At 40.5% G+C, this 272938-nt stretch overlaps 10 protein-coding genes and 1 long non-coding RNA gene across 13 annotated transcripts; 7 read left to right on the forward strand and 4 right to left on the reverse strand.

The window, feature by feature from the left end:
* The first annotated feature begins 917 nt into the window (after positions 1 to 917).
* ssna1 (Sjogren syndrome nuclear autoantigen 1) lies at positions 918 to 4589 on the forward strand. The gene is made up of 3 exons (XM_026174432.1): positions 918 to 1212; positions 3275 to 3474; positions 4356 to 4589. The coding sequence occupies exons 1-3, from the start codon at positions 1161 to 1163 to the stop codon at positions 4446 to 4448; spliced, it is 345 nt and encodes a 114-aa protein (XP_026030217.1). The 5' UTR covers positions 918 to 1160; the 3' UTR covers positions 4449 to 4589.
* A 4915-nt stretch (positions 4590 to 9504) lies between these two features.
* tprn (taperin) lies at positions 9505 to 38748 on the reverse strand. Of its 2 annotated transcripts, none has more exons than XM_026174421.1 (4): positions 36457 to 38748; positions 12982 to 13183; positions 10917 to 11074; positions 9505 to 9857 (listed from the first exon to the last, which is right to left on the reverse strand). In XM_026174421.1, exons 1-4 carry the CDS (start codon positions 38545 to 38547, stop codon positions 9795 to 9797), a joined length of 2514 nt encoding a protein of 837 aa, XP_026030206.1. In that variant the 5' UTR covers positions 38548 to 38748; the 3' UTR covers positions 9505 to 9794. The 2 variants fall into 2 exon arrangements, with proteins under 2 accessions (XP_026030206.1, XP_026030207.1); XM_026174422.1 differs by having other exon boundaries at positions 10950 to 11074; positions 36457 to 38747.
* Positions 38749 to 40947: 2199 nt separating this feature from the next.
* On the reverse strand, positions 40948 to 44993 carry tmem203 (transmembrane protein 203). Its single transcript, XM_026174431.1, has 2 exons — positions 44827 to 44993; positions 40948 to 43112 (listed from the first exon to the last, which is right to left on the reverse strand). The coding sequence occupies exon 2, from the start codon at positions 42936 to 42938 to the stop codon at positions 42525 to 42527; it is 414 nt and encodes a 137-aa protein (XP_026030216.1). The 5' UTR covers positions 42939 to 43112; positions 44827 to 44993; the 3' UTR covers positions 40948 to 42524.
* Positions 44994 to 45178: 185 nt separating this feature from the next.
* alad (aminolevulinate dehydratase) lies at positions 45179 to 54741 on the forward strand. Its single transcript, XM_026174425.1, has 12 exons — positions 45179 to 45267; positions 46355 to 46473; positions 46568 to 46618; positions 49371 to 49467; positions 49732 to 49867; positions 49954 to 50037; positions 50245 to 50333; positions 52181 to 52236; positions 52334 to 52421; positions 52512 to 52598; positions 52727 to 52856; positions 54276 to 54741. The coding sequence occupies exons 2-12, from the start codon at positions 46355 to 46357 to the stop codon at positions 54332 to 54334; spliced, it is 996 nt and encodes a 331-aa protein (XP_026030210.1). The 5' UTR covers positions 45179 to 45267; the 3' UTR covers positions 54335 to 54741.
* Positions 54742 to 58361: 3620 nt separating this feature from the next.
* On the forward strand, positions 58362 to 152925 carry npr2 (natriuretic peptide receptor 2). The gene is made up of 22 exons (XM_026174420.1): positions 58362 to 59379; positions 72446 to 72621; positions 81897 to 82010; positions 82225 to 82360; positions 83736 to 83830; positions 93528 to 93663; positions 95854 to 95938; positions 106334 to 106454; positions 109285 to 109359; positions 110258 to 110335; positions 113814 to 113918; positions 118595 to 118666; positions 119403 to 119562; positions 119657 to 119812; positions 126366 to 126534; positions 137803 to 137949; positions 138635 to 138758; positions 143272 to 143340; positions 143583 to 143757; positions 147156 to 147254; positions 150291 to 150382; positions 152393 to 152925. Exons 1-22 carry the CDS (start codon positions 58683 to 58685, stop codon positions 152453 to 152455), a joined length of 3144 nt encoding a protein of 1047 aa, XP_026030205.1. The 5' UTR covers positions 58362 to 58682; the 3' UTR covers positions 152456 to 152925.
* A 1689-nt stretch (positions 152926 to 154614) lies between these two features.
* spag8 (sperm associated antigen 8) lies at positions 154615 to 167598 on the reverse strand. 2 transcript variants are annotated; one of them, XM_026174428.1, is made up of 6 exons: positions 167385 to 167598; positions 166229 to 166388; positions 165962 to 166007; positions 163911 to 164025; positions 163594 to 163656; positions 154615 to 155136 (listed from the first exon to the last, which is right to left on the reverse strand). In XM_026174428.1, exons 1-6 carry the CDS (start codon positions 167451 to 167453, stop codon positions 155128 to 155130), a joined length of 462 nt encoding a protein of 153 aa, XP_026030213.1. In that variant the 5' UTR covers positions 167454 to 167598; the 3' UTR covers positions 154615 to 155127. The 2 variants fall into 2 exon arrangements, with proteins under 2 accessions (XP_026030213.1, XP_026030212.1); XM_026174427.1 differs by lacking the exon at positions 154615 to 155136 and adding an exon at positions 161165 to 161720.
* Positions 167599 to 180316: 12718 nt separating this feature from the next.
* On the forward strand, positions 180317 to 180865 carry LOC113026038 (uncharacterized). Its single transcript, XR_003272864.1, has 2 exons — positions 180317 to 180649; positions 180732 to 180865. It is a non-coding gene; the product is annotated as an uncharacterized LOC113026038 (long non-coding RNA).
* A 4234-nt stretch (positions 180866 to 185099) lies between these two features.
* Positions 185100 to 185780, forward strand: pmchl (pro-melanin-concentrating hormone, like). The gene has a single exon (XM_026174429.1). It carries the CDS (start codon positions 185111 to 185113, stop codon positions 185666 to 185668), a length of 558 nt encoding a protein of 185 aa, XP_026030214.1. The 5' UTR covers positions 185100 to 185110; the 3' UTR covers positions 185669 to 185780.
* A 38281-nt stretch (positions 185781 to 224061) lies between these two features.
* ccnb1 (cyclin B1) lies at positions 224062 to 228099 on the reverse strand. The gene is made up of 8 exons (XM_026174424.1): positions 228014 to 228099; positions 227611 to 227739; positions 226352 to 226648; positions 226108 to 226266; positions 225767 to 226003; positions 225537 to 225677; positions 224774 to 224884; positions 224062 to 224699 (listed from the first exon to the last, which is right to left on the reverse strand). Exons 1-8 carry the CDS (start codon positions 228032 to 228034, stop codon positions 224595 to 224597), a joined length of 1200 nt encoding a protein of 399 aa, XP_026030209.1. The 5' UTR covers positions 228035 to 228099; the 3' UTR covers positions 224062 to 224594.
* A 3195-nt stretch (positions 228100 to 231294) lies between these two features.
* Positions 231295 to 243065, forward strand: LOC113026031 (AN1-type zinc finger protein 5-like). Its single transcript, XM_026174426.1, has 6 exons — positions 231295 to 231552; positions 237032 to 237218; positions 237321 to 237465; positions 238680 to 238783; positions 239181 to 239309; positions 241912 to 243065. The coding sequence occupies exons 2-6, from the start codon at positions 237062 to 237064 to the stop codon at positions 242058 to 242060; spliced, it is 684 nt and encodes a 227-aa protein (XP_026030211.1). The 5' UTR covers positions 231295 to 231552; positions 237032 to 237061; the 3' UTR covers positions 242061 to 243065.
* An 8294-nt stretch (positions 243066 to 251359) lies between these two features.
* On the forward strand, positions 251360 to 269395 carry tmc2a (transmembrane channel-like 2a). Its single transcript, XM_026174433.1, has 20 exons — positions 251360 to 251428; positions 253550 to 253588; positions 253691 to 254150; positions 254271 to 254426; positions 254549 to 254639; positions 254728 to 254809; positions 254905 to 255011; positions 255755 to 255853; positions 261442 to 261584; positions 261847 to 261994; positions 262529 to 262717; positions 262826 to 263005; positions 265735 to 265893; positions 266038 to 266166; positions 267462 to 267529; positions 267736 to 267975; positions 268071 to 268196; positions 268321 to 268399; positions 268745 to 268862; positions 268958 to 269395. The coding sequence occupies exons 1-20, from the start codon at positions 251392 to 251394 to the stop codon at positions 269170 to 269172; spliced, it is 2865 nt and encodes a 954-aa protein (XP_026030218.1). The 5' UTR covers positions 251360 to 251391; the 3' UTR covers positions 269173 to 269395.
* The last annotated feature ends 3543 nt before the right edge of the window (positions 269396 to 272938 follow it).

The raw sequence follows: 272938 nt of genomic DNA on the forward strand, positions 1-272938 counted from the left end.
TCATTTTCTGACTTTATCAGTCTCGCACATGGCTATGGAGGAATTTTTTTTTCTTTTCCTGTACTGCACCAATCAGACAGAGTACTGAACACCCTCACATACTGCTTCTTGTCTGTCATGTGCTCAGTAATATAGCTTCTCTCTCAGCAGCAGCCGCTGAGGAATCTCCCAAACAACGTGAATCCGATAACTTGAGAACTAGATGACATAGCAGCTGCAAATTGATACCAAAGATCTACTCAAGGTCAAGTTTTATGAAAATCTTGTAAGTGTGATCACTTCAGGTGATGCAGTATTTTGAAATTGATACCATAGGTATATCTACTTGGAGGCTGTGGGTAGCACTGACAGCAGCCAATATGTTTACTTTCTCCAGATGTGTACTCTGGATTGTTCTAGTACTGAATGTCTCTCTAGTAAAACTAATATGAGGCACAGCTAACCGTCTTTAGGCATTAGTCCAGTTGAACTGCATCTAATATATGCATGGGAAACTGAGGATACCTGTGGTTAAATGGTAAACAGTAACTCTCAACAGCAACTTAATTTAACAGTAGGTTTTGTTGTCCGCCAGAGGGCGCAAGCCGGACATTATCGGTGTTAAACACAGTGGAGAAGAAGGTCAGATATCTCTTAATATAAGAACTCTCGCTCTATCGACTTCTGGTTTGATAGGGGGCGCTCATGAGATGGTTCTGGTAACGAGTCGATATTATATAATTTCGAATTCATTATTATTGCCTTGGAGAACAAAAGTAAAATAACATTTTGGCTGTTTATGTAGAAGCATTTGCAAACGATTGCTTTAGCCGTTTCGTTATAATTACTCCTATTATCTGAGGTCTTGGTCGTGTGCGCCATCTGCTGGCAACCTTCTAAACTCCAGTTCATTTCTACACAATGTTTTTAACAGGAAGTAGACTCTCTTCCAAGTTATCGCCTCTGGTTGGGTGTCCGGTAGTTCCTCCTGGGTTTGAGTTGTCTGGGAAACCCGCCATGTACGGGCTCTGCTTTTCAAGGAGGTTTGCTGAATAAACAGTGCTGAATATTTGGTCCACCCCGGCTTGTTTAGTTCCTAGGGATAGATGACGAGCTAGCCGACCGAGTACCTCGCGTTTAAAGTCAGATATAATCCGGTGAAGGTTGACCTAAAATCCGACATGACCCAACAAGCTGCGGCTCTGCAGACCTACAACAACGAGCTGGTCAAATGTGAGTGAGCCTATTTACTGTCAATAACACATTGGACTGATTAGCATAACAGTGTTAGCGGCTTAAATTTAAATTGTAGTATACTTACTGGTTAATATATAAATTAAGCATATTTGCCTAGTAAATGACTATTGCGCTTTAATTTCGCAAGAGAATATGTAGACCAAGCATATTGTAGCCTGCACTGTCACCAGAGAACAATACTCGGGTTTACTTATTGTGTTAAATTCTATTGTGTTCTCCTTATGTGTGTTTTGTAGCATTTTTATTCAGATGGCTTGTCTTGTCATATTGGGTTTATTTTAATGAGCTATTCTGCGGCCGGAGTGGATTCTTTGGGAAGCCAGTGTTCTGGTCCCAGCTTGCAATGTTAACACCCTTGTGTTAAAGAAAGTTTGCTGCCTGTAATTTTGTCTAAAACCGATAAAAGTCCTTTTTTTTTGAGAGGTTAACCTGTGATTCTGCACCTCGCCTAATAATCTGATTAACCTCCTCAGATCACCTTTAACCCTTTGCGCTCCACACTGGCGCAAATGGCGTTAACAGGTATCAGCTCTGAGTGCTTGCAGCAGTCAATTTGACACTTTTTCTTCTTCTCTCAAAAGTTTTAGAAGATAAAAGACCAGTGAAGCTGAAGCTTGTCACATGTCAGGTGTTGGTTAATCTGTTTCTGGTCTGCTGGAATTAGGGAAGCACTAATCCTACTTTTTTAGTCCAAGTGGCTAAACCATTTCACTCACTCAAATGAAAATTAAGACCAGTAAATTCATATCGCGATATAATTTGAAGCATGTGCGGTAACGATATATATCACGATATATTCTTTTCTTCCATATAACGTATTTTCCATACTATAAGGCACACTTAAAATCCTTTAATTTTCTCAAAAATTGAGTGTACCTTATGTATGAATTCTGGTTGTGCTTACTGACCTTGAACCGATTTTGGCGTGCAGAAATCTGTTAAAAAATGTTTTAGTACAACTTTGGTAAGCTGCACTGCTTGATGGATTGTCAGAGCATTACAGCTGCAGTCGTGAGGAGCTTCGCGGAGTAATCTGGGTCCAAAACTCCATCTCCTTCAGGTCCCAAAGTCAAACAAACACTAAGAGTTAAAAACGGTCTAAATCCTTTCATCTTTAATTAAATCATCAGCGTTTCTGCTTTATCGGGTGTAACAATTAAGTTTTACATCCATGAAAACAGAATTTATTAAATTTAACGGAGTTAGAAGTTAACAGGAAGTTAGCTCGCAAGTTTCCACCTAAACATGACATACCATGTTCTGACTGAGAGATTTTTGAAACTAATTCAAACGTACAGCTCTGCTACCACTTCCAACATAAATGAAGACAGAAAACTAAACAGCAGTGGCGTTTGCAGGGGTACTGAAGTTGGACTACCTGGTATATAATGTTGTGCTACGTGACTGCTAGCGACACAGCTATGTTAGCATAACATTAGCACAGTGAAGCTGGAGGATGAACGCCAACTTTTTTCCACTCGATAAAAGTTAACGTGAGGGATTCTGGTGGTCAGGGACAAATGCAATCACATAGCAGGATGCTATACACGGGCCAAACTTCAGTCAGGAGAATAACTGAGATTATTCATCCACAATACGAGGTTTGTCATTAATATACTGCAACAACATGGGGATAGAGCAGCTGCGAGAGAATGCAACATTAATGAATCACTGTTACGGAAGTGGAGGAAGCGCAGTTTTTGGCTTTCCCCATATTTCAAAAGTGCTTCATCTCTTTGCTATGACTGTGGCCCGCCATAATTTGCAGATGATAATGGTTTTAGCTGCTGCGATGCTTTCGACCAAAACAGGCGCAGCTTGATGACATCATCAACGAGCGATAGAGCGGTATAGTCAAAATCTCTATCATTGGCCAAATTTATACAGTTTCTATTGTATATCGTTTATATCGCCCACCCCTAGTTTACTGTATCCATGTCTGTGTTTGGGCTGCGTAATTATGGCAGAAATCATCTGTCTGAGTCCCGAGGAGATCTACTGAGGCTCTAGTTTAATCCCACCTTTCCCTCTCGATCAGGTATTGAGGAGCTTTGCTCGAAGCGGGATGAGCTGAACCGACAGATCAAGCAGGAGGAAGAGGAAAAGGAGCGGCTGCAGCACGACATCCGTGTCCTCTCGGAGAAGCTGAGCCGAGTCAACGAGAGCCTGACGCAGAGACTCGCCGCACGCGCCACCTTCGACCGCACCATCGCCGAGACGGAGGCTGCATACACCAAGGTGTGTCAATGACCGAGCCTGCAGTGGTTTTCATATGCTGAGTTTTTGTTTACACAGGTATTTATAAAGGCAAAATTTAAAAAAATTTAAATTCATGTGGCTCTTCTGCAAAGTTAATCAATATCACATAACAGGTGCATGGCGAATGGAGAACAAACGGAGCTCTGCATAACAGCAAACCCAGCAAGAATTTCCATGTTGATTGATGTTCTGTATTATATATTATTCTGCATTATACGGAGGTTTCTTCCTGTTAAAAGGGAGTTTTTCCTTCCCACTGTTGCCAAGTGCTTGCTGATAGGTCATCTGATTGTAGGGTCTTTGTAATATAAAGGATCTTATGTAGTCACACCATGGCTGCTTCTACCTTGTGACAGAAATGTTATTTCTAACTCAAAATAGCAAGTAATTTTTGGCACAACAGCCTCATACCACAACTGCTTCTCACCCAAGTTTGCTGGGTAATACCAGCTGCAGACGTTCGGAGGAAGGAGAGGCGGGGGTGGGATACCTTTATTAGTGCATGAGTAATGGATCAGTGGTTATAAGGTGTTAAAACAATAGCTGTTTGTTGGACTGTCTGCATCAACCAGAAAAGCTCTGTCTCAAGCGTTGATTCAAGAACTAATTAAAAGTTGGGTATGGCCACAGAAGCTTTTGGCTGCTGTACTGGATGTCAGTAAGATCCCACCTGCTGATGCTGAACTCCCTTTGTGCTCTCACTTAATCACTGTAAACAAACACTCCTGAGCTGCTCTGATTAAAAAGCAACAAATTGGCCAAGCCTGGACCCCTTCTTTAATTGCTTCTAAAGTGCACCCCACACTTCCTCTGAGTTTCTGCACAAGTTAGTTCATGTTGTTTTGTTTTTACTCCTGCAGATATTGGAGAGCTCCCAGTCTCTCCTGAGCGTCCTAAAGCAGGAGGCAGGAAACCTCAGTAAAGCCACGGAGCCTCGGAGGACGGAGCACTGAAGGCGAGGAGCAAAACTGTGCACCTGACCTCACCTGACTGTGGCTTCTGAGGCAGTTTATTCCCCACTTTGGACTAATTTTTAATATATTTAAACCTTTGTTGTAAGTTTCTGGATTCAATAAATGTATTTCCTAACATTTTCTTTGTGTTAAAACTCCAATTTGTTTGTTTTGCTTGTTGAGTGAGAGGCATAGGCATAGTTCTCATTCAGCTTAATTGGCATTCTCCAGAGACCACCAGCAGAGTCTGGAGATGCTGTGGCAGACTTCACACCGTATGACACGTGATGGGTTTGGCAGTGGGTCAATTGGTATTTTGGGAAAGCATATTGTTGGTGAATGCCAGTGTCAAGTAGAGTGGTGACTCCTGGGATCTCTTCAACACTCTGCCATGACCAGTTGGGGTGAGGGGAGGAAGACTACCTGTGCAAGTTGAGGAGAGCGCGATGGTTTCTACTCAGTTCACCAAACAATTCCTCTTCTTTTGGGGGACGCTGTCGCCTCTTTAGTGCACCTTTTGTCACCTTTATTCTGTTTGCATGGCTCCAAAAGGGCTGCTTCTACCCACTGAGGTTTTTTTTTCCTATTTGTGTTCTAGATTAATGTCCTTGTTTTGTTGTGTATAAAAATGTTTGTTCCCATGTGGTTCATCCACCACTTTAGACTTATTAGAACTGAGATTTCTAACAGGTTTTGTTTTTTAAGGGATTTAAGCTTATTTTTTCCCCATCAGACATTCCCAAATAATAAAGTAACCCATATGCGTAGAAGTCATACTTGGCGCATAGTTTAATTCATAGACAAGAAAGGCTAGAGCACTCGCATTTCTTCAAGTCTTCTATTTATTGAGCTTTCATTTGTACAAGTATGACATCACTTTTTTTTTTTCACTTGCCCAAATCATTGACAATAACTTTACAGTAAGCACATCTGCTGCGATGTAGATTTACAGACGAGAGGAGGGTGGAAAGTAAAAGATGAGCAAGCTTTCTACCACAGTGTTGCTACAGAGTGACCAACACAAACTGCTCATTTTGCATCGGGCATAGACAAAGACGGGGTTGGGACACTGCGGCAAGAGTCGGTGTGTACACTTCAGAAGCGCTAAAGTTGAGTGTTGCGTCTCTGGCCATCAGAAAAGTTCTTGCTGGTGCCATTTAAGACGAGATCAGTGAAGTTTGCCCACAGTTTGGTCCTTCAGTTCACAGAGAGAGCAAAAAGAGTACCGCAGAGTGGGTTTTGGTCAACAGAGGCAGCAGTTACCACAGGTTGATGGATCCACAGGTGTGTCATGTGACCATTAGCCACAATTCCAAAGGAGGTCCAAGCAGGGCTCAGTTAAAGGGGACCCGCAATGCTTTTATGGTCATAAACTCTGAGAGACAAAAGTTTGTTTAAAACATTCAGTTTCTAGCAGTTTTTTCTACTCTTGGTTCTATTTGATATCAGAAAGCATGGATATCACTAGTATGGTCATCTCAAGCACAGAGGCCCCTCCCACCTGTGGTTGCTTGTGAGGGGCAGCCAATCAGAAGTAAGCTGCAGTTAAATCAGCTCATTTCAGACTAAGAATTACTTTAACCTCTCTATCATGCACAGCTATTCTGGTAGGGTCCACAAATAAGAATATGGAAATGAGCATTATGGGTCTCCTTTAATCAGTGTGTTTGGAGGATTTATATCCATGCCTACAAATCAAGCATACTTAACATTTTTTTGGTGTTTTCGTTTACATACCCAAGATTTTTGTGTTTCAAGCAGTTTTCATTCATTTCCTCTCATATGATAGAGCACTCTGTAAACACCACAGTGAACAACAAGTTTCAATCAGTGGTCCTCGCTTTTTCTGAGGTGATCCTTGATTATCTGTTGTCTTTGATCATGAGACGCACCGTAGTCGAGTTTCTGCAGATTGTGTTTGCACAGCTACAAGTGACAGGGAATTGTCGAGTGTATTGGAGGATATTGGAGAGATTATTGGGTTAGCAAGGTATAATCCAGCGTAGTTTTTAGTGTTTTCAGAGGTGGCTTTCTTTTAGTAACAAAAGCCAGACACATAACCCAATCCAGAGCAGCCAACCTCACAAGTTTTGATTTCAGAATTTACTGATTCACTTTTAGGCTTTATTTCCCTGGCATGGAGGTTCAATGGGCTAAATTTGGCTTTTTGCTCTTGAACTAGGCTTAAACTATATCTGGTAAACTAAATTTAAAGGTGATCTGTATTCCAAGTTCATATATTTTATACCTTCAATCTTGTGAGTGCCATATTACCACTACCACTGAATGAAGCTCTGCTTTCAAGTTACAGCAGCACAAACTGTGCATTTTCTTCTAGCAGGAATTTGCACAGATTTGGTTGGTGATGGAAAAAACTGATTTCCTCTTCTATTACTTCATCAGGCCGAGTACCCTTTAATGTTTAAATGATTTTCTGCAGAAAGGCTCTCTTGACTAAGCAGCACCAGGGAAGACTTCTGGGTCTTTTTGTAAGTTTTCTCTCTTTTCATATCTAAAATATTAGCAGGATATGCTCAATTGATTGATTTTGTGCAGAATGAAAGCCAAAGTGTGTCCAATGCCTCCTTGTACGTGAGTGCGCACACAGGCTGAAGCAGAAAGCTTGGACTAATAAAGGAAGCTGATAACTGCTGTTGTGAAAGCTTTTATCGCTTGATTGGGAATTGAGGCTTTGTCAAGCCACATAACACAAAGAAAGTCCAGCTATTTTGAACCAGACCAAGTAAAATGTATACTGCAATAGATGGAAATGTGTTCATTATTACTAACTTTTTGCCAGTTTGAGACCTTTTCAGAGAAATGTATTGAAGGTCAAATCCAGCCATGCTAAAGTTTGGAGAAACAATAACAGGGCTCACTGTTCAATGTGATGTTTTCTGGTAAGCTGATAATCATACCACAGGAAATTTATTGAAAAAAAAAATTACATTCAGTCTTCTGAAACAGAAGCAGTGCTGAGCAGTCACATTGAGCGCATGAAGTAAACATCCAAAGTTCGTGGTTCTTTCAAATCGGTGTACACCAGCAGGGGGTTGGAGAGATTTTGTAGGCGGACAAAGATGAAGTCCCTGTGGACCTGTGTGGCGAAACTGCACTTCGGGCTGCTGTTTTTGGTCACAGTGACAAGGCCAAACAATCGTAAGACTAGAGTGGCAAAAGAAAACAAAGTGGTCATGGCATTCATCGCGATGCATTCAATTGTGTGTGGCTGAAGAGTTTCATTTCAAATTTTAATTCATTCATGCCGACTGAGACATGGGATTGAAATTAGAAATGCACAGATTATCCCCACCTTTTTTCTTTCAGAATATCTAAATATCAATCAGTGCAATCTAAACTGATATATCAGTCCACCCCAATCAAAACCCTGACTTAGACTTAAGTCAGGCTTATCTTTGAAATGTAACTCTTCAACCAAATTTAGGTTGGTGACAAATTAAAGGAAAAGCCTGAACCCTTTAACCCCATATATGCCCTCAGGGGGCAATTTTGCTGGCATGGTTGATGGAAGTGGTCTCTTACAGGATGATAATGCCCTTCCCCGATCTTGAAAGGAAACAGGTGGGATGTCACTGAATGGATTAATGAGGATGACATCATTAAGAATCAAGTGCTACAGTCTCCAACGTGTTAGATGACATCATCGTGTTTTGGAGGCACGTCATTGAGACGCTTTTAACCTTCTCCTCTAATTTGTCACCAGTCTGTAGGCTTCTCATTCTTTTAAGTGCACATTTCCTCTACAGCCCACTCTTACTTCCTCATGAGGTGCAAAACAAAGCTAAAAGCATGACAGTGCAAAGACATCTATCAACCAAGACTCCCGGACGAAACATATAAGTTGTAAATCCATCAGAGAGAAAGACAAAGCTCCTGACGGCAAAGAAACAAATTGCATCTGATTGGAGAAATAAAATGTAAAAAAATACATGAAATAATAAGCAGAAGAGATGAATCCCAGTGGAGACAGTACAACAATACTGGCCGAAGAGTGGATGCGAGGCCTTTACAGGAACTCTTTAATCAGTTGGCATTATGAGCATATAAAAATATGAATAATAAAAAAAAAAAAAAAAGACAGACACAGACAGACACACTTTCATTCTTTCTCACAAAACGCCTTTTTTTTTTTTTCTTTTAATGATCAATCACAATCACTGTTGCCTTCAAAGTGGACCGCCTTCTTTCCCTGTGGAATGTGAAAGTAGATGAGGTCCGACTGGTCTGGCGGGGATCTTTCGGAGCCCTCACCAGCAAACATCTGTACAAAAAACCAAAAACAAACAAAACGACCCCCCCCCTCAAAAAAAAGCAGATTTCAGACATGCAAACTTCAACGTTAAGCAGGAATAAATACACAAAGAGCTGAGGAAAGGCATCGGGAGGTCTACCAGCTTTCCAGAGCAGATATACGGACACGTGATTTCAGCAATACGGACATACAGACATTGTTGGCCAAGGTCACTTTATCAAGCATTTAATAAGGAATGAGAGGTGCTACTGATCCCGGGGCGTGGGGTGCATATGTTTCCTCCCTCGTCACATGAAGAAGTGAAGCGTGTTGAAGTTTGCTTGCCAAAAAAAAAATAAAAAAAAAAAAATCCAGCAGCTTCAATCAGTACATAGTCTGCCAGAAAATATACAAAACCTAACAAAAAAAAAAAAAAAAGGCATAGAGAAGCTTTACAGTAAGACAGAACCAACAGAAGTGCTGGACTCAAATCAAAACATGCGGATAAAAAAAGAAAAAAAAAAAGAGAACAAAGAAATGCATTTGTGGCACCCTTTCACCATTTTTATGTGTATCTGCCGCCAATCTGCTGTAATGACACGCTTCCACGATAACACTGAACTCTGTCGGCTCCTTCCCTCGTCGACATCCTCCAAAAAGAATAAAATAAAATAAAACCTGAAGCTAAATTTGAACCTCGAAAGCAGCAAAAACTTCTACAGCGTGGCAAGGAGGAAGATTCTGGACGCTGACAGATCAACTGTCTGTTAGAGGATCACGGGTTGGGAAAGACAGCCCAGCTGCTTTTTTTTTTTTTTTCCTTCTTCTTTTCTTTTTAAGATTTGTTGCTTCAGCTTCAGAAAGAAGGTGGGCATTGAACGCCAGCCACCCGGCAGCTCCAATGCGCAGCTGGTAACGTGGCGTGTGGCGGTGCCGTGGCAGGAAATCAGCCAGAAAAACAAAAATAAAACACCCATGTTTCCTGTCTGGTCAGGAAGATGTGCTTATAGTCGGCTGGAGTGTCGAGGTGGAGGCAGTCTGGTCCCACGGGTGAGATGCTGCGATGCTACTGTACAGCTGATTGGTCAGGCAGATCAGAAGTAAAGAGCGGGCTCACTGCTGTAGTCTGTGAGGGAGGAGCTGTCCGCCGGCGTGAGCTGAGAGAAAAGAGAAAGAAATACTTTGAATTAGATAAAGTTATGTAATCTAAGATACCCTACAATAAAGAAAGAATAGAAAGAATCAAACTACTATATGAGTTTTGGTGCAGCCCCTCAGTTCACCTTCTGTCCTCTACTTTTAAGTCACCTTTCTTCTGATTGGCTGCCCCTTTACAGACATAAGGCTGGAACAGCAGGTGGGCGGGGCCTCAGTGCCTAAAATGACTATATTAGGCACTAGAGATGAGTTTGGTTGCAAGATGAGCAGATCTATTCCCCAACTGGTTGACATGTGGTCGCTGGAGGTTGCTGCAATCACTAGAATGAAGTTGGTCACACTGAAATCTTGCATGCGATTGCTTTGTTTGCTAGCAGGTTGCTGTGATTACCAGTAGTTTGCTTCTTATCTTCAAATGTTTGCAGACAAATTGAAAAAGTGTAACTGAGACCATTCACCTTCTGGAATGTGCTGGCTGTAGTTTCATAGAGTAAAGGACGAGTGTCTGAAGATAAGAGAGCAACTTCAATGCAAACTACAGGCGGTTAAGGCAATCTGCAAGTGACCAAAATAATCACACAGAGGTTTACAGTGCAGCATCCGCTCTTAAACCAATTTCACCCAGCAACTGCCAGCATCCAATTGCCAACCAGTCTCTATGCCTCTGAATGAAGATTCATGGGTAATAGGAAAAGAAAAACACTGTCTGAAACTGTTTGTTCAATGCATTCTGAAGCCTGAACCTTTCCTAATCATCACATTAAATGTATCACCTACAACTCTATAAAATGATGCCGTGTATAACAGTCTGAATTGCTGAAGTATCACAAGTTTCAGTTTAGGACCCAGTACCTTAATGTGCCATCTATAATCAATAATCCATCTATAATTTTAACCAAAATTCATTAAATCATAAGATGGCAACATACCAACTTTCATGGATGTAAAATATGCTGCTTTTCTCTGTTTCATATATTTGTAAATCAAATACTTTGAGTTGATCGATGGAGGTGAAAAACAGGGGGTCACATCTCCTCCTGTGGAGTCTGAAACCCAACTTTAAGTATGGCAGCTGAAGGCGTTTCCCTCACCATGACCTCCTCAGTTCTCTGTGTCTGCTGGGAGGCGGCATCCTCCTGGTTAATGCCGTCATCATGTTTGTGCTCCTGCCAGGCGCTGAAGTCCACCGAGTGCTTGGGAATGTAGCTGGACAGATCTGCAGACAAAAATAAATAAATAAGACTAAAACACATTAGATATTAACTGTGTAACTTCCCCCCTGCATTTTTATTTTTATCCAAGTCATTCCGACATTTAGGTTTTCAAGTGTGTTTTTGGTATAAAGAATGTGAGCTGCTTTTAATGACTGTGCTTTATGAGATACAGTATGTGAATACACTGTTGTTAAATCATTACAGTGGCCACTGTTTCTTGGAGGATGAAGTTGTTTCACACAATAGGTTGCTTCAGCCCTGCTGCACCACAGTGGAGACTGTGACAGCAGAGTTCTTAGAAACATTGGTTTTATTTTAATTACTAAGCAACGCCAAAGACTTTTGCACAGCCTCAGTAGAGGTTGAAGAGGGGCGTAACATAATCTGGTGATTTAGAGCTACAATTATGAGCTTCCTTATTGATTTCCCAGTGGCAAAGCACAATATAGTTCATTATGTAACCCAGAGGAGACACGATAGTCATCACGTTTAACAAACATACAAAAATCACCGGTTCAATTTTTTTTCTTTTTTACCTAAAAAGGCCAAAAATGCTGCTATTACAGGATCCACTTGTTAGCTGAAGGGCTTATTATATCTGAGTGAGTCAGCTGCTCTCAGATGTAGTAAACAGGGCAGCCAGTAGGGGGCTCTGCCATCACACCTATTGTGGCTTACATACTCACTTTACCTCCATACAAATGAGGAGGAGGATGATGGCAAAACAAAGCAGTAATGACCTGATTGGACTAGCTTTGCACTTTACACAGCATCTTCCCTTCCTTCTGCACATCGGCAGCTCTCTTTAATCTCTGGAAGCGCTCGCAAATTCTTCAGTTTTGAAATCTGCTGTTTTATTAATATGAACTTGCAGAATGCTAAAAGCTTGATAAAACTGGATATATGCATGTAGGTAAGTAGTCAGATTAGCAGTCTGATCTTTCAGTGCCATTTTGCCCAGATATATAAATACCCCCAAAAAACCCCAAACAAACTAAACCAGCCCCCTTTAAAAAAAAAAAAAAAAAAGATAAAAAGACCACTAGCCTATCCTCAGTTCATTTAGGATGCGAATGCACTTCACCATTTTAATCTCTGCTCCACATGCAGTGTTTTTTAGTGCTAAACCTTTAATTCTGTTAACATCTGCTTTATCTAATTTGCATCAGAATGTGGCACGTGCTCTGTCTGGTAGGTGTTTTTGCCTAAATTAATTTTGAATAAACCTAAAAGCATAGCTATGTTGGCAACAATTAACATGATTTTTAACTCATTCTAAAATTATTATGAGGCTACACATATGGCAAATATGCTCGCACTGAAAGCCTAAAGCCTTAAAGATGAAAACTGACCAAACATGCTCATGCAGACAGGCTAGCCTGATGTTTTTAAGTGATATAACTTGTCATGATAAGCAAACTGCTGTAAAGGTTTTAAGTTAATCTGGGGGCAGCTCACAATAAAAGTTCAGTAAATGCAGCTCAAGAGTGAAGACAAAGTAGGGGTGTGTTTTTTAAAGGTAGTTAATTTCTCCCACTACTAAAAATACTGGATCAATCATGAAAGGTGATTCGCTTTGATAAGTTTGATTTACATGGCTGGTCGCTTGCAAACTCTCCAGGCACTGGTTGCCTAGGTAACCCTCTAACGTCTGAAGTGAGAATTTAAAACTAAAACTAAAACTGAAAAAGTTCGTCCTTGCAAACAAAAAACTTGCAAGATAAGTGCGACTGCAAATGCACTTATCTTGCAAGCTGTGCCATTAAGTACAATCTGAGCCAGTGGATTTTAGGGTACATTGTGTTGATGATAAATAAAATAATAATAATCCTCATCGTCATCCTCTGAGGAACATGAGTATATGAAGGAGATTTGACAGCCAGCTCTTCTTTGTCTCACAAAATCTCACCGTTGCTGTTGGTGGTGTGGGAGGGCGAGCCGGTCAAACTGGCTCGAGGGATGTGGATCCGTCCTACCATGCTTGGCTGTTCGTCTGCCAACTTCTCATCTTGTTTGTCCTCCTCTTCCTCCTCCCCGCTGTCCCACACGCTGCTTTCTGATGGATACTCGTAGGTGCTCTGGAGGCTGGACTCATTGAAGGAGATCTTCAGCTGAAAGATGTGCAGAAAAATGGGTGTGATCACCTGCTGTTCTTTTTAAACATCTGTACTTACGAATATTTAAACTCTTAAAATATAAAGTCCTTTGCTGTAAATCCACATGGTCATACATGTATGTTTCATGTTGAGTGAAACATACATGTATGACCATTATCAAAGAGCTCAGTTCCTGTCTCCTAACTTGATGTTTTTGCGAAGATATGATGTGAAATGTCCAATTATGCCCCACAATATCCTGCAATAAATATAAAGAATCTTTCCAAAAGTTCCCGGATTTGGATCAGGAGCATCTACACAAATTAATCTCTTCTAAATTGGAGTAACTTCCTATCTTTAGTAAAAAAAAGAAAAAGAATACCAATCCCTTGGTTATCTGCTTGGAAATAATCCTAATGCTAACAAACACACCAATAACACCTCATCACCAGATTCAGCATCTCACTCAAGCGTTTTTGTTTGAAATCAACATTGAGCTTCTTGTAATCACTTTCTACAACTGAAATACCTCAAATTCTACCAACATGCATTTATTTACTTCCTGGCAGAATAATTTGATGCAACGCCGCCTTGACTTATAAACCTGATTTGTTTACAGGCCAAACTTCTCCTTTCCCAGCACAGATTTGAACTTGACACTCGCAGCAGGCTCCTTCAAGAAGGCTTCGTTTTACGAGCCCAGTTAAACTGAACAGGTTATTACTTCCTTATTGCTGCGTAATTATACTGTCGATACTGAGCATCGCGTGTCTCAGTCATTTGATGACACTGCAGTCATGGCAGTTTAACTCGATGCAAACCCACTTCTTCATAACTTATTCAGCAAAGCTTTTAATTAGGATTCCTGCAGAGCCAGCTGCAGTTTGTTCACTCATCTGAGGCTACGTGTGCTGTACTTTGTGTGCCCTCTAAGTGGGACAGGTGGCAGCCTTGCAGGAGCTCGAGGGCCTGTGATTGATTGTCTCAGAGTATGCGGCGAGACGCGCCTGTCTGGCAATGCTTCAGAGGCTTGCAAACACAGATCTGCGGGGTGAGACGAGCCCTCGCACTTTGCTGGGCTGTGTAATGAATGCAACAGAGGTTTAAGCTGTCAGGGAGCATTTATTCTAAAGGGAGACATCTCACCACCTGTCTCCTGTCGCCTGTACAGAAATCTACAGGTGGTGTGATCAACATGTATGTGCATCAGCTGTGCTGCAATCAGATCTGCCTATCTTGCCGACAGATCCAGGTATCTCTGTATGTGTTTGCCCATTTTTCACAGCTCTCAAAAACCATTCCCTTGTAGACTGGACGTAAAAGACGTTCGTAGTCACCGTATCATCACACCCTGAACAAGCTACCCTGCTGGCTATTCAAAGAAATGCAAGTTCAGGAAACATCCATTCTGGCTTTTCTTCTACTGTGTGTGGGCCTCACCTGTGTCAGTACTCCTGTCAATATATCCTCAGATTTTGCGATTGTGTTTCTCCTGTTCTGCACTTTGTGTCATTCAGCGACTGTTTTGGATTGAAGGTGACTTGACTATTTGATTATTTATCAATATTAGCTCGGCTCCTCTGGCTCACTGAATGCATTTTATGTTTATTAGTAGCAACACGTACACACTTACACACACTACTGCCTGCATGTCAGATGTTGTGGCTACAGAAAAAAAGCTTAGTTCACTAGTTCATACAAATTAAAGCTAAAATACATCTTCCATTTCTGAAAGCTAACAGGAATTAAAAAGCACAAACATATGCAAAGACACCATCTTGCCATCAGTACACGCCTACTGCACATGATTTTTCTGGAGTCAAGTGTGCAGCTCTCTTCCTGAGGGCTTTATTTTGAAGTTGGCAGAAAGTCTATAAATGGTTTATAATAAGTTCCTATTTCTGTCTTCTGGTCGGATGTAGGCGTTGCAAACTCAAAAAGCTTGTATTTTTTCCCCCTGAGTTGCCATGGCATTCAAAACTGACACACACACACACACACACACACACACACACACACACACACACACACACACACACCTGCTGTTTGTCTGTGTCTTCTCTGAGGCGATCAGCTGACTGTTCTTAACCTGCTGTACCTGGCTCCATCAACTCTGCAGGCCGTGATCTAAATCTGCTCTAATCTCCATCACAAGGCCGCCCTCCACCACTCAGAGCTCGCAGTTAACCTATATTATAAAACTTCTTTCCCCCGGATCCTTTATGTCCTCTCTGTAATTGATAGTCGGAACAGGAGCGTTTCCAGGTGTGGCACAGAGGATAAAGAAATCTTGCCGAACTATAATACTAAACCACTTGTAAACTGATTGAAAGTTAAAATGGTTTTAAGTGTGGACAGACCTCCTGCCTCCATAAATATGTATTAAAAGATGTGTAACAATATAATGACTGCAATTAAACACAAGGTTCAAAATTCAGCCTGTCTGTGACCATAAAAAGAGGATGCAATAAATAAGGTGAGCTGTGCATTATATATACACATGTTGTATTAGGTTCACCTTCATAAAGTAAGAGTTCAGTTTGTTTATTTTCAGCATTATACACTGAAATATATCCACCCATCCAGTAGATCAGTAATCCTACAGTGTTTCTATAACCTCTTACACTACCCAAAAAATACAAGCAGGTATATCTATCCATACAGACATACACAGTAAAGAAAAACAAGAATCTTGATTCTTCTAGTGTACACTATGAAGACAATTACTCTCTCTTGTGCACTTTGGCTAAGGTAACAAAGAAGCTGATGCCAAAAAGAGAGCAAAAGGAAGAAGCAGGTGGAGGATGATTAAAAAACCCATCCATAAATGGGTTATAGCCAAAGGCGACATTGTAAGTGATGGCATCCAACAAAAATCTAAGTCTTTAATGAATTTTGTTGTATTTACTAAGCACTGAAAACCAAAGTATGATCACACCTCAGCGAAAGAGCTGCCTATTGGAATAGGTCTATAAAAATGTTTTGTTTAAAGCTGTACATTTAATTCCTTATTATTCTGTACATTGGCTTGGAAAACTGGTAATTATGGTAGTTAAGGTTAGAAAATAAAAAATAAAAAATATAGGGCAGCACAGTGGCACGGTGGTTAGCACTGTTGCCTCACAGCAAGAAGGTCCTGAGTTCAATTCCACCATCAGGCCGGGGTCTTTCTGTGTGGAGTTTGCATGTTCTCCCCGTGTTTGCGTGGGTTCCCTCCGGGTACTCCGGCTTCCTCCCACCGTCCAAAGACATGCAGCTTGTGGGGATAGGTTAATTGGATAATTGAAATTGCCACTAGGTGTGAATGTGAGTGTGAATGGTTGTCTGTCTCTGTGTGTTGGCCCTGCGACAGACTGGCGACCTGTCCAGGATGTACCCCGCCTTTCGCCCTATGACAGCTGGGATAGGCTCCAGCGCCCCCCGCGACCCTGAAAAGGATAAGCGGAAGCGAATGGATGGATGGATGGATGGATGGAAGGTTAGAAAATATTGATAAATGCTGAAATTTGAGAATGAGGCCAAAAATCTTGGCCCGACCACTGTCAAGTGTTTACGTGTGAGAACATCCAGACAAGTATCTATGAGATTTCGAACTTTAGAAATCAGTTTTAACTGCTGAAGTTTAGTGACAAACCACACCTGCCGTACGTCCGTTATCATATCCTGATGATATGACAGTTACCAATATCTGATTAAGGTTAACAGAAAGCTCATAAAAAAATAAATAACAACATATATTAAGATAATAATATCAGTAGGATTTGTGCATATTTTACAAATCTTATTATCTTATTGGTATTAATGTCACGTAAAGCACATTACTGAACAGCTGATGAGTGTAATGCTTTTAAAGTTTTTGTCTTGTCTGTTTTTCAAGGCAAAATATTATTAAGAAATAAATTAATATGGCACAAAAATCCATGTTAAGTCCAAAACAAATGAGGGGTGGGGGTTAATAGGTAAGTAACAGTAACTTCAGCATTTAAATAAAAGGACTTATTTCTTCCTCTCAACACTCAATTTTACAGTACAAGCTAAATCCATAAACATCATTTATGCCTTTAGACTTTTGTTTTTAATGATCATGGTATTAGATGGAAACTTGGGGTTCAGTATCTTGCTCTGCACTTTGAGAGCAGACTGGAGGAGCTGGTGACCTAACCAGCGACCCCCTGTTAGCAGGCGACCTAGTCTACTTCCTTAGCTAAAGCCACAGTTGGTGTGGAAATGACAAGCCAAGGGTGGGTCTGACTGAGGACCTGAGAGGCACTGCATGCTTATAGGCATCACCATGTGGTAAAGCATGCCCCATTTTACCCTCCATTTTTACTCTTAGTGGGCCGTAATGTACAAAATTAACATTATCCTGAATTCATTAAGACTTGGAGCTAACGAATGAGAAGCAAAACTAATCGGGAGAGTGCATACTAGATGGGTCTCCCCCTGCTGTTCGTTAAGAGATAATGCCAGCGTAATTCACTTTAAACCTGGAAGCTACGCCCATCTTTTATATACAGCCTATGGTTCAAACCTCAGTCTGTGACTTTTAAACTAATCATGAGTACTGTTTTCCCAAATATGCCTCCTGACAGCCATGACGAAACATCAGTATTCAGCAGTAGTAACAGCAGAAACCACAATGTCATTTAAATCCTGTGTACACACACTCTTGACACAGTGTGTTAGCATCTCTGAAAAGGGCCCTCACTCCCAGAAATCTCTTATTTTTTAGCCCCAAACCTCGTTTTTTTAAGTTCCTCTGTTAAATCCTACCCCACATAAAAAAGGTTTTCCTTGCTAAACTGGCATCCTGACTTAGAGGAAGTCTCTGGATGCCAACAGCACGTCCCATCAATAAATCAGGCTTGCTGCTGGGCTCGCTTCCCCTTTCACAGTCTTTCACTTTTTCTTTTTGTCTTTCTTCTTCTCACATGAGACTCGACGGTTAGACAAGACTCCTCTGCAGCGCCTTACTCCGTATCCTCTCTCTCTGACTTGCTGCTTTAGCTGTCCTTTCTTTTCTCCGTAACATGAGAAAAGAAAGGGGAACGAAATTCTGTGCAATTTAATAAAGACCACAACTTAACGGGGATGTTTGTTTAGGGGCCGCTCCCTTCCTGCTGCAGTTAGTTGTGTGGCTCTTTTTTCTATGATAAAAGGCTGCATCATGCAGACAGAAGCGATTCGTCTTCTGTCCTCAGGCTATGGGACAGGCCATACTCACGCCTGCTGTCCTCCTTGCTCACCACAGGGTGCCAAACAGACGCCATTAAACAGGACACTGATTTAGATTCATTTCCACTTTGCCTTGAGAAAGACGCTTTTCATTTTTCATTGTTTCAGCAGGGTTATTTTTTTGATATACAGTCTACTTTTATATTATTTATTGATAAAGTTTAACGTTAGAAAAACAGTCATCTTCAGGCACTTTTTTGAGCCAGCACACAAACACCCACAGCGATGACACTCCCCAACAGCAGTGGCCTCCTGAGAGAAATACGTCTCAAAAAGGCTACAAACGCGTACGCTATATAAACTAAGATTTACAAACGTTTGCAGCAATTTCGATGTAACTTTTGGAGCACATGCTTCAATCCACACACAAATACAAAGCAATTTGAACTTTGTAAACTATAATTTATCTAGAATTGATCAATTTCAGCTTCACGAGTTGGATAATTCTCTCTTTCAAAAAGCCCCCTTTGCATACAAATTCCTAAAAATGCACTTGACAGCCCTCTTGCTCACTTACAAAAAATTAAATATGAGTGCACGAATCACCTGAAACACACATTTACACTTCATTTTTTCATATAAAGTGGGTATTTCTATGCTGTGTTTTTATTCACTTTGCGATGCACATATTGACAGCTGCACACACAACGTGCAAGTAAGGCAGGGTCCAACTTAGGTCACAGTCACACAGGCCTAGAAAGCACTCAGCAACCCGATGGCAACTTCCGGTCATTGGGCAGGACCGGTATCTGCTCCATTGTGTAAGGAGGTACAGATCGAGCACTGCCAGAGTCCTGAAAAATTACCTCCAACAGGCTGCACACACCCATGTGTCAAAAAAAGACTGCGAGAGTAGTTTAAGTTACCACCATCCTTTAGTGGAACCTGTGGCAGCCTACATCAACACTGTGCAGCTGGTTACTGGTGCCCCATTTTCTTCGGGTTCATGTCAATGCAACGTGTAGTGACATTTCTAGAGAGGCCACATATGCGGAAATATAAATCTCACTAAAGTCTCATAAAGGGGGATTACCGAGGGGATATTTGCTGGCTAACAACTTGTGACTGACAACTTGTGACTGACAACTTGTGACTGACAACTTGTGACTGACAAGTGCCGTTTCAGTGAGATTTCTGCCAGGGTTCAAAACACAAAGATGGAGATGGCAAAAACACTTGAGGCTTCGTAACAGGACTTCACAAACTGAAGTTAGGGCTCTGACAAATACTTACACTACATTAGACAGGTGGTTTTAATGCTGTTGCCAAGCAGCGTGCACAGCATGTAGACCAAATGTAAAGAATCGTCTGTGTGATAAGATTAATTGTTTTTGAACCAGTAGTTAAGCTTAATTATGATGAAGACTTCCTGGAAGGCTGATGTACTTTCACTTCGTGGATCAAAAGTCAGATGATGATGTGCATTTTATAAGCAAAGTTACTGATTGATCTGAACTGAAAAAGCACTCAAATATGGGACAGTGTGTGAGACTGCAATAGACAACCTTGTGTCAGGTTTGTCAAGAAACATCTTGATGATCTTCGAGACTTTTGGGAAAACATTCTGTGGGCTGACAGGACTTTTTGGAAGGTTTAAGTCTTGTTACATCTGGCATAAAACCGACACAGCATTGAATAAAAAGAAAATCACACCAACAGTCAAACATGGTGGTGGCAGTGTGATGGTCTGGAACTGCTTTGCTATTTTAGGACAGCTTTCTGTAACTGATGGAACTGTGAATTCTGAAAATCCACCCAAAAAATGCCAAAAAATCCTGAAGGAGAATGTCCGACCATCAGTTCATGCCTTGAAGCTCAAGCTCATTTGGGTTATGCAGCAGGATAATACAAACGCTTTTGGGTTTTGGGTCAAAGTCTGGACTTAAATCCAATTGAGATTCTTTGGCATGACTATGGCTGTGCTGGCAAACTCTTCAATGTGGCCAAATTAAAACAATTCTGCAAAGACGAGAGGGCCAAAATTCCTCCACAGAGACGTGAAACACTCACTGACAGTTACTGCAAGCACTTGATTACCATTGTTGCTCCCAACGGTAGCACAACCAGTTATTAGGTTTAGGGGCAAACTACTTTTTCACACAGGTCCAGGTAGGATTGGTTTGTTTTTTTTCCCCTTTAATTAATGAAATCATCAATTAAAAAGCATATTTTGTATTTAACCAGGTTCTCTTTGTCTAATATTAACATTTGTTTGATAATCTGAAAGATATAGGTGAAGTCATATCATTTCAGCAGTGTGGTTGATGCTTTTCTTGCACTGAAGAAAAAAAATATTCATTTAGAGCTCAATAAATCAGATTTCTTCCACAAGTTGTTTCCACCCTAAGTTTCATCAGCTGTGTTTTTTGCTCTTCATGCTTTACGAAGCACAAACAGACGCAAGAGAAAGACAAACAAAAGAAGTAAGGGAGAAAAGGAAGAGGCAAGCCAGCTGATGAGATTATGTCTTTATGATTGTGCTTCGGCCAATAAGCGAGATGGGAGCAGTGCCACACATTTTTTCCAGGCCACCCAGCATGGCGTGTCCTCGTTTGGTGAAAAGTGGCTCTTGCTGAATGGACACACCGAACTGGAAGGCTGCAGACTTACAGCAGAGCTTCAGCACAATAGTTCAGCCCTATTGAGTTTGTTGCAGCATGGGTGCGTTTGTATTTACACGGTGTGCCAGTCTTATGTCGGTATTTCCAGGTGGTGAAGGGTGCGGCGTGTACAGTCATGTTGGTATTAACCATGCAGCTGTTCATTTATAATATGTGTAGAAGAGTGTTTGATACCTATTGTCCATTCAATAACACATAAAATCAAGTCATCAGGATCTAATGTTGGCACACTGATGCCCACCACAAGGACTACACGCATGCAAGGCTGCTGGAAGAAGACTGACCTGGTGCCTGATTAGAGCTAATCTCCAGCCAGGTAGATAATATTAGAACAGCACCACAATGACCCGACTGAAGAGTCTGGCTGCAGAGGCATTAGCACCAACAAGAGAGATAACAAAACGTAACGTAGTTATGATAACTAGTGCCAAAAAACACAAAGTAGTAAGTGCATGATTATCAAAAAGAGGATAATCACATTTTCACGTTCCTATCCGGTTGTTCAGTCTGACGTCACTAGCCGTGTCTGGGTCTAAACTCCGCTGCAGGTCCATATATCAAATGATCACTATGGAATTACTGAGAGTTGAAAAACTGTCTAAAGTCTTTCATCTTTAATAAAATGATCAGCGTTCTGCTCTACCAGGTGTAACAATTGAGTTTAACATCCAGGCATCCATGAAAACGGAATTTATGACATTTAACGGAGTTAGAAGTTAGCAGGGAGTTAGCTCGCTAGCTTCTATCTAAATACAATATAGCATGTCCTGACTGCTGGGTTTTGGAAAAAAATTAAAACGTACAGCTCTGTTATCACTTCCAGCATAAATGAAGACAGAAAACTAAACTGCAGTGATGTTTGTAGGGTTACTGAAGTTGGGCTAGCTGGTATATAATGATGTGCTACGTGACTGCTAGCGACACAGCTATGTTAGCATAATATAAACAAGCTAACTTTTTTTTCCACTCGATAAAAGTTACCGTGAGTGTTCTCGGTGGTCAGGAACAAATGTAATCGCATGGCAGGATGCTGTAAAAGGACCAAACTTCAGCCAGGAGAACAACTGAGATAATCCATCCACAATACGAGGTTAGTCATTCATATACTGCTGCATGGGCTGGGCTGTAGTTACATCCTAAGGTTTTAAAAACTGAGCTTAAATAAATGATTAGTGGTAATAAAAGCTGAGGGAGGTCAACAGTGATCACTGACTGTTTTAGGAGCTTTTTGAGATCAAATAGAAGAAAATACATAACATTAAACATGTTAACAACACAAAAGCCATATTAAACGCAGACTACTTTAGACCCGGAAGTAGGATTCGTCGCGTCATCACTGAACAACCGGATTGGAACTCTTCTATTTTACTAGCTCTGACACTTTCACTCCAAACTTGCTAATAATACCTGCTTTATACAGTCAACAGGAGATTTGTTGATTTATTTTTAAAACCTTAACTAAGAAAAATTAACACCATAACATCACCAACTGATGGAGTCATCACTGGTGACAACCTTAACCCTAACTATCAGAATCATCTTTTCCCCTATACTGCAAAACTCATGAGCCACCCCTCATTTCCCTAGATCTTGCTAGAAAAATGGGAAATAGCTGCAGTAATGTACTGAAACAAGAAAATAAACAACTATAACAAGCTTCAGAGACAATATTTGCAAGATCACCTTTATTTTTAAACACAGGCTGAACTCTCTTAGGAAAGCTTTTTTGTAATTTCTTTAGGTAATCTCCAGGAATAGTTCTCCAGGCTTCCTGAAGGACATTCAAACTTCTTATTTACATGTTGGCTGCTGTTCTCTGCTGTTGTCAAGATTATCCCACACTGCTTCAGTAATGTTGAAGTCAAAGCTCTGGGGAGCTTTTCAGACAGTATTACATGTTTGATCAAAATCTGAATGCACTTTTCAGCATTCATAATTTCATCTGTTTCGACAAGATCCCCGCAGCCCCAAACCCTGGCAGAGCCTCCACCATGTTTTACAGACAGCTGTAGACGCTCACCTGTCTCCTGTTTTCCTCCATACAAATTTGGATTCCTGTTACAACTGATATTCAGTCCAGTTCTTGTGTAATCTGCCATACATGAGCTTTTTCTCCCCGTTTACCCTCCATAAGTAGTAATTCCAGACAACCACCCTTCCACTGAGACCACTGAGACTTCAGTGAACAGCAGATAAATGAACTGGACCAGATGCAACTCTCAGGTCCTGCATCAGGTCTTTGCTGTTTCCCATTTCCTGAGGACGTGACTTTCAGACACTGTTCATCTACTATAGTTTTAGACACTTCTTCTCTTGTCATCCACTTGTCCAATTTCCTCAAATTTTGAGGACACATTAAAACATTATTTCTTCTCTGTCATACTGGCTTATAATACAACTGAGAATTGGTTCTTTACTAAGCAGTCTGCTATTTGAAGACACAACACTGGTCCATCTCTTTTTCTGCTTGAACAATTCATAGGACAGTGTAATGCGGCTTAACAAACAACAAACGACTAACAATCTTCTGAAAATGGTCAGGTAAAAGGACTGGACCGAAGATGAGTGTAAAAGTAGCCATTGTCCAAAGAAAAGAGCGCCAGTAAGCCCGGAGAACTCTTGAATGTTACCCCGAATGTTAATTTCTGACAATCAACTGGTGAAAACACAAAAAGTGCCCTTTGAAATCACTCTACAAGCGTTTCATTTAACGCATGAAAAATGAAACACGCTGTCTTTTTTTCTTAATCATTAGCTAATGTTGGTGCAGTACCCAAACCTCTATGCAGTAATTATGAGTCAGATTTGCTGAATGCCAGCACCACCCAGCAGCAAATTACATTCAATCATTTTACAACAGGGACAGCAGATAAATTAACTTGTTGGATTCAACGCCCAGTTCTGGACCAAATATCCAACCTTTGGGATACCAGTGTCCTAAAGTATTTTGGTTAGAAAGAAAACAAAAATAAATATGTGCAGGTTCTTATAAAGCTGTGTAGATTTCGCATCACGTGTGAGTTGGAAACGGTCCGGCATTTGGAAGCGCTTCAAGTGATCATCAGTGATGACAACACTGATATAAATGTGGAAACTCGCGTGTAGGTGGCTGACACTCGAGGCTGGGGTTGGCAGCGTGGGCAGCAAACAGAGCCAAATGTGAAAATCAGTATTTACACTCAAGACTGAGTGAGTCACAGTTGTAATAGTATGCCCTTTGTAGCCTTGTGCGTGTATGTTTTGTGTATTTAATCCTCCCTGTGCTATCAGTGCTCACAGATTATCTCACAGATAAGAAATGAGATGCAACAGGGAAGACATTGCTTCTATTTCCTTGCATCGACAACTGTTATTGATCAGCCTGAGATCATTTTAATAACCCTTTTGCTCCGTCTAAGGACGCTTTCACTCACGTAGTGACGTGGCACGCTCTAATGTAATTGCGCCAACTTTATATGAAAGGTGACACCAGCAGGGTGGAGATCGAAACCTTTCAGCGCACAAAAACACGGTCATTGTGGGAGCAGTCAGGCCATTTAAAGCTCTCTGCTGGACTCTCATGTGAAAGTACTGATGGTCGGGTGTGTCCGGAAAGCCACAATCAAGACAAGGCACATGACACGATGACGAATATTTGTCAGGTGAAGAAATCTGCTGGATCACAATCGTGTTTGCCCCCCTTGTTTTTAAAAAGCTTTCACTATCCAGCTTCTAGAATCTTAAATGATGAAGGGGGCTGCAAACTCGCCTCATGAGGCTCTTTTGCCCAACTCCGGTGGCTCCCCGTGGATTTGATGAGCATTTATTAGCAGGTGATTAAATAAATCTTTTTACAGGAACACATCCGGCACTGTTTACGGTTTGGACGGGCAGTTGGAGCCACTGTATTAACCTCCTAGGACCTGGCATCCACATATGTGGACATCACATTTTGGGTTATTTAGACCAAAACACTCAATTGTGCTCTACAGGGGCCTGATATCCACTTACGAGGACATTATACAGCTACTGTTCTATCGAAATTTCAAATGCATATCCTCATATGTGGCTGTCATTTTTCTTAGAAACAAAAATCAGGTAAAAAAAAAAAATTAATAAATAAAAATCTGGTAATTCTTTGTTTTTACAATCACCGGGTCCCAATCAGCCCAAATATCAAAGAGAAATTAAAAATGCATGCCGTGGAAGAGTTCGGGTCTTAGGAGGTTAATGAACTTTGGGATCTGAGATGAGTCAGCGACTGACCCATTTACAAGGCGGCATATGAGAAAGATATCACGTAGTCAAAAAAGGTGAACACCATGTACATCCAAGGTGGGTCAAAGTTCAGCATCATTAAACACAAACTGTTGATTATATGCAAGTGTAATAGCTAGGTTTGCCCCCCCCCCACACACACACTCTAACTCTTTTCCCCATTTAAACTTTTAAACACTTCAGCTAATAAAAATAAAGAGCAATTATTGTAAAAAATAATCTCTAGATTAAGTTACGTGCTCAGTGCAAGTAAAGTGAAAAGTCTAGCTTAAGGCATAAAACACCTCGTACGTGCCATTTCACACTTCCTGTTACAGGAAATATAACTTAACGTCAATGATCTTTCATCAGTGTAACAATCAGTGTGCCCAGTATCATCAGTACTGCCAGTTATCTCATATTCCTGTCCTTACTGCTTGCATTTCCCTTCTGTTGCCAGCTTCTCTGCGCCGTTAGGAACCAAACAACTAATGACTAATAGGCACAGTGAGGTGTGTTTGTTAGGAAATGTTCCAAACTTAACACCCCTCACAACTAAATTTGATGTTTTTAAAGGATCAGTGGAAACAAACAGAGCTGATTACAGATGATGAGTTTTTAGCTACATTTATGTTTTTGTAAAATGCCCAGTTTATGAACTACACTAAGATATCGGTGCAATTTAACGATGCACCTCTTACAAATACATAGACGGCCACTTAACACGAATATCTAATCACACAGCAGCAACTCATGCATATAGGAATAAAAAGTTTCTGACAAAATTTGGGCATTTTTAAGAGTATTTAGGAAAACTGTGCACTTGCATCTCCTCCTTGTCTAGGATGAAGTTAATACTGATACAGAACAGCTCACAGTCCAGAACAGAACAGGGTTTAATCTGGGCGAGGGATGGCAGGGTGCAAAGAAGAAGGTCGTAGATTTTGGATTTTTATCTGTATTTTTGTCTGTTTTACAAGCAAATTGAATATTGATGGCCTACCATACACCACAATATGTAAGTAATAGATAATTTAGGTGTTTTTTATTGTTAAAGTTGCATCAAGTGACAAAAGTTTATGGGGTTTTTTTTCTTCATTTTCCATTATTTAAAGAATGAAAATCAACAAAACTGATATTTTCTGTGAATTTCTGTTGTCCAATAAAAGGACACAAATCTAAGTGATGCGCTGCCAGTACTTGTTCGATAATTTTACACATTTCACTTAAAATCAAAGCCAACTGAACTGTTCTTATGATATTCTCAGATTTACTACATCAGCATTTCTTTATAACCTAAAAAAGCTGAGGTGTATTATTAAAATTCTTTCTCTTCTTCCTGTTCTTAAGGAATCTCAGATTGAGATTGAGTGTTTAGTTACACTTCTTTACAGTGAAGTAAAGAGGAACAATGATTTAAGATCTTAAAATGTGAATTTGGGTTGGGTGTTTATGCATGAGAATCTTTTACTTCTCTTATTATATTTTTTTAAGTCACGCAGCAGAAGAACTAACCTCTGCTTTGCACAGCCTCTCTTAAACATCAGAGTGCTGAGCTGTTTGCATCTCCACCCACAAAAAAAAAAAAAAAAAAAACCACAGATTCCGCTTTGCTGATTACAGAACTGGCTCGCCTTTGACGCCCAACATCTTTATTAGGCTGCGTTTTACTTTTACGTCAGTCGCGTCGAAGCGCTGCTCCACCTACCTACAAATTACACGATCTGCAACATCAATGCTGACGTCAAAATGTGTATGTGTGTGTGACGAAGCGAGAGAGAGAGAGAGTCGGAGAGACAGTCTGTGTCCTTATCCAGGAATCCTAATGATGGGATTGAATGGCCGCGGCTCTCGTTGCCCTGGTGACAGGCGCCATGAATATGTGTGACCGAGGGGAAGGAGAGAGCAGAGACGCAGAGAAGCACACAGGATTTTGATCGTGTAAAGAGGAAAGCAAATTATTAAGAGCAGCTACTGAAATACAATTTACATACAGGACACCCGGTCCGTGGCCTTGATGTTATCAACCGTGGGAACACTGAGGCGGATTGCACACAGGTTTCATGGAGAGAGCATTTGAATAAAATTTACATCCAGCACCAAATTCACGTATTCCCAGAATTTGTGTTTTGCATTTGTTATCAAGGAAGCAGAGGCCGAAGTGTTCAGTTATCGTGACAGCGTGGTGGGTTTCACAGATGATTTTACCTGCTTAATTAGAAATGCAAGCAAACAAATAAATCCAGGAATCAACAAAGGCTTTGACCTCCTCTTTAAAGGAGACCACCCTGAACTGTAACACAGTTTTGTATTTATGAAACACATTTGTTTAACAAATTACCAAGAATTGCAATAAAAGGCACGCATTTTCTGTAAATAACACCCTTACTGCCTTCATTTTATGCAGCACCCCACAAAAGGTCCATACTGAGCCAGTTAAAACCCCGAGAAACGATGAATCTCAAACAGATAGCGGGGGAAACGGTGCAGCTGATAAAAGTGAGCATCTTCTACCTGCTCCTTACACTCGCCCCGCTCTGGTTTCTTTTTATAAACTTCCAAAAAAGCCCGGTCTGTTAGCGTCCTGTGCTTCTAGTATTTTCAGCTTCATGTACTCTAAAGACACACAAACACAATGAATTAAACATGACTATGATAGTGGGGCTTTGCTGGCTGAATTCTAATTACACTGACTTTGCAGGGGTGCACATGTGTGTCTGAGGGCTGTGTGGGAAACTCATGAGTCTACATCTCTCTATATCTACATGTTGTAATGCCTGTACAGAAATTAGACTTGTTAGTGTGTTCTCGGTGAGTTTGTGTGCGCCTGTCCACATCCTGCAGCCACGCAGAGAAACCACATTTTCACCACCTTTGACATGAATTATAAAAACAGCAGTAGCACTTCTCTTATGTGACAGACGTTAAGATACAAAATCTTTCTTTAGAAGCAACTGCTGCTTAAAGTCTATTGCAAATTATAGACCGCCACCGATTTTACGTACACAGTTGCGTTTTACTTTCTGACGTAGGAGTTTGTCCAGCAATGAAGAAGAAAAAAGGAAGCCCACAAGTACAGGAAAAAACTACAAATGGAAGATGGCAACTGATTAAAGATGTAAGGCAGAATCGGCTTAAAGTCGAATTAAAGATAAGTCATTTGGAAAAAAGATACTATGCAAACAATATTATCGTGTTTTTTGGACCAAGAGAGGAAATCATTCCAGATCTGTTTGAAGAATCCTGAAATGCAAAACGCTCTGGTTGTGAAATCATCGTTCCAAAGGCTTCATTTGCAAAGCCTAACATAAAATCCTTATGTTAATGTAATGCAACTGTTACATTAGTAGACTAGTCTGCAACCATCCTCACATTTTAGTTTGTGTCTTGTCTACAAAATATGTCGTTAGCATATTAATTCAATGACCTGCCATCACATCAGTGTTTTAAAACAGCTTTTTAATAAAGGAGTTATTGTTGAAGTATGTGAGGTCATCTTTGTGCTTTGGTATCAAACTAAGAATTGAACAGTTCTACTGGTGCTGGCTACTAAATTTCTGGCATCCTTCTTCTGAAATAATCCTCCTGTCTGACTCTTAAAGGCAATAACGTACAAAATTAAATTTTTATCAATAGGATCTGATTCTGGGATTTACTACAACAGCATTTATTAATATTGTACAGGTTAATAGTCTAAATGTACACAAGTTAGAGGAAGTGGAGCTACGAGGCCGCATATTTCACCTTCTTTAAAACTACTCCAGTCATAGCAATTAACTTTATAAAGTGGCGACCAGAATCAGCTTCTTTGTATGAGGTATAGTATGGTGCTTATGCATATAATCAACTAAATTAATATTAGCCTGTTTAAATAAAAGGAGCACTCATGCAGTACAGAGGTTGGGCCTTTTTTTAAATGCAAGGAGGTTGGGTGGTAAATCTTCAGGAAGTGTAAGGGAGGAGAGGTGGGAAATGTCTGCTGAGTGGTAAATAATTAAACACAATGGACTTTCACACCTGTAGTCCAGGAGCACAATGTAAATGTAGGAGTGTGCCCTTTCACTGGCCTTCCTGTGTTACAGGGAGCCTTTAACTATTTAACTTTGGGTATTTTTAAGCTTTCTGCTTCCATGACATTTAACCGCACACAAAAAATATAACAGCAGTGGTTTGTCTAACCCCACATGCAGGAAACATACTTCAATTTAATGCAACGTGCTCCCTGCTGCAGAAGCATGACTTTGAAGTTCCTTAAGGACTTGTAAAACATGCTGGCATGTTTTTAATTTTGTTTGCTTTTAGTGTTAGTAAAATAAACCGTGATGACTTTTAGTCACAGTTTGATTCTTGCATTCAAGCCAAGAGGTTGAAAACAAAGTTATATGGCCTGACGGGAAGCACCTTTATCAGTTTTGTTGGTGCCAGTCTTCATTATCGCAGATAATCAGAAGCCAGTATTTGTCTTCACTTTTTAAAAAAATGCTTATCAAATGTTACCTTAGTCTCTTTCTATCTCTTTTATCATAATAATTACAAGCAGTAACATTGCATGTTATCATTCAAGACAACAAACTGGCTCACTTCCTGATTACTTACAGTACACAAACTGTATTTGTACTTCATGACATCCGTACTACTAAACCTCGATATCTAATTTGATTCGTTTAAACTTTCACACAAAATATTTGTTCAAGAAGAGAAAAATTAAAGAAAAATTCATTTTATTTTTACTTCATGAAATCTGCATTTTGACAGGCACATTATTGCACACTGATCTACACTTAACTCCAAACTATTAATTACAAATCAATCAAATCAAATCACTTTTATTGTCACATCACATGTGCAGGTACATTGGTACAGCACATGTGAGTGAAATTCTTGTGTGCGAGCTTCACAAGCAACAGAGTTGTGCAAAATACAATAATGTAAACAAGCAAAATAATTACCCTAATTATGTTAACCCTACAATTTATGAATTTTTGTATTTTCTGGATGTCTTGTTGACAGATTAAAATGTCCTCATGAACTTCACTATGAATTTACAAAGAGGATTCTGCAATTTTACAGTAAATCGCTGTTTCTTCTGCAGCTGTAAATGTTGCTATTCTTGTGGATTACAAATTCACATTTTTTTAAGATTTGATCTGCTCACTGCCGCCATCGTGGGTTGGGACTTACAGGAAGCTTTGGGAACTTTGTAAGGGGTTCCACGTCCTAAAAAAATAAATGTTTTCATCCAGCACGGAGGGAATTTAGCTACTCCTGCAGTGTTCTCTCTCTCTCCTCCACCAAAACCTCATCAAAACCAGCAACAGGTATTTAGCAGCAGTTTAGACTGAATTATTTTACATTTTTACAATTTTCACTTTTCTTTGAATTTTGAGTTTTGAAACGGGACATTCCCTTTTTTGCATTCTTTTCAAATGTAAACGTAAAACCTGGGTATGAGTATAAACATTTACTTTTGTAAGGTTGTTATAGGTCATTCTGGCCTAAAATTAACAGATCCCTGGAGCTTTCCAAGATTTTCCAAGCCACTAAGGTCAATCTCAGCAAGTGCCATAGATCATTAGGAGAGAGCCACCGTTAGTGAATGTGGCTGCGCCTTACTCAGGGTTGCTAATGGGGTGAAACATCTAGCAGACTGCAGGGTAGGCTTTCAGACGGAGGTAGTGAGTGCTGGGTGAATCCCCCCCAATCATAGGTTTAAATCAGTTTCTGTTAACCTACTGTGGTAATACCCCTAGACTCGGACTCTTTGAACAGAGAGCCGGTCCAGACTTCTATACAGAGGTAACTGTTAGCATTGTTTAAACACAAAATGTGACCACTCGTTTTTTCCTTCCCATCCAAGTAGGTTTTGTTCCTACACTTAACCAAACAGTGACCGAAAATGAAATTAAAGTGTAGCTAAATGCTAAATTTAAAAATGAGTCAAAATAAGTCAGATCCGTTTCAGCGCCCTCCGCACCAACTTCCTCCTAACTCTGCCTTTGCTGCACTAGTACTGCTATGTGTCACTGCAGGGACAAATGATCAGTATGACTATTGAGATGGAAGATTTGATGATGAATATGCTACACATACGTAGAAACTTAGTAACACCGGAAGAAACTGGAGACCATCGCGGCTCTTAGAACTGATTTTAGGGTCTTTTCCCCCTCCCACTACACAGTAGGTGCTTTCCTAACATATAAGGAAGCAAGAGTGGTGTAGGTGTATGAATATATGATGCAGCACCACTAAATTACAAAGAATCATTAACACTGATAAATAGATAGAACAAATTCCAGAGAGGTTAACTGCAAGTGAAGCCCAGGCTTTATTAATCATCAGAAGGAACTCTAAAAATCTTCATGAGAAATTCCCCTCAACTACCTGTCATCCACCACACAGCTGAGGACATCTACAGAGAAACTGAAGAGACTGAAAGAGAAAAAAAAAAAAGACCACAAGAAGAGGTGACGCTGCACTAACAACCACTGAAAGCTAACTGGGTGCAGAACTATGGTCTGAAAGCAGCTCAGTTCCCAGCCAGTTCTCATGATCAGCTAGCCTTTCTAATAATACTTGAAACGACACGTATCTGCTATAAGATTTAAAACCAAAATTCATACAGCTTTAAACCACAGGTCGTCCTAAACTGAGCTCAGCTGAGAGCTTTTACACCAGCGTAAACTCACTGAACCAAACAAGCCCAAAGCTCCAACCATTCAATTATCCAATCACAGGTTAATATAGACTGACTTAAAAGAAAAAACAAAAACATAACTAATCTGCTTTCCATGATAATAACACTCATTCATCTGAATAATCATCCCTTTCGGTCACAAATGCATTAGCGTCTTCACTAAAACCTAATCGAGTTTAATTGACAGAATGATCATATTTACATAGAAATATGCAGCAACAGTTTAAATATTAGCAGCGTTACCGTTTCCTCTGTGAATACCAAGCAGAAACACCCAGGATATGAAGCAAACACAAAAGTGCAAAAACTGCAGTTCCTGGCTCTAGAACTGCAATTTTTGCAGATTTACCACAGTTAATCATCATGTTATCACAAACAGGACTAAGAATCATAAAGTTAATCCCACTGTCAATGGAATTGCTCCATCTTATTGCTGTTTATGACTGTCCAGATGCATCAAAATCGCTTTGAGCATGGCAACTGACAAGTAGTCGCAGTTCTTGGTTATTATCTTCGAAGTAATCATTTCAAAGGCAATGAAACTGCAAGTTAATGGGACATGGTCACGGTAATTTTGTTTGTCCTAATTAAGGTTAGAGTGCAAACATGTGTATTTCTTGACCTGACCTCTGCACAGCCATTTAAAGCTTCATGGTGGCTCTGTCCATCTTTTACATACAGTCTGTGGCAAATACACAGAAATGCCTCTCTCTCCATTTCTCTCTTTGGATGTTATGCTGACAAACGCTTTGGCTGCTCTCGTTTTTCCCATAATAACAGTCATAAGGAGCAGCAACTTAAAAAAAGAAACAAATCACTCCACCTCCTCCTGTGTCCCGCTGCCAACTGCATCTCTGCTTCACAAAGAGCTGCAGCGTATAACAAAAAATATTCTCCAAAAAAAAAAAAAAAAAAAAAAAAGTCAACCAAGAGAGCCAATCCAATCAAACTGCAGCTGGAAAGTGAGTCGAAAACCCTGAGTCGCTTTTATGCAAATACAGAAGTGATAGTGCTACAAGAAGCTGCACTTGACCTACTTACTCTAGCTCTTCCACAATTCCTTCCCCAACAGAGAGGAGATCAGAGGAAGCTAGGAGCGAGGGGACAGGCCTTATTAACCACCACCACACAGGAATAAAGCGTCACTGGTTAGAGAGAGATGGGGGAGACAAAGCAGAGTGGAAGAAGGCTAACAGGAGAGTCTTTGCTGGATGTGCTCCAAAAAGTCTTGGGAGAAAACCAGTAAAAAGATTCTTGGAAAATCTAGCGGAAGAGTTGATGATCTGTTCCTGACGTACATGTGGATCATTCAGTGTCAGCCAAGCTCCTCATAAAAAAAAAAAATTAAAAAACAATTTAAATGGTTTGGGTTTGTTGGAAAAAGAGAGCTCAAATAAAACCAAACCCCAATCCCAGCCCATAATTCAAAGCTGAGGCCGTTCTCCGAAAGGCTGCTCTCACACAGAAGCGGCCCTGAACAAAAATTCCACACAAATTATACAGGCTAGGCCTTGATGCTTTTGTAATTGCTTGTGCAGCCCTGCCCAGAAAATAAAAGAAGCAGAAGAAGAAGAAGAAGAGGACAAACAAAAAAAACAAAACAAAAAAAATCCGGGCCTTGATGATGACCAAGAGGAGCGGGCAGAAAAACAAAAGAATAAAGTGTTTTTGTTGGACACAAAAGGACAGGATGTGATCATGTGTCGCTGCCATGGTCTACATGTGCACACAATAAAAAACACAGACACACACACACGTCACAACCAGGCTGCACGGAAGTGTCTGCAGCCTCCTTATCTCTTTTATGACATTAAATAGGAGCAAAACTCAGGTAATTTTATTCTAGTCAGTTTCCACTGAAACTAAAAATACAAGTTACAGGAACATATGGAAAAATTCCTGCTAAGGAGCTTTAAATTCATGTTTAAAACAACACTGCTACAAACTTCCGTTTCACTTAGACTCAACATGGCAAAAATAACTGACAATACTGCTGTCAGCTTATTTATTTCGGTACAGTAACTTAACAGGTACTTATTTTGCTCATTTCCACCTCCATGTTTTTTATTCTTAGACTCTACTCGAGTTGCTTTGCGTGATTCACAGCTTTAAACAGCCACATAGTTCAGGATAAGCTCCACTTTTCTCTTCTGACTGGCTGCCCCTCCAAAACAACAGCAGGTGCACCGAGCTTCTGTTCCTAACATGGACAAATGAGGGATAACTTCTTTCTATGACATCATTTAGATGCCTGAGAAACAACATCAACAAGTAATGTCATATAAGTAATGACATATAAACATGTCTACTGATCCCAAACTGGGAGCTAGTCCCACAGGAGAAGGGTCTGACAACTGAAGGCTCTGCCTCACATTCAGCATGGAGGGAATGAAGTGCTTTGTTAGGATAATATGATAGTTTGAGGTCTTTAGGACCAGACTCTTCAACTCTGGATTTAACAGGGAGCCAATATTCTCTTTTACATGACTGCAAATACTTATGATGGCTATGAACATAATTAACCAAGCATGCAGCGATTATGCTAAAAAACACACGGTAGAGTTGTGAGCTTCAGGTTTCTTGGCCTGCTTGTACAGGTAGCTGGATTTACTCGCAGAGATTACAGTTCACCGGGTCGAGGAAGCACACCTGCAGGCTGACGTCTGAGATGCTGTAACACTGGCCTACATCGAGGACATGCCAAATGGCTAAAAATATTCAGGGGCTGAAACAAAAACAATCCCCCCCCCAAGCAGAACAGTGAAAAGTAACATCCTGCTGAGGTTCTATACCACACCCCCTCCTCAGCATCTGAACCACCAAGACGTCAATAAAATATTCAAATTCAAGCCACAGGCTCTCTTCCCTTCTCCCTTTATTGCAGATACCCGAGCAACATAAACACCAACACGCTTAACATTACACAGACTCTGGATGCAGCCTGCAGCACCTTGCAAAATTAAATAGAAACACTGCCACAAATTTAATTAAACCCCTAAAACTGTTAAAAACAAGGCAGGACGTTCACCAGATACATTAATGTGACATGAACATGCCTCCAACATGCTCTGTGCTATGATTTAATTATGATTCATGAGCAGGATTGGGAATATCTCAGCTCTTCTTGCAAAAGAAGCAATATATTTGTACCTACAGTGGACAAAAAACTGAGAACAGCTGTTCAGTCAATAAGCTTGGAGGGCCATTTAACCTAATGCCGCACTAACATGCTGTTGTTGGACAGAAGTCCACAGCGTGTTGTTCCAAGTGACTGCATAAACACACGCTTTTAATCCACTTAAGCTGGCAGCGGGTCAAGTGATGGGCCATTTAAAGGAGCCCAACATGACAAAAACGGTCAGGATAAGGTGAAAAAAATCCTCCAAAATAAAACTCAGGTGACCACAGTTTGGTAAGGATGCAAAAGAAACGCACACAGAAAAAAAGAGAAGAAAAAATAAACCCCACACACAGCGGCCCCTGCATTTGTGACGCTCAGCTGCTAAATTTAGATCACATGAAACTTGCGCAAGTCTCCTGGGAAGGCTGCAAGGCATGAGATTGCAAGGTAACAATAATATTAGTACTTTGTGTGTTTGATTGATCTATGAAGAGTTCAAACCCCAGAGATTTTCAGCAAACAAGCACACACAGGCAAAATACAACCCGACGTCCTAGAAGGAAAACTAAATAACACCCAAAACATAGATAAAAACCAGCATTGTGTTAATGAATCTCGAGGCTACTGACTGCAAGTCTGCAATGTTATTCCAAAAGAAGATACCCCGCTCATACAGACAGTATTCCCTCTGTACAACATCACAGTACACTTAAAAAGCAAATGCACACTTTCAGTTTTGATTCGAGGAGTTTAGCACAAATGCATTGCATTAACCATTTGGGAATTACAGCCATTTTTTGCACAGTCCCCCACTTAATTTGGACAGACACCTTAATGGCCAGATGAGGCCTGCTCCCTCTTAAATTCAATAGAAAATTATGCACATAAAAGATCTGGAGATGTGCTGAACTTGTATTCAGTAGCTGTTCACTGGACCTCTAAATGTGAGGTCCACAGAGATGTGGATGCAAGTGATACAGGCTGAAAAAGCAAAATAAACCAAAAATCCACCACAATGCTGCATAATTACACCATGCAAATATTTGTGCACTTAACTGTATGCTCATATACACTTTTGGCAGGTTGCAGCTGATTAAACATCTGTCTTGCATGTGTCAGCAACAGAGGCCATGATTTGATGGTCTCGCAGAGAGGTTACTGTCTCAGTTGTTTGCACAGTGTCAAGCACGGCATCATTGTAATGAAGTAAAGCATTCATGTGTAAGGCCATGTGCTCATAAATAGCCCATATTTGCTTGCTTTTTGCATGCATGTACCCAGGCCTGTTGTAATGCATCGTGTAGTGTTAAAGTGCTATAAATCACCAAATATTCACATTTAACAAGCCACAAAAATAATTAAATATATTGTTTCATCTCACCTTTTTGCCCGTGGAGCCAGTCTTGGAGAGGCAGGACTTCGCAAGGGAGAGGTACCCGCCGATGACTTCAATCTCCTCCACAGCAGGGTAGCGCTTCTTCAACAGGGAACCCAGCTGGGCGTAGGGGGCCTGGGGAGGGGTTGACCCCGGAGGGGCTTCACTCGGGGCTTCACTCGGGGCTTCCTGCTGGGGCTCAGGTGGGCTCAGCTGGGCGTCAGACTCCACCCGACGTTTAGGCACCACAGTGAATGTGTTCCCCTTTTTCCTCTGCACCAAGGGGCTCGGAACAGGGACACGCTGGGGTGGGGGCTCCACCTCGATGTCGTCAATGTTTGTTACTGGCAGCTGATCCACTGGAGGTTGCACTGGAGAAGAGACTGACTGGGTGGGAGAGAAGGGAGGTGAAGATGGGATAGCTGGAGAAGAGGGGGGTGAAGAGAGGACAGGCGGAGAAGTGGGAGCAGGGGATGGAGATAAAGGTTCAGAGAGAGAAGGAGCAGGACTTGTGGCAACAGTGAGAGGAGATGGTTCAGGTTTGGATGGCCTCTCCACCTCCTTCTCCTCCTCCTCTTTCCTCTTTAACAGGGTGGGGGAGGTTGGCACTCCAGGTTTGGACACCTCTGCTGCTCTGTGTGAGGGGGAGGACTTGATGGGGCCAGGTGTCACCATGGGGCTGCTTGTTGAAGATGAGGCAGCCAAATGGCGCTTGGGGATCACTGTGAAGGAGTTTCGGGACTGGAGGCGAAGGTTTGCGAGGGCCCGTGCTTGGGTGTCGCCATCAGGAATCTGGGCGAGGTCTGGCTTTGGAGCGGGACGGATTTCAAACTCGTGTGAGGAGCAGGTCACCTTGGATGAGACAGGGCTCAAAGGGGCCTCGGCACGGGCACGGCGGGTCTCCGGAGAGCATGGCACCTTAGGTTTGGGGGGCACCTCAGCGGCCTCCCAGTCTCTCTCCCTGGTGGGCTTGTTTGTCCCCCTGTCCGGCTCGTCTCTGGGGGTGACGGCTGCGCTGTGGTGGACTCCACTCTCCTCAAAGCGCTGACGGAAGGAAGACACGGGCTGTGAACGCTGGGGGCTGCCCGGCCCAGAGACGGCAGGCTGTGGCTTTGGTTTGGAAGACCAGGGACCCTGGAAGACAGGCGAAGATGGCTGGCTACTGCCCGGGCTGCTGACCCGTGGACCCGGCCTGGGCTTTGGCACCAGATCTGGCTGCGTCTTGGGCCAGAGTCTTGGCCTACTGCTGGCACTACAATCCAGGTCCAGGAGGTTCTCTGTACTGTGGGACTTCTTCTGCAGCTTCCCATAGTTGCTGTCAAACTTCTGGAGGATCCGGCTGACCCTACCTTGACCGTCACCTGTATTATAGGGGACCTCCTGATCAGGACGGCCCAGGGTGCTCAGGTTCTCCTCGCTCTTGCTTAACGTGGTGTCATAAATGACGACTTCCTTGGCTCTTATCTCGGTAACAGCACTCCCTCTGCGGTCCAGAAGGTCGTTTAGAGAGCTGTAACTACTCACACCGTTCTGCTGCCATTGGCACTCGCTTTTCACGCCTCCACCTTCCGCAAAGTAATCCGGGTCCGACTCGATGATGATGATGTTCTCCGCTCGGATAGTCCGTATGCCGGGGACACTGCCGTACAGCTCCAGGATGTGCTGGACCGGGCGGGTGGCGTTTTCTTGCTCCTGCCGCCTCCTCCGCTCCTTCTCCAGCTTGATGAACGGGTTCTCCTCCAGCGGCCCCAGGCTCTCCTGCAGCACCAGACTCTCGTGTCTGCCCTCCTCCCTCGGTGTCGCCGCGGCCGTCGCTTGTGGCTCTTTGTTGTGGGAGAAGTGCTGGGTGGCCGGGGTGATGGTGTAGTTCCGCCCGGTCGCGCCACCACCTCCTCCGTTCACATTCCCCGTTAGTTCGCCGTTTACCCGCTGCGGGCCCGCTCCCCCGGGGCTAGCCTCCGGAGCACCGGTTCCCCCAGCCCCGCCGCCGCCTTTCGCCTTCCTCCTCTCCAGGATTTCTCGCTTCCAGGCCGGCATCCTCGGGCTCTCTTGGCCGCCCTCTTGGCGGAGGACGCGAACCTCTCCTCCGCCAGACATCGCGGAGGGTTGTTACTGGAAGAAATGAGGAGGAGAGAGAGAGGCAGGCAGGCTCCGAGGCGGTCTTGCCGCGGTCCGGTGCGGCTCTTGAAGCTGTATCTCCGGCTGTGACTGTACCTGCAGCACCGATCACCGCACACTCACACACATCCCTTTTTTCTTCTCTCTCTCCTCTCCCTCTGCTGTCACACTGTCTGGCTCCCTTTCTCCCCAAAGGACCCTGAACGCGGCTCCGCCCCCTCAGCGGCAGCCCGAGCGTCTGTGATTGGTATCTGTGTGCTCTGGGCACGCCCCCTCCCTCCCGTTTCTATTGTTGACGGAGCAAATTAGGCCTGCCAATCAAAAGTGCTGCGTTCAAGTTCAAGATATTTTTACAATATGTGATTAAATATAAATTTTGTTGCTGTTTAATTACAAAAACGCTGTTTAATTTGTAGTTAATCACAACAAAAATGTCGTTTACATAACACAGTAGAATTATAACCACTACACATTATTATTGTTGTTAAAATTGAATTAAAACCCTAATTTACCTTTGTTGTATTTACTAAATGGGGAACATTTCTTAAACTTTACCACCTATTATGTCCCAGTAGTGTTCAAAATAATTCTTTTTGTGGTTTTTCCACAGTTTTTATCCCCAGTCTCACTGGATAGGAATCAGGTTATTCTAAATGGTTTTGGTTGCGATGTCGGAGTGTTAAATACACTTAACCTCGGTTCATTCAGCATTTGCCGGTGATACCACCTGTCGATAATCCGCGTGCAGCGATCAGATGAGCTGGGAAAGAGTCTGCTGCACATGAATCAGCACTAAGAGGGCTATTCTTGGGTACTACAAGAGATTACTGTAGCTCATAAAACATTCATCGCGGGGCAATAATTAAGAAGAGCAGGGCTGAAGAGGGCGAAGAGTGTGCCTTATTTCCCCTTTGAAGCAGGACCGAAAGATGCAGAGAAAAAACTAAACAAAAGGAGGACATAAAACCTTCATAATATTTGGTATTTTATTTATCTTTATTTTAAAATGTAAAGTATATCAAGCGTATGCAGCCATAAATACGTTCCTTTAATTATTTTTAAATGTATATACATTTTAAACTTGGAAAATCTGCAAACCAGGAATTTTTCCACATTGTTCTGCAGATCAGCTTCAGAAAGAGATTTTCTATAATTTGCAGAGACCATTCTGGAAACAGTTCCAGCTTTAATCAGGAACACCACACCGAACTGGTATGCAGCCGGATATTATGCTTTTGTTCACCTGTAGAGAAGCTTCCCATATTGTTATCATCAAATCTAATAGAAATAATTTTAAACATTAGAATACACATTACACTACAGAGCACTAAAGATGTGATGTTTGCTTTAAGGATGGGTTCCAGGCTGGGTTCTCCCTGTGCTTGAGCAGGTTTTCTGTGCTCTAAGTCCAAAAGCATCTGATGGAGAATTAGCTTGATTAGTGACCCTGTACCCTGTCATAGCTGGGATAGGCACCCTGAGGCCCTGAATGAGAAGAAAATGGATGATGTACAAACATATCCTACGATGTAGGTCAGTGTTAACAGTGCCATGGTTAGGTAGATGAAGTCCCAATTATTAAAACTGCTTAAGAAAAAACAAAAGTCATACTTGTTTGATTTCTATATGCAGAAAAAAATGGCTGCATTTGACTTAATTATGCGGTGACATAAATGTTTAGTCTTTTACCCCACGAACTAGCGCCCCATTGTGGACAGAGAGAACAGACTCAAAACATTTAATGGACAACCATTAAATGTTATTTTATTTACATGTATATACAGATGACAATAAAAAGGTGGCACAGAAAAAAATGAACATAAATAACATTTTAATTTATTTTTTTTAAAAAGAAAAAAAAAATCAACATATACACAGAATTTCACATCAGGATTTACCCTAAAGTGAGGCCTTAAATAGATGCACTACACAGACAGCAAAGGACTCAAAATAGACTAAACACATTACATGTTGTCAAAGTAAACAGCAGTTTGTTTGTTTTTTTAGGGATGATGTGTAAAACAATCCCCTCTGAGTCCCGACAGTTTTCACATCCAGCTTTTTACCAAGTCCAAACCACTTCTCTGTGATGGAGTTTGATGAACACACACGACATAGTCAGATTAAAATCCTAAACACATTTTTGCTGGCAAGCAGTTTCTCAGTCCAAGTAGGGAAACAGCAATCAATAAAGCTGCAGCAACGTCATGAAAGTTGCTCAAAAAGGTTACCTGGGGCTTTGCTGCTTTAACATTGAGTGCACAGTGCATTAGAGCGATACCTCTGGAGTAAATTTTCTACCACTGACTGATCAGTGCAGATGTGCCACTATGGTCCAAATACAAGCTCTTTCAAATGTATCACAAAACCTTATTATGCATGTTAAAGCAATTAGAAATTAACTGCGTGTTTCCTGAAATGTGAAACGCTCTTTTTTTTTTTTTTTGGGGGGGGGGGGGGGAAGGTGCCAATGAACCAAAGAAAACAAAAATAAAAATGAAAAATGGTTATGCTTTAAAATCTCTAATGGCAGATGAAGGCTACACCCACACTAACATGTTTGTATTTTAAACCAGAAAATGTCCATGTCCAAACCAACATGTTTCACTTGTGCAGTCTGGACAACAACGGGAGATTAATGAGATGATACGATTTTTATTATTATTATTAGTATTTATTTTTAATGGAAATAGGGATTTTTCTTAATGGTGAAGACTAAGAACTAATGTGTGTGCTTGAGCCAGTGAAAAGATGAAACAAATCTTATGCAAAAGACTATGGGGGAAGAACAGCAGTGACAGAGCGCAAAGACAGGCTTGTTTACTTGGACTCACAACAAAGTGGAAGCATAAACTGTCTATAAAAGATAGATGTAGCCACTGTGACTTCACCTGTTGGTTAGTGAAGTTCTGTTATTATGCTTTGAGGTCTGTCACAATACTTGCGTTTTAAGAAGTTTGGATCTGACTGAGAAACAGGAATGCCACAAGCTCACTGGTTAACACATTTCTGACCCAATAATGACCAAAGATTAGAAAATTACCTTTATGTTTTATTTATTAAGACCTGTAACTACCAATTTAACAAATAAATGCATGCGTCACAGGGCAAGGGAGTCAAGTGATGTGTTCCCACAGGCTTTTATATAATTAGAAGTCATTTTGAAACCAAAAGGAATTGCCCCCTGGTGGCAGATTTAAGGCACTTTAGCACTAGCTTCACTTTTTTTGTTTTTTTAAGACCCAGAAGCTACATTCATCTTTTATATGTTTTTTTCCTGTGGGTAGAACTGATGTTGAAAGTAACTTGTGGGATTTGTGATAAAGTGAAACATATGAGGAAGCCTTGGCAACGGCTAAAAATTAAGTCATACTTTTCACAAACATAAAGAATGCAATCATAAATGGTTTCCAAGTCGAGCTACAGTGTTCTCACTTCCTTTTTGTGGCCCTATGAGAAATGTTAGCGTCTGCATCAGCACTTTCAGAAGTTTCGGTTTCTGCCCGTCCAGACTACAACACAAAATCTTGACATACAGGCAGCAGAGGACTTTGCCCCAACAATATCATCCTGAAGTCTTTATCCCGTGTACTCCGTATTTATTTTCTGGATTTCATTCCCCTCTCATTTCTATGCTAATTGTATTCGATGTTATTCGCTGGGCTTTTAGATTTTATTTCACTTTTTTATTAACTGTGCTGGTCTTGTGGATTTCTTCTTTTTTTGTCTCATTATAATGTATCTATTTTAATAGGCTATTCAACACATGTTAGTTGTATTTAATGTTTTGTACGCAGGAAGGGATAAAATATACGAGGGCAGTCTCGCATAGTTTAGGGGTCTTTAAATGCTGGAGTAGTGAGAACATTTTAAAATGCAAACCTATTAGTGTGGATGTACCCAAAGCTGCTTTCTGCTTCTATGTTGTCAGTTAGATGAAACACTTCAGCTCCTCCTCAGTTGACACGGCACGCTCGTATCATGAGCAGCTGCAGGAGGATGAAAAGCGGCGAGACGATGAGGCCGAACCACAGGTCTTTGGCTTGCTCCTGCTGGGCCAGCTTCTGGCACAGCAGAACTTCACACACCAGCTTCAGGCTGAGCACCGTTAGGACCCAGAGGAGCCGCAGCACTGCCAGGCGCTTCTCGTTATCCTGGTAAAGCCGGATGGACACGATGGCAGTGAAGTATGTGCTGAGGCCGTCTGCAGCAAACAGTGGGACGAACACCAGCCACCAGCTTAGCCCGGTGAACTCATCGACTTGCAGGGCGACCAACATGCTAAAGACCATCAGAGCCAGCAGGTGGAGGAAGAGTTCAAAGGTCGCGAAGCCCAGCCACTGGACCAGCTCTCTAAGAGAGAACAGCATGGCGAAGGACGTTGGGGACGGAGTGACTGTGGATGGCCAAGTCACACACAGGGCAGCCCTGGATGCAGGTCAAAGTACTCCAGGGTGAGGGTGGCAGAGGGCTGATTATCCCAGGGCAGGAGTGGTTAGGTGGTGGAGAGGTGGCACACTGTAGGCTACATCTTCAGATCCACCCTGGGAACGACAATAGAAGTGAAAAAGCTAATGATGATCATAGCTTTGTCATTAAATTAGTTTACCACCTTATTTTTAAACATTTGTTTACATTTTACAGACTAAACTACACAATTTCAACTCTTAGCCACAGTGTTGGCACAGTTTTTAATTTGTTACAGACATATAGTACTGTGCAAAAGTCTAGAGCCACCCCTCAATCCTTTATATTTTGTTTTAAGGATGTCATTTTCTTCTAGTGGTCAAGAGCAACACCACTCCAGGTCTTTCAAAGTTTTCATTTGGATATTGGTTGCTTTTTCCATTTTCAAATCTTGTACCTGGTCATTTTCAGAGGAATGCTTTTTGTTTTAATGATAAGCCACTCATACACTGACCTAACCTCACCTAATCCTAACTAAGGATGAACCGGTGAGCCTACACATAAGTTAAAATAAGAATTTTAACTTTCATCTTTCAAAAAAACAAACAAAAACAAAACAAGACCTGACAACAACACAAAATTTGACAAGTTCAAAATTGTATTTTGGGACCCACAAGTTGATTCCCAAATTATCCAAAAACCTGGCAAATCTTGGCTTCCTGTGCAGTGTGTCCTTTTAATAAAAAATAAAAAAAATTGAAAGAAATCTGGATAAGTGAAGCCGTCGCAGGCCTAAAAAGCGATCTACAGCAGATAAACAGTATCTGTAAGTAATTCCCTTAAGAGGAAATTTTTTAACCAAAGGCCTGACACATTTGGCCCTTCATTTGATGCATATATTACTTGCTGCCTAATATACACACCGTATTTCCATTTGTGTTTGCACATTTTTCAATTAAGTGGTGCATTTTAAAATGTAAAGAAATGAGGGGTAGCTCGAGATTTTTGCACAGTACTGTAGTTGCACTTAAAGAAACATGCTTAAGAGAGTTCAGAGTGTGTTGAAGAATAAAGGTGGTCACACCAAATACTGACTCTTCCAAAATACTTCTCTCTCTGTATACATGCTTTGTATTTCCATGTAGCTTCATTGCAATATATCCCTGAATGAATTTATCAGAAATAAACCCTTTTGTGTATTTCAAAACATACTGTGCTTCACTCATCAAAACTGATAACAGGATCACCCAGCACAGTTGAACAAGCAGATTTGTATTATTTTGGAACTTTTACTTATTTATCCTCCACGCACACACACACTCATATTTTTAAAAATGTGTAATTATGATTATTCAGCAATAGTAGCGTTAATAACATATGATTTTCTTTTTAAACTATTATTTGTGTATGCATTGTTTTATTGTCATTTATTGATTTTACAATGTGTTTTAAATATATTTTTTAAAAGTGTACATGATTTTTATTACACTTTATCGTTTACTCGTAGTCTTTTTTGAATGCTCAGGGCCCCCAAAAACACCCATATTTTGTAGATACAAGGCTGTTGATTAAACGTCACTGACGTCCACTCCCTCCTGATTTCCAGACCTTGACAGCTCCATAACTATTCTTATTAATCTCAGCCCTACCGCTCTGAGTGAGGTAAACACGTCTGACGCGAGAGTAACTGCAAAAAATAGTGTTTAATACAGAGAATCCAGCGGCAATCACGAAGATAGCTTCAATTTAAGCTAATAGCCAGTTAGCTAGAAATTATACTGAGCTTCTAATTACTAACAGTGCGCTTGTTTACATACACAAGACGTGTTTCAGTATAACACTTTTATTTACCTTAGAAACAAATGCGAGTCTTCTTCTTCATCACACAAGATGTCTGAAATTTTAGAAATCACCGAGGCTAACAAGCTGTTAGCATTGTACCTTCTGCTATTTTCTTGCTGCTGAGAGATATCGCGAGAACACTACCCCCACCCCACAGGCTGATACGGTGGCCCTTAAAGGATAATTTGTTTTGGGTTTTTTTGCGTTTATTTATATATTGTTGAAAAATGCCCAAAGATATATCAAACTGTTACAGATACATGAATAGCAATTATTTGTATTATTTTTTTTCTAAAAAATTAAAAGTATAATTATATTAGACAACCTTATTACAAGCAGAACTGCAGTCGATAGGTGGCGATAGCATAAAACTAAAATCGACACCACCGAAGAAGGACACAATGTCAGTCGACTTCAGTACGGAGAAGTGAGAAGCTGTTGTCTTGAGAGGTGAGTTTATTGGTGTATTTTAACGTCTGCTCTTTTTTCATGTCTTTTAAAACAACTATAATATATTTATGACATTAGCTGCGGTTAGCGATGATTTCTGTAGTTCCCCAGTCAGTAAAAACTATATTTTCTAACTAAACGTGAAGAAGAGTACCTGCTCAATGAAAAGCTTGAATTAAAGTTCAGAGAAGAATGACGTCTCATTTAAAGTGTTTTTTGGCCTTTGCGGTTCTCACTTTGATCATAAACAAGGTTAGAAAATATTTAGTAACTGTGTTAAGATGCCACTATGCGCTTCCTACTGTGGAGTTATTCTTTCTGAAATCATTACATTTTTACATCCTAGATTTTCCTAAAATTTTGTGGTCCAAAGTTTGCACATAAATAATACTTGCTGTGAAATTTTAGCTTCATATATCAATATCAGTTTTCTTTCTTTCTTTCTTTCAAAAAGACCTGTACCTCCCAAAATGAAAACCTGTACTTACATTTTTGATTGAGCAAACATGATAATTTTATATTTTGTGGTACAATTTATCAGTAGATGATCTGAAGAAACAAAATTCTGGAGTTTCTTCATAGTACTCTTATTATAAGACGATAATTTTGGAAAATCAAATTTTTCATTTTAGACCCCATTTACAGACCTACTGCTTAGGAGGGGTCTTATAATTCAGGTTAAGTTAGAAATATACTAAGAAGAATTAAACATTCAAAAGGAACACATGTATTTTTTTGAATATATAACAATAAATGTAATAAAACGATTAAGAGTAATGAAAAAGGGATTATTGGCTCATTTCTTGTAGGTAGTCCTGTCAGGCCAAGTCTGCATGGCAGTTACAAGACCGTAACATAACCCTAAGATCTTGTGGTGAAAAGCTGGTTCAGTCTATTAAGATAACATTTCGGAGGCAGCTGTGGGTTGTTGACTCTGCAGTTGGATTGAGCCGAGCTGCTGTTTGAAGAAGCAACTCCATGCATGCTTGATCAGTGTTAACGGTCACCGAGCTGATGGGCAAATGTGTGACAGAGAGGGAATATTTTGGATCTTTGTCATTGATGGTTTCCCTGTTTCCGTGTAAAGATGCAGACGCCTGCAGAATCAATCCTCCACAGTGGCTACTTCCACCCAACCCTAAGATACTGGCAGACCTGCATTGCCGATTTAAGACCTGACAATCTTATCTACCCAATCTTTGTTACGTAAGTCTTAAAATGACTTGGGGTTGACCAGAAGAAGTTTAGGTCAGTACATTTAAATCTTCTCACTCTTGTTATGTGGCCTTCTTTGCTGCAGAGATGGTGCAGATGCAGTAGAGCCCATCGGCAGCCTGCCGGGACAAGCCAGGTAAGGTCCACAGCCATCAATAGCATCAAGTCTTCACAGCTGCAGCACCCACTTTCAGAACAGCTTAAAAACCTATTGAAAAAAGAATAATTACATTATAGAAGTGTTCATTTTAACAAAAATCACATGGGGTATGGTGTCACCCTGCAGTTGTGAAACCACTGAGGGTGTAGTCTCCAGATAAAAATAGTCAGGAAGGGCGGAGCCAGAGCCAAACACTGGACCTGGACCGAGATAAGACGAGAATCGTTAGACCTGTACCTCCCAAAATGAAAACCTCTACTTACATTTTTTGGAGCGTCTTGGTAACATGACATAGAAATGGAAAATTTATTAAAATATCTGTTTACCATGTAAATATTAATGTTTGCACATATACAGAATGTAATGAAATTCATTCTGGTTTCTAGTGTGTAATTGGTGTGTCATTTGGGTTCCATGAAATCCAAATGACAGACCAGATCACAAACACCAATTACTTAAACTGCAGAAATGGCGTGTTGATGACATAAAGTCTTGGATGATCTCTAATTTCCTGTTTCTAAATTCAGATAAAACTGAGGTTTTTGTATTGGGCCCTTAAAAAAAAATAATTCAGAAACATCATGTCAAACCAGATATGTCAGATGGCGTGACCTTGGCCTCGAGTAACACTGTGTAGTCTTGGAGTCATTTTTGACCACAATATTTCCTTCAGTGTGCGTATTAAGCATCTCTGTAGGACTGCTTTCTTGCATTTGTGCAATATCTCTAAAATTAGAAACCTCCTGTCTCAGAAATGAGTTCACACGTTTATTACTTCTAGTCTGGACTATCGTAATTCATTACCGGGCTGTCCTAAAAACTCACTGAAGGCTTCAGTTGAACCAAATATACAATTCCTTTTGTGCATGAAACTAAGAACCAATTCAAGTCACACTGATGAATCACATGAAAACATTCCTGTACCCTGTGATAGGGCTGGGCGATACATCGAGTTTTTTTTTTTTTTTAAATATCGATATATTTTCATACGAGATATAAGATGTGACAATATCGTTTATATCGATATAGTCTATGTTACGTTGTGTGGAGCCGCAGGTTTGCCTCTCTTTCGTCCACTTTTGTCTCTACGCAACGTTACTCGGCCTCGACTCTCCTTCACTGAACACAACTCCCCCTCCCCCATAGCTTCACCTGCAGGCAATGACAAGATGAAAGCGGAAAATCTCCGTTAGCGAGTTACCGCGGATAGCCCCGTGCGTGGGGCTGGACGGCGTCAACGTGTTAGCGAGCTAACCGCGCTAACGACATGCAGCCCGGAGGGGCTGCACGGCCTAAAATCCTTTCATTTTCTCAAAACTCGACAGTGCGCCTTATTATGGGCTCAAAATGTGGTCATAAATATTTTGTATGTGTAAAAAGAATTTGTGTGCGTAAAAAAGATTTGTGTGTGTGTAAAAAAAGATTTGTGTGTGTGTAAAAAAAGATTTGTGTGTGGACTTAGAAAAAAACCCCTGCAAGTTACAAGTACGGATTTTGACCCTATTTTTCTTCCTTTCATCTGATTGGTGAATGTCATGTCAATCACAAATGTAACAATCCAATCAGAGAACAGATGGGTTTGGCTGTCGGAGGGGCGCTTTTTTTGAACTGCAGGTCTTTGAAGGGAATAAATGCCCTTTTACATGCCAACCCAGCGTTTTCCTTCATCACCACGAAGGAAAACAGTCTGTGGTCGTCCGAGTTTGGTGATTTTTGTGTCACAGGACTACGTGTTTAATACAGGGACTTCCACAGCCTTTTCAACAGCGCTGCGGACCGCGGGGTGGGGGCGGGCAGTGTTTTGGAAATGACAGTCTTCATTACAAAGCTTTCTTCGTTATGAATTAGCATACATGTTTTTATTGAACATTTGAAGAACCAGCAAAAAAAACCAAACTCTTGTAGAGGACATAAAGTCAGAGATAGAAAAGACAAGGAGCAGGTGTATCTAGTACAGGTAGAGCTGCTGCAAAAACGCACAGAGCCCAGCAGCCAGCAACAAATTCTGGATCCTTTGCTTTTAGTTAGCAATTAGCATTAGCAGCGTATCCTGCATCCGATGTGAAAGGACTTTTATGCTGCGCGCTGTGACTCACAGCAATGGTCCTGGGTCAGCCCTGACTTTGTATTAAACTAATCCTAAAGTAATAATGGTATTTCTAACCACTGATATACCACAACTTTTTCCTTTCAATAGCTACTGAAAGTTAGGGGACCTAGCTGCTATCGGATATTTATATAGCGATCCTCCAGCTTCAAACTGTATCACCCTTCAAGGACCTGCAGTTCAAAAAAGCGCCCCTCGACAGCCAAACCCATCTGTTCTCTGATTGGATTGTTACATTTGTGATTGACATGACATTGACCAATCAGATGAAGGGAAGAAAAATAGTGTCAAAATTCGTACTTGTAACTTGCAGGGGTTTTTTTCCACACACAAATCTTTTTTACACACACACAAATCTTTTTTACACACACACAAATCTTTTTTTACACACACACAAATCTTTTTTACGCACACACAAATCTTTTTTACACATACAAAATATTTATGACCACATTTTGAGCCCATACCCTTATGTATGAATTCTGGTTGTGCTTACTGACCGCGAACCGATTTTATGTGGTACACAGCGCTCAGCAATCTGTCAAAAAATGTTTTAATATGACTTTGCTAAACTACAGAGCTGCACCGCTTGATGGATTGTCATTATATTTGTACCTGCAGATATGGAGTGAACAAGCTGGAGGGAATGTTGCGTCCACTTGTGGATAATGGCTTGAAGTGTGTGCTGATTTTTGGTGTCCCGGCTAAAATAGCAAAGGTATGAAGATCTAAAAACCTCCAGGTAGACTTTTTAAGTCATTTGTTAAAAGTTCATCAGTGAAAAGTTTCTGTTGGAAATGATTAGACTGGATTCACTTCGCTGATATTTTGTGCCTGAATGGGAGCAAATTCCTGAAGCCAGAAGCTTTCTGGAAAGCCTGACATCTTGCTATAGCTGGTTGTTACTGCCCGAAGATTTGTACTGACACGACTCAGTTCCCTCACACTTGGACTCGCTGATCTCTCATGCTTCCTCCTTCAGGATGAGAGGGGTTCAGGCGCCGACACCGACGATACACCGGCGGTACTGGCAGTCAAGAAAATCCGATCTTTGTTCCCGGAGCTGCTGGTGGCGTGTGATGTCTGTCTGTGTCCCTACACGTCACACGGACACTGTGGTCAGTGGCTTGTCCTCGTAAAGCAGCCTAAAGTTCATATATTTGTGTTGTCATATTATTTATTTATTTGTTATTTTTCTTTGCAGGCATCCTGAATGATGATGGCGCACTGAACAATGATGCCAGCTGTCTGCGTTTGGCTGAAGTAGCGCTGGCGTACGCTCGTGCTGGTAATTCTTTACTTTGTTTTTTCATGATTGTGCTTGTTTTATTAGTGTGACAAACTGGAGGAAGCCTCCTCATCCCCTCCTTTCCTCTTTTTTTTTTTTTTTTTTTTTTTTTTTTTTTAAATTTTATTAATGTAAGGCAAAGTTAAAGCCACACTACACTAGACTACATTTGGTGCACTAATCATCGCGTTGTATGTTGCTCTGCAGGTTGTCACATCATCGCTCCCTCTGATATGATGGATGGAAGAGTTAGAGCCATAAAACAAGCACTGATTTCCAATGGTTTGGGAAATAAGGTAAATGTATTAACTTTTATTAATATTTAGATGCAACTCAGAAACCTGCGACCTAGTCTCATAGTGTGGCTCATCAAAGTATAACCATTCGCCTGCGATCCTACCTTTTACTATTGGGAAAGAATGTGGAAAATGCTAAAAACTGAGAATGATGTTCCCTCCAGAGAATTTCAGAACAGATTTATTCTCCAGGAATAAATCAAGACTCATCAGGCCAGGCAACATTCTTCTTCTATTGTCCAATTTTGATGAACCCATCCAAACTGTAGCCTCAGTATGGTCTTCTGCTGCTATTGTGCAGAGATGCTCTTCTGCATAACAAATAGTTATTTTTAGTCATTCTTATCAGCTGCAGGAGCTGGTGTTACACTCATGATACACAGACAGTGACTGGTAATTGGATTATGTCATTGTTATTTTTATATGGTGTTCATTTTGGCAGCAAATTGTGATTCAGATTTAGTCAGTGCCTTTTAGTCATTATTTAGGCATCTAAATTCTTTTAGTTTTAGTTGACTAAATATCATATGAGTTATAGTAGACTACATCCAAGAATTGAATGTTAAAGTTTGTCTGTGAAGGTTCTCAGTCATCCAGGTCATCGTAGTCAAAGGAGCTTGCAAAGAAAGCGTCTGGACTTCTTTAAGTTGCTTGAAGACGTTTCACCTCTCATCAGAGAAGCTTCTTCAGTTCTAAGGTCAAATGGTGGGGAGTCCCAGATTTAATCCCAGTGGGAGTATCCCCCCAAAGAGGGACAGAAGGACCCCCTGATGGTCCTCTAATCACATGAGCCAAGGTGTGAAACTGGGTGTGGGTCACAATCAGCCAGGGTTTCGGGTGAGTTCATTGTGAAACCTGGCCCCACCTTATCATGCGATTTCCTGAGGTCAGATGGCCCAGGGTGTGAGTGAGCGTTAAGGCGTCTGGGAAGGGATCTCAAAACTGGATTATAGATGGCAGACAGTTTGTGTCGTAAACCCCACTGTGAGCGACCATCTTTGGTCGCTCACAGTGGACATAGATGGCTTCTTTCATTCCTCTTTCAAACCATCTGTCCTCTCTGTCCAAAATGTGAACATTGGCATCTTCGAAAGAGTGTCCTTTATCCTTAAGATGCAGATGGACTGCTGAGTCTTGTCCTGTGGAGGTGGCTCTTCTGTGTTGTGCCATGCGCTTCTGAAGTGGCTGTTTGGTCTCTCTGATGTAGAGGCCTCTCCCTCCGTCCAACCTCACAATACAAGAAAAGAAGGAACTCTGGGACTCTCCGCCATTTGACCTTAGAACTGAAGAAGCTTCTCTGATGAGAGGTGAAACGTCTTCAAGCAACTTAAAGAAGTCCAGACGCTTTTCTTTGAAAGCTCCTTTGACTAATGTTAACGTTTGTTTACCAGAGAGAGTTGTGCCACATGGTTTACCAAGAGTCTTATTTTCCTTGACACCAAATCAAAATGTGTCCATACTTCTACTCTTCTCTTCCTCCCAAGCATTGACATTTTGTCATGTTTCCATGAGGAACGGGGAGCATGGGAACTCCCACCCTGTTTGTCAGGAGCTGATCACATTGTGCGCGTCTGACCTTTCTGCACAATGAGATTACTTCTGATTGGATCACTTCCAAACTCGTCCCGCCTTCCTACACATCTTAATTAGTTGTGATTGGCTCTCGTCTCTCCAGACCGTTTTCATCCTGTTGTTATTCATCTACGAAATTGTCAATACTCTTCATCAGTTTTTGTCCCCATGCAACAGTTTTTTATGTCATCAGGTGGGAAAAAAGGTTCTTGACAAAAACTGTAATAAAATAAAATCTTCTTGAATTTTTTTTGTTTTTTCTTCTTTGTTTTCAGGTTTCAGTGCTGAGCTACAGTGCAAAGTTTGCTTCTTGCTATTATGGTCCCTTCAGGTAAGTGAACTTCAAACTGCATTGTTAACAGATCAGTCAAGGGGCACTTTGAACTGAGAAGAGGCCTAACCCCACCCCTTGCTGTGTTCATATACAGGGATGCTGCACAGTCGAAGCCTGCATTCGGGGACAGACGCTGCTATCAGCTGCCTCCTGGCGCGCGAGGGCTCGCCATCAGAGCTGTGGTAAATGATTTGTGAACACATCTGTTTGGCAAAAAAGTTTTTACACTCAAACACTTGTTGGGTATCCTGAGCTGTTGGTCTGTGCTGCAGGAGCGAGATGTGAGAGAAGGTGCGGACATGCTGATGGTGAAGCCGGGTCTGCCATATCTGGACATCATGAGGGAAGTCAAAGACAAGGTGAGCAGCTATATTTCATGTACCAGTCCAGTGAGGGTGGGAGAATTCAAATAAAGCATACTTAAAATTCCTTCAGTTAATTAGCAACATTTTAAAATATTAAATGTTCTTTGGTTTCCTCGCCTCAGTTCCCCACTCACCCCTTGGCAGTGTACAATGTGTCTGGGGAGTTTGCTATGATATGGCATGGCGCGCAGGCTGGAGCGTTTGACTTGAAAGCGGCTGTGATGGAGGCCATGACAGCGTTCCGCAGGGCAGGTGAGACCCTCTGACAGTGTTTAATTACCTCAAAGAAAACCTCTTAATGTGCAGAACACTGCGCTTTTAAAGCCCCAGTCTGATGTTACAGGTGCTATTTTTAACCTCTGTTTATGTTTTATTTTTTCAGACAACAGTAGATACAGTTAGGCTAGTAAGTGTTTTGGCAGTGACACTAGTTTACCTGTTTATTTTTTCCTTTGTACTCCACCACAGTGTATTTTAAATCAGCCCATCCAGATGTGCCTGAAGTACAGACTTTCAGCTTTATTTCAAGAGATTTAACGATAGTTTAACTATCTTTTGATAACTTTTGGTCTCTTTACTTTTTACCCCTCAACTGTAAAAGGTATATGGGGTTTTGAGCAATGTGAACACCAAAGTTTGTGTAGTGTGTGACATAAGACTTTCAGATTGATGCCATAGGAGTATCTACTAATAGGCCACTGCCAATACTTTTTACTTTTAGAGTTATTAAATTTGTGAATACCCTTAAATGACGGCTGGTTTTTACCCCAGAGCAAAAATAAGAAGCAGGTGATCTCTGTACAGGAACGTTTAATAGTCACCATCTTGTAAAATATGATCACAAGCTGCTCTGAATCATTTTTCTTTCATTTAGCTAGCTGCTTACTTTTCACGTTGATGCAGTCTGTGGTGAAAGGGACCAGGATGAGTCCACAGCAGTCAGCTAAATTAAGAGGAAGCTAAAGTAACAGCAGAATACAGATAACACATTTAGCTTGACGCAGTCTTTGAATTTCTTGTAAACTGGTAAAGACTGACAGCACCCATCCTGTCTCTCTAGCAGCAGTACCTGCAGCATGCAGGGGTGAGTCTAAAGGGAGGCACAGAAGTTACACTGCTACATGTATTTTAAAGCTTTATTTACTTTTCTTCATCCATTACCTGCTGCTTATTTGGGTCCTTTCATTGGTACGGCACTCTAAGAATAGATTCCCAGCCACTACCTCTATCTCTTCCACCCAACCCGGGGTGGATGCTTGAAGACACTCCACGTTGTAGCTTGGGCATGGCTGTGCTCAGCCTGAAAGTGTGAGGTTAGCCCACCACCCGCAGGAGGAGCTGCAGGGTCTGATGCAGTGTGGTCTAATCCCCAGTTACCAATATAAAGCGCCTTGAGGCGACTGTTGTGATCTGGCGCTATATAAATAAAATTGAATTGAATTAATATATATTTTTATATTAGAAAATATACATCTAATAATGTACTATTCTCATAGATTAGGCTAGCAGTAATTAAATCTGCTTTCTTGTGGGTCAGTAACAATCTGGTCTTCTGGTCTGGGCCCAAGTGAGGGGAAAAATTACATCCAGTTTCTATGTAGCTTTAACTAAGTGTTAGTTCTGCTCTGGATTTGGCTAATATTAATAGCTTCTCCTTGCTCTTTGATGTAGGCGCTGACATCATCATCACCTACTACACACCTCAGCTGCTCACCTGGCTGAAGGAGTGAAGAGAGATGATCTGGACCAGAACAGAGGTGGACCAACTGACAGGGCATGCTCGCTAAAAATCCCTTTAAGGGGGAAAAATGAATAAAATCCACAAATTGTGATCCGTTTTGGGCCTTTTTCTAATGTTTATGGTCAGTTTCATGATAGCAACTCAAATGGCAAAACTGCACATGTATCCACTGATACAGTATCATATATACCTGTCTGAGCTTATCAGGGGCTGATATGGAGCCGAACGCTGAGAGTGTAAATGCAGATTTTTCATTGTGACTTCTGGGTGTGTAGGATCAGTGTTAAATAAAGTCAGTTATCTCTACTAACCGTATATCTGTATGAATCATCCTAAAATGTCTGATATATGTGAAGTATTTCCAGAGAAAATAAAGTCATTCACTCAGATCTGTAACTGTGTGTATTATTTTTAGTCTTGTTTTTGTTTTTCCTGCTATGATTACACAAGTAATATGATTGCACCACTACTCTCATTACATAGGTACTTGATTACATAGGTAATCTGATTATATGAGTACTCTGATTACTGTATTACTCTGATTACCCAAGTACTCAGATTATCTAGTAATCTTATTACCTAAGTACTTTACTCTATTACAGTTTTACCCAGGTACACTGATTACCTGAGTAATTTGATTACAATAATTGATTCCAAGCATCGTACCTAGTTATGAGAGTAGTGGTGCAATCAGATTACCTGTGTAATCAGAGTAATCACATTACCCAAGTACTCTGATTACAGCTTTACTCTGACTACACATTACTGATTACTACCAACTTTTTAGTTACAGCAAGCCACAGACCAAGTCCAGCAATTTATCCAGAAACTTTGTTGTCTAGTAACAAAAATATACTCCTAACTCTAAAGTCGGTGGCTGGCTGGTTGATTTGTTTAACTTAATAAATTTGTTTAACTTAATAAATTTGCCTTGCCTTAATATCGCTACATAAAGTCAATTGACACCTACATTGAGCTTTATTGTTTTTTACTTTTATTTAATTTTCTGAGTTTCATCTTGTTTTCTGGGTGATATGGGAGCAGTAGGAATAATCAGAGCAGAGCGCCTGCAGTGTTTCTGGTCTATGGTGATGATTTTTGAAAGATTATGTCTTAAAGGAAGGAGACAAACATGCTGCTTTTTCTGTGAGTTTTTTTTTTAATTGAATTGTATTTCTAACATACTACTATTCAATAAACATTTCTGTTATAATGATTATGCCAAACACGCAAAATTAATTCTATGGTTGTTTTTGCAGCGTATAAACACCTTGACTGCTGTCTTTTGAGTTGCAGAAAAGCTGTTCAATGAATCATGAATGTCTAATTCAAGGTGCTGCAGTGTGGGTAGAGGTGATCACAGCTGGGCAGAAAAAACCCCCTGTAAGAAGCAGCATTAAAACAGCAAACAGCTATTTTAATTGCTGCATATGACCTCTCCCTGCCTCTTCACAAGCCACATTTTAGATTATTTTCTGAGGAGTAAAGTTCCAGCTGAGCAGGAAAAGCCATTAAGATAGAGTCAAATATCAAAGAGGTGTCAACCTTACTACAACAATTGCAAAAAATAATTAAAAGAACTAAACTTAAACTAGAGGTGGCCAGAGCGATCCAAATATCGATAGTATCGATACCAACACTAGTATTGGTATCAAATTGATACTAGGAAGTTCAGTATGCAGCCTGCTGAACTGTGTTAATTATATCTTTGGACCAAATAAACCTCAAACATGCGCTATGAAAATTGTGTTGTTTAGAGACCGTAAGGTTTACATTCCAGGTCTCCAAAATCCCAGTTTCAAAACACATGAAAAGCTGAAAGGTGTGTTTTGTTGTGTTAACTAATTATTGTGGACAGTAACAATCACAGTGATATAGTGGTGATTAAATTGTGTTCAGAATTTGCAAATTGAGAATTCATCTCATAAGTCATAGCACACTATACTCGCCCAATTAGCTGCCTGAATAACCTTGGCAACACTGGCCCTGTATTTTCTTGGTATTGGATCGATACCAAAATTTGTAGTGTGGCACAGCACCACTGTGAATGAGGGAAAGTATGAATATTGAATGTTTTTGTTGAAATGTCCAGGCAAGTATATACATGTTAAATGAAAAGATATACGTGTTCAAGGAGCGTCAATTAACACACAACTTCAGGTCTTTTGATTTCTATATGATAATTCTTCATAATTAAACAATAAGAAGAAGTAGTCTGATGTCCTGTAACCATTTTGAAATACAATAGCACATTAAGTATCGGTTTCGGGTCAGTATCGTCGATACCACCCTGATTTTTACTTGGTATCGGATTGGACAGGAAATCAGTGGTATCGCACATCGCTAACTTAAACATTAATGAATCATTCATTTATCATTTTCAAAAGCAGTGATGAAGAGCCTGAATTGTCTTGAAGAAAATACAGTATGTGTGTAGCTTTTCAAAAACAAAACAAAGTGTTGGACATTTTATTCATTTTAACATTAAATTTCATTCATAGCTTTTCTTGGACCCTGTCCACGATGCTTGATGAGTATATCTATAAAATATCTATAATAAGCATAAAGTAAACACTATATCTGCTTATCTACTACTTCAATGTGGGAGAAGAGGTTTTTTCCATATAGCCTCACATTTTCAGTTTTTGAACTCCCTTAACATGAAAATATTCATTATTTTACACATATAAGGAACCTTTTTACTCCATTTTCATCAACACAAGGCCCTCTTGCAGAAGGGCTGGCCCACCCTTTGCTATACACATTTTTTAGGTTCTTGGTTCCCTCGGACAACTTTAATCACGTTGACTTTAACTCAAGTGCTTAAGACATCCGTGGGTGCTATAGGAGCACCTATAGGAGGTGCTTGGAAACCCACTGTTTTTGTGTGCACCATTGAACTTTCTATTTTCTTCCATGACTTTTATTTTTTGGATTTTAATCCTTAGTTAGGTGGAACTGAAAACTATCCACTTCTACTGAAAATTAAAAAGATAAGGTGACAGGTGACAGATGTAGGCTGGATGGTTAATCAAAATGTAATGTTAAAAAAGTATAACTGTTCGTGTCCCATACTATACTAGCAGCATGTCTCCTGGGAATCTTTTTAATGCCTGGAAAGAATTCTGTGACGTTTTATACAAACACTCATTTTACCAAGTGAATCAAATTTTGCTGATTCCCTGTTGTGACCAGAATCCAACAAGCAAAACACGGACAAAGAGTATGTTTACTTTACTTAAAACAGGAACAATTTACCCTTCCAAGAGTGTCCCTGTAAATACACATTAGTAATGCACATGAGATACAAAGTGAAAAGCAAAAACAACCAAAAATTATAAACTTAAAAGCTAAGGAGAATTTAAAAAACCTGAAAAAGTTGTAGTTTGGGGCCACAAACAGGAGCAGCAACATTCAGGTGTAACATCTGCAGACTGAAGTGACTTTACCAGCTCACCTGAAAGACCTTAAATCAGTTTAGTAACACCAGCACCTTAAAACTGGCACAGTTTGAGCAGCCTCAAGAACAGTCCCAAACTTATTCCTTCTAAACATGCTTGCTCTGTAATATGTGACACGGCAGGCAGGGGGCGACCTAACTCCGCTTTTTAATGGGCTGTTTCTTCATACACTGCAAAAAATACCAAATATTTTAACAGGCGATTTGACGTGTTTGGATTTGTCATCTGTGAACACTTCACGTGTATAAGCGTGACTCAGGGCACCTTCTTCTTCTTCCTGATGCAGTTCGTTTTACTTCATCTTTCCAAGCACATAAGTGACAGTCAGAGTCTGCCGTGTTTCATTTAAGTGGGCACAATGAGGTTTTTTAGATTTCAAATGTATTATAAACTGTATCGGAATTATCTTAAATCAGTGAAACATTAAAAATGACCTGAATAAAGGAAATAAACAGGTCACGCTGATTTATTGACACTGTAGGGCGCACTTCTTGCAGTGTGTGACGTGTGGGGGCCGAGCAGAGGGCTGCTCTGATTTAACTTGGAGTCATCTGGATATGTGTTATCACTCTCCGAGAGACTGTCAGTGTAAGGATTGCGCAGCGCTGGAAAAGTCACTTTGGAAGTACCACGAGTTCACTAGCGGTGGATTTTTACGCATCGGAGACGCATGGCACAACCGGACTGCCATGACAAGATGACGCATTTACCGACTCTGTGGCACTTGTGATTGAGAGCGAGAGCGAGAGCGAGAGAGAGAGAGAGAAGGAGAGAGAGTGAGGCAGACGGTTTGGTGTCAGGTTGCCACATCCGGCCGTGTCTTCTCTCCAAACAGTGCGCTCTCCGTTGCCGTGCGCTTTCTCTTTGAGACGAGAAATGGGATGCAGAGGCGCGCTGGGATGCTGCGTGCTCGCTGCACTGTCTTGCTGCCTCCTCCCCGGCTGCAGAGGCAACATAACCGTGGCCGTGATGCTCCCGGACAACCACCAGAAGTACCCGTGGGCTCTTCCGCGCGTCTTCCCGGCACTCCTCATGGCGCACGAGGACCTGCACGTCAAACACAAGCTTCTGCTTGACCGCTCCATCAACATCCTGAACTACAGCACGGAGGACCCCGCCGCGGGGTCGTGCGCCGAGAGCCGGGCGCAAGTAGTGGCCGTGGACGCCAAGCTATACATCCGCCCGGACGCCTTCTTCGGACCCGGGTGCGTGTACCCGCTTGCCTCCGTGGGGCGATTCGCATCCCACTGGAAAATCCCGCTAATCACCGCTGGTGGACCCGCGTACGGCTTCGACAAGCGGGAGGAGTACCGGACCATTGTGCGCAGCGGACCGTCCACCACAAAGCTGGGGGACTTCGCCAACGTCCTGCACACGCACTTTAACTGGACGTCCCGGGCAGTGGTGATATTCTACGACCGGCGGCAGGACGACCGGCCGCACTACTTCCTCTCTGAGGGGATTTACCTGAACCTGAAGGAGCAGATGAACATTACAGTGGGGGCCCACCCGTACCAGGAGGACTACAAGTACCACAAGGATGTCATTACTTTTATCAAGGAGAGCGGGAGAAGTAAGTTCATGCTGAGGGAGGTGTGATTAAAAGTTTGAAATCTGGGAAGTTAAAAAATGGGTATCTTACAAACCAACAGAAACAGCAGCTCTAAAAGAGTATGATTAAAAAAACACCAAAAGATTTATTTGTGTGTGTGTGTGTGTGTGTGTGTGTGTGTGTATCTTTTTTTCTGTGCATTTTTATCTTGAAGTAAAGCAGATCTCCAGCTGGATATTATAAAGATAATGTCAGTAGATGGAAAGCGAAATTTCCATCATACTGGATGATCTGCATGGGAAACAATTTGGTTAAGTTGCCTGCATGCAGATTTATTTCCCAATTGTTTGAGGGAGGGGAAAAAAAAATCTATATTCGAAATGATTTAAGTGCATCAGACTGTTGTGGAAATACCTAGATGTCCACAATAGGCATTTTGCTTTTTCTCCCAGAATGAGGTCACAGTGAAGTTTTTTCCTAAGAAGATACAAACAGAAGTGGACTGGAATAGGTGCAGGGAAAGCCTGTTTACTCGGGAGTTATTACACAGGAATGTTTAGGCTGTGGGCAGTCTGCTGCTTTGGGTTTATTGCCTGGTGGAGGACCACCACCTGTGTTTTTTAAAGACACAGAGAGAGAGGGAAGTTGTGAGTAAACGTGTGTCCTTGCAGCCAAACAGTGCTGCTTGCTTTGTAATGAGAATATAAAGGAGGCTTACAATCAATTCAGCCTGGTCAATATTTGCTGTGCAGCCAGGTAAGTTAGGTTTATATCAATTATTTAAAAATCATGTGGAGATAAAGTTTCCAAAGAGAAAAAAAAAAAAGCAAAGCTGTTTGAGGGTTTTGCACAGGGACCTGAAAACAGAGACTCCCAGTTCATGCAGTTCAAAATACTACATTACTGTGCAAAAGTCTAAAGCCACCCCCCCATTTGTTCACATTTAGCTGGGAAAATATGAAATTGGTGCACAAATTTATTGAAGCTTGTGCAAACTTACATATAAATACAGTATATAAATCAAAAAAGAGTTTGTATGAGTCTAACAAGCTTGAAAAATCAATATTTGGTGTGACCACATTTGTTCTTCAGCACAGCCTGAACTCTCTTAGGAAAGTTTTCTTCTAATTTCTTTAAGCAGTCTTGTTCTCCACGGCTTCACGAAGACAGTCAGAGCTCTTGGCTGCCTTTTGCTCCATTCTCCATCAAGATAATCTCACACTGCTTCAGTAATTTTGAGATCTGGGCTCTTGGTGAGGCCGATCCATGACTGATAGTGTTCCCTTGTGTGATTTTCTATCCAGTTATGCTTTTACTGCATTGAGAATCTGGCTGGCATCATTTCCATCCTGAAGAGAGCACGTTCCTGTGTTCATCCCGCCATCGAGCTTATCACAATCTCTAACATCCCTCAAACCACGATAGAGCCCCCACCGTGTTTTACAGATGGCTGTAGACACCCACTGTTGTACCTGTCTCCTGACTTCTTCCAAACATTTACCTGAACCAGAAATTTCACATTTGGGTACATCACTTCCTCATACCTGTTGCCACTTTTCACTTCAGTTCTTGTGTAATTTGATGTCCCTCAGTCTTTTCCCACCCTTATAAATGGCTTCTTGACAGCCAGCTGTCCTGAGATCCGTCCCTTAAGTTCTGTGTCCGGTCTTTGTTCTATTGCTATCTCATCTGTTTTAGATAGTGTTTCAGACGTGTCCTCAAAGCTTTTAAGGTCACACAGCATGCTGAGTATGCATATAGAAGTTCTTCAGGAATCAACTGGTTGGGCTCAAAATACTATGTTATGTCTCTTGAACTGTGTTATTATTCACATTTTTATTGCTTAAACTAAAGAAATGAGAACATTATGTGTTTTTTCAACAGGTTTCTGGTAATAAAGTACCCAACGAAGATTATACTTCTTTGCTAAGTTGTCTGTTGTGTGTAGACACAACACTGTTTCATCCCTTTAGTTAGGTACCTTTTTTAGTCCTGGAATGATTCGTAGGTCATGTTAAGTGGTTCACCAAATAATAACTTTTTTCTTTTTTCAAAATGGTCAGGTGAAGGACTGGATGGAAAATTAGTGAAAAAGCAGCCAAATGAAAACTTTGAAAACCTCTATCACACCTGGAGAACTGGTGCTCAAGATCGGGTTAAAAAAAACTGACAGAAAAGTCTGGCTATATGACTCGAGTCTTTTGCGCAGCACCTTAAATAAAATATAAATGAACAACTGAAACTGTTTGCTAAAAGTCCAAACAAAACTGTAATCTAAATTTACTGGATTAATAGTTGAAATGAAGTAAACAATAAAAACTGAAACTTCTAGCTAAGCTGATGATATGAAGAGCTGTTAAAACTACAAACCGTACATAAATGGTTGAAATAATAAGCTTACAAGTAGCAGCAGTATAGTAATAGTTGCTAGTAGTACTGGAATGGACCCCCCGCGACCCTGAAAAGGATAAGCGGAAGCGAATGGATGGATGGATGGATGGATGGATAGTACAGGAATGGTAAGGTTATCATTGGATCAGTTAACACTTTGTTCTTCACTTTAGATAAGATATTAGGATCTAATATCTTATCTAAATATTAAATCATATTAGAATTTCCAACTCTTATTTTTAAGACCCTCAACCCAGTTCTTCATCTGTACAGTCTCATTTGTATTGATACACGTCCGTGTACAAGAAATAAGTATTTTACACTTTTTAAGGGATGAAAGAATGCAAAGTTTGGAGGTTGGAGGGGTTTGGTGGTGGATGTAATCATTTCAATCATATAATAAAATTTTTGCTTGATGCATAAAGTTAAAAGATTAAAACTAATAAAACAAGTTTAGTTTTAAAAAGGGACTTTTCCATTTGATTACATTCTGTATGATGGATTATGTAGAAAAAGTAGAATTGGGCTGAAAGATCTATCGCTTTATCACCTATTCAGGTTGTAAATCGTGTTTTTAAAAAGTAACTAAGTAATTAATTACTTTTGAAAATAAGTAATCAGTAAAGTAAGGGGATTATGTTTTTGGGGAAGTAATCAGTAATTAGTTACTGATTACTTTTTTCAAGTAACTTGACCAACACTGGTCACGACGGCATTAAGACGGAGTCAGTGTGCTAATGACAATTATGTGTTTGTGACAATATGGAAATTAACTGTAATAAATTGGCAAAAAAATCACAAATCTTTTGCAGAAATTCACATTAAACAGAATTTTACATAATTATTTGGAAAATGACATAGGTACTTGACAACATCTCTTTTATCTACCATATAAGAAACACAAATTTACTGCAGAGTGTTGGAAATCTGTCTGTTTATAACTTAGATGTCAGTTATTTCCAGATTTGTGCCAAAGTGTCTGAAAATGATTGTGGTCAGACTGAGTCTGTTTACAGACATGTTGTCCCCTCCATGAGGTAACCTGTGCATTTGCTTTGAAATTGGTAGCCCAGGATGATTGAGGGTGTTGCACTCTTAACCTCTGGGTGACCAGTTAGTTGCTGCAACTACTTGCAGTTGGTTGCTGAAAGCAAACATTTCCATTCCATCACAGAGCAACCAATGATTGCTCTGTTGTCAAGCTCTTACTGTGACGTGACTGAGCCACTCGGTTTAAGCATTTCAGACTCTTTGATTGGCTTCAGGAAATCAAAGCTGCTTTGTAAAAAGTACAATTTGGTGTAAGGCATTAAAGACTCCCTGGTTTGCCTTAAGTAGTGCTGTTTGGTATGACTATTACTATTATTTGTATTTTTAATGCATAATGGGGCCTTTACTGTACATAGGCTTACAACGGCTCATTCTTCTCTCAAGTACACATAAATATAAAGCACTTAGATGTCCAGAATAATAAGGAAAAAACATACACAGAGTCGAAACAATAAAAAAAACCCCATAAAATAGAGCATATTGTCTGTTTCTGAATATATTTAAAAATCATAGCACACATGAAATTTAGACTGCAATACTGGTATGTCCAATATACCACCCGGTGCGAGGTGTAGACAAAGAAACCGACTTGGTTAGGTTTAGAATTTGTTTTGATGATTTGGTTAATGCTCATTTAAAAGCAGTTTTCTTGGCTGCCAGTCTCAAAATATGCCTCCTACATTGGTTAAAAAGTAATTTTCATTGTCAAGAAGAAAAACAAAATCATATCCAAGAATACAAACAAATATGTGACTTTTTCTTGACTGTTGCACAGTTTGTAATATGAAGGGTTTGACGTTGAGTGAAGTGCGTTCCATGCGGTCCTTATATTAGGTCTTCAGGAATGTATCCTCATAGTGCTAGTGTATATTTGCAAATTATTCATCTCTCTATAATCGCAGGAACATTTGGACAGAATCACTTTTGGATTAACTCAACAAGTCAGAGCAAAATCTGCTTCAAGCGGTAAATCCTTGATTATTATGGTTTCTGGCACGGGCAAACAAGCTTTAAACATCTTAATCTGTTGTTACAGTAACAGCGTCAACAAATAGTGGGATAAACACAGTGTAAAGGTAGTTCAAGCAGGGAAAGGAGGAGAAACGTGCTGGCAGCTGAAACCCCCACGCACACACCCCAAATAAATTGTGGAGCTGCCACAGTGAGCTGGAGGTCAGAGGAGCTAATGGTTTTGTCAGGGCTTGTTGTGGCTCAGCACTCATTTTTGTCCCGGCAGATATCCTCCGGGCTGTCAGCTTGGACTGCAGACTGGGTTCAAAAAGCAAAGGCTGAGACGAGAAAGAAAATGTAGGCTTTTAATGTGAAGCCTTATATCACTGGAGGTTTAATAGCTTACCAAGTTACTGCATGCTATTTGAAGCTACAAAAAAAAAAAACCCTTTCACCTGTTCCACTATGACGTCCAATTTCCCCAAAATTCCTGATTTTAATATCCAAAAAATTTAGATGGGGGAAGTAATCCAAGAAGTGGTGGTATGTTTCTGTTAAGAAGGACATTTTATTCTTTGTTAGAGTATATTTTGCATCATTGAAATACAAGCACATAAAATACACTGCCTGGCCAAAAAAAACAAACAAGCCACCACCAAATCAAAGGTCACACACTCTAATATTTTGTTGGATCACCTTTAGCTTTGGTTATGGCACACATTATCTGTGGCATTGTTTCGAGAAGCTTCTGCAGTGTCACAAGATTTATCTCCATCCAGTGTTGCATTAACTTTTTACCAAGAACTTACATTGATGATGGTAGAGTCTGACTGATGCGCAAGGCCTTCTCCAGCACATCCCAAAAATGATCAATGGGGTTGAGGTTTGGACTCTGTGGTGGCTAATCCATGTGTGACAATGATGTCTCATGCTGGAAGAACAACTCTTTCACAATTTGAGCTCGATGAATCCTAGCATTATCGTCTTGGAATATGCTCATGCCATCAGGGAAGAAAAAAACCCATTGATGGGATAACCTGGTCATTCAGTATAGTCAGGTAGTCAGCTGACCTCATTCTTGGAGCACATACTGGCTTGTACAGTAGGCACTAGGCATGATGGGTGCATCACTTCATCTTGCCTCTCTTCTTACCTTGATGTGTGTATCTGGTGATGTGCAGCTCCTGAGAAGGTTTGTCTATTTGGAAAAACAGGCTGAAGGTGCCAGTTTGTTGTGGAAGAGCTTAAAGAAATGCATGGATGAGTGGTGTCACAGTGGCTATGTCCATCTTTTGTACTGGTATATGGTCAAAGACTAGTTCAAGAAGCCGGAAACCAGGTTTTTATGCATTTAAGTTGATTAGTTAAGTATATAAATCTAAGTTCATGTATTTAAGTTTATAAGACAATGATGTCATGAGTGCCAGTGTTCAATATAGGTCAGGCTCAACAAAATATGACTGACCAGACTCCTACACAGACAAGTCACAGCCATCCCATTTTCAATCCCATTTCAGTTTATAGGTGTGTAACGTCACCACCCAGTAGACTATAACTGACCACAAATCTTAGAGGAGGAAAATATTTTTAACTTTTGTAAAGGAAAATCTTTTGTTTGACTGTTGGCCATATTTTAAAAAACAAAACTGATTTAAGAGATTTCTTTTCCTTAAACCTGCAGATTAGTTGGAAATTAAATGAATTATGGAGGACCTCTTTTAGATGACTGATTAGCATAGAATAAAATACTTTGCTAGTTTGTTTTAGGATTAGGCTTTCTTTTTAGTGAAGGTTTGTTCTGTGGGGGAAACAGAGGAAACGGGAGAAGCCTTCACACTAAAATATGACATCAGCTTTGGATTTAAATTCAAGCAATCACTCAGTGAGTGCACATATGGATAAATGAGATTAGTATTTGGACTTATTTTAAGGTTACAGGAAACATATACAGTGCATAGTCAGCCCAGTCTAAATACTGCCATTTTGTTAAAGCTTCTGCTCCCCTTTGGTGTCTTCAAATTAAGCCCAAGGTAACTCTTGGTGTCTGTGGGAAATATAAGATGGGTCTTGAGAACGACACTGGTAAATAAGCTCTCAGCGTAACATTTAAACACACGGTGGAATGCCTGTTTTTGTTTTTCAATGTGCAGACTTGATGTTGTTGAGGAGCATATTTTAACCCAAACCACAATCTTTTCCATGGAGGTTTGAGTGCCAGTGGGTAAACACAATTATTTTTACAGAGAAGGAATCACAGTGAAAAGATGAGCCAGATATACAAGTTTCTCTTTACTAACCATCTACTCCACATACTTATAGGACCTTTTAAAATGTACCCAAAATGCACTTTTGAACATTTACTCCAGTAAATTAAAATTCTTCCTGTTAAAAGGGAGTTTTTCCTTCTCACTGTCGCCAAAGCGCTTGCTCATATGGGTTCACATGATTGTTGAGTTTTTCTCAGTATGTATTATTGTAGGGTCTACCCTATAATATAAAGTGCCTTGAGGTGACAGTTGTTGTGATTTTGTTGCTGTATAAATAAAACTGAATTGAACTGAATAGCTCTTTACATCAGGATAGCTGTCTTTTGGTTTGCGCAGATTGTCAGCATTATGACCTTTGAGAAGAACCATTAGCATAGTGGCTTGTTACTCTGTTTATCTGGGTATTGGTAAACTGAAAAACATTTAACTTCAGTGCACTGAGGCTTGTCAGGGAGTGTATTTAGTTAAAGGGTTTGTTCAACCAAGTCAGCAATAGAAGAAAGATTGAAAGAAAACACGAATCAATAAATTAAAAGCTATGGCAGTTTCACAAACTGCCGTGTTAAAAATAAAGTAGAAATAGTAAAAAAAGAAAAACCAAACAAACATACATTTTCTTGAGATAAATGCTGCGCTTTACTCCTAGCTTTACTAGCTTCTGCTATTCCTCTGTGATTTGGAAGGTTTTGGACCACTTTTTTAGATCTAGCACAGTGTCTAAACACTGAATATATTCCAGCTCCCATCACATTTCCCACTCGTCTTGATGCTTTTTACTCTGTTAATGGCACACAAGAGGGAAATTTTCAGCAATCACATCAGGCCCTGATGTGGGTTTTTTTTCTTTTTCAAGTACATATGCAAGTGATTTTCAGCTCTGATCGAGGGATGAAAAGCGTGTCTCTTCACAATGAAGCTCAGGTAGTGCCTCGGTTTAATTACAGAAATCCTGTTTCCCGTGAAAACATCTTCAACCGTTGCAGGTTTGGTGAGCTGCATGTTGCTTTACAGTTTTCTGTGTAAAGAAAGGCTAGAGGCTGTGCTACAAGTCATTTATTTGACAAGAGCCTTTCATAAAGATCAGAAGATGAACAAACAAAGAGCTGGAGAGGGTAATCCCACCTTAAAAAGATTCATCTGCAAGACAAACATGGCACATGTTAGAAAATCCTGCATAATCCAGGCAACAAAAACACTGAGTGCAATTCTTGGCTTTCTTTCTGTTCGTGCATTTGCATGTGATTACCTATGAAGCAACCAAAACAGTGAAATAGCCCTGAAACAGACTGAAACAAAACATAGTGTGATTTAGAATCTAAGTCAATAAAGTCATATGTTATAATTTCTCTTATTTTGTTGCAAGAGGTATAAAAATGCAAGAGGTTTCTATAACTGACATCTACATAGTGGTGGATCTTTCATATTTTAACTTTTTAAACTCCTTTTTAGAGACATATACACACTATAGAGCTACGATAAACCTGCAGTAAAATATAAGAATTTAAAATAAATAAAAATATAATAGTATGCACAGCAGTCTTGTGCTGTCTTTTATAAATCCCCGACATAAAATGGTTTGTTATGGATCCAGAAATAACAGCTGTATGACATTACACCTTTCAGTGAGCAAAGAAAACAACAGAACATCATCTCAAATTACGACTCACTGAAGTCTTAATCAGCAACCCGTTGCCTGTTTATGAAATACACCTAAACTAATGCAGTCAAATTACAACACACAATAATTGTCGGGGTTTCAGTTTGTGGTGCTGTTGAACAGTTTTCAGCCTTATCTGTTATTTTGTATTATTTAGATTGAAACATAAACCAAACATTACAGGTTTCATAATTTAGGTAGGAAAACCGGATACGGTAATTTAATGAGATAAAACTGGATCGCAGGACAGCTGTAATAAGGGTAGAAAAAAATGGGGGATGTTTTTTGGTGAAGATGAAGTCAGCACTCAACTAACAAAACACTGGTTGATAACAAGCTGCACATGCTAAGCTGGAGTCCACTTCCCCATCGACTCCCAGACATCGGCTTCTGCGGTTGGGTCTGAAATTCATGCCTTACACCGTGGTTATGTCAGAATTATACCTAAAAACAGAAAATCACTTATTATTGATCTTCGAGCAATATAGTTTTAAAAATAACATAAAGACGTAGTTGTTAAATGTGATGTTACTCGTGCAGCAGGTGGAGCCGCTCTGCTGGACAAACTATGCATTTACACAATTTTGCTTATATTCGCCTTGCAGAAGTGATTTGGTCAAATGAAGATCACAAAATAAAATACTAAAGAAAAATTTAATGCATTTTATTCTGATTTAAGTTTCACATAGTTTATAGTTTTCACAACTTTATTAAGCAGATTGCATTCCCAAATTTGACCATAAAAAGACTTAAATTAAGGACATTTTCCCTGTATTTTAATTTTTTTCTAGTTAGTTTGTTCAGTTATTTTTCTTTGCTAAACCTTACTTTTTAAAAATTGTATTTCAGTTAACTAAAATGTTTCCCCAAATGTAGTTGTAGTTTCTATTTTAGTTAGTAACATTCACCTCCTGACTTATAAATTAACACAATCATTATTGTAGCATTTAAAGATATATATAGAATGGAGATGTTGGTTCCCTTTTTTAAAGCTCTTTTAAAGCACTTTTTTAAAGTGAAATTTAAAACAACGTATATTAACATTGGGTAGCAGACACAGCAGCTGCTCTCATTAAAGCACTAATATGTCTAGTCTTTAAGGATCCATCACATCATGTTTTAATAACGAAGAGTAGAAAAAGACTAAATGATGAAATATCCCATGTTTTTGTATAATATTACATTTGTCGTTTCCTGTGAAAACTTTGCTATGTGATGTGAATTTTATGAGTCACATGGACACTACAGCATAAGTATATTTAATAGCTAATTCTGAAAGTTACCAAAATTAATTATAGTCATACAAATCATTACATAATGTATCATTAACAAGTGTTAACTGTGCTCTCAATAATTGTGGCATTATGCTCAGTTTCTGCATATTATTCTTAAGACTGAAACACCATAAACATCACATTTTCTGTGTTTTCCTAAAGAGACGTTTTTTGCTTTAAGCCTATTTTTAAAATGAGCATCATTATCTTGAAACAGCGTTGTTTGGAGAGTAAAGCGAATAGGAAGGAGTTCGTACGAACACCCGCCACAAATACATGCGTTACTGTATGTGTTATTTCAGTAAGAGAAAATACTGACAATTGTTTGTGTTTAGATCTGGGTCAGTGTCAAAATATGTGCATGAACAAAACAGAACACAGCAGGATAGGTGGCGCATGCCAATTTGTAAAAACACAGAAGATCCTGACACAATAGCAAATGTTCTATTTTGCAATGCCTAGTAATGCTTCAAAAAAAGAAAACACAGAGCACTGAAAACACAACCTTTCTGTTAGAGGTAAAACTGAAACGCGATTATATAAATCATGAAGCCATCTTTAAAAAAACAAAACAGAATTTAAATCAAGATTTTGGTTTAAAAACAATCTTTAGAGTCACTTTTAGGTACTTTTCTATAACCCTCTGTAAACACAGTGACTTCTGCAACACAAGAGGACATTTTCCCTCTGGCTGTGTAACGTGTTTATTTTGGGATCGGTTCAGCAGACAACAGAGCTACCTGGCATGGTGACCCAAGCTGGAAGAGCTGAGGGTTGAGGTTGAAGCAGCAGCAGCAGCAACAGCTCTAAAACATGAGGAAATGCCTGTTAGTTGGGAGCCTACTAATGGAAAAAAAATGTAACTTTTTGGGGTTAAAAAAATGACTCAACAGCAGGAGGGTGTAGGTGGCAGGGTGAAGGTAGTAGGTAGAGACACTGCCAGAACCTGGAAAAAAAGTTTTCAAGTCTCTGATCAACTGAATAGTTTAAAGGTAAGCTTAGAGTGAGTACTGTCAGAACTGGACACATTAATTTGTGTTTTAGACATTTAATTATGTTTGTGTTCCTGGTGCAGTGTCTTATGCGTTTTATGTAATTCTGTTTTTGGTTAATGGTTTAATTTACAAACATTAAAAGTGTAGGTTTCATAAACTGCTTTTTTTTTTTTTTTTTTTTGCAATAATCAAATTTATGGCCAGAATATCTTTATCTAGATAAATAACTTCTTACTAATCTAAATCTTGTAAAATCCTTTTTTTCATCGATTCCCAGATGTTAAAGTTAATCGTCACACCTGGAGATTAGCTGCTCCAATCATTTTTATTAGAATTTAATGGATTTGGACCATTTTTAACTCAGTTGGTTCAGAGACCTGGAAATGTCTGAAAACATCAGGTTAAACCACAAAACCAAGGGAAATGTTCCCTTTGTTGAATCTTGATCTAAAACTTGGGACTGAATGGGTGAGTTGTAATTTTGTTTGCTTTTTCTTTTTTAAAACCATTTCTGATTCTAGTAAATATTTTGACAGTTTTATTTATGTAAAGCTCTCAGATTATAGTTTGTGTATTGCCAAATATACTTTTTTATTTTTTATTTTTTATATCTCCAGTACCCTTGAAATATTTATAATATTTAGTCCAGTATTCTTCTTTCTTCACTTGTTTCCACTGTTCGAGGTCCTCTGAACTAATATCCACCCCAATCTTTGTACAGCTTTTCTCTCCATCTTGGCTTGCTCGTGTATTTTTTTTCTTGCCTGCTACAGACCATTTTGTTGTAGCCTGACATTTATTAGAATCAGGCATTGCAAAAGTTGAAATAAACGCCAGCTGTCGAAGTGTATTACCCACTACTTAGACTGTGCTGTTCATTTCAATATGTGAAACCACAAGAAACTGTGGAAAATGTGTCACACTGCTCTGGTTTTAATAGAGATTATTGGTGTTGTCACAATGATAGCAAACAGAGATCAATTAGATTTCAAGGAACCGTATACATGTTTAATCAAAGCCACAGGAAATGTGCTGATATGAATATCTAGCAGCATCTGAAAGCATGAACATTCAGTAAGTGTTAAAAAAAATGCAAGTAAAGTAAATGTCAGTGTGTTTCCCCTAATATTGCTGTGAGCTGATGTCCCACCCTAAAGTGGTGTTGAACAGTAGTTCTCCAGGCTTTCTGAAGGTCTTTCCAAGTCTGTCATTTGTCACTGGCTGTTTTTTTCACTCATTTTCCTATCCAGTCCTGACGAGTTTTAGAGGAACCTTTTTTTGTTTGTTTGTTAAGCCACTTAACACTGTTCATTCAAGCATAAAAAGCACCTAACTCAAGGGGTGGTCCAGCGTTGTGTCTACATACTGTATAACAACTTACAAAGAATCCATTGTAAATTGTATATTTAGGCACTAACAGCCTGTACAAAATTTTCTTTAGGTGAATCTACTAAAAAAAAAGCCAAAGATAGGTTTTACAGACATAAGAAAAAAGCTGTTAGCTGAATACTTAGGGTATCTCAGAATGCCATCTAACATGTCCTTAAGAGATTTGAAAAAACTGGACCAGTGGAGGACACAAGATAAACCGTATCTGGAAGTCATGTGCTTACAACCCCCCCCCCCAAAAAAAACAAAAAAAAACAAAAAACAAAAAACAAAAAACAAAACAGGAAAAAACCAGCAAAGACCTGATACATGACCTGAGATGACTGGCTCTTTAGCTGATCCTTCTACTGTTCACTGAAACTTCATCTGAATAATCTCAGTGTAAAAGTTGCTGTTTCTTAAGAATGGGAAACAGGGAAAAAAAGGTTTAGGTGTACCAAGTCTAAAGAACTGGACTAGCATCAGTGGCAGTCCAGTGCCTTTAAATTGCATTTCCATTTATGTTTGCAGATTTCTCAGAAAGTGGTGCAATTATTTCACCATTTAAAATGTAAAGAAATGAGGGGTGGCCTTTGCTTGGTACCGTAGTTAAAGACAAAATCCGCCTTCTGCAATGCCGACAAAAAAGTTTAGCATGTTAGAACATTTATTTCCATAGTGCATAGAGCACAAGGTAAGTGAGAGATATGCTAACAGACAGTCTAAGTCAGGGGTGTCCAACTCCAGGCCTCAAGGGCCAGTGTCCTGCAGGTTTTAGATATCACCCTGGGTGATCACCTGGGATATCACACCTGAATCCAATGATTAGTTCATTACCAGGCCTCTGGAGAACTACAAGACATGTTGATGAGGTAATTTTGCCATTTAAATCAGCTGTGTTGGCTCAAGGACGTGTCTAAAACCTGCAGGGCATCGGCCCTTGAGGTCTGGAGTTGGACACCCCTGATCTAAGTAATCTAAGTGGTGTTAAAAATGACATGATATGAGTGATCATTTATCTAACACCAGACCTGGATCTGCTAAAATATGATCTGAACCCAGCACAAGATGGACTTTTTTGGTATGTTTTTAAAAAAATTAAAAAGTGATTGGTTGATGCTTTTCTATTCACAGTCGTGTACATCTGTGGGCCCTTGGAGACGTTTATGACCATCATGGAACAGTTTCAGAATGATATCCAGGACCCAGAAAACTATGCTATCTTCTATCTGGATGTGTTTGCTGAGATCTTGGCAGATCGCAAACCGTGGCAGAAAGCTGACTGGGCTGATCCCATCAAGGTTTTTAAGGTAAAATGAACACATACCTTTTTATGCTTGGATTTATTAGATGCGGCAATCACTGTTTCATTTGCTTTGCTATTGGAAATCACACAAGACCGCCATTTGGCATGGGAAATGGTAATCTCGCTTAATTGAGTGGCATTACCATGTTTCAGTTACTGTGTCCATTGGGCTGAGTAAACTCAACATGGCTGTGGAAATTAAAAAGATGTGAAGCTTTTATGGTAATGACAGACATGTAGATGAAAGACTTGAATAAACTCTTACAAGCTGGTAAGATTGGTTCATCTTACAAAGTTGAACCAATTTGGTCTCTTCAGTCTCAGATGACACAAATTGTTACACTTTGACCACTTTAAAGAGGGAAATTCTTGACATTAATGAATCGGGGGATGTGTTTTTACAGGAGGCCTTTTAGCCCTATAAATGAGTGCACTGAGAAATAAGAAAGTAGTCACAAATGTGTCAGTTGACTAATTTATCCCCCTAAATGTCACACTGGCTCCCCCTAATTCTCTTAATGAAGCATTTTCAGTAGTTTTGAAGCAGAGTAGCCTTTGTAAAATAAATCTTGCATAATAAATGGTGGATTAAGACATAATGTACAGCATATATTTGCCTAAATTCCCAATAATAAGGTAAAACATTAACTTTGAATAGCTGGAAAATGTTTTTGTAGAAGATTTAGTAATGAAAGGAAGTGCTTGTTTTGCAATGTTGAAACCATGAACTGATAAACACTCTGTGTCTCTATCTGTTCATCTGAATCTGAACTTCTTCTAACCTTCTGAGCTGTAAAGCCACATTTTTGGATCTGATATTTTTCATCATGAAAGGTGTTAATTTGTCTGCATGCCGTAACAGGTCTCATTATCGCAATATGCTTCCTTCACAGCAATAATTGCTTGTGGAAGTTTGTGGTAGGTCTCCAGTAACTGTTGTAACATGAAAACCAAGCTGTAGAATTTCCAGATAAGAGCAAAAAAAAGAACTTGTTTTTTTGCGAAAAACTTGTTTTGGTGACTAGTGTATCAACAGAATGAAAGGTCAGTAAAGGTAAATATTTGCACTGAAACGTCTGGGTCAAAATTTGATTGCTAGACTAAAGGTCTCTCTCAGCACTTGTGCCTGCAGAGCAGTTTGTATTGAACCAATTTTCGAAGTCATTAAAGAAGTAACAACACACTCTATCAGGCTGTATTTGTAATTGCGCGACGAATTATAAGACCAATAGTGTTTTTATGTTTTTTCGAAACACATATTCTACACTGGAGAGGGTTTTGTCTAAGCAGCTGCTTTATTTTAAGACCTGCTTTTCACTGAATAAAGTGTGAATTAGTCACCAGAGTGAGGGATGAGTTGCTGACAAAGGTGTGAGGAGAGTAGTTCAGTTATGTTGGAGTCTAGGTTGAAAATGGGTGGATGGATGAAAAACAGGCCTTTTAAATTTTTGTTAGTTGCTTAATACAAATAAATAACTATGTATAATAAGCATACATGTATTTCATTATATTTGATGTTTAAGTTGGTACCTTGTTTTAAAACAGCGATAACCGTTTCTTGAATATTTTGCAAGTCTTTGTGTTTTGTTGGAGGTTGTTGAAGTAGCTCCCTTCTTGTTTAGTTGTTGGCTGTAACGTATTCTGAATACTTTTGATTACTTAATATATTATCATGCTGTTTACAACTACATGAATGTGATTTATTACTATTACTGAAGGTCCGCGGCTCCAAACCATAGTAAAGGGACCTCAGACTGATACGGTGGGTTTGTGTCGGGCTCGTAGCTGAAAACTAGCTTTACTTTGTTGTCTGGGTCAACTTTGCTAGCGAGAGACAGAGAGAGGATTTGAAAGGCTGCTCCAACGGAACTTATTGTTTCGGAGGAAAACACGAACACAGCATACAGTCGAGTCTTAATAGCTTACTTACAACTGGGCTTGTCAGGCATTCTTCTTGGCTGCAGTGGTTATTATTATATTTACATGCTTCCACCTTCCGTTTCTGCTCGATGACAGCTCGTACTTTTCCACTCTCCTTTTTCTCCCTCCTCCCGCTCACAGACACATAACGGGTATGGCAGTCCATTCTCCCTGCAGCACGGACTACACTGCCCATGATGCTACATTCTTTAGGGCTATGCCTGTAGCATTCTGCCTATTAGCTTAGCACAACAACAACAACAACAAAAAGGCGCTCTCTCACCCAGGAAACATACAGTCGCAGAGGGAGCGCGTGTCACCCTGTAACCATGGCAACCGTAAGGCTGCCGCCTGGAACAACAGAACATAACTGTCAAACAAAACCCAAACAGGCCTGACCCGCGACAATATGAAACAGGAAAATACCGCCGTGTAATCCATTTATTCCAACAAAGTAACTGTATTCTAAATACCACCTTTTTAAACGGTAACTGTAACGGAATACAGTTACTCATATTTTGTATTTTAAATACTGTAGCGGGTCAGGGCTATTCGGGGTTCTGTTTGTGATGTTTTGTTTATGTTACCATAGTGATGGGTGACGCCCTCTGGCTGTGACAGTGTGTCCTTCCGGGGTCAGAGGGCGCCCTGTGTGTTGTTGTTGCTGTGCTGTTGCCGCGTGCTAGTTAGCTAGCGGCAGTGTTCTTCTGCAGATGTCAATAAACTGCTGTGCTCCCTGGCTAGCTCACGGGAAGCAAGACCAAACGATACCTCCATCTCCTCCTTGTCTGAGCTCGCCACATTGGTGTCAGAAGTGGGATAGCTCACCCTCGCCGTAATGGAGAGAGACATTCAGAGGCTGGAGCAAGCTGTCGAGGAGAACATTCCCCGCGACCCGTCGCGACAGATGCTAGGGCAGTGCTTCATGGGCTACCTCTGTTGACCCACACGCCGAGCCCCCAACTGCGAGCAGTCATGCCTACCACGCCAGTTAAGGTACCGAAATACAACGGGCTAACCCCGCTAGAGCCCTACCTCTAACAAGTGCGGCTGGCCGCCAGACATAGTGGCTGGAGCGAAGAGGAGACTGCTACGCACCTAGCGCTAGCATTAGAGGGAGATGCACTGCAGATACTCCTTGACCTAACCCCGGCAGAGCAGCATGAGCTCCAGGCCCTCACCGCGGCACTCGAGAGGCGATTCGGGCAGTGGCACTCCACTGATCAGAGCAGAGAGCAGCTGACCAACCGGAGCCGTCGACCGGGAGAGAGCCTGGGCACCTTTGCAGCAGACGTGTTGCTGTATGCTCGTCGTGGCTACCCGGAGTTTCCAGCAGCAGCCCGTGAGGAGCTTAGCCTGCATGCTTTTCTGCAAGGACTTTTCCCAGAGCGACTACGCCAACACGTCCGCCTGGCCATGCCTCAGACCCTCCGTGAGGCGCTCATTGAGGCTGAAAGGGCCGAGCCGGTGCTCACCTCGCGACCTAACCAGCAGGCGTCCCCCCCAAACTACCCCCAAATCAGAGGGGGTCGCCGAGATGTCCCAGCTGCAACCCTCGGTGCCCCGGAAGCGTCCTCGTTGACTGACCAACCGCTGCTACCGGTGCGATGAGCCTGGCCACGTGGCGCATGACTGCCCAGCACCATCTCCGAATACCAGAACTACGCAGCCTCAGGGAAACGAGGAGGGAGCGGTGTAGCGAGGGGACCACCGCTCCAGCTTCCTGCCCCCCTCCAAGGACAATGCACAGTGTTGGGCACCTCAAAGGACTCTACCTGAGCTGCTGTGTTGAGGACCAGCCATGCCAGGCCCTGGTGGACACGGGGTCTACCATTTTCCTGATACGACCTGGCGTGCTCCCTGAAACATCCGGGCCACTGGTGAAGGGTTGGTTGCCCACAGACACCCAGCTGATGACAGTGACGGGGGAGAAAACTGTTATGCGGGGGAAGAAACCGTTGCAGATCCGAGTGAAGGATCTAGAGCTGGTGCACGACTTCTGGCTCGCCGACATTCAAGACCAGTGCATCATTGGCCTGGATCTGCTGAGCCGCTGGGGGGCCTGCGTCGACACCGCGAAGCTGGCTATCACTCTTGGTGCAGAGACTTTTGCCCTCCAGCGCGGCCAAAAGCAGGGAGCGGGGACGGGCGTCGGGCAGCTGCCACTCAGCAGATTTCGGATGCCGGTGGCTCCGGGTCATCTCCACTCGCCTCAGCCTCTCAACCCGACAAACCTCCTTCGACCGAGACCATCGAGGCTGTTGATGACCTTTGGCAGCAACAGCGTAGGCCTCAATGTCGACCAGCGCCAGCGGTTGAGGTGCCTCCTGGACGAGAATGTGGACATCTTTGCCGCCAGTCACAAAGACTGTAGGCAGACGAGTCTGGTCCAGCACACCATCGACACCGGCTCTGCTTAGCCCATCCGTCTGCGCCCACACCGGCTGCCCCTCTCCAAACGGCAGGTAGCGGAAGAGAAGAGCCGTGAGATGGCTGCGGCTGGGGTGATCGAGCCGTCCAATAGCCCATGGGCGGCACCTGTGGTTCTGGTGGGGAAGAAGGATTGGCAGCCCGAGGTTCCTCAATGCAGTCACCAAGAAGGACTCGTACCTGCTGCCGCGGATCGACGAGGCCCTAGATTACGTTACCGGCTCCAGTTGGTTCAGCTCCCTCGACCTACGCAGCAGTTACTGGCAGGTGGAGCTAGCCCCCGACGCAAGGCCTAAGACTGCATTCACCATTGGACAGGGGCTGTGGCAGTTGAGGGTCATGCCATTTGGGCTCTGCAATGCACCAGCGACGTTTGAGAGGCTGATGGAGAGGGTGCTCGTGGATATCCCTCGTAGCCGCTGCGTTGTGTACCTGGATGACCTGTTGGTGCACGGTGGCGACTTCGACCGACAGTGCACTGTCTCACCTGAGCGAGGTCTTCAGTGCCATCCAACGAGCTGGGCTGCGGCTCAACCCCGTGAAATGCCGGCTGTTGGCGAGCAAGACCACGTTCTTGGGCCATGTGATCAGCGCTCGAGGTGTCGCCACTGACCCCGCAAAAGTGGCTGCGGTCCGGGACTGGCCGACTCCCTCAAACGTCCAAGAACTGCGGAGCTTCCTGGGCCTAGCCTCCTACTACCGTTGGTTCATCAAGGGGTTCGCGACGATGGCCAGCCCCCTCCACCGCCTGACTGACAAGGGACAGCTGTTTGGCTGGGGGGGATGCCTGTGCTGCATCTTTTGCATAGCTGAAGGAGGCCCTCACCAGAGCCCCAGTCCTGGCCTACCCCGACGCCCGGCAACCTTTCATTGTGGACACTGATGCTAGCAATGTAGGAGTCGGGGCGGTCCTTTCCCAGCAGGACGAGGCTGGAGAACGGGTGGTGGCGTACTTCAGTCGTGCCTTGGGGCGAGCCGAGAGGAACTACTGCGTGACCCGGCGGGAGCTGCTGGCCGTAGTGCTAGCGGTGCGGCACTTCCAGCCATATCTGCACAGCTTCCTCCTGCGCACTGACCATGTATCTCTGACTTGGCTCCTGAACTTCAAACACCCAGAGGGGCAGGTGGCCCGCTGGCTGGAGGTCCTTCAGGGTTATGACTTCGAGATCCAGCATCGGGCAGGTCGACAGCATGGCAACGCTGATGCCCTCTCCAGACGGCCCTGCGTAGCCGTCGAGTGCCGCTACTGCCTGTGACAGGAGGAGCAGGCCCAGGAGGTGCTGGGGGTGGCTACTGCTCAGGCCACAGCCAGCGGAGGGGGGTGGCTCCCATTGACAACGCAGCAGCTGAAGCGGGAGCAGGAGGCCGATGCGACGTTGGTTCAGGTGGGGGCCTGGCTGGAGGCGGCGCAACGCCCCGCCTGGATGGGGGTGTCGGGACAGGAGCCCGAGGTGAAGGCCTACTACTCCCAGCACAACAATCTGGAGACCCACGACGGCCTCCTGTACCGGAGATGGCGGGTCCCTGGTCAGGGCAGAGATCTCCTGCAGCTGTTGGTGCCTCGGTCGCTGCGGTCGCAGGTGCTTTAGCTGGTCCACGGCTCGGTGGGGGCAGGACACTATGGGGAAATGCCAAAACTCTCTGCCGCCTCAGGGGACGGTTCTACTGGCCTGGCTGTCGACCGGATGTGGAACTTCATGTGCACTGCTGGGGACACCTGCCACGGCAACCAGAAGGGCCCCAACTCAAACGCTCCACTGGCCCCCCCTTCAGCCAGTAACCTGGTGGGCCAAGGAAAGGGGGGTGTGACGTCCTAGGGGCAGGGGGCTCACACTTTTTCCGCAGGTGAGCTTACTTAAAATGACCAAGTCAAAAATGATTCTACCCACTACAAAAATCCAAAACATTATACTTAGTTATAAATAAATTTTGGAGGATTCTTTATATCTACAAGTGTTAGACATGGCAATACCGCAATAATCCAATATTTCCACAACACAATTTAACTATTGTAATTTTTTGTTCATTACCTTGAGTTTACTCTGTATTGACCTTGGGCACTGAATGAATCGCCAGGATGGCATAGTCCTGGACAGTAGTGCTGACGGCCAGGTTTAAGAGACAAAAACCGAGAGCTAAAAATTGGAGTAAACTCGTGGACTAGCTTGTCAGTTTTTAACTTACACTTCGCGCCGCTGTTTGCGCTATGACGCAGCGACCTAAGCGTCAGAAAAATTCTCTGTCATCTGATGGCTGTCCCTGTATCATCAAGTGACGGGATGGGATTGATTAGGCTGGCATCTATTTTTAATGCCATTGGCGATCTACCAATACTTACCTTTGCGATCGACTGGTCGATCGCGATCGACGTATTGAGCACCCCTGTCCTAGGGCCTTTCCCTGTCATGGAGTCAGGGAACTGGTATGTGTTGGTGGCTATGGACTATTTCACGAAGTGGCCAGAGACCTACACGGTGCCGACCAGAGGCGCAACAACGACGGCGAGAAGCTGGTGGAGAGATGTTGACACCCGTTTGGGGTCCCGGCTGAGCTCCACAGTGACCAGGGGCGTAACTTCGAATCTAAGGTCTTCGGGGAGATCTGCCGGCGACAGGGGGTGGAGAAGACGAGAACCACACTGCTCCACCCACAAAGCGATGGCTTGGTTGAGTGCTTCAACCGCACGCTGGCCACCCAGCTTGCCATTCTCACCAGCCGCCACCAGCGGGATTGGGACCGACATCTGCCCCTGGTCCTTTGGTCGTATCGGACCGCGGTGCAGGAGTCCAGCCAGTGCACACCTGCCGCTCTGATGTTTGGACGGGAGCTCCGGACGCCTGTGGATCTGGTGTTCGGGTCCCCCCCCCGAGCCGGAGATTGATGGTGGGCCAGAGATGGACTACTACAGGAGGCTGAGGGAGCGGCTGCAGGTGGTTCATGACTACACCCGCCAGGCCCAGGCCAGCTCCGGAGTACGACAGAAAAGAGCCTACGACACCAAGTGCCGAGGGGGGTTTTCATGCCTGGCGACAAGGTTTGGGTGTACTGCCCGGTTCGCAAGAGAGGAGTGTCCCCCAAACTCTGCAGTCACTGGCAAGGGCCGGCGGAGGTCGTGGAGCGGCTAACAGAAGTGGTGTACCGTATCCGCATGCTGGGCCCGGGGCGCATGGTGGTGTTGCACCAGGACAGGCTCTCACCGTACCGACCGCTCGCTCCGGCGGATGCCGGGGCAGGGGATGATGGTGGCACCCCATGTTCTGACCCGAGTGACTTTTCCCCCGCCGGTCGAGACTGGCTGGTGCACCAAAAGAAGGCACCTGGACATTTGCAGGACTTTGTGTGGGGTAATGGGGTCGTCGGGGACGACTGACCCCTTAGGTGGGGGCTATGTAGCGGGTCAGGGCTGTTCGGGGCTCTGTTTGTGATGTTTTGTTTATGTTACCATAGTGACGGGTGACGCCCTCTGGCTGCGACGGTGTGTCCTTCCGGGGTCAGAGGGCGCCCTGTGTGTTGTTGTTGCTGTGCTGTTGCCGCGCTGAGCAGTTAGCTAGCGGCAGTGTTCTTCTGCAGATGTCAATAAACGGCTGTGCTCCCTGGCTAGCTCACGGGAAGCAAGACCAAACGATACCTCCGTCTCCTCCTTGTCTGAGCTCGCCACAATACGTAACGGCGGTACATGTATTCCGTTACTCCCCAACACTGGCGGTAACACTCAAACAGTTTATTTTGTTACTTGCATCATTGAAACACAAGCTAAGTGTGTCTTTGTGACACTCATTTTGGGCTTCATTTATTACCATGAATATACTGTTTTCACAGGACTCTATGAATGCTAACTGTAACTAAGTACACACCACCAAACACTTATCTTGTTGACTTAATCTCTTGCTTAGATTGTGGGGGAGATATTCTAAGATCTTAAGATCCGATCAAAGCATTTCAGCCATGTTGAAGTCTGGGTCGTTGCAACACCTTCAGTCATTCAGCCATTCTGTTGTGAACCTACTGCTGACGTGCTTGAGATTATTGTCATGTTGCATATCTCAGTCTGTGCCAAGCTTTAGCTGTCAGACAGATGTCCTCATATTTGACTCTAGAATCCTTTGATATACAGAAGAATTCAAAGTCGACTCAATGACTGCGAGAGGATCAGGTCCTGTGGCCACAAACAAGCCCAAACAACCACCACTGTGTTAACTGTCACCAAATCTGATGCTGTGTATTATGGCCAAACATCTCCACTTTGGTCTCATCACTATTCAAGAACTCATGTTGTTTGTTAAGATGCAACCTAAGCTGGATTTGTTCAGTGTTTCACTAATATTTCTCTTAACAACTTTAACGGCGTTTCTTTTTGTATTATCACAGACTGCATGTTTAGGTGGTTACACATTAGGTAACTCGGGGTATTACACAGCCAAGCTGTTTTAATTTACATTTAGTATGTGTTTCTTTCTAATTTACTATGATAGAATTGCTACAGCCAGGGAATGAACAGCTGAATATTGAGCTAGATTGAGTCAACTAGGACTTTAAGTGTTCTAAAAGAGGGTCTTCATGTCTCATTTCAGATATATACTATGGACCTACTTGGTTAGTGCATTCATTGTGGAAGGATGATGTTGTCTCCGATTAAGCACATCAAATTGTGCGCTTAGCAGAAGTGATGATTGACACATTTGATCGTGATTGTTATGGTCACTGTGCTTTTTTTTTTTTTTTTTTTGCAAAAATGTATTAACTTCTTGTAACCCAGCACATATGTAATGCTACAGTTTTTCACAGTGAAGATGACTTCAAACAATGGCAAAACACATCTAAAACATTTTGATCATCCTAAGCACACCATCAATGCTCTTGATATTTTAATATATCTCTCATATCTATCTTCACTCTTTGTTAACATTTCCGTCTTTGTGCTTCCTCTAGTCTGTTTTCGTCATAACGTACCGGCCTCCTGATAATCCAGAATACAAAGACTTTCAGAAGAAACTCCATGCCAGAGCTCAGAGGGATTTTGGTGTGCACTTGGAGCCGTCGTTGGTAAGTTATCACCTTTAACATATTTGTGAGTTCTGATTAGAATCGTAACCTGCTTAATGTTTTTTTTTTTTCTTCAGATATTCTGTGCAGAAAAAAATTGATTTGCCCTGTGTCATTGTCAGCACTTAATGATAAATGATGTTTATTGTATTATTGAATGTTTAAAAGGGCCCAGTGTAATATCCACATGCTGCTGTTTGGTCTCTTCTTGCAGATGGACTACATCGCTGGCAGCTTCTATGATGGTTTTGTACTATATGCAATGGCCTTACAGGAGACACTGGCAGAGGGGGGAGCCCAGAATGACGGCATTAACATCACAATGAGGACACAAAACCGCCAGTTCTGGGGTGAGTAGATTTCTGTAAATTTGTAACAACAAGTCTTTCAGAGGTTTCAGAAACTAAAAGACAGCGACAGTGAGCCTTTCTGTCGCTGTTTGATCTTGCATCTATCGCTGAATGTTCATGCATGAGACCTAATGCAAAGTATGGATTTAGGTCTCCACCACCACTTTAAACACTGCCATTCATTTCACCCTAAAGCCGTTACTGCACTTCAGATAACAGGGAACAGTACTCGCTGCGAGGCCAAGTGACCAGCTGCACATTATCATAAAGCACCGTTGAACCCAGAATGCGATTAAAATGTGCCCTTTCAACAGCATAATTACAGCATAATTGAACCGTTATCACACAACACTCCTGCTAATAGCCATTTGATGCTTGATGTGCCCGCTCACACACTTCCTTGTTTACTTTATCAGCTGCCAGATCTGCACTCATATCAAATGGAAATAAGCAGAACAATAACAGCGTTTTTGGGGTCAAAACATTCGATGAAAGCTCTCATCTTTCTCCTCTTGTTGGTTTTTTTGTTTTAGTTTATGTGCAGGCACTCAAACGGTGCTTCAGTTGTGTTGCAATTCTCAGTTTTTTTTATTAGGACTATTCATGTGTGGTAGATTTTCCAGCAAAATCTTAAAAAACTCAGTGTCCTTGTTTCCAGATATTTGAACCCTTATGAAAAAAATCATTATTATAATATCCATAATAATAACTTTATCCAAACAGTGAAGCACTTTATAAAAGTGCTATGCAAAAAAAGTCCCATATTAGGTTAAAGAACATTAAAGATTAAGGAAATGCTAACCTATAGAAATTTGTTTTCAACAGTCGTTTAAAAGAAACAAGATGATTAGCTGGCAAAGTCCACATTTTTCTGTTGTGGGGCTAGTTGATGTACCAGAGACCCAGCTTTGAATCCTCGATGTCACAGTTTCATTTCTGTTACTTTTATTTCATACATCATTGATTTAAAACATTTTGAATTTGGACCATTTCAAGCTATCAGTGGTGCCTCTGTGGTTCAACAAATGCACTTCTTTTGTTTAGAGGTTACACAAAAGGCTTTTGGTCAGGAGAATACTCAGCGTAAAAGCTGCAAATGGAGTTCCCGTCATGCAATTATTATATTAAACACAAGTCACGGTTACGGTTAGGATTTTCACACTTGTTGTGCACTTTTCAGCAAAGGATTTATTGCTGTTAGTCTGACTGTTGCTTATGCTATTTCCTAGTTATAAACAATTTAGAGAAAGTGCTGTCTATGAGCATTTGAAAGAAAAATATGAAAACTCCTGTGTGCATGGTTGGCTTGTTTTAAAACACCACAGATCGCGATCCACTGTCAAATCTTTAATGTGGCCGTTCTTCGTGTTTTCAGGTGTGACCGGACTTGTTTCCACAGATGAAAAAAATGCCAGAAATATTGACGTTGACCTGTGGGCGATGACCAACCAGGAGACAGGGGAGTACGGGGTAAGTCATGGTTTTATAGTTTCATTGAGGGTTTTGAAAGATATTTTAGCTGCTCATGAAGATGTTAATCTGTGACAACACCTTATTGGATTTTACTGTGATAAGCCCTCAAGGCTTGGTGAAGACTCGGACTAAATTTGTGCATTTTGCACAGTAGGGAGATTTAAAGATTTAAAGATATAGGAAGTGCTTTCCAACATATGGCACGTCTATGACAGAAACACCTAGAGGCACACAGAGTATCAGAGCTGCCACAGTTATCAGTGGGATTTGGCACAGTTTTATTAGGAATTAACTGGGCTGACGATGAGTGTTTAATACGTTTCACTACCAAACAATCATTTTCTCACAAACCCATTTCATCCATAAACTTTTATTTCTCAGTTAAACCAGTTTTTGGCACAGTGTAGTGAGCAAAGACTTATGATGCATACCAACTGGTGTGGAGAGACATTTGTTGCATGTTCTTCCCCAGCTCTCGCTACCCTCATTTCTTCATATCGCTATGCAGTTGGCTTGCTAGTGAAGGCAAAAAACACACTCCAAACTTGGAAACTCCAAACTATTAAAACTTGTGTCATCAGCTGGTGCCCTAGCCATGTTTACTTTCTAGCAAATGGAAAAAAGTAAAAGGTAGGGAAAATAGAGGATTTAATAGGGTGTGCACAGATTTGTCTTCTTCTGGTGCTGAAAAAGTCGAGATTAAACTTAAACTGTCCTAATTCTTTTAAGGCTTCTATATTTAATTTATTATCAAAGTGGTTTACTTTTTTTATTAGATAAAAGAAAAAAACACAGGTAGCAAAGCGTTATAGCTTCTTCAAAGTATTTTTAATCCTTTACATCATCATTTTAGTTGTATAATTTCATAAAAGATGATATTATTGTAACGAAAATACAGCTTTAGTACTGAATTATTATAAATAGTGTCATTTGGAGTCATCACATGACAAAAGTTCTTAATTGTACTTTTCATTTGAACTTTTTAATTCAAAAATGTTTTTGTTGATATACTAAGGTTACCATCTCTTTCTCTAGATAGATAGATTTGCTGAATATACATATTATGGCTGGGACTGAACTAATAATACCAAAGAGAGTGCTTTCAGATTCTTTTAAATAAACCTTGTCGTTCTTTCTACTGCAGTGTTTTTGCATGCAGCAAGCTTCACTGTGGTTAATATGGTGATTAATTTTTATTGGCTTATCCCTTAAATAAACTGCCTGGGAGAAGAGTCACAAGCAGTTTAGTGCAGAAATACTGTAGTGAATGCAAAACAAATTCATATTTTATTTAATATTCAAAGTTTATACGTTTGCCTCCTACAAAATAGTCCCATTACTGAACACTTTTGATTTACACTTTTGAGGTTTCAACAAAAAATGAGATGTTGACACCAAATTATAAACAAATTGCAGACAGCGAGAGACTAATTTACTGAATGTGTCGCTAATTACTGTACATTTTCCCCAAAATTCTTCTCAGCATTATGTGCAGTTTTAAACCACAGCCTTTCCTCATGTTTGGCTTTAGACGCAGTGAAATAAAATGTTTGACATCATGCACGGAAAGTGGTCTGTTTGTTAGATATTCTGGGGTCTTGACCTCTCTAATGATAAGATGCATAAAACCTCAGTTCCCCCAAACAGTCCGATGAAAATATTTTTGTATGTTGTGCTCTGCAAACACTGCTGTGAACGGTTCCAGTGTGTTTTTTTTCCTCCCTGAGGGCAGAATAAGTGGGTTAGCTACACATGACTTCAATTAGAATTTCACAGTGGTCCTGAGAGGCTGTCAGTGTGACTTCCTGGTCTCATTTATCCCTGGGTTGTAATTGGTGGATTCATATTGACCAGCAGGCTAATGAAAACATCACATGAGCAGTTTTAGGTTTCAACCTTAACAATATAAAAATCTATGTTCATCTTTGCACAAGGGGAAAAATCCCTTTAAGAAAATAAGAAACAGATTTTTGTAACTGAATTGAACATAGCTAGAAGTTTTTTGTTGATACATATATGAACAAAAGGTATTCTCCTCATCTTTGATTCAGTTGTTTTCAGTTGCATTGTCACAGGTGTATAAAATTAAGCACTTAGCCATGTCAAGCGTTAAAGAGAATATTGTGTAAATCCATCAACCCTCCGCTAGCTCAATAATTGCAACATCAGCACAAAAGCTGAGCGCTTGGAGCGTCTCGGCATGGGTTCCCAAGGGTTAGCAACTCCTGTAGGTGCATTGTGTAGGTGGTCCAATGATTTTGTCTATATATTGTATCAGTGGATTATGGGAAACGGAATATTAACTAATATTTATTTTCCACTGAACAGAAACTCTCGTATAAACAAAATTTGTTTGTGGAAGTGTTCTTGTAGACTTCCGGTAGGAGAAACCAAGATGGACGTGTAGTTGGGAGTCTGGCAGCAAACTTTTCTAATTAACCCCCCAAATTCAAGAAGATACACAATTATTCGTGATTCTTGACTGGGATGAGTGGGGGTAAGAAGACGAGAAGTCACAAAAAGCGAGCAGCATACCAAGAATATAAAGAAATGGATAACTCTGATCAACGGCGGGACTCCGAGAGTGTTAGCGAAATGTTAAAAGACATCAAGATGGAGCTGCAATCATTTCGCGCTGAAAGTAAACAAGATATGCTAAAAATTAGAGAAGAGTTGAAACAAGACATGAGAGTTGAGTTGGCATTATTGAAAACAGAAGTCTATCAAAGCATCTCTGCAAATACTGAAAAAGCCAACACACTTGAGCGTAAATTGACAGAAGCAGAGACACGAATAGCGGAAGCGGAGAAATTAAACGCAGCCATGAAAGATGCTTTAATCAAAGTTATGGAAAACTACAAATCTATACAAAGAAAGATGACGGATTTGGAAGGACGATCCAGGAGGAATAATATTCGACTTTACGGAGTCCCGGAAGGAGTAGAAGGTGAATCGATGCCACAGTTCGTGGAAGATTTATTGAAAAAAGCTCTTTCATTGCCACAGGATATGAGACTACGGATACAACGAGCCCATAGAGCGTTGACGGGAAAACCGGGTCAGAATGCGCCGCCCAGGTCAATAATAATAAATTTTCAGGAATATATATGTAAGGAGGACATCTTGAAAAGAGCCTGGGCTGGCAAAGTGGAGTATGAAGGTCAGCATATATCATTTGACCATGATTATGCCACAGAGGTGGCCCAGAAACGTCGGGAATATGGGAACATCAAAAGGGCATTGAAAGAAAAAGGCGTCAGATTCCAAACACCGCTGGACAAAATTCGTATCCATTGGGATACGGGTGTACGAACCTACGGCAGCGCAAGGGAGGCTGCGCTTGAGCTGAGAAAGAGAGGATACACTGTGCAGCTGCCAGGAGCAGATTCAACGGATTTGGGACCGGAGATGGAGCATCTTTTACGAGCAACAGTGTGGCAGTGAATCGGCGCAGTAAGAGGATAATACAAGCTGCTCTCAAGACATGAAGATCTCATCTATGTCACTCAAGGTATCGATTATTTTTCCCACGGGATTACTTAACTTTAGAACTGTGAGTCCTCAATTATTCTCTACCCGGGGTTTCCCCCTTTCCCCCTTTTTTTTTTTTTTTTTTTTCTTCTTCTCCTTCCTCTTCCGAGAGTGACAATCTATTCCTAAGTGTGAGAACAACGATCAAAAAAAGAGCACCTACTGAATAGTTTAATACAAAGTAGACTTCGCTGTGACTTTAAATATCGCTGCCAGAGATCGTTGGACTTTTGGATGTGTGAAACATTATGTATCACCGCCAAGGAGGGGCCCTCTGTGAAGAGACTTTCTCCTCAGCCTGCCAACGGGGATTCGGGGTGGGAAGCGTTCACCCCAACGTGGAAGTCGGGTGTTATAGGGTTTGTTTGTTTTTGTTTTTGTTTTTTTTATTTTATTTTGTTTTTATTTATTTATTTTTTTTGCACTGTTGTAATAGTACATGGTGGTTGGCCAAATGTCAAGGCCACAATTTTTTGTTGTCTGGAGAATTACGATCTACAATCGCGTGGATTACATGCCTTTTAATAATATAAAACTGGTGTCACTGAATGTGAATGGTCTGAATAACCCAATCAAAAGAAGTAAAGTGGTAACAAAACTCAAAAAAGAAAAGGCACAGGTAATATTCTTGCAGGAGACTCACCTGCCCCAACAGGAACATGAAAAATTGAAAAGATTTGGTTATAAAAATACCTATTACAATTCCTACAGACAAAGTCAGAAAAGAGGAGTAGCTATTTTAATAGCAAACTCTGTACAATTTGAATGCCACAAAGAAGTGTCTGATAAAGAGGGTAGATACTTACTAATTAAAGGGAAATTGGAAAATAAACTAGTTACCCTGGTTAATATCTACGCCCCACCAGGAAGTAAGAAAAGTGATTACCAAGATTTATTCAATTTAGTGACACAAGAATCTGAAGGTCTGGTGATATGTGCAGGGGATTACAATGTTGTGCTAAATCGGGATATTGACACTACCAGTGCTGCAACATGTAAACATCGTCTGTCTAATTTTATGAATACAATATTACAAGAGGTGGGACTGATTGATGTATGGAGAACACGTAATCCTCAAACCAGGGACTACACCCACTACTCTGCACCTCATGCCACATATTCGAGAATTGATTATTTTCTAATTAATATTGAAGAACTTCATAATGTTACAGATTGTAAAATAGGTGTGGCAGATGTCTCAGACCATAGTTTGAGTAGTCTAGAAATCCGTCTCGATAATAGGAAAATACATACAGCATGGAGACTTAATTTGGCTATTTTAAATAGGGATGAACATGTTAAGAAAATTAAAGAAGATATAAAAATATATATAGAAGACAATGATACCGGAGATGTGAGCCCAACTATACTTTGGGATGCATTAAAGGCAGTCTTAAGGGGAAAACTCATAGCCCTAACAGCAGCACAAAAAAAAGCGCGACTGGCCCTATATAAAAATTTGATAGAAAAACTTAAACATCTGGAGAGGGAACATAAACTACTTAAAAATCCTGAAATTCTAGAAGAAATATCAGACATCAGAAACCAAATTGATGAATTACTAAAAGAAGAAGTAGAAAAAAAAGGCTAGGTATATGCAACAAACCTATTACGAATCAGGGCCCAAAGCAACTAAAATACTTGCCAGTAGACTGCGTAAAAAGCAGAGATCAAGGATTATTGATAAAGTAAGAAATTTGGATAGTAACAAATTACACTATATGCCTAATGAGATAGAAAATGAATTTAAAAAATATTACACGAGACTGTATTCACAACCGGCAGCCGCAGACCTTGAGACAATAAAAAAATTTTCTTGACCCGCTGGATCTGCCCTCCATAGGAGATACCCAAAACAAGTTACTGATTTCACAGATTACAGATAAGGAACTAGATACAGTTATTGCCGAACAAAAAACAAATAAAGCCCCAGGAAGCGATGGCTTTCAGGCTGAATTTTACAAAGTTTTCAAAGAAGAACTCAAGCCACTTCTTCTATCTTGCTTCAACTGGACTCTGAATCAGGGAATAGCTCCACCATCATGGGGAGAAGCTATTATAACAATCTTACCCAAAGAAGGAAAAAACAAAGACTACTGCAAGAATTATAGACCCATTTCCCTCCTAAATAACGACTATAAATTGTACACTTCGATCATTAGCAAAAGACTCCAAAAATTTGTACCAGATCTGATAGAAGTGGATCAAACTGGATTCATCAAGGGACGTCAGGCACAGGACAATATAAGGAGTCCTTCACATTATTGACAATGCAGAAAAAACGAATATCAGTACTGTGTTAATTAGCTTAGATCAAGAAAAGGCATTTGATAGCGTAAGCTGGCTCTTCCTATTTGGAGTATTGGAAAAATTCGGGTTTAAGGACAGCTCAATACAATGTATAAGGACAATCTATAATCAACCTACAGCTAGAATCAAGGTGAATGGTAGTCTGACAGATAGAATTCGGCTATATAGAGGTACAAAACAGGGCTGTGTCTTGTCACCAATTCTTTTTGCTTTATATGTTGAGCCACTAGCACAAGCAGTGCGACAACATTCAAAGTTGGAGGGGGTATCCCTTGCTGGACAAAAACACCTTATTGGATTGTTTGCTGATGACGTTATTATTTTTCTACGAAACCCTGACAAGTGCTTCCCAATTTTGATGCAACTATTCCATACCTTTGAATACTTATCAGGCTATAAAATTAATGTATCCAAAACACAAATTCTATCATTCAATTATATACCCTCCCAAAAGATCAGAGACGAATACAAATTAAATTGGCACTCGAACAACATGAAATATTTGGGCGTAACCTTGAAAAAAACATTATCAGATATGGCGGACATAAACTATAATCAGGTGGAGGGCAACATTAGAAAAGATCTAGAACGGTGGTCGGCAACACCTACAAACTTCTACTCAAGAATCCAAATAATAAAGATGAATGTTCTCCCAAGACTGTTATACATGTTTCAGTCACTCCCACTTCCTATATCTCAAAAAAAATTCAAAATATGGGACAAGATGATATCAAGGTTTATTTGGGGTGGGAAGAAGCCCAGAATAAGACTAACAACACTGCAACTCCCGAAGCGCAAGGGAGGGATGGCCTTGCCGAACCTAAGGGAATACTTCTATGCAGCCCAACTCAGACCACTTGCTGGTTGGTGTAGACCAGAATATGAGGCAAGATGGAAGGAAATTGAGAAAGAAATCGAGGGAAACAACATTCAGATTTTTATCTCTGACAAACATTTAATGACAAAGAATAAAAGTGGAATGAATCAAATTGTGAAATTTACATTAGACATATGGCACACAGTAATAGAAAAATGTCAGTTAAAAGAACAATTATTTATACTCAGATGGTTTAGACATGATAAAAATTTCAAGGCAGGACAATTGGACCAAACATTCAAACAGTGGGAACTAAAAGGGATTACAGCAGTTTGTACCCTTATGAAAAACGGAGGACTAATGAGTTTCCAACAACTAAAAAACAAATACAAATTGGAAAATAGAGATTTCTTTAGATATTTGCAAGTTAGGGACTACTACGCAAAACAAATAAAATCTGACTGGCTTGGGAAACCACTGGGGGTTGTCGGAAAAGTAAAAGATTGCTATGAACATAAACAATTTAAAACTATTTCCACCTTCTATAGGTCATTAGAAGAAAATAGACAAGATTCAACACTCTATATTAAAAAGAAATGGGAAGTTGAACTGACCATAAAAATAACAGAGAAAGAATGGCTCAATATGTGTGAATTGCAACACAGTACAACTAATTCGCCGTTGTGGAGGGAATTTTGTTGGAAAAATTTGACACGTTTTTTCATTACACCCAAAATAAAAAGCAAACTGACCTCAAGTTTACAAAATTGTTGGAGATTGTGTGGAGAAATGGAAGCGGATCATTCTCATGTATTCTGGAAATGCATTAAAATTAAAAAGTATTGGGAAGACTTAAAAATGAATATGGATAATATTTTGAGTTATACATTCCCAAATACTTGCCAAGTGATGTATCTAGGAAACATAAAAGAATACATACAAAAAGAGGACGTGTATTTAGTCAAAATAATTCTGGCCGCAACAAAAAAAGCAATTACAAAGAAGTGGTTACATCCAGATCCTCCCACCCAGCGGGATTGGATCAGTATTGTAGAGGATATCTCAGAGATGGAAAAAATAACACTCAACATTAGACTGATGGGAGGTAAATACGACAGACTATGGAGGAAGTGGAAAACATTCAGAAGTGACACAAATGAAACAACATAATAGGTTTTCTTTTTTTTTTTTTCTGCAATGTGATAAATGGAGAAAGATATGTAAACTCCAGACTCTGTTTGTTTATATGTATGTCTGTTTGTTATTTTCTTTACTGTATGTCCACAATGTCAAAATAACCTAATAAAAATCAAAGTAAAAAAAAAAAAGGAAGTGTTCTTGTAATGTCCTCTGTTGCTTAATGTTTGAAGATATGTAATATTAACATAAAAACATAAGCTACACTGGATTTATGTGTTAGATTTATTTAAGAAAAAAGTAACATTAGCATGACTTTGGCGTAATCAAATGAAGTATTTCCATTTTATTAAGGTACTCCAAATGCATATGTATGGTAGACAGTATATCATGTAATAGATGGCATTGTTACCCACTGGTTTGTGGACTTCAGGTTTGAGCTATGAATTGAGACTTTTGCCCATCACCATGCTTATATGGCATGCAACTTGCCAATCACAAGGTAGCCAAAACATGTCCAAACTCATCATTTTTTATAATCTAAATAAGAGCACAGATTCCAAAATAAACATCTTCCTGTGTCGAGGATCACGTGGAACTAGCAATTGAAACTTACCAGAGAAGAGTTGGAGTACAACAGATGCTGCTCATGGAGCTGTCAAAATAAAGCTCTCTCCCTCGCGCACAAGCCTTTCAGGATGGTCGCTGCTTGTGTGGATGTTGATCCTACAGTTCTGTATTTTCTCTTGAACGTTTCATTAATTCCTTTAATCATTACATTGCATGGCATGCAATGATTACCTATGTTATACCAGGTTAGGGGGTTAGTGACGCAAAACATATGTTGATTATGTTGATAGGTTTGCTGATATTTTGATTCAGAGACAGGACAATCACATAATCTTAAATAAATACCTTTGTACAATTGTGATTGCAGGAAAGTAATTTAAATGAAGGTAATACGATAATTAAGTTAAAACTGAGGTAATAAAGACTCTTTGAAAACCTTATCTGTTATATGACTTGAGGGAAAACATGCAAGCAGCTCTTCTTGTAATATCAACTCAGTTGGCTCTTTTCATTTTTACCTTTTTTTTTGCTCATTTCTGGTATAAAATAAAATAACAGCATTGTCACCTTGACAAGTTTCAGAAGCACCACTGGAGAGGAACAAAGGTACCTGGTTCCCTGTCTTTATGCTTTTCAAGGCTAGTCGCCTACGAACTTTGTAGCTTCAGATCTCACTATATTTATCCTCTTTAAAAACTTATATTTAGCAAGTATGCTTGCCAGGTTAAACATTACCAACTCCTCAGGCATGGTGGTAACATGCAGCCTGTGGAGGGTTGATACTATTTTGCAGCCAATGGTTATTATGTTTTCAATCATATCTAACTATCAACATATCCATCCATGCACAAAGTATTGGTGTGATAACAATTGTGTTTTGTGCAAATTTTTTTTCCTGAACTAAATAAAAGTGAACACTAAGTATAAGACAAACATAAAAATAGTCCCAATCGTGAGCTGAACTCCAGTTTCCTGGTCGACAGTTGTGTTGCAATTGTGACTGCCAGAGGTCACTGATTGACCTCTAGGCCTATGTGATTCTAGCTTTAGTAATCAATTTTCCATCGACCTCCAGGAACCACTTGCCAGTTTGGGGAAGACACACTTTTCCCTCAGAACTGGTGATTACCAGATGGTTGTAGACCAGTCTCTGGCCTGTATTCACCTGACTCATCATTGTCACTATGATTATCACATTTTTTTTAATATTAGTCCAAAGTATTGGACTAATTAAAATTTAAATCCACCACTTTGAGGCTAAAGAGAAGAAACATTTGGTGCTGTATCTGAGCATATTTAAATTAAGACTTTTTCCCTCTGTATTTGCAGGTTGTTGCATATTACAATGGAACCACCAAAGACATCATTTGGTCCCAGACAGAGAAGATCCACTGGCCCAGTGGTGGCCCACCACTGGACAACCCCCCCTGCGTCTTTTCGACTGATGACCCCTCCTGTAATGATGGTATGACCCGTCATAATGTAATAAGACACTTACCCCTTTCTACCTACCTACAGGTGATTATACCTGTCACAAACGAGCAGCACAAGGCTTTCTAATGGACACTAATTTCATGACAAGAATTATAAAAAGTTCACACACAGTATAATAGCTTAATAGCATATTTTTTCATGACCTTGGTTAGAATGGAATTGATAATCAGGTGGATATTACAGGGCACTAATGCGCTGTTCCTATTTTAAATAAAGCTACCGTGATAAATGCCTTGTTTTTCTTCAGTTCCTTCCCAGCTCTTTGTGTCTATAAAGTAAATGGGTGAAGTGGAGCATTTACTTGAGTGACAGGCGGTGAAATATGAGCGCAGGAAGTTGTCTTTGTTGAGCAGTGACACTTTTTGGGTTTTTTTTTCTATCAGGGATGATAAACAGAGAAGGAAAACCACACTGCAATTAAAATGTATTGTGGTGTGAAGACAGGATAATGAATGGAGGCTCACTTTCAACACCAATGATGATGAATGCTGAGAAATTTGGAGAAGCATATCAACACTTAAGAGTTTCACAACTTCAGCTTGGAGTGAATTAGATAATTGAGATGATTATAAGCGTTTGAAGCCTGTCATTAATTGACCAGAAAAAACAGAGTACAATCACAAGTTTGATAATTGCAGTATTCTGACACACATCAGAAAACGAAACAAATAAAAAGTAACCAGACTGCTCATGGGTTTTGTTTTTTCTCTGTTGAACTGTTGGGGTGGACTTTAATTAAGTTTAAAAAAATGCAAAGCGAGAACAACAGTGACATTACAAGCTGTGCTTCATGGCGTGGTGTTGTTTTCATGGAGAAATCGTCAGATTTGGAACCCGTTCCCACTGCCCTTATAAGCAAGTCTTGCCTGGGATACTGAAGCATAAATTGTTTGGTTTTTTTGCATAAAGCTGAGAATTTACATGTGGTGGTTGGTTGGAGCAATGGGTGACCAGTGCGCATTTTACAAGAAGAAATAGCAAAGATCCTTAGAAGAGCAATGTCATCTCTACTACTCCTGTTAGGATCAGGGCTGCAGGTATAAATTATATTTGTAATCAAGTATTCAATTTTATTAATTAATTGTATTAATTAATTGAGTAATCGGATAATAGAAATACTTCAGTCTTATTAATGAGCAATAGCAGTTATTCAAAAGAGACAAAACAGAGGCCTTTTAAAACGAATGTATTATTTGTTTTTATTTTAGAAATTGCAATACATACGGGGTAATGTGTGAGGAATGAAAGGATGCCACATTGTTTGATAGAAATGAAAATGATCAACCTACAGAGGGCTGAATTAAAAAACACACCCAAGTAAAAGTGAAAAAAAAAATGGTATGTGGTCTGCATGCCTGACCATGAGCCCAGGAACCGTGAACCAATGTAGGGGCTGACAATGAGTCTGAGGATTTCCTCCTGATATGCTGAACCTTGGCTTTTGTCTGTGTGTCCCTCCATGGATAAGCCTCCCAGACCATCACTGACCCAGTGCCAAACCGGTCATGCAGCTCTTGTAGCTCGGCAGTGTTCATCTTGTTCCTGTTGCACAAATGAGCAGATATCAGTCCTGCTGATGGGTTAACTACCTTCTACAGGCCCATCCAGCTCTAATAAAGTAACTGCCTGTCTCTTGGAATCTCCTCCAGGCTCTTCAGACTGTGCTGGAAGACTTGCGAAACTTCTGGTAATGGCACGTATTAATGTGCGAACCTAGAGGAGTTGGACTGCCTGTGCAACTTCTGCAGAGTCCAGGTATCTCCTTGTGCTACCCATAGTGGAACTGACCCTAGCCAAATGCAAAACTAGTGAAAAAACAGTCAGACAAGATGAAGATTATTGTTTTGGGGGTTGTCTCCTTGTTGCCCCTCTAGTGCACCTGTTGTTAATTTCAGTAACAACAGAGAAGCTGAAACTGAATAAAACCCGCCGCTGCTACTTTACTGACCGACTTCCAGCAGGTGTTATTAATCGTTGTTAGGTTTTAATTGTGCGTTGGGAGTGTGGCTGTGTGTTTGTGGGGTGACAGATTTCTAAAGCACCACAGCTGTACTTCAGGAAGTCACATCTGTGCGTTTTTCCTTTATTTTCAAAGATATGATTGTGGACATCTGCTGAACATATGAGAGTGTGAATTCTTTGTTTTTCCTCCTGTTTTCAGGTCATCTGCCAGTTCTGGGTATTGTAGCTGTGGGTTCTGGCTTAGCTCTCATCATTTTTGGGATCTCCAGTTTCCTCATTTACAGGTGAGTTTGATCGCATCAAGCTGACGCTTCCTCTCTGTGGTGCTTTTAGCTCAAACAGCAGAAATGTGGACAAAAAGAAAAAAAAAAAGATTGAGAGAAAGAGCAAGAGGCAGGCTCGTGTTTGAAGCAGGATTTATGGATTGTGCTGCTTTAGGTGGTAGTTTGGTATTTACGCACTGTTGCTACAGCAACTGCTCAGCAGGTGACGGCATTAAAGCGGTGGTGAAGTGTGTTTAAGCTGCCAAGTGAGCTCATATACTGGCTCGAAACAACGCTTACTGCCACTCTCACTTAATGATCATTAGTGTGTTTGTTAAGTTTATTTTCTTTGCGCTGAAGTCAGGAAAAATGCCGCTTATTTTAATAATTCACACACTGGTGATGTCAAGTGGAAAACATCACTTGAGCTGATTATTGTGCCTCTCTCAAAGGATTACAAGTGGATTATAAAAGCCCTGCAAAATAATATTCAAAAGAAGCAAAAATAAGCCAGAATTCTTTTATGTACAGCACCACGAAAGCCTAAATTAATATTTCATGTTGTTTACAATATAAATAAATAAAATTGGCAGGACTGACACTGAGAAATGTTTTATGTTTTTTCAATTCCCTCAGGGACCTCGATATTAAAAACTACTGCCTTTAAACAGTACTTCCAAGGTGTACAAGGACAGATTGGCACAATTATTAGAATTATTTAAAGAACTGAATTAACCTGAACAAGTTTGAGAATAAAAATCAACAGCTGACTGAAAGAAACAGACGAGCAGAACAGAAGCCAAAAGAAATACATAAATAAAGAAAACAGTGCTGAAAAACATACAAATAAGTAAATGGTTGAACGCTATGTAAAATTGTGACTAAATGTTGGAACTGTTAGTATAAAGTGATAATATTTTTAAAGTTATTAACTAATACTGGGCTATGGATAAATGAATTAAATTTTTATAGAACTTTATGGATTAATATGAAATACAGATAAATGGTTAACTTTGTAAAGAAATTATATGAAAACACTTGAATTTAACAGAAGTAAAAGCCCACAGTTGAGTAAAACTATAGCTACTTTTGTAGTGACTAACAATTACAGGAGGTAGCTAAAAACATGGCTAACAGATAGAATTATTAGCTAATAGTATGGCTAAACCAATGAAATAGCTTAATAAAATAGGTATAGTTTAAATTGAAATGTTAGCTTACTGTTCAAAATAAATTATTAGCAAACCTAATGAATTTAGGATTGAAATAGTAGCTAGCTAAAGTTATTTTTGCTAAAAGAAAGGTCAAACTGTTAACTAAAAATATAGATTAGCACTTGAAAGATCGATAAACGATATGTAAACGTTTATCTCTGACAGCACAAGTTATATTGTTAAATAAACATAAACTGTAATAGGAATTAATAGCTGCTAAATGGAGAAGTAGCTAAAAGCAGTCGATGAACTGTTAATGTAGTAATTTTACACAGTTAGTTGTTTGTCACATGAACATGAAAGCTGTCTGGGGGTAGAGAAAAGTGTTTTGAGTACATCTGTGGAGTAGATGAAAAAAAATGATAAGAAGCACTGGTATAGAAAGCATATTCACTAAATGTTTTTAGAAGCAAAAGACAAAAAGAAATCCTAGAGACTGTGCACCCTATATAGATGCTACTGCAGTTTGAAGTTAAAAATAAACAGAACATTATGCGATTAGCTGTTTAAATAAGCGTCAGTGTTTAATTGTTACTGCTGCCCCTGAGCACTTTCTTTTAGTTGTATATTTAAGGGAAAAAGTAATTGCCTGCTGCTTTTCTGATGGTTCTAACTTTGTGCTCGGCATTCAGCTGTGTAAACAATTCAAATGAAATTGTTGCTCTGTCCCAAGTGGCACAGTCTACATGGTTTATGTTGTAACATTAAGCCTCATTTAATTACTCAAGAAGTAAATCATGCATGCCCCGAGAAATAAAGTGACTGGAAAGATTTCCATAGGCTGGTTAATATCATGGGTGTTATCTGCATGTAATGAAAGAAAATTCTTCTGCTCTTCCCTCTTTGCTCACATCTTCAGAGGTGTCTTTACTTAGGCAGTTAAGGATATTCTCCCTGATAAATGCACTGATTTTATGGAGGATTAACAAATCAAACTAATAAATCACACCGGTAATCTGATCCGTTTTCTAATACTGACTATTAACACAAACAAGTGTTAATCACCAGCCAATCAGAATGGATTTTGATCAGACGAATGGTGGAAGAAAGACGGAGGAGCGGCTGTCTGCCTGAGGTAAATCCACTAAACCTGAATCTGAGTTGATCATGCCCATTAATTATTAATGTGCAGATAATTAGATGCAGAGCCTACACTCATTTCTGAATAAAATTAACTTGATCGTCTCTGTTTTTTCCAGCGCCCAAATCCACAAACACACTGTGATTTCCCAACTAGCTAACTAGTTTTCCTGGATTCTTGGATGGTAAGTTTCTTTTCTTGGATTTAGGGACAACAAATATCTATTTCTGTGATGGGAAACTTTGTGATGTATTTTTGTTCCTGACCTACAGTTTTGAACTTTGTGCTCTCAAACTATATTAAGACTCAATCTCTGTACATAAATGACAGTGTTATATCTGGAGCCCTGGTTAATAAGTTATCCTTTTTTAAAGCACACCATGACTTGGAGCTTATTCATCGTTGGCTCTGTCTCATATAAAGCTAACAGATGACTTCCTGTTTTTGCAGACACTACTGGGGCTTTGCTGATGGACAGAGAGGCGGACAGCAGAGTTGTTTGTGGCCATTTTAAAGACCAACCACCTGCAGAGGGGCCTCCATTTTGCTTTTAGTGCTTGACCTACAGAAACACCACTAAAATGTTAAAAACATTTTGGAGTTTATGCCACTATCAGTAGCTATTGAGAAGCGATTTACCCAGTGAGAAATTAGTATTTAATTTTTTATATTTTTAATAAGAAGATATATATATATAAAAAGAAAAAATATAATTTTAAAAGATGATATATATTTACTGCTGCTTACATCTTTATTTTTAATACATTTAACTATTTTTTTAAATATCCTAATTTGGGGGTGGATCTAAATCTAGTTCACAGGGCAGAAAATGTTGAATAAAATTAATTTGTTTTAAGAAATCTTTTGGCAATAGATCTCTGTTCTGACATGTACATAGACGTAAACTGATGTCTATGCAGTTTAATAAAAAGAGACTTGTATATTGAATGATATGTTTCTTTGTATTGCTTTTTGATGAAATCCATGCAGCAAACCAAATTCAGCCTTCAATTTAATTTTGTCCCCGCACAAGACAGTAAAACATGATCTATAACATCTAAGGCTCAGAAATCAGACCAGCTTACTTGTTAATGGCTCAGATGTAGATATATAACTTTGCCACATTTTTCTCTCAAACTTCACCCTGGAGTGCCTTAGATTTAAACAGCTGTGCTGTCAGCTGCTCGCCGTTGATTTTGGAGGCTGCTGTGCAGCAGCAGCAGCAGCGGGCATGAGGGGATGTTGAGCAGAGCAGCAGTGACTCTGTTGTTTTTAATGAAGGGGCTGGTCCTGTGGAGGTATTCACAAATGGGACTTACCAAACAATAGGCCCAGTGTGGAGCCTCACATTTTGCCCCTCTGGCTGCCAGAGGTCTCTAAACAAGGTTCTTTTAATAGAAAAGTACTTTTTTAGTAGTGGATGAGGTACTTTAATGGCGTTTCCTGTCCTCCAAATACTAGCAAACATCAGAATTTACTTTTTGGACTCTCCAGCAACACAATTTGTTCTGGTGAAAAAGTCGCAAAGGAAAAAAAAATGATAATGAGCCACTTCAGGAGCCAACTGGGATATTCTGGGGGAAAAGACTAAAAGATGATGATATGCACACGCTACAATAATTTCCCTGAAGCCATCTGGAAACGTTTTACACCTTTTTAGATTGGGCTGGAATGTGTGGGGCTCTGCTCATTTTTCATTTCTAAGTGTTTCAGTCTGCCAATGAATCCACTGCCACCTTGCAAAGAAAAAAAAACGCACAAAAGTTCCTGCGTTTTTTAAATTTATTGTTGTCGTAAATCGTGAATTGTCAAGAAGCATCAGCTCCTCTGAGATTTCCCCCAGATGTGCTGAGTCGCTAGAGTGCCTCTTCCTCTCCATGGTGCCATGTTTATCAGAGTGGTGCTGAAAAAAAGCAACACTCAGAAACTTGTCACAAAGTTCACTGATTAGAAAATGGATGAATTCATTACTCTGGTTGGGCTTTGCAGACATTTAGTGGTTGTTTACCATTGTGGAGAAGTTGCTTCACATATCTGCTTTTATTCATCCACCTTTAATGGACGAAATAGGAGACAGAAGTAAATCATGGGAAGTGCAATCTGGGAAATTCCTCTCTGCGCCAATTTAAACACCACAATCATTAGCGAAAAATGTTTCATTTAACAACCTGCTGACATGTGTGTGAAATAAGGATAACAAAACCTAAACTAACGCAACTCTTATCCTAATCTAACATCATCTGGAAAGCTTTTAGGCACTCCCAGTCTATCAGGAGTCTGTTCAATGTATCTTAAAGGCTCCTTCATTAGAGCTAAACAAGCTCAGTGCTTTTACCAAGGTTTCCATCCCTCCATCCATCTTCTAAAAGCTAATCAGAGACGCTTTGACCTCCTTCTCACCTGCCAGCTGAGATCTCTCCAGTGTGTTCCAGGTCTGTCCTAGAATCTCCTTTGGGTTGAACAGCTCACCTGGGAGGCTTCCAGGACAAATCTTAGACAGATGCCCAAACTATCTGGCTGCTTTAAATACAATGCTTGATTTTTCGGCCATGACCCACAGCTTGTGGGCAGAATAGACTGGTTCATTGATAAATTTGTATGCCTTTGTAGTTTCTCTCTCGATCACTTGCGTGGCCGTGGCTGTTGGGGCAGATTGGACAATCGCTGATCTTAACGTCTGCGTTTCACCCCTCAAACTGTCGCTAGGTTCAAAAACCTCCTTGATTGCTTTGGTCGGCGATAGTTTGTTTTGAAGATGCCGACTTGTCTGCATCTTCGATCGTGGCTCAAGAGTTGGGTGTTCGTCTTGTAATCGGAAGGTTGCTGGTTCGAGCCCCGGCTCGGACAGTCTCGGTCGTTGTGTCCTTGGGCAAGACACTTCACCTACCGCTTACTGGTGTTGGCCAGAGGGGCCGATGGCGCGATATGTCTGCCTCGTCTCTGTCAGTCTGCCCCAGGGTGGCTGTGGCTATAACTGTGGCTGCCTCCACCAGTGTGTGAATGAGTAGTGGTATTGAGGACGAAAAGCGCTATATAAGCGCTATATAAATGCAATCCATTATTATGATTATTAAGTCACTGTCATCAAAACAAACTACTGGCAGCCATGGCTATCTGCTAGCCAAAGCAATCGCAAGGTGGTTTTTGGTACAGCAACCAATTACACCAGTAATTGACTGCCAGAAATCACCAACAACAAATTACAGCTGGTTGGTATTTAATCATTTTTCCCCCAGTGACAGGTGGTTGCCAGGACAATTTGAATTTCTTAAGTGAATGAATTTTCATTATTTTTTAAGGAAAGCCAGCTTATTAAATTTTACGGTGTACAAAGATGACTAGTGTAGCACAAAGCCTTCATTTGGTTTGGTCATTAAACCTGTCCTTTGGATAGCAATCATGTTGCTTTGTTGTCCCTTTAGATAGTCTTTCCTAAAGTGCTCTACTCTCATAATTGAGGTTGTTATTCAAATAAAAGAAACTTGTCTTTAAAGCTGGCCTGACTGGCTTTATAAAATGGAACACAGTAAATGGACTTGTTTATGGCACCTTTCTACTCTGAGAGCAGAAAGCAACAATGTGGTTGGAAAGGTGTTTCTTAACCCAAAGCATGATCTTTCCTTGAGTATATATGAAAAGAAAGCTTTCTGGTTATGTGTAGCACAAACTTGAGTCATGTTAGGCACCACAGAAGAAGACTGGTTGGAGTCAAGAATTTAGGTTAACCAAGGGGGGAAGACAACAGGCTTCAACAACAGGCCATCTGTTGCTTATTAATCCAGGAGTAATTTAATAATTGGCTTGACTGTTTCAACTCCCTCCTATCTGACGTAAACCAAGAGTCTGTCTCACCTCCAGCTGGTTCAGAAAGCAGCAGATCAGCTTCTTACTGGTTCTAACATTTAAATGACATCATCTCAATCATTGCTTCTCTCCGGGGTCTCCGCTTCGTATTAGAACTGATTTTAGGATTTTATTGATCACTTTTAGAGCACGTATGGGTCTGGCCTCAAGCTGCAGAGCATAAATGATGACCCGCCTATGAACTATTTTGCAGCCCTTAGATCCTCAGTTGGCTTAAATCTAAAGGTGTCCGTGTTTTTGCTATCAGGCCCCCTCGGCTTTGGAACAGCCTGGCTGAGGAGATAAGGTTAGCAAATTCACTGGCTTCCTTTAAATCCCTTCTTAAAACTCATTTTTATAGACCTGCTTGTATGTGATGACTTTACATCTCGTTATATGGTTATCAGCTTGCAGCTGTTTTGTCTAATTTTAGTTTTTCACTGTTTTAAAATTAAATCATACTTTTTAATTGTATGTTTCTCATGTGACTTTCATGTTTGGCTCTCTGTTTAATCGACTCTTTTAGTAATCTGTTTGCCTGTCTGCCTTTGTATACTCGTAGTAGAAGTATATCAAAATATTGTATCAATATTGTTATTAATAGATCAATACATAATTTATAGTGCTTTGACAAATCAGAGACAGAACAACAGAGAAGTAATTTTAGGATTTATTTCTCTATTTAAGCTTTAATTTATAGTGCATTTCTGCACCAGGACAGAGTCTTTTTCTACATGCATAGAGATGTTTATAGCATTTCTGACAGAGGATTTCTTTTGAAAATTTCATGTAGTCAAACAGACTGGACACTCTTTTTTTAAAAAAAATAACCTGAAAACATAGATTTGAGACATTTTAAGATGACACAAACTCATTGCCTTTACTGTACACAGATTGATTGTGCTTCCAGGGGCGCTCGCCTATTCTCAGCCAGGAAAAACCCTGCAGGATTTCAGTATTTGGATCAAGTCATTTGCAAGAAATAGGCAGTGTCAGTTAAGTAGGCTGCAGCTCTTATTTGTGTCAAATACATCTTTAATCAGTGTTTAAATAAATAAAAGAATTGGCTCAAGCTCTGTTTTAGCCGATAGCCAAGACTACAGGACACGAGGGAAAGAAGAAATCACCACATATTTATTGCATACATAAAATACCTTTCTGGATGATGCTCAGTGATTGTATCTTCTTCACTGAACACTTGACCCTGTTTTTCAGTTGCTTTAGCTTTATCACAGCAATTCAGTATCCAAAACTGGCAATTCAAAGAGACGGGCTGATTTGCCACACTCCTATTATGAACCACAAAAGGCAGGACACTAAAGCTTGGTCGGTATGATTTAGTAGCTAATGCACTTTAAATGATTATTACTGGGAAGCCTGGACAGACCGTGCCATTATTTTAACTTTACCCAGGTGAGCAACAATTTAAGATGATTGGTAATCACCACAAATGCTGTTTCCACTTCATAATGTCTCACTGAGCTCTGTGGTATACATCGTGGCTTACTGTGTGAGGCTTTTACTGTTTTAAATGCCAGAAGTCATGATTTCAGTGTACTCTATGATAACCCCCTTCGGTGAACTGCAACATTACGATGCTCGGTTAAACATTACCATTACTTCAGTTGAATAAGGCATAAATTAATTAAAAGATTTTTCACGCTGAGCCAAAACAACTGTAAAATACTGTAAGTTGCATTTAGTCTAAAGCTCTTAACCCTAGTGTGTTTAACTGGTCTGAAGAGTAACATTAGGAGACCTTAACTTTTATAGTTCTTTTAAAAAAACTGAGTTGGAAACAGTAGTAGTACTAAAGTACAGTTATGGCTTGAAATTCAGGGAGTAAAAAAAATAAAAGAGTGAAGTGGATTCTACCAACCAATATAATGGTTGGTTTATGACATAGCTGCCCTAAATTAACAGTATTGGTAACTAAAAAAATTAATTCTTTTTTTCCTGTAATGGTTAATCCACCAGTATGTGCGAGCTGTTTAATCAGCATATTTTAAATTCTGAAAGATGTTTTTATCAATGATTTTAAACTTTACTGGTTCACAAAAAAAATCAGAAACAGATTAGTAAAACACATTAACTTTTGATTAAGATGCCAAATTACAATTATTTACTTGCATTCCTGAACAGAAAACATAGTTTTAGTGGTTTAATGTTATGCTTGTTTATTTTCTGACTTGTCAGAGAAGTCAAGTGTGCCGGATCAAATTTGGGTATAAAGATTCAGTTCAGCGAATTAAGTAATTTTTTGTTTTAAGCAGGCTTTTGACAGATTTCTAAAGGTGGTCCAAGAAATTTGCAAAGCACTGTACCATTACTTGAAGTAGAAGATATAGTCGACATTGATTGATGATTAACCTTCAAGTGACTGCTGTATATAAATATATGTACTATTGTGACACTCTCAACACTATCAGTCGAACAGGCCTAGATAATCTGCTAGCTATAAAACTAATTGCAAGGACTGCAACCGACTTTACCTTCAGCAACCACTTGGCAACTGGTTGGGGAATATAGATTTTTGCCTAATGACTGTTGGTTATCAGGAAGTACAGACAGGTTTCTAGACCTTAATTGAAAAATATTTCCCACCATGAATTTGTTATTTACCTACCAAACTTTTCATAGTTTGCCATCAGTGTGGCAAAGATAACTGCAAGTTATCTGGGATCTTTTCTGAACCTGGAAATATTTTTTATGTAGTTTTGCAGTGAACAATGGCTAACGCACCTAGAGAAGCAAAAGGTTGTGTGGCTGACGCCTCGAGGCAGATACTTAATGACCAAAGTAACTATGAAGATAGCTCAACAAACTCAGACATATTAGGTTAACTCCTTTTTACTTAAACATAATTTAAACTGTTTAAGGAATGACAGACACAAATAAATTATTTTATTTTTTATTAGCTATCAAGTGAAGCATTCCTGTTTTAAATGTAATGCGGTGATTTTAGCTGCTAAAATAGCCTGGTTAAGCATGAGGGTTGTGAGACAGAGAGGGAAAGGGGACTTTCCAAAATTTAAAGTAACATAAATGTTGCCAAGATTAATGTGAAAGGTGCAGTAGGAAGGTGGCTGTAACAAGGAAATATAATAAAAGTTCAACAAGGTTATTAGGAAACCCAAATGTGAGAAATACATAAGACAAAAAGTTGACAACTTGACCAAATGACAAAAAAAGAGGAACGGTGCGAACCCTGCATTCATGTACTCTTTTGTTCTATTGTACTCTTATTATCAAACATAAGCAAAACATTTCTATGCAATACATGAATTTTTAACATTAATCTAAAATTTCTTATGATTATGCAAATATGTACATTTATCTGTCATCAACTCAGCAACCCAAGATTTCCTCTTGCTCTTACTCTGGTTTGTGTGAATTTTTCCACTCGGAAATTTGTTTTCCCTAATGAGTGCACTGCAAGAACAAACACAGTTCAGGGAAATAAAATGCAAAAGTAAGCTTAATTAGACAAAAACAATGGTGGGAAAAGAACAGAGACAGGAAGTTAAGAAAAAAGTAAGCTAGACGAGGGAATAACGTTCAAAATAGAACAGGAAGTAACTGAAAGGCCCACGAGACAGAAGGCATCATAAAAAGTGACCCAAAGGAAAACTAAGGACAATGTGCAGTGTGACAATCCTTTTAAAGAAATCATTTTTTGAACTTATATTTACACTAACTTCATGCTCAGTTGATTTCACTAAATAGCAGTTTGGGTGCTTACTGTCAAATGTTCCATGTTTCTGTATTTTGCTTGGAAGAAAGAGCCCTTTGTTCAGGAGAGTCAAGATACTTCCCCTAAAATAGTGCCTCACTGCCAAGCATCAATAAGTAGAGCATATGAGCCAGTAAAGTTAAAATCTAATAAAAATAAACACAGGCCTAAATGCATCACCAAATGTACATAACTTCACGTAAATGCTGTATGTGAGGCATTCTGTAATCACATCTGAGACCGCTATCTCAGGAAATACCAACAGGAAAGACAGAGATCAAATGTAACAAATGGAGTTAATTTGCATTTTGTTTTAAGGTGACTTGCGAGATTAAATCCAGCTTGCTTAATAACTTATAATTCTCCTGCAGACCACCTTGGCTCCGAAGGACTTTTAATCATTGCTTTAGTTCCAGCTGGTGTAGCTTTGTGGTGAAAACATCACCTCATGGCCTTTGCATCAACCCCAAACCAGTCTAGTTCTCCTGTTGTTTGTGCTGCCGTGACCTTGTCGATTTCACCACCTGCTTTTTTACTTTCTGCAGGAAACTGAAGCTGGAGAAGGAACTGGCAGGAATGCTGTGGAGGATTCGGTGGGAGGACCTTCAGTTCGAGAGCCCAAATAAATACCACAAGCGTGCTGGCAGTCGGCTCACCCTCTCACAGGTAGATCACAAGATTTATGTGCAGAAAATGATGCAAAATGTTGAAATGACACCCACACGATCTCATATGAGAGCTAGCAGCCATTAAACTTTAAAATCTTCATAATTGTGAGCTTTTTATCACTTTATATCAGGCTGCAATCTGTGAGGCCTAGAAAATTGTTGTCTGTGCCCTGGTCCCTATTCTGTTCTCACGGTTTCTGTGTATTTTGGAGTTTTATTCTAATTAACTCTTGTTTTGTTTTTTTTATTAGTTTTTCATATATTTTCATAGTCTTTACAGTCTTGGGTTCCTGGTTCCAGTTTGTATTAGTTCATTTGTTCCCTCAGTGCTTTCTGTCTCATTCTCCTGTGTCTTTCCCACTAAGTTTATTTATTTGCCTAGTTAGTCTTGCTTACTCTGTGTTTTAGTTTGGCCATTAAATGTCTGCTGAGTTTTGTGCCTGGTTTTACTTCCTCCTGCTGTCTTATTGTTTTGATTGAAATCAGCAGTGTCTTGTTACCCATCTGTTTCTACTCTTCTTAATTACCCTCATGTATATAAGTAGTCCTCTCCTGCTTCTTAGTCTTGATCATAGCATGCATTTGCCCCGCTTTGTATCCTCTCTGCTACTTTGTCAAGAAGCTTTGTAGGAATATGTTCATTGAAGTCAATGTGAAAGAACCAAAAACTACAGTTCCTCAAATGTCCACTTGAGGGTAGCTCCAAAACAGAGCTAATCCTTATAGACGCTCATGTTAGAATATCCAACTTTACAGCAGAAATAATCATGTTTACAGCTTTGAGTTTGGTCTCTTCAGCCAATTTTCCCCTTTATGACTAGAGTAAAAGAATTTGACCTTTTTCTGTCTCAATCTTGTAAAGTTAAAACAAAATTTAAAGTTAGGGTTGTGGCAGCTTTGGTTACAGGTGGTGTCACCTGTAACCAAATTCAAGTAACTAAACTGGAAATGATGACCATGTTGGAAACTTTTGCAGCTTTTTATCAAGTTTTTCTAACAAACAGCATGGGTTACTGTGTTTTTAATTGTACTAACAGAAGTTTTGAGTGCAATTATGCCCTTTTATTTGATATGTTATCACTAAATAACATCCCTAGACTGTTGATGGGCCTTGGTAATGAAGATTGCTAATGTGGCTAATAACTTAGCACTCCACCATACCATCCAAATGTGGTCACTTCAGTCATCAAACCACCGATCACAGTAGATTCAGCAAGCTTTTTATATACAGTCTTTTATTTTATCCCATCACAGTTTCCTCTTAACATCCACCAGCACAGTGGCTTTCAACGTGGTTTTCAATGCTTCTTTTGACTGTAATGGTTGATGGGGGTACTTTTGCCCATTTGCAACATCTGCAACTAGCACCCCAATATAACCTTCCACCTACACCTTCTGTCTATCCCGCTATCAAACAGCTTCACACAGTTAAAAACAGTCTTAATGCCTGTGGTTTAGATCCAACACTCGAGTCAATTAAGTCAATAAGAATTTCTCAGTTAGTGTCTCCTGACTGATGAGCTGTCAGAGTGAGGCCTGCTGATCGCCAGTTCTTCTTTTGGTTACATTTTTAGGTGCTATGTTCTTTGCACTTGCATTAACGTGATGCCAGATATTTTGATGTGTCACACTTTCATAATTCAACATCGTCCCTAAAACAGTTTTAGGGAACCCTAAATTTTTTATGCAGTCATATGCTGCAATAATAATATATGCTTACCGTAAAAAACCCCAAAGCATGCCTGGACTTATCTTGTCACACCATTTGGCAACCTCTGCACTCGTCTATGATTTGAGTTTGGTTAATGTGAAGTAGTTCTGAAAATCTACCTATTTAGCACGTAGCTAAAACAAAACCCAGCCCTGCCCCTCGTTAATTGTAACCTGGTGGATGTTAATTGGTAAAAAAGTTGCTCATCTGGCAGGTTATTTTTGTATGCTTGGTTGGTATATTTCATTCATACAGGCCTGATTATCAGTCTGGACATGTCACTGTGGTAAAATTGGACCCTCCAGGATTCAAAATGCTTGAAGTTCAGAGCTTCCCTCCTGTTTACACACTGTGTGCTGCGTATTAAAAAGCAGTTTGTGGGTTTTGTTAGAAAAAGCAAAAGCTGCTGCCCCAAGAGAGTCCAAATCCTTTGTGAGTTTACACATTCCTGAAAGCTGGTGGTTTATTGATGGTAGCTGGGTTTGCAGTGGCATATTAAATGATTGTTAAAATAAGCCTTCGCCTGGCCCCCACTCCTATATACATAATACGTCATTACGTTCTTAGTATCGGGTTCTGTTGTCTGAGTGTTAATGCATCTCCTTCGGGTTGTGTTTCATCCCACACGTGCAAGTGTTCATGAAAAGCACATGTACACACCTTTTTCATTATTGCTTTTTTGTCCATTTCCTGGGGTGTGTGTGTGTGTGTGTGTGTGTGTGGAAAACACAGAAATTTTCCAAATTAGAGTATTTTCCAGGGTGCCGTGTGATGCCAATATTTGCATTCTATACAAATGTGCAGTTGACTGTGCTGGCTGTATGCATGCAGTGTGCCCACTTGATTTTTATTCATTCGGTGTGCTCTGCAGACATTTGCAAAATGACTCGAGCTGGAATCTGAAAGCACTTTATTTTCTCAAATATAAGTGAACGATGGTTTCATGTTACGCAGAGAAGTGGGGCATGTTTTTGGGTAGTTGAACCATTTTAGAAATCTACATTGCAGTGAAGTAGAAGCACAGTCTTAAAGTGAACATGATTTAATCCTCTTTGCTTTAATCTACGCACACTAACTGACATTTTTTTCTTCTCACTATCCCTTTCCACCTTCTCAGAGAGGCTCCAGCTACGGCTCCTTGATAACTGCCCATGGAAAATATCAGCTATTTGCAAAAACGGGCTATTTTAAGGTAAGGCTTAGCGAGTTCTGACATTTTCAACTCCTGCGCACTCCTTTCCCGCCCACACATGTGCACACTCGCAGAGAAAAACTGAAGAGAGGAGAGAGAAAGCGAGAGTGTGGGCGAATTTAGGTAGTTGGTTTTAATGTGAGCTGCAGAATGCGTCAATTTTCTTTCTCTCTCTCTCTCTCTCTGCCTTTTTGTGTGTGTGTGTGTGTGTCTTTGTTTTTACACTCCCGCCTGCAGTCTGGACAGGGCCATCAACTTGTTGCTGCTGTTAATTTGTCCGTTTCAGATTGAAGAGGTGTGAGAAAATGTGACAAAAAGAGGCTGCTGAATAACGAGATGGCGGGCTGTACTCTTTTTTTAGCTGAATGATGCAGGGTTTTTATATAAATGCTGATGTCAGGATACAGATCGAGCATCTTGTTTATAATTAGGGTTATTGATACGCCTCTTGAAAGTCAGTACAGATCAAGGGTGATAAAATCTGTCACCAGAAACAGCCAATAATTGCTGGACAAAGAGAACCTTTCTATTCAGAATTCTTCAGGTCTTAACTGTGCATTTCATTTGAATAAAAGTTAAAACTCCCACACAAACTGCCGGTCTTGCTTCGTAGTTGCTACAGCAGCATTTTTCTCCAGTCTGTCACATCTGTGGCTCTGAGGATCATCACATTGGAAACAACAGACGCAAGTCTTCCTCTGCAGCACAGCTGCAATCGACCACACATGTACCTGTAGGCTACACTGCTGTTCTCTCTCTCTGTGCTTAATACTGATTCCTTTTAATTTCATGTTTTTTGTGTTGTTTTGTTTGTGCATCCATATATATATATTTTTTCTCATATGATGAAAGCTGGTGTGTAAATCTGGCTTCACCGCTCATCTTGTGTTGCACACAGGGGAACCTGGTGGCCATCAAGCACGTCAACAAGAAGAGGATAGAGCTGACAAGACAAGTTTTAATGGAGCTCAAGCATGTAAGTGTCCCAAAACGTATTCCTTTGAAGGAGATGCTTTATTATTGCGTGTCAAAGGGAATTACAGAAAGTGCAGCATGTGACTCTCAATTGTTGATTTTATATTTAAAAAAAAAAGAGACAAAAATGGAGAAGCCATCTGTGTGTCTGTTCTCTAATTATTGAGCACAGACTGCAAAGGCAATAATTAATAAACTGCAAAGAGAAAGGGGGATGCTTTCATGGGTTTCTAATTCCTTAATGAATAAAGTTTAAAATGCTTTTAATCACTCAGTAAGCATGGCAGTAACTGGATTGGCTTGGGGCAACACTTCTGACCTACTAAGCCTGTGTTGTACAAGTGCGACAGGATTACTACTGTTCACAATCTGTATCGCTGCACCTCTGTTTTCTTTCTAAAAAGTGACTTCTAATTGACTCGCACAATTTTATATTTCCTGGACTGGTTCTTTTTTCCCCATCTCATTTTATTTGTTTTCCAGCAAATATAAAATATGGAGAAAAAAAATCTAAAAATATGTTATATTATTATTAGTACAACCCATCTGGCCCAGTTTTACTTGTAAGTAACATCAGAATCTAGAGGGATGTTTCATTTGCCTTCTTTTATGTGGAGGGATCAATATTCTGTGCACTCAATTTAGTGTATGCATTCTTCATAAAAGGCTTATAAATGAAGGAACTTTATCACTCCGAGGAAGAAACTGAGAATCATTGCTGTACTTTTAAGGTTTTTGCTTTCATAGCTTTCTGAAAATAAAATAAAATAAAATAATTTAATACATTCAAAGATTCAAATGTTCTAACTTGATATTTATAAGTAAAACAGTAAATGATAAGATGGGCGTGTTGCTGCCAGACAGTGGACCCAGATGCAGGATTCGGCAGATGGAATTAAACAAAAATAAAAACAATAACAAAGCAGGACGTGGACAAACTGACTGCAGACAACAGACTGATGGAAGCTCACACACCATGAGGAATATGCAGACAATGTACACATAGGAGGAGATGAGGGCAGACTGGACACACCTGGGAACACAGCTGAACAGGGTCTAACTATTGAGATATTGGAGGCAAAACTGAACATAATGCACATGAGACGAGGGACTAAAGTAAATACAAAAAACAGGAAGTAACAATCACTGAAAACAGGACTAAGACACACAAATTCGACGTAGACAAGAAAATAAACAAACATGGAGACGTGATTGAATAAAATGGAAATTGAATTGAACTAATTTAACTATTGAACTAATTGAGTTCGGTGTAACAAGCCACGTTCTGAGTAAGGTTAGTTTTTCTCTGACGTTATGATGTATAAAATTCAGGTACAATATAAAAGCAATGAAATTTACTTCCTTTTGATTTCTTCACCGCTGTCTTTTAGCTTTCTTGGTTCAAGCTGAACTAAACAGCAAGGGAGTGAGCGAGCTTAGAGTTGCTAAGTAAAGGAAAGGAATGCACTGGATTGGGTATTGATGGGGTAGGCCTGACCTAAAGCACATCCCGCTTTATCCTTCTGTTTCACTCTAGCATCGACTGTAAATTATAAAAATGAACTTCATTATATTCATATATATTCATATTGACCCCAAAAGCTCATAAGGAAGGTGTTTACAAAGGTCATAGATCAAATGAAAAGTACGGTCTTTTCCTATTGACTTCTGTACAACTGGACTTCTTTTGAAAACAGAGACGTCGCTCCCTGCTGGCTGACCACTAGACGAAATGCATTGCCTTCACTTTTCAGACTCTACCTCGATCCTTTATACACAGTCTGCGAGTGAAACAGATTCTCGTCACTCTTGAGTTTGTCTTCTTTCTTTAAAAGGGGAAAGCAAAGTTGTATTTTGAGGTAAAATGCATCTCTGAGTGCTTCCAGTTGCATCTGTTTGAAAAGAGCTTTACACTGAGTGAGACCTTGGAGGACAGAAAAAATACCCTTCATCTCAACTAGTTGTATTCAACAGGTAATTTATTTGCTCACCAAAATGAAGCAACTGTTTAGATGAAAGACCTTCATAATCTCCACCTGCTTTATGAAAGGAGTTTTTTTTTAAAGTGGAACAATTTCAGCATGTTAGTTTTGGGTATTTTTCTCTGGCTCTGTAGCTTATCTTGTGAAAGATAGGTTTGTGTTAGTGTTTACAAAGACCCACTGCAGGATGTTACGGCAAAGGGTTCAGATCCTTTAAACATGTATTTGAGTGCAGCTGCTGATGGAAAAGGTCTCCTCGGCTGGGTGATGTTTACGAGTGAGTGATAAGGAAGCTGGCTGAAGGGGGGAAAACAGAAAATCTTGCAATTTATGTGGTTTGGTGATGGAAACACTGTGTGGCAAAGGGAAACCCGTAACTCGGAAATTGCACCAGTGGTAATGAAAAGTTGTGGAGAAAACTTGTGGCCATTTTTTCTCTTTTCTCCAGCTCGGATTCTTTTGGTGCTTTTGGGCCTTTTTTCTGTTGCTGTCCTTCAGAGGAGAGGAGAGTTCAGGCTTCCTTGACGCCTCTGTGGCCTCTCGGTCAGTCGGCAGGCACATGGGGGAGTGAGGCTTCTGTCTGAGCTGGCAGCTTCTCAGACGCCCCGGGGGCCTGATCGACTGTCAAACCTCAGCTCGTATAAAAGCCGACCAGATGGGGGGAAGAGACAGGCCTGCCAGTGGAAACTTAACCACTTGTCTTCCAGTGCTCTCTCCTCCCCCCTCGCTTGTGTGCAGCGGGGGAAATTATATAGGCCAAAGGGTAGCCTAACATCCCCCGAGCCGTGAAACATGAGCAACTAACACCCTGGTTTTGGTGTGAGAGCTTCTGTCACTCACTGAGGATGAATTTTCAAAGTTTTGCACCAGCTGCAGAAAGATACGCTGTCTTTGTTAGCACTAGTAGCCGTTTGTGTTTCTAGAAAAGAAAATTACTGTTTTCTTCTTCCTTTTTATTTCCACTTCGCACATTCTCATAAAATGAAACGTTCCCGCTTAATCGCCACCAAAGGTTTCTGTTTTCATTCCTTTTTCGAACATACAGAGTGATTCATGCTTTGGAAGACGCTTTGTGTCGTTAAAACCAGTGAGTGATTATTTTCCATGTAAAGCAGTTTTACACATTCAGCCTGTTCCAGTGTGATATTCCTGCTCGTACGTCCTCTCAACACCTCAACCTTATGTTATTTTTTTCATCGCCCTGAGCACACTGGCTCATTCATAACCTCCAAGGGCAATTTATGCACACGCACATGTTTCACCTGGGTGCCCCGAGCAGGAATGCGTCTCAACACGTAGGAAAAGACACGGTGCCAGCTAGCCCACTGCAAATAGATTATTTTGATGAACTGCTGGCAGCGTTATTCTCAAAACTTTGTACATAAACGAGCCGTCAGTCCTCCCTCCTCCGTCCTCTGTTTCCATGGGGTTCGGGAATGTGATGTTGGAAAGAGTTGCACTCACAGTTGCTGTGTGTTTGTGTGTGGTTATTTTCAGATGAGAGACGTTCAGTTCAACCATCTGACTCGCTTCATCGGGGCCTGCATCGACCCTCCTAACGTCTGCATCGTAACGGAGTACTGTCCCCGAGGGAGCCTGCAGGTAACCATTTTCAACCCCTCTAAAGCTGAAGAGGGTCACAACAGGCTATTTTAACCTTCAAATTACATAATAATTACAACCTCAGATGAACAACACATGGCATATTACACTGTTATTATTTATTTCACAAAAACTAAGCCAAAATGAAGATAAGTATACAAAAAAAATCATCAGTAGACTTTACGATTCATTAGCTTGTGGAACCACCTCTACCACCAGTAACTTGAAGTAATCTGTTCACATGTTGGACAAAGTAGACAGATGGTTCAAAAGAGGAGTAAAAGAGGCCATTTATGTCCACTGTGAGCGACCATCTTTGAACAGGTGGCTTATGACACCAACTGTCAGCCATCTATAATCCAGTTTTGAGATCCCTTCCCAGACGCCTTAACGCCTGCTCACATCCTGGGCCATCTGACCTCAGGATATCACTGGGGCTAGGTTTCACCCGAAACCTTGGCTGATTGTGACCTACACCCGTTTTCACACCTTGGCTCATGTGATTAGGTAGAGGATCATCAGGGGTCCTTTTGTCCCTCTCAGTGGGATACTCCCACAGGGTTTAAATCTGGGAATCTCCACCATTTGACCCTAGAACTGAAGAAACTTCTCAGATGAGAGGTGAAATGTCTTCAAGCAACTTAAAGAAGTCCAGACGCTTTTCTTTCCAAGCTCCTTAGACTTTACTATTCAGAGCTCATGGCTGCAAGACAAGCCCAAATCATCACCGCTTATCTGTCCAACATTCATTGTTCAAGAAGTCTTGTAGTTTGTTCAGATGCACCTTTGCAAGCCTAAACTGTGCCATGTTCTCTTTAGAGCAAAGGGGCTTTCTCCTGGAAACCCTTCCAAACAAGTCATGCTTATTTAGTCTTTTTTTAACTGTACTGTCATGAACGTTAACATTTAACATACTGAGGCCTCTAGATTTCACTCTTTGCAGTTTCTCTGGACACTGCACGGTCTGTCCTTGGGTTGAATTTGCTGGGATGTCCATTCCCGGGAAGACTGGCAGCTGTCTTGAATATTTTCCACTTGTGAATAATCTTTCCTACTGTAGTATGATGGACTTCAAATTGTTTGGAAATCGCCTTATAACCCTTCGTAGAATGATGGGCAGCAGCAACTGCTTCTCTAAAGCTGCTGCTGTCTTTCCTCTCTTGGTGTGTTAGCACACACCTGAATGCTCCAGACCAGGCCCTCATGTGTTACACAGAGCTTTCCACCACTATCACGAAGACCAGTCTGCTTTTTTACAGATGCTGATGATCAGTTAATCACATACATTTGATTAAAAGCATCTGGCTGCATCTTATCCTCTTAATTCCTATGAAAGCAGTTTAGTTCTGTGTTGTTGTTCATTTAAGGTTGTCTTGCGTCCTAGTACGCAAATCCCTAGAATCAAAAGACAGTGTAATTTATTTGTGTACTCGATTTGCCTAATTAACATAATTTTCATAATGTATATTTCAGTAATCTAAATGCAGCATTTTGAATTTTTCTGCACTAAACATTTGGCACATCTGTATAAGGCTAAACTAAAAATAGTCTTTTGAAAATTGTGAAATTTTGTGAACTTTGAAAGCTAATTTAAATAAAATATAAACACAAAGTATCATCATTTTTGTATTTGTTTGTTTGGTAAATTTTTAATTGATGAGGCATTGTTATTGTGAATTTGGATGTCCACAACACTGTGAGTCAACTGCTTTCAAAAAGCTCTTTATTGTAATACCTGTACTGATTTTTCGTAAATCTTGCCTCTAACATATCCCGCCCATACTAGAATAATTCAAAAACACTAAACCTAATACTAAAACTAATAAAAACTAAACTGAAACATGAAACTCACTCATGAAATTAATTGGAACTAAACTGAATTAAAAACAAAAAGTCAAAATGAGATAAAAAAAAATACAAAACTAATTACCAGCTAATTACAAAACTGTAATAACTCTGCTTTTTTGTGATAATAATAGCCCTAACTCACAGCCTACACTTGAAAAACATGTGTCATTTGTGTTTTTACAGCTTTAGTAAAATGGTCAGAAGGTGAAATGGACAAACAACAGCTGAGACAGCAAATATCTGGTGTGTGTGTGCAGAGGTCCGCTCCACACACCCTTTGAATCAGGTTGTGTTGCCAGATTGCACTGACAGATAGACAGAAGCTGTATTTAGCGTGTGGCTCGTGTGTCTAGACTGCAGTTTATAGACAATCTGCGTTTGCAGACGCAAACCCAGCGGGCCCTCATGTGTTACACAGAGCTTTCCACCACTATCACGAAGACACCAAAGAAGGAAATGTCTTCTGGAATAGTGATGTTCATCCCTGCAGTAGGGTTCAAGAGACCTGGATAATCATGTGCCAAGGAGCACTGAAAGCTGTCAGCTGATATTTTACAGACTAAACAATTCATCCCATACAATTTAACAAGCAATGATAAAAATAACTGAACAGACGACCAGGACCTAAAAGTGTTTTCTAAAAGTTGATCGCCACAAAGATGAAAACCTTCTGAGATTTTTTATTTTTGTTTTTTTCACATGACAACAGACAGACAGACAATAAGGACTCAAACAACAAATCTAACAAAAGCCAGCTGGTGGATTTTTGTGTTGAAGTACTGTTAGATTACAATACTTATCAAGCTAACCATTAAAAGTCCACACATTCTTTTGTCCTTCAATATTTGCGATTTGTCTTTTTTTGTTCCAGTAAGGAATACATGACGCTTTAAACAAACTTGATCTTGGCCCGAGATGCTGGCACGCCAGAAGCTTCCTTAAAACAGACGAGCTGGGAAATGACTTTTATCAGTCACACTTTAAAGAAAGTCGTCTGCGTAAAAGGCAGATATCTGTGACTGATGTGATACTGCTGGATGCTGAAACAGAGGCCAGGGAAGACAAACTGTCAGCTCTGGAATTGTTTCTGCATTTAGTCTTTAAATAAACTTTAAGAGCATCTTGGCTGCTGATTATGGACAACCAGATTTCAGTAAATATCAGTAAAAAACAAGAAAAAAGAAATTAGTGTTCCATGAAGTCATAGCAATAATAACTAAATGCGATAAATAATGAAATGCTACTTTCGGCTGCTACTTTGTCACAAGGCGCTGACACAGAGTAGCTCCACATGTTTTGAATTTTGGCAGAGTTTCACACCGGATGCCCTTCCTGATCCAACCCCAGAGGGATTGGACTCTTTGTCTGGAATTGAACCAGTTCAGTTGAATTCAGTTTTATTAATATAACGCCAAATCCCAGTTAACTCAAGGCACTTTATGTTGCAAGGTAAAGACCCTGCAGTGATACAGAGAAAGCAGAGAAAACCCCAACAATCAGACATTTTCCTATGATTAAGTTTTTTGGTGACAGTGGGAAGGAAAAACTCCCTTTTAAGAGGAAGAAACAGAACCAGGCTTGGGGAGGGGTTGCCATCTGGTGCAACTGGTTTGGGGGGGGGGTGAGACAAAGAAACCAAGACCTTTGGCTTACCATGTGATTGTGTGAACCACTGTGCTATGGAACCATTACATATAATAAATACATAAAAAATATAGCAATAAATAAATGTGACAAATAAGTAGACAATATGTAGAAAATTAGGGTAATTAATACAGATAAAAACAAAACAGTAAAAAAATAATGAAGAAAATAAGATGATTAAAGTAAATAATTAAAAATAAAAAATAATTAACAGATAGATGGGTTTGGGTAAAATGCAAATGAAAAGTAGATAAATAAATTAATCTCTCATAAATGAGAATAGGGATGAATACTTTTTTTTTTTTTAATTCACAGTTTACACTCTTAAAGTAAAGCTAAAGGGTGACACGTAAATGTTGATGTGTCTTTTTATTCAAAAAAAAAAAAAAAAAACATGAAATAAACATGCCCTGTACAGTTAAAAATAAACATGAGAAATTCAAAATGAAAATAAAATGGATTAATCAAAAAGCAAACACTGCAATGAATGAATAAAAATATCAATTTTTTATTTTATAAATATATAATTATTTTTGAATTTTACTTTTGGTGCATTCAGGGTCTGTTTTATTGGAACTTTTATTGGCTTTATGCTTTAAAGATGAAGCGTACACAGATTAAGGATTAATCAGGACATATATACACTGGGGCGTGATTAGGGATAAGACACAGATGCATGTAATCACAGGTGAAAACAATCAGACAACTAACCAACCAGAACACACCTACTAAGGCAGGAAAACTCGCACTTAACATGATACAGAGACACAGGAATACTATACGGTGAATTAAAACAGGAGCTAAAAACTCAGCAATATCATAATAGTCACTAAAACAATAATAAAATCAAAACCAGATTTAAAAAGCTCAAAAAATCCTAAAAGTCTAGAACCATAACTCAAACTTGGACTAGCTTTGGTTTACCTGTAATCTAATTTAGGCACAGATTAATTAATAACAACAATGACAAACACTTGAGTGTTTCCAGACATACTTTAGCAACAATGATAGAAAAAGAAATGTCTTTGTGGAGCATTTTGTACTTTTGTCTGAAAATTATAGATTTGCATGCTTGATTGGTAGGTTCTCACCTCAAGACAGACAGAAGATTATATATAAGGCATTTCTTATGTCTGCAAAGGTTTTTGAGTTGTTCTTCCTTTTTATTCTTTCTTTATTTTAAGGACATTTTAGAGAATGAGAGCATCAACCTGGACTGGATGTTCCGCTACTCTCTGATCAATGACATCGTGAAGGTACGTCGCTGTCAGACTGGGTCAACAGGCATTGATTTAAAAAGTCACACATGTTTTTGAAAGATTGTCCCTTTTTCTTAGTGTTGAAAAAAGAGGCTTTGTGCACTTTGGAGATGCACACAGAAAATGTCTGGGTTACCATGGTTTCTCATGGGCAGTTTCTCAGAGTCTAGACGGAGAGAGGGAGAGAGAAATGTGCAGAAAAATGTATTTTTGGCACAGTGCACGAAACTGGAGTAAATATTTCCATCCTATAATGTAAAGCAGGAGAGAAACTCTGCAGAAGTTTTCCTTCCAGCTTAATCAAAACTAATCATGGACATGATTTAGAGGACTCCTTTTTAATCTGTCCCAACAAAGAGGCTTTTTGTCAGAGCGATACCGAACGACTTGCATGACGAAGCCCTTCGGCTAAATTGCTCCACGCAGATAGCATCGTTTTGCAGGAGAAGAGGCGCTGGTGAAGCTCTGAGGCATGATTGACTCACCGTTTCCACAAAGTATTGAACATGAGTACTTCAGTATCCACTGTGTCTTTCTGTTTAACAGTAATTTCACAGAAATAACCCCCACGAAAGCGCCTGTCCTTGAGAAATGTTCTCCTCAGCATATGATTGTCTGTCAGATCATATTATTTCCACACGTCTGAACATAAGATTTACTGTAAACATGGGGAAAGTAGCAGAAACAGACAGAAAACACCCTGTAATGCTTTACTTGCACTTCTCTGCACCAGGGTATGAACTATCTGCACAACAGCTACTTTGGCTGCCATGGAAATCTGAAGTCATCTAATTGCGTAGTGGACAGTCGATTCGTTTTGAAAATAACAGATTTCGGCTTGGTCAGCTTCCGCACGTCCAGTGAAAATGACGACTCGCACTCACTCTATGCAAGTAAGTTAATGCAGCAATGATTATCCAGTCACATTGTTAAGAAGAAGAACATCAACTTTCTGCTAAAAGTTTGGGTTGTTCTGTTGTTATCTAGAGAAGCTCTGGACGGCTCCTGAGCTGCTCATATACGACCGCCATCCTCCTCAGGGGACTCAGAAGGGTGATGTGTACAGTTTTGGCATAATACTGCAGGAAATAGCTCTGAGGAATGGACCTTTCTATGTGGAGGGCATGGACCTCAGCCCCAAAGGTAAACACAACAGTTTTTTTTAATGGGCCTTAAACATGTCAGCTGACCCCTGCAGAAACAAATGTCCAGTAAACTAAAACATTTGTTCTTGTAGTTTAATTCAGCTCAATGTCTTTGAAAGGTCAGAGCACCCTTTCGTGCAGCCATGTACACAAAGAACATGTGCTGACCAGATGTCAAGGCAGAAAAAAACCCACAATGTGATGTTAAATCAGTCCAAGATATGAAAAAAATTGTCGACTGTAAATGAAGATGTGATCCAGAGATCGTGCAGAAGTGGAAACTGAAGGCAACGGTCATGTGTGTTATGTCTCGAAGCAGCTTTAGCTGTGATACATCTTCCTTAAGTCAACAGTATGCAACGGCTTGATTTTCAGAGTTTACTTTATTATTGTGTCATTATTAAAATAATATGCCCAACCCTTACAGGGTAGCACCACTAACAGATAACCAGAGCCACAAGTATAAACAAATAAAGCATAATAAACAGTAAAATGTATGAAGAAACACAGTGCTACATCCAAAAGCCCATCTGTTCAATATTAATTATCGCAGCGCAGATATTGTGCTCTAATATCGTTAATTATCATTGTCGGTGTTTTTTCAGCCAAAAGGTGTTTTAGCGTCACGGTTCTAACAGATCTTTGTGCCAGACTTGGCTGGTTTAGAAGCACCTGCTTCTGAAAGCTGCCATCATCAACACCGAGACCAGAGAGAGAGAATTTGGTTAACTGGGTCGCAAACAGTGTCCAAAGATCCCTAAAACATCCCTGTTTGTCAGTGGTCTGAATGTCTGCTGTATTCAGAATGTCTCTGAATCACTTTTTAGATTTCTTAGCCACGATGTAAAACATCACAGCTTAGTGATAAGGATAGAAGTGGAAAATAACAAAACAGTCAAAGCCTATGATGCTTAAAATATAATTCCATGCAACTTTTCACTATCACCGATGGACCAGTGGGTTACTTCAATCATTTCGAACTGCATGGTAAATGGTAAATGGCCTGTATTTATATAGCGCTTTACTAGTCCCTAAGGACCCTAAAGCGCTTTACATATCCAGTCATCCACCCATTCACACACACACATTCACACACTGGTGATGGCAAGCTACATTGTAGCCACAGCCACCCTGGGGCGCACTGACAGAGGCGAGGCTGCCGGACACTGGCGCCACCGGGCCCTCTGACCACCATCAGTAGGCAACGGGTGAAGTGTCTTGCCCAAGGACACAACGACCGAGACTGTCCAAGCCGGGGCTCGAACTGGCAACCTTCCGATTACAAGGCGAACTCCCAACTCTTGAGCCACGATCGCCCCCCATGTGTAAAATCACCACTTAAATCAGTTTAAAAAATCTGGTGACTTTGTCTCAACATAAGGGTGGAAACACTTCTTCCTTTTACTTCTATCACAGCTTCATTAATGTGCACTTGAAAACAAGACAACATTAATTTTACAGAAAACAAGGCTTTGTGAAATGGTACAGTTGTCTTCCATCACACCCATTAAATGGTTGTGATTTGCTTATGTGTTCCTTGTTTCGACTGCTGATTGGCTCTTTAGGAGCAGCTGTCATTATAATTGTTCAGTCACACCAAAGCAAAAGAAATAGGATGGTGATCTCTTTGGTCATCCACCAATTGGAAGGTTGGTGGAAAACAATTTCCCAAGTATCCTTGGACAAGGCACTGAGCCACCAGACAGTCTGAGCGTGCAAGGGAGACCACTCGTGATTGGAAATTGATTGGACAGGTTACCTGATTTGAGGCGAGGCTAAACAATTGCATTTTGGTTGGACTGACTGCATTGCTCTCAACATGTTGCAATCAATCTGAATGAGTGCAACTCGTCTGCGAGGTGACTCTTTGCAGCAAGGGACTCAACTCAACTGGTTGTGTTCTGTTTACTTAAATGCAAGGTTGCCAAAACTCTATGTAATTTTGCAGTTCAGTTGTAAGCCTGCAGCAACTTTGTAATGATAACAATAATAATAATAATAATAAATTTTATTTAAAAGCGCTTTTCAAGACACCCAAGGACACTTAACAATAGAATAAAACATATTATAGAAAAATGACAAAATGAAGAACAATAAAAACAAAAAATCAGAAAATAAATAAACAAACAATAGGTTCACAATGAATATGCAGCATTGGGTTTTGAGTTGGGATTTAAACTGGGGGAGAGAACCAATGTTTCTTATGTCCGGGGGTAGAGAGTTCCACAGCTGCTTTGCTTTTTGGTCATGCTGTGGTCACCAACCACTGTTTTCCCAAACATTAAGCTGCGTAAACACTGGAAGTGAATTGCAGAGACACGAGGCCAAAGAAGGTGAAATAATATTTGATGATTTTGAGCGACTACAAGGAAAATAATTGCTGTCAATGTGAAGTGGGTGAGACTGAATGACCGGTGAGTCATGAATGCCCATGATTGACATTCGGCCTGGTAGTAAATACATTAGAGGGTTACCTAGGCAACCAGAACCTGGATTGTCCTCAAGCGAAAGGCCATCAGCTTCAAAGCGATGCGTGACGAGTGACTCGCTTCCAGTGTGGACACAACCTTCATGTCACATAATTCTAAGATAGATTTGATGAGTGATGAAGATGTCTCCTCTTTAAGTATGTCTCTGTAAACTTTGCGGGTAACTTGTTTCCGCCATAGGTCTCAATAAAATCCTAAACTTGTGTCACATGACTTAATGCTACTCCAATCAGGATGGAGGAAAACACATATTTTTTTAGAAAAAAGGTGACCCTACTTTTTAGCAGCAGCAAAGTAAAAGAAAAAAAGGAAAAAAACTCAGACTACTGACCGTGTGAAAACTTTCATACACTTGTGTGAAAATTATATATTTGTGTGCTTGATTGGAAGGCTGAGCTCCAAGACAGGCAGAAAATTATATATTTAGATGACACCATTTCAGACTGATCTTAAATCTTCATTATTATGGTTTGAAGTGAACTACTCACACGTGACCCTTTGGCTTTTCCTGCACACATACTGCATATTGTGGTTTGACCAGTTTCCCTGGTTTCCCTCTTTTGCCTGCACCTCCGCTGCTTCTGCATTAGTGACATCAGGAACAACTTCTAGAGCTACTCCAGATCAACTTTTGCGCATCCAAAGTGGATGCGTGAAACCCTCCTGGAGTGCTTCATCTGTGCGATGGCTTTCATTAACCTTTTATTCACAGTCACGCTCTACACTGATCGTACAAGTGGCTCACGCTCATCTGTAACAGGCTGTGAGCAGTGAAAGCCAGCACCTGCTCTCTAGTGTTCAGATGTGTTGGAGCCAGTTGTGAAATTGTGATTTTGTGGTTTTAAAATAACAGTGGAGTCTTCAAATTACTCTTATGGCTCTTTCGTGATGATAATACTAACAGAAAAGAGCGGATGTGGAAGAATCGTTTGGGGAAGGATGTCTCTTACAGACTTTTATAATGACATGATTTATGAATAAAAGAGGGAAAAAATATCAGCAACTATAAAGAGTCAACCAGCACTGCTGAATAAATTAATGCTATACAACAGAAATAGCACATTAGCATAAGGATAACACAATAAAAGAAGCGGTGTACTAAAAATATTAATAGAAATGTACTCTGTTTTAGCTCACTGAGTATAGCATCCTGTCTTCATGGGAATATTTTCCATTTGCCACAATAGTGAAAGCTCATATTGAACATGAACAAAGTTTTTAAAGCCTTACCTTTACTCCTGTTTTCAGAACTTTTTCATATCCCTGTGAGCCAAAAGACTTTAACCTCCAAGCATTCGCTTTCTAACACTCTTTTCCCTACTTATGGCTCTGTATCATGTCATAGGGAGAGGATATTGTGAGTAGTGAAGCCATCCTCAGCAAAGGTGTTCAAACCTGATGTTTGTGAGGGGCAGCCAATCAGAGACAAAGGATGGCTTAAAGGGAAAGCAGCTAAGGGCGTGCACTCTGACCCAGCGTAAACATAAATAAAGTTTGAATGATGTGAAGCTACTCTAGCAGGGTCCATGAATGAAAATTCTAGAACTGGAAAGGAGGAAAATGAGTCCTTCTCATTTTCTCCTCCGGATAAATCTGAAACATTATGAGAGTCAAGTTCAGTTAAAACTGTAGAAAACTGTTATCAATATACAGTGCATTGAGCTTTAAGTAGAGTTCACATGTGGCGGAAAAAATATTACCAACACTATGAAATATACACCTTTGAACACAAAGTCATCAGTCAGGGTGTTTTTGTGGTGTGAAGCTAGCGAGGCAGTTTAGTTTAGCTTTTACAAAGTAATAAATTATTTTTTGGACAGTGCGCTGTTTTGATAAATGATGTTTCTTTGCACTGCGACCAAAGCTGAGCGTTGTTTCCAAAGATCTAGCTGCTTTATTTATTAATGAAATTAATAAATAAAGAGCACAGTGTTGGGGTCCACACAGTCCCCAGTTACCAGACTGGCAGTGTGACCAATTATTTTATTAAAAGAACATGAGAGGACCCTCCTGGGTGAGCAGCAGTGAAATGAAGTAATGTCTTTTTTGTCATGAATTCCTTCTCAATCATTTAATCATTTGAGTATATCCTATCATTGCTAACTGATGTCCTCAAAGTGACATCACATCACTTGTTGTTGTAAGCATTAATAACACATTTCTGAGATGACCTATAGACTTTCACAAGATTAGGAAGTAAGATAAATTTGAGAAATACTTCAGAGAAACTGGAAAGAGGAAGAAATATCCTGGGTCTGCCCAAAGATAACAATATCCAACACACCAGTTATGTCTCAGAGAACAGATGATGACAACCCACGTTTCTCAGAAGAGTCTACTTCTCATTATTGATGATGACTTAGATCTTACAACTTATAAAAACATTTAATACCGATTACCAAATTTGGACTCAGGGATTTTTCTGCTGATATTGTAATAAGACCTTGAGGAAAGCTTATTAAATTTCACTTGCTGCCAAAAAATGCTGCACTTTATGCTCCTTGTTGAGATGGTGTACAGTGCTATGAAAAAGTGTTTGCCTCGTTCCTGATTTCTTAGTTTCTTGGGTAATGTTGCCACCCCACTGGGTGGGCGACATGAAGGCATACGTTTATGTATGCGATAAGTCAAGAATGAGGTGACATAGGAGCTTCAAACTGACACCATAGGTGTAGCTACTTCGATGAGTTTGAATCTCAGTGACTTTGACCTCAAGTAAGTACATTTTCTGAAAATCTTGTGAATGTGATAACTTGACAACAAGGCAATGTAAGATTTTGAAATTGAGACTATTGGTGTGTCTACCAGGAGGCTGAGGGGTAGCACTGGGAGCCACCAGTAATATTTGTATGTTTCTTACATTTAAATGTTTAAGATAAAACAAACAAAATTAGACAAAGATAACCTGAGTAAATACAAAATGCAGTTTTTAAAAGATGATTTTCTTTAACAAGGGAAACATTTTTCCACTTAACTGACAACTGGTTGGTCCACCACTTGCAGCAAGAACTCCAGTCAACCGTTTGTGATAACTGACAGTCAGTCTTTCAAATTCCTGTGGAGGAATTTCGTCCCTCTCTTCTTTGCAGAATTGTTTTTATTCGGCCACACTTGGAGGTTATCTACCTTGTTTAAAGGCATGCCAAAGCATCTCAATCTGATTTAAGTCCAGACTTTGATTAGGCCACTCCGAAACCTTTATTTCTTTTTGAGCCATTCAGCAGTGGATTTGCAGCTGCGTTTCAGATCATTGTCCTGCTGCATATCCGAAGTGCTTCTGTCTCTGGCCATCAGTGCAGGGCATGAACTAATGGCTGGACATTCATCTTCAGGATTCTGTGGTAGAGAGCAGATTTCATGGTTCCATCAATTACAGCAAGTCATCCTGAAGCAACAAAGCAGCCCCAGACCGTCACACCACCACAGTCATGTCTGACACTTGGTATGATGTTCTTTGTATGAAATGCTGTGTTAGTTTCTGCATCTCCCATGGATGTGACTTTTGCCCAGTTACTTTTTTATCGTTGAATAATGAACTCAGACCTTAACTGAGGCAAGTGAGGTCTGCAGTTCTTTCGCTGTTGTTCTGGGTTCTTTAGTGACCTACTGGATGAGTCATCAGTGGCCTCTTGTAGTAATCCTGTAGTAATTTTAGTAGGCTTCTCTTGGGAAAGTTCACCACTGTTCCCAAAGAAACTGCTTTGTAACCCTGTCCAGACTGATGGATGTCATTTTGTTTCTCATCTCATCTGTTTTCTTGGATTGTGGGATGATGTGTTGCTTTTTGAGATCTTTTACTCTACTTCACTTTGTCAGTCAGGTTCTATTCAACTGATTTCTTGATTCAGCGGGTGTGGCTGAAATTGAACTCAGCTCTCTAAAAAATGTGGTTAATCACAGTTAATTGATGATCATGTGAATGTGACTAATATGCAAAAAACTATAAAATCAGGAGGCAAATATTTGTCACTGTATCTGTCTCTGTTGGTTTTCAGCTGTTCAATTGTGTCCTGACTATTATAATAACCTGCTGAGTTTCACACTTTGTCTTCTCGTCTCCAGAAATTGTTCAGAAGGTGAGGAACGGTCAGAAGCCATACTTTCGGCCAACCACAGACAATAGATACCATTCAGAGGAGCTGACCATCCTGATGGAGGGCTGCTGGGCCGAGGACCCTGCAGAGAGGCCGGACTTCAGCCACATCAAGATCTACATGGCAAAACTCAACAAGTGAGTCCCACCCTATGGCAGTCTGTTCACACCTATTTCACAGCCAGCTCAATTGCAGATACATGCCTTTGCATATTTGAAGCAGCTAAGTATGATCTAGATGTCTACTAACCTTTTTCTTTTAAGCCAAATGTAATGTGGCAGGAGTTAGGACACAAAGGCACAGGGTAGAAAAACTAAACAAGGATCGAAAACCAGGGGGATAAGAAGTATGAGGAACTGAAGAGTGAAGCACAGAGTGCACACAGGAGTGCACACAGGAGTGACTGAGGACGAGACACAGGTAGAAAAAAAAAAACAAAAACAGGTAAAGCCAACAGGACAGAACGGAATAAAAAATAAGGCAAAACAAGACACAGGAAAAAAAGACAAACAAAAAATTAAAATAAAACATGAGAAAAATCGTCTAATTAACAAGTAAAAATCACTAATGTACAAGCAATAAAATACCAAATTTATGAGAAAAGAATGGAGAAAAAAAAATACATTTCCAAGAAAAAAGTTAAAAAGAAAAAAAAGGCAAATTTACAGCAAATAAAATGGTTAATTTATGAGGGAAAAATAGCAGAATTACAGCGAGAAGGGCGAATTAACAAGAAAAAACCCCTCGAAATTATGAAGAAAAAATAGTCAAATGTATGCTTCTGTAAGTTTCTGAAAACAAAAACTGTCAAATTTTTGCAAAAAACAATTTCATAAAGTTTTTGGTCATTGTTTTTCTTGTACATTTTTTTTTATTTTAGTCTAGAAAATTCAAAACTTTTTCTCTGAATTTTAATTAATTTTCTTTTTTCAACAACTCCAGAACTATGACATGCAGAATAACAAAAACACAATAATAATAATTAAAAAACCTATTTCAATCAGACTGTAAAACTGTGGATAAATGTGAATTTAAGTCTTTTTAGCTGTTTTCATTTTCAAGGATATTAATGTCTGACCAGATACAGCATAGAAAACAATGCTTGCAGGGTCAGTTCATCCCCAGTGCAGAAAAACTCAAAAGTCAGATATTTGAGTGAACAAAGCCAAAGCTGTCTGCATTGCTTCATACTACAAGGGGAAAATGAGAAAATATTTTTCAGTAATTGGGAAAACTGACCTTTCACAGCATAATAAAATTACACCGAAACAGTAGGAGCTGGAAGCCCTCTTCACAAATTCAACCTTTTCTACACGTCAGTCCTGTTTATCGGAGTCAGTATAATTGGACAAATTGAATGTGACGCTGGTCGTGTCTTCCCTGGCTATCAGCGTCTTCCCTGCCAAGCCCAACAAGTGAGCTTCGTGCTGAGAGTCCCTGCCAGGAGAACTGATAGGTTTAAGAGATTCAAAAAGGCAAACAGGACAAAGAGTCATGTTCTGGAAACAGCTGAGACAATTTCAGATAAAAAGCTGTTTGTAATTCATGACACACTGCACTCGACAGGAAGTGCTTATGTATCAGTGAGAGTGTGTGTTTGTGTAAGAAAGGGGGAGGGAGTGAATCCATGTTTCTAGTATTGTTTTCGATATTCCAATGAATCATTCTCGTGCTTATTTGGGGTCTGAGTTTCATATCGAAGCAGGAAGCGTATGTTTTCTCCTGAGCAGGGCAGCTCTGTGAGATTATATCAAGTGAAGTGACACTAAAGCACATCCGATGTCATCAATCCATCACGGCCAGCTTGCACTGAGGTGGTTTCAGCCAAGTGCAATACGTCTAGGATGAAAATCTGCATATTTGACCAAAGAAGCTGCAAAAAAGCAACAATATAAGTGACAAATGAACCTCGTCTGGGATTGTGTGGGAGTGATTTGATCAGATTTGTCTGGCAGTGACTGAACGACCCACTAACTGTTCGTAATCGCTCCCTAATTGCACTGAATTCATCATGAGTTATTTTTTTTAGTATTTGAGTGACTGAGTGTGTCCATTTATTCTCAATATATGAATGAATGAAAAGGAGCCAACCAGAGATGGGCAGTAACGCGTTACAAGTAACGCGTTACTGTAATCTGATTACAGCTTTTTCAAAGTAACGGTAAAGTAGGGATTACTTTGCAAAATCATGTAATTAGATTTACCGTTACTTCCGTGGAACGCTGCGTTACTGCGTTATCTAAAACAGTGAATTTTTTTTGCGAGAATGGTCTCTGACAGTGACGTTAAAGCAAGTGCGACGTTTGGTGACAGCAGCTGTGTGCAGATCAACAATGGATAATAGTATCGGTGCGGGAGAAGAGTCTGAGCGTGCAAGCGTTTAAAGCGGGAAAGTACTGACCTTACTTTGGTTTGATTCCAATAAAAAGTGAACAAAAACATAGCGTCCTATCGTGCCGTGGAAGAAAACTTCTTTTTACAGCGAAAAAACCCCTAACTTCGAGCAAGCACCGAGTAGCTTGCGACGTGATGGGAACTCACAAGAACACTCGCGCGGATTCTTCAACTGACCGCAGCACACCTGCACTCAGGGTAACCCTCCGCCTACCCTGCTCTGCTTTATCAGGTGATAGAGCAAAAAGACCGCTGAGTCCTTTTGACTTTAATTTATTTTCTCTGTGTTTTACTTCACTCTGTTTGAAAAGAGTGAGTGAAAACACAAAAATATTTTATTTTCCTGTGCTGGAATGTGAGAATAGGTTTAAATGTTAGAACTAATTTAATTCAAGTCAGAGAAATGTTGCATATGAATAAAATGTTTTGCTGTGAATGCATAAATTAAAAGATTAAACTAATAAAAATAGTTTTAAAAAGAGACCTTTTCCAATTTGGATTACATTTTGTATATGGATTTATGTAGAAAAATGTAGAATTGGGCTGAAGTCTATTCACTTTATCACTCTCTTCAGTTGTAAATCGTGTTTTTAAAAAGTAACTAAGTAACTAAAAGTAACTAAAGTAAATTAAATTACTTTTGAAAAATAAGTAATCATAAAGTAACGGATAACCTTTTTTGGGGAGTAATCAGTAATTAGTTACTGATTACTTTTTTCAAGTAACTTGACCAACACTGGAGCCAACACCTGTTGTTGCTTAAAATGAGCACAGAGATAAAAAGGAGAAACATGAGAAAGAAGTAGATTTATTTTAACTTTGGGAAAGCGGAAGCAAATATTGGGCCCATTCACCTAAATTTAAAAGCCAGCAGATTTAAACATATTTTCTAACAGTTTTGCACCTTATTTGGTGTTTTTTGGAAACCTTTGGGAATTTTAAATGGTGTGAAATGACCCTCTTTGGCATTCAGAACTACCTTAATTCTCTATGGCACAGGTGACTCCAACTCCTCGAGGGCCGGTGTCCTGCAGGTTTTAGATGTGTCCTTGATCCAACACAGCTGATTTAAATGGATAAATTACCTCCTCAACATGTTTGGAAGTTCTTCAGAGGCCTGGTAATGAACTAATCCTTTGATTCAGGTGTGTTGACCCAGGGTGAGATCTAAAACCTGCAGGACACCGGCCCTTGAGGTCTGGAGTTTGACACCCTGCTCTATGGCAATAGATTCAACATCTCCTGTTTCACCACATCCCAAAGGTGCACTGTTGGATTAAGATCTTGTGACTGTGCAAGCCATTAAAGCACAGGAATGAGAAAAGAAAAAAGCACCATTTCTCAGGGCGAAACTGCCTTGTTGAGGTCAGAGGTCAATTGCCATCTGCAACAGTATCTCAAATAACCGCTTGTTGCTACCAAAGTTTGCAGAAGAGCATCTATGAACACAGAATGTAGCAGCAGAAGACCACACTGAGTGTCACTCCTGTCAGCTAAGAACTGGAAAGGGGGCTGGTTGTGGTGTAATTGTTTAAAGATTTTTTTCCTGGCACACTTTGGGTCCTTGCTGTGAGGTGACACCACCAAACACACGGTACTCTAATGAAAATGTGGCTTGTTTAATTACATGAAACCATAAAACACTGTAGATAGAAAACCAATATTTGGGATTTGGGAGTTTTTAAACACACCGTTTACCTTCAAGAATTCACTGAATCAAATGTAAGCTTGTTCACACTGATGAATGATGTAGCCTGCCTTAATTAGTGGACATGAGTGCAGCTAATCAGGGAAAACTAGTCATTCATAATTTCCCCCCGATTTGTTATTCAATTTTTTTTAACTTGGTTATAGTGTTTTCCAACTCTTTCTGTGTGTGGCAAATGGTTAACAGAAACAAGCTTAACACGATATTTCAGTTGAATTATAGAATTAAAAATAAAAAGAAATAGGAATGGCTGGTATAAAAAAAATAAAGTTACAGATGTTAGTGTCAACTTAGGCCTAACAGGCTGCTGGGCATATTAATATTTCACTAAGTCAAAAAATGTGAACAAAGCAACACTGTGAGGATAATATTTCATACAGTAAGAAAGTGTGCTGTGTTAAAGGAGTAAAAAAATCAGGATTCAGCAGATTAAACACAGCTCCTGCATGACTGCAGAGCTGTCAGGGGGTTGTAATGTTTTGCCTGCCAACTGCACTCGATCTTCCCGTCCTGTAACTTGTGGCATAAAGATCAAAGCACAGGTCATGGTTCATTGCTCTGAGAGGCAGCTCGTTGCTTTCTGCAGCTCATGGTGTGTGGTAGCTAGCGTCGCTCTGTGCAGCAGGAAAGAAACTGATTTACAGGCGAGTGCTGATTTTCACCTGTGGCTACCCCTTTGACAGATGTGTACTTAACATAGACTTTACGGTTATCGTTTTTACTTTCTTTAATTCACTTTGTGATATTGAGTGAAGGTGGGAAGGTTTACTGCTCGATAGGGGGACTGCTGCCCTGTAATCAATAGCCAAAGTAATCATTTTCACGGCCTTTCATTCGCTTTAACAGAGGGCGTCAGTCGCAGCATGCAGTGGGCGTGCAGTTGAATTCTCTTTATGGAAAAGAAAAATCCTTAAGCTCTCCTTTCCTTTGTCTGGGTTTTTCTTCAACATCAGTAACTGCTGGCAGAGGAAAACTTGGAGAAAACACAAAGGTATGGCAGTTAATTTTCCAAAACGGACAAAATTGGGACCTAATTGTCTTACAAGCTCAACAGTTTCACCTCTCTATTTCTTCAGTGGAAATATGTGGAACAGTTCTCGATTAGGTATCACTGCAGTCTTGCTCACTTTGCCGAATTTTAAGATAATTTCAAACAGGTTTTTCTATTTCTGGCTTTGTGTGATGTCAGAAAGACGTGGTATCCTTCAAAGGTCCTCCCAGGTACTCTGCAATCACAGAAGCTCCACCTACATGCTGTTAATGAGGGGCATCCAATTAGAAGAAAGTTGATTTAAAGATGACATTAGCTGCACTACTGCCCAGCATAAGATAAATAAGGAGTCGAAGAATAAAAATATAGAGCCATAAATAAGCGTGGATTATGGAATGAGTATGGAATCTGTATGCTCTAAAAACAGCTGTTTAGGGTCTGATTCCACAAACTTCTGTATGGCTGTTGTGTGTTTTTCCTCTCAGTTTGACCTTTCCTCCGTTAGCAGTGTAATTCAGCACAGGATGGGCCCGGTGATGTATAGCTTTCCATTTGAAGTGGCCTGGACTAGACGGGTCTGTATGACTGATAGCCATAGAAGCACTCAGTGATGCGCTTGACAGCTGAAAGCTAATTCCCTCCTCACGTGTATGACGCCCTTCACCTCTGAGGCTCGTACGCTAATGCACTGTTTGCTGGTTATTTTCATTAGGTAAATGTATGTTGTTGACATGATGTGATGGATGAGCTGGTATATTTAGTCTGTGTGTGTGTGTTAGGGGGAGAGCCGAAGGGTGTAGTAAAAACAGGGGCGTTCAGCAGTAAATTGTTCGTTTTATCCCACTTTTCACTCTGCTGTTCATTGATTCCCGATACCGTGCACGTCGAGTCTCTCGCTGTTTCCCACCAGGTCTGTGTCTTTTGTTGACACTGCCCACACACACACAAACCCTAATGTAGCCACACATTTTCAGCCAAAATGTTACTTCCTGAAGAATGTTTAGCCTCTTTGCAAACAAAAAAGCACTCAGAGACAATGTGCTAGAGCCAAGATTGTGCAACTATTGACATTTGTTTTAAGAAAAGAAATGCTTGTTGTATTTAATCTCCATGTGCATTTAAAAAACATGGTGATACCAAACATAAGATCCAGGAAGTTCATGAGACAAAAGGAATCCACAAGGAGCATAAGGACCGAAAAGTAAACATACAGAGCACAAACAGACAAACCAGACCTCAGGAATACGGCGGTTCTGACACTGATGCTGGAGCCGATTGCGCCAGATGCTGAATGGCAAGTTTCAAGCCTTGTTTATGGTTATCACATGCACTGAATCTGTCACCATCACAGCTCTCTCACTATTTATACCAGTGCTTAAGGAGGAGTCACTGCAATCTCCTCCTGAATGACAGGAATAGAAGAAGTAAAACAGGAAGCAAAGTGACGTGACATTTACTTCCGCTTTGAACTTTTATGGTTACGACTCGGCTCAAAAGCTGCAACATAAAGTGGAGACGGATACGAGACTTTTAGAAACATTGCTTCCACTTTAAACCACTCGAGAATCTCAGCTTAAAATGACAGCCCAGAGAGCCCAGAGAGAATAAAGGCGAGAAGTGGCATCTCCACCAAGCCAACCTCAGGCACCCCTTTATCCAATCAGGTGTAGGCAATGGTCAGTTAAGGCTCTGTAACACCCAGAAACTGTATTTGCTGAAAGGCTGGCGCTACACTGGAACAGTTCTGCTGCGATTTGTTTTTGCTGTATATTTGAAAAGGTCACAAAGAAAGGGAAACGTTTATATATCAAACATGCCAGACCTCTAAATTATTAAAATTTTAGTTTTTACAACAAGAACAGGATATTTAATCAAAAAATCATATAGAAATAGTTGGGGAGGTCATGTGTAGAAAATCTCAAAGGAGGGAACTCAGAGAGGAGAAGACACAGGCAGTGGATATGGATATTTTGCGGTGGTCTCGAGGGACATTTTGGCCTGGTGTTAGTTTCAGCAGCAGGATCGAGCTGACAAATCTCCAGATCCATGCATCAGGTGTGACTCTTTGACTAGACTGTCTGCTCTTACCACAGCGTCCTTACACTCTCCAGAGACGCACACAGATGGAGCCTGCCTCTCTCTATCTCAGTAAGGCACGTAGTATGTAACTGCTTATCTGCATGGAATGGAAGACAATTCCCCAGCGTCACTGGACAGTCAAAGGAAAGGTGGAGGTCTGAAAAAGGAATTTCAAAAAATGACAAGCAGGAAGCAGACACATCTCTCATCCTTTGTATAAAAGATGCAGGCTAAATGTTTTATCATTACCAGCAAGTTTGTGAGGGAGCACCTGTAGCTGCTGCGCAGAGCTCATCAAGGCTAGACTACCAGATGGCAGATACCTTAATAACTGAGGGCTTTGTTTAAAAAAAAGAAGCTAAGTTACAGCCTTAAATGCATCCATAAAGCTTTGCACAAATGTGAAATTTCAGTTCCAAGAATGTCGATATAACTCTGATATTTAAAAATAAGATCTATTGTTAATAACACAAAATCAGAATCAGAGAAACATTTTAACATTTCAATGCATTTGCATGTGGATGGAGACTCTGTACATCTGTCTTAACTCTTATTGTCAGTTTCATTCATTTACAAAATAGAGCGGTTCGATCCTGAGATGACACAAGTCCCTTTGGGGTTGAATCAGAAAGGGCATCTGGCATAAAAACTCAAATGTGTAGCTACCCGTGCTAACTACTCTGTGTGAATAACGGAGCAGCTGAAAGTCGTGTTCTCCGTAAATTAGAGACAAACACAGTTTACTGATAGTGCTTTTAAAATTTTCAATAGGAGACAAGACATTATTAGATGTCTTGTATTAAACGTTGGACCTATAATATCATTAAAGTGAATTATTGTAATCATGTAGAGAAAATCTGAGATAGTGACAGCCTCAAATTACAGGCTTATTTATACATATACACAAATATAGAATATTTATACACAAGTGGAAACAGCCGGGCCAAAATAAGACACAGGTGTAGACAGTTAAAACAATGAAGTGGGGGAGGAAATAAAGTATAAAGTAGAGGAGATGGTTCTTGTTTTATTTTGGTAGTCAGCTAATGCGGTGACAAAAAACCCTTATCAGCTTTCAAAGAAAACAAGGACAGCATTCAAACACAAATCAAAGGCAAAGGAAGAATAAAACTCATCAGTACCAAAGACAAGCCCATAATAATCCAGCCTCAAAATAAAGAAATCAGGACCCAAACACAGGGAAACTAAGACCAACCCATTACAAACCTATAAAACAAACAAACCCAGTGGTTCTCGGTCAGGAAAAAATAGAGAAAATGAGTTTTCTAATGCTGTAATGATATTCCACCAACTCTGTTTCCGCTAATGATATAAAATAAAAAATAAATGAAAAAAGATTAAAGACAAACATGTGGTGTATGGGGCACAGGCACTTTATGGAGCTTCAGAATTAGTGCATGCCAGAAAAAGTTAAGTGGCCTGTGATGGAGTCCAGGAATGATTGTGAAGACAAAGGCAGGAAGTTAAGGTGCAGGTGATACAAAAAGAAAAGCTTCTACCAAACTAAGAAGGGAGCACTAAAATCAAAACAGGAACTAAAACTTGATAATGTCACAAGAACTCAGGATCTTGGGGTTTCCATGTGATCGAGCGCTACTTGCCAGAAAAGACTACACCATCAAATGTAAATGACTGCAGATGGAAACAGACGTCTTCATACTAAGGTGAAATTTAATTTTGCTCCCTGCTCGTGCCAAACATTTGATATATTCATTTTTTAAAAAAAATTAAAAACCTTGTACCAAACTGAATTGTCCCTTCTCTTCTCAGCTTCCAGCATTACTGTTAGTTTTGGATGAATGGTGGGAAAAATATGGATGTTTGTGATGCGCGCTGCAGTAAACAGTGGTTGGCCTGTGTGATTGCATTCAGTGCATTGATACTCATCAGTCTTTCATGTCTCCCTCTGATGTTTTGTACTTTAAACTTAAACATGTGGGTGTGTGTAGGATCCTTGACCCAGCAGACACGTGGCAGGATGCCAGACATTGATGCTTTTAGCCGCCATGGTGGTGTGGCTGACTCACCTTCTTGCTCCGTCGGAGTAAATGCGTGTACCAGCATGCTTGTGTGTATGTGTGTGTGCGTAAGCATATGAATGTAAAAATCTCAAGAGAAAAAAAGAAAAAAAAAACACACATTATACAATACATGATTTTTATAATTATAAAATAAATGTGAAGGGCCATGATTGCAGCGGTAACAAGGAAATGGAGACCTGCCGTTAAACCTTTAGAAGGGAACAACAGCTGTATGTGTGCTGTATGCTGAAAATAACATAAAATAATGACTGCTGCAGTGCTTTTATTGTGTCTTACCTGTTTAACAGTGGTGGTCATGTTTGAGGAGGGAGAGCTACTCAAATACTCCAAATAAGACCTCTGAATTATAGTTTTTGTGTTGTTTACATTTAGTGCCATTTAATCTGTGAAGTCTCAGCATAAACAGTGTGAAACTGCTAAACATAGTTCAGTAATTCCTTCACTAAAACAAGACCCCAGTAATATGTTTATATGCTAGTGCTAAAAATGTTTCTGCCCTCTATTTCTATTAATTTTTACATTATAGGCTTTGATTTTCTTGTATTTTCCACTTGTATTCACTGCACTGTGGTGTAAGCTTAACCTCTGATTGAAAAGTCCAAAAGAAAAAAAACAAAGTCTAGAAAATAGAGCACTAGGGACATGTTCAGGTGGCCAGCCCCTCAGGTCCGACTCCAGGGTGAAGCACTGGTATCTCATCAGATCCAGGCGAGGTTTCTGAATTCCATGCTGCAGTCATTGTAGAGGTCTGGCTCCTCACTTAGGACCAGATTACCTTGGAAACCCTACCAGAAGGAGCTGGCCTGCCATGGAAACCCATGCCATGAAGCTCCTGGCTCACACTTTTTGTGCTGATGTTAATGCCAGAACAGATTTGGATCTCTGCAGTCACTGTTTTAGCAGAGAATTGTTTACTTGTATTTACTCTGCCACCCCAACGGTTATTCCCTTGAGACCTTACCCTAGATTTTACCCCCCTGAGACTTTGTGGTTGAGTTGTTATGGCTGCTAAACACAGTTGATTGTGGGATATCGTCGAAGGAAGAAATTCCAAGAGCTGACTTTTTGCAGAGTTGGCGTGCTATTATAGTACTACACTCAGTGAGCTGTATGAAACAACTAGTTCATTCATACTTGTTTGTAAAGACAGACTTCGATGCTAGGAGCTTGATTTGATACAGCTGCAGCAACTAGAGTAAAAACTCATAAATACAAAGATTAAGGAGTGTCCCCCAACACTGTTTTCCATATAGTGTAACTCCTGAGATCAGAGCATGCAAACCCCTCCACCGCATTAAATGTGGATTAATTCTTCAGCAGAAGATCTAGGTTGTAGCTATATTAAACCACACACCCAACAAGGTAATTGCACACGCAATACGCATAATGCACCAGCACAATCATAAACGCCACCAACGACGTCAGCCACTTGCGTAGGTTATGTCACAGGCTCTTCAAAGAGACACCGCAGGTCTAAATCAGGCTGAAGGTTGTGACTCATTGGCAGGGTTGCAAGCGGACAACAACAGCTGAAACTGTCTTCCTCTTCAGTTGCTTCTTCCCTTCTCTGAAGGGCATCAACACAAGAAGGGACCAGCAGCGAAGTGGCAGCCACAGGGCGTAGATTGCCAGTGACAAAAAGCAATGATGGGTGAAAAAAATGCTTGTGATGCAAAGTCCATGTTGACTGAAGTGATTGAAGCAATTACCAGTGAGAGTGATTGGTACTCTTAATTGACAAATGAGGAGGTGGTAAATACATTAGAGGTTTCCCTAGACAACCTCTGGCTGAAATATCCACTACTAACCAGTCATTAGCTACAAAACAAGATGCATGATGAAGGAATCGCTTTGTAAGTAGACTGGGCTTAGGAGACATAGTCATTGAAAGATATCAGATGAGGTGGTTTGGACATCTGACGCCTCATAGGTGAGGTGTTTTGCACATGTCCAGCTGGAAGGAGATGTTGCGGCTCACCCAGGACATCCTCAAGAGATTTTGTCTCTGGGTTATCCTGGGAATACCTCCATGTTCCACTAGAAGAGCTGGAAATGGGGACAGGGGCAAGGGACTGCTTACCCAGAACCAAACGAGCATTGGGAAATAAATGGATGGCCCTATATTAAATGTTATGTTCATGTTATGTGTGTTTGTTTGTGTGCTCAACAGAGAGGGCAGCACCAGTATTCTGAACAACCTGCTGTCCAGGATGGAGCAGTACGCCAACAACCTGGAGAACCTGGTGGAGGAGCGAACACAGGCTTACCTTGAGGAGAAACGGAAAGCTGAAAACCTCCTCTATCAAATTTTACCACAGTAAGAAAGAAGAAAAAAATAACAGCGTTCACTTTTTAGCCTCACAGCCAAAAGCTTAAAACTCCCAGTGAACTCGAACACAGCAAATTGGGTGTCTCAATGACACTTTGTCATTTGTGTTAAATCCCTGTATTAATTAAAGACTCCGAATTCCTCCCAGTGCTGCATTTTATTAACGGATACACATTTCCCCGCGGTGCCATCTCACTGTAGATGAAAGGGAACACAGAGAACTGACAGGCGAACCGCTCATTAAAGTGAGCCGGCAGATCAGACGTGATAGCGAGTTTAGGCATTTGGATAACACCACAGGAACAAATCCCATCTTTCTCACCCACTTATCTGCTTTTTCTTGGCCCCCTCCATCAAAGCCAGACTGTCAGAGAAAGGCCTGAGAGGAAGGACACATTTCATTTCTCACCACACGTAGGAATTGAGTAAACTTCTTTTTTTGGCTTTGGTATCATTCGATTAACAGGAAATTAGCGTTAGCAGAATTAGCAAAAATAAACTGACATCTGGTTATAATTGAGCCTCCGGGGCGTTGATGTAATTGTGATTCAAAGAAACATATCTTTGATTATATTTTAATTCAAAAACTTAACATAATTAAAATATATACATCTTGTTTCCTTCCTCCTTTCTGATTCTTGCTTTCTCTTTCTCTCTGTCATTGTTTATGCAGCTCTGTAGCAGAACAGCTGAAAAGAGGGGAGACCGTGCAGGCAGAGGCATTCGACAGCGTCACGATTTACTTCAGCGACATCGTGGGCTTCACATCCATGTCTGCAGAGAGCACGCCGCTACAGGTACACGCCGATCAATGCCTCATCGCAAACCTCAGTTTTGTCTGCTTCTGACAGCATTTAAGTGTTAACTTTTCTGACTTTCAAGCTAATCTTAAAGCTTTTAAGAAATCAGTGGTCGTGATCGCAGTTGCAGTGAATTCTCCCTTCTCTACTCATGCATGAAAAGTGCTCACCGGGTCTCCATCTACAGTGTGTCTCATAGTGCGTGTTCCCACACATAGGCCGCGACTGAAAATAGTACAGTTGTTAGATGGTAGAGTACGTTGACTCAGAGTTGAGTCACGTTATGCCACCACATATCTCCCTCTCACTTTAATACCAAAGTGGTTTCTAGACTTCATCTGGAAGATATGTCTGCTAATGGATAATATCACACTGTCAGGTGAACTGGAATCACCCTGAGAAAAAACCAAAATGTGTTTCTCTTCCAGTGTGCTGAAGAAAAGGTTATGTTATTTGACAAAGCTAAAAAAGAAAGAATAAAAAAGGCCTTGTAGACCTTTTTTCCAAAGCAGACATCTTGACTTTTCACATGGAAAGCAGAGAAAGCACAGATGTTTTAATTGTGGCCGCATCCCCTTTACAGGATCTCATAGATGATGGATTTACCCCTGCTGTGTTAGCGCATCATCCTAGAGACTGGTTGGCAACCTACTGGCAACCACCAGTCACTAGGGAAAAATGATTATTCCTCAACTAGTTGGAAAGTGGTATACCATTTGGGGAAGATGTATACAGTCCTGAATGGAAAAACATTCTGTGATTGCTTTGGTCAATAGTAGATTGCTAAGCAATAGTAAAGTTGGGCATTTCAACATGAGACTCTATGGGAATTCAATTTTTGGGGGGAGCCAGCCCCAAGTGGCCACTAGAGGAACTCCAGATACACATTCCTTTCCCCTTTGCTTGATACCCAAAGGAAAAACTGTTCCCTGTTACACAATAAATACTTATAACTGCTTACAAACACCTAATTTCTATATAAAGAAAAAATGCATTGCTTAGAAGACAACAAGGGTTAAAGAAGAAGTAGTTTCAGATATTACATCTATATTACTGCTAATGAAAAAATGTACTTCGGAGGTAAAGGAACTTTTTTCTTTCCCCAGCCCTGGTTAAGCTCTGGAGCCAATCCTGTCAGGTCACACACACACAATGCCAAAATCCCCCTGTCAATCAAACTCTTCACCTCATCTTGACCTGTAATTATAGCGGCTCTGTGTGCACCCAAACAGCCATTTTCAGAATGCTGTAGATTATTCCTGAGGCTCATCATTCACCCAAAGTGCTTTTTTTGGACATGTGATGGATGTCACCTGCACCCAGAGTCAGCCAGTGCGGATTCTGCAGTAAAATGAAGGAGTCAGCTGTCTTGCCTACCACAAGATTTTCTCTATAATGAAGCTATATATGGTATAAATATACTGTATGCAGCTGAAAGGTGTGTGGATTACAGGTATATGTGTCGGGCCACAGAAATCATTAATCTGGTGTTTAAGTGGCAGCTGTTTGTTTTCCTACAGTGTAAATGCCACAGAGAAGCAGTAATTTAAATCATGTAATCAATCAATACTTTATTTATATAGTACATTTAAAGACCAGAGGTACACCAAAGTGCTTCTCAATAGTAAAATATGAAATAGAATCAATTACATATGGATACGATAGTAGAGTACAAACACATTTCCAGACAAAACAAAGCACTAATTAACCCGGGAGTACTATGTTAAAAGAAATATTTCACTCCTAGTGTTGAAAGTTGTAATTATCAGAGCTTTGATCAGCAGCACAGCAAAGAGCAACACTGTGATGAGTGGGTCATTGTTTTGTTTCTGATGCTCCACTAGCACACTCAGTGACATATGTACACATAAATCAAAGGGTGTTTTCAGGTTTTTCCACAATATTTCACACATTGCGCTTGTACTTCCACGACGACAGCAAAGTCGGTATGCAGTCAGATATTAGTATCATGGTTTCTGTAACACTCAGCTTCACTTTACTACAAGGAAGGTCTTTTTAGATGTTGTAACTTCTGTCTTCTCCACAGCTGGCTAAAGGTCCAACAGCATGAGCAAGAGTAGCCCAGAGACAACTTGTTTGTGACACTGCTCCCTGGTGACAGCAGACAGTGTTGGGATTAAATAATTTGCAGTGCCTGATCAACAGATACGACACATATATGACACATACATAGAATGAGGATCTTGGTTATTTGGGAGGAGCTCAGTGTGGAGCCACTACTCCTTCACATAGAGGACAGTTGAAATGGCGTGAGCATCTGACGAGGGCCCTGAGCCCCTCCTAGGTGAGGGATTTTAGTAAGGCTATACTTGGGTAAAGCTAGGACACAAGCCAGCTGAGAGATTATGCTTTGGGAATGTCTTGGGAACACCTGAAGGATATGGTTGGACAGAAGGAGATTCAGACATCTCTGTTTACTGGCAGTTCGTTGTTATCACTTTTGTGAATGGAGGTTTGTATTAAAAATGAGTCACAACTGCTGGCAAGCGCCATGCTCTGGTGTTGTTGTGCACCGGGTTACAGTTTGTGAGAGGGTCAGTGCAGGAGCTCAGATTCCCAAATGGCAGAGAAAGTGACGTTCTGTAGAAATGTCCTTATTTCCTGGATGCTGGTTTGGCTTACAGGTCCAGGAGGCAGCCATATGCTGCAAAGCTAAATGTGACGCTGACCTGAAGCCGGTCACTGCGTGACTTCCCCCAATCTCTCTCTGTCCCCATTTCATCTCCTCTTCGCTGCACTAATCTCATCTAATAAAGGCAGCAACCCCATCTCCCCCCAAAAAAAAAAAGAATAAAAAATTATTTGTTACTTGTGTTAATATTAGTTCTGCAGTGTTTCTAATCACAGGCTACAGACAGCTTTGCAGACTGTCGTCCACATGTTGTAGCTGTTTGCCTTCACCAGGGGGCAGTATCACAAAAAACCTCTCCTGGCGATTCTTGTTTGTGCTGCTGCTGCTGTTGTTGTTGTTGTTGTTGTTGTTGTTGTTGTTGTTGTTTTCACTGCAGATCATCATCATCATCATTGTATGGAGGGCCACAAGTGCCAAAGTGAATTAAACTAATACATAATTAAATAATAAATTAAATGTCATGAATTAATTACAATTGGGAATAATAATTACATGTATAAATCACTATAAACTCATTTGTTTTAAAACATTTAATAAATTTCCAATTTTAATCATTTATTTACACATTTTATTCACTATTTATTGATGTATTTCGTTGATTTATTTTGACACCCCTGGCCCTCCATACATTTGTGCTTCTCAAGGTGCTTTTTTAAAAATCTTTGCGATTTTTTTTTCTCTTCGTGGTAACTTCCACTGTCGCTCCCTTCTCAGTTCTCTTTAGCTTATCAACCAATTAGCATCTGACCTACACTCATCCAGTGTCGAGCTATGTGCTGCTGATTTTTGGAAACTGCACACAAGCACGTTTTCAAATCTCCCTGTGTAGACCTACACAGTGGACACAAGCGCTGTGACATAAATTCACCATTAGACTGCGGCTACCATGGCCCGGAGCTTTATAAGATGTAATTTTAAAAAAAATATTTAAATATAAAATCTGTATAAAATATGTTTGGTTTTTTTTTATAGAGAGCACATCTTCATATTATCAGGTTTTACCATTAGATAGAAAATATAGCTGTAATTTACATGATGTCGGTTATACTAGTCATTTCATTTCATGTGTCTTTGAATGAAGCAACTGCATGAGCTTTCCTTTCATAAAGGGTTTGTTTAATGCATCCTCTGCTAAAGGAGGTAATAAACAAAGCACTGAAGCACCTTTTCTTAATATTTAGAGAATTCAATGAGCTCTTAATCCAGCTGCCACGCAGATGCTTCCTGGCCACTTCCCAAGCAAAACCTAATACTTAGAAAACTCAAGAACTTGACAACAAATAGGTCGGAAATTATATCCTGGTTCATCACAGTGCACTCAGGACCAAATGTCCCTGCTTCAAATGTTTTTTTTTTTTTTTAGGTTCAGAAAACAGCTGTAAAAAAAAAAAAAAAGGAATAAAAAACCGAACATCTAATATGAAGCCCAAATAATAATAATGGCCTCTGAATAAACAGCCAGCCGGTGACATTACTGCTACATTTCGACTATTACGAGCCAATTCAATTTCCTAAATTTAAGACAGATTGTGCGTTTGTAATATTCCATCTGTGGATTTGATTTATCGTCTCGTATTTGTGTTTTTCAGTAAGCCTCAAAGCCTGGAAATCGTCCAGGGACAGAAATAATGCGAGCAGCTCTGAGGTTTTTACAGACGCGCTCGTCTCCCAGTCTGTCAGCCTTTCAACAAAAGAAAACAGGGCGCCCAGTGCTGGATTTACAGCGTGCACTTCTACATTTTTCATTAACTCATAATGCTTTGGGTTGAGAAACAGGATATGAGCTAAAAACTTCCACCTCTTATCTTTTCTTGCTGCACTGAAAACACAGAATCATGAAAACTTCTCTCTCTACAGGTTGTCACGCTGCTCAACGATCTGTACACGTGTTTTGATGCAATCATCGACAACTTTGATGTATACAAGGTACGTCGGGATAATCAGTGAGGAGTCTATTATAGTAGCTTTGCATAAGAAGGATGTGTGTAGCCCCTCCCTTCATCCTCTATCTGAAATAAGCAGTTTTATCTCCCTTTCAGCCAACTTTTATAGGCAAAAATCAAAGCAGATAATGTTAAAAGTAAAAACATCACAGCAGCTCATAGAAATAATTAGTTGACTTATTTACTCGAAGGTTAAAACTGATCTTCTTGTGATTGGTCCCTCAGGTTGAGACCATCGGTGACGCCTACATGGTAGTGTCTGGGCTGCCGGTGCGGAACGGCAAACTCCACGCCAGAGAGATCGCCGGGATGTCGCTGGCCCTGTTAGAGCAGGTCAAAACGTTCAAGATCCGACACAGACCCAACGACCAGCTGAGACTCAGGATAGGCATACACACAGGTGAGTCTTAACTCACAAGTGGAAAATGTAAAACCCGCAGGGTTCCAGTTTTCTTGTTTACTTCACCACAAAAACATGTTTTGGTCCAGTTTTAGTATCAGAAGCTTCAAGGTTTGCATTTGCAGAACGATTTAGTAACATGCAGGTAAACATAAACATATGAAGAGCAAATGAGTGACTACATCTGTAATGAAATGCCATCAACAGTCATCGCAATAGTTTTGCTTTAATTAGATGTGCTTTTCTAAACAGGGACTGTTAGCTAGATGGAACAGGAAGCCTTATCCTCGATATTAAAGTTGGGAGAGCTTCTGTATAGTCAGTATCCAGTCAATATGTGTATATGTGTCTTTCTGGCTGCTGTTACAACCAAATTTCCCCTTGTGGGACAATTAAAGGATTATTCTATTCTATTCTAATATCCAATACTATCAGCAGCAGGGAGGTCACAGAGGTATCAATTATTATTATTTGTTATTTGTGCCAGCATTACTGTTTCTTATATGTTTTTCCTGCAATTTAAGAGTGGGAAGTCAAATTCATTTTACATCAGGGCCATCCGTGAAAATCCAGTAGCTGCACATTTAATCCCTGCGATATCTCAATATAAAGAAGTGCAATATCAACAGCACGTCTCAGTTTTACTATATGATAAGGAAACGCTGCTCTGCTTAATGGAAGAAATGTTACAGCACAACTCTTTGGGCTTAAACTGAAAGAAATAAATGTGTTAAATTAAAGGTTCTCATTGCCCATACTGTCCTTTAATTATAAAGCAGAAAGTTTTTTTAATTAACAAAAAATTTTATTTTATGTATTCATTCAAAATATTTTTATTGAGTATTTGTGGATATAGTTTACAGAGAAAAAAAGAAGAGGGGAAAACACAGAGTGTTTACAATGAATACAAAACAGAACTTCTCATGTTGGAACATTGTTTTCCTCTCTTATTATTTGTATTTATTTAGTTTAAATGAAAACTGTTTATTTGTTTGTCTATTACTTTGGTAATTACTTTGATATTACTTTGGTGTAGTATGGACACCTATGGTTGAGGCCTTCATCAATAGGACAAGCTGTAAAATTTATGAAAATATAGTTAAAAGTCCAAAATGCATGTTCTCCTTCACATTTTCCAAAGATCTCCAGTGGGCCAGATTGGAGTTTTTGCCGGCCTGATTCTGGCCCCGGGCCTTATGTTTGACACATGTGATTTAAGGGTATACCCCAAAGCCCTCCCAGGGAAAATTCTGTAATTTACCTAACCCTGAAACATTATTAGGTGTGCCAAACAAAAGGCCTGGGGGTCAGTACTGGCCCTGCAAGCACTCCATTCTGGATGACAGTGGAAAAATTTGAAAGAAGGCAATAACTTTGGACTTTTAACTGTATTTTCATAAATTCTTCCTACTGATAAAGAGTTGGTTAGACATTGCTATTTATACTACAGGAAGGTAATTATGTAATAAATAACAAAATTGATGACAGAAAAGTTCCTGTTTTTCCACTATCTAATATAGAAACTTTTGTTTTTTTTATAATAGGTAGCTAATACGTAGTTAAACTTCCTTAGGCTGACAGAAAGGGGAGTCTCTTTAGTCCAGCCCACTTAAGATCAAAGTGGGTTGTATGTGACCTATGATATAAAATGACTTCGGTGATATAGGCCATGCAAGTGACCACCACCAGTGCCAGCATTTTGTACTTGTGCTGGTGTGTCTGCACTGCTCGTCACCATTACAAAACACCAGCTGGTGGTCGAGATGATCCATTCTCTCCCAGTCAATTCGACTGGTAGCAGAAGAAAGACGTAGGAGGAAAAAATGGTACTGAACGGGCAATCACAGTCAGTAGACACCAACATGAAACTACAGACTGGCAGATTAAATTTAATGCTACGCTAATAATAAATAATAGTACGATTATAATAAGATTAAATCCATGGATAGGAAGACCAGCAAATAGTTAACGATCACTTTGGAGGTCATCGATGATCAGAGTGATTATCGGAAACCCTAAAAAAATTGCCTTGAAAGGTTAAATAAGTCAACAATACCTGATCAGATCACATATGGGACAACAGAATAACAAAAAGCGGTAGGTACAGTTGCATTGGTCTCTTCCATGCTCACCCGCTTTTTTGAGACTTTTTTCTGTTGCTGTTATTCCATTGATGTGGCTACTTTCCCCACCGTGGCAGAAGATCACAATCTCATTATTAAATGCTCTTTGAGTCTATCGAAAGTTAATTGGCCCCAGATGGGAAGCTCCCTGGTAAAAAGAACGACCGTGACCTTTTTGAACAAATCAAAGATTCAAAAAGCTGAATCAGGCTACCTGAATCCTGCAATTGTGACAGCTTGTTCAGACATTATTGGGAACTAAGCAAGGCACATTTCTCTGTCTCCACACACTCACTCCTCTAAAACTAGATGAGCGAGGCGCTTGTAGAAAGGCTGAATTATTCTAACTGCTTTTCATGCAATAAAATTAGTCAGCCTCATGTGTCTCTTTAAGTCTCCGGGTTCTGATTTCTGAACGCCCCCACTTAAATGCTTTTTAATAACTGTTGAGTGATTCTTCATGTGTATCCTGGCAAAAACATAAAAAATAAATTAATAGTTTTTGGACTATAAAAGAAACATGTGTTATCCAGGGCATGAGATTAGCTAACAGTATCCAGAGCCTTTGTAAATTCCATTCTTCGAATACCCAAACAGATGGAGTTTAAAGGGGGGGATGTTATTCTTTTACTCATTTTCTGTCATATATGCATTGCCAGAGTGGTGGAGGCTCATCTTAAACATGACAATGAAATATGTACAAATAGATTCTGTGAGCTGAACAGCTCTAAATGCTTTGTTTAGAGTATTTTTTCTACTCTTAGCTCCATATGATGTCAATGAAAAAGGACACTGCTAATATGGTCATCTCAGGAACTCTGTGCTCCGAAGTGGCTGATGAAGAAAGTTGGCTTAAAAGGAGAGGAGCTAAAATGTCTTACTTCAGACAGAAGATGAATGTCTAAAATGTCTAAAAAAAACCCTCCAGTCCAAGAGTAGAAATTAGGAGCTGGAAATGAGCACAAGAGCCCCCCTTGTTTTTGTTTTTTTTAATTTGACGTAACTTATAAGAAGCTTCTTGCACAGTATTTAGACTGTGTCAGCTCATAGAGGCACTGTTTATGTTCTAGTTCAGCAGCTGAAACGATCCAACATGCATAGGCTGGCACTCAGTGTCGTCACTGTAATTTAGAGCAGTTTCCTTTCACTCACACCTCTGTCTTCATATTTAACATTTCCCCTGAGGTGTGGTAATGACAGAGCTTCCCAGCTCCTCAGGTATGATGATTGTTTTTCCTTGGTAAAATCTGACTATATTTAGTGTTTGTTTTACAGGCCCAGTGTGTGCCGGCGTGGTGGGGCTGAAAATGCCCAGATACTGTTTGTTTGGAGATACTGTCAACACGGCATCCCGGATGGAGTCGAATGGAGAGGGTGAGTGTCACTGGGTTTTTCCTCTCTGCTGTCTGTTGGATGTAAAGCTGGCGTTACTACGTAAATCTGTGTTTTCAACAGAAGGAGTAACACGCTTCGTACAAATCTTTGCAGTGTTGAAGTTAAAAAGGACTCGTAGCTTATTCTTATTCTTGTATTGCAGCTGCTCTGTATTTAATTAACTTTTCACTTCTTTTAAACACTTTTTGCACTGCTGGTGATAAGGTCCATAAAGAAAAACTCAAACAGAAACAAAGCCGATAACACAAAGTCCAACGGTAAGCAACAAAAGGAGAAAACAAAAACTGGGAAACATGAAAGCATAGAAGACAGAAACTAGAAACAGGAGGCTAACAGGGAGAAAAGGCGACTCTCTGACAAAAAGAAAACCGGAGACAGGACTAAAGGCTTCTTTCCCATTTCTCTAATCTGTGCCTCCTTATCTCCTCCGTCCTTCTCCCTGTGACTGTGTAAGTTAATCTCAGTACTCCAGGATGAAGGATGTCTTAAATGGATCACGAGGACAGAGAAGAGAGGAGGAAGACACAGATGCATTTCCTTTTAACTTTAATGTAGAGGTTTGGCAGACAGCTGGAATAAATTAACCATAATGACAACTCATCGTAGATGAGCAAACTTTCTTTACCTGTTTGTTGGTCTGTGAATAAAGCATCAAGCCATATTATTAAAAGTACCCTTGAATTTAAAAAAGATGCCATAAACACATAAAACACAAGATTAGCCACAGGTAAAAACAATGAAGGTGGGGCGGACATTCACAGAGGAGGGAAACAGCAACAGGAAATAAAAGCAAGCTTTTCTTCCAATTAAAATAGGAAATAACAAAAAGACAAAAGTTTTGTCTGTTACTATTACCAAACATGGCCACAGAGACAGGAGAAAGACAAAAGATGAGCAAAAAGAAGACTAGAAGTAACTGAAAACCAAGACGACCAGTGCAAACATGCTACATTATGATAGCAGGAAAAAAATAAGCTACTATTAGATAGAAGAAAAAAAAACAGAATAAGAAACACAAAATAAATGCACGAACAGACTGGCCAACATCTAGCTTGATGTGCTTCTTGGCATTTGGAAATCACACCAGTCTTAACAAGGCAGATAAAGTTGTGTCGGGCGAATCCGCACTGTAGCATGAGGCAAATTTAAAATTGAAATATTTACACAAACACAGGTTTGCTTCTGTTGACATCAGACAGGGGAAAATAGCATAAATTCTTTAAATGAACTGAGCTGCATGAAAACTTTGCTTTGTGTTTGGTCTGAATGCGACATTAGTCTCTTAAGGATGAATTATTGTGATCCAGTTGTTTTTGTCTTTGAATCTTACTGTTGGCTTTCCCTTTAATTTGCCACCCATCTGTACATATAGAAAATCCCAAACTTGGTACTGCATTTGGTTTAGTTGAATATTTGAAAAGCTTTTTTAATGGGAAACTGAAATGAGAACTTTTTTAACCTCCTAGGACCTGGCGTCCACATATGTGGACATCACATTTTGGGACGTCTAGACCAAAATACTTAAGTTTTCTCTACAAGGGCCTGATATGCACTTACGAGGATTATACTGCCACTGTTCTATCAAAATTTTAAATAAATGTCCTCATATGTGGATCTCATTTTTCTCACAAACAAAAATTAGGTAAAAAAAAAAAAAATCTGGTAATTCTTTGTTTTTACATTCTTTAGGTCCCAATCAGCCCAAATAGCAAAGAAAAATAAAAAATGCATGCCATGAAAGAGTTCGGGTCTTATGAGGTTAAGCATACAACTTCAGAATAGGCTGATTTTTTAAAAGTAAAATAGCTTTAATGTTTTCCAAGTTACAGACCTTCCTTGTAGTGGGTTGAAATTTGGCGTCTTTATATTCACTTTATTTTTTTCCACATCTAGCTTATGTTTTTTAATGCTTAAACTGATATAACCGTATATTTCTAAACAAATCTCAATTTGTCAAATTGCAAAATCCACAGGGATCCCACAAGGATCTATCCTGGGCCCGTTGATGTTTAAATTATAAGTAATGAAAAAGTAGTCAGCGCTTCCCACCTCACCCCTTTAGAATAAGCTGATTTTTTTTTTCCTGAGATACAGGACTAACCCCAAACTTGAAAACATGCCTTTTGGGTAAACTGTAAAGGGTCATATCACTACCTTATGTGAGACACAGTTATAATCAAACATTTACTTATAACCATCATGCGCATGAATTTCATAATGATTTTGGGCTTGTAATGATTTCTTTGAACTGTTCTTTTTCCAGGGTAGAATGATTGTACAACATCTTTAATTACTTTAGAGAAAATCCAAAATTAGATTGTGCACTGATTTTTTTTATTAATTAAAGATGTATGCTTTAGCTGTAGCTGTAGGCTGGCAAATCAGGAAACAACACTGAGGTTGACATTTTGGACGTGTCCCATTGAACAAACAAGAACCAGACTTCCAGAATTAACAGCAGTAAATAATAGACCCTTTATCACCGCACGCAGGACCTGTTCATCTCTGTCTCTGACTCATTTCTTAATGAGTTTTGATGGAAGCACTCCTGAGGAAAAATCTGATTTGTGAGCTAATTATAAGCCGCGGTGACCTGCTGCATCTGATGCTGTTTGTGCTGACATTTCTTTTCTTAACTGGCAGTGACAGCAGTACCGTGTTATGAATCTATAACTGGATATTTTGCGAGTGAATCTTCAGATGTATCGATTAACTGCTGAGGTCCTTCCTGTTTTGTGCCTCCTCTGCTAAATAATTGATGGCACTTACAGCTAAGGGCCCTTAGCCAGCGATTAACAGTGCAGCATGCAGCTTCATGGGCAAGAATTGCGTCTCACGTCCCTGCACTGTGTGCATTATTAGAACAAAACAATACAGATTTTCATCACCGTTAGCATTTTGATGCATTGGCTCATCTCCACAGTTTTCCTGTGAGCTGTTATCTTGAGGTTGGAGATGAAAGCAGATATGTGAGCTGTTATTTGTCATTCACGCTGTGTTTGATGTCTCTTCTAGCCTTAAAGATCCACGTGTCCTCGGCCACCAAAGAAGTGCTCGATGAGTTTGGTTACTTTGATCTCCAATTACGAGGAGACGTAGAAATGAAGGTAGGAACCGTCATCTGAATGAAACCAAATGAAACCTTTGCCTTAAAAGTGAGTTCATATGTATTGTGAATGTTAATAAAAAAAAAAAAAAGAGCAATGCATGATACGTCACTGGTTTATCAGTGACGTATCATGCATTGCTCTTTATTTACAACAAATGATTTTCATTATACATCAGCCTGAGGATTATTGGTTTAATTAACTGATTAATATGTCAGCCTGTAAACTCAAGGCTGTAACTATTAATGAGGATGCTGGGATTGATTTTAACATCCCAAGGAGGAGAGATCAATATCTTTAAATGAGACAAGTTCTTAGGTAACTAAATGAAACACAGCACCACACCAGATGCCACTCCTATATGCTAAGGAAACTGAGGCTGGCATTCACAGAAAATGTAGATTCGAAAATATTGCCTGGTCTGATGAGTCTCGATTTTGCTGCCACATTTAGATGGTTGGGTCAGAATTTGGCAGACATGACATAAAAGCATGGCTCCATCCTGTCTTTTATCAACAGTTCCGGCTGCTGATGGTAGTGTAATGGTGTTTGGGATACTTTCTTGGCACACTTGGGCCCCTTAGTACCAACTGAGCCTTTTTTAAACACCGCAGCCTGCCTGAGTAATGTTGCTGACCATGTCCTTATATTTATGAACAGAGAGTACCCATCTTATGATGGCTGCTTCTGTCAGGGTAACGTGCCATGCCAAAGCTCATCATTGTGATGTTCAAACTGTTTTTTTGAACATCACAATGAGCTCACTGTACTCAAATGGCCTCCACAGTCAACAGATCTCTTCTGCCTTTGGGATAAGTTAGAACAGGTTTTGCATCCTGGATGCAACACTGGCAAAAACTGCAACAACTGCTTGATGGTTGCAGCAGTTGATGGAGAATGGATCAAAATCTCTGAGGAATGTTTCCAGGTCGTTGTTGAATCTATGACATGAAGAATTAAAGCAGCTCTGAGGGCAAAAGTTGTTCCAACCCATTACTAGCTACATGTACCTAATAAAATGTTGTCATGAATCGCTGTGCGGCAGGCAGGAGTTGGACCCAAAATGCAGGCACTCAGGCACGAGGTTTAGACACAACGAACTCAGCTTTATTGCTGGCAGGGGAAAGTCATACTAAACTAAACTGGAAAATGACAAACTAAACTCACAGGGAGGTCCACACAGCATGAGGGACGACACGACACTGACTCAGAGAAACACAGGGTTTAAATACACTGGGAAGTAACAAGGGGAATGAGACACAGAAGGAGGGCACAGCTGGGAGAAATCAGGACTGACGAGACAAGGAAGCAAAGCAGGACACATTCACATAAGACCCAGACCTTCAAAGTAAAACAGGAAGTATAACACAGACACGCGAACTTGACACGGTGGAGACAGCAACTAAGAAACACAGACATAAACCATAAAGCTGAGGACTCTAAGAACCAAAATACGCAGACGGAAATACTAAGCTTGGAACACAAGAAACTAGACTCGAGGGAGTAACAAAAGACCAACCATGAGAACATAATGCACAATACAGAGTGACAGAAAACAAGAAACTCAAACATGCAAAGACACAGACGTACACAGAACAGAGGGGACACAGAGAAATATGAAGAGTAAGGGATCAAAACTAGAAACCATAGAATAAATTACAAGAGTACAAGATACAAGAATCACAAAGAACTAAAAACGCTGGGTCAGGAGACCCAGGATCCTGACAAATGTAGATGAACTGGTTACCTTGTATTAAGTCCAACTTGAACACTTGAAGGTAAAAGCAGCAATCAAAAGTGGTTTAATAATTTTGAGAGGTAAATCATTTAGGAGTAAATATCCTTTCACATTTATCTATAGTCAGAATATATTATATAAAGTGTCATATGTGAGCAAAGGGAGACTTAAAAGCTTTATAGTGTCACCTTTAAGCAAAGGTCAGCAGAGGATACCAACCCCTCCACTCTTCATCTCCATTGATGAACTTATTGATTTCTGTGTTTTTCCAGGGCAAAGGCAAAATGAGAACGTACTGGCTTCTTGGGGAGAAGACTGATGTGTATGTTATCTGAGAGGCCTGCTGATAATGTGAGAGCAGCAGTGGTGGAGACGCCAGCAGAAGCTCCAGTGGCCGAGCCACTTCTTTTATTTGTTCTAGAATAAGTCTTTAATGGTGATTTCCCTGCAGAGGAAAGGTGAACGACACCCTACAACAACAACAAAGAGGGAATTCCAGGTATATTTATTACCTGCATACTGAAACTGCAAAAAAAGAGAGATTAAAACTGTAAAGTTGTTTTTGTATGAAGAATTTCTGTCCTGAGAGTGGGTACTTTTCACTGATAAATTCTTATTTTTTGTGCTTTCTATATTAAAATTTGTATAATGTGTTTGAAAGTCAATGATGTATTCCTATTTCCATTGAAGTGTGCAGGCACGGTGCTGCAATCGATGTCACTGCAGGAGGTTCAGCCGTGTTACACAGTGCAAGATAATATGTATATATGTATATCCAAGATACTGTAAAATATTTTGTTCAATAAACTCAGTAAAACACACTTCTTTTTCATTTATGGACCAGGGACTATTTTTACATTATTGGATTTCTTTTGTGGTGTTATTGATATTTGCTTTCACAAAGGGTGTAATGTGAGAAAAGAGCCCTTTATTTCCAGCATTACAAATCTTCCTGACAAACACCCACTTTCAACTCAGAAGCAATTCATAAATGACCTTCCACGGTCCCCTCAAATATCGAGTGTCCCTCTAAACCATTGCATCTTTTAAAAAAAATTAAGTGCAGCAACCAATTTACTAGAGAGGCACTCTAACCTTTGCTGTTAACCTTGGAAGATTAATTGGTTAACGAGGTAGGTTGAACCAAAGCAGGTTATTCTGTTATCTGCTTTTATTTTCATATTTATTTCTCTTAACTTCTACTTCCTGTCTACCCAAGACCAACCAAACTAGTGAGTTTTCTTTTTTCGTTTCCAAATTTTTCATTTGGAAACAAAATAGAAATCGGTCACATGACTTTATTGATTTGGTTTAGTAACAAACAAACAGCTGACTTCCTGTTTCAGTTTCAGAGGAACTAACGGAGTAATTGACCGTGCGCAGATGTCTCAGGCCAGCATTTCAGTTTTGTTTCTGAGACCAAGAACATTTTTTCATATTTCATTTATTCATATCAGAATCAGAAACTTTATTGTCATTGTCATGAGAACAACGAAATTAAGAATGGTCCCCGATCATTGCATCATCCCTAGCAATATCAAAATATAAATAAAACAATAAAATTCAATAAATAAAATAGATAGAATACTTAAAATACTAATAAGATATAACAGTAAAACATTCACATACATTCCCACACACATGCTTCAGACCGTGCATAGATTAACACAAGAGTGGCGTGATGGACATTTTTTTGTAGTATTCAGATGTGTTATTGCAGTTGGATAACAGCTGTGTTTGAGTCTATTAGTCCTTGCTCTGATTGCCCTGTACCGTCTGCCTGAGGGCAACAGTTCGAACAGGGAGTGGCCAGGATGTGAGGTGTCTTTTATGATGTTTTGGGCCTTTTTAAAACAGTGGGCGTTGTGTAGAACTTCCAGTGTGGGGAGAGGGCAGCCAGTGATCTTTTGGGCGGTGTTAATGATCCCTTGGAGTGCTTTCCTCTGAGCCCCTGTGCAGCTAGTGTACCAGATGCATATGCAGTAAGTTAGAACACTCTCAATGGTGGCTCTGTAGAAGGACACCAGCAGTCTCTGTGTGATGTTATTCCTCCTGAGAATTCTCAGGAAGTACAGTCTCTGTTGGGCCTTTTTCAGCAGCTCGGAGGTGTTCACACTCCAGGAAAGGTTCTCCTCTATATTGACTCCCAGGAAGCGGAAGCTTGCCACCCTTTCTACACAGTCCCCATTTATGAATAGTGGTTGGATCTCTGCCTTTTTCCTTCTGAAGTCTATTATGAGTTCTTTGGTTTTTGAAGTGTTGAGGAGGAGGTTATTGGCCTTACACCATGACGTCAGCTGCTCCACCTCGTCTCTGTACGTAGACTCGTCTCCCTTGGAAATGAGCCCCACCACTGTGGTGTCATCTGCAAATTTCACAAAGATGTTGCTGTGGTGGCGAGGAGTGCAGTCGTGTGTGTAGAGAGAGTAGAGCAGTGGACTGAGCACACAGCCCTGGGGTGAGCCAGTGCTGAGACTCAGGGCTGAGGATGTGTGATGGCCAACTCTGACTCTCTGTCTACGGCCCTTCAGTGATACCCAGACCCTTTTGCAAAGAAAATGTTTATACATCCACCCTGCCGAGGTGAGCAGTACTTCATGTTTTTCCTTGAGGGGTCAGCACAGCAGATCGTCTGCCTCCACCTCACCCTGTCTCTACTGTAGCATGCTACTTGGTCACACCAACCGTCCGCAGGTCCTTCACTACATCCACGAATCTTCTCTGTGGTTCTCTTTTCCTCCTCTATTCTACGTCCCACCTTGACCTATGGTCATGAGCTCTCGTTTAGAGGTAGGGTGAGGAGTCCAGTCCTTTTGTAACGGACTCAGAAGAGCCACTACTCCTCCACATTCAAATAAACCAGCTGAGGTGGTTCAAGCATCTGATTAGGATTCTTCCTGGGTGAGATGTTCTGGGCATGTGCCACCAGGAGGAGGTGACCCTGGGATACCCCCAGGACAGGTGGGGTTACATCTCTTGGCTAGTCTGGGAATGCTTTGTTGTTCCCCTAGATGGCCTGGAAGAGATGGTGATGACAGAAGACACATCTGATATTAATTTTGTGAACTGTGGTCCCAATTAGTGCATGCTTTAGGACGGGACTACCTTATGATTGACAGGTTGTTACCCTATGAATGAGCAGTATTGCTGAGTTTCACTAAGTAATGGGTGTAATGGGTGCATCCATTTTTTACATCCAGTCTATCACTTTACATTTCCCTAAAATACTGAGTGTGCTTCAGTAAAGCAGAGCATTGTGTATCTGCAGCCTGTGGACAGACAGCGAGGAGGAAACACGAGTCGGCAGCAGACAGCTGTGTTTTGGTTGTAATGACATCACCGCTCATTAGAGGCCCATCAGTTTTTGAGCAGGTGCACGGGTGTGTGTGTGCGCGCAAGCGCTCGTGCATTGTCATCTCTGCAGGATAGCATATTCCCCTCATGCACGGCTGTAATTACCGCCCACTTTCTTGCGGCGACATGCCGCATCCTGACACCAGTTAGAGCCACACAGAGGGAATTGAGGGTCTCCAATGAACCCCACGCCGAGCTTCCCTCAGCTGACCTGGCTGTCATCCAATCATCTTTTACGTTCTGCTTTTGCCACATATAGATCAGACCTTTTGTTACACGAACTGCTCCGAGTTTACACAGAGTAACTTTGTGTCTCTGGAAAACAGCTTTGGTGAATTCCAGATGCAAGATATATGCATATTAAAAAACGATATAACTATAAATAGGAGCAATATCAGCATTTTAGCTTCGTTGGGACTCTTGCTATTTCTGGCCGCAATCGCTGTGTCATGGTCCCCGTGCCTGCTCGGCTGGCCCTGTGTGGCTACATGTTATGTTTTGTCTTTTCTCTCTCTCCTCTCTCTCTGCTCGCTGCCTGGGCGGAGCTCATTGTGAGCTCCCGGCCTCCACCACCTGTAGGCAATCACCTGTGGCTCCTCACCTTGTTTGCTCCCGCTACTTAAGGCAGTGACTGAGAGCACCTCGCCGCTGGACTATTGAATAATGCTCATCAGTGCTACTTTAGCCTCAGCCAGTTTTGAGCGCTGTCCATGAAAGCTCCGTGCTAACCCTTGTTCTCTGTATGCAGATTTCTCGTGTTTGGTTTGGAGACTCTGGACGCTTTTCCCGACCCCGCTCTGCACCCCTGGGAACCCTGGCCCCCTTCTCCTTCACCTGTATATAGTGCACCTGGAGTGTGTAAATAAACCTGTTTTTCTGAGATTTCAGTCTGCGCCGAGTCCTCCCTGCTCCTCCGTGACATTCTGTAAGAATGACAACGTGTTTTTTTGTGTTGAACACAGAATTTCTTTGATCTCAGTGGTTTAAAGCTTTTGAGGATTTTGCAGATAGTTTCAGAGAAACAGTAAAAGCCAAAAAGCCAAAATTCTGCAGATTAAAATAAAGAGCAAAAAAATAAATTCTAGCGACTACCAAGGGAAAAACTCGAGGCTGAAAAGCAAAAAACTGCAGTTCCTCTGATGGCCACTTGGGACTTTATCCAAAAGTGAGTCAAATCCCCACCCATACAATAAAGCTCCTTTTGCTGCTCTGTTATTGCCAATCAGAAAATCATTTTCCATGTAACCTTTATGGGTTCAAGTGTTTGTGCAACCACAACTATTGCCATCTGATGGCCTTTCACGTTGATCTCAGTTTCTGACCTCGAAGCTACATCCATGTTTTATACTGTCTATGACCCAAACTGAAGCCCAGACTTATTGGCTGATCCACCCCTCAGAGATATCACAGCACCAACAACACAAACACAGCTGAGGCACCCAGTTCAGTGACTAGAAAATTCTGGAGATGAAGCCAAGTGGACGCCAGAGTGGACGCCAGCATAAACTATTTATATAATTTTCTGTTTGTTCCAGGCTGTAAACATGTTGGTCATTTATAAAGTTACTAAAAGTTTTCACCACTAGATTTCAGTAGTTTGCCAGCTGCAGTCAACCGAGTTCTGTTTTCTTATTTGTCACAATTCAAGTGTATAATCCTAGCTATGGCATCTGCTATAAGACAAACAACCTTCCTTTCATATCAAACAGATCATCTGCAGAGGAATGGCTTATTTGAAGAGCTTCAGTCAGGTTTCAGAGCTCATCACAGCACAGAAACAGCTTTAGTGAAGGTTACAAATGATCTTCTTATGGCCTCTGACAGTGGACTCATCTCTGTGCTTGTCTTGCTAGACCTTAGTGCAGCGTTCGATACCATTGACCATAATATCCTATTAGAGCGATTAGAACATGCTGTAGGTATTACAGGTACTGTGCTGCAGTGGTTTGTATCATATCTATCTAATAGACTCCAATTTGTGCATGTAAATGGAGAGTCCTCTTCACACACTAAGGTCAGTTATGGAGTTTCACAGGGTTCAGTGCTAGGACCAGTTCTGTTTACATTATACATGCTTCCCCTAGGCAGCATCATTAGAAGACATAGCATACATTTTTCACTGCTATGCAGATGACACCCAGCTTTATCTATCCATGAAGCCAGGTAACACACACCAATTAGTTAAACTGCAGGAATGTCTTAAAGACATAAAGACCTGGATGGCCGCTAACTTTCTGCTTCTTAATTCAGATAAAACTGAGGTTATTGTACTCGGCCCTGAAAATCTTAGAAATATGGTATCTAACCAGATTCTTACTCTGGATGGCATTACTTCAGCCTCCAGTAATGCTGTGAGGAACCTTGGAGTCATTTTTGACCAGGATATGTCCTTCAACGCACATATTAAACAAATATGTAAGACTGCGTTCTTCCATTTGCGCAACATCTCTAAAGTTAGAAATATCCTGTCTCAGAGTGACGCTGAAAAACTAGTTCATGCATTTATTACTTCCAGGCCAGATTACTGTAATTCATTGTTATCAGGATGTCCAAAAAACTCGCTAAAAAGCCTTCAGCTAATCCAAAATGCTGCAGTACTCTTGTACTGACAGGGACTAGAAAGAGAGAGCATATTTCTCCTGTTTTGGCTTCCCTTCATTGGCTTCCTGTTAAATCCAGAATTGAATTCAAAATCCTGCTCCTCACATACAAGGTCTTAAATAATCAGGCCCCATCTTATCTTAATGACCTTGTAGTACCATATCACCCTATTAGAGCACTTCGCTCTCGCTCTGCAGGCCTACTTGTTGTTCCTAGAGTATTTAAAAGTAGAATGGGAGGGAGAGCCTTCAGTTTTCAGGCCCCTCTTCTGTGGAACCAGCTTCCAGTTTGGATTCGGGAGACAGACACTATTAAGATTAGACTTAAAACTTTCTTTTTTGCTAAAGCATATAGTTAGGGCTGGACCAGGTGACCCTGAATCCTCCCTTAGTTATGCTGCAATAGACGTAGGCTGCCGGGGGATTCCCATGATGCATTGAGTTTTTCCTTTCCAGTCACCTTTCTCACTCAGTATGTGTTAATAGACCTCTCTGCATTGAATCATATCTGTTATTAACCTCTGTCTCTCTTCCACAGCATGTCTTTATCCTGTCTTCTTTCTCTCACCCCAACCGGTCGCAGCAGATGGCCCCGCCCCTCCCTGAGCCTGGTTCTGCTGGAGGTTTCTTCCTGTTAAAAGGGAGTTTTTCCTTCCCACTGTCGCCAAAGTGCTTGCTCATAGGGGGTCATATGATTGTTGGGTTTTTTTCTCTGTATCTACTGTACAATATAAAGTGCCTTGAGGTGACTTTTGTTGTGATTTGGCGATATATAAATAAATTTGAATTGAATTGAATGTTTTAGTCAGCCAAGAGAGATCAAAAACATTAAATTTAGACTGTATTGGCTATGGCCGGTGTGTTTGTCTGGACTGGATCGGCCCTTGAGTTTTTTCCCCATTTGTGGAATGCTGCCAGTCTACTGTTTACCTCAGCTGTCAACATGGGTGAAAAGCATGCACTTTTACTTACTCCGGAAGAGGCTATAAAACTTTGTGAGGACTGTGATACGGGTCAGTAATTCAGACACGCTAATCTGACCGATGAAAGCTGAACTGTCCGTAGTGCTGCTGATTTTGCTACTGTTAACTGCTGTTAACCCCTGTTAGCTGTTGTTAGCTGCTGTTCCCTAGCATTAGTGATACTTTCTTTGAAGTGGATGTAACATCGTTATTTTAGTTTAGTTTTAGCTAATGATAATAAACCTGTTAATTATACACTATTTTTATTTGTGAGTACTGTACGTTTACCATGGGAGCCTATGGAGACTGTGCCTCCAGCAGCCAGTAGAAAAACTCTTTTTGGTCCCTTTATATAATTTACTTCTTTAAAACAATTGTTCCAGGTTAGATTTTTGTTTGGGAACTCAGCCTTCAATTTTTATTGAGGCTTCATGGCTTTGGCGCTTTGACTAATTAAAGCTACAGCCTATTGTGTCTCCTAGGACTGACCCGTGCTAACTGGTTTGAGTTTAAGCCTTCTATAAAAATAAATTAGCTGATTAATATCATGAGACATCACTGCACTAATTAGGAGACATGTGTCTGTGAGTTGCACCCTTATAGTTTATGGATTCTAACCAAGCTTGCTGCCATTCGGTTGATAACTAAGCGCTTTGCCTTCTTGTCGAAATATGGCCACTGACTCAAAATGATAAGATAAGATAACCTTTATTAGTCCCACACGTGGGAAATTTGTTAGTATACTTGTTAGTATATTTGTCATAGTATACATAGTCTATGGTTAGGACCTGGTCAGCATTAGGATACAGTCACTTCAGTTATGCTAAAATAGCAGTTACACCCTTGTGGGAACAGAACATTACCTTCTGACCTAAAAATGACTTCACTGTCTGTAGATTTCTATTGTGCAGCGTAGCTCAGCATGTATAAATAGCACAGCTGAAACAAAATGACAGTTGCTGTATCACATTTCATTTCAAATGTTGAGTACAAATCTGCTGCAAGCCCTTGTCTTTCAGAGGCAAATTGGTTTTCCTGTATGATGTGGTGAGATATTGAAATGTCTGGAGAGAAAAGCTGCAGCGATATACACTAAAAATTACTTGTCGCCATAGCTACCACCCACTAATCCCTGCTGAAAGCCCAGAAAGGATCAGCAGAGCCCAACATTGTCCTTTGATTGACAGAAGACGTACATGAATCTGTAGCATACATTGTGTGACTCCCAGCGATGTATTGTTTTAAATTAGCATGCTGTAGCAGCACATGTGTGTGAAGAAGCTGTTGTTCCTCTTTAAGGGTGACATATTTACCCCGTGTCAGAGAAAGGTGTGTCTTTTTGCCACTCAGCACTAACTGAATGCAATAATTACAGGTTGCAAAAAGGAGGAACAGACATATTACAGAAAAAGATGAACAGAGGATGTAAACAAACTCCCGGCTAGGTGCACACAGCAACACAACAGTCAGGTGCAGAAAGTACTAAAGTTGCTGTCACACCCATCAATCAGTGAAACCTGCTTCATCCTCCGCATGGAGGAACCACAGCTAACAGTGTGAGAGAGACAGGGTGAAAGGTTTACTTATTACAGATATTCTTAGACTTTGCTTGAGAAGGTTCTGGTTTCTCACCAGCTCTCAATCCATCAGAGCACCTTTGAGATGTGGGAGCCAACAAATCACATCAACGTGGACCAAAATCTTCATGAAGAAGAATTACTCTAAGGCAGTTCTGGAGTCAAAAAGGGTCCAACGCAGCGCTAGGTGTACACAACAAATTTTCCTTTGGATATATGTGCACACTTTGAAAACACTGGCTTCTCAGACAGTTATGAACCGTTTCATATGCTAAGTGACGCAATACGATTGGCTGATTAGAAGTAATTCACTCCTTGCAGCCAGGGGCCATCTTTAGCATCTCAAAAACCCTCCAGTCAATGTGTTGTTGTTACCTGGGGAAAAAGTGGGCAGGGACAATCTGAAATGATTAAATCTGATTGGCAGATTAATGCATATTACTGAGAATGAGTTAATCTGTCATGCCCGGCAGCTTGGAGTTTCTTCCACTGATGGCACGGAGATACTTGCTCAGTAATAAGAAAATAATGACATCCCACGGGTCCACTTCCACACTCAAAACATCCTTCTTTCCTCCCATTCCTGTGACGTGCTCATGGTGCAGATGTAAATACAGCTGCGGTCATGGTACTCAGCATCTAGGTAGCATCTTTTCAAACACTGACTGCTGATTCATCTCATCCAAGTCAGTTTTGTTGTCAATACACTGACAGTCGGGTACACAGAATATATGCTGGTCTCCCAGCTGTTGCATAGGATTTATGATGTCCAGTACACACAGTGAGTCTTGTGCAGCTCTAACTGCTGTTTTGGCGATGGCAGTTCACTTAACCAACATGAGTGCCAATAATAACAAAAAAAAGAATAGCCTTAAAGAATAGATAAATCCTTTGCGGTGCCACTATCGCTAAGAACTAAACTTAACCTTTAAAATGGATTACCATTTTAATAAAAAAATCATTAAAAAAAGTGGCAGAACAGCAAACTGGTGTAGTGCCTCAATTGTCAGGTGGGAGATCAATTTCATCCAGCCGCTCGGTGATGGGCGTGCTGAACAGAGCCGACTTCCTGAAGGGTCCCTTCGAGCTCCGGGCGGCAGTCACACCCTGTGACACAAAAATACACTATGACTTGGTGATATGGCCTAAAATCCATATCGCGGTATAATTTGAAGCACGTGCGGTAACGATATATATCGTGATATATTCTTTTCTTCTGTATAACGTATTTTCCACACTATAAGGCACACTTAAAATCCTTTAATTTTCTCAAAAATCGAGAGTGTGCCTTATGTATGAATTCTGGTTGTGCTTACTGACCTCGAACTGATTTTGGCGTGCAGAAATCTGTTAAAAAATGTTTTAGTACAACTTTGTTAAGCCACACTGCTTGATGGATTGTCAGAGCATTACGGCTGCCGTAGTGAGGAGCTTCGCGGAGTAATCTGGGTCCAAAACTCCGTCCTGTTCAGGTTCCAAACGAACACTGAGAGTTAAAAACGGTCTAAATTCTTTCATCTTTAATTAAATCATCAGTGATGCTGCTTTACCAGGTGTAACAATTAAGTTTAACATCCAGGCATCCATGAAAACAGAATTTATTAAATTTAACGGAGTTAGAAGTTAACAGGAAGTTAGCTCGCAAGTTTCCACCTAAACATGACATACCATGTTCTGACTGAGAGATTTTTGAAACTAATTAAAACGTACAGCTCTGCTATCACTTCCAACATAAATGAAGACAGAAAACTAAACAGGAGTGGCGTTTGCAGGGTTACTGAAGTTGGACTACCTGGTATATAATGTTGTGCTACCTGATTGCTAGCGACACAGCTATGTTAGCATAACATTAGCACAGTGAAGCTGGAGGATGAACGCCAACTTTTTTCCACTCGATAAAATTTAACGTGAGGGATTCTGGTGGTCAGGGACAAATGCAATCGCATAGCAGGATGCTATACACGGGCCAAACTTCAGTCAGGAGAACAACTGAGATTATTCATCCACAATACGAGGTTAGTTATTAATATACTGCAACAACATGGGGATAGAGAGAGAATTCAACATTAATGAATCACTGTTACGGAAGTGGAGGAAGTGCAGTTTTTGCCTTTACCCATATTTCAACAGTGCTTCATCTCTTTGCTATGACTGCCGGCATAATTTGCAGATGATAATGGTTGTAGCTGCTGCAATGCTTTCCACCAAAACAGGCGCAGCTTGATGATGTCATCAACATGCACTATCGCGATAGAGCGGTATAGTCAAAATCTCTATCGTTGGCCAAATTTATATCGTTTCTATCGTATATCGTTTATATCACCCACCCCTACTATGACTAATCACAGCAGAGAGAGGTGATTAATATCCTCCTCTTGACCTTGGTGGATAAGTGTGACTCTCCTGCTGCTGTTGTGTGTTCCCTGACATATTTCATGGTGCTATTAGTGGCTGTAGCTCAGGTGGCAGAGCAGGTCAGCCACTAATCAGAAGGTCGGTGGTTCGATCCCAGGCTGCCTCCTGGCTGCATGCCAAATATCCTTGGGCAAGATACTAACCCCATGTTTGCCTACTGGTGGTGGTCAGAGGGCCCGGTGGCGCCAGTGTCCAGCAGCCTCGCCTCTGTCAGTGCGCCCCAGGGCAGCTGTGGCTACAATGTAGCTTGCCATTGCCAGTGTGTGAATGGGTGAATGACTGAATGTAGTGTAAAGCGCTTTGGGGTCCTTAGGGACTAGTAAAGCGCTATACAAATGCAGGCCATTTACCATTTAAACAGTATTCTTTAAGAAAGGAAAACATCTGCTCAGACACTAAGGACAGACCGCAAACACAAGTGTTCATCATCAGACAGGGAAAATTGCTGTGCTGTTGATCACATATAACTTTCAACCGATAAATAAATCACTTAAATAGAACTTAAATATGGATATTTTAAAGGAGAGAAAAAGAAACCACTATGAGATAAAGCAGTCTGACTTACCTGTATCCGCTGGCAGTTTTCACTCCAGAATGTGATGGCCTGGTCAGTTTTGTAGTCATGAACCTGTAAAAAATTAAACCAGTAAAATGTCAGAAAGATTTTCAGGCTTTTATAGGAGAGGCTGATGATGTACTTATTATTTTAGGTATTCTGCTTCTCACAGCAACTGTGTATTTCACATAACCAAAATACAAACAACTCAAAGAGGAGGAAATAAAAGTATGGAAATTTATTTTGTAGTTTTGAAATCAGATTGTTGCTGTTTGGGGAGATTAAGCACAGACACAAACACACACAAAGTTTGTAACTCTACATACACGTGTTGTTTCAGGTTTATGAGGCACAAATCCCTCCACACAGAAATCCTTCTGGGTTGTGGAGCAGTACTCCGTTTTGGGAGTCAGTGGGTTCAGATCAGCATGAATCTTCTCACTGTGAAAACAAGAAGACAGAATCTAAGCACCAAGCAGCAGCACTTGCCTGTGATCCAGCACATACAGTTTTTGTTGTTGTTTTGTTTTTTTAAGTGTAGCATGATGTAATTAAATGACTTTGTAAACAACCTATTTACTATAAAATATACTGAAAGTTGCTGCACATTGAAAGGAGCCAGCTGAAGTGGTTTGGGCATTTATGCCTCCCGTGCGCCTCCTCAGAGAGGTTTGTGAAGCCCCTGGGCAGAACCAGGACATGCTGAGGAGAGACTATGTCTCTTGGCTGGCTTGGAAATGCCTTGGCTTCCCCAGATTAGCTAAAGGTGGAGGTGCTAGAGGGAGGTCTGGACATCTCTGCTGCCCACACAACTGAGACCCAGATAAACAGCAGAAAATGGATGGTTGGATGAATTCTAGGTCTTTCCTGAAATCAAAAATCAATCAGTGCTTCCCATCTGAACTCCTCAGACACAGATGATTTTTTCCTATAGTGACGTGAATATATTGAAAGAAGCCACACAAAAATTTTGAGGTGGGTTGAAGATTTATGCTCTCTCTTGTTTCCCAGAAGTTCTGAAAATCATTGCATTTCAAGTACAGAGATATCCAGCAGACCTGCAATATATTTTTATGTTTTATACACAAAGCTTGCAGTCTGAACAAAGAGAGAAGTCTGAGTAACATGTCCAAGTTATCATTTAGAACATGCAAAGAACACTATTTCACAGCCATAAGCTGCACGTTAGAAAGGTATTTTGGAAACGAAATGTATGTAAGAAGCAGAACTTGTTTTGATCATCCAATTACCCAGTTTACACCTTTTCAAGTTTTCTCCATTTTCTTAAATTTGTTTTTCCATTCCTGAAATTTTCACATGGCTGCTTCATGTACTTAAGAAGAAAATTTGCCTTTAACTCCTGTGTGTAGGGCCTGCAACTCAGAAAATATTCAGAATTCATTCATAATGCTAAAGTTAGTATCATAAAAAGAAAATAAAATCAACTGCTTCTGAAAGGAGTGATTTAAAAAAATAATATTATATGCAATTATCCATCTGCCTCATTTGCTATTAAGATTAGCCATCCTGGAATGATGTCTGACCATACAAGGATGGTTTTTGCTTTCTTTCAAATCTTTTGACGGAACGTAGCACGCAAGCTGAAGCGTTGCATTCACTGGAAATAGTAAAGTCGTCTAGCCCTAGCAGGTGCAAGAAGCACTATTAGCCAGGCGCAGTCTGCTCATGCCCACACAGTCCAGCGAAGAGCTCTAATAAATGCAAACATGTGTGGGTGAGCTGATGGTGTGCAGGGCGTTTAAGGCTCCTGGTGTAAGCATCATTTATTTGCATCGTTTCACGACACTCAGTGTCTCTGTGGTATTACATATAGTATATAAAATATGTCATACTGGACTGAAATGAAACCCAAAGCTTGATACTCCGCCAATCTCCCATCTGGCTAGGATTATTTATACACAGTGTTGTGCTTTACATAACAGCCAATCAGCCAAATCATACAAAGCTATTGGACACACCATTGGTGTTTGCTTATAAAACTCAGGAAATTTAGTGTATGGTTTAAAATCAAATGATGACACACTGTCTACTACTAGTCAAAAAGTTTTCATTGAAGACATTACGCTTTACAGGCTTTTATGAGTTGTTAACTTGTGTGGGATGTTAACAACCACCTCTGCAGGGATGGACTTTATAAACCCCATAAGGGTGACTGGCCCCTGTGTAAAATAACACCATAAAGTCTGATTTAAAAGCTATCACAGCTGTGACTGAACAGTAAAACAAACCCCGACGTGTAAATATTACATCACCTTCCCCTCAAGACATGGTCAGGCAGTGCTCCTCGTCTCCATAAACAAACCACTTCCAGAAATAATTTGTTTAACATCAAAAGACTTGTTCATAGTTCATTTACCTTATCATCTGGGCAGTGTGTTTTTTAAGCAGCTCGCCTCTGATGCCTGAACCGAGGAAAATACAAAAGACAGGATGAACAGGGCATGCATAGAAAGCCATCCCCCAGAATAAAAAACTTTTTTAAATTAAAATAAGAAGAGGTCACATCAAATAATAAAACCTTTCAGCTCTTTGTAAATGCTTCTCTGTTCTTTACATGGCTCTTAATGGTATGGGTTTCAACATTTTTTTTCCATTCTGGCTGGTGAAAGATAAAGACACATACCCTGTAACCTCCCCACTGGAGTCTTTGGAGCAACATAAGCTGCTTTCAGTGTAGTCACAGACTCCATCTTGGACTCCAGGTCTATTGTGAGAATCCCCTTGTGGCCATGTATGTGCTTGTGTGTCTTTGGGTCCTCTGTATGGAGATCTGCAATGGCTCTCTGAGTAAAAAAAAACAAAAAAAACAAAAATCACAGGATTTTTTAGTCGGGTGGAAAACCATAAAAATCTACAATTTTGGATAAGTAAAAAAATGTTTTTGTACTTTTTCCAACTGTACACCATCACAGCTGATTATAAATCAGACAATCAAGACATGACTGCAGTGCAGACTTTCAGCTTTATTTCAAATGGTTTTACAAATGTATTGAATTATCTGGTGAGGAATTACAACTATATTGATACACAATTACTGGCCAGTCCATTAGGTACACCTGTTCTTTTTAAACGGCTTTTTAATGCAACTATTGAATTAGCCAATTACATTGTAGTAACTCACTGCATTTAGACATGCAGATATGGTCAAGATGATCTGCTCAAGTTCAAATCAAGCCTCAGAATGGGGGAGAAAGGTAATTTAAGAACATGGCGTGGATGATCTGGGTATTTCAGGAACTGCCCATCTACACGAATTTTCCCACAGAACCGTCTCTAGGGTTTACAGAGAATGGTCCAAAAAATAAAAAAATATCCAGTGAGCAGCAGTTCTCACGGGTAAAATGACTTGTTGATGCCAGAGGTCAGAGAATGGCCCGACTGGTTTGAGCTGAAGGCAACAGAAACTCAAACAACCACTTGTCATAAGCAAGGTATGCAGAAGGACATCTCTAAATACTACACAAAATAGCAAACCTTGAAGCAGATGGGCTACAGCAGGAGCAGACCATACGAAGAATTAAGGCAATTCTGAAGGTAGAATCGGATCCAACTTAGTGCTAGCAGTGCTAGCAAGGTGTACCTAATTCTGTGGCCCTGAGTGACATCCGTGTTATAACATATACTTGCTGTGTCAGGGACTCTGTCTTTCAAATATGGTTACCTAGACACCAGGTGTTAGCTCCAGATTAATTATTAGATTAAATTAGCAAACGTTGTTAAGAAGTCTCGCGTGAACTTTTAACATTAGCTAAACCTCGGAAATGGTTCACAGCACTCACCTCTTCGACCCAGTTATGCAACATCGGTTTTCCAACTTTATGTCCCACAGCGGCTGTCTGCTCGGTCATAACGGGAACAAAACTATGGAACTGGACTGAACGCAAGTGAATGGAGCTGCGGGTAGCTTCGGGATCGTCTTTCTAAGTTAAAGTTTACGAGCATCGCTTAGCAACAGCGTTTGTTCGACGGAAGCGTCGCCATGACAACAACAACAATGCACAACGTAGCACGTTGTAAGAAAAGGTAAACTTCCGGGTGGAATGCATTTTAAAACCTTATTTGGGGCCAACATTAGCAAACCCATGTTTTTAATCAGACTTGGCTGGTGATTCTATTTTATGAGCCAGTAGCAACTGAAATTAAATAAAATTTAGACAATGCTTTAAAACAGCTAAGATTTAAGATGGCTGTCAAATTGTGGGACTGTACGTTCCAGGTCCTAACCTGAGGTCCTCAGCCAAGGTTATCCCACAATTTCAGCTGAGAACCAAGGCTGATCCAGCTTTTTCAGTCAGTGGACCCACTCTCTGAATCTTTTAAATCCATCTTAAAGACATATACGCAGCTTTTTTCTGTGCCTGCACTTTGATTTACATTTATGTTCTCCATAATAATTGTTTTATCACCTTCCCCTAATTATCCTTTTTAATTCATTTTTTAATATTTGCTTTTAATTTACCTGTTTTTCCATTTCTAATTTTCTTTATTCCTTGCTCTTATCTCCATTTGTTGCCAGTATTCTTTATGTTATTTCATTCCATTTCCCATCTTGTACTGTGAAGCACTTTGTAACTTTGTTTTGAAAGGTGCCATGTATAAATAAAGTTATTATTATTCAAGTTATATATAGTCTGTCAAATATCATCCACATTTACAGAGGAGCTAAAAAGCTTTCCTCAGAATGAAAGTGGAATAAGACATTCTTCTTCACATTCTTTCGGGTGAGCACAGAGGCAGAGCTTCTAGTCTCCAGGAGACAGCTGAGCGAGAAAGTGCTGTCCCGTGGGGTGCAATTAAAGTGAACAAAGATGACACCCCTGTCATCTGATCACCTGGTAAAACGGCTTTACAGCCATTCGCTGATTGATACATCTACGGGTACAGCCATCCTGCTGAGCAAGGGTTGTGCTGCCATTGGAGGAACATTTCAGGTCAGAATTTTTTTCTCCCCCTCTATTGAACTCTCTTATTCTTCCATTACATAAGGCAGAGCTTGATTCAGCTGTGAACAGTGAAACAGCAACTATAAATCATCAAGTGAACATGAGAAAGTATAGTTGTATTAATATGATCCATACAGGCAGATTTTTATAAAGAAACTATATCTTTTTTAGACCGACAGACTCCAAGTGCAGCCCTTAATACTTCAATGTGTCTCAGTTCAGATACACTGTCATGTAGTACACTAGAAAGCACATACTTTCATTGTCAGTAAGGTGCTGTTGTCTCAAACTGTACATGGCATGTTGTGCATTTTTGGACAATATAATGATTTCTGCATTTGTACGACTGATTTTTCGGAACATTTACAACCTGTTCATCCACACATCCAGAGCAATATACTTCTAGATTTAATAAACAAAGCCCAGCAGACACATGGAAAGACCAGACAAAAATCTGCTTCTTGTGGAAACTGGTAGTCCCTCCCTGCTTGCTTCAAGATAGTAACGCTTGATCGTGAGGCCTTTTAAGTCTTCCACAATTGACAGTTTCACAATACATATTCTATGTGTCACAAACTGGCCTACACAAACATGACAGAAAGAGAGATGCACAGCAAATGACAATTAAAAACCTCTTCATTTAAAACTAAATAAACCACGGGTGGCCAACCAGTCAGAGACCAAGAGCCACTTTTTTATTGTGTTACCGCAAATAGCCACATCATACACATGAGCACATATGAACATCACCCATCCCTTCCTCTCTCTCTCTCCCTCTCTCTCACACACACGCACAAAAAATACACACACCTCTGCTCAGCCAGATTTATTGTAAATGTCACACACCAACATGATAATGACAGAAATGGACTCCTACAGTACTAAAACCACAGGCCAGTCATTTTCTGTCATGAACCGAAGTTCAGTACGCAAGCTGGACCCAGAAGCAGAGACAACACGCACAGGAGTACGAAAAATAAACTTTATTTTAACTAAAGGTGTCCCGGAAGGGTCAAAGGAAAACACGCGAGAAACTAGAAAAACCAAGGGACCAGGGGATGAGTTACGCAGGAACGCAGTAATCGGGACTGTGGGAGGCTGCAACAGAAAGAGGGAGAGAGTTACTGGGGAGCGGGGAAATAGCAGCATACGTGGGGGGAGAGTATGAGTCTTACAGTCAAAGCGGGGCCGTGGGAGCCGGAGGGAGGGGTGAGGGTCCGCGGGGGAGCTCCAGGAAATTAGAGGTGATTGGTACTGGAGGCGATCCAAACTCCAGACGGGCAGGTGGACAGGCAGGTGGCTCAAAAACACGTCGAGCTGTTACCTGAGCGCAAAAGAAAAGATTAGCGTTTGTTCAGGTAAATGAGGGTTTTCACAACCGCCTTCCCGTGGGTGTACGTTACCGCTGTGAGACAACTAACGGACTGGCGTGGAGCAGCTGGCTGGGCTGGATCAAATAGTCCACCTGATAATCGCCTGAGATGGGATGCAGGTGTGGAGTTAACAGCCACACCCGTGGGCGTGGGCATCCCATCAGCTCCTCGGACACCGGGCTGCGGACCATGACATTTTCAACAATGAACATTGTGTGCACTGTCTCACACACACAAACTCTCAGTTCAACCAAGTCCACAAACAAAAATATAATAATCTACAATAGCATTTTTCTTTTACTATGCATGTTCTTTAGTGGGACTTCTGGCATTCCTTGCCTTGAACACTCCTCTTCAAATTTGGCTTGTATTCCGTTGTTGTCACTCAAAGCAATTCTTTCACATGAGTGTCAGTCAGAACAGATCGATGCTTTGATTTCACATATTTTAGGGTAGAAAACACAGACTCGTGACAGTATCTTAAGAGCAGCCCATTTAACATTGGGGTATTTTTCCATTGGCACACTTTTCCAGAACTCAATGGTCCATTCCCTTAAAACAGGTTTCAATTGGTCCTCCTCATAAAGATCAATCATCTCCAACTCAGCCGCAGCTTCATCTGTGACTAGCGGGACTTTCAAACAGTCCGTCTGTGCATTAAATGGGTCGACGAGGAACATAATCTGTGGCCTTTTCTATTGTAGATCACGGAACCAGGTCACAAAGCTTTCGTGCAAGTTTTCAACCAGCATTGCATATCTGGCTCTTTGCTTACTCAGGGCGGCGCTGGCAACTTGCCCGCTGGCTTTAAGCAGAGTGGGGAAAATGCGTTAAATCTCCTTTTTGAATATGCGCCTTGGACAGCTGTAGTTTGTTGACAAACGCAAACACACTTTGCACCAGGTCAGGCAGCATTTTTAACTTACCCTGCAGGGTCAGTTTCAGTCTTTCCAAGTGACACAGATCCATAATCCATTTGAGGTCCGAGAGCTTGGGATAGTCCTTGTCCTTCTCTTCCATAAACAGTTTCACGGCATCCAAAAGCTCAAAGACGCGAGAGAGTACCTGGCCTTTTGACAGCCACCTCACAGTGCAGTGCAGCGGCAGGTCACCTGGAAGCCCTTGGTCCAGCTCAGCGATGAGATTCTTGAATTGTGTGTGGATATAGTTGACGACTTCCATCACAGGATTTAAGACGTTATGTAAATTCATTGATTTAGACACGAGTTGCTCCATGTGGATGATGCAGTGGAAATTCCAAAACTCAGGAAATGTTTGGTCAGCTTTGCACAGCCCCACAAGCACGTTCACAGATCCCATCATGGCTGGTGCTCCATCCGTGGCTATTGCAGTTAGTTTCGTTATGGTCAGATTTGCTTTTTCAAATGCAGCCATCATGGTTTCTTTTACGTCTATGCCACGGGTTCTGTCTTTTAATGGCACAATATCCAGGAGTTCTTTGATCACGCAATTGCTTGACACAGACGATTGCCAATTGAGGCTTGTCTTGTATATCACAACTCTCATCCAATGCGACACTAAAATACTCGTGCTTGAAGGTCAGAGTGCAACTGTGTTTCAATAACCGTGTTAATGTCCGATATTCTGTGTCCAACAGTGTGCCGGACAGTTGGACGTCTGATACCATGTGTTTTAGTTTGTCGTTTTCAGGAGACAAGATTTCAACAACATCACTGAGGCATTTTTTAACAAACTCCGCTTCATTGTATGGGTTTTTAGCCCTTGCAATGTTCCAAGCCAGCTGATAGGAACGTTATGGTCTCTAAGCGCTTCGTAAACTTTGGGAAAAACTGTATCTGCTTTTCTGCCTGACTTTTCAAAATGGCCAACTCGTGCTTGCAAAGTTCAGTCCCTTTTGGTAATCCCTGGTTAATGTTAGCATGGAGTGAGCTTTGAAGCTTTGAAATGCGCTAATTACATCTGACATATGAGACATGGCTTGCCATTGCGTTTAACAAAAATATATAAACTCTCCCACTCTGTTTAAAACGTCCTGTATTCATCTTCATGGTTTCGTTTTGCTGTGCATTTTTTCCCTGCCATTTTAAGGGTGAACTTGCCCCTACTGGGAAACTTTGCGGTATTTTCATCTCACCCACATGCGCATTTGATGAAAATACCATATTGAATTCAAGCAAAGTGAACACGCACATTTTAAAACAACATCAACAACAAAAAACCCTCCAAAACGCAAACACAAACTTTGATATGTACGTAAGAGCCGCATGAAAGTAGGCAAAGAGCCGCATGCGGCTCAGGAGCCGCGGGTTGGCCACCTCTATGCTAGGCTGTCACAGAGGTAGTCATACATGAGAGAGCAACATTTCTTTAATAAATATGTTAACAATCAGACAGTTTAACACTGCTGGCTTTAACATTTCTGAGTATTTATCCCTCTGGGGAGAAAAGTGAGAGAAAGGAAACAGAGAAAGAAGAAAATGACAATGACATTATTTAAACAGAAGCATCAGATGAGCCTTCAGCTGTTCGGTGAGGTTAGGTTATGTCATATGGAAACCACAGGTATTATCAGATGTGTGGCATTCGACTTATTCTACGCCAGGTTGAGTTATATCCCATTCATTATGTCATTAGCATTACCAGACAGAATTTCTGTATAGTATTCTCCTTTAAGAGCTTTACTTTATGCACCCCTTCATGTTACACCTCGGTTAGCTGCTTGTTTTATCTGCTTTGTGTGTTGTTTTTCTTATTATTTCCTGTTTGCTACAAGTTGTTAAATATATTCATCTCATTCTATCAGCTGTTTTCCTGGAGTATTTCTCAAATATTTGGGAACAATTTTTCTGTCCCAAAGTGCCTCTCCAGCTGATCAGATTACAGATGAATGGGGACAAGCATGTGAGCATATTTTTATTATTGACAGATACATTAGCATTTCATATGGCATGACATTGGTAGTATTTTTTTTAAATCTTTCCTTTCAAGTTAAGAACTGTTGCTATAATGAATAGTTTGTAATTTTGTTATTTAATGGGTAATAGTATTTAGGTTTGCACATTTCAAAATAATTAAAATAGTTAACTTGTTGTTTTAAGTCGTGCTCTGCTGGTATATTTTATCAGTTTCCAGCACTGTAAAATACATGGTAAGGTTGTCTAAGACATACTGTCCACCATTACCTCTTTATTAAGTAATAAAGAGGTAATGGTGGAGATGCTGAGTTGGGTGATTGGTGATGTATATAGGTAGAGGTTGGGGCCATAATGTGAATTCTGCTCAGGGCCCCATAACACCTTGGGCCAGCCCTGGTGCAGTGCAGCGCACGTACCTACAGTTGCTCTGGCAGCTCATGAAATGGCCACTTGAGGCTCCACAGACTCCCAAAAAGCATTTAATTACTTTTCTCGCATTCTTTAGCAAATTCCCATCACTGCTTTGTAAGTGCATGGCCTCTGTTTCCCCACCACCTACAGCAGAACATTGTTTCCCATTTTCACATGATGCTGCAGCCCTTTTGATCTGAAGGTGAATGCAATTTGCTTCTACATCAAGAAACTCCATCACTGGAACAAAAAAGCCCCTCTCAAACCTCAATTTGATTTTTTTGTTATTTGGTCAGCAATCAAATCATGGACCATTTATTCATGCAAACTCTGCCAAATTTAACGCTCAGTGCTTGTTACCGTGGATATGAACCACAGAAACAAACCACAGAGAGTGTTGCTGGGAAACAGCGAGAGGAGTTTTCACTGTTAGACAGCCAGAGTGTCTGCAGCAGTCTACCCCCTCGGCATGAAGCACAGTCAGAAAGCAAATCAATGTTTTATGGATGCTCGACTGTCAAACTGTGCCTCGTCATGGCATGCAAACTAATAGATGTCCTCCACCCGTTAGTTTATATCTATTCAACTATACGATGGCTGCATATTTCACATGTGCTCCACTGGAAGAAAAGCAGCAATGGAGAGATGAAGTCATCAAAGGGTGTACTTTTATAGAAAGACATACTTTAAAGAATTTATTGCTTTTCAGTTTTTTGCATTTCTTCTTGGTGCTCTCCATCTCTAATCTTCATCAGCTGCTGAATCTTCCTCACATCTGTCTTCTCTACCTGGATGTGCTGTTTTCCTCTTCTGTACCAGTATGGTAGATGCACCACCGCTTCCATCTGTCTCTCCCTCACATATTCTCAGGTGTTGTGGAATAACTCATTAATTTTAATGTCATATCCACAGACAATCTTGTGAAGTGCTCCAAATACCTCACAATAAAATCCTTATATACAAATTAATGTTTTCTGTCTGCTGAAATTCTGGAGGGGCTTTAATTTGAAGCAGTTCCAGAAAATGTTGAGCTCTAAGAATGCAACTGCAGTAATTTTAACAGAGCAGGAAAGGATACAAAAATAAAAATAAAATAGGAGTAATTGGGCTTATCAAGAAGCAATAACCTCTCAAGCTGTAGAGGATAGTTGGTATAAGATCAAATACGGAGATTGAAGGTATTTAATGATAATGTTGTGCCTTTTCAAAACTGAATCAACACACAGTCTTTACCACTCTGTGACTATTTTAATTTGCTTTTTGTTTATGCTCTTGCATAAAATATACTTTCGTGATTGTTAAAATGTCACCGTGTTAACCAAAATAATTAATGCAGGACATAGTGGTGGTGATGCAATGAATGACCACAGATAAGGAAAAGTCGAATATGTACTTTAAACAGAATTTAAAGAAAGAGAGTGGATTAATATCACTATATAAAAGTAAAGAGCCGATTAATAACAGTAGACTGGAGGTGAACGAGGCATAGCTTAAAGTAGCCAAAGCCTCCGTCATGTGAACTCTGACGTTTTGACCTGGTCACCCATGTCAGGCACAGACTGTCCTGCAATATTTTGGTTGCTCAATATTTTTTTTTCTTTTAATGGAAATTTCTACAGTAGACACTGAAAAACAGGAAATTTTCTGTCATTTACTTACTTAACTACTTAGATGTAGTATGGATGGCTCTGGATGGATGGAGGACTTTATCAGCAGTACAAGCTGTAAAACTTAAAAATACCGTCGAAAGTCCCAAAATGTATGCCCTCCATCATATTTACCAAAGCCATCAGGTGGGCTGGAGTGGTGTCTTTATCGGTCTTATTCTGGCCACAGGCCTTATGTTTGACACCCCTGCTGTAAGCCTTTTCCTGTGGATTTTCCGCTCTCTCTTTGCCATACGCCTAGCTTCCCACTAGCCCTTTCTGCTTTCTTTATCTACCAATGAATCCCATTTTTCTTTGATACTATGGACAAGTAACTATCAAAATAAAACAGGAAGTGAGTGCTCTAATTAAATGGGCAAACACGCATTTGGAGGGATGACACAGAGGATGGGAAAGCAAACACTGAGGCAACAAATTCACCTCTAAAGCTAAATTATAACAATAACTGAAGTCTCCAGAAATACTCAAGAAACCATAAAGATCAATAAACAAAACTACGAACATGAAACACAGAATCTGAACTCAAAAATTCAGACAGACCCAGGATCATGACAATTACACTGCAGCAAAATCACTGATGCCTTTGCACGTACCCACAGCCACAGAAGTATTGTTTGTGAGTGCATGAATGTTGTAATCCTTGTGGTGGTTTGGTGGTCATGTAACATAATATGTCCTGAAGTTTTTGTCTAGTTTCAAATATCATCATTAAGAAGCACACAAAATACAGATTCTAAACTTTAGGTGGAAATTAATGCTTTGGTCTTTAACCAGACAGTTGGAGAACGATGCTGGAAATAACCACGCAAAGACCAAAACCTATCAAGTTTACATAGCAGTTTGCTCTTTTCCTCCATTTAACCAAGTAATGGACAAAGTCCTCCAGTCTGACACTGAGGATATATCGAAACCCCTCTAGATGGAGACTATCAGTCAACGTTGTAACATCCTTTTTCTCCCACAAGAGAAGAGAAGGACAGGAGGTGATGCTATGTACTCTACATATGAAGTGAGTTTTCTGATCCGCCAAGGATCATCCGAAGGGGATCTGGCCTTATTTGGATTTTTAAAATCTCTGAAAACAAAGAAAATAATTCAGACTCAGAAGTTTTTTGTTCGCTCTCTGTGGCATAATTATGTCACATTTTATAAATGTCTATAGTCTGTATAGACAGGTTATAAATCCCACATACAGTACACATACAAAATGACAAAACTACTGCTGCTGTGAAGTGTTTGTAGTAGAAATCCTTGTTTCTGTGCTTCTACAGGAACATCATTCCTCCAAAAGCAAACTAAATGTATTTATTCCCACGGCAGAGGCATTCAGACCTTTTCAAGTAAAGCATGTGAGAAGATAAAAACTCTTGGAGCCTGGAGCAGGACTCTCCCTCCTCCCGTCATTAATGTTGTGGCTTACAGCATGTGTGGTCACGCCGGCGGGAGTGCGAGCTGGACTCGGATCAGATTCCCCAAATCCAATTCATGTAGTTGGTGATTCAAAAACACATGTTGCAGAAGGAAGTTTTTCCAAGGCTTTCTCTCTCTCTCTCTGTGTCTCTAACTAGCAAGCAGAGCGCTTGCTATTTTTGTACCACATTGTGATTACATGTTGACTGACCATCTCCATGGCTACCAGCATCTCTGCAGATACATTGATGAGGCGTGAGAGTGATGGCCTGTTTTTCTCTTTAGCCAAATCACTCTAAGACCTGGCACCACATCAGCTTTCATCTCGTTACTTTCATCTTCCCCTGCAGTCACATCCTGACCCCCAGACCGACCCACACCCTCCCAATATGAGCCTCAAATAACTAACAGCGATCGTTGGCTTTCATCTTCAGGCTCCTCAAGGATGGAGTCATGTTGCGTGACATCGTTATCATCCTTAGTATACCTTCACGCCATGCCAAAGGTGTTCTTTTTTAAAACATTTAAAAAAAAAAAAAAAAAAGAATGAACCATTTACTAAACAATCTGAAAAATGCAACAACAGTTTTACGGTTTCAAAGGTCTTGCACATAACCACATACAATCCAGTCTGAGATGGACAATTATTTCACGACCCTAAAGAGGATCAATCAGCAGTGGTGTGGTGACTCACAGGGACATCGTCTTCCTCCCATTCAATAAAATATCTCCTTCAGAGATCCATCGGAGAGCAGAACTTCAAGTTAAAGGAGCCTATGGTCAGATATAATCAGACACCCGATGTAATAATTAAAACATTAATGCTGTTTTATGGAAGCTGATGAAAAAAAAGGCTAGTTTTTTTATTGAAACAACAGCACAAACTGTGACGTCTGTGACTGACAGCCTGGTCTCAGAAACAGCCACAATGCAACAGACAAGCAAAAAGCTACATGTGCGTGTTTACAGACAGGAATCGTCACGTTTTCGTGACTGTCAGACTTTGTAACCAATGGCTTCCATGTCGATAAGCATGTATAATGTCGAAAATCTCCAGTGGGAATGCATCACCATAGCAACCAAGAAATCAGAGCTTTAAATGAAGCGGAAACCCTTCTCTTTTAACCCCAACCATGATCTGTTTGTCAACTAACCAAGCTGATTTTAGTGATAGTGAATAAAATTAAATGTGAAAAATCTGTGAGGTGAATTACCTAAACTTGAGGATGCACCGCCAACCCCTCTATCCTCCAGATGTGGATTATTTTTCCAGCTTTTAAAAGTGGAAAATATTAAGTTTGCGTACATCCACATGTACGGTATATACGAGACCGGGCAGTCAGTTGACGAGATGTTGTGTTGTGTTTCACCACCTGCTGTGAGGCTGTGTTGTAAAGCCTCGGTTGAGCATTTCGCCACCATAATCTTGCTGTTTTGTAACCAAATGTGACAAATAAGTGTTGGATGTGACTAATGGTGCATTTATAACAAACATGAAGCAAGTTCTGGAGCGCGACCTTTAGCTTTTTCAGAACTTACCATAAAGTCATATGATTTTACTCTGTCCTTTTCTCTCGTCTCTATCTAAAAGTGAAGTTACAGCACATAGATCGAGCTACCCACAAACAGCCTGTCTCTCATTACTAAATATCGGTGGCATAGACAGAGTCCGAGCTGATGATGCAGTTTGGATTTGTAGCTGAAGCTGAGACAAATTCACGGACTGCACAGACTTTTATGTAATCGCAAGTGATGTGCAGATCAATACTGAAATATCAATTCCTCTGATACCAGTCATTTATGTTCTAGAATCGATTCTCATATTAAAATATCGATATTTTAGTAATTTAGGGTAAATTTGTAGTTTATCATTAACAGGAACACAGTGGAAAGAAACTATATCGTTCGGATTGTCTACATTGGACGGAACTACTTTCTCTTCTGCCCTTGGCTGTATAAATGTGACGCAGCCGCTTGGCATGTGCACTCACAACAATGGCTGAGCGTAAATAGAGTCATGCGTGGACGTATTTTACTTCCACAAACAGCCAAAACGCGGTTTAAGTCAACCTCATCCTGTATTAAAAAATACCTGAAACTTGCAGCTACGGCCATTAACCCATCAGGAAAAGTGTGAGCAAGAGGGTAATTATCTCATAGACTTCTCTGGAATCTGAGTCACCCTGCGCTCATTTTAAGGCCATTTAAACTTTTTACATGTGTAGAATAGGACCTTTTTAAAATGTATTTGTATTTTTTTAAATAAGCTTGTAACTGAAATAGACCATTTTATGACCTCAGCTCATTAGGGGGAAGATGAGCAGTGTTAATTAACTGGGTCCACGTGGTTTGGTCAATGCACACATGAAAACACTGTAAAAGAAAGAGTGCAGGGAGGTGGGGTGGGAAAAAGGTTAAAGAAAAAGCAACTTTTAAGAGAAGCATGACACAGGACTCCTCTAGATAAAAACAAAAAAGGAAAACTAAATAAATAATGGATTGCATTTTAAGGCATATGACCGGACCTGTGCTCCAATCAGGGGCTAGCATACCAATTAGCATATAAATCAGTTAAAATACACTATAGAAAGAGGTGCAGTGACCCAAGACTACAACACATCTGCTATTGCTGGTCTACCAAAAAAATCTGAATGGTTTTAGGTGGATTATCTCAACAATTTCCCCAACCCCTCTGCAAGGGTTATTTTTCCCCACAGTGCTGATATAAAAAGGTAAATTGGGAACAAGTAAAAAGTAAAGGAAAGATGAAACAACAGGGCAAGGGAAAGGAATGTATCCAGACTAATATTTATGTAAAATCCGCTGGTAAATATGTAGAAGGACCCATCATCCAGTAAAGTAATCAAATATTTGTTATATAAGCAGCTTTTGCCTCGATGTGAGAGCCAACCTCACCAGTTTCTGTAAATTACATGGGCACCGTTAAGGAAGTGCTCTGAGCATGTTGCGGTGCAGAAGTCCTTAACCTGTCTGCGAGCAAACGAAAAGTGAGATTTCAATCGGTCAGACCTCAGAAATGGCTGTCAGAGCGAAGCGCCCTGGAATTTCAACAACATAATTCAATTTGCCCTGTTAATACATTCAACACTGTCAGATCTGTGTCTTGTGTTTATCTAGCTGGAATAACACTTACAGGCTGCGCCATGTGGCCCATAATAAAGAGCCGCGCCACTGTGTGCCTAAGGGAGATGGCGTTATGTCTACTGCCCTTTTTTTGTGCCCCCTTTTTTACTTCTGAGCCAAGGTCTTATGTTTTAGCTGGTCATCACATCTTTTAGAAATCCCCCTTCTCGTTTTCTTCTTCTTCTTTTTCTATTCATTGAGGTGTAGCACTGTCTGTGAACAAAAACACCTTGAGCAGACATCTGCTCCATCCCACATGAAGGCAAACACAGAAAATGTTCCCTAACTCAGCTTTTACAGGAATTTAAATAAAAATGATTGGCTTATTTTATTAACACAAGGAACAAAGTATTAAATGACATGGAGGAGTGCACTTTTAGACATTTCAGAAGGTCTCCTTAACTTTATTTAATTCATAATAAAAATAATCTGTCGCGTATCTGGTGTAAAAAATCTGTGACAAATCTAATATGTGGAAAGAAGGAAACAATGGGACAATAATTAATGAAGCAAATATCAGCCATCTTTAGTGAGTTTTCATTTGGACGAACTCCTGCTCGTCCATCTTGAACTGCAGTTTGCAACAGTACTGCTGGATCTAGTCCACAGCCTCATCATGGATGTTAAACTACATAAGTAGCTGACATTATTTCCAGGATTCATGTGCGTGTGTGGTATTTTGTGTGTTAATTACCTTGTGTGTCATGATCCGTGGGAGCAGCTGAGGGGTTTTCATTTGTCAGGATGGGTCCCTGGCTACTGGCCCGGGCGGAGTCTCTGCATCACACCTGAGCTCCATCTGCTGTCAATTACAGGAGGACTACTTAAGCCAGCACTGCCTGCTACTCGTCCCCAGTTCATTCTGCCACCCACAGTGGTAGCTGGGCCACATCTGCACGCCACTCTTAGCGCTCCCGCTTTTCGTGCTTAACGCTGTTTCCTTGTGTACATATCTCCACACTATCCCGTCTTAGACGCATCGCCTGTGATAACTCTCTCTCTCCAGCGCTGGCTCCTTTGTTATACCTCTGTGATCTGCTCCTACTAGGAAAACCATCATCCTGTTGCTTCACCTGCTTGTCCTCCTGCCTGCTCCGACGCTCTTGGCAAGCCATTCTTCCCCTCTTGCACTGCAGATTTCCTCTCTCTGGATTCTTCCACAGAAACCCTCCCCAAAGCTCTTCAGTCTGGACCTGCACGTAAGCCAACAGCACCTCCATAATATTCACTCTGGTCATCTGCTCCCTTACCTGCCAGTAATCGCTTTTCCCTCTGTTGCAGCACACCTGCGGTTCGAATCGTGACCTCAGCGGACAGCCTTCCCCGTGGCCGTCCCCATTTCCACCGGCTCTTGTTTGCCTTCGTTTTGATCTCCTTCATTCTGTAAATAAAGTTTTGTCAATAGTTCTCAGTAAGTTAATTGAGTCTTCTTTTGGGTCCAGCCTCGTGAAAACCTCGGTTCATGACACTGTGGCCCTGTCCTGGTGTTTTGTATGCTGTGCAACCTGGGTGCCCTGGCTTTGTTTTTTGTTTTCTTCCAACATTCCCAGTTGGGATTTTGGACGACTGCATGGGAACATGTTTGTGGTGGGCAAAAATCCTTCTCCATCCAAATGGAAATGTGCACACGGACGGACACATCTGCTGGAACATAAATCCCGCTAGTCTGTCAAACTCATGGATGAGTCCAACAACAGCAACCCGATGAGCCTCCTGATGGGGAAAGATGAGGCAGGGAGGCTCTGTGCTAACTGGTTAGCTTTCAGAATAAAAGTGTTGGAACTGGGCTGATCGTAAACTGATCCCAGAAAAAAAAAAAAATCACAATATACTTAATGAGCATATTTAGCCTAAATAAATATTAGGCTAAAGTGATTCAGGGGTGTCCAGCTCAGGTACACAGAGCAGAGCAGAGACTGATTTAATTTATGTTCATGACTTCCGGTCATGTTCACTGCTGCAGTCATGAATTATATAAATGTGTTAACCATTTAGGTTGATTGCACAGCAGACTGACAGATGCAAAGTTCCCGACTTACTTAAAAGTGATCCATGTTCTATTTCAACTTTGTGTGTTTCTATTTGGTTTTTCAGTGTGTAGTGCTTTGCTCTCTGTATAATAGTCAATCTCGCCTTCTGAGGAAAAATGCCTCCCACCGCTGAACTGGAGCCACTCAGCTGATGATAATTAACCACACAAATGCCAAATGCAGTCCGTGCAGGTTTTCATGAAATCGGAGTTGCCTGAAAAAGCCACAAAACTGGCATTTATTGAAGTACTTTCGTGTTAAGCAAAACCGTTCTATTTTTAAGTAATTTCAGTTGGAACATATTAGCTAAAAGAAGAAAAGTAGGTGCTCGTTTGATGACATGTTGCTAGCGATCAGCAAGTATTATTACTGTTATCCAGGCAGATGTGTGGTTTGGGTGGTTAGTGTGACATGATGCAACATTCACATGATCCAGTGTAATCTACAGTTGTTTACTGGAGAGAGGAGGTACAGTGTTATCCTGGGAATGTCTGACCTAAAGCAAAATTCATGACTCAAAACACACACACACACACACACACACACACACACACACACACACACACACACACACACGCAGAGCTTTTGTTATTTATTCCAGGCCCTGCTTTTATATTTCCAAATTTATGATGCGTCAGTTCACATGGCCCAGAGCAAACCTGTGTCCTTTCTCGTTCACTTTACATGTATGCATGCAGTCACTCTGACTAAATGTGCATTATAGTTAGTGCAGACAAACCATCTGAGCAAATGATGGTGAGAGTATTTGGTTGTGTAATGTGAACACAAGGGAGCAGGATTAACGTTATATCTCCATCCAGCAGCTAGTGTTTCCTTTCTCCAACTTAGCAGTTGCAGAGATTTAATTGCTTATAAAACCTCAAATTTGATCATCTTAAATTATTTTTTTATGATTTTTTTGGTTCTTTTTGGCTACCCACTGTACGGTAATTAAATGGATAACTGCCTAAACAGTAACACGAGCAACATTTGTTTGCCTTGGCCACAATCTTTCCTTGAACTTAACCAAGTAGTGCTACTTGTCTTGGCTTGAAAGAATGTACCACTGGGGCATCTTAGTGGCATTGAGAGGACACAAATGCTGGATGCCAGAAGAAAAAAGAGTGTTTTTACTGTGGCTGATACAAAATAGCAAACATTAAAGGCCAGAAGGTGAAAAAAAAACAGAGGTCCAGGAACATAAGAGCCAGGGAATAAATTAAAACAACAATAAAAAATGAACAAACAGGATTGCACAACAGGGAACATTACCAGTCGCACCAATAAAGCGCTAACAGAAGAAAGGAATCCATACACTTTATCAGATACACCTGTTCAACAGTTTTTAATGGAAATTTGAGCCAGTCACCAAATCTCTATGCAATAAATCTTTGGGACATGCTGGAGTGGGAGATTTACATCATGGAGCAGCTGGAAACAAATCTGTGGCAACTGTGTGATGGTATCATGTCAATATGGACCAAAATCTTTGAGGAATATGTCCAGCACCTTGCTGAATTATGTCATGAAGAATTAAGACAGTTCTTAAGGCAAAAGGGGTCCAACTTGTTACTAAGGTTTATCTAATGAGGTGGGAATTGATTTGGAAATGAGACTCAAAAAATAACAAAAAATAAAAGATAAATAACACAAAAGGCATGACTTTAAACGTAATAACAGAGAGAGAATGAGCATGCAGGGACGACACAGACAGGGAGACACTGGGGGGAACTGTAATGATAAAACCAAAACAAAAGAATGATCATATAAAACAGGAATAAAAGGCTCAAAAATAATAAACACAAATCCAAAACTCAACATGAGAACCCCAGGATCAGGGCACTATATTCCTCAGACACCAAAAATCTTTGTTATACATACATACAATACACTGTTTTTCCAGAAGATGAATTAGATAAGTGTTTTCTAACACTTCTGTAGCCACTACATGATAAATCCACAATGTGTCTGCAGTTAAGGTGAGCATGCATAAATTGGAAACTATTCTGAGTATGTTAAAGGTGAGATTATACGACTTTTATTATTAAATACTCCTCTTACTGACAGGTTGACCTTGTGGATTTGAAGTGTTAGCAGAAAAGTATTATCTTTAGGGATAACACAGCTATTATGTTCTGTATTCCTAAAACACCTCTGTCTTACAGATCCATGTGGTTTTCATTTAAAAATAGTGATAGGCCCATTTGTACCGTTAAAGCCAACGGCATAGGAAGAGCTCCACCCATCCCATCAGTTAAATATATGAATATCAGTCATCTAGGAATGTAAGATAAGGTAAACTGTCTGTCTCCAGTAAACCTCTAAGGCCGTTCACATGGCAATAAAAACAGGGTGTAGATAATTCTCAGATGTCAGACTTTTTCAAAACCACAGGCATGGTTTTCAGTAAGAAATGGCTCACAGCACTTCCCATCTGAATCGCCCCGCTGCCCATTACCAATACTAAAATAAGCGTACTTTAAAAAAAAAAAAGACATGAAAGTATGTGTCTAGCCAACTGATGTCAGTAAAATATCAAATGTGTTCTGGTAAAGGCTAGAGTTGAACAGTTCGCTAACCAGTCCTGTGTCTGGAAGACATCTTTTGATTATTTAAAAGCAGACATCCTTTTTCTACCTGTAATTAGATGTCAGTCAGAATCGTACCTATAGTACAGTGCCAGGAAACTGGTAGCTTAAAAATCTATCTCCCATCTCCATCTGAATACAAGATTATTTGATCCGCACCAAATGCTCTTTGGATTTTAAAGCCAAGGAGTCATTTAAACTTTTAGTTTTATTCAGTTTTTTCCATTTTTTTTCTTTATTGTTCTTCAGTTATTTTCTAATCGCAATCATATATCGTTAACATGACTTTCGATGCTGTCCCGACATAACAAATCCTCGAATTTCACCAATTTTTGATAGAAAAACCAAATATATACATAAACAGCATTTGCTCTGAGGACCTTAGCTTAATTGTACAACTGTAGATGACACAACAAATTAAAACTTTGTTAATTTCTCACCAGGTTTGATCTCACTCAAATGCCACCAGCATAAATTACATTAATTAATTTCACATCTTATGCAGGTTCAGGTGCACAGCCTTCCTGCAGCACCCATCTGGAAACCATAATTAGGCTGGGTTATAATCACATGGCAATTGAGCTTCCACCTCTGGGCCTTTGGAGCAGATGTCTTGTATATTCTCCAAAAAAACTAACTTTTTTTCTTCTTTCGCCAACAAAGAGCTGCTGCCACGAAGACACAAACACTTCAGAATCATTCGGTTGTCTTATCTGCACTAATCCAAGGTTAAATCTCTTATTGAACAGCACTGTGACAATGCCATGAGAGAACATCAAGTATCTGAGAGCACAGGAGCTTAACGGGTGGGTAATCCATCCTTGTTGTTTTAAAGGGCAGTAATTTTGGATTAGTTTTTCTTATGTGTCACCTGTTCAAAGAATTCCTGCTGTTTCATTGTTACGTGTCTAATATACACCACTACATTGGAGATTTTAATTAATTTTTTAATGAAAAAACATACTCCAACACTGCAAGAGTTCCACACAACTGTCTTTTAATGCTTGTGACTGATTTCCGGAATCCAACAGGAGAAGTTGTGATGGCAAACTATGCAACGTGGCCAATTCAGTGTGTCCAAAATGGTATAAAAGCCCAGTGGTATGATTTGCAAGCCAGACGGCAAGGCTTCAGGAAAGACACTCATCCACCCGAGCCAACACCGTACACCTTTTGGAAGATCTTCACCATGAGGCAGTCGCGCCTGTCCATCATCTTTGCTGTAGCGCTCTTTTTCAAGTGCTACGCTCTGACAGTGGCATTACCCACGGCCAAGGCTGAAGACGGCTCCTTGGAGCAGGATGCTTTTACCTCCCTGCTGAACGATGAGGCCACGGAAAACAGCCTAGGCGATGCAGAGCTGTCCTCCATGACCAAATCCAGAGCTCCGAAGGTAATCGTCATCGCCGCTGATGCAAACCTGTGGAGGGACCTGCGGGTGCTGCACAACGGGCTACCCCTCTACAAGCGGAGAGTCGACGAAAACAACCAGGTCGTCGAGCACAAAGATGTTGGACAGGACCTGACCATCCCCATCCACAGGAGGGACACCATGAGGTGCATGGTGGGACGAGTGTATCGGCCATGCTGGGAGGTGTAGGACAGTTTGCTCTTCTCCTCAAGGAGGCCAAACAGAGGATAGCTGTCAAGTGACCTCACACTCAGTTGCAAACTAATCCAAAAATGTGTGTATCTATAGAAAAATCACTGGAGAGCTGAAAATAAAAATGATTTAATTCTACTTTATGTCTTTTATATGTTTTTTAACTGTTTAAACTGAGATGGTGAAGGTTAAAGTTTTTTGTTCAGATTTATTCATATCTGTCAGACTTTTCAATTTTCAATAACCACTGACTGACTGTCTTTTCTCTATGTCTAGTCTTGTTTGGAAAAAATGTTGTATAATGTGAGAGGTGTAACCTCACAATCAGATTCCAGCAAGAAGAAATTTGTCTTTAAAAAAATAGTTTTCTTTTATCCAGGAGAACAAACTTAAAGCAGTCTCAAACTTTGGATGCAAGACTGGATTGTGTCACAAGGTTATAATGCGTCAAGGATAGAGAGGCGATAACTGCAACAGTCCACAGCTGTTAAGCTCATCGTGCAACAAATGAGACTGAATATACAGGCAGATAAACATAAATTCTGTGTATGTAGATGGATATTCAGCTAGGTAAATGTCATCACCAGTTCACAAAAGAGTCATCTCAATTGTAGGATCTTTACCTTCATATTATAAGGTAAAGGCCTTACAATACCAGAAGAAGAAGCCCAGTGATTTAGCCCAATGAGTAAGCAGTTGGTCACAGTGAGGAGGAAGAACTCCCTTTAAGTGGGAGCAGAGCCAGACTCAGAGAGGGGCAGCCATCTGCTATGACCGGTTGATGGTTGCAGTTAAGTTTATCGTTGGGACTTTCCAGTGTTTGTAATAAGCTAAATTCATTGCCTGCAAGTTTGCCAAAATGTTACATCTTCAAAGCACCGTGTCAGAAACATTCTCACCTCTGGAAATCCTCTCTTTGGCTTTGGCAAAGGCTTCATTGTGAGAAGGGATACACGCCATCTTCTGACTTGATATAAATCTTGGACATTCTCACATGGGCTCCGTTTGGCATCAGGAGGACTTAGAAAGCAGCTTCAAGTATTATTTAATCAGGCTGACCACATAAAAAACAACAAACTGAATGTGGGTGCTGAGATTTAGTCTGAAATATGTGATATATGTAACTTAAAAGTTAAATACACTCAAACTCAGCATCCAAGGTTTTAACCGGAGCAGCACTATTTAGCTAAAGTATTATAGACAAATACAGAGCCACTATTTGGCTTCTTTCCTGTTAATAGGTGGCTCTTCCACTCCACTGTCACCAAGTGAAAATGAAGTTCAGTCAAACATGAAGTAAAACACCGGGTCCCACTGAGTGTGAAAATTGGTAACACACCAAGTGAAAAGGTGTAACCTTCTTTTCTTCAAAGGTCTTTCCTGGAATTCAAGTAACTAAGGAGTTGCAGTAAAACATCTGCAATGGGAGGAAATCCTTTGTTAATTCCAGTGACTTGCTTGGTCAAGTCACAAATCCCTAGGCAATTCCCCTTCCTTATAAAATTACATGCAGATTTTCAGAGAAGAGCTTGTTGCCTCACGTCCTGGATACTAGTAAATGACTGCAGCCTTACGTGGGTTATTGGCTGGCTGGCTGCAGAATCAATGTATGCTCTTGGGTATAGGAGCTCATCTTCCACAAGAGGTAAGGTGTGCACCATAATAATGCCAGAGCATTGCAGGTACATGCTGCACATCTGCCCTCAACTAACAAATTGCAAAATGTTGGAGTCAGGATTCCCAATTTTTCAATGCAGATGGTTTGGGTGATTATACAGCAGTTGCGGTCCATGTTTGAGAAAATACTAAAGAGGAAGATTCGATCACAGGAAAAACAGCATGAGACAATAAACAGATTAAACCTTATGGGTCAGCAGCAAGTCCTGTTGTTGTGAAACAGTTCTGCAACAGCAAACATGGGTTATTTGACCTACAATTTTCAAGAATATGCTGTCATCAGTACGTAATTATTTAAATGACTGGAGTGTCTAGACTAGAAATCCCAAGTGTATATATTTTTGAGTCAATCAGCAGCAATAAAGTCCGTTCAAACTGAATCATGCTGAAAATCTGTGGAAGGAATAATTTGTTAATTGGGAACAAAAATAAAACAATAAAAAATCCAGAAGAAATGGTTTAACATACAAAGGAGATAGTAAAATATTACCTAATTATTATTAAATATTGATTTGGGGGTTGATAATGTTACTCAAGGGTCACAGTGGAGAAAACTTAAATTGACTTTTGGAATGTATTCAACAATCATTAAAAAAGCCCCTCTAATATGCAACTTTAAATCTTTGCCAGAACTTCAGTTTATTTAGTTTAATGACATTAACTTGTCTGACTTGGCTGACACTTGTCTAAGACCAGGCTTTGTCAATCTGGGAAACACTGGTTCCCTAAATGGGAAAAGGAGTATCCCTTGACCAGTTCAGAGTAGTTATTGGAAGTTAATTGCTGTTGCTGGGAAAATGATACATACACTACACTAACAAAGGCATCTTTTCTTTTAGTGCTTAAGTTTGAACACAAAGTGACAACACATAGCAAGTTTCAAAACCAGGTGGAAATGGAGGCTAGAATTTTACAAGCCACCTGCTCATAACTGTCTTTTTTACCTGTTAAAGATCAGGCTCTGGCTGCTGGGAAACAACATGAATTAAAACTATTTCATGTTGGCAATCACTTGGAGGTTTTTCAATATAGCACCTACTTTGTAAACAATTTCAGCCAAGGAGAACCAGAAACCTTGAGAAACCACTGACAAACATGTGGGGATATACATATTTTCACCTAATCGTAGTCGTTGTCAGGGAGTCACCAACTGATCTCTATGCTTGTTTGACCTCAAGGTGATTTTCGGTGGTGCGTATCGTCAGCCCATTATCACTCCCGAGGCGTAATATAGTGACAATTTTGTCAAGTCCCGAGGCGTCCCGAGGAACGTGAAAGGTGACCTCCCGTGTTGCTACGCGCCGGGTTGTGGATGAAATCCAGTAGAATGACGCCACCACGGTGATGCACATCCCAGCCATGTATTCCAGCCCTGACCCTAACCGTATCCATAACCCTGTCCATAACTTTATCCCTAACCTTGACCAGGACTTTAATGACATTAGATAGTGTTTTCCAAAGCGATTTAAGTAAAACGAACATACATGTGTAGATTCAATCCAAACGGTTCTCATGTTTCCTCATTTTTCCGATCTCCTAATCTAGGACCATGTTGGGTGCACTGAAGCGTAATATACTGACGATTTGTCACCTAGTGTAAAATGTTATGCTTTGGAAGTGAGAGCGTGTTGGTATTGTCCATATTTGCCAATCTACAGTTTTGCACAGCTGTTTAATGTCACCAGGGTCAGTGCCACAAATAACTCATCTGTGTGCCACTCTTGTTTGTGCTGTTGTTTGTGCTGTTGGATTTTTCTGGAGGACTGTAGAATGCAACCAATAGGTTAGAGAGCAGAATTCATAGTTCCATCAATTACAGTAAGTTGTCCAAGTCCTAAACTGGCAAAACAGCCAGACCATAACAGTACCACCGCCATGTTTGACTATTACTATGATATACTTTTTATGAAATACCCTGTTAGTGTTATGTCAGATGTAACAGGGCTCGAACCTTGTTAAAAGTTCAGCTTTTGTCTCGTCAGTCCACAGAATGTTTTCCCAAAAGTTCATCAAGATGTTTACTGGCAAATGAGAGACCTCCTTTTGTGTTCTTTTTGGTTGTTTCCAAAAATAAAAAGTGGTTAATCACAGTTATTTCATGAATTAATGGGTCATACGGGGTTACATAGGTAGATCACAGAGGGGTTGGATGGCTTTTCCCCCTTATTAAATGAGATAATCTATTACAACCTGCATTTTGTATTTAGTCAGGTTATCTTTGACTAATATTAAATCATTAAATGATCTGAAACGTTAAGTGTGAACAATATGCAGAAAAATTAGAAATCAGAAAGGGGTCTGTAGGAACTGTAAGCATCCATCCATCCATCTTCATCCGCTTTATCCGAGGCCGGGTCGCGGGGGCAGCAGCCTAAGCAAAGAGGCCCAGACCTCCCTCTCCCCAGCCACCTCCTCCAGCTTATCCGGGGGAATACCAAGGCGTTCCCAGGCCAGCCGAGAGATATAATCTCTCCAGCGTGTCCTGGGTCTGCCCCGGGGCCTCCTCCCGGTGGGACATGCCTGGAACACCTCACCCAGGAGGCGCCCAGGAGGCATCCTTGTCAGATGCCCGAACCACCTCAGCTGGCTCCTTTCGATGTGGAGCAGCAGCTGCTCTACTCTGAGCCCCTCCCGGATGGCTGAACTTCTCACCCTATCTCTAAGGGAGAGGCCAGCCACCCTTCGGAGGAAGCTCATTTCTGCCGCTTGTATCCGCGATCTCGTTCTTTCGGTCACTACCCACAGCTCGTGGCCATAGGTGAGGGAGGGACGTAGATCGACCGGTAAATTGAGAGCTTCGCTTTTACACTCAGCTCCCTCTTCACCACGACGGACCGGTGCAGCGTCCGCATTATTGCAGCTACAGCCCCAATCCGTCTGTCGATCTCCGGCTCCCTTCTCCCATCACTCGCGAACAAGACCCCGAGATACTTGAACTCCTCCACTTGGACTGTAAGCAATGTAACCAAATCCATCATTAGACCACACAGGGTTAACCATAACTTGCTTAAAACATTGTCAGTGGAGAACATTAACATGTTTGTGTGGGAGATCATGCATGTTCACAGTGTGAATTATTTCAAAATGCAAGTGTCATTTAAGTGGAAACTTGTGAGTCAGACTTGCAGCACTCTGAAAAGAAATTTTTGCTGGTTGATTGTTGTGGGTCACAAACGCAGAACATTCCTCACAAAATAGAGAGTGAGTCAGCAGAAAGAAGGATGTGTTTCTGGGAATATCTGCACCTTAACGGTATTTGGGAATAAGCTTCTGGTTGGAAAAACAATTAAGCTGAAGGCATAAGCAGAAATGTAGCATGTGAGAAATGCAATGCTAGCTCTGACGAAGTGACTGGCTACAAATTAGAAAACTGTGGTACATTAGAAACTATAATAAGCTATTCAGGGCACAGTTTGAAATATTAAAGGGGTAAAACCTTCCATATCTGGTCACTGACTACACTTTTGTAATGATTTTTAGATTATTTGAGGAGTTCTCGACATAAAGATTGCCACAGTAGGAGAAGTTTAGCAGGCTGTACTAAATAAACTATTTCCTGTAGCTTTAAATACCGACCACAGTGTGCATCCATAAAATATATGACATAATACTTCAAGTCCTTGGCTTTAAATGTACAAAAGTCATGCCCTTTGAAATTATGAGAAATTACAAGGGTAGACTTTTGGCATTTTCATACCCCTTAAGAGTACGTAATGCAGATAAATGTTTTATGGGAAGGTGTTTTGTTTTACACATGACTGTGGGGAGAAACATCTGGAAACTGTTATACAAAAGCCTGAGCAGTTTTTTAAAACAGTAGTTGGTCATAAATTTTTTAATTCCACCTAGTGTGTGTGTGTGTGTGTGTGTGTGTGTGTGTGTGTGTGTGTGTGTGTGTGTGTGTGGTGGTAGTGGGGGGGGATCAAACAGAATAATCCACTAAGATCTACTCAGGTGCTCTCAAGCCATCTGAAAGACTCAGTCTCTCCAGCGTCTCCTGGGTCTGCTCTCGGGCCTCTTCATTCATTCATTGCTGGTGCCAGACAGATGAGGGGTACCCTGTGGCCGTAAAAGGATACAAAGATACAAATGGCGAACAACAATACTCAGGTAGGCTGTGGTGTGTAAATGTACTCAGGACTAAGTTTCACTCTGATGAATATTATAAGACAGGAACCAAGCAGGGGAACGCTGGAGGACTGCTGGAGGGAGAGAGGAGGTTAGTGCTGTTTCCAGTTGAGTATCAATTTGAGATTATTCTTTCATATTTTGAATTCTTCTACTACACAAGGACTTTCTTGGTTTGCAGATTCTGTTCCAGATCTAGCCAGAGAACACACTGGAAAGAGTACTAGGAGAGAAGACGAGAAGGAGAAGTCAAATCACAGAAAATACTAAAGTCAATAGCTCACAGCGATTACCGCAACAAAGGTGACAACAATCTGGCAGAGAGTGGAAGTTTCATCTGGCCTTTTTAGTCCTGGGAAATGAGTAGATGGGAGACAGGTGTGCTAACTGGAACTGGAACTTGCTGGAGCCATGCCACGAGCAACCTGAACCACTGATACAAGGCAGAATGAATCCATGCTTTCATGTTGTTTACGTCAAATTCTGACCCTGCCATTAGGAATACATCGGTGAGAAGTAGCCATTTGTTGTTATTAGATAAAGATACAAAAAACTGCATTTATCCTGTACTTGAGAATTCTTCTGCCACAGCTGATAGAAAATTAAGATACACATGAGAAACATAACAAATGGTTTAAATAAGTAGAATGGCATATATCTCAAATATCTAACATGTATCTAACAAATATCCTAATAAGGTAAAAACCTGAAATCTGAAATTGACACAAGTACAATAAAGTTAAATAAGTATAAATTAAAGTAAAATTTTACAAAATCAATGTGCTAAAGCATTAAAACAAAAAGTTACCCAATAGCAGGTTTAAAGGAGTTTTTTGAAAAGAGAATAAGGAAAACAAACAAGTTAGACAACATTAAAGTGCAGTAGTATAACAGTGTGAAAGGTAGTAAATAGTGCCGTGCAATAATGTGTTTCGGTTGGTGTTAAATGTTGTGTGAGTGCAGAGTTCAAATATACTGATAACAGATCATTCTCTGCTGGACAGATGTGTTGCACCGTAGAGCTGAAGTCATCATGAAGCATTAAAGTGAGTGTTACATTTTCTCAAAGATGTCTGTTCTTCTCTTTGCAAACCTGCTAGCCATTAGAAAGAAGGCAGATTTTTTTTTATTAGCAATATTAGGTTGTTAAACTGCACATCTTTACTTGTTTTGAAGCTGCACTTTTTTTTAGATAGCCAGCAGGGGGCGACTATTCTGATTGCAAAAAGCTTTTGGGTTTTTTTTTGTTGTTTTTTTTTAACAGCCTTACTGCTAGGGGTGGGTTTTGATTATCGATTTATCGATTAAAAAATCCTGAATCGATTTTTAAATATAAATTTATTTTGCACGAAACGCCAGAATCTCAGGTTAAACCTCACAAAATTTCAACAACCACCAAACAGCTAAAACAGTAAATGAGAGCAGGTACACGGATTCTGCACAAAGACATAAACACAAAGCGCGGACCCGCCGATGCATCAGAATCAGTGAGATGTGACTTTCTCACCCGACGGCACGGACACGGTCGAGGCTGAAAGCCGACAGCTCGCTGATTCTGAAGCTGCAGGTTTTATTTATCTCCAAACAATATTGACCGAACCAGCAGCAAAAGAAGATCCAAACTATGCTTCACATAAACATCATCATGAATTCCCTCTGACTTTTGCTGTTTTGCTTCCACCATGCCTCTCTCTCTCTCTCTCTCTCTCTCTCTCTCATCTAAAAATCTGTTTTCTTCATTATTCGCTTGCTTGTTACGCACAAGTCTACCGTTGTTTACAGCGCTGTCGGACGCTGTTTTTTTCCTTTTACTTACTTCCGAAAAGAAAACCTCATTTCTGCTGTTCAATACTGAACAAATGTAAACTTTAAATTATGCAAAACTGTGTCTCTAATCAAACCTCTGTAACTTTGCTCTGCTTCATGTCAGCAGCATCAGGTGTTGAATTGAATTGAATTGAATTGAATCATGGATCGAATCGATTCGGGACCTTGTGAATCGGAATTGAATCGATTCTAGAAATGAGGGACGATACCCAGCCCTACTTACTGCCTAGCTGTTCGATGACCTGATGAATTTATGGACACAGTTACTACTGAGAAGGCATACAGCTTACAGTATTGCCAGTGGAGTACAGCAGAGCGCTTACCATATCTTAAAATAATCACTATGACCAGGAAAAAGAGAAAATATACACGTTACTGTGTTGTGGTTAAAAAGCGGAAAATGTAAAAGGCATATGTTTTCTTCAGAGTCATAGTTTATGTATCAGAAAATTATTTTTTAAAGAAGTGATGCGAGAAAATGTTCTCTTTGTTTCTGGTCTGGGTACAGTACAGTGACAATAGCAATAATGAGAAAACAAAATTGACATTAAAAGTCTAATTACTGTGTAACACAACACAACAGGAGTGATTATCAAGGCTGTTAATTATTGACAGCTTCCTGCACTTCATAATAAAGTCTGGGCTCTACGGTTGACTTAGAGATTAAAAGGCACTTTGTATCCTCTGCAGGCAGGCATTGTAAAGCTTGTCTGTCTTGCTTGTCATTTCTTCCGGAAGAATGTCCCTATTAATTACCAAAGAACAGCAGGAGAAAGGTTAGCTATCCATTTTATACTGTCTTGGACTTACCAAAGTGTGGCACACACAGCTTGGCTGTCTGCTAGATGCTCTGTCTCATTTTCCCCACATTTCTTTTAGGAAAACAAGACTCGTAGGTCGTTTCTGGACATATAAAGGGGATTAGAGGGGTGATGCTTCTTGAGTGGGCTTTTAAAGAAAGATCCACTGAATGAACTCACAATGTAGAGTCAACTTTTATGCATGGTGGAGATTAAAAGAAGGTGCATGGCAGAATAAATTCAAATTCACAGACATCTACTTATGTCTGTGAAGTTGCATAAACTTATAAAACTGTTATTCATACAGTACCTTTAAAAACAGACTTTACAGACTGCTTTGACAGAAGTGTGATCGTTTAAACAGAAAGCTAAAGTGTGAGTGAGTCCCCATTTATTGGGGGTTCAGCTACAGGAAAGTAATAAAGTGTATATCAAGTACTATACAGGATCAAATTGAACTGGCACCACAAACACTTAAAACCAAAGTGGTGACTTGATGAAAGCCAGAACATTTCCTGGGTTTACTGTAGCGGGACTGTGAATGGAGAATAGATGCTGTGAACTGCCCCCTCACTGGTTTACACCGATTAATCACCCAAAAAAACATTGTCCAGATAATTAAACACACAGCATCTGGGAACATCTACGTGAGCCATGTGGAAACAATAAACACAGTGTCCATGCAAAGGGAAGATGTTATTTGCCAATAGCTTTAGGATGGACCTGGTGATAAAAACCAGCAGGACAATGAACAACATCGCAGTTCAAGGCCAGAAATCGGATACTGGGATCCACCATAAATGCGAAAGGGTTGGTACAGTTATATGGAAAGATGCGATTATTGAGTGCACTGATGGCACTGGTAAACTCCTCTTATAGTTGTGGTTAGACGTTTGCATACAGTCATCAAACCCATGAAAATCATGGTCATTTTGGGCTTATAATTATTTATTTAACGACTGTATAGCAAACGTCTTTAATGACTGTAAAAAACAAGAATTGGATGCACGTTTGAATTTATTTTGGATTGTCCACACATGGTCAAAAGTATACATTCAGAAAAAGTGTTGCTGAAAATTCTACAGTATCTTTTAACTTTGCGAGGCTAGTTTACATATAGTTCATGGTTATAACTGACTACAACTGGTAGTTTCTCTGAAAAAGATTTGTTTAACAGCACTCGCTGGATTGATTGATAGAATGATGGGAAAGTCAAAGAACTCAGTGAAGGAGAACTGCAGATTTGCAGGATGTTCTCTTGGAGCCATTTTTAAACAACTGCACATTCAGATATTAGGTTATCTAAATCCTGCGGTGCCTTCTGAGCATGGTTGTGGACAGCATTGTCCTGATTTCAAGTTTCATCCTAAAAAGAATTTGTGTGTGAATTCAACTGAAGATTTTCTTGCTCTTCTAGATGTCATAATGCCTAAAAATGTCAGAGCTCTACATTAAATTATTCTTTAAGAGCACTGATTCCCCTTCCACAGTTCTGAATAAAATCGTTTCTGCTTCATCCTCCTCTCTGCTTCCTGAAGTATGGACACTAATTGAAAATGTGAGGTAGTAAGTCCTGTTGTCGACTACAAAGGACACTGAATAGAAGTTTGGTTGTGGAAGGGGTAAAATTACTGTGCATTTCCCGAAATCCTCAATCAAAGTTAATGGAAGCTGCAATTTCCGTCATTTTGAAAAGAACGTCCATGTGCACCATTAGCCCAGCCCAGAATTGTGGCATCAGTACAGCAGGAGTGATATAGATTGCATAAATGGTGTTTGACATAGCTGTTTCAGACTCATATTCCTGGCGGAGGACAAAAATGTATCTAGGTCTTAAACTTCTGAACACAGCTGTATATGCTTGTGAGTCGTCGGCCCTCACAGCAGAACTTCAAAACAGAGTCATGGCAGAAGAAGACGGAAAAAATGATCAGCATCTAGGAGTGGACAGGAAATCCCTCACCGACTGCTACGAAGCCTGGAAGCCTGCTAGTGTCCATCTTGTTTCACAGGATGAGAACACAACAAATAATATTTGTTATGTTTAAAAGAGAGAAACTATTTTGTTTCAGAGAAAATGGGAGTTTGAATTTTAAATGCTATCTAAGTGACCACTTTTCAAAAATGAGAGATTGGGTTAGAAGTTCATTTAAATAAATTCTTGATTATGCTTACAGAGGGAATCACACCCTCTGTAAGCTTTTATAAAGAGTGCAACATATGCAATAATATTTTTTTTGCATGACTAGTTTTTGTGAGAAAGTCTTCTTGGCAGGTTAATTCAGGCATGCAGGATGAATGCTTAAGACTCCTGAGAAAAAATGTGCAGATTAGACCACACACAAACACAATTTTTACATTCCTTTAAAATTGTTTCCACCAGGTTGAATAAAAAAAAAAAAGGCATATTTTTAGTCATTATAAAATGAAGCGCTATACAAAGCACTTAAAATGATGCTGATAACCACTGCAACCGCTGGAATATAAAATAAATCAGTTTGCAAGCCTGCAGCACCTTCTGGCTCCAGTCCTGCTGTGGCTCTCTGATGTACAAAGCAGAATAAGTGGCGTTTTAAGCTTACAGAGGAAAGCAGGGATGGTTTTAACGTGCTAATGTTCTGGACAGAGAAACCATTCAAGCTGCGTCAGGCCTGCAACTGACAGGGATGGCTGGAACAGCTGAGGCAGTGAAAGGAGGCGAGCTCATGAAGACTAATTATAGCAGGAAATAAGTCATCTGTGTTTGGTTTCTGCACATTTTTGTTTGTTCAACGGTGCTCGTTTTGCACAGTTTACAACAAATGGCGTTCACCCTCAATGGGGTACCATGGAAAAATACAATGAACATCTGGAACTCATTTTTGGCAAAGTGATTATTCTGTCTGGGCTGTCAGGTTAAAAAATCTCTGCATTGTTTTACCAAATTGCCACTAAAGTGTTTTTTATTTGTTTATGTTTGCCCACAAGATACTTTGTCCAGCATTCTTATAAAGCTGGACTAAACTGTAACCCACAGCTTAAACATGCAAGATATGCAAGAAACAGTCCTTGAACTTGGAGTTAATTAGTTTATCTTGGCTCCTTGTACAAAGATGAAGCATGAGGGGAATAGTGCAGAAATTAAAGGCAAATTAAATGGTAAAATAACCTCCTTGGAAATGGGTACTGGGATGCAGTGTTAAACTGAAAGCATTACTTGGTTATTTGGGTTTTGTGTAATGGTGCAGAATGGTCTTTAAAACTATTTCAGAATATTTTTCTAAAATTTGTCAAATAAATTCCCATTTCTGCACTTCGTAAACCAACTTGTCAACTTCTGACGCTTGGTTAGGGCTATTTGTTGCCACAATTTTTACAGACTTATTCTGTGATTCTTTACGTAAATTTGGCTCACAGAAAAAAAACAGCTGTTAATGCCAGTTTTTTCTTTTTTTGATTAAGACTAACCATTTCTTTCTACCAGTGACCTAGAGAAGGTCATTGATGCTTTTGTTACATCCAGATTTCTTTATTGCTGCAATTCATGAGATATATCACAATTGAGGTTCATTCAAAATGCTGTTACTAGACTCCTGACTGGTACACAGTTCTTAAAACCGTTGTACTGGCTTCCTGTGAAGTACAGGATCCATTTGGAAATATTTTGCTGACATATAAGTGCTTGCAACGGTGGTGTGCTCCAGGTTTTTTGTCATATCTTCTTCAATCTTACGCCCCATGCTGCTCTTTTAAGTCTGGTGATCAGCAGGTTTTAGTAGTACTAGCTTTCTGATTGGCTTGCACTGCCAAATGGGTGTTCTCAATTTCTATTCCAAACACTAGAATTGACTCCCTCCTCATCTACCACACCAACAGTATATAAAGTCCAGCTGAAATCTTACCTTTCCTGAATAGCTTTTTCAGGTTCTAACTAATTTTAATTCAATTCACTGTATTTACATTTGTATTTGTTTGACTTTGACTCTGAGTTCTGAGCAAGATTTCCCTTGTCCCCAGACTCAGTGTATGCGTACAAATGTCATATAACAGATTTTATCTTTATCTACCTGTGTCACCTGACCTGATCCAGCCCTAACTATATGCTTTGTCAAAAAGGAAACTTTTAAGCATAATCTTAAAAAATGTTAAATCTTAGAATGTGCTATCTAAATAAACAGACTAGACATGTTTACACTTTAATCCATAGCACATCTCCAAAATACCATTTTGTAACATGATAGGTTACAAGGACCTATAAGGAGGCGTTAGGTAACCGCAGGACTGGTCTGAGGAGTCCAGATTTACCCTGCTGGACATCAGCGTAAGAAGAAGCTTAGATACCCACCATGCATCATTTAACAAGAGTACTGACATGGTCTAGAAAGAGAGAGCATAGTTCTCCTGTATTGGCTTCCCTTCATTGACTCCCTGTTAAACACAGATTTGAATTCAAAATCCTGCTCCTCACATACAAGATGCTAAATAATCAGGCCCCATCTTATCTTAATGACCTTGTAGTACCATATCACCCTATTAGAGCACTTCGCTCTCGCTCTGCAGGCCTACTTGTTTTTCCTAGAGTATTTAAAAGTAGAATGGGAGGCAGAGCCTTCAGTTTTCAGGCCCCTCTTCTGTGGAACCAGCTTCCAGTTTGGATTCGGGAGACAGACACTATCTCTACTTTTAAGGTTAGACTTAAAACTTTCCTTTTTGCTAAAGCATATAGTTAGGGCTGGACCAGGTGACCCTGAATCCTCCCTTAGTTATGCTGCGATAGGTGTTGGCTGCCGGGGGATTCCCATGATGCATTGAGTTTTTCCTTTCCAGTCACCTTTCTCACTCACTATGTGTTAATAGACCTCTCTGCTGAATCACACTTGTCATTAATCTCTGTCTCTCTTCCACAGCATGTCTTTATCCTGTTTTCCTTCTCTCACCCCAATCGGTAGTGGCAGATGGCCCCTGCTGGAGGGTTTTTCCTCCCCACTGTCACCAAAGTGCTTGCTCATAGGGGCTCATTTGATTGTTGGGTTTTTCACTGTATGTATTATTGTAGGGTCTACCTTACGATAAAAACCACCTTGAGGTTACTGTTGTTGTGACTTGGTGCTATATAAATTGAATTGAATTGAATTGAATTGTCAGCTGACTCCTGAATACATTGAATAACCAGGTTTTTCCCATCAGTGGATTTTCCCTGAAGGCACAGGCATAATTCCAAGATGACAATGCCAGGAAAGAATCTTAATTCCCCCACATAGAATTAAGGAATAATTATCAGATTATTGCAAAGTAATTAAATGTATGTGTCCTTGATTTTAAATCCAACAGTTTTTGATTAACAAATTTGTGCACTTGGTGGTTGTGAACAGACAGTAAGATAACATCTTCTCTAAATACATAGACTAGTATAAGGATTCCTTTTTAAGCCATAACATTGAAAATATGTTCAATATGGTGAAATATAATTACTGCTTTTCTCTGCAGGGTTTTTAGGTATGATAAGTCAAGTCAAGTCAAGTCAACTTTATTTGTCAATTCTGCCACATGTACAGGACATACACAGAATAGAAATTGCGTTACTCTCAAACCCTAGTGATTAGAAAAATGCAAATAAAATAATTAAAAAGTAAAAATTTAAATAAATTTAAATAAATACAATACAATTTTACGTATAACAAAAAAAAAAGCTATGCAATATACAATATACAATATTCAAGTAAGAAGGCATAGTGGTGCAAAATAGGCAAATAGTGCAAATGGGGATTTAGTAGTGTACGGTAAGAGATAGTGTAACAACAAAGGCTTATGAGGTCCAATGCTTAAGCAGTCCAATGCTCCACAAAGTGACTGGAGCAGGCCAGTGAGTGCGTCAGAGAGTGAGTGTGTGTGTGTGTGTGTGTGACAAAGTTCAGTGAGACCGTGGTGGAGAAGAGGGGAGAGGGGGGCAGAATCGGGAGGGAGTTTAGCTTCCTGACAGCCTGATGGATGAAGCTGTCCTTCAGTCTGCTGGTCCTGGCCTGGAGACTCCGCAGTCTCCTTCCCTGACGGCAGCAGCTTGAAGAAGCTTTGCATTGGGTGCGTGGGATCAGCCGCTATGCAAAGGGCTTTTTTAGTGAGACGGGTGCTGTAAATGTCCTGGAGGGAGGGGAGAGAGACATAACTACCTGAAATTAAAATTAAGTTAATAAGTTCATTTAATTCTCTCTCAGTCCTGACTGACATCAAAGAATGAATTAAAGACAACTTCCTTAATGATTTTGTGTGGTGAGGTGCTTAGGTAATGGCGGATGAAAGTAGAAGAGCTTTCTTCTGCTACCCTTTTTTAACCCCCGAGGAGGAAGTCTGCCCCCCACCCCCCATGTGCAGGGTGAGAGCAGAAAGGATCAAGGCTGGTGAGACCACGGAGACTCCAGAGTGAGGCAAGGTCACCCATTAGTCTGAAGATTACCCACCAAAGCAGCAAAATCAATTGAGGCCAGAAGGAAGTGACTCAGGCCACACACTGCAGACCTCCAACCCTATAAACTCAAATATTATATTATATAAGAAAATTGGGACACAAAAAGGAGCTCACATAATGATTTATTATTTGGAAAATGACATATTTTTGATTTTAAAGTGCACATCTGCTCTACCATCTGTCTCATGTCATAAACATGCGTCACTGCTAGTCACTGGTTCTTGATGAATGAAACCTGATATTGAAATCTAATTTGCTCCTGCTCAGTTCTTTGTTCCCTGATTGGATAGATGTAATAGTTTGGTCACTGGTTACATGACATATGGGGCCAAAGGGCTCCCTGATGTCAGTTTCAGCTGAAAACCGGTCATTTATTTACATTTAAATAATGAGCATCACATCTTAGCTGAATCTGATTAGCTTTTATCCACCTTGTTAATTGTTGTTCAGGTGGCTACTGCACCATCCATCCACCCATAAACCAAGGTGTTCCCAAGCCAGCTGAGAGATATAATCTCTCCAACGTGCACTGGGTCTGCCCTTGAGCATTGTAGTGGTGGGACATGGCTGTATGTTCTTCTCTAGCAGGCTCATAAGAGGCATCCTGGTCAACTGGCTCCTTTTGATATGGAAGAGTAGTGACTCTACTCTGAGACCCTCCCAAAGGACACACTTTGTTTAAAGCTGAGCCCGGACACCCTTTAGAGGAAGCTCATTTCTAACACTTGTATCTGCATTGTCATCCTTTTAGTCTACCTGAAGCTCGTGGACACAGGTGAGGGTAGGAACATAGATCAACTGGTAAATCGACAACTTCGCTTTCACGCTTATTTCTCTCTTCACCACAACAGATCTGTAGAGCATGTTTACAGGAACAATTTTGGTTTGTGTTGGCTCCTTTCTCCTCCCATTACACAGAAATTGTTCCAGTGATTGAGGTTTTTCAAGCTCCTTAAGACATGAGCGCAATAAGAGGAGGGTTTTGGAAAATCTTAGAGTGGGGAAACACAGTTGTATTCTAACTAAGACAGTAGGAAGAGATGCCAGAACATGAAGAACTACATGAAAAAACTACGTACTGTGTGCTCTTAGGTGCTGGATGTTAAACGGTAGGTAAAAGAATTACACTTTTATATAGATGCCCTATAGATGCTCATAGGTTTCTCTGCAATACCTGAGACTTCCTAAGTGGAATTCACAGTACTGTATTTGTGTTGGTGTTTGGTGACATAGAGTGAAGGACCAGTAACAGCACAAACATGAACAAGAGTAGCCCACAGATCAGCTGTTTGTGACATGTCCCCCAGTGACAGTTATCAGTTAGGACAAACTCACAAACATGCCGGTGCATTGATACAAAGTTCTGTTAGCTATTGCACATGTTATACTGCCTTTTCACTGTGTACATATACTTACATATACTAGTGGTAAATTTCACTTGGATTCACTTTTATTTGATGATGTGTCTCGGTTCTGTTAATGCACTTCTATCACAAATACACACCTGAAATCAAAAATAGCAAGTTGCTCACAAACAGCAAAGAAGATCACAGCATCTTATTATGATTGTTTACTGATAGCTAGCTAACTAGCCAGTAAGGATTAGCATGGTGCAGATGATCTTTTCCCAATATGGGGACCACTGAAGAGAGAAGGGCAGTGTTTTGTTTTGTTCTTGCGGTTAAGCCTCTTTTCCGTTGGTACCTACTCAGATTGACTCGCCACGGCTCAACACAACTTAACTTGGATCAACTTGTTTTCCATTATATTCAAGTACCACCTAATGTGCGTAGGTAATGTTTTTTGGATCGCCTGGAATCCCGGCTGAGCAGGTACTAAAACTAAAAGTGAGACAGCGTCTTCTTTACTTTTTTTAAAAACCATTTTACCCTTGGCTCCAAAGCAGCAGAGGTTGTTGCATTTGGTGGTTTCAGTATTTCGTGGACCTGCAGGAGGTCATTGAGCCAGAAAGTTGATTCTGCTCATTTGAATGTTGAAACTCCAGGTTTCCTCAACCACATAAACAGTAGAGTTGCATAATGACCAACACTAGCACTGCTGCGTAACAATTAGCCATTTCTTCCACTGAGATCACAATGTCCAAATGAACTGAACCAACTTTCTAGGATTTTCCTAACCTGGATTTTTGAGCATAAATCAAGATGTGGTCATTGAAGATTGAGCGATAACCTCTATTGCACTGGGCCTGTTTGCAGCCAAAGGTGATATGATGGGGATGATAATTACCCTCTAAATCCAAGTCCATGGTTCTCATCTTGAAAAGAGAGAGTTTCCACTTGAGTTTGAGACCAGTTGCTTCTTTAAGAAGAGGGGTTCAATTAAATATGGCTTGCTCACAAGTGAGGAAAGAAGGGCACGGCAGGCTGGCATTGGTGCAACACTGAACTAGTCTGTTGTGGCATAGAGAAGGCTGAACGTTAAGGTAAAGCTGTTGATTTCAGTCCTACCATCAGCTATAGCTACCAGCTGTGAGCAGTGAAAGATTAAGTGTGGGCAGAAGGATTGGAATAGTGCATACAACCGACACAAATGGGCTTCCTCTGAAGGATGTCTGGGCATCTGTGTGGTGCAGTTACTTGTAAGTCTAGACAATGAGCTGAACTGGTTTGTGCTCGTTTCAGAAGTTTCCATTCCAGTCTAAAACAGGTTTAGCTTGGTTTCCTAAAGCCTCTGTAGTTAAGCAGCAGAAGTTATGCATTTTACCATTTGGCCTAAGGAAAAAGATGAACATAAAAGTGAAATTATTCCAAATTTCTAATAAAATTAAATTCAGGCTCTTGGACCATTTCCACTTTTAATAGCTCAGATATTTAAGAGTTAGGTCTTTAAGTATGGCAGCCACAGACTCCATTATTTATTAAGTATTACTCAAAATTCATGGAGACATTTTAAATTTAAGGGGCCTCAAAATTAGGGGTGAACCGGCACTCTATCCTTGCTGCACTTCTGCTTCAGTATTCCACAGACGTCCAAGCAGTGACATACCAGATGTTAGCTGGTGCCAGCTGTTTGAAGACCTTTCCAGGCCTTATGAAGGGTGAAAGACGAAAAGAGTGACAAGGAGACAGAGAAGGGGAGAGAAAGAAAGATGACTTTTGGCATCTCCTTTTGCCTCCCTTGACTCTGTTGCTGGCTGTGTTGCTTTTCCACTGTGTTTTAGTGTTTTTCCTGCGTGCACTACAAGCTGAACTTCCCAGAAATGAGACAGAGGCAGACCAGCAGGAGAGCTTAAATACCTCACACTAGAGTGAAAGCACACATGGCTTATTTCGTGTGCTTTAAAATTTTGATTAGCAGCAGGGTATTGCATGTATTTTGATCTTATTGCTTAAGTGAAATTCTTCTTTTCAAGGGTTTCTTGAGTTCAGAATATAGCAAGTAGGAAATTAGTGGGAATGCATTTTAAGTCAAGCTGATAGCTCATCAATGCAACTTGTGGAAAATACTCTGAAAAATACTGAAATTATTTAGACCATCTTCCACTTCAGCCTCTTTCACAGCTCATACAGTGGTGCTGACATTCAGAAGGCTCTGAATTCACCTGGACCTTACTGACAGCCTGTCAGTACTGGGCTGAAATAAACTAACTAGTGTGAGTGAGATGGTGTATAAGCTTTACAGTCTTTCCATCAAACCATGTTTGTGCTCCAGTCTTCCAGGGAAGTGATGTTCACATTATACCCATATTGCAGTCTTACAAGCCAAGTGTGGAAGCAAAATTCTGAAATTAACTAATACAAAAAGAAAAATTACAACCAAAAAGGCAAAAGTGATATGAAGCACAGGAATACAAACAAACAGACTCTTGAAACACAAGATTGTTTGCCAACAGGGGAGCTCCCACAGTGGCTGATATTGTTGATTGCATCTTAGAAAACAGCAATTTTATGGTGCTTTACAGCTTTTTGGCACCAGCACCACTCTTTCTTGGTAGAAAGGCATTGAACCAGTTCTAGATTAGGCATCGGCACAATGCTTGAGTTGGAAAAGAGCTATTATAACCTGCATGCAGGACTTAATGTTTCTAGGGTAAGTCTGTAAGAAGTGGGAAGCAACTAGCTCTACCTAAAGTTAAACATTTTATTTGTTCAGTCCTTACACATAGAATGGTTTAGAAAGTTTCTACAGGACCTTTAGGTGATTACTGTGGTTGTTCTAGAGATTCTGAGAGCCTTCCACAGCACCCACACTGGAAAGGTTCTTGCTGTTCTATGTGTTCCTCTGGGTACCTGGAAAGATCTAGAGTTCTCCTTGAGGGCCTTAAAAATAGCCAAAATGCCTTAAGATTTAAGGTTAAGGTTTTAGTGGTCACTGAAAATTTTGAAAAGTCTATCAGAATTGGTGCCCTTTAAGGTTCTTGTTGGCCTTAAGAGGTGTTTAAGGGTAATTTAATTGGCTTACTGGCAACAGTAATGCAACAGTGTAAACCAGGTAGTGATTAATTATGGACATTGATGTCTTCTTTTGTGTCCTATGTCATTATCAGAAAAAAGTGTTAAAGAGTTCATTTAGTGAAAAACAGGAGGTTGCAATGGGCTTAGAGAAGCTTCTAGAAGCACTTTATGTGGTTGCTGTGGTTAGTTTGAAGGTACTGGGACTTCTCCACTTGGCTCTTGTATATTTTCAATATCTATATGAGTTGTTAGTTGAAAATTGTCAGACATCTGCGTTGGTTGTGCACTTGGATGGTCCCATCATATTTAGCACTGCTTTGCATTTATCAGTTATATTTTTCTAGTTCAGTCATCTCTTTGATGACTAGAACCTTAGCCTGCTCTGGTGTTCCATTTAACTTAATGAATATTTTACAGTCTGACGTCCAAGTTGACTGTATTTTCTTCTGTTTTCTTAATATTCTTGCTTGTCTTGCAATGTCTGCATTTTTCTTGATTAGGTGTTCATTTAAATAAACATTTGTACCTTTTAGCTTTCTTCCTTGCTTGAGCAGTTCTTTTTTCTGTTTTCTATTAACAAAACGAATGATAATGGCAGGTATTTGATTTTTTCTCGGAAGAGGATGGCATCCCTCAATATTTTTACTGTCCATTTCTATACCTTTGCTTTTAAAGAAGGCCATTACCTGCTCTTCCAAAGAGCGTAGCTCTTGCTCGGGTGGCTCCCCTCTCTCTGATGCTGCTACCCGTGCGTATGTCTGATGCTTGGTTTCCAGTCCTGTCACTATCACATCATTTACTCTTGAATATTGTTCCAGATCTGACACCCGTCCTTCCAGCATAGCAATCTTCTTGTCCTTTTCCTCGCTCTGCCTTCTTAGTTCTTTAATATCATCCATTAAATTGAGTATCAGTTTTTGTTGTTTGGAAATTGTTGTTATTTCTTCAGACATAAAGTTTAGGGATTTCTTTATGTCCTCCAGTTCCTCCTCATTAACGTTGCTCCTCTTAGGCGGCATCTTAACAGCGTTAAGGCCCACTGGTTGCGAAGCACCCTTGAGGATTGCCGAAACCCGGCCTGTCCTGGCAATTAACCTCACTGGTTAATTGCCTTCAACTCCTGGGTTTGCTTTTTTAGGTGGCATTTTGAAAATGATGAGATTGGTATTTCCTTGTGATGGCCCGTTGAAGTCACTGTTGATTTACTTGCTGGTGCCTTGCTAGAGGATCCTGGGCCTAGTGGCTGCTGGAGGATCCTGGGCCTGGTGGCTGCTGGAGGATCCTGGGCCTGGTGGCTGCTGGAAGAGCCTGGGCCTGGTGGCTGCTGGAGGATCCTGGGCCTGGTGGCTGCTGGAAGAGCCTGGGCCTGGTGGCTGCTGGAGGATCCTGGGCCTGGTGGCTGCTGGAAGAGCCTGGGCCTGGTGGCTGCTGGAAGAGCCTGGGCCTGGTGGCTGCTGGAAGAGCCTGGGCCTGGTGGCTGCTGCAGGATCCTGGGCCTGGTGGCTGCTGGAGGATCCTGGGCCTGGTGGCTGCTGGAGGATCCTGGGCCTGGTGGCTGCTGGAAGAGCCTGGGCCTGGTGGCTGCTGCAGGATCCTGGGCCTGGTGGCTGCTGGAGGATCCTGGGCCTGGTGGCTGCTGGAGGATCCTGGGCCTGGTGGCTGCTGGAAGAGCCTGGGCCTGGTGGCTGCTGCAGGATCCTGGGCCTGGTGGCTGCTGGAGGATCCTGGGCCTGGTGGCTGCTGGAAGAGCCTGGGCCTGGTGGCTGCTGCAGGATCCTGGGCCTGGTGGCTGCTGCAGGATCCTGGGCCTGGTGGCTGCTGAAGTTCAGTTCCTCTGCCACTATGACCGGCGGCCGCCTCGGGTCTCTACTCCTCTTGCCTCCCCTTTCCACATCTTGAGTGGTCTTTTGGGAAGAAGTACTTTTTAAGGAGATCCAACAGATCTTATAGGAGGTTGTTGGCAGTGTTGGGAAGGTTACTTTTAAAATGTATTCCATTACAGAATACAGAATACATGCCCCAAAATGTATTCTGTAACGTATTCCATTACGTTACTCAATGACAGTAACGTATTCTGAATACTTTGGATTACTTAATATATTATCATGCTGTTTACAAAACTACATGAATGTCCTATTGTGAACGGATAATTGGAGGTGAGCTTCCCTCCCTCCAAGACATCTACAGGAAGCGCTGCCTGAGGAAAGCGGGGAGGATCATCAAGGACTCCAGTCACCCCAGCCATAAACTGTTCAGACTGCTTCCATCAGGAAGGAGGTTCTGCAGCATCCGGTCCCGTACCAGCAGACTGAGAGACAGCTTCTTCCATCAGGCCATCAGACTGCTGAACACGTCATAGACACCTCAGCTTCACTACTGGAACTTCAACATTATGCACTCCATACTGTATATAAATGCCACTTGTTTTGCACATATTCAACTCTGTATATTTTATATATTTTATTATTATTATTATTATTATTATTATTTTTTTTTTTTTTACTATTTAATTTGTAAAAATGTGTATACACACACACACACACACACACACACACACACACACACACGTAGGAAAATATTTAGTATACACATCCAGAAATGCATACACTATTATATATTGTACATATATTTATTAGTTTCAGGTTGGCCATTCTTGTATTTTGCTCGTTTGTGTTGTTGTGTTTGCACATCTCTGTTGCTTGTGGGGCTCGCACACAAGAATTTCACTCGCATGTGCTGTGCCAGTGTGCCTGCACATGTGATGTGACAATAAAAGTGATTTGATTTGATTTGATTTGATTTATTGCTGTGATTTATTACTGTTACTGAAGGTCTGCGGCTCCGAACCGTAGTAAAGGGACCTCTGGCTAATACGTCGGGTTCCGTGTCGGCTCGTAGCCGAAAAAAAGCTTTACTTTGTTGTCTGGATCAACTTTGCTTGCGAGACACAGAGAGAGGCGTTGAAAGACTGCTCCAACGGAACTTATTGTTTCGGAGGAAAACACGAACACAGTGTACAGTCAAGTCTTAATAGCTTACTTACAACTGGGCTCGTCAGGCACTCTGTTTGGCTGCAGTGGTTATTATTATATTTACATGCTTCCAGCTCCCGTTTTTGCTCGATGACAACTCATACCTTTCCACTCCCCTTTTTCTCCCTCCTCGCGCTCACAGACACATAACAGGTATGGCAGTCCATTCTCCCTGCAGCACGGACTACACTGCCCATGAGGCTACATTCTTTAAAGCATGTAGCATTCTGCCTATTAGCTTAGCACAACAACAACAAAAAGGTGCTCTCTCACCCAGGAAACACGCAGAGAGAGAGCGTCACCCTGTAACCATGGCAACCGTAACGCTGCTGCCTGGAACAACAGAACGTTGCTGTCAAACAAAACCCAAACAGTCTTGACCCGCCACAATATGAAACAGGGAAGTACCGCCGTGTAATCCATTTATTTCAACAAAGTAACTGTATTCTAAATACCACCTTTTTAAACTGCAACTGTAACGGAATACAGTTACTCATATTTTGTATTTTAAATACGTAACGGCGGTACATGTATTCCGTTACTCCCCAACACTGGTTGTTGTTGGGCCTGAAGAGAGTTTAGGGCACATTTGGTTAGTTTACTGTAATTTTTGAACATATTTCTCATGGCATTCTTAACTGTCGTCATCAGAGTGAAGGTATATGGTTTTAAAGACTGATGCAGTTGATTTGGAGACACTTTTAGAATATGTGACAAAAGAAATGAAGCAGTCCGTGACAGAACAGCACTCACTCTTGATAAACATGGTGGTTTTTCCTTTCTTAGATTTAGTATATGTATTATGTTAACCTGAGGCCTGTCTTTCTTGTCAGATATGGCTCTCTATTTTTCTCTCTGCTATTTTCCCTCAGCAGTCATCTGTCACTGTGAACTGTGGTTACATAAGCTTGTATTCACCAAGATACACACACACTCACAGTTTTCACAGCGTTCCCTCTTGACCACCAGGATCTGCTGGTGAAGCGACCTGCGGAGGCAGAGAACTCACTCCTTCAGATAGATTCTTCCGGCAGAGCTCTGGCCCTTCCACAGCTGACTCCATCATTCAGTCCCAGGTGCCCTTGTCTGGCTCCATGGGGCTGGGTGACATCATCGTCACCCTCCCCTCTTCCCCTTCTGTCTCTAATGGAGGCGTGGAGTTGGTGAAGGGGCCTTGTGAATAATTTAGGAGCTCTGGTGCACTTTATAACCTGGCCTGCAAGGCTAGTCGGGACGTTTGCCCTAAGTGCATTAGTATAATAGTCCAGCAGGAAACTAGCCGTTATTGACTAATATAATCAATAACTGTGCCTCCGCGTCTTTTCGAGTCTCTGGGGATTCCTGTCAGTGCAGGCTGATGGGCCAAACTACCAGAAAACACAACAGAAGGGCAAAAAGAGTAACATCACATAATCATGTTTTGCGGAAATTTCAATAATTTGTTTAAATAATGAGCAGATGTTGTCTGGAAACAAACAGCTGACGAATAAACTCATTTATCTGTATTCATTCAGTGTCGTTTCTGGACACTGCTGATTGAAGAGCCATCCATAACAGCCAGAAAGCCAATTACCCCACAGCGGGCCAGAAGAAAAAAGCCTCAGATGCTGTATACTGTGTTTCTGCGGCAAGCAGTTTCAATAAGCAAAGAGCCTCACAATCAGGTAAATTCTGTTATTTTAGAGAGGCACGTGGCAAATAGCATGATTATTGAAGACACAGTGAGGGGACTTGAAATCAGGGGGTGAACACTGAGGAAACAAAATGGCTCCATTTTAATTTACCAAAGTGATGAGTGACCATGGTGTTGCTAACACTACACACATAAATAACCCACAAAATGAACACGTTTACACTCAGCCACAAAGAACTAACTTCTTTTTATTCTGTGTTAACATGATATTATTATTCATGCATTTTTAGTTTGTTTTCTAACAACAAATATATTAACACTTTAATTTTGACAAAGATTTACCTTCTGTGATCTGTGAGAAACCTCAGCTACTGCTTTTTAAAGGTATATATTTCCAGAATATGCTGCATTCTCCAAGGTTAAAAAATGAAGCATGAAGTGTCAATGGCTGCAGTTCCTCTAATGGCCACTTGAGGCTGACACCAAAAGAGAGTCAATATTGAGTCCCATGATAAAATTCACAGCTTTGCAGCAGAAATAAACATGTTTACAGGCTGCTACAAAAAAATATTTTGGTCTCTTAAGCTATTTTTGTGGTAATTGTAGAGGAGGTTCACTCATTTAAATAGTTTTAACCCTTCAAATGATGTACTATTTGGATAGTGGCTGCTTTGAGTGACAGGTGCTGATGCTATGTGGCCACGGCTGCCCGCTGAACTGTCATCCTGGGGTGAATAGGACTATATTGTTTCTCAAGCACTACTTCCGGTGGGAATCATGGAAAAGGGTTATAAAATACTATGTGGCAGTGTGTCCCATCTGTGCTCACAGTAAGAGTAACACTCAACGCCCTGCGGGGCTACTGCAACCTCTTACCTACCTACACCTCATCGCCCTTGGTCCCACATTGCACTAGACCATGATTACGGGTCTACCCACCTCCAGTGGCAAGACAGTCATAATCATCATAGTAGATTTTAGGTTTTCCAAGGCTGCTCACTTCATCACTCTCAAGAAATTTCCCTATTAACCATTGCCTCCAGTTCATCTCCCAGGTATGAAGGACTTTTTGTGCTGCACTGAGAGCCAAGGTATGTCTCAGCTCAGGTTTTCATCGTCAAACCAGTGATCAATCAGACAGAGTAAATCAGGAGCTCTCCGCTGTGTAACCTCCCCAAACCCCTCCTCCTGGCCCTCAAAACTGGCAAAGGTGGAATAGGCACATAACTCTCACCGACTCTGCTACTGGTTTTTCACCCTTCAAAGCTTCTCCAGGGTACCAGACTCCACTTTTCCCCTGCATAGAAGCCGACATCGCCGTGCCATCAGTACTGCAGCACCTATAGTGGAGCAGGCAGCTGTACACCCAGACCAGGGAGGCACTCCTCAAGATGGTTGAGAGAAACCAGCATCATGCTGATCACCATCGGTCTTATGCCTCCCTGCTACGAGCCCGGACACAAGGTATGGCTCTCAGCTAAAGACATTCCCTTGAGGTCCTTTGACATGCAAGCCTGCACCACGCCTTATTGCTCCTAGTGAAATTGATTCCATCATTAACCCTTTTCCAGTTAAACTCAAGTTGCCTCTATCTCTATGCATCCAGCCCACGTTTCATGTCTCCCAAATCAAGGCCAGTCTGTTGTACCGGGGTGTACCCTGCTTCTCGCCCTGTGGTAGCTGGGATAGACCCCCCATCCTGAATTGGATCAGCGGAAGAGGATGGATGACTGGATGGATGGATGGATGGCTGGATGGATGGCTGGCTGGCTGGCTGGCTGGCTGGCTGGATGGATGGATGTCCAGCTAGCATTAGTATTAGCCTATAGGTCTGGGTCTCTCATCTAGATGTAGTCACATTCTGCTAAAAACTAGCCTCATGATCCACAAACCAGCAGGTCAGGATTTGTGTTATGCACAACCTTTGGAGTGCAGGTCTACTGTGGCCCCAGTCTACTGACATAATTTTACATCTAAGAGTAAACTTAGATCTTACATTTTAGTAATATTAGAGTTAAACATCCACACTGGCATTTGTAGCTTAATTCAAGTGACTGATGGAGATATACTCTGGTGATTTTTCAGCAGATTGGCCTATCGAAGTCAGACTTTGGGAAATAAAACTTGTGTCTTTTTGGAAGTAAAAGGTAGTCATTCATCAGCTTGTGCAACTAGTTTCAAAGCATGATCTCAGCTGAAAATTGTAAAATAAATGGAAAAATATTGATGGGATTCTGCACTCACAGTCACCCTGTCCCAGAGTAAAAGTCACTCGTGCTTTGTACATTATGCTATTTAAAAGAGGAATTCTTTGCACTTTTGTGAGATTTCCCCACATAACAATCTCTATGGTTTACAGAGAATGATCCGGAAAAAAAAAATCTAGTATGTGGCAGGTTATGTGGGTTTAAATGCCTTGTAGATGCTAGAGGTCACGGGTATGTTTTGCACACTTTGGGCCTCCTAGAGCTTAAACACCACAGCTTACCTGAGTGTTGTTTTGGCCATCTTTTTATGACCACAGTGTTCTCAATCTTCCAATAAACATAGACCAACGTTTTTGAGGAATGTTTCCAGCACCCTGTTGAATCTGTGCCACAAAGGATTAAGGCAGTTCTGAAAGCAACAAGGGGGTCCAATCTGACACTACCAAGTGCCCAGTGACTCTATGTCTGGCTACTGAGCAGAGTATTTTTCTTTTATACAGGTGGTCTTGAGTTTGAGTAATTGCAAGTGTTTAAAGCTACTTGTGACTCCAGTTATGGTGATGTTGGCCCCCCACTGCAGCCCATAAGTCAACAACTAGCAGATTTATTACTAAATAGATTGGCATTAAAAGTTGCACAGTTATGTGATAAATCTCAGTGACTTGGCGATCCTCTGACATTTCCTCTGGCACCATATGCTGACATTTATGTTCCAGAGTGAAATGTAGCCAACTAAAAGTAATATTGTGCAGAAATGTTCACATTTAGAGATCATCTGGGAATTAGCATCAGTTATCAGGTTTGTTTAGAATAAAATTATAAATTTTGGGAAGTGAGATGGGAATTAATTAATCATTATGTCTGTGAAGGTTTTCAGTCATCCAGGTCATCGTAGTCAAAGGAGCTTGCAAAGAAAAGCGTCTGGACTTCTTTAAGTTACTTGAAGACGTTTCACCTCTCATCCGAGAAGCTTCTTCAGTTCTAAGGTCAAATGGTGGAGAGTCCCAGATATAAACCTAGTGGGAGTATCCCCCCACAGAGGGACAAAAGGACCCCTGATGATCCTCTAATCGCCTGAGCCAAGGTGTGAAACTGGGTGTGGGTCCCACTGGCTGATTGGGACCCACACCCATTTGACCTTAGAACTGAAGAAGCTTCTCGGATGAGAGGTGAAACGTCTTCAAGTAACTTAAAGAAGTCCAGACGCTTTTCTTTGCAAGCTCCTTTGACAATTGATCATTATGCACATTTGGATGAGATATGTAAGGGTCTGCTGAAAAAAGAACCGCAGATCCATCAGTTTAGCTCTGCTAACAGGGTTGGTATCAGACAGGTGGCATTTTTCTGCATGATCTGGGGCTGACTGATATCATGACAGATTTCATGGCTTTGGGATGTTGTTAGTTCACATTAGAAACAGTGGAGGTGCTAAGGTCCAGTAGCAAACAGTATCTGTCAGTCTCCCTGTCACATGTGGACAACAAAGGAGATAGCCAAGTGACCCCAGAGGTTGATTTACAACGTGTCAGCAGGAGCAGCTTTGTTTGCCCTTCCCTCCTCCTCCTCCCTCGTACACTGTGAGGATTTATCACACATCAGAGCTGACATTAGCCAGGCAGTGTGACTCACCAAAACAGGTCGGATTACAACACACAGTAGATAGCTAATAGACATCTTTAAAGAGATTCAGTCACACTGAGTGTTTACTTCACTTTAAATTACAACAATAAACAGCACACTGGCACATTTATATGGAAAAAAACCCACATCTCACAACATCTATAAATAAGTCTTTTCAGAGTTTTATGGCACACTATTAAAAATTAAACATGGAAAACCTTAAAACTGCATTACATGGCTCACAAATCAGCCTATGAGTCTTGTCATCATTGAAAGAAACTAAGTAACAAAAACAATAAAAAAAATAAAAAAAACAACCCAATCACACGATCAACACAAGCTTCATGGGCCATGTTCTCATTATTACCAATCTCATTAATCAAAACACAAACACTGGCACAGGTCCCTGAAAGTGAAGCAGGGTGATTTAACCTCCGATAATCACTGTGTATGGCAACATTAACTTAATGGCCCTTTAGGGGTTATTCTCTTGCACAATTATGTTGGGTTAAGTACAGGGGCAAACTTCGGGGCCCCAGTCAGGATGATGAAATCATGATGAAACTCAGTCAAGAGCCAATGTACATGCCAGTGGCGAGATGGTTTGTCTGCTTCTTTTGCTTCTGATAAGCAGAACTCATTAACTGTATCTACAGATTGGGTCTAAATAATTAGTCTCCCATTAAATGCTTATATATATACATATACATATATACATACACACACACACACACACACACACACACATATATATATATATATATATATATATATATATATATATATATATATATATATATACTAGGGGTGCAACGATACACAAAATTCACGGTTCGGTTCGGTTCGATCCTTTGGTGTCACGGTTCGATATTTTTTCGATACAAAAATAATGTTCATGCCTTTTTAATTTGTCATTTATTAAAATTATAAATATATATTTTAACTCAAAAGTACAGTTTTTAAATTTAACCCTAACCCTTGTGCGTGTTTTTTATTTTGACAGCGAATGCGCACCTGTGGACCACTTATGTGCAGCCCTGGTTATTTAGCTCGTCATATTGCAGCCACAGAAATTATTTTGTCCATGAAACCATAAAGCTGCACTTTCTCTTTGCCTTATAGTCTGATTTGTCATAACTTCTCCATTTTGTGGTAAGCTTTTCTTTGGCTGTCTTATTTGGCTCAGCAGAACTAAAATATATATCCTGCTGCTTTTACACACGCACTCACGCACGCACTCACATAAGCTCAGCGATTCTCTGCGCGATCAACCTCTCACATGTTTAAGCTGCGGGAGATTTCACTTGTCATGTTTGCATATAAGCTAACGATTAATAAGACGATGTCAGAGGAATTGGTGCACAAATTATCATCACTCACAGGTCAGTGCTGTCGCTCTCTATACACAGTTCGCACGATTGCAAAGTGAAAGCAAAAAAACAAGCGCAAATTCAAACGCGATTTCAATATGTCACATATTGACAGTGGCTCACCGATGCCAATGACATAATTACCCAGCTACATTTCTGAAAGAATGCAAAAGCATTGACATATATTTTTCCTTCCTACAATAGCCCGACGGGCAGGGAAGAGATAGATTTTGGTAGCCCGACTGAAAAAATCGCTAGCTCCGGGACGTCGGGCTAGCGATATTGCGAGCCCTGTATCTGATTGAGGAATCATGCATCTTTGGAAAAGAGAGTTTATTACAGAGAAATGTCTCTTTCCAAAATAAAAGCTATACTATCCGCTTCTTCTGGGCTATATTCTCAGCAGCATAAGGAGAATCATGTGCTAACAGCTGTCTAAATGACTCGGCTAAAGTTAGTAGCATGCTTGTTGTTTTTGTCTTTGCACTAGGATGATGTCGGCGTAAATGTGCAGTCATATTCGTTGTGTTCCCACTAGTGCTTTCAGGTTAATCTCGTTGAAATGACCTTAACGCCACAACACGGCAAATCTCCGTTAACGAGCTACCGCCGATCGCCCCGTGCATGGGGCTAGACGGCCAACACGTTAACGAGCTAACTGCGCTAACACACTAGTTCACACCAATGTAATTGAGCATTGCATGGCACATCCAACATACTGTTTTACTTTAGTCCATGACTCGCTTACCTTCAGGGTCATACGTCACATGAAAACCAAAATAATTCCAAACGCCAGATCTGAATGAGGGTGCGGGAGGTGCCCTGCGCTCTTCCTTCTGACTATGCTGTCTGTGTTGAGCGCTCAGTGGATCTGCGCTCGACAGTGCAGCCTAGGCGGAGTAGTCGAACGCAGATTCACTGAGCGCTCAACACAGACAGCATCGTCAGAAGGAAAGTTGATAAAATAAATTACAAATGTTGTATTGTTCGATACATATGCGTACCGAACCGAAAGCACTGTATCGAACGGTTCAATATCGATACGAATATCGTTGCACCCCTAATGTATACATATATATATATATATATATATATATATATATAGAGAGAGAGAGAGAGAGAGAGAGAGTTTATACCAATATATATATATATTGGTATAAACTCAACTCGTCGTGTTTGGAGGAAGAAGAATACTGAGTTGCATCCCAAGAACACCATACCTACTGTGAAGCATGGGGGTGGAAACATCATGCTATGGGGCTGTTTTTCTGCCAAGGGGACAGGACGACTGATCCGTGTTAAGGACAGAATGAATGGGGCCATGTATCGTGAGATTTTGAGCCAAAACCTCCTTCCATCAGTGAGAACTTTGAAGATGAAACGAGGCTGGGTCTTCCAACATGACAATGATCCAAAACACACCGCCCGGGCAACAAAGGAGTGGCTCCGTAAGAAGCATTTGAAAGTCCTGGAGTGGCCTAGCCAGTCTCCAGACCTCAACCCCATAGAAAATCTGTGGCGGGAGTTGAAAGTCCGTGTTTCTCGGCGACAGCCCCAAAACATCACTGCTCTCGAGAAGATCTGCATGGAGGAATGGGCCAAAATACCAGCTACTGTGTGTGCAAACCTGGTAAAGACCTATAGTAAACGTTTGACCTCTGTTATTGCCAACAAAGGTTATGTTACAAAGTATTGAGTTGTATTTTTGTTATTGACCAAATACTTTTTTTCCACCCTGATTTACGAATAAATTCTTTACAAATCCTACCATGTGGATTCATGGATTTTTTTTTTTTTCACATTCTGTCTCTCACAGTTGAAGTGTACCTCTGGTGCAAATTACTGACCTCTGTCATCATTTTAGGTGGGGGAACTTGCACAATCGGTGGCTGACTAAATACTTTTTTGCCCCACTGTGTGTATGTATGTGTGTATGTGTATATATATGTATATGTATGTATGTATGTATGTATGTATGTATGTATGTATGTATGTATGTATGTATGTATGTATGTATGTATGTGTATATATATATATGTGTATATGTATATATGTATATGTGTGTGTATATGTGTGTATATGTATGTGTGTATGTGTGTATATATATATATTTCTGTTAAACAAAGCAACGAATTTTTAACACAGTCTTGTTTTATTTTGGATGCATACCGTATTTTACTTTGCACATGGAAACAAAGTTTTTTCACAAAACCCAAAAAGGCTCAAAATATTTAGCCAGAGGTCCTACCTAAAGACTTGAAGACGTCTAACCGTTGTTTACGAGTGACTCTAAATCTATTAATGCTTATCACTGTCAGATAATAGCTAGTGGTTTGTAGATGGAACAGGCTAATGCAATCTTCTCCTTTCTACATGGATGTCATGTTTTGACTCTAAATTGAGACTGAGCATGCAGGAGCAAATTTAAAAGATTTATTTACAATTTACTGCAGGAACTGAACCAGGAACTCTACGAGAGTGGAGACGGAATGCTAGCTTGGACCAAGGAGAGTAAGGAAGAATCTCTAAACTACTCTAAGCAGATCTTGTTATCACACTTGACGTATTCCAGAACAAAACTTGGCTGGCAAGCACAACTCGCTGCAGAGGAGACCGTAAAGGGGCAATCAGATTTCTTTGGTTGGTGAGAGGCTGAGAACTAAAAGGCAGACAAAAACTCTGAGTTAGCAAGATAGGAAAACATTCACAGAGGAAGAAAAAAACGTGATCACCACGATGGTAAAAGAACTAGCACCGTCCAGCCAGTGTTTCCACGAGTACACTGATAACTTGGCGAGAGAACAAAAGAGAAAAAAACACAGTGCAAAAACCCCAAACCTGCCCGGACCGTGCCAGTTTACCTGTATGCAGCCAAAGCCCGCTCAAACACGATTCGTCAAAAGAACTCAGACTATAAGTGCACTGCAAAAACGGAAATAAGAAACTTCCTACACCCAAAATCTAATTCCTTGGATTCACATTCTGTATATTTGTGTGTAGAAGACATATAGAGATTCCCTGGCTTCTGGTTTCTTCCTGTGAGAAAATACAAGTTTACTCTTGTTTTAAAATCACTGGACAAACCCATTAATCCCTAAACCTATTGAGTGAAGACCAGAAAAAAAAATAACTGGGGAAGGCAAATAATCGAGTCCTCGCCTTGCTGCTACTACACTGTTCTGCGTTGGCTCAGGGGTTGCTCCTCAGTGGCCAAAAACAATCTCTGAGAGCTGAAACAAGATAACTTGTTTTGTCTCCACAAAACAAAATTACTTGCCAAAATATGCATGTAATAAAGTTCTGCCTTTCTGCAGTAGCTTTAACACTTCATTCCTTGATTTTAATCAGATTTTTTAAAGTGGGGTTTAATTTTCTCCAGAATAAAATGTACTATTGTTTATGAAATGACCAGAAATACCAGGAAAATGCAGGCTTCTGTTATGTAAGACTCAACAGATGAATTCCCTTAACCATGAGCAGAACAGTCGTGGTTATGGCTCTTTTTTTAAAGCAAAAATACCCAGACGAAGGGTATTTTTTGGTTTATTACAACTTGATTTCTTTGCTCATGCATGTTCTGGATGTTTTAGTTATACTCCATGGAATTAAAGCTTTATCTGGTTTATTTCTTCGCTCTCTTTTAAATAAATATAAGCTATGAAATGTCATTCTGCTCTCCATCCAAATGCCTATCACAGTACATTGACCATGGAAGGAAAAGGCGTCTGCAGTTCAACAAACATTCAGCTCTTTGACTGTGATGATAAGGTGACTTCCTGCTCGGCATTCAGACCGTACAAGCAGAGCTTAAAGTGATCTGGAGAAAATCCTTTTCACACCTGGCTCCTACACACCGCTGTTCAGGCCACAATGGGAGCCTTTGTTTCCTCGGTTTGACTTTAAAACGCCAAAGGTCGATAAAGTTCAGGAAGCACGTGATTTTTATTTGAAAATCTATAAATTGTGAAAATGAATGCCCCCTGTGTTTATTTGTGCTTCACTCCACTTTCAGTTCCAGAGACCTCATTCAGTACACCAGCTGCCAACCTATTAGCACCCCACAGAAACCCTAACAGTGCTGCCACAGGCCGGTTGTTTGTTTGACTTTGCCATTACTGAACTGAGGCGCACAGACTTGGAGGATGAGAGGAGAGAATAAGCACTGACTCACTTTGAAGGGTGCACTTGTTAAAACTCTGCCCATCTCGGGCGATGTTTAGACTGGAAGTTTGGGGGCAATCTCCAAACTTTTTACTCTCTTCTTGGATGAGCTGCTTGTGGGTGAAATCTGTATTGCTGAAATTCTGAACGGTCTGATGCCGCCAAGCTTCACATTCTTTCTGGACCTCAATGCTGACTTGCAGATTCGTTTAATGGGGTGAGCTTGAATAAACATGGGAAAGGACAGACACATTTGGGCTTTAAGGATACAGAAATCTGCACAAATGCATAAACATCTTTAAAAAGGTGTGTTAAATATCACTGGAGATCTAATTCCATCAATTTGGTGCGCTTTCACAGTGCAGTAATATGAATGCTGGTTTTCCTCAACAATAAATGTATTATATTTTGGGTTTACACAATTTTCCATGATCCATTATCCAAATCCATTAAAAATGAAGCTCATCAATCAGCCTTGTTTTCAATAGTTGTCACTGGAACAAAAGAAACACCAAAACACATCACCAAATCTACTTAGTGTGAGTAAAAGTCATTAGAGTTAGTGGGTAGTGTCCAAAACTGCCAGAGCACATCTTTTAAGAGGAGGCAATCATCCTTCTCATATCTGATCACCAGTTTACTGAAGTTCCCATCTAAAATCAGTATCAGAAGGTTTTGTAAAGTAATATAACCAAAATCAATCAAATGTCAGTCCTGCTGACAGGAGTCAAGATGTTTCACTAATTAAGTCAGCTTTGATCTGCAGGTCATTTGGATTCGCACTACAGAGACCTACATCAGGTCTGATGGTTTTAGTCATCTGTTGGGCCAAATGTTCTTCCAGGTGTTACAATATAGTTTAACACCTGGAAGAACATGTTGTTGTCCATACTGTGATTGTATCATGACAATGCTCTTAAAAAAAGCATTGTCTCAATGCTGTGACTGTCAAATCTGAGATTAATCAGTAAAGTATATCTTTAAGAGATACTAGAGCTACTAGAATCCAAGGGATCTAGGGGATAATCAGTTTTCCTACCTTTGCTCTACCTCTATATTTTGCAGCGAAGGGTAGGGTGTCCCCTATTTTCACGGCTCGAGGGCTAGCAGTCATCTAGACTTAGATGGATATTTTGTGACCATCTAATGTGTCAAACAAGCGGCAGTCGTATTTTTGTGTTGTATCAGTTTGAACCATAGGATGGTACATCATAAGTAGTTCTTATTGATACTGGTGGCCTGGAAAAAGCAGGCTTTCTTCAGGAAATCAAGGTAAGTTAAAAAACAGCCAAACACATCGAAAAACTGGTAAACTGCTACCCCCTGGTGGTGGAAGATTTTGTTAAATTGTGCAGTAGGTAATTACAAAAAGTGCCTTTAAACCAAAAACATTTTGATAGCCAGAGAAGAGAAGATCAGAGTGATGACATGTTTATATAGTTTTTGGTAAAAAATAAATAAAATAAAATAAAATAAAACATTTTTAGGGTTATTTGCAAGCATGGTGTTCCAGTGTGCCAGTGGCTGAATTGCCTTGAATACAAGAGCTATCATATCCAACTTTCCATTGTAATAATGTCACACAGCAAAATATCGCTGAAAAATGCCAAATACTGTCCCAGGCAGCTGCAAGTGTAGGGCTTAAAGCCCTGCAGAGGGGGAATCTGTCCCGTAAACTGATATGGCTGTCCAGTTGTGACCTCAGCCTTAAAATTTGAATGCTCAGTTTGATCTGTGGGTTTAAAAGGCAGCTTTTTTCAGGATAACTGAGACTAATTATCATGTGTCTCTGTGGAAAACAGAGGCTACAGGGCTAGATGGATGGAGGGGGTGTGCTCTTAAGGTGTCAGGATTACAGCCTGTATGTCATTATGTCAGGAAACAGATGTACATCTTGGGTTCTCAGATCAGTTGAGGTTTTTTTTTTCTTGTACCTTAAAGGACCTTAATCTTCATATTTCACTTTTTGAACTCTGCACATGAACTACAATAAAACCAATTTCCCAAAATGTGTAATATGTTTTTTCCCCTTTGAGCAGATGATTTCCGGTCTTGCTGCCTGTATTGCGACAGATGTAGTCAAGCTGTTATCCAGCAAGCCTGTAGCAGTGATGGCCTTATGATCCTGATGATGTACAGAGTGCCTTACGTCATACAGATGGCAGATGATCTTTGGACATCTCCCTGAGGATAAGAGGATGAATGGACTGATGAAGCAGGGGGTGTTCCCCAGGGTTTCAGCTGTGAATGGGTTTCTGTGATAATAGCTTCCACTCTGTCCTGTCCATTAGCTTTAACTACACGTGTCCTGATGTTATGCAATTACTGTGAGGAGTCTTCAAATTTACACCTTACATGAGATCTTCCGGCTTCTTAGGAAGGAAGTCTGTAATAATGATTCACAGCAATTTCCTGGACAGGGAAGAGTTCTGTAATTTACCGTTATTTAAAGTACAATAGTGTCATTAAGGTCCACATCTCTTTTTCAAAAGAGACTTGCGCAATAAACACTGTCTCTCATTTCAATCCAGACTGAATTTACAGACAGCATAAAGATAGATAAACATAACATTTTATAATGTTTTAATGAAATCAGAGGAAGTATATTTGTCATTCATTCCATTTGTAGACAGCGGAGGATTTAAACTCACTTTTCTCCAATCTCACTGTGAATGACAGGCACAGCTAATGTTATTAATATCCTGTGACCTGATATTGTAACTACTATATTTAAATGTAAAAGGGGAGCAGAGATAATTGGGCCATTTTCAAAGAAGAACCTTATAAATAAACATCATGCAGAGATGCTCTCTTCTGTTTCTTAAGGAGGACCATCCACATTAAATCACATTCAACAAAATACAATACAATGAAACAAATTTTCAAGGAAGACAAAATAAAGCTCAATTAATGGTAAAATAAAGTACAATAATTAAAACATAGTTATAAAGTAAGCCAAAAAAGATACAATAAAAGTAAAAACTTGCATGCAAACAACCAAGAAAACTTACTTTGCATAAAATGGAAGAGCTGAGTAAAATATAACAAAATTAGCTCACATAGCTCAATTTAAATTAGAGCAAAAACAAAAAACAGAAACAATAAGTTACGTAATTAAAAAGATACAGCTGTGAGTTAGGAATGAACTCAAACCTGAATAAAAAACAATATATTATGATGCCACACAATTAAGAGGCTTTGAGGTGGAGGGAAAACCCTAACAACAGGTAGCCAACATCCAAACATGGCTTTAAATGTCCCTCGAGAAACCTGGAAAACTTTTCCTGAAGACTACTTGAAGAATTTAATTTAAAAACGTAAATAACATAGAACTCCATTTTTGCCTTGTATACTATTTTTACATGTGTGCTTGCAGATGTTTTGTTAAATCACTATAAATATTATCCATTTACATCTTAAATAATTCACATAAACTACCTTATACTGGCCCTTCATGCAACATCTATCTGAAAGAAGGCCATATCTTCCTACTGATAGGCTACTCCTTGCAAACAGAAATTTTGGACAGCACACAAGTAGAGCTTGTGTCAAGGAGTAGAAAAAAATGAAAAGAATTGAAAACCGTCTGTAGTCTGAGCTTTTGGCTCACAATGATCACATGTACACACAGAACATATCATAGGAAACTATGTCACCTTTTTGCTGTCTTTACCTTTGTGTTTTGAATTCAGGTGTGATCACTGAGGGGTGGATCTGAACTGTGCAACTGCACTCAAATTAGCTAGTGACTTGTGAATAATTTCCAAATTGGACTCAGTAAGACTGCAGATTAATGACTGAGCCCATGGAGTCATCGGTTAAGTGTTTGCTGAGGTCAAAAAGCTAGGGAGCCTTGGGATCACTGGAAGGCTGTGTGCCACCTTCTGGCCGTTAAAAAGAATGCACTTTAAAGTTTAAACTCAGTGTTTGCATAAGTAGTAAAAGGGCCCTAGTTCAGTTTCAGCTAAAGACTGGCATCTTCATCGGCCATTAGCTTTGACATCCAAAATAAACTGACTTGGTTCTTTATCCAGATGTTCAAAACGCTAGTTTACAGTGAAAAAGCTGTGAAAGGCACCATTCACGAGTAGAGAACCATCACTCAATTAAAGCTGGTTCTCTCTCTAGGACTTAGAAGTTACCCCTTTGGCTCCATTATTCTAACTCTGTATAGGCTTGTGCAGTTCTGCTCTTGATTGAGGGTTTGAGATGCAGAGTTGCTAGCTGTGAACCCAGATTTATTAGAATTTTGCCAAAAGCACAACTACCGCACTCTGGACTAGTCTCATTCAGCCATCCGTTTATCCTTTTCAGGGTCGGGGGTTACTGGAGCCTCTCTCGGCTGTCTTAGGACGAGGCAGGGTACACCCTGGACAGGTCGCCAGTCTGTTGCAGGGCTAACACATTCCACCCTGAGCACGCTTGATGTCAGATCTCAGAAGCAAAGCAGTGTTGGGCTTGGTGCATCGTCCCATTTAGAACATGTTGAAAAGAGCCTTGCATGTAGTCAAGTCTGAAGGCCCTTTTGTCTTGTTTCCCCTCGTTAGAGACAAACGTAGGGCTTTCGAGACTGCACCTTCAACTGGAGAACACTTCAGATCACCCCTAGTTGGAAAGGCACATGATTGTGCCAACTTAGACCCCCAATGCTCATGCACTACCTCCAAAATTATATGCATAACCTGTAAAGACTCCTCTGGGTGATAAAAGATGTCTGTTACCAGTCAAAGTGCCCGTTTTAGCCTCCAATCTAAGGACAGCCCTTGGCCCTAAAGCAAAATAAGACTCTCAGGAAGTGACCTAACGTGAACTGAAAGTCCCAGAGTTCTGCTTTAAGCTTCCCTGAAGTCACAAAAGCCATCATGAAGGGACACTTTACATCAAGAGCCGTTTTGATGCAAGCTGTACTGTCACCAAATATTAACATAGCTCTAAACTGAAGTACAGCAGGGCAAAGTCAACATTTCTCATTGTGGGCACTTCGACAACCTCACTTGTACTTTAGCTTTAAGATGCTTGAACAGTCTCACAGCAGCCTCTAGTGGAGATCGAAAGGAACAACAAGGCAGGCAGCTTTCTGGTCAAAGCCATTTAATAAATCCTTTAAGAACAAGATAGTAAGAATGCAAAAACCAAACTGATTTAAAAAGCATTGCTGTACATTTCACAACACATCCACTGAAAAAAAAATTTTAAAAAGTCACATTGCTGACCATACAATTCACACCACAAGTTTTAGATTAAACACCAGCAGCAGTTTAGAGGGGGTGCAGGGTCAGAGGTCTTCAGGCCTAATAAGATTAGTGCTTGAGTACTTTTGAATAAGTGAAACAAAAATGGTTGCCTTGCACTAGTCTGATCATGTAGCCCAGCTGTCACTCTTAGAAGAATTAACTGCCATTTTGTAGCTCAGGTCAAACTTAAAACTTGTGGTGTGCTTTGGGCAGGCTGTAAAAATACACCCCCCCCCCCCCCCCCCAAAAAAAAAAAAAAAAAACCAAACACACAAAAGTACTAAACTAGTGACATCCTTGGTGTGCAGATCCATGGTCAGGTTAAAAAGTTAATTTACATCTGTACAAATCAGCACATGGTGCCAAGGACACTGATCTCACTGTGTGACCTGCTTTGCCAGGTCCTTAACCACTGATGATTTGAGCTGCGAAATGTTGGCAATCCTCATCTGCTTTGAGGTGGCGTATTTGCCTTTGATGGCCTGCAGAAGACACCAGTGTAGTTAGGTCTTGTCAAGTTTAACATTAGTTAAAATTTGAAGTACAAGAAGCTTACCATGTGCTTGGTCAGCCCATTATTCACTTTGACAACGTTCTTGGCGATGTGTGCCATAACAGGAATCAAACTCTCTGCTGTGTAGTCCATGTAGTGCTGCAGCGTCACATCCTGGAAAGACAATTTGAAGGCATATGTGCAGGATTTGCTGAGCAAAATGTGCATGAGTCACACTATTATATGTATACTTTGATCCTTGTGGTGAAATTCCTCTCTGCATTCAACTCATTCACTCAGTGAAGCAGGTATAGGGGTCAGTTTGAATTTACTGATCTAGATGTACAAACATATTTGACAATTCCTTCACATAAAGCAAAGCCTTTTGATATTGAAACTCATCCAAGGAGTCCTTTTATAAATATGAACAATTCCCATGACAGTTCATAAAACTTATGGTTGCAATATTGCAACCATTACCTGCACAGGTGTAGATTATGACAATCATGTCAGCCACTTATGTTCTGCATAGATTCAGCTCTAAAGTCTGGGGTAAGCAAAGGTCAGACAAGCTTCTGTTGCACCAGTATTATTAAACTTGCCAGGAAGTGCTACAAGTTAACAATTGCACTGCAGCTTTATGGCAGCCATTTGTTGCACTCAATTATGGATCACTCTTGACATTGCTTCATAGGTCCTTTCTTATGAAAAGAAAGGATACTAATACTTCAGACCTAGTTTTTACCACTAGGAACTTTTAGCAAGGACACAACTTTAATTTCTTACAGACACACCAAAACCCTTGAGACCCTTCAGATGCACTTACCCATTCTCCAGCAGCCAATATTTTGAGGGTGAGTGCCAAAGCAGCACTTGCCACCATTGAAGGTGGCAAATGGACCATCTCGTAGTCAACCATTGTGAGCTCCAGGAGATACTTTGCCAGAGTGTGCTGCTCAGCAGTTACCTGTGAAGACATGCACGAGGAATAAGTTGCTGCACGAACACTTACTGTCACCCATCAGCAATTCCTGTGACACAAGATATACTGCAAACCTCATAAATTTTGGAGGCCCTTCTAAGGAACTGCAGGGGGAGAGGACGGCCCAGTTGGAACTTCAGCACCCGCAGAATGGTCATCTCCATGTCTCTGATTTGGGCTGTGGTGTAGGCCTTGTCTGTGACGTAGGCAAAGTCTGAGATCTCTGGGGGATACATCTCCTCATACTTTGACGCAAGGAACATGGCAGTCACTCCAACAAGCTGCAGCTGCTTCTTGGGGACTGGATTGTCCTGTTGGGAGGTATAGTTGCCGTTAGTGAGATGAAAACCATGAAAGGTGGACTGGTGTATTGCAGGACTAACAGCTTTTGTTAGGAGAACCAGGATTCACTCACCTGAAGAAAGCGGTCAATGATGCCCACGGTCATGTACATAGTCTCCTGCAGCAGACGAAACTTCAGATTTACTTGCACGAGCCAGTCAATGAGAATGGCTCTCATGTTGCCTGTCACCTCCTGACCCTGCAGATAGTTCTGTCTGACGTTCTGTTCAACCTGAGCAGACAAGAAATGGTTAGTGGTCTGTGGGGAAAGTAGCTCAATAGTCCCACTTTAAATTCCTTTATTTTAAGTTGCTTGCCTCAAGCTGGCGGAGATATTTGTAGATGTCCTTCACATATTCACTGCAGAGCATGGGGTTGTCATAGTCATCTGCGTCGACATCTCTGATAGCAGTGTGCAGAATGACATCTGAAAATGCTTGGCATAGGTCAGCAGGCTCACAGCCAGAGGTCTCCATTGGTGTGGGAGAGGCTGGCTCAGGTGGGGCTTGCACCTCTGGCTCAGGTTTAACAGGGATGACATCTTTTTGCTTTGTCTGTTCAGCCTTTTCAGCTCTGGTTGTAACTTTAGTCTTGAGGGCTTCAGTCTTTACAGTCTAAGGGGAAAAAAAAGCATGTTAAAGCCAGAAAACTCAATAGTCTAGGTAGACACGTTACCCCAAAAAAAAAAAAAAAAAAAAAAAAAAAAAACTGAACATAGGACCAATTTAGTGTTAACTTTCAAATAGAGATCACTTCCCAGAGTGATTTTAAGCCTCATTTAGACAATCTCAGCCCCAGCTCCTCTTCTGTCTAGAGCTTTCAGTCTTGCCAGACAAATTACAACCCATTAAGTGCATTTCCCCCCTGTGCATTCTTAATTGGAAACTCACAGCAGGAAGCATGCTAACTCACTCCTGCAGGTATGCTATGCTGCCATTTTAATGTTGCCCAAAGGAGGGCGACACTCAAGTGTGAGTTCTCTTGTTATCAATGCCCCTCCATTTAAGCAGCAGTCCTGTAGCCACCTCATGTGCTCTCTAGGGTCAAAATAAAAACTTGACCTAGACACTGAATTTTAGTCTAAACAGCACTTAAACCTACATCACCAAGTTAAGTCAGTTTTAGTCAATCTGAGCACATTGTACTCTCAGGGGTTTTCCTGTTCTGTTTGAGATAAGGTTGTTTTTTTTAATTAGAGAATCTAAAGCAGGAAAATGTGTAGGCTTCTTTTAGAGCAAGAGGCTAAATGCTGACTAATAACTGGTTCCATGTGTAGTCAAGGCACAGTGTGCCAGGGAGGTGGAAAAAAAACCCAACAAGCTTAAAAGAATACCTTCATACCCTAACAGGACGTTATAATTTTTAAACAAACTTGTAAACCAGTTTTACCTTGTCCAACGCTTTGACTCAATTCAGCATTTTGTGCCAGTTGTTGCAAGTGTGGCCCCACTCGGGCCATTTTAACCGTTTTGAGATCAGAGCTGGAAGCCACTATGCCCATATGATTTCACTGCATAATTCTATTGTTTTCCATAGATTTAACAGAAAAGCATTTAATACGGGATGAAATGTTTACCTTTTTCTGTGCGTCTTTGTTAACTGCGATGTTTCCAATTTCCCCCAGGGCTGCTCGGGGCTTCTGTGTGGGCCCAGACACAGAGCAGGCCTTGCCACCGAGGTCGACCTTGGTGGAAGCCAAACGATTCTACAGGAAAGAAAAATAATAATAATAATAATAATAATAATGTTAAATCACAATGATTATAACAGTTTGTACGCTTTTATCTTTTAGTTAAAGAGGCTTAAGCGGAAACCCTTACTCTCGACCTGCTCCATGATAAGAAATCCCAAAGCAAGAAACGACGGCTATAGCTACGTTTTGAGGGGGTTTTAAGCGAAAAAGACAAAGAAAAAGCTAAGTGCTTCCCCAGATTCAATGATTTAAAAAAAAGTAACAAATAGAGATGATAAAGTCTTACCCGGGTCACTCTGAGAGCCATTTCGAAACAAGCGATGCTTCAGCAAACAGGGGAATAGTCGTAATGGAGAACGGTACGCAGCTTCCAGCGAGCGAGGTTTAAATCCTCGCTCGCTGGAAGCTGATTCGCTGACCTAAGACTGTTCTGGGCGTCTGATTGGTCGAAAGCACCTGTTTGAAATGCGTTCCCCGGACAACTTATGGTCACGTGATTTGTTTTCTTGACGTTCATTTCCTTTTCCTTTTACGTCCTGCTTGTTTTTATACGCTTTTTCTCTAACGCTGCATTTCAAGTAAGTAAATAAATTAATAAGAAGTCACTTTAAGAGGGAGAGGAATCAAATCTTAAAGTGTATTTTATCGTTATACTTTAACTTCTATTGCCTCAAATTCGTTCAGAACACAATTCTTTTCATTTTGAGTATGATAGACTTTCTTTAACATTATATTTTTTAAGCTCTGTTATTTCATTTAATGTAATAAAAGTCCATTTCTGCTATACAGAGCTGCCTTAGTACATGAGACACCTAAGAGTAAAAATGCCTTCTTGAACGATAAAGGCTGTTTTTGCTTTTATTTTTCTTTTATAGATTCTAAAAGTCTACATTTCAAAAGGAATTTCTCACATAACTCACGATATAACACTTTACTTTTGTCATCCATTAAATAAGCTACAGTAGTTAGCTCTTTAGATCTCCATGTATCTTTAAATGCCTTTGTTCACCAAGTAAAACATATCCACTTAGCAAAAAGTAGATACACTCTACTTTTTTTGCTTGGATACATAAATGTAAAGTTGACTCTGTTTCCTTGGCAATAAGAAAATGCATTCTACAACCCAAATTACAAAATATCAAAATAAATAAATGTGCAAAATGTAAATAAAAACAGAATGCAATAAGATGCGCATCATAGATATCCATATTATATTTACACCAGAACACAGGAAACATAAACATACAATTTTACCAAAAAATAAAGTTCTTTTGAATTTGATGGGAGGAACACGTCTCAAAAAAAATGGGACACCAAAAGGCTGGAAAAACAGCTATGGAAAGATTTTATGTTAATAAAGTTAGTTGTCAACAGGTTAGTAACATGACGGGGTATGAAAAGAGCATTTTAGAGAAGTAGAATTTCAAAGAAGTAAAGATGGGCACAGGTTCACTAATGTGCAGCAAACTGCATTTACAAATTGTGGAGCATTTTCAGACTTAAGTTACAGTGCATACTATAATATGATGAAAAAGCTCAGAGACTCTACAGACTCATGTCTGTGGCACTGGACAAGGCTGTGAATCAATATTGAATAGATGTGATCTTTGGGCCCTCAAGCAGCACCACATAAAAATAGGCATGATTCTGCCATGGGAATCATTGCAGGAACTCATGAACACTTCCAGAAATCAGTGTCTGTAAACACAGTTCATCCACAAATTCAGGTTAAAGCCCTATCATGAAAGAAGGGTACAAGTCATCCATATCATGGTAGTCTCAAGTGCTTGAAAAGAAGGCAACTGGGCTTCTTATTGGTCATCCAAGAGGCTTCTTCAGTTCTAAAACAAGTGACATAGAATCCCAGTGGTTTGATCCAGGATGGTTTTTGTTCTCTTGGAGGTCGTCCTTCGGGTTGTTGAGGCGATATCAGTCATGTGAGTTTCCCTAGTGTGAAAAAAGGGATGGACTATTACCATCACTGGTGCCAAGGTGTGAAACTCTGTAAAACAATGTCCCACTATGCTGTCCTGTGAGCTGCTGAGGTCATTTGAGGCAAGGTGCCAGTTGAAAACATTAGACCCATTATAAAAAAATACAATAAAGACCCAGGGCTCTTGAGCAGCCGGAATCACAATGGGACCTCACCAAAAGTCCAGTAACCTTATATGTACTTTGCACTCTACTCAAGAAAGAGTGGTAGTGATGGGAAGGCTGCTCTAGTGACGTACTGTGTAGTTTTTGTCACACGCTGGAGAGCCCTCCTGTCCTGAACAATGCAGCCTCCACGCCACACTGTAACTGAGGCAGCGATGATGCTCTTAGCTCTACAACTGTGTAAACGTTTCTGGGTGACATGCCAAAGTTCCATCAGCCTTCTAAGAATTTTTCAGAAGCTGCCAAGTGTTGTGAGATCAAGTAAGAGAAAAATTTAAAGGTTTTTACTCCCTATCTCTGCCTCAGTGGTGTAATCATTTCTTTGGTCTTATCTACATTTAGAGAATGATTGTTTCTTGACACTACACCGCCAGGCCTGACACTTCTATGTCACCGCCTCTCCATTAGCAAACAACCCAATGACTGTAGTGTCATATGCAAACTTTATAAGGAGACCACACCGTCATATGTGAAGACGGTGTAAAGGAGAGGCCTCAGCATGCACCCCTGATTGGTTATCATGCTCGTGTGGTTTTCCCGAGTGTTTGACTGGAATTTCAGCACTCACAGAAAAAGAAAGTGACTTCCCAGAGATTACTGCAATTAGTGTTGAATTCTGAGCTGTTGCCAATGAACAACATTCTTACATGCAGCTGTGGTCAGAAGTCCACATGCGCTCATTATGGTCATGAATGTTATGGTAGGTTGCGTCTGTGTTCATGGGAGGGACAGTGGTTACCGCCTCTGGTTGAACGAACGTGCAGCAAGCAGCAAGCAGCAACCTGTTCCAAAGGATTTCATCAGCAGGCCAGTACTTAAGGTGGTGGCTAAGGTTCATTGCTGGGTTGTTGATCTCTGCTGTTAGTAAGGCCCTCCCTTGCTAGTGTAGTGTGGTGATCTTGCGTGAATTTAAATATAAAATAAATTCAAACTTGTGGACCCAGTTATTAATTTTTAAACAAAAAGAGTTACATTGTAAAATTAAAAAAGTTCAAATAAGTCATTAAAAGCATAAAATTACCTTGACATTCATGTTCATAATTTGTGTATTTAAACTTCTGACAAAAACTGCTATATGTTCCTCGGTGTGTGAGGGTGTCATCAGTGTACCGGATCTGTCTGTATGTATGTTAGTAAGAGTCCAAAGTGGTCTTTTTAATGTTGGTCAAGACCAGTCTTCTCCCTTGGAAACACTACAGCATCACCTGTGGAACTCAATGTAGATGTGCCAAGTTTTGTACTGTTTTGTTTTTGTCTGATCTCATTACTTTTAGTGCCGTGTTGATGTTTTGAAATCTGTTTTTCTACATAGATGTTTGTTTATGTGGGGTAAAGGTATGTTTGTAGAAACCAGGACTGCTGTCCTGAAATCTTTAGTGGCTCTTCGCCAACAACCATGCCCTCCAATCAGAGGATCACAATTTTCATGACGTGTACCGGAAGGCAGAGAGGACGCAAACGTAACACGTAAAACTAAACAGATGCCACTACCTCTCCTACACTGAGGACGTCAGCGGGAGCAGCTAACATCACTCCCAGACGGAGAGAGGACCGAAAAGAAACGGGCACACGCGACGATTAAACCTAGACGGCCCTAGTTAGTCAGCTCCAAGAGAAATCCAGGTGTTTCTGTTAGCCGACAAAACAGCGTTTCTCTGGCACGAAAAGGTAAGATAACACCGAGTAGTTAAACCGCAGTCTGCTGGTTAGTTAGTTACTTAGTAGTTGTTTCGGGAAGTGTCTCAGTCTAGGACTAATTGTAGCTACAACCAGTTTAAAAAGCACATTTTCCGAAACGAGTAACGTCGACGTTGGTGTAAAATTGGCTTACTTAATTAGTGAGGATTAAAGAGTGACTGTCTGACTGCTTAACACGTGTCCTTAAAAAGTTTTCCAAGGGTAAGACTACACGTTAAATAGGTTTAAGAGGCTATATAGCTGCTAAACCTGGCATTAACCTTACAGCTATTTAAAAACCGGTCTTTCTCCTTTCTAAAAATCTCCTTTTTTCAACTTAAATCTATCCGCAGCTCGCAGTAGCATCTGAATTTCCCTAGGTTGTGTCTAATTAGCAGTGATGGTTTAACACTTATTTTTAGTGTGTATTTTGTCCCCTTGTTTCTCTTATTTAAGAATCGTAGAGACTTCTGTTTATAAAATTTGTGGTGACTCTAAACAAACAACAAAAGAGCGAACAAAGCAAACTAGTCACGCTAAGCTTGCTAGCTGCAGGTTGCCTTTAGCATGCTAACGGGGAGATCAGAAGAGTCATACTTAGCAAGGAGCATGCTGTCTAGTATTTCTATGTAACCCTTTAAATCACAGCTTTACCTTGAAAAAATACCCACAGTGTTACCAAACACCATGAGGAATAATTATTTGTTAAATGTTTGGTTTTAAAAGGGGGGTTAAAACGCAAACAGCGTGCATTAGCTTGCTAGCATGACTCAGTGGATTTGTAGAAGTAAAACGGTTGTGTGGCCCTGTTTGTGTGCTGTGAAGTAGTTGAAGATGAAGGATATTTCCTCACTTGACTGAGCCCTTTGGGGATATATAAATGCGTGTTTAGCTCTGGGATTAAGGCAGAAGTATGGCTGAGGAGTGACTCGCCTTTTGTCTGGGTGATAAACGTGCTCCAGCTGCTCTTTGTGTTATCCACAGGTGTTGTTATGAATTTTTATGGTCACCCCTTTGTTTAAATTCCTCCACCTGCATGTTCCAGCAAAGTGTGTGTGGGCTGTTCTTATGTTTAAGGAGAAACCTTGTCTCTGACGTGGATACAAATTTTAGCCAGGGTTCCAGCTCTGGTTGCAGCACTCCTGAGGTTGTCTATAAATAGATGTGTTCACAGCCTTGGTGTATTGAGGTAACTCGTGTGTGTGTGTGTGTGTGTGTGTGTGGGTGTGTGTGTGTGTGTGTGTGTGTGTGTGTCACATTGCACTCCTGTGACAGTGGAAAGCCCTCATGCACATGTCCATGTGAGCCTGGCTGGAAGCGGAGCTCCGCAGTCTGTAGTCACACTGCAATGAACACACGTGAAGCTGCACATTGCAGTGGTCTGTAACTATCCACAGTTTTGGGGAAGAGGAGAAAGACTAGTGTAACTCACCAGGATATGAACTTAGTGATGGGAATTCTTCCCCTTTTGCTTCCACTGTGTATAAACTGTAACTGTAGACAGTTGATTTTCCCTGAAGCAAGATCTTCACAACTTCCTATAAAAATCATTGTCATCACAAGGCTGCTGCAGCTGTTTACTAGACTAAACTTGCCTGGCAGGAAGCTGTTCTCAGCTTTGAGGAAGAGAGTTTGCATTGTTATTATACAGTCTGCATTTTTTTTATTTTTTTTTTTTTAATGAGCATTTTAGTATTTTGTGAATTTAGATTTTTTTTACTTGAATTCTCTGTAGTTTAGCATTTCATTCTTTTATTTGGCTATTTCCTTAAAAAGTATTATTTAATAATGTGGTATCTAGAGTTTAAGATGTAGCTTTATATTTGACTTTAGTTTAGTAAACCCATAGTTACTTTCATTTAAACTTATGTGAGCTTTATTATTCAAAAGTATTTTTCAGCATCTTATAAAGCATTTTTATTTGATTTAGCATTTCATTGTGTTTTACTTGGCACTTTCTTTTGCCTGCCCTTTCATCAATTTTTAACTGAGATCTCTTCTGATTACCGTATTTCCCGGACTACAAAGCGCACCTGAATATTAGCCGCACAAGCTAAAATCAGTGGAAAATCCTGTTTTGTACATACATTAGTCGCACCTGACCAAAAGCCGCAGGTGTTTCAATGTTGACTTATCATATGTAAGAGAATATGCACAAAGAGAATTGTCAGGAAAGAGATGGCTGTTTGGAGACATCACTTTTATTAATATTTTGAAAAACAAGTTATGGGTACATATTTAAACAACTTTTTAGGTATATGCACAAGTAGCGGTAATTACAAGTACGAAACATGTACTGTGCTTCATAAATGAGTAACAAATGTAGTACATAACAATAACCTACAGCACACCAGAAAAATAGATTCAGACTACCTTTTAGGCTCAGGTGCAGTGACACGGCTTTAACAAGAATATAAGTCAAGTCATTCACCACCATCTTCCTGCGCACTAAAACCACCAAAGTCCTCTCCTCCAGTGTCGGATACGAACAGGCTCAGGATGGCTTCGTCATCCACTCTCCGCTTCTTTCATTCGTTGTCACTTTCAAAACCAAAGAAATCCTCGTTGTCAGTGTCAGAGTCGAACACCCTCTGAAGGGCCGTGGCGGTGTCCTCCTCTCCATCATGCAGCAGTCCAGCCCTTTGAAATCCGTTGGTGATCATGGATGTTTTCATACTTTTCCACGCTGTCAGGTTCCACCGGTGGAGTTGAGCATAACTTGCTTTTCGCAAGTTTATCGCCGCTCGTCATCCACGACTCCCGCTGAACGCGTAGCGTTAATTTGAAGTTTGTTTTTCGCGCTACTTGTACGGCACTATGTTGCCTGGCGGATGGACACGTGACCAACATACCACTCTTGAACCCCGATACTGTGTGTCTGATCACATGCCCTTCCGCCAAGCAACGTAGTGCCGTACAACAGCGGAACAAACAAAACAAATCGTCTTACGATATGACAAAAATCATGGACAATCCATAGAAAACCCGCACCTGACTAAAAGCCGCAGGGTTCAAAGCTTGTGCAAAAAGTACCGGCTTATAGCCCGACAATTACGGTAATTTTGAAGCAAGCTGCTTTCAGTTTTGGGTAAGAAGAAGTTATCTAATCATTTTTATTGCGTGTTCTCTTTTTTTGTTTTATTTAGTGTTTTGTTTTTTGTTTTTTTTTTTAATTCACTTGGGTTTCATTTGGCTTTATTCATGTCATTGAATTGTTTAAGGTTTCTGATTTAGTTATGCTTATATTTTTATTTTAAATTGATTCATTTTACTGAATAATTTGGAAATGCTTTGTCACGAGCCAGTTGGTCAAGAAAACTTTGATAATGACCATCAATCATAGCTGCACATTTAACCTGTAAGGATGCAATGCTGCTGATGCCAGCAATGCTGATGTTGGCAACTTTTGGCAAATTCTTACAGTACCTGCATGGGCAGTTTAACCTTGCCCATTAGATTGGGCTCAGTTTGTACTGTTGAAGGATTTTCATACTTTCAGGGTGATTACTGTAATTGGACCTCAACCATCTGTAGAAGACATTGGTGTCCTGCATAAATTTTTTCAACTACAGGCTTGTGTGGGCACACACAAATACCATTTATTGCCACAGACATGATTCATTTGTCAGGAAGACGTGATTTTCTGACAGAGCGACCATTGAAACAGAAATCATTGTGTAGTCTGAGCACTGATTAAAGATGTTTTTTTTTTGTTTTTTTTTGTTGTTTTTTTGTCCTTCTGCACTCTTTTCAAGCAAAGGTCAAGAATGCTGTTTGGTTTACACACTAAATAAATAACATTTCTAACCAAGGCTGTTGACAGTGTGCCTCAACACTGTTATCTGGTTCATGGCACTTGAGGCTCAGGTCATGGGATTACACCTCAGCAATTTTATTATTAGAAAATAGTGAGGTGTCCCCTGAAGCTCCAGTGAAAGGGAAGTAAGTCAAGTTTTAATGGGCATTATTTTATTAGATTAAAATCTGAGTGAAGATTTCATGAGTAAATTTCACTAGTATGTCAAGGGGTTTTAGTACAAAAAATATTCATAGTTGGGGTTTATATCACTATTTGTCATTATACATTGTCTTTGGGGTTTGATGTAATCTAAAGTTAATAATCACCGTCCATATTAGTTAATGGTTATACTGTGATTTAAGCTACAATGGTCAGTCAGAGGAAAACTAAAAGCAACAGAAGGTCTCAGTAGTCCTTCTCACTGCCACTCTGAAGCCTTGCTTCTCGCTCACACTTAAACATAGCAAAGACAGAGAAAGCTGTCCTTGTGAAGCAGTAGGATATCTCCCATGGGTTTTTATTCATTTTTATTTTTGGGTATGAAAAGTGGCTGAAGTGCCAGAGGTAATGATGCGTAGGTGCTTAGGGAAAAATCTACATGTTGTAGTTGTGTACTGTCACTGGGGAAGCGTCAAAAAATGTGGGCTTGTCTTTTTCTTTTTTTATGTTTGTGGTGGTCTTTAGTCATTTGTCTAAGCCCTTTTTAAGTGGAGTAAAGTCACAATAGAGAAAGACCTCTTCTTTTGCAGTGACGTGAAAATAGGGGATTAAAAACAATAAAAATTCCACTGCAGTCACAGTTTGTACTTTTATTTTATTTTTTTGATTGATGTTCGTTTGAGCTTCCTTCCTTGTGAACTCTGCTGCCGCTCCCTTTCCTGTTTGAACCCACTTTGGAACAAACTAATATTTAGTTTCACACATTTTGTTTTGTAGTTTTTATTTTTCAGATTCTATATATAGGTAAGTTGAAATTCCTGTTGCAGCACACATGACCTATAACAGAATAGCTAAAAAGTAAAATGACTCAAAATTTATTTCAAAATGTCAAATACACAAATTAGTTACTAACTTGGATGAGTAGAAAAAATAAGATGAAGGAACCTAATAAATAAAAATCCAAAATAAATGACAATAGAACACCATGTAATAAGTGTCTTAATAAAGTAAAACATCAGCTGGACAAGCTAAGAATTTATTTCACATTAAAATAATGCAAATATCAGAGGGTCCAGTGAGCAAACATCCAGATATTATGCAGCCTTATAAATCACACGACTAGCTAACTTTTCAGGGAGAATACTAAACTGAAGTGAAACTCGCACAAAGTAAAGCAACAACCTCAATTATTGGCTGGAGAGAGGTTTTCAGTGATTAGCTGCTCTTTAAAATTTATGTCCCCAAAAGAATAACGAATAATTGCGTTTATTACACATAATGAGATGTAAACATGTGAGGCTGATGGTGATAATGGGTTTCGTGACAGCTGATTTGGAACAGCTTCCAACTGAGTCAGTGATTTAATAAAAAGGCTACACATCAGGTACAGATGTGAATATAACTGCTTTAGGTTCAGGACATGGTCATTTCTTTCCTCTTCAGTAGTGTCTTTGTGCTATGTGACTCTGCTGCGGTAACAATGCCTTTTATTTTTTGTATGTCTGTCTCCAGGTCAGCTCATCAGGTGGCAGAAATACCGCTATGGCCCAGGAGACCAATCAAAGCCCAGTTCCTATGCTCTGTGCCACTGGCTGTGGTTTTTATGGCAACCCCAGGACTAACGGCATGTGCTCCGTGTGCCACAAGGAGCACCTGTCACGACAGAATAATGGAGGAGTTGGTTCTTTGAGTGGAGTGGGTAAGACCTCAGGTTTTATTTTCTTCTCCTCGTCTGTGTGCAGCTGCTCTGCCTTCATCCCCTGTGTCTCACTGTGGCATGCTGTGATTTATTTCTCCTCAGGCAGCAGCTCCACAGCTGAGGCTTCTGCAATCCAGAGGTTAGAGGCCACCCTGAATAATGCTGCGGCTGCTGCAGTTGCTGCTGCAGAGGTGGCAGCTGAGGCCGCCGCTGCCTCTGATGCTGCTGCTGCCACAGAGGCACTCAGGTGAGTGGACCCAGCAGGGTGCCTGTCAAACAGTGACAGGAAGTGGCATCTATGGCAGGAATGTAAAACATCAGCAACCATCAAGATTTGGTTTATGTAGAGGTAAAAACTGGGATTTCCTTCAGGCGAATCAGTAGTCTCTTACAGCTGTACAATAATTTTGTGACCATTCAGGACTGTGTGTAGTTTCATCCATTCATGGTCTTCTGCTTATCTAACCTTGGAATGGCAGTAAGCTAAGCAGGGTATTCTCCGTTGGGGCGATCGTGGCTCAAGAGTTCGCCTTGTAATCGGAAGGTTGCCAGTTCAAGCCCCGGACACAACGACAGTCTCGGTCATTGTGTCCTTGAGCAAGACATCACCAGTGTGTGAATGTGTGCGTGAATGGGTGGATGACAGGTTGTGTAAAGCGCTTTGGGATCCTTAAGGACTAGAAAAGCACTATACAAATACAGGCCATTTACCATTTAGTTGTCGTTCTCCTTAGCCCCATTTCTCCTGGGGGATTCTGAGATGAGAAGTATAATCATCTCAGAGGGTTGAGGGTCTGCCTCAGTGTCTTCTGCTTGGGCATGCCCTGAAAACCTCCAAAGGAAATCGTGTAGAAGCAGCAGCTCTGCTCCAATTTGCTTCGATTTTCTGTTTCTTAGACTGAACCCAGCAACTTGTTTCAGCTGCTTGTATTTGCAGCTTAAATTCCACTTACAATGCTTTTAAAATGGTCTTTGGAAATTTAAGTTGTGGAAACCTGCAGAAACTTTGTCCCTAAAACAATGGATCCTTTTGTAGCATCTCAAACGTGTTGTGTGTTTGAGATGCTACGTTTGATATATGGAACATGGGAATATTAAAGCGGACCTGTTCTGCTTATTTCCATATATGTATTTTTTGATTACTGTAGAGCAGCTTAGCATGATTCACAATTCGAATTCACAAATACACCCACTGTCTGAAACGAGCAGTTTTAGATCCTCTCCTTTTAAGTAGACTTCTCTGTGATTGGCTATTTCTCTGCCTGAAAAAAATCATATCTGGGGATATCCATTTAAAGTGACGTCATAGAGATTCAAGAGAAGAAAAAAACTTCTGCATTTAGTACAGGGATTACTCGTACATAGCATGAGCACCAGTATAAACATGACAGAAAGTAAGAGCACAATAGGTCCACTTTAAATCTGTTTATTTATTTATTTTCCTTTTTTTATCCTTTGCAGTGGGATTTCACCTGCCATTTCTGTAACACAACAGATGACTGAGATGAGTCTCTCCTCTGAAGAGAAAGGAGTGTCAGGCAGTAAAGTGGAGCTCATAGAGCCAGGTGGGCACTAAAAATGGATCTGTTTTCTCCGTCCATCCATTCTCTTGAATCGGGGCTGGCTGGAGCCTGGAGCCTAGAGTCTATCCCAGCTGTCATAAGGCGAGAGGCAGAGGGACCCTGAAGAGGTCGCCACCCTGTCAAAGGGCTAACACATAGACAGACAACCACTTTACTGAGTGTTCAGTCCTGAGGGTGGAAAAGTGTGACTAACAGATTTATGTTCTGCTTTTGCCCTTATTTTTACCATGAAATGAGAAACGTGTCATTAGTATGAGGTTATTTAAGGTAGAAATGAAAGAAATGGTGAATATTTGTGTTTTCACCACCCAGTTTACAAACCTTTATACGAAGGCCTAGCTCTAGTTTAAGTCTAGTCTTTTTTTCCTTCTTTTTCCAGTTGTGAGTCAGCCAGCCGTCTCAGCCTCGCATCCCTCCACTGCTGGCAGTGAAGACTCCAAATCCCCCGAGCCCCCCAAACCCAAGAAGAATCGGTGCTTCATGTGTCGTAAAAAGGTTGGCCTTACAGGTAAGATGTCTCACAAAGAGATGGATGGATTTTTAAAGTCACTAGCAATTTTCCCTCTAATTTCTCATATGTCTGAGCAAACACAAACTCCCTGCGCGGACCCTTGGACCATTGTGAGCAACGGCAGTAATGTGCACTGTGGTCACACCAGCATAGACTATGTGCACCTTAGCATATTCTACTTCCGGTGGAGAAACTCCTGTATAGCACTTTGTTTCCGGTGTGATATTTGCTCCTTGTTTACTGTCGGTTTTCCAAAACAAGTCAACCAAATGGATTAATCAAGTGGCGATTTGCATTTCTCAAGATGTCTTGGGCATTTACCGAACATATCTGTAGATGATGTTCATCGTCTTGTCGATATATTTTCCTCTGCGCCTCAGAGCAAAAGAGAGAGGTTTCAAATTGTATATTTCTCAGTATTTGTATACAGTGGTCACTCGTTTACAGTGTTGGGTAAGTTACTTTGAAAAAGTAATTAATTATAGTTACTAGTTACTGAGTTAGTAACTGAGTTACAAGATTCTAAAAGTAATTCATTACTTCAAAAGTAACTATTAGTTACTGTTTTTAATATTTTTATTTTTTTTAACCCTCTGGGGTCCAGGGTATAATTGGCTATTTTTCACTACTTTAGATTTTTCCTCTACATTTCACCTTTAAAAACTATTTACTTTACCGTGTTTAGTATCATTCTTTTCATGTTTTCATTTTGACATACTGTATTAACACAATTGATCTAAAAACATAAAATCAGAGTAGAAAAAGTTATGTTTTCTACTGTAACAACCACAAACATGTTTACTGAATCATACTTCATAACTTTAAATGCAAATATAAATTGTCAATTTTAAAATCATATGGACAAGTTTTGCAAACAAAGTTGTTTGCAGCCATTTAACTTTTACCTTTTTTAATAACCATTTCAAACTATTTGTATAACAATCAGCTGTTCTGCATTCAATAAGATGCCAGAAATTATTTGTGCCACTCCAAAAAAATAATTTCTGTTCACTATAAAGGAGAACATCACAGCCTGATACCTGCAGGTCTGACAGCAGCAGGTGTATCACTCCTGTTTGTTACCTGGAGACAGCAGTCGCCTCATTGTTCTGACACACAACACAAAACTATCCACAACACTACACACACAAAACGTCACAAATCCTTCACATCTCAAAAGTTGCTCGCGTGCTCTCTCGCTCTCTCTCTCGTTCTCTCTCTCTGGCGGGTGCGCAGTCTTCCCCCCTCGTCTTAAACAACCAAACGTCATGTTGCCATATCATTTTTTTTGAATGGTCAATATGGTGCATTTTTCCACCAACACGAAAGGGCAGGGTTTTTTTTGGGGTTTTTTTTTGTATTTTCTTCGTCATAAGCAGAGAGTGCTTGCTAGCGCTGTCCTGACGGTAAACGTTACAAAACTATTGAGGAAAAAACCCGCGTATATATTTATCTTGACTCTGGTTTTACGTGGCCTATCAACACAATTTTAAAACTATATCACCTTGTTGCTTTGTCATCTTGAAGTGGTCATGTGATTGGTTTACCACGACTACTTTATTCTTCCTCAGTCAAACAGCAGCACTCATGCGATTGTTTTGCCCACTTAGCTCCAGGTGTTGTGTTAGAAAGTGATCGCTTACACACTGTGTAATAAATACTCACAAAGAAAACTGCGGCCTTTACAAATTATGTCTAAAATCGTTTCATGCATCGGTTAAAACACTGGACTCCAGGCATACCACGCCCAGCTGAAAACACTTCACGCAAGTCGAGCTGCCCGAGATTCACAGAATTTACAGAAAATGTTAAATTTTTGTGATTTATATCATTATCGGGATGATAGATGTCTTATATCGGGATATGAGATTTTGGTCATATCGCACAGCCCTAGTTTGAAGTCCACACTTTTTCCGTCAATTTTTCCGTCTGTCCTGCTCACATCTCCAGTGGTTGCACACGTTGTCATTAGCGTGTATTCACTCCACATTGGCCACACCGCTTTCCTAGCTAAAACACTGGTGGCGGCACATAAGGACGCTGTCATAACCTGTCAACGACTTTATTTAGCTGCGTATATACGAATGTGAATCACATTATTGGCTGGAGCAGCCAGTCACCTGTCACTGACTCACACTGCAAAACGGCACAGAATGAATTGTTACACATTTATTTTAATTTCAATTCAGGTTGGATTTTATTCTTATTTTTTTTGTGCGCACACGCGCAGCTTAGAGGGAACTTGGTCACCAGATGTACCAAGACACCAGTTGATGAAGACAATGAAGAAATAGGAGGCTGCAACAAAGAAAATCCAAATCAAGCATCTCAGGCTTAACTAATCAGGATTATTTTTGAACCGCAAGCCACGTAAAACAACTTAAGTTGAGTCCAAGAATAAAAACATGGAGATGGAACTGAGCAGAACAGGTTGACTTTAAGATTTGTGTTTTGTTTGGAAAAGTCCGGGTTTAGTGAAGAAAAAAAAAAAAGTGTAAAATCAAAAAACTGTGAAAGACAGTGGTGTGTTCTGGTATCATTTTTTACCCCCCCTGCCTCATCCTCTAAGACCTTTTCCTTTCCTTTTCTGCTGTTTCAGGTTTTGACTGTCGCTGTGGAAATCTGTTTTGCGGAATTCACCGTTACTCCGATAAGCACAACTGTCCATACGACTATAAAGCTGAAGCTGCCGCAAAGATCCGTAAGGAGAACCCCGTTGTAGTTGCTGAAAAGATCCAGAGAATATGAAAACTGGGAGTTTGACTTTGAAGCCTGGAAGTGATCGCCTTTCAGACAATGGACTCTAGCCCAACTTTTCCTCCCAAAGGACTTGTTTGTTTGGTTTTTTTTTTTCTTTTTTCTCTTTTGTTACACATCAGGGTGTTTTGGGGCCCCCTGTGCATGGATGTTCATGTTTTCAGCTTCTTATTTGTGTGTGAGTTAAACACTTTAACAGGATTTTATTGAACTAAAGAAATGTTGGGATTGAAGTGAGGTGGTTTTGTGTCACAGTAACCGGCTGATGTTGGAGAAAAATGTGATTACCCTTTAGAGTGAAGGGGGGAGGAAAAAAAAAACCTACCTTGCCGGTTTTTGTGATCCTCCTGAAATCGCTTGAACTTCGCGTGGAATGGGGCTGTGATGGCCTTGGACTCTGGGACTTCTCAGCTGTGCTTGCTCTCTGCTGGCTTGAGTAGCAAAATGGATATCTTGCTTTTCCGTTTGCAGCCGTCGCTCTGTGAAGTCAGTGTTTAACCCTCCCGTCTTGCCAGAGTTTGGTAAGTTTTTATCTTCTTGGACTTTGTTTCTCTCTGGCTCATATTCTTTCCCAGAAACCTAAGGTAGTTGGACCGTTTTCTCTCACATTGATTTCTGTTTTGTTTTTTTTATATTTGTTTTTTTCTTTGGATGTCTGGTTAGTGTGTCATACACTAAAACATTTGGGAGGGTTTAGCTCCTTCAATAATCATCTTACTTCACTATTGAATGTTTTGTTCATGTTTTTAATGTGAGTTGAATTGACAGTGTTGGGAGTGTTGAATGAGGTAGTGATTTAGTGAAGTTAGTTATCAATAATTTACCATTTCAGTTGATTTTTGGTCAGGCTGCTTCATCATCTTGGTTTTGACCCCTTTTCAGTCATGCAAGTTTGTACAAACCTCTTTATTTATACACTGTCGTGTGCTTAATCTTCTAATAATACAGAATAAATTGTACGATTGTAAATAAATTATGTTCACCACTAAACGGTAAGGAGGTCACGGCTCGTCATTTTGTTCTTGTCTTTCATACTTTAGCTTAAAGTCTGGATTGGGGTTAATAAGCCCCCAAACAAGACTTGCCTGTTAACGTTAAGCCAGCATAATAAGAAAAATTTGGACTGTCCATACACAAGGATCACTAGGTAACTAACGTGAAATGTACAAAAAATTAGTCTGATCAAATTTGTCAAAGTGACCTGCATCAAGAAGCTTTGGAGTAATATTAGAGACTGAGAGGTTGACACAACTGTGTCTGCATACTGTAAGGTAGGCATGCTAGACTCCTGGCTCAGACTCAGATTGATCTTGTGGGCTGGAGCATTGAAGGTTGTCTTTCTCTAAGGGAAGCTAAGTTTAAGTACAAATTTAATCCCTGAGATATCTTAATATAAATGCAGTTTTAGAAGTAAATCTTAATTTTTCCACATGAGGAAATGTTGCTGTAGTAAATGGAAAATCTTTCAGCATGTCTGTGCAGGAGCTTAAATTGTAAGAAATGTGTCAAATTACAGGAAAAAATCCTGGTAGCACATCTAGCTTCTCCAGATGGTCCATAAAGTAAGTACATTTTATGTTCTTTCACATTTTCTAAAGACATCCCATGGGTTGGATAGGAGTCTTTCCTGTGCTAATTCTGGACCTGGGCCTGATACTTGATACCACCCATCATCATCACATAAATTACAAAAAAAGATACTTAGTTTTCAATTCCGGTTTTATTATCTTGAGAGCTTGAGAAGAAGGTGACTCGACTTCTTTAAGACTACAGTGACTGGCATGAGAAAACTACAGACATGACTTGAAAACAAACTTTAATAAATACTATTAAAGCTACACTGCTCATAGTCCTGCTTTTGTGGCTGTTTGTGAAGGTATTTACCTACTTTACCTACTATAAGGCACAGACAGCACAGACACTCACTTATCCTTAATCACTAGGGAAAATGATGTTTGGAGACTGGGTGGAAAAATGGTCTGCATCAACTTGCTGTCAGTTGCCGTCTTCAAGGCAACTTTGGTACCATTAAACGGCAATAAGTTACTGCAACCTGTTTAAATGAATGGGGTGAAGGTGGCTTGAGATTTGTTTTGGATAAAATGATTAAAAAGCTGCCGAAAAACCCAACCCATCTGATAAATTGCCAAAATATTATAAAAGGGAAAGGTTTTGTGCATCCTGAGAAAGAAAGTACTGGAGAAATGTTCCCAGAATAAGTTCCGTGGTGATGAGAAACTCCTTCACAACAACAAGCCAAGTTAACAATATCCATACCTGAAGAGGTCAGGGTATCGATTTCCAAATCTACCATAAAGACAAGACTGCATGAAAGTAAATACAGAGGGTTCACTGCAAGGTGCAAGCTATTCATAAGTCTCAAGAATAGAAAGGGTTGATTGGACTTTGCTAAAAGAAGAAGAAAATTTTTTTCTAAGACAGCCATCATAGTTCTGCAAAAGCATTCTTTGGACAGATCGTGTACCAGAACAACATTGTTAAATGGCCACCTCAGTCACCTGATCTTAACCCAGTTGAGCATGCATTTCACAATGAAACCTTAGAAAATTAGGATTCAACTTTGTCATTACACATGTATGAATAAATGTTTTTGCGTAATAAATACACAAACACGTAGGACTTTTTAACAGTATTTTCATGAGTTTCAGTCCCCTACCCCCATTAAAGAACTCACCTTTGATCATTACAACAAAGTCACTGAGTGATGGATAATTAAACAACAGAAAAGTTCCCGATTTGTGTTTTTCAGTTTTGTCTTGTTTTAACAAAAAAAGTAAAATAAAAATGTAGAACTCTGAAGTAACAAAAACCTTCCATTTTATAATTCCAGGACAGTCTGGACAATGAGCTGCCAATTTTACACCTTCATTTCTTACATTTTAAGCTCAAAGATTTGTTCTTTACAGTGAGACTTTTGGGATACTTGCTCTACTGTGACTGAGCCATTGATAGTCCACAGACTGGTTGTTTGTGACACTGACCCCCTGGTGACAGTAATGAGCTACAGCATGCTGTTCACAGGACCAATGTTTGAAACTGTCAATAAAGAAAATTAATATTTCTTTCATTTTTATGTGTGGATTTTTTTATTTATTTTTTTTGGATTGGTGTATTTATCAACTGTAAGTGAGTGGAAGTTGCATTTAACTGTCTCTAGAGATGTTATATTGCTCAATGAATAAATTATTGAACATTTTTTCACATATTTTCAGCATTCTTTAGTAAAAATTGAGATACTACTGTAACATTTCCCCCTAAAGGGCATGCACACAACATCCAGTTGACATTTCCAGGCTGCAGGCTGTCGTTTCCATGTGACTCAACAGGGCCTGCTTCAGTGAGCGCTGGCCTCGGGTCACATTATGACACCTGCTCCCTGTTTTGATCCACAAGTGCAGAGTGTACTCACTTATCAGGCACAAGAAAGCAACATGTACACTTTTGTTCCCCACCACCCCCACAGGCTCTCATCTCTATCCAGAATAATAGAGTGAGTTGAGGTTTTTTTTTTTTTGTTTGTTTTTTTTTTATATGTCTCCTTGTTATCTTCCTCTGGGCACTTCATGTGTTAACTGCAGTAAAGTAATCTTCAAACAGTCAGTGCAAATTCACTGGGAAGAAAAACAATTTTAATTTACTAGGCAAGGTATTTTTGAAAACGTTTTTTTTAATTTTGTGTAATTACAAAATGTACTTTCCTCCTCTGTGTTTGCCTACAACTGGGTGCTGACCCAGTTGAAGCTCTCGGGTTTACGTAACACTTGTGTTTACCATACAGGAACAGAAGGGCTGTCTTTAGTGTACACAGACCACTGTCCTCTGGCCTTCCTGCAGTCTGAGTATGTCCATAAAAGAGGGCGATGACATGGTTGTTTCTCCAGGAGATTATTTATAGCATAAATGTTATTACTATTGCGTATTGTTTTTTGGATTCAGCCGCTGTTCTGCTGTGGCCGTCTTATTTGGCTCTCAGGTTCCACAGAAATAACTGAAGTTGGTTAAAGAAAGTATAAATGTCCAAGACAAAGGAGATAAAAGGAGAAAAGAGTGAAAAAGTGATTTAGAAATCTAATAAACCCAAATTTTCCTCATAATAAAATACAGAAAATGTTCATTTACTTACAGGCTGTTTTATATTCACCTCAGCTCAAGATGAGATGACGTGAAGACAGACCTTTGCTATGATCAACCAGCCTTTCTCAGCCAATATAGCAAAAACCTAAGAGCAACAGGTTAACAGAAACTAAGAAAAAGTGAGTAATTCCTCACATTGTATGAAGTTTGATTAACCATTTAAATACTTAACATGATCTCAAAATCAAATCTTAGTTCATATTAATTTACATATACTTCCATATTTAAGGATTTGAGTTGCTTGTATTATCATGACCCACCACCAGGTGGCCCAGTAGACATAATTTAAGGAGTAAAACGTGAACAAAGACCTGGAGCTCCAGTGTGGGCTTCTTATTGTAACATAAACATACAGCCAGTATAAACTATAGAAGAAGTTAAGGGTTTAAATTAAAGTTATATACATTGTATGGTCACCAGTACTTTAGAAAATATATAGCGGTCACGTCCGGTTGGGGGCTCTGTTGGCTCTCAGGTGACTGTTTCCTCGCGGCTGCGTGCACGGGGCTAGGGGAGGGTCTGTGCTGACGGACGTGGGTTACTGACCTGGCAACCTGGCTGCCCCTGGGTGGGTCCGGGATGGGCGTGAGGTTCTGGGGGCGCTCCGTCTCTGGGCTGGGGCCCGGGCCGGGCCTCGGGGGCTTGGGTCCTGGTTGGTGTGCTGCCGGGGTTGTGGGCGGGTGGGTGCATGGGGGCCCGGCCCTGGAGCAGGGTGACGCCGGTGCGTCGAGCCGCCTGGGGGGCTCTTCAACTGGTGGGGGGGGATGGTCACATCTTGCAGGAGCTTTCTTCTCTTCAGGAACTCTCTGCAGGAGGGGGAGATACAGGAGAGGTGGAGGAAGATCTCAGCCTGGGCGTTTACCGTCTTATGTAGTCTGGAAGATGTGTGGATGGTGGGGTGGGTGCAGTTTTCTCTGTGGTGGGGTTGGGTGGACTGTCCAGGGCTCTGTGGAGCCGGAGGGCGCTACTGCACTGGGCCCCGGTCTGATGGGCCTGGGCCCCCCTTCCCTGGCGGGTCGCGGAGGGTGGGAGTGCCTACTGGGGTCAGCGGGGGAGCTGGCCCCAGGGAGGGGTTACCTGCCCCTCCCTTCCTTCCCTCCCCATCTCCAGCTGCCTCCCTCTTCCCGCTCCTCCACAACCACCCACACATGCAGGGCCTTGGAGTGGGGGTATGTCACCAGGGTGCAGAGGAGGCTACCCCCCCCCCCCCCCCCCCCCCCCCCCGTCCCCTTCTGGCTGCCTCTGCCTCAATTTTATCCCACAACTTAGACATTCACATTATTCACACTCTCATTACACATACATATAGGATCTTGGGGGTGGGCACAATCACGGAGTCCAAATTACCATCAGGGTGTATACCTCACCCCTGACGTCGTTGCCCACCTCTCAATTTTAAATACACTTAGTCATTGAGGGCTAGCAGGAGGGACCATGCGCTTACCTGCTGCTCCTTGGCAGGTAGCTCCAAGCCCTCCTGGGTTTTAATTGCACCTTAGAACACATATGCATCAACACTACAATGAGCGGGTGGAGGGAGGTTTGGAGTCTTCTCCCACTCCCATTCTCTGCGGCCTGCTGGAGCGGGAGGGCTAGTGGGAGGAGTTGGCCGTCCGACTGCGGTCTGGGGTGTGGGGCCTCCCTGCTGCTGCGGAGTCGGGGTGGTCTGCCTCTCCCCACCGCAGGGAAAAGGGTAACACCACCTGGGTCTGGGTGCAATTCCCCCCTCCAGGGGCAAGGGTACCTAGACCCGGTTTGTAGAGTACGCTTGGGGAGTGTGATTGTGTGTACAGCGTCTCTTTATGTCTGTCTCCACGTTGGTTGAGTGTGGAGTGAGTGCATATGAGAGCATGAGGGTGGGAATGGATGTTTGTGTCTGTGTGTGCCTGTATGTCTGTGTCTATATGTCAGGTTGGGTATCAGACGCCACCTCTCTGGGGACACCTCAGGCCCTCCAAGGTTTGGAGGCCTATCTCCACCCACCACCACTTCCCCTGCCGGTGGCGGACTCCCTCAGGTGTCGGTGTGTTGGTGGTTCTTTGTGTCTGGGGGTGGGCGTCCGGGTACACACCGGCTCACTCCTTGGCGGCCGCTTGTCGGGGCCTGGGGCCTGGGGCTCGCTCGGGCCCCTTTGGAGGTGGGGTGCCCCCGGCCTCTCGGCCTGGGGCTCGGTCACTCAGGCACAGCTGGGGGCCGGCGGAGCTCACGGGCGCGTCACTGCAACTCCCCCTGACTTCTGCTCCGCGGCTGCTGGGCGAGCCCTCATCTGGGACTCTCCTCAGCTCTTACTGGAACAGTGGCGCGGCTGCCCCTCTGTTGGTCTTCCATGGTCTCTTGTGTTCTGGGGGCCTCTGGATGTCTGGAGTTTTGATCTCCTCCATACCTGCTTCATGCCCTGGAGGACGGGGCTGTGGCCCCCCCACACTCCCTAGCAGATCATTACATGGAGAAACCTTTGGAATGCAAGCATGCTGATCCACACAGGTATGCACACATGGGTATTCACAGACGCGGACTAAAGCTTTCTTGGCTGCTGCCTCAAAGCACACTGTGCGCTGTCTATCTTGCGTGCTGCACAATATCGTTTATTATTTAGTAAATATTGATATCTATGACTAGCTAGTTTATTGTGATGGTGCTTTGTTTTCTCTATTATTATGTTGCTCTTTGTTGTTTGCTGTCTCCTCTGTTTGTTTTTTTTGTTTGTTTTTTTTTCTCCATACAGGTGACCCAGGAGTTCTTTTTTTTTTTTTCTCTCTCTTCCCCCCCCCCCTCTCACCGTCTCTTCTCCCCTTTGGTTTTCTTTCTTTCTCTCCCCCTCTTTCTCTCATTCATTCCCCCTGTCCTATTTATAAAAAAAAAAAAAAAAAAAAAAAATGACAAAGGATGAACTGAAGCTCTGCCATCACGTAATGTCGCATACTGCTGTTTCTGATGTCATTTAGAAAAAAAAAAAAAAAAAAAAAGAAAGTATAAATGTCCAAGACAAAGGAGATAAAAGGAGAAAAGAGTGAAAAAGTGATTTAGAAATCTAATAAACCCAAATTTTCCTCATAATAAAATACAGAAAATGTTCATTTACTTACAGGCTGTTTTATATTCACCTCAGCTCAAGATGAGATGACGTGAAGACAGACCTTTGCTATAATCAACCAGCCTTTCTCAGCCAATATAGCAAAAACCTAAGAGCAACAGGTTAACAGAAACTAAGAAAAAGTGAGTAATTCCTCACATTGTATGAAGTTTGATTAACCATTTAAATACTTAACATGATCTCAAAATCAAATCTTAGTTCATATTAATTTACATATACTTCCATATTTAAGGATTTGAGTTGCTTGTATTATCATGACCCACCACCAGGTGGCCCAGTAGACATAATTTAAGGAGTAAAACGTGAACAAAGACCTGGAGCTCCAGTGTGGGCTTCTTATTGTAACATAAACATACAGCCAGTATAAACTATAGAAGAAGTTAAGGGTTTAAATTAAAGTTATATACATTGTATGGTCACCAGTACTTTAGAAAATATATAGTTTTGAAAACAAAAAGTCATAGAAAAGAAAAGGCAGTGGGGCAAAATACTGACAAAATAACACAGTGACGTAACAACAAGTGTGCGTGATGGGGTGCTGTCCGGCTGTTTGATCTTTTGTTTGGTCCAATGGCACGGACCAGTTTTACCACGGATGACAGGAGATGGAACAGACATAGTGGGAAGGAACTGGAAAAACATCTGTGTGCATTGAAAAACAGGGTTGCGTCCTCATTCAGAGCCTCTGAAGCAGTATACCATGACTGGTTTGCTCTGAGCCAAGCCCAGACCCAGCAGGAGGGTGCCTGAGTAGTGGGTCCCCAGCATGTTTTAGATCAGAGGGGGATAGGGAGAAACAAGGCACTTTTTTTAATATGCTAATTAATAGTGCCACTGCAGATGTACAGTCAATATTACAACACTCACCACACCTGAGCCTTTAATTTCTAACTGCTTATGCATATTTTATGATGGCCTTGCATGAAATATTGATTCAGAAACACTGGATTTTTTTTCTGCCAGGCATACATTATTGTAAAATAAATAAGAAATAAGCAGTTTTATTAAATAATTTAAAGTTGCACACCCTGTGATTACAAAGTTGATATATTTATTTTTGTAAATTTTAAGGATTAAATTTAAATGTGTCAGTGTTCGTCAGTATCTACCGGGTGGCTAAGCAACAATTGCTAATACAAGCTTTCAGGAGTATTTCACATGCACACTGAACTGGAGTTATATCATAGACTGTACCTAAAAGCTGGACGCAGTGTGTACACTAAAGCCAGATGATATCAAACCTCTTCTGGCATTAGTATCAGCACAAAAACTGTGTATCTGGAGGCTTCATGGCAATGCCTTCCATGGCACTATTCACATGGTATGTGCCAATATTCTGTGAATAGGCAACAGATCTTAAAAGATGTAATCCACCTCTTACCTGTTGGAGCTGACAACCGTGTAATGGAATCATTTTGGATGTGAAAAATGAGCCCTGTTCTATTATTTAATGAGTCCTCGATGCGTTACGCTGCTGTTACCGTTTCTGTCTCAACACACTTGATCAGCCTCTGCTTCAGGTGAGCTGATTCCAACACCTGCCTTGTTTTTATTAACTAAAACAAAAACGTATGAGGGCTGCAAGGTCACCTCAAGGTGTTTGCTGCCTGCTTACTGTGATGGACAGATAGAAACCAAAACCTTCATTAAATCTTTAGGATGTCTGGCCTGGTGGTGGTGTGTGTATGTGTTTGTATGTATGTGTGGTCAAGTAACAACACAAGTAAGAGGTGAATTAGATAATCTGGATCTTTGGTCTGTTGGGAAGAGCCGTGAAGACACACACACTCACACAATCAGCCATAGCATCTGTATGTTAATAAAACGTAAGTGTCGCAGCTTCTGAGGATAACAGCCTGTCCAAGAGGGATCACCTTTGGTTTCCAGAATTTGCTTGACTTAACCACGAACTCACCTGTTGAGCAGCTCACAGTCGCCATAGTGACAGGACTGGATACCTGAGTTGGGTGCTTGGCGGGCATCCAAGGCAAAGGAGAGTCAGCCAGCTGAGGAGGTCGGGATCTGTAAGTGCTGCAGAGGACGGAGAGAGTCAGACACGTCCTATTTTTCATCATGCCGAGAAAAAGTGATGCAGCTAAAATGGAAGAAGGTAAGTTAATGGCTGGAGGACTGGAGGATTCATTTAGTTTCATTGGTAATTGAAGAAAGTGCAGACAGGTTTACCTATTCAAGGACGATTCAAGCCTTTTTACTTTTGGTCTAGGGCCTAACATCATGTTGGCTTCCTTCTTTAATGTTCAAATTAATCCACTAACTTGTGGCCTCATCCTGATCCTGATGTAATTTGGCTGCTTTCTCTTTTTGGATCAATGCAACACTCACAGTGTAAGAGTTAATTGTGTAATTGTAGCTAAAAACCTGCACGACTTTAAACGCTCTCAAAGATGCTTTATAGCTCAGGATGTTCTCTCTTGTTGCTCTTGTCCTGATGCACGCAGGGCAAAAAAAAATATGGCAGTATCTTTTTGTGGGACAACATGAAACTAGTATGTTACTAATTATGAAATTATATTTCTATCTTTAAAACCCACCCCACTAATTTTACAGGTTAGGGTTGTGTTCCTTCCTTAAGTTCAACTTCACATTTACTTTCACCACTTCTGCAACCCAGGGAAGGAATTAGTCTTGGTCTGCTCACCCAAGACACATCCAACAGTGCACAACATGATACAAAATACAAGTGCATGTAACAGATCAGTGCAGTGTAACAATACCTGTCTCTAAAGTGCTCTATAGTGCAGTGAGGTGCTGTCCAGACTAATGAATGGGGCAAGAGGCTCAGTTAATATTGCAAATACATGATGTGTGTGTGTGTGTGTGTGTGTGTGTGTGTGTTTAAGTTTTCCCTGCATAATATATTCAGAATCTTTCTTGTCTACATGCTCTCAGCTATCTCATGTCTTGCAGTAGTTTTACTTCCTCTTTGTGATTGTCTGCTGTGCCCTGACTGTCTTCACCTGTCCTCCTCCCTGCTGTGTCTCTTCATCTAAAGAGTTCCCAGTGTTTCTATAGTCAGTTTATTTCTTGCCCTTTTCACGTTGTGTACTTGCACGAGAGTTAGTTTCCAGAGCCAGTGTTGCACAACACTTCTTGTATTTTCAAGTTTTTTGCATCTTGCATTTGTTTTTTTGTGTTTTTTTTGTTTTGTTTTGAGAAAAAGATGCTGCGGTTTACTGAAAAATCTGCAAACACATATGGAAATGCAGTAAATAAAGAAAGAGAACAACATCAAATTATCTTCTGCTTGAAGTATCAGTTTTAGTTACTGTCCTGAAATTTATATACAGTGTAGTCATCAGTAACTTTAGTGTGTTGGCGTATCTTTCTGCTCGCTCTAAAATAATAGTAATTTATTTTTTTACATCAATCTGTTTTCTTGGCATTTAACATTATACTAAAAGCAGACTGCATGCTCCAGGAGAATAAACCTCATCAGTTCTCTCTGAGCTTCGTTCCACAGCTCAAAGACTTGTTTGTGAAGTATGTCTGTAATTATAGAGGTGTACACGTGGGAGTGTGTGGTTGGCAGTCTCTCTGTGTTGGCCAGTATTAGTGATCTGTTGAGGGTGTACTCTGCCTCTTAACCAAAGTCAGCTGGTATAAGTTCCAGTGACCTTGCACTGGTTATTTAAAAAAAAAATCACCCAAAAACATTCAACAGATTCATGAAATAAAAGCCAGAAAATTCAATTTTAAAAAAGTATTGATTGAATTAACTGAACCTCTGACAAATAAAAAAACATTTAAATATTAATTTGTTTTTGTGTTTAATTGGGTAATCTATTGGGTAATTTATTTAGGTTTTTGGGAAAACAATTACACTCATAATGTGAACGTCTCAAAAACTCACAAAAACCTGTGTAGTAAATATGATACAGTTGGCATCACACGGGTTGAAAACCTTCTGCAACTTGAAATCTTGAGCAGTAATGACCCCCAGGTTAAGTTAATAAAGTTTTATGTACTTTTGTTTTTAATCACATGTGGCCTGGAGTCCTTTTTGTCTTGAGAACCACATAGGCAGTCTGAATGCATTTTAAACACATCATCTTATATCAAGAAGCCAGTCGATACTAAAATATCCTGCAGGCAAAGAGTCTGTAAATGATATCTGCTGTTCTGGGGCAGGCAGCTGATATGGTTTAAGCCGAGGTGATTACTTGATTGTGTTGTTTTCTTTTTGATTGTGTGTCTTTGTGTTCTTCCTCAGTTGGCATCGAGATAGACGGAGATTTAAGTGAAAGTGACGGTGAGTGAATAAAACTGCAGTTCACCGAACTTCTTTATAACAACGATGAAAAGTTGAGAGTCTAATTAAATGCTCAGAATATCAATCGTGCGGTTTACACAGATGGTGCCACTCAGAGGAGAGGGAACAGGAGGCAGGCGGGAGGAAGAGGAGGCGTAAAGGGACGAGGACGAGGCAAAAAACCGGCCAGTGATGATGATGATGATGAGGACGATGAGGAGGAAGACGAAGCTCCCAGGGGGCGTAGAGGAGCAAACAGGAAGAAGCTGGCCAAGAAACGTGGTGGCAATGATGATGAGGATGAAAGCGAGGATGAGCCTCCTAAGAGGAAGAGAGGAGGAGCAGCCAATAAGAAGAAAGGAGGCAAAGCCCAGGACAGTGATGAGGAGGACAGTGATGTGGGGAAAGGAAAGAAGGGAAAGAAGGGAGGAGGGAAGAAAGGAAAGAAGGAGGAAGAAGAAGAGGAGACCAAGGGTAAGAAGGGTGATGGCAAAGGGAAAGGGAAGGGCAAGGGCAAAGATGATGACAAGGACAAGAAGAAGAAAAAGAAAAAGGGTGACAGGTAGGTCAGAGGAAGTCATCGTACCCTCGTGATGAATCTTTAAGATTCTCTGAAGACTCCTCTGAATTCCCTAACAGTCGTTTATGCAGGATTTGACTCCGTCTGCCCTTTCCTCCCCAGTTCATCAGATTCCAACTCCAACTCGAGTGAGGAAGAGGAGTCCATGTCAGAGGGAGAGATGGCTCGGCTGATGGAGGAGGTGGAGGAGAAGAAGAAACTCATCGCCAACATCAGGAATAAGCCTTGGAGGATGCAGCGGAGGCTCAAACTCCTAAAGTAATCTCCTTCTTTCTCATGTTACTCATATTTTAACATGAAACTTATCTTGGACTAAAATATTTGTATTTTAAAAATGGTTTATTGCATTCTAATGAAAATGTTTTCCCATTTCTTCACAGGGAAGCTCAAGAATTTGTGGATAAGTTTGAAGGCGCTTTGGGGAAAGGGAAAGGCCGAAAGTGGTATGCCTACAAAGTGATGATGACAAAGGTTAGGCACAATATTTAGATTTTATCCTTGTGTTTGCTTGTGCTCTGCTTCTCTAATTTGCTGTCTTGTTTTGTTTTTTAAATCTAAGAAATGGATCAAGTTTCAGAGGGATTTTGAAAATTTCAGAACAGCGTGCATCCCGTGGGAGAGGAAGATCAAGGAGGTGGAAAGTAAGTTTATTGTTTACAGCTCATCTGTGTTTAGCAGCAATGGAAAACTCCTTCTGGGCAGATGCAAAAACTAAAAATGTTCTCACTGTCCCCAGGTCACTTTGGGTCATCCGTTGCATCTTACTTTATTTTCCTGCGATGGATGTACGGCATGAACCTTGTGCTTTTTGGATTCACCTTTGGACTTGTGGTCATCCCTGAGGTGACATCATGTTGTCCTCTTACCCAGAAAAATACGTAAATGTAAACACTGTACCGTTGATGGTCAGATGTTGATGGTCCAGTTACAAGGCAACAAATATGGCTTTGTTTAATCCAATGGGATTGATTGACAGTTAATTTTGTAATTAAATGGTTGTGTAAAGACACCAACCTAATGTAGTCTCCACCTACACAGACAGGAATTACCAAACACCCATTTTTCACTATATAAACAACACTTTGAAGCCATTTACCTTTACCTCCATATAAATTCTCGTTTACTTCAGTTGACAAACTTCACGTGAGACAAACATCTCCTTATGCATTATAAATCCAAGCTGCCGCTGTGGTTCGGTCAGCTCCTGGGTCAGTTAGTTCATTAAGATAAGAACTGGACTTCAGAGGTAGCAGTTGGGAGATGGAGTTGATCTCACAGGCCCCCCCCCCCCCCCTTTTTTTTCCCCTCTCGAGTCTTTTTTTTAATCGATAAAAGGACAATATAAAAGCTTTCTTGCACATAAATTTACCATTGTTAGGAATGTCACACTGATCATCCACACATTTTGAAAGCATGTCCAGTTTTCAGGACAGTGAAGACAAAACCTTTCTTTTATTAAACTCTCATTTAAGAACATTTAAGAACTATTAATTGTTAAAACTGGGATTTGTCGCCATGTTGCCAGGAAGAACTTGCTGGGTGATATTTGAAATTTGCACAAATTCATTGTTTTATGTTGTCTCCAGGTCCTGATGGGTCTTCCCTATGGGTCTATTCCCAGGAAGACTGTACCCAGAGCAGAGCAGGATACTGCTCAAGACTACTCTGTCCTCATGGACTTCAATGTGAGTTTAGCACAAAATGAATTATTTTCTTTTTCTTTTTTTTTTGCCTGTCCCATTTGGTTCTTTAGCCGTCAGAATTGTTGTCTGAAGACCAACAAGGATACCCAATGGATTTACTTCGCCAGATGGATCATCACGGCCTTGCTGTATTTGTCCATTTGATCAACCTTTGTTGTTATTGTTTATTTTATTTTATTTTCAGTTGTTACAGACGGGACAGACATGATGAGGGATAGGAAAGGGAGAAAGAAAGATGAAGGAAAAGAAGAAAAGAAAAACAGAAGGGAAGACGGACAGTGAGAAAGGGCACTTAAAAGAGAAAAAAAATCTGAGTCACCTGTTGAGAGAAAAAGAAGAGAAAACAAGCAAAAAAAACAGAGCAACATACTAAACACAACACCATCACGTTATCTAGCTAAGTGTAAACAGCAGTAAATACTAAATATTGAATGTTGTTGTGTAGCAAGCAGGACACGCAGCGCACAATGTGCTTGGAAATAGCAGCCAATAAAGGTGTAGTTTATGTCTATGAACAGTGAACACCCGTGTGCACACCTGTGTGGATCAGCGTGCTTGTATTCAAAAGGTTTCCCCATGTAATGGTCTGCTAGAGGATGTAGAGAGCCATGAAGGGCATGAAGCAGGCATGGAGGAGATCCAGGCCCCAGACATCCAGAGGCCCCAGAGTGCGAGAGCCCAAGGAGGACCACCGGAGGGGCATCCGTGCCACCCTCCTGGGAAGAGCCCCAGATGAGGGGTCACCCAGTAGCCACGGAGCAGAAGCCAGAGGGGGCTGCAGTAGCGTGCCCGCCGGCTCTGCCAGCAGCCAGCTGTGCCAGAGTGAACTGAGCCGCAGGCCCAGAGGCCCGAGGGCCCCCTTTGCCCCGGTAAAGGCCTGACCGAGCAACAGGCACCAGGCCCCGCCAAGTAGTCACTGGGAGTGAGCTGGTACATGCCTGAGCGCCCAGCCCCGGACACCAAGAACCACCAACGCACCGACCCCTGAGGGCATCAGTTACCAGTTGCCTCCCCTGCACCCTGGTGACACACCCGCACCCCAAGGCCCTACTTGTGTGGGTGAGTGTGTTGGAGCGGGAAGAGGGAGGCAGCCGGGGATGGGGAGGAAAAGAAGGGAGGAGCAAGATGCCCCTCCCTGGGGCCAGCTCCCCAGGGAGGGGCAGCCACAAGGAGAACACCCTCTAAGAGCAACCAGTGCCACTAACCCCAACCCCTGTGTTAAGCCCTCCAGGGATAACGTCCCTAGGGAGTCTCCAGACGCCCTAAGCCCGTCCCAACCTCCACATCAACCACACTGGCGACCCACCCCCGCTAGGTGATGGAGCCGATCAAAGGAGCCCAGAGGGATTGATCTAATGTGGTGGCAGAGGCTGTATCGAGGCTAATGTGATCTATATTATGGTTTCTATATTGGCTAGTATTAAGATTATTTTTATTTTTCCAGTTCATGAGGACCGTTTTCTTGTCAATGCATAGGGCAGTAAAAACCATGTGGACTGTATTAGTTTCTGTAGTGACATCATCCAATTTGCCCAACAAGCACACTAAAGGGGAAGTTGGAATGTTACATTTCAGACACTTTGATAAGTCTTTACATATTTCGCGCCAAAACTTCTGCACTGGTGGACAGAACCAAAGAGCGTGGATGTAATTGTCTGGTGTATTGCCTTGACAGTGTGAGCAGTCGTTGGAAGATGTAAAGCCCATCTGGAACATCCGATGACCTGTATAGTGCACTCTATGTAGTATTTTGTATTGTATTAATTGCAGACTGGGATTTCTAATCAATTTAAAGGTTTTTAAGCAAATCTGAGACCAGAAGTTTTGGTCTAAGCCGACTGACAAATCTGCTTCCCACTTTGCAATAGGAAGTGATATTGATTCATCTATTTTAGAAAGTGTTCTGTATATTTTAGATAATAATTTAGGGGATTTAAGAGTAAAAAAATGTACCGCACTTGGTGGTGTTTGCAATTCAACTTGACTGAGGTTAAATTTCTTTTTTACTATGGATTTAATTTGTTGATATTCTAAAAATCTTTTCTTGTTGATCCCATATTGTGCAACTAGTCTGTCAAATGGAATAAACTCTGTTCCCTCTAATATATGTTCTAAGTATTTAATTCCTTTACAACTCAATTCTGGAAAATTAATCATATTATTGTTTTGTAATATGTCAGGGTTATTCCAGATAGGTGTACGTCTGCATGGGACTAATGAAGACTCTGTCATTTTTAGAAACTCCCACCATGCTGTCAAAGAAGAGATTATGTTGATGCTTTTAAAACATTCATGTTTTGATGTTTGAGCTGATAAATGGAAGGTCTGAAATCTCTAGATCATTGCATAGTGCCTGTTCAGCATCTAGCCAGGGCTAATCTAAGAAGGTATGTTTTAACCATTCTGAGATGAACTGAAGCCTGTTGGCTAAGAAATATTGTTGAAAATTAGGCAGATCTAATCCTCCTTTGTCCTTGGTTCTTTGTAGCGTTTTTAAGATGATACGCGGGGGTTTATCTTTCCAAAGGAATTTAGAAACATACGAGTCTAGGGATCTGAACCAATCTTGTGATGGTTTGTTCGGGATCATTAAAAATAAGTAATTTATTTTTGGCAAGATCATCATTTTTATAGTGGCCACCCTTCCCATGAGTGATATGGGTAGAGATCTCCATCTAGTCAGATGACCTTCTACTTTCTTTAGAAGTGGGATGTGGTTTAATTTAGTTAAGTCTGAAAGCTTCGGAGGGACATTAATACCTAAATATTTAATATTTCCAGATTGTAGTGGGGCAGAAGAAGAATTATGGAGGGAGCAGTTAACTGGAAGAACTGTAGATTTTGGCCAGTTAATTGAATAATCTGAAACTCTTGAAAACCAGTTTATTAGAGTAATTACCTCAGAGAGGTTGGTTTGTGTGTTTTGCAGAAAAAGCAACACATCATCCGCATAGAGACTGATTTTATGTTCTACGTTCTTACATTTTATGGTGTATCTTGTCTAAATGCTGCTGCTAGTGGTTCGATAAAAATTGCAAAAAGTGAAGGGGAGAGTGGGCATCCCTGCCTGGTGCTCCTCAGGAGACAGAAGCTGGAGGATGTCTGGTCATTTGTTCTGACACAAGCTGTTGGGGAATTATATAATATTTTTAGCCAGTTTATGAAAGAGTTTCCAAAACCAAATAAAAATTTCCAGTTAACTCTGTCAAACGCTTTTTCTGCATCTAGAGATAATGTTGTGGTTTCAATGTTTTTACTGCATGAGTGGTCTATTAAATTAAGTAATCTACGTGCGTTTGTTGATGAGTGCCAGAGCTGTGAGTGCCGACCTTTTATGAAACCAGTTTGGTCAGGATGAATTAAGAGGGGGGTTATCTTCTCTAATCTTTTTGAGAGAGCTTTGCAGATTATTTTGAGGTCTGCATTTATAAGGGATATTGGACGATAGCTTGAGGGAAATAAAGGGTCTTTGCCTGGTTTTAGCAGGAGATTAATGTTGGCAGAATTCATATTTGGTGGTAGTCTGCCATTTTCCTTGATTTCCTGCAACATTCTGTGGAATACTGGTGCCAGAATTGTCCAGAATTCTTTGTAGAATTCTGCAGGGTAGTCGTCTGGACCTGGAGCCTTATTATTAGGCATACTAATCAGGGCTTCCTGGAGTTCACCTGGCGTCAGTGGTGAATCCAGTGCCATTGCTTGACTCTAGTAATTTTGGAAGAGTTACGTTGTCAAGAAACTGATCAATTTCATTTTTAGACGGGTTTATTTGTGGTGAATATAGAGTTTCATAGAAATCCCTAAAAATGTTGTTTATTCTTCCAGGGTCATATGTTGTGTTTCCAGATAAATCTTTAACAGCACATATAGTTGTTTTTTCTTTATTTATTTTTAACTGGTTAGCTAGAAATCGACCTGATTTTTTACTGTGTTCAAAATTCTGCAAGCGAAGTCTTTGTACTAGGAATTCTGTTTTTTTTTCAATTAATAATTTCATTTAATTCTAGTTTTGTTTTGCATATTTTGTTCATTATTTCTTGATCTTGGTCCCACGCGTAGGCTTCTTCTAAGGATTTGATGTTTTTTCTGAATATTTTTGTTTTCTTCTTTGTGTGATGAGAAAGAAATTATTTTACCTCTCATCACAGCTTTCCCTGCTTCCCATAGAACAGAAGCTGATGTTCTGGGAGTGTCATTATAGTCTACTCTTTTTTAAAATATTTAATAAAGTCTTCATCTTTGAGCAGCGATGTATTGAATCTCCAGTTTTTACTTGGTGTAGCGTTCTTCTTATGTATTAGTGTTAAAGATACAGGAGCGTGATCGCTGACAGCTATAGGGTGAATCTCAGTATCTGAAATGTCACTCAGCAGTGAGCTGCTGACCAAAAAATAATCCAGACGAGAGTAGGAGTGATGGACATGTGAGAAGAAAGTATATTCCTTACTGCTGGGGTGAAGGGAGCGCCATGCATTGCAAAGACCATAGTCGCTCATAAACTGTTTGATTATATTTGTGGACTGCCAATTGTGCTGAGTTCCTGTTGTGTTGAGCCTATCCATTTCTTCATTTAGTCCAAGGTTGAGGTCGCCTCCAAGAATAAGTGTGCAATCAAGGTGTTCAGAGAGTGCACTAAAAAATCTGTGAAAGAGTGAGGGTCAACATCAACATTTGGACCATATATACTTACAATACATAGCTTTTTGTTAAATACTGATAATTTAATAATAAGGAATCTGCCCTCTGGATCTATAACTGTATCGAGTACTGTAAAATTAACATTTTTATGTATTAAAATTGCTAGTCCCCTTTGTCTAGAATTATAACAGGCTGCAAACATATTAGGAAACTCAGGTGTTTTAAGTTCGTTTAAACCTGTGACAGGCCTGTGAGTCTCTTGTAATAAAACAACGTCTGCCTGTAGTTTTTTAAGCTGGTTAAATATCTTTAACCTTTTTTCTCTGGTGCCAGCTCCATTTACATTCCATGTGACAAACCTTGGTGTGCCCATAATTGTGTGTATGTCTAATGATGTAGGCTGGGTATTTCGTTTAGACAGGTGAAGAGAATGTGGAAACATCACTTGTTTGTAAATAGAAAGAGAGGCTCCATAAGTCTGACTATGTGTGTGTATATTCACTAATATGAACAAGCATGGCTTGCGTGTGTGTCCTATAAGTCTGTGTGTGCTGTGAGGCTGTTGTAAATGTGCTGCCGTTGAACGCATGTGTTTGCGTGATTTTCTTTTTCTATATGCAGGAACCTTTGGTGATCCATCAAAGATGTTTTAGCTAAAGCAAAGTCACTTGAGTTGGAATGAATATTCACTTTTCCTGTGTTTGAGCACTCATAATGATCTGAAGAGTTAGAAAAGTTTTTTTTTAATATATATATTATAATATATATTGAAAACCACCTGGCACAGACAGGCACACGATAACTGACAGATCTCTGGCAGAGCAACTCGTCATTTAAATTTCTGCTATTTTCAGTATTACCCCTTTGGATCTATAGGCAAGAAGATAAGTGAGAAAACATGGCATCCAAAATGACATTTCTTCCATTCTCAGGGGTACTGCAAATATTCAGTGCTGTTCTACGGATATTACAACGACCAGAGGACCGTCGGCGTGCTGAAGTTCAGGCTACCTTTGTCCTACCTCATGGTCGGCATTGGCACTTTCGGCTACAGCCTGATGCTTGTGATCCGCACGTGAGTATACAGTACATGCATGGATGCGTGCCAGTTCAGTCACATACATCACAAACCAGGTGGTCGCAGATTCATTGCAGAGTTAAGAAATCGGATGTATGCAGGGATATATTTTGATACATTTATTTGCTTTTTATCCAAAAGCGCCGAGCAGTTTGCGAAAAAATATGTCTTTAACTATAAATTACATCATCATCATTAAATAATGTAGAAACTGAAGATGAGTTAGTAGGTATGGTATTTTTATTTTCTTTGCTTGTAGAATGGCCAAAAATGCTGATGTTGGTGGTGGAGATGGGGAGGATTCAGACTTCACCTTCGCCTGGAAGATGTTCACCAGCTGGGATTACCTCATTGGCAATGCGGAGACCGCTGACAACAAGTACGCCTCCATCACCACCAGTTTCAAGGTAACCAGAACAATCCTAAAGCCTTCGGGATGCTCAATATGGAATATATACAACATCCAATCTACTTCATTTACAATATTTTTGCAGTTTTTACAGGAATTGACCCATAGGTCTAACAAGGAAACTTGTGCAAAATATATGTATGTGTTATTTTATATCATATTATTACATATTATTATATTATAATTTACAGCTTCCGATGTTTATAATGTTTTGTAGCGATCCTTGGCTAACAGACCCAGATTAGCAAGATTTACTGCTGGTGAAGCCTTTAGGCATTAATGTAATTTAAAATAATAATTAATGACATGAGAACATTTTAGCTCTATCACAGATAAAGTAAACAGTGAGGATAAACATAAATAAGGCCAATAAAAATTGTATTCCTGTATGAAATATAATAGCATCATAAATGACCTTATCTGTGATTTTAGTCTCTATAATAGCTTAGTTATTTGAGGGTTTAGAACTGCTCATTATAATAAAAAAGCGCTTTACTGACAGTCAGTTCCCCTCATGTTTTGATAAGAACAGGAGTCCATTGTGGACGAGCAGGAGAACCAGAAGGACGAGAACATCCACCTGCGCAGGTTCCTCAGAGTCCTGGCTAACTTCCTGATCACCTGTAGCCTCGGCGGCAGTGGGTACCTCATCTACTTTGTGGTGAAGAGATCTCAGGAGTTTGCCACAAGGGACGACCTCAGCTGGTATGAGAAGAATGAGGTAATAATGGTCAGACTCACAATGCTGTTGAATACTTCACCTCAGTTCATGTAAAGATGATGAAGATTTTTTAAAAAAAAGCTTATGAATAATTTTGACTTTTTTCAGATGGAGATTGTCATGTCTCTTCTGGGCCTGGTGTGTCCACCTCTGTTTGAGACCATTGCTGAGCTGGAGGACTACCATCCTCGGATCGCCCTCAAATGGCAGCTCGGACGCATCTTTGCCCTTTTCCTCGGAAACCTCTACACGTTTCTGTTCGCCCTGTTTGATGAGGTCAACACCAAGGTATTGCAGCTGTTGTCTCCATTTAATTTGTCCACTTAGACAGTAGCACGTTTATCTCTGTTATGGTAAAGTTGAACCAAAGTTGAACCTTGTAGAGAAACACACTGACATAGTAATAGTTACATATGTTACTGAAATTGACTGGTCATGTTGAGAATTTACCTCTCATGTAAAGATTTACATTTTATTTTTCTGGCTGTTGCAGTTTGTACAAATAAATAAATAAATATTGCACATTATAAACATTAGGGTACATCATCTACATTGCAAACTGTTTAATTGAATGAGAATCTTTTCCAATTAAGGGTCTCTAGCAAAACTTTATAGACTCTTCTTGTTTATTTATTTTGTCTGGATTTCTAAAGGTTGAATGTGTACACCCTTAGTCATTAGAATCCATTAGCGCTTCTCTAAATCTTACATTTAACAATGCATGTACAACTCCAATTCCTGGGAAACTGGGATGTTGTTTAAAATGCAAATAAAATTAGAATGTAATGATCTCAAACCCATATTTCATTCACAATAAAACATAAAAAAAAAAAAATCAAATGTTGAAACTGACAAAATTAAAAAGAAAAAAGTGGCGTAAGGCCATATTTATCACTGGGTAGCATCCTGTCCAGTCTGTAAACATCTGGGAACTGAGGACACCAGCTGCTCACAGAATCATACCTGTTTGTAATGCAGCAAGGCCTAAACATCACAGGCATCCAGTATTGATTTCGACCTTGTTCCTTGCACACAGGAATTTCTTTACATTCTCTGAATCTTTTGATGAATTTATGTACTGTAGATTATCACAAAGCTGAATTATTAACAATGTCTGCCAGGCAACATGATGGCACGGTGGTTAGCACCGTTGCCTCACAGCAAGAAGGCTCTGAGTTCAGTTCCGCCATCAGGCCGGGTCTTTCTCTGTGGAGTTTTCATGTTCTTCCTGCATTCACATGGGTTCTCCCCAGGTACTCTGGCTTCCTCCCACAGTCCAAAGACATACAGCTGAGCTGAGGTAACGCAGAAATTTCCCCGCCGTGGGATCAATAAAGTCTTATCTAGGGTGGGAAAAGGTTAATAGGAAACACTAAATTGGTGTGAAAGCGAGGGCGATTGGTTGTCTCCCATCTATGTGTTAGCCCTGCGCTGGTGACCTGTCCAGGCTGTACCCTGCCTCTCACCCTGCAACCCTGAGAAGCGGAAGCGGATGGATGGACAATGTCTGCCTATCTTTACCCCTATCATGTTACTGACCTGTTGCCAGTTAACTTAATTAGCTGTTCTGTATAGCACCACTTAATTTTCCAGCCTTTTGTCCCCTGTCCCAATATTCTTGAGACATGTTGCTGTCAAATTCAAAATGAGCTAATATTTGAATAAACACCTACAAAGTCTGAGTTTAACCCTTTCATGCATGAATTATGACAACCTCAATCAGGATTGTTTTCTTAAGTATTTTTATTCATCTTTAGGCATGAAACGGTGCATAAAAATACTTAAGAAAAAATCCTGATTGGGGTTGTCATAATTCATGCATGACTAGGGATGGGTATCGTTTAGGTTTTATCCGATACCGGTGCCAAATCGGTACTTTTGAAACGGTGCCGATGCTTAAACGGTGCTCAAACGGTGCTCAAACCGGTGCTTAAAGAATGGAGAACACAAAATTGGTCCAAAAACCTCTCATGTTCAGCTGTTTTTTGTAAAAATATAACAATGTTAGCCTTTTCTGCAGCTATGGGGCATATATGGTATCACTCTTGGCTGGAAGCAGTGCTTAAACAATGGAAAAAACACAAACTTTGTCCTAAACCTCTCATGTTTAACTGTTTTCCACTTTTTCTTTGGTCATTTTAGCCTTTTTAGCCAGGGTGAAGGGAGTATCTGCCATCAAACAAGAGGACAGCCGCATGTAGCTATGATGATGTTTGCTAGTTCACCTTACATGCATTAATGTAATAACGTGGTTAGCCTACTCAACGTAAATTAGCTACTCACGCAGAAAAGAACGGCTGCTGCCACCATCATCCGTCATCATGTCTGCTACACTGGCAGGGCTAGGGGCCAGGACTCTCCTCTTCGTGTTTTTGGGGGATGTTGCATAACAGGCAACCCACCCGCAGTAGATGTGCTCGGTATGAGGTCTCGCAGCAAGCTATCAAATACGGCGCATTTCTGGGCTTTTAAAAAAAAACGCTATGCGTCGCCAGGTGTTTCATTGGATTTGAGGTGTTTCCTCCTTTGACAGTATCACAGTATCAGCTTAAAGCACTTGTTGCAGGCTGCTGAGTTTGCATATTTTGCTGTGAAGTACAGCCAGACTTTTGACCGCTTCGCCTTGGACATTTTTAATCTGTAGCTCTGCTCTAACAGAACGTACGTACCTGGCCCCGCCTACTATCCTCGGAAACGTAAAATGATTGGCTAGAATCTAAAGTGTATCACAGCTCAGGAAAAAAAAAGCACTGTGACACATCAGTGTCCAATGTAGTGGTTTATGTGCAAGTATATCATCAACACTGACACAAATACAAGAAAACAGCTTTTGAATAGCTGTCCACTGTAGTGACCACTATGCATGAAAAGGTTAAACATTTTATGTTCCATTGTGTATAAAACAGGGCTTGCTGCCAATATTTTATAGTGGCCTTGAGTTATATACCCATGTAATTGTAACAATATGTCCGCTGTGTGAAAATTTACTGACTGATTATCCTCTTTGTTCCCTTCAGCTGGAGGAAGAGCAGTCCATAAAGAACGCCTCCATCTGGGCCATGAAGGAGTACTACGCCAACTACTCACGTCTGATGAATGACTCAGAAGCCACCCCGCCTCCAATGGATCCAGCTGATGTCATTAGAGGACCATGCTGGGAGACTGCAGTGGGCATTGTACAAATGACAACTTATTTTCATTTATAATAAACATCTCAATCACAAGTAAAACCACAACCACAGAAAACTAACAGGCTTGGTGAATTTTTTAACGGCACGAATTAGAAGTGTTAAAATTTATGTATAACTGTGCTGTTCCAGGAGTTTGTGAAGCTGACCGTGTCAGACATCCAGGTGTCCTACCTAACCATCCTGATTGGTGACTTTGCCCGAGCTGTGATTGTACGTTTCCTTAACTACTGCTGGTGCTGGGACCTGGAGGCTGGATTTGTAAGTCTCTTAATTAAATTAATATAAACACTCCACAGCCCCTTCTTATCTGTGGACATTGTAGTAACTTTTGAGGTGGAAGAGGCATTTTACCCAGGGGACATTTCACATTTACAAAGTGAGCTATAGCATGTTGAGCCAGCGTGCACAAGAGGAGCCTCAAATTAGGACCAAATGGAATCAAGCAATCATTCAGTCACACCTGTTGCTTTCATGAGATGTAAATATGTCTTCTGTAAAAACAACATGTAATAATATGGATTTCATTTAGGAATACCAGACACTGGATATTTGAATTAAGCATCTGATGAAACCTTTGATGAAACATTGCTCAACAAAAATTTATAAGACACTTGATTATCATAGTAAAACACAAAGTCTGTTAAATTTCAAAAATATTAATCTCTCTGGTTAGGAATTATAAAGCATTGTTTATAAAACCATCATAAACCAATGAATGTGAAAAAAAAATACAAGTGTAGAGGTGAAAACAAAAAGACAACTTCCCCATAAAAGTAATGTTCTTGCAGGTGGTGGCCATAAACACTGGCTCTCACCTTATCCATCCAAATGGATTTTTCTCTAGTTGTGTTTTTTGCTAGTGTCCTTGGTACTATTGGTAGTTTCATGAATGTTGAGGGATTTGCCTGAAAAAAACTGTCACCATAAGAGAGGTTTCAGTTAAATTCAACAGCCCCCTCGAGGTGCTTTATAAGGTAAGGTAAAGACCCTACATTGATACAGAGAAAATCCCAAAAAAGCAGATGACCCCCTCTGAGCAAATACTTGACAACAGTGGGAAGGAAAAACTCCCTTTTAACAGGAAGAAACGTCTGGAAGTGCCAGGCTCAAAATGAAACCAAACTTGATGTAAAATTGTATTCTTGCATTCATTCTAGTAAATAGTTTGTAGAATGATTCACTATTAGCCATTCTACCAATGATTATAACAAAGTCTGATTGGATTAGGTAAGTGGTCAATAACTGCACTTCCTATAAATGACCAATTGAGACAGAATCCAGAAGCGAGTCAATCCCTGTAGACGCCCATGTATGATACCCAACTACACATGGTTACAGCTACGCCCAAAAATGATTTTAACATTCTTTGGATAATTTCATCCTTCAAAAAGATTCATGATTTCTTTTATAACTCATCCATCTGGATACTGGAGTTAGGGACATGGCCACTTGACAAGAGTTGGTGCCTTTATATTAATTTATTTAGCTGAAAAATATTATGGCCCACTAGTCTGTTTTGCTGTGAAACTAATACTTGTCTCTGATCACTTCAGCCATCATACGGCGAGTTTGACATCAGTGGAAATGTTCTTGGATTGGTCTTCAATCAAGGCATGATTTGGTACAAACTTTACTTTACCTATGAGCGTCATGTACACTGACCTGCAACCCTTGTATTTATCGAGCCACTCTAAAGCTGAGAAACCATTTTTGTGATCATTATAATATATTTCTTCCTACTCAGTGTTTTTAAATTTGACCTATTTCTGGTGGTAAATCAATCTTGTTTTGGTATTTACCTGCTCACTTGATCCTTTTTGATATAAGGATGGGTGCATTTTATGCCCCCGGGCTGGTGGGCATCAATGTGCTCCGCCTCCTCAGCTCCATGTACTATCAGTGTTGGGCTGTGATGGCCACTAACGTCCCCCACGAGAGAGTTTTCAAGGCCTCTAAGTCCAACAACTTCTACATGGGTCTCCTGCTCCTCGTGCTCTTCCTTAGCCTGTTACCTGTTGTCTACACCATCATGACGCTGCCACCTTCGTTTGACTGTGGACCTTTCAGGTGATAAAAAGCACAGATATTAATCCGAAAAAAAGATACATGAAGTGCTATTATATTGCTATTATGAAATGCAGCGAGTAAGTTATTGTTTGCAGTGGAAAGGACAAGATGTTTGACATAATCATGGAGACGATTGACCTGGACCTGCCGGCCTTCATGGGAACACTCTTTAGCTATGCAGCTAACCCCGGTCTCATTATACCAGCTGTACTTCTCATGGTGTGAGTGTAAACACCCATAAAACCACACTCTGGCCTACATGCAGGTGTAGAATTACTCAAAATCCCACTTTTTCATTTGAAGCCACTAAAAAAGAAAATTAATCCTGTCCTATCTCTTTCACAGACTCGCCATCTATTATTTGAACTCAGTATCCGAGGCATACCAAAACTCCAACATGGAGCTGAAGAAAAAGATGAAGATGGTGTGTAGAAAAAGTCCAAAGTTCATTCTGCACACGTGCTGAATAGGGCTCTTGCTCTAGAGCTGAGAACTGCATAAACTATAGGATTAATACCTTTTTAGCAGAAATGTCAGACACAGGTTAAAATATCATATCATAGCAAGTGATAGTGGTCATGATGTTTGGTAGAGACATTCATTTTCACCTCAGGGCACATAAAGTTCTGCTCAATGAACAAGCCAGCTGGAATTCCCAAACTTTTCTTGTTTATATCATATCATACTAGAAGACCAGGCTTAGCAATATATCGTGTGCATCTAATAGATCCTCCAAAACTATTATGCCTAACTCTATTTTTTAATCCAGGCTCGCGATGAAGAGAAGAATCGAAGGAACAATGCAGACACCACCAACCAGGTCATGAAAGACCTGGAGGACCTTCTACCGAACCGATCCCTCATTCCCCCTGCTCCACCAGAGCCTGGTCAGAACTACATCCTGATGATCGCGTTGACTTTCAAAGCATAACTCTGATTAGACTACAACGTGGACAATAACCATTTCTCTCTCTCTGAACAGAAAAACCACCAGAGCAAGAACCAAAACCAAAACCAACAAAGACAAAACCCGGGACAGCTGGTAAAGGTGTTAACCTGCAGAAAGATGTGGCTCTAGCGTCGTCCAACCCTAATGCTCGAGGGCCAGTAAGCAGGCCACCTGGACCCAGAGGACCTGGACCAGGTCCAGGTGCTGGACCGGGTCGAGGCCGTGGGAGAGGGCCCCCTCCGAGATAACAGTGGGAGAAACTGATGTTCCTGCAGGCGGTTTTCATTCCTCAGTCTTTCTTAATTTCACTAAATACTTTTAATATCTCCTTGAGGTCAGCTGGAAAGATATTTTGGATATTTTGAACCTATAATCTGTAACATACAGTACAGTTCATCTATGTTTGCTTAGTGGGTACACTGCAACCATATTTAGCCCTTTCAGGCAAATGTATGACCCAAATGGGATGTCCCTTGGTTCTGTCTAAACTTGGTATATCTGACATTGCATTTTTGGTGTCATGTCTAGATCATAATAATACAAAGAAAGGGAGAGGAAAAATCATATATAGTCATATATATAGTCATATATATAGTCATATATATAGTCATATATAAGTCGTAAAGTCATATAAAGAAAGCAAAAGTTCATAGTAAGACGATGGAGGAAAGGGGTTAGCCCATCTACTGTCAGCTAGTTTACGGTCTTGTACGTGTTTAGATTTCATTTTGAGGCAAATTCTTCTCATTTGTGATCATTTTACTGATGTTGCAACATTCAGTGTGACGATGGCACTGAAGCGACATTAATTATGATTCTGTGTCCACAGCTATTTAAAAAAAGTCATAGGCTGTGTACAAAAGAAGGATGTTAACACTAATTTTAACAGTTTGGCCGTCCTCATCTTGAATTTTTTTTATAACAGTCGTGGTTAACGATAAATACGCAGCCACATTGTTTCTGATTGGCTGGAAAATAATAATATTCAACACTCAGTTAAGCTAAGTTGCACCTAACTGTAAGGGTGCACAAACTGTTAAACTATATAGAAGTAGCCATATTAGCCACTGATTTAATATCAGTTTGTTAATAATGTTAAAATAATGTAATGATTTTGAAGATAATCTACCTACAACACAGACATACATTCATTTACTTGAGGCAGAAACAGTGTGTGTTCATTTTCCGATGTCTTTCACAGATTTTCACTTATTTTTTTCTTATATTTACACTGACTTTATATTAATTGTATGAGACTGGCTTTCCAATAAAATTATTTTACATTTATAAAATAACATTTGTAAAATATTAGCTTACAGTCTTTGTTTGCTTCTATTTTTTCATGCATACTGATTGCCATGTAGTAAAACTGTAAGAACATAAAAAATAAATACACTGGGAAAAATAAATAGTCCTATTTACAATTTTCATACAAGTATATATTGTATAGTACAATATGTTACTGTAATGAAACTATGCTCTCGATTACAGTAAATTGCTATAATCTTCCTGACTATTAGCAGCATGATTGCCAGTATTAAAGTTAACTTTACAGTTTTCCTACTGTTATATATATTACACTACACTAGTGTGATAAAACCATGTCCTTAATCATAATGCATAATTGTATTGTCTACATTTTACAGTATGCTGCTGTTAAATTTACAGTTCTTTTACTGTTATGTATTTTGCACTCTGGTATGGTAATATTTTCATGGCCTAAATTAAAGTATATTTCTGTATTTACTGGCCTTTATAGTTGACTACAGGCAACATTTTGCTGTGTGTAGCTTTTAATTTAATATTTTTTCTACTGTTGTATTGTTTTTCATTGTGTTATCCTAATGATACCATGGCCTACTCTCAGCTCTTGTAGTGTAATCTACTTTACAGGATAATACCACAGATCAGATTATTGTGTGGTTCATTTATTCTACAGTAGACTACTGGAAGCAATTTTCCTACATTACTCTACAGTATGTGGCAACCAGTGTTGGTCAAGTTACTTGAAAAAAGTAATTAGTAACTAATTACTGATTACTTCTAAAAATAATCCTGTTAATTTACTGATTACTTTTTTCAAAAGTAATTAGTTACTTAGTTACTTTTTAAAAACATGATACACAACTTGAATAGGTAACAAAGCAATAGATCTTACAGCCCAATTCTACTTTTTCTGCATAATTCATCATATAAAATGTAATCAAATGAAACATTTATTATTAATTATTTAAGTTATTACAGGCAGGACAGACATGACTGGGGTATAGGAAAGGGAGGGAAAGAAAAACAGAGGGGAAGAGGGACAGTGAGAGAAGACACTAAAAAAACAAACCAGCTGGATCACCTGTTGAAAAGAAAAAAAGAAAACAAGCAAAAGGAGAGCAACACAATCAACATAACACCACAGCAATAACCTCGATAAGTATGAGTAACAGTAAATGTGAAATATTGAACGTTATTGTGCAGCATGCAAAACTGACAGCGCACAATGTGCTTTGTGGTAGGAGCCAAGAAAGATATAGTTTGCGCCTATGAGCACCCATATCTGCACCTGTGTGTGTGAGCGCGCCTGTATTCAAAATGTTTCTCGATGTAACGATCTGCTAGACGGTGGGCAGCCATAGCCCTGCCCCCCAGGGCATGAAGCAGGCATGGGCCCCCAGAGCGCGAGAGCCCAAGGAGGACCATCAGAGGGGCAACCATTCCACATTCCACAGCCCCTCCCGAGAACCCTCAATGTCAACATGCATTTAAAATTGAGAGGTGGGCAGAGGCGCCAGAGGTGAGTTTGAACACGCAGACGGTCCTCTGGATGTTGTATAGCATACCCACCCCAAGGTCCTATATGTATGTGTTATGAGAGATTGAGTAATGTGGATGTCTATGTTGTGGAATAAAATTGAGGCACAGGTGGCCAGAAGGGGACAGAGGAAGAATGTCTCCCCTGCACCTTGGTGACACACCTTTACCCGAAGGCTCTGCATGTGTGGTGGGGTGTGGTGAAGCGGGAAGAGGAAGGCAGTATGTCCTTCTCACTTCGTCTCAGGTCAGGTTTCAGGATTTTTTGTAGTTACTGTTCATGTCTAGATGATTTCACGCTAAAGTTTGCATGTACCTGTTCAATTTCATGTTCTCATTTTCACTTTCTAGTTTTCATGTTTAGTTTAGTTTTCCCCAATTTAGTTTAGTTTGGTTATGCCCCTGTTCGCCCTGCCTTGTTTTGTGTTCATGTATCCAGCCTAATAAACAGGTTGCTTTTTGTTATACTTAGTTTCCTCTCTTCTGTGTCTGCTTTTTGGGCCAGTTTCGCAAACACACCGGCTGCCTGGCCGTAACACTGTAATAATCTGTAATCTGTTATAGTAGTCTGTAATACTGAAAACATGACATATTAATTACAATATATTACCATATCTATTTTTATCTGTATCTCTATCTGTTACATTTTTTTAATGTCAAAACATGGCCTAAATTACAGCTGATTCCTGTATTTCTTACACTTTTACATCAGGCTACTGGCAGCAATGTTGTATTTTACAATATGTTAACCTAGAAATACCATGACCTGATGATACATTGCATTACTGTAATTCTCTAGTTTTAATACTGTAATATGTTTTCTATGTATGGATGTACTATAGTAATACCATGTCCTGAGTTACAGTACACTGCGTTAATTTAGTTTAATAAGGTTTACAGGGAAACACAGGAGGACACGGAAAAACACCAGCCGCTCACTAACACCTTAACAACAGTTCACCTGCTTTTATATATGTTTCTATATAGTATGTTATTATTCTCATTCCTTACAGCACATTCCCATACTTGCCATTCAATTTTCCCCTACTACTGGCAGCAGAGTTTGTTTGGCTTTTTACTTTGTTACTTTTCTCTAATTGTTACTTTTCTCTAATTGTTACTTTTCTCTAATTTTATAATATCATGTAGGAAAAACAGATTTATTGATATAGAAACTATATCTATAGCAGCAGGGTAACCTTCTGATACCAC

Source organism: Astatotilapia calliptera, chromosome 7, assembly GCF_900246225.1.
Source record: "Astatotilapia calliptera chromosome 7, fAstCal1.2, whole genome shotgun sequence".
NCBI lineage: Eukaryota > Metazoa > Chordata > Actinopteri > Cichliformes > Cichlidae > Astatotilapia > Astatotilapia calliptera.

What these genes read in the sequence shown, in the direction of transcription:
- ssna1 (XM_026174432.1), top strand. Translation starts at nt 1,161, where the DNA reads ATGACCCAACAAGCTGCGGCTCTGCAGACCTACAACAACGAGCTGGTC. An exon ending in CAACAACGAGCTGGTCAAAT is followed by an intron (nt 1,213 to 3,274) that starts GTGAGTGAGCCT and finishes CCTCTCGATCAG; the next exon opens with GTATTGAGGAGCTTTGCTCG. An exon ending in CGGAGGCTGCATACACCAAG is followed by an intron (nt 3,475 to 4,355) that starts GTGTGTCAATGA and finishes TTACTCCTGCAG; the next exon opens with ATATTGGAGAGCTCCCAGTC.
- tprn (XM_026174421.1), bottom strand. Translation starts at nt 38,547, where the DNA reads ATGTCTGGCGGAGGAGAGGTTCGCGTCCTCCGCCAAGAGGGCGGCCAA. An exon ending in CCACACCACCAACAGCAACG is followed by an intron (nt 11,075 to 12,981) that starts GTGAGATTTTGT and finishes TTTTGTCTGCAG; the next exon opens with ATCTGTCCAGCTACATTCCC. An exon ending in CTTCAGCTGCCATACTTAAA is followed by an intron (nt 9,858 to 10,916) that starts GTTGGGTTTCAG and finishes CTTTTCTCTCAG; the next exon opens with CTCACGCCGGCGGACAGCTC.
- tmem203 (XM_026174431.1), bottom strand. Translation starts at nt 42,938, where the DNA reads ATGCTGTTCTCTCTTAGAGAGCTGGTCCAGTGGCTGGGCTTCGCGACC.
- alad (XM_026174425.1), top strand. Translation starts at nt 46,355, where the DNA reads ATGCAGACGCCTGCAGAATCAATCCTCCACAGTGGCTACTTCCACCCA. An exon ending in GGCTCGCCATCAGAGCTGTG is followed by an intron (nt 52,422 to 52,511) that starts GTAAATGATTTG and finishes TCTGTGCTGCAG; the next exon opens with GAGCGAGATGTGAGAGAAGG. An exon ending in GACAGCGTTCCGCAGGGCAG is followed by an intron (nt 52,857 to 54,275) that starts GTGAGACCCTCT and finishes TCTTTGATGTAG; the next exon opens with GCGCTGACATCATCATCACC.
- npr2 (XM_026174420.1), top strand. Translation starts at nt 58,683, where the DNA reads ATGGGATGCAGAGGCGCGCTGGGATGCTGCGTGCTCGCTGCACTGTCT. An exon ending in TGACCCCTCCTGTAATGATG is followed by an intron (nt 93,664 to 95,853) that starts GTATGACCCGTC and finishes TCCTGTTTTCAG; the next exon opens with GTCATCTGCCAGTTCTGGGT. An exon ending in TACATGGCAAAACTCAACAA is followed by an intron (nt 126,535 to 137,802) that starts GTGAGTCCCACC and finishes TGTGCTCAACAG; the next exon opens with AGAGGGCAGCACCAGTATTC.
- spag8 (XM_026174427.1), bottom strand. Translation starts at nt 167,453, where the DNA reads ATGACCGAGCAGACAGCCGCTGTGGGACATAAAGTTGGAAAACCGATG. An exon ending in TCCAGTGGGGAGGTTACAGG is followed by an intron (nt 166,008 to 166,228) that starts GTATGTGTCTTT and finishes TCCTCGGTTCAG; the next exon opens with GCATCAGAGGCGAGCTGCTT. An exon ending in AAAACTGCCAGCGGATACAG is followed by an intron (nt 161,721 to 163,593) that starts GTAAGTCAGACT and finishes TTTGTGTCACAG; the next exon opens with GGTGTGACTGCCGCCCGGAG.
- pmchl (XM_026174429.1), top strand. Translation starts at nt 185,111, where the DNA reads ATGGCAAACTATGCAACGTGGCCAATTCAGTGTGTCCAAAATGGTATA.
- ccnb1 (XM_026174424.1), bottom strand. Translation starts at nt 228,034, where the DNA reads ATGGCTCTCAGAGTGACCCGG. An exon ending in TATTGGCTGCTGGAGAATGG is followed by an intron (nt 224,885 to 225,536) that starts GTAAGTGCATCT and finishes TTGTCTTTCCAG; the next exon opens with GATGTGACGCTGCAGCACTA. An exon ending in ATGGGCTGACCAAGCACATG is followed by an intron (nt 224,700 to 224,773) that starts GTAAGCTTCTTG and finishes TGTCTTCTGCAG; the next exon opens with GCCATCAAAGGCAAATACGC.
- LOC113026031 (XM_026174426.1), top strand. Translation starts at nt 237,062, where the DNA reads ATGGCCCAGGAGACCAATCAAAGCCCAGTTCCTATGCTCTGTGCCACT. An exon ending in TGGTTCTTTGAGTGGAGTGG is followed by an intron (nt 237,219 to 237,320) that starts GTAAGACCTCAG and finishes ATTTCTCCTCAG; the next exon opens with GCAGCAGCTCCACAGCTGAG. An exon ending in TAAAAAGGTTGGCCTTACAG is followed by an intron (nt 239,310 to 241,911) that starts GTAAGATGTCTC and finishes CTGCTGTTTCAG; the next exon opens with GTTTTGACTGTCGCTGTGGA.
- tmc2a (XM_026174433.1), top strand. Translation starts at nt 251,392, where the DNA reads ATGCCGAGAAAAAGTGATGCAGCTAAAATGGAAGAAG. An exon ending in TGAAGAAAAAGATGAAGATG is followed by an intron (nt 268,400 to 268,744) that starts GTGTGTAGAAAA and finishes TTTTTAATCCAG; the next exon opens with GCTCGCGATGAAGAGAAGAA. An exon ending in CCCTGCTCCACCAGAGCCTG is followed by an intron (nt 268,863 to 268,957) that starts GTCAGAACTACA and finishes CTCTCTGAACAG; the next exon opens with AAAAACCACCAGAGCAAGAA.